The sequence below is a fragment of the Pelophylax lessonae genome (genome assembly GCF_965119305.1).
Source record: "Pelophylax lessonae genome assembly, chromosome: 2".
NCBI lineage: Eukaryota > Metazoa > Chordata > Amphibia > Anura > Ranidae > Pelophylax > Pelophylax lessonae.
In genome coordinates this window covers 385,768,579-386,056,936 of record NC_138769.1, presented here as the reverse complement: position 1 = coordinate 386,056,936, position 288,358 = coordinate 385,768,579, and the positions used below count along the sequence as shown (strand labels likewise).

At 43.9% G+C, this 288,358-nt stretch overlaps 4 protein-coding genes across 5 annotated transcripts in view; all 4 read right to left on the bottom strand.

Annotated features, from left to right (window-relative positions):
* The window catches only part of LOC309546687 (uroplakin-3b-like), a gene marked incomplete at both ends in the record, with an annotated part of 16,757 nt that extends 8,329 nt beyond the window's left edge, over positions 1–8,428 (bottom strand). The window contains 3 exons of the mRNA XM_082246402.1: positions 99–324; positions 3,169–3,318; positions 8,350–8,428. Coding sequence (XP_082102528.1) covers positions 99–324; positions 3,169–3,318; positions 8,350–8,428 — 455 coding nt within the window. The remainder of the gene's footprint in view (positions 1–98; positions 325–3,168; positions 3,319–8,349) is intronic.
* Positions 8,429–60,419: 51,991 nt separating this feature from the next.
* Positions 60,420–87,001, bottom strand: LOC309545209 (uroplakin-3b-like; the record flags this gene model as incomplete). The annotated part of the gene is made up of 6 exons (XM_082244344.1): positions 60,420–60,578; positions 69,019–69,148; positions 71,393–71,472; positions 73,242–73,440; positions 73,536–73,679; positions 86,947–87,001. 6 exons carry the CDS (start codon positions 86,999–87,001, stop codon positions 60,449–60,451), a joined length of 738 nt encoding a protein of 245 aa, XP_082100470.1. The 3' UTR covers positions 60,420–60,448.
* LOC309546686 (uncharacterized protein) lies at positions 77,306–82,971 on the bottom strand (the record flags this gene model as incomplete). The annotated part of the gene is made up of 3 exons (XM_082246401.1): positions 77,306–77,485; positions 81,511–82,150; positions 82,919–82,971. 3 exons carry the CDS (start codon positions 82,969–82,971, stop codon positions 77,306–77,308), a joined length of 873 nt encoding a protein of 290 aa, XP_082102527.1.
* A 57,401-nt stretch (positions 87,002–144,402) lies between the features above and the next one.
* On the bottom strand, positions 144,403–265,100 carry DTX2 (deltex E3 ubiquitin ligase 2). Of its 2 annotated transcripts, XM_082247717.1 has the most exons (9): positions 264,697–265,100; positions 211,269–211,833; positions 200,360–200,418; positions 184,965–185,099; positions 179,256–179,320; positions 179,005–179,163; positions 162,396–162,557; positions 160,917–161,006; positions 144,403–144,736 (listed from the first exon to the last, which is right to left on the bottom strand). In XM_082247717.1, the coding sequence occupies exons 1-9, from the start codon at positions 265,001–265,003 to the stop codon at positions 144,512–144,514; spliced, it is 1,767 nt and encodes a 588-aa protein (XP_082103843.1). In that variant the 5' UTR covers positions 265,004–265,100; the 3' UTR covers positions 144,403–144,511. The 2 variants fall into 2 exon arrangements, with proteins under 2 accessions (XP_082103843.1, XP_082103844.1); XM_082247718.1 differs by lacking the exon at positions 184,965–185,099.
* Positions 265,101–288,358: the final 23,258 nt, after the last annotated feature.

The following is a 288,358-nucleotide window of genomic DNA, read 5'->3' as shown; positions in this document are numbered from 1 at the left end:
AGTATAAATCTAACCATGCCTATTGGTATAGGTGCTATTACATGGTCTACACATTTGTGTTAGGCTCATACATATATTTTAGTAAAGATAAAACCTACCTGTATGAGACTCCTGGAAGCAAAGGACCATTGCAGAAGGGTATGTACCCAGTTTGAAGGCAGAAAAATGAATTCCCAATAGGTACTGCTCCAAATGGAGATAAGAGTCCATTGCAGAAACCTGCAACAGTTCCACTTAAAGCAGCATAATAACCATTGGCAGACAAATTGAAATACAGTGCTGGGTTTGTGATGCTTATAGTAGATAGATCGATATTTGGAACAGCTGAAAAAAAAAGTGAAACAATATGGAAACAATAGAATATATCATATTTTTAATTGCATTAGGAAGATATATATCAATTATTTTGAAATATAGAGTTTTAAAATATTCCTGTGACATTTCAAAAGCAGCGACCAGCTACTTCCTGTTGCCTTTGCTGTTACTGGGATTAAGAGCCCATTCAGACTAGCGCAACTTGTCAGCCTGACAAGACGCGGTAGGTCGCGGTCCATTGAGTAGTACAGGACCCGTTCTAATAGGAGCGACACAAGTAGCCACAAGACACAAGAAAAAGGGTCCGACACAAGAAAAAGGGTCCTGTACTACTTTGGGGCGACCTGGGAGCGACTTGCATAGACTACCATTATGTGTAGTCTCTGCAAGTCGCGCCGAAGTCGCGGTGCACGCGACTTCACAGGTCGCCCCCCCAAAGTCGGATCGCCTCAGTGTGAACCGGCTCTAAATCCAGGGCTTTTATATCTTTTTAATAAATCTGTGTAGCCACCCTGTAGTAATAGCAGTAGTAATGGAAGGTAGGAGAGATAGAATAGTAATTGAAAAGCAAGGAAGCAAAAATCCGATCCCCGTGGAGACAGAACAGCAGTCTGCCGAAGTAAACACAGCAGACCGCTATTCTGTCAGTGATTAACACAGGGAATAGACGTGGCAGCTGGCTTCCCGGCCCGCTCCTTAACAACCAGCTATTCTTCACACAGAATTAGAATCAGTCGATCATTTTTCGACCAATCCGAATTTGAATCGTTCTGAAAATTTGGAATTCGTTAGCAAACTAATAAACAAAATGAAACTCAATGAATTTCAAGGAATCATCACTGACAGAATAGAGGTCTGCCGTGTTCACTTCGGCAGACTGCTGTTCTGTCTCCATGGGGAGCGGATTGGCTTTCCCCACTAGCTTTCCCCGCAAAACGACGTACAGGTATGTCGTTTCACGGGACAGAGCCGACCTGCCGCAGTATAAGTACGGTGGCTGTGGTCGGCAAGTGGCTAATAAGCGATGACTCATCAGCTGTCAGTGGGCTTCCCTGCTGAGAGCTGAAATGTAGGCAATAGAAAACTCAGAACCCCACCCCCCCGCCCCCCAATCAATACCAGGTCAAATTTTTTTTTTTTAACACCATACCAAGCCACATGCCCTTAACATGGGGGGGGGGGGTGCTTTGGGGAAAACTCTTAGGGGGTTTCCTGCTTTCCAGATATGTGTTTTCCACCTCAGTAAACAATAAGAGCTCATTCAGACGGCTGTTTAGTGCTGTCTTCTGTGCATCCTTCTTGGAGCTGTGTGCAGGCAACCCATAAAAGTGGATGCACACATGGCACTGGCATGGGTCCAAATGCGGAGCCTCTGTGTTGAAATCTGCACACCAGCTCCTGCCCAATTTTTGAACTTTGACATGCAATTGTGCCTGGGTTAGGACTGCTTGTGCATCCATTTCTTGGGCTGCTTGCACACAGTTCCGTGGTAGAGGCATATGTATCTGCCAGTGGCTCTGCATGTAGGACGGCACTAATGGGATGTCTGAAAGAGCCCTAATAAACCATAAATAGTGACTGTCCTAGGATAGCACTATGCAAAATCAATGCAGAATAGAAGAAACACTGACAAAACTAAGCTTATGGTGTCTTTTCGGGCCTCCTTCTCTGCCTTCTAAGTTCTAATCCTTCTGCAGTGGATGCTGCTACTGGTGCACTTGGACTTGGATGTGACTTTTGGACTTTTCTAGGCTTGTGCTGCTAACTTCTGTCCTCTGTGCTACTGCCTTCTCCTACTCCAAAAATAGTAAAAAAAATAATATTGAAAAATGTAGCTGTATATTTCTTGGTACTACCATAACCTAGTGCTGGTGCACTTGGACTTTGATGTGACTGTTGGACTTTTCTGGGCTTGTGCTGCTGCTAACTGCTGTCCTCTGTGCTACTGCCTTCTCCTAATCCCAAAATAGTAAAAAAAAAAAAAAAAATAGAAAAATTTAGCTGTATATTTCTTGGTACTACCATAAACTTCCACCAAAGAACAACCGAAAATGAAATTCTCCTGCTTCTGACAATACCACATATGTGCACGTTAGTTGTATGTACCCGTAGTACAGCCAAAAATCTAAAGTGCGCATTTTGCTTTTTCTTATCCTACCTAAAACACACTGACACTAACTGACATGAATACTATTTTTTTTTTTTAAATCCTGCCCAAAAAAAAAAAATACTGACCCTGAATATTGATCCTGACCTTGACCTAAAAACTAACCCTGGCACTGACCTAGATCAAACCTTGATCTAGGTATTTTTTTTTTATTATTAATATTATTTAATAAAAACATTTTACACAGAGAGACAGGGATATGATTTATTGCTCTCCTCCATTCACAGAGAAAGAAAACACAGGGGCGGGCTTCACAATGACTGATCACTGTGATAGCCGATCAGAGTCGGTGTTCCAGGTCTCAATCGTTAGTACGGGGCCCGGGGTTTGCAGCGAGACCTTGGTTTTTGTGCTGGGAGCGGCGTGGGGCGCGCTCCCAGCACAAAGGGAGATACGCAAATTTGTAGCCCCACGGAAAAAAACCCAGTCTATTGGGGCTGCATATTTATGTTATGTTGGCATGAAGAGGTTAAAATTGCACATGACTCTTTTTTGTGAGGCAACACCACACAACGTACCACAATGCAGTGCAATGTATTGCTGCATGCTTTAGTGCGTTGCGTTGATGTTCAAAATGAATGGCATAACAATGCAGTAATGCATGTTTTCTTCATTACCACATTACAGCAATGAGCAGTGTGAATACCAAGATAACAAGTTATTGCAGTTTTCTATACTTTGCTTACCAGATGCCAAAGCCACGATTGCCACAACGTTGTCAGTAGGGTTAACGCCAGAAACTGCAGCTGCACAGCAGAACTGTTGCAATGCAAATCCCGTAGCTGTGAGACGTCCAGGTATGCTGGATCCAAGAAGGGCAGGTGGACAGTTGATAACTACATAGAAAAATAAGAGTAAATGTGACATGGATATCTAAAAATCTATTTTATTTTAGTATATTCTATGTTTAAATTTAACAAATGTGGAAACATTAGCAACACTATCACACAGCAGCAGCTAGCTGTCAGATCGGTGCGAAAGCTCAAGCTGGCTCCAGACAGATTGAAATTCGGCCAGTTCTGCAGGGGCCGGCCAAATATCGATCCATCTTTGGCTGTTCCCGTTCATAAGAAATTGATCTATGAACAGGCTTAACCACTTCCCGACTGTCATATAATAAAATGGGGGGCGCGCAGAGCAGCGATTGGTGGTGCGGTGTGTCACTCCTATGACGTAGGCTCTTTACCATGTGATCAGCTGTGTCCAATCACAGCTGGTCACATAGTAAATGGGAAGTGCCGTTGATTGGCTTTCCTCAGTTCGCGCCTGACAGGTACGAGTGCGAGTAGAGGAGAGCCAATCGGCGGCTCTCCTGACAGGGGGAGATCTGTGCTGGTAATCAGAGCATTGATTACCAGTGCAGACATCAGGGATTGCCCACCCATGGCCACCAGGGATGCCTGCCCATGCCACCAGGGATGCCAATCAGTGCTCAGGGAGCCTGTTAGTGCCCTCCTTATCAGTGCTGCCCATCATTGCCATTTATCAGTGCCACCCACCAGTGCCCATCATTGCCATTTATCAGTGCCGCCCACCAGTGCCCATCATTGCCCATCAGTGGCGCCTATTAGTGCCCATCAGTGTCGCCTATCAACGCCCATCAGTGTCGCCTATCAGTGCCGCCTATTAGTGCTCATTAGTGCCACCTATCAGTGCCCATCCGTGCCGCCTATCAGTGCCTATCAATGCTGCATATCAGTGCTACCTATCAGTGCCACATATCAGTGCCCATCAGTGCTGCATATCAGTGCCGCCTATCAGTGCCCATCAGTACTGCATATTAGTGTCTCATCATCAGTGCCATCCCATCAGTGCCTCCTCATCAGTGCCTTAACAGGTATTTTTTGCATTTATCAAATAGATATAACAAAGTGATTCCAATGGTATTGTCACAGTTACGTGTCAGGTTTGGAGACCAGTAGCTATAACAGTAGAGAGGCTCCCACCGACCAGCAGTAAAAGTAAATAAGCAGGTCACCCTGGCCGATATGACACAGGCTCTCCCAAGGTTTGGAATCTAAGCACTAACTGGTATTCACCAGAGATCCTGGTGGTGGAGATGATTTTGCTGTGTGTTAGTACCAGGTCTTAGTCCTCAGGATCACCCCACCTGGAGGTGTGCAAGTCGGGGTCTAGTAGCAGATATAGCAGGTAGGGATCAAGCAGAAGCATAGTCAATAAACAAGCCAAAGGTTGGTAACTAGTGCTTGCAGGTTGGAATCAAGCTGAAGCATAGTCATGGAGCAAGCCAAAGGTTGGCAACGAGTGGAACTGACGATATGGACAGCTGCAGGCATGTAAAGGAACAAGATATTGGCTGGAGAGAGCACAATAATTTGGCAAACAGGAAGTGCAGAGACATGGCTTACTGTAAATTAGTAAGTTAATTGAAGGAGCAAAGAGTTCAAGTTTCACCAGAAATAAGAGACAAGGCAATATTGTCCAAAGGATCAGAGAGGGAACTGTCCAGCATTTCAGGTGGCAAAGTGAGAAGAGCTACAGCCAGACACTGCAGAGATTGTAGGGTCAGATCTGGTCCCTGACAGGCATATTTGGCAGATCAAGAGATGCTCATTGTTAGGGTTTACATAAACCTTTAAGTGTATTTCCACTTTTGAACTCAAATTTGAGAAACCCCCACTATATGTTATAAAACATACATTTAAAATATTTCTTAATTTCCAAGTTGTTTCTTTGGAACAGTTGAATACATAGGGCACTATAGGCAGCTTCAATTGTTTAGAATAGCTTGCAATGTGCAATTAAGGGACAGAATAAGGGTGTTTTTATTTTTAATGGCATTAACATACAATGTACCACCTAAGCCTTGAGATCTTTACCTCTTTCTTAGTGCAGAAAGTGTACGCATCTAGACTACAACTAATAATGAAATCTGCCAGCACAGTACAGGCATAGTTAGTTATGGTAAGCATAACTCACTAGCCCTTAACATTTCATAAATGGAGATTATTAAGCAAGCAAAACACATGTAAAAAGGTAAGTGGCAATTTTAAAATAATTTTAAATAGTTACACTATTTGAATGGAATGATGTAACAAATATAAAGCAGATACTATTCCATTTTGGCTGCAAAAAGTGGAAATACACTATAACATTAAAGATCCTACAAAAAAAAAAAAAAAAGTTAACTGGGCCAGCAGTTTCGTTGTTGCACCACAATGACAATTTCCACAGACATAATCTTTTACAGTAATAGTACTTTCTTTATTAAAAAATGTAGTTATAAAATCATGTTCTATTAAAATGGGCTTGACTAGTAAGCTAATGTCATGTATGGCCAATTTTGCATTTTATTACTACAATAATGCGAATGTGAATAGGAAATATACAAATTATGTTTGTGGAAATTTTTATTGTAGCACCTTAAAAGTCATCATAACTGTTAGTTCTATTCTTTAGCATTGTAAAGAAAACTCCTTTATCCGAGGAGAAGACAATCTCATGGCTTTTATAGGTTATGCATTGGGACTCTCCTCCGAATTTGTAAACAACACTTTATAAATGTGCAGTGCTTTTCTTTTTAAACAGCTAAAGGACCTTGTTAAGACCATACTGCTGTTTAATCTGCATATTCATTTTTGGTCAGTAACTTACTGTGTAGGAAGGTGCCTAATTTATTTATTGGGTTTCTGCATGTGTTTTGCCATGTTTTCTACTGTAACTTTGAACCTCCAAGACACAGCAGCTTGGGGGGAAACGACCCTCCCTTAGGATAATGCCCCGTACACACGTTCCGATTATCGTACGACAAAACTCGCTTTCGACCTGGTCTCACGATAATCTGATCGTTAGTACACAGCTTTCGACAGCCGATCATGACAGTTGGTCCAACAAAATCCGAAGGGACAAACAGGAAAACTTCTGTCGTACGACATCTTCTCGAACGATAATCGTTTCGTCAGTACAGTATTCGTACGCTAAAAGTCGATCGACAAATACCACGCATGATCGGAAACAGTAAAATAATCTGCAGGGCTCAGACGTATATACATCACTTCCGTTACGTAGCTATGAAAAATACACTTGGTCAATGAATCGTATGAAGAAAGTCGGATGGTTTGTACGCAGAGTTGCTTTCGATTTTAGTAACATACAACAATTACGAAACTTTAGTCGTACGATTATTGTACGATAATCGGAACGTGTGTACGGGGCATTAGGCTTCTGTTCTGCAGAGTGTCCTGAAGAGCTGGACATAAGCTGTTGCCGGTGGACATTGCATAGAGTTCTCAATGCTCCTCGATAAAGATACCTATGACTGTTCGCATTGAATCAAAAACCTAGGATTTACTTAGCAAAAGAGGAATTTCCATTTGACCTTTACCTACAGACAGTGACTGCTCTTATAGAATCATTGCAACCTACTTGCCTGTTCTTAAAGGTCCATAATTACAAATTGCTGGTCTAGGCCAAAAGTAGAAGTCCAGTCCAGACCTAACTATGTTTGAAATGGCTCCCAAACACCTTTTAACTCCTACCTTTGTATTCTAACTACCCTGTATAAGGAAGATGCTTATACTTACCCGTTCTTAGGGTGCTCCGATCTGGTCACATGATCTCCCTAGCTGCTGGCTTCAGGGGAGAGGACGAGGGTGACGTCACTCCTAGGGTTTCTATGGGGCATCCATTGTTGGCTGTCCCTCTTCTCCACTGAAGCCATCTGCTGGGGAGATCAGGTGACCAGACAGGAGCACCCTGAGAATAGGCAAGTGTAAGCATCTTCCTTCTACAGCGAATTTAAAATAGGAGTTACAAGGGTGTCGGGACACTTTTTAGGCATAATTAGATCTAACCTGGCATTCTACTTTAAAGGCTCACAATTAGCACGTGGCAGAGGTTATAGACACCACAAGATACTACTATTCTATCTTTACCAATTTTTGAGTATTCTGAGGCTGGCTTTTCTCCAGAGTTGAGTGAGCATATACCATTTCTAAAAAGATCACAGTGACAAGCCCCCAACTGTACTTTTACCCCACCATAGGCTAAGTAATCCCTTGAGTTCAGTCCACACATGAGTAAGGAGTGCTGCACCAGTATACAATACAGGTATGTCTGTGCTATATTTGTAGGTAGAGTGACTGCTTTAGATGACTTTTAACTTCCAGAGAAAGCAGTCAATGTTTGAAAACACCTGTGTACTACTCTGTACATGCTGTAGAGCAGATTTTTATAACTATAAGTGGTTGATTTACTAAAACTGGAGAGTGTAGCTCTGCATAGAAACCAATCAGCTTCCAAGTTTTTTTTGTCAAAGCTTATATGAACAAGCCGAAGTTAGAAGCTGATTGGCTATCATGCACATCTGCACTAGATTTTAAACTCTCCAGTTTTAGTAAATGAATCCCTAAGTGTCAAGCGTCACAGGCACATGATTTGCAAGACGACCAACCTGTGTGTGTGTGTGTTCGTCTAGATATGAATTATTGCATTATTTGCCAACGTGATGATAATTATCCGGTAATCTTGATCTAGATAGATAGATAGATAGATAGATAGATAGATAGATAGATAGATAGATAGATAGATAGATAGATAGATAGATAGATAGATAGATGGAAGAACGGACGGGTAGATAGATAGATAGATAGATAGATAGATAGATAGATAGATAGATAGATAGATAGATAGATAGATAGATAGATAGATAGATAGATAGATAGATAGATAGAAGAACGGACGGGTAGATAGATAGATAGATAGATAGATAGATAGATAGATAGATAGATAGATAGATAGATAGATAGATAGATAGATAGATAGATAGATAGATAGATAGATAGATAGATAGATAGATAGATAGATAGATAGATAGATATGAAATACAAATATGAAATTGCACTTACGGGTTTGTGCATTCAGGGAGGTTACACAAATAAAAAGTAGAACTGCCAGGGACCTCATCACTGGTACACAGGACCGCATCTTCTTTGTGATATAGCAATGTTCCTAGCTAATCACAAACATAACATTTTCTTCCCGTTCCCAGTTGATATAAACTTTCTGGCTCAAATAAAAATATTTTCTGTCCCAAATTAAGGTCAAGGCTTTCCCCTCCAGGAATTTTCGAGTAATTAAAACCTTGTAAAAATACATTCTGGGCATGTTTGTACCAGTTTTCCTGCCTTCCTTTGCGAGAGTCTAATAATTATTCTTTTACTACAAGGCTCACTGTAGATGACTTATCACCAAAGCATCACTGGATTCTTTTAATACTCACATTTCAAAATCACTAACTTAGAGTATACAGCTGCACTACTTATGTACCATGGATGGAAAACATCCTCAGTGTGGGTAGTACACAACAGGGTTTAGGATTAATCTTTAAAGCAGCAAGACACACTAGGGTTTAGGATTTATCTTTACTGTACTAGTAAACAGTAGGGTTTTAGATAGGGATCGATCGATTATCGGCAACACCGATATATCGGGGGCCGATATGCACTTTCTCCGATATATCGGTATCGGCCTCTGAAGTTACCGATATTGCCGATATTTTCATGACGTCATTGCGCATGTTGCGCTGCACATATTCTGCATTGTAAGACCGCCTCCCACGCCTGCGTGGCGCATACGTTACATCATTTCACTGACGCGCTGCACACGTTCTGCCTTCTAAGACTGCCTCCCACGCCTCGGACAGCCTCATGTGCAGCCAGCTGCATTCCAGTCACGGTGCTCACAGTGCCAGCCAGCCACCCACAGGCCCTGGCCTCAGCCACCCACCTCAGGGTGCCAGCCCCTAGCCATCCGACCCACAACAGAACAGAGTGCCAGGCCAGCATCCAGCCACCCATCACACAACAGGGTGCCAGCAGCCAGACACCCACCCCACAACAGGGTTCCAGCAAACCAGCCACCCAGATGACACCAAGCCAGCCACCCGCCTCCACACAGTGTTCCAGCAAGCCAGCCACTCACAGCAGGACAGGTTGAGTGACACCAAACCAGCCACCCACAACTGGGTGACCCCAAGCCAGACACCCTCTACAGTGTTCCAGCAAGCCAGCCACCCACAACAGGGTGACACCAAGCCAGCCACCCAACAAAGTTTTCCAGCAAGCCAGCCACCCACAACAGGGTGACACCAAGCCAGCCACCCACTACAGTGTTCCAGCAAGCCAGCCAGCCACCCACCACAGTTTTCCAGCAAGCCAGCCACCCACAACAGGGTGACACAAAGCCAGCCACCCACTACAGCGTTCCAGCAAGCCAGCCACCCACCCACTACAGCTTTCCAGCAAGCCAGCCACCCACAACAGGGTGACACCAAGCCAGCCACCCACTACAGTGTTCCAGCAAGTCAACCAGCCACCCACCACAGTGGTCCAGCAAGCAAGCCACCCACAACAGGGTGACACCAAGCCAGCCAGCCACCACAGTGTTCCAGCAAGCAAGCCACCCACAACAGGGTGACACCAAGACAGCCACCCACCACAGTGTTCCAGCAAGCCAGCCACCCACAGCAGGGTGACACCAAGCCAGCCACCCACCACAGTGTTCCAGCAAGCCCACCACCCACAACAGGGTTTCAGCCAGCCACCCACACTGACAGGTGTCAACCACCGACCCACAACTGGGTGACAGCAGCCAGTCACCCCACAACAGGGTGACAGCAAGCCACCCACACTGCCAGGCGTCAGCCACCGACCCACAACAGGGTGTCAGCCAGCTACCCACACTGCCAGGCGTCAGCCCCCGACCCACAACAGGGTGCCAGCCAGCCACCCACACTGCCAGGCGTCAGCCACCGACCCACAACAGGGTGCCAGCAAGCCACCCACACTGCCAGGCATCATCCACCTACCCACAACAGGGTGCCAGTCAGCCACCCACACTGCCAGATGCCAGCCACCGACCCACAACAGGGTGACAGTAGCCAGCCACCCCACAACAGGTTTCCAGCAAGCAAGCCACCCACACTGCCAGGCGTCAGCCACCGACCCACAAAAGGGTGTCAGCAAGCCACCCACACTGCCAGGCATCAGTCACCGACCCAAAAAAGGGTGCCAGCAAGCCACCCACACTGCCAGGCGTCAGCCACCGACCGACCCCCAACAGGGTGCCAGCAAGCCACCCACAGCAGGGTATGGTGCCAGGCCAGCAGCCAGCCATTTTTTTAACTTGTTTGTCTCTTTCAAATTGCAATGGAGATGGATGATGACAGAAAAAGTAAAAGTGTGATCTGGGACTATTTCTCGTCTCAACCATCTCCAGGAAAATCAGCAGTGTGCATGCACAAACAATGTAAGCATGGGATCAGTAACTGCAAAAAACAAAAATACAACAAATCTTTGGGCCTATCTAAGAGTTCGTCATAATCAATTATATCATGCAGCACAGAAAAAACTAAATGAAAATCAATGTGATTTTGAAATACCTCCTCCACTATCCCGGGCAACAATAACAGATATGTTTCTGAAAAAAAAAAAAAAAAAAACAGGTGTAACTGTCTAGATTCAGATGGAAGATCCCAACTGCTGGACAGTAATCTCAGAGATGATTGTCACTGATCAACAACTCATAATTTACAATGGTGTCTGACTCAGGATTTAAGCAGTTGATGTCCATACTTGAGCCAAGCTACACACTGAAGAGTGAGAAGTATTATCGAACCGAAATGCTGGGAAAGATTCACCAAAAGGTCGTTGGGATAGTAAAGGCTATGCTGCAACCAGAGAATGCTGGCAACTCACTCTTATTTACGACTGGTCGTCAGGACAAACAGTCACAGTCACTAATGATTCTTACATGCCACTTCATTGACAGCAGGTGGACAAAAAGGCATTTGGTGTTGAATACAAACGTGATGCAAGGATCCCACACTGAGACAGTAGAGAAATGTTTCTAGGCATGCTTGAAGACTGGGGAATCAACAAAGACAGAGTGATGCTTGTGCAACTTCGAGACAGTGGAGCAAACATGCGGAAAGGAATGAGGCTTGCTGATATGTCAGATATTAGTGTCATGGCACACAACACCCTCCAACTTTCAAATGATGGTCTGTCAAGCCAAAGAGCTTTGATTGATATATGTTTTGAGAAGCATGAAGAGATTAAAAATGTTGTGCCTGGCAGTGTGGGTGGCTGACAGAAGATCTTCAACAGGAGGTGCAGGAGGTTCCTGCCGAATAGATAAGTCCAGAACACCATTTTTATAATCTGAAAGAGCAGCATGCTGCAAAAGCAGAAAAATGTCCAAAAATACGTCAACGAACAGAAGAGAATCATCTTCATCGTGGTCGAATTGATCAGGACATTTTCACTGTTTTATTGGGGCCTCATGCGGAGGATTCAATTTTTTTTGAATCTGCAATGATGAGCCTGGATGATGAATTTCATCTCTATTTGAAGGAACCAGTAATTGACAGAAGAAGTGATCCTCTTCAGTGGTGGAAAGAAAATGAGGCATTCTACAAAAGACTTGCTTCCCATGCTAGAAGATACCTCTCTCTCTCTGCTCCTCTGTCCTCCTCTCCTCCTTATCATGTTACCCACTTAAGCCCCGGAGGATTTGGCTGCTCAAAGACCAGGGCCTATTTTGCGATTCGGCGCTGTGTGACTTTAACGGACAATTGCGCAGTCGTGCGACGCTGTACCCAAATGAAATTGACGTCCCTTTTTTCCCACAAACAGAGCTTTCTTTTGGTGGTATTTGATCACCTGTGCGATTTTTACTTTTTGCGCTATAAACAGAAAAATAGCGACAATTTTGAAAAAATAACAATATTTTTCACATTTTTTTATATGAAATTCCCCCCCCAAAAAAATGTAAAAATCAAAATGTTTTAACATTTTAGGCCAATTTGTTTTCTGCTACATATTTTTGGTGAAAAAAATCGCAATAAGCATATTTTGATTGGTTTGCGCAAAAGTTATTGCGTTTACTAACTACAGGAAAGATTTATGTCATTTTTAATGTTTTTTTTTTTAACTAGTAATGGCGGCGATCTGCGATTTTTTTTGGGGGACTGCGACATTGCAATGGACAGATCGGACCCTTGACTGACATTTTTGACACTTTTGGGGGGTACCAGTGACATTACTACAGTAATCAGTGCTATACATATGCACTGTTATTGTAAAAATGACACTGGCAGTGAAGGGGTTAACTTTATTAGAGATCAAGGGGTTAAGTGTGTCCCTAGGGGAGTGTTTCTAACTGTAAAGGGGCGTGGCTTTTGAAGTAACTACAGAGACATATGATCCTACATAGCAGGATCGTATGATCTCTGCAGTTACACCAGGGAGAATGACAGGCGGCTTTGTTTACATTAGCCGCCTGCTTTTCTCCCTCTCCAGTGGGAGATTGCGAGTGACCGGTGGACATCGGAGCCGCCGGTCACTCGCACGAGGGAAGGCAGTGAACGCGCGGGGACGGCAGCGCGCCTCCGGCGGCGCTTGCTCGCCCCCTATTGGCTCGCGGGCGAGTGACGTACCCATACGTCACTTTGCCCAGGGGGGGGCTGACCACCGCAGTATATGTACTTGTGCCGGTCGGCAAGTGGTTAATGAAGTGGCAGCATTATATGAACAATACAGAAGACATTTAACAGGTGACCATAGACATGCTGAAATGTTCTGCTTTCTGCAGTATAATATTGTTCTACTTAAATGGGAGTATTGAAAATTGTAGTAGTAGTGTCCACATCCACTGTGTAGCTTTTGTCTAGCTTTTTTCTAGCAGTTTTGCAATGACTGCAGTAGTTGCATTGAGTGCCCTACTGAAGCGATAGTCCACTGACTCCAGTCCAATCCACTGTCTAGCTGTTGCCTAGCTTTATTTCTTGCAGTTTTGCACTGACTGCAGTAGTTGCAGTTAGGGCCCTACTGCAGCAGTAGTCCACTGACTCCAGTCCAATCCACTGTCTAGCTGTTGCCTAGCTTTTTTTCTAGCAGTTTTGCACTGACTGCAGTAGTTGCAGTGAGTGCACTACTGCAGCGGTAGTCCACTGACTCCAGTCGAATCCACAGTCTAGCTGTTGCCTAGCTTTTGTTTCTAGCAGTTTTGCACTAACTGCACTGCAGTAGTGATTTAAAATTATTGCAGTGAGTGCACTACTGCAGCAGTTTATCAGATGATGTGAAACTGATGTCCCTGCAAGTGCACTTTTCCTATCAGTTTTTATGCAGTTAAGATGTGAAGAACAAAACCTTAATGTTAAAAATGTTAATAAATAAAGATTAACATGTTCAGTAACAGATTTGTGTCGAAATGTGTGTTCGTTTTGCAAAATTTTAAATGTACAAAAATATTGGCCAATATCAGCCGATACCAATATTTGATCGCCAAAATATCGGTATCGGCAACGAAAAACCGATATCGGTCGATCACTAGTTTTAGATTTATCCTTACATTTGTAGTACCTAGCAGGGAGGGTTTAGAATTTATCTTTACTAGGGATGAGGTTTGACTTCAGGGCGATGCAGGGGTCTCCCCAAACTCTAGATGTTTGCTCCCTGGAAATGGGCAATCAAAATGGCCTATTCACCTGCTGACGTGTATCTGTGGCTGTGCAGTTAGTCATTCATTAGTGGTGGTATTACTGCCACAAAATAAATTACAGCTTCAAGTTTAGAGATCATGGTTGTTAGAATGCTGATGGCTGACATACTGGTAGACAATGACTCATCCCGATACCCAGGATTCCGGCTTATGTTATTGACCAAATATGGCTAAGCAACACAGTGTCATTGGTTGTCAGGGTCTAGCAGCCGCTTGCATCCTAGCAACCAATGGTGCTATACAGCTTGACCATATTTATCCACCTGGGGATGCCTGCTAACTTGTTTACAATTTGAAATAAGCCAGCCGGCAGTGGGATAATGGTTGCTAGGATGCTGGGTACTAGCAGCCATTGAAACTTTGTGGTGAGAAGATCGTCACAAACAGATCATCATGGGACATTATTTTTTGGACATCATAGGGCATTATTTTTTGGACACTGTGGAGCATTATTTTTTGGACATCATTGGACACTATTATTATTTATTTTTATTTTTCATCTACTTTATGTACTATTTATTACCTTTTTTTTTTTTTTTGAAAGAGTAGCCAGAGTGATTTTTAAAAGGGGCTTCCAGATTTTGATAAGTCCCCCCCCCCCCCCCAGACCATCATATACACTGTATCAGGGATTTTAGTTGTGCCCATCAATATGAGGTCAAAGTGCTTTGCCAAAGAGCCCACCTGGCAAGGTAGCCTCCAGTGTTGCGAAACATCAGTAAATTTATGGACAGTTTGTAATAAACATCCTGATTTCTCCCATCCGTAAATGTCTGTAGATGGGAGAAATCGGTATCAGGGATTTTTGTTGTGCCCATCAACATGAGGACAAAGTGCTTTGCCAAGGAGCCCATATGGCAAGGTAGCCTCCAGTGTTGGAAAACATCAGTAATAGACATCCTGATTTCTCCCACCCGTAAATGTCTGTAGATGGGAGAAATCGGTCCATAAGAATACAGAGGGTGGCTGACCCCCCCCCCCCTCCCCACTTATGGTTTACCCTCACACAGTACTAGTCCAAAGACCCAGTTCCCACTGGCTCCACCACTGCCCCTTACTGCTCTCTGGCTGCCTCTATCAAATTACTGGTTGCTAGTGTCTAGCAACCAGTGATGTATATGCAGAGGCCGGTTCCAGCATTCAGAACAGAGAAGGATGTATCACCCTCTACCTCTCTCTCTCCTTCCCTCTCTCTCCACTCTCTCTCACCCTCTCCCTCTCTCCACCCTCTCTTTTTCTCTCTCTCTCTCTTATTCTCTCCATCTCTCTTATTCTCTCCATCGCTCTCTCTCTCTCTCTCTCTCTTCCCCTTTCCCTCTCCCTCTCTCCCCCTCTCTCCCTCTCTCTCCCTCTCTCTTCCTTCTCTCACTCTCTATCGTTCTCCCTCTTTTTCTCAATCTCTTTCCGCTCTCTCTGTTCTCTCTCTCACCTCAGGTATTTCATAATTAATAGCCAACCATAGGTGGATCAAAACTTGGCTGATTCTGCAGGAACCGGCTGAATTTCAATCCACCTTTGGATGGCGGGTTATACTGAAGTCGATCTATTGATCGACTTCAGTACAACTAGCCTGTTGTTTTTTGGTTTGTATGACCACTGCTGCTGGCATAGCTGACAGCAGTGATCATTGTGTTCTGATGATGGAGAAACCTCCCGCTGTCAGAATACAATAATGCAGAATGGAGCGATTTTCTTTCCTTCCACCCCTGGTGGTTGAATGAAAAAAAAACTGCATAATGTATGGCCAGCCTTATTCATGCTCCCATATTTTGTCACACTTACCTTTTAATTGTAAAGCCAGGCAAATGACTTAATATATGACTGACACATCATTGGGTTGATCCTCTGCCGACACTGGCTACATGGTTTTTTCATCTTCATTCTGGTAAGGAGATGGAGGGATCACATGTTGGTGGTGTGTGCTATCAGGCGCATTGAAGGTGGTGGTTTTTTCCCTATCAAGCGCTGCTTATGAACTTTTATACTTAATATAAGTGTTGTTAATGTCTACAATTGTTTAAATGTTGATTGTTATATATTTTTTTTTTAATTTCATGTTGTCAGTAAAAAAATGCGGCTTGTGAGGTGGATGTCACTACTGTGCGGGTGAATGGATGCCTGAGAGTACAGCTCCTCACCACCGCCGGAGATCCCAGCCTTACAAGGTGACTTACCGCACTGTAAACCCCTGCCTTCCCATGCATTACCATCTTCAGCAACCCTGAGGATGACCCGCAGGAAGAAGGACACGGCTCAGCCTAAAAAACTCTGCAACTTCTTTCTTCTTGCAGAGCAACCGTGTGTCCAAGATGGCGCCGGTGGCAGCCCCCCGGCCTCCTCCTGCGGCTCTTCACTGACACCATCCACAAATTAGCCTGTACCCGGCCGAAACAACCCTGAAGGACATGCTGATATCCTTACAGGCTTCCTTACATGCTGACATGATGGCATGTATGCAAAACTTTAAAGTTGAAGTACAGGAACTGGGAGGGAGAGTGGACCACATAGAGCAGAAGCTGGGTGAATTTGCCTCATCACACAGCTCCCTTATTGATGCAGTCAATGACCAGGAGGCTGAAATGGAGAAACTCAAAGCTAAAATAGCTGACTTAGAAGACTGCTCGAGGCAGAATAATGTTAAATCTAGAGGTATCTCTGAATCCGTCCAAAATGCACTGCCTAATCAATATGCATGCGACTTGATTCGCACAGTTCTTCCAACTACTCCTTCCCAAACCATCTCACCTCCCTGAAAACATCCCGAGAGATGTCATAATGCGTGTCCATTTCTACCATGTAAAGGACCAGCTTATGTCCAACTTCCGCAAGTTGACCCAGTTGACACAGTTCTCTCACTTTCAACTATACGCAGATCTCTCGCAGTATTCATTGCAAAAATGCAAAGCACTTCTGCCAATCACTAAAGCACTGAGGAACCACAATATTGCGTACGATTGGGGCTATCCAGAGAAACTTACCGTTACGCACAATGATACCTCAGATGTGATAACATCATTTGCTGAAGGTCTTACCTTACTTCGCTCTTGGGATATTCTTCCTGATCCTGAACAAGAACCCACAGCTCGCATCTTATCGCCTAAAGTGAACACACACGACGACTGACAGGTTGTCTCCCACAAACTTAAACACAAAAAACGAATCGCCTCTATCTACTACAACAACTTTCTACCAGGATCTCACATTTCAATGGGGCACACCACCCAAAATACCCCCACTTTGTGAAATGTGCAGTTTACCTGCAATCAGATTCTCTTTGGAATCGTCCTGTTTTACTACATGTTTGTTTACTGACTTTTTCTTGTTTCTTTATAGTCTTTGTTATACGTTCTTTACATCCTCCAACAGTTCCAGTTCAGAGAAATGTGACACCACTCCACAACCTACCCTCAAGGTAACCCATTCACCATACCTTCCTCTGAGTTCATCCAACGTACACCAAGTTTCGCTCTTTCTACTACCTAATAGATCGCCTCAAGGTAAACAAAGCTCTTCTATCTTATCTTACAAATGGTACTTAAAGTGACTTCTTTCAATGTCCACAAACTCAATCACCCCCTGCAAAAAGGGTGTCTCTGAGGAAAGAGGCCCCTAGACTGGGTAGCAATTTAATTTGCATCCAGGAAACACATCTTCTGATATATGCATACCATATCCCCTAGAGACTTTCTGCATGTGTTCCTCGCATCTGTACAACATAAGCGAGTTCTCATTGTGACTAAAAAATCTGTGGCCTTCTCGCTACATGAGTCCATTTGCGACCCTGAGGGCAGATACTTAATCTTTGTATTCAAATTGAACAACAGACCTTTCACCATTGTAAATGCTTATACCCTTAACTCACATCAGATTCACTTCTGTAGTAACAGGAAGCTATTTTGCAAATTTTCCATGTCCAGACGGGGATCTCTCATAATATGTGGGGACTTTAACCTAAAAGTAGACCCGCATTTAGATATATCCTCCAAATCTAAAGGAACACCTCCTGCGTTACAACTGCTGTTTCATGATGAGCATGTCTTTGATCAGGGGCTGGCTGTCAAATTGTGAGCCAGGGGACAAGTACAACCTAGAGGCCCATTGTGCATGCATTTTGGCCCCCCTCATGCTATCCCTCTTCTCTGCCTCTTTCCAAACCCCACCCCATGCTGAAGCTACTGTGTTCTGACAGAGGGAGGTTTTCCCGCTGTTAGAATACAATGATCCCTGTTGGTATCACTGTTGGCAGATATAGTCGACAGTGATTGCATTGAAAAAAAACAGGCTGGTTGTACTAAAGTCGATCTGTTGATCGACTTCAGTACAAACCAGTTTGCCCATAGATGGATTGAAATTTGTCCATCTGTGAAATGGCGGAATTTAAATTTGTCTCTGCCTGGCCTAATAAATAAATGAAATGAAAGACAAAATGGAGGGAGAGATAACGAGAGAGAAAAAGAGGGATGGAGGGAGAGAGAAAGAGAGAGAAAAAGAGGGATGGAGGGAGAGAGAAAGTAAGAGAAAAAGAGGGGTGGAGGGAGAGAGAAAGTAAGAGAAAAAGAGGGGTGGAGGGAGAGAGAAAGCGAGTAATAGAGAAAAAGGATTAAGAAAGAAAAATAAAGAAAGAAAGAAAGAGGGATGGAGGGAGAAGAAAAAAGGAGGGGTTTAGTGAGAGGGGTGGAGGGAGAGAGAAAGAGAGAAAGAGAACAAAAGAGAGGACGAGAGAGAGAAAGAAAGAGAGAAGAAGAGAAAGAAAGAAAAAGCGATGGAGGGAGAGGGATGGAGGGAGAGAAAAATAAAGAGGAATAGAGGGCGAGATAGAGAAAGAAAGAGAGATGAAGAGAGAGAAAGAAAAAGGGATGCAGGGAGAGAAAAAGAAAGAGGGATGGAGAGAGAGAGAAAGAAAAAGGGATGAAGGAAGAGGGATGGAGGGAGAGAAAAAGAAAGAGGGATGGAGGGAGAGAGAGAGAAATAAAGAGGTCTAGAGGGTGAGAGAAAGAAAGAGGGATGGAGGGAGAGGGAAAGAGAGCAACAGAGAAAGAGGGATGGAGAAATAAAGGATGAAAGAAAGAACAAAAGAAAGAGTGATGGAGGGAGAGAAAAAGAAAGAGGGATGGAGGGAGAGAGAAAGAAAAAGGGATGGAGGGTGAGAGAAAGAAAGAGGGATGGAGGGCGAGAGAAAAAAAGAGGGATGGAGGGAGAGAGAAAGAGAGTAATAGAGAAAGAGGGATGAAGAAAGAAAGAAATAACAGACAAGAAAATAATGCTCCACATGAGACATATGTTGTCACTCACTGCTCCCCTCAAGCAGCAGGTTGACTCTGGAGAGGTGCTCTGGCTCTGCTATGTTTGGTCCTGGATTCCTTCTGGCACAGTCAGTCAGTGACATTAAATGATTCAGGCAGTCCCCCCTCCCTTCCGCAGTGGCTGCACAGTAGAAATTGGAGGGACCGGATGACCGGATGTTATCTACTGTTATAAGTGTTACTGTAAGCTCTTCAGAGCATTTTCCCCTTGATGTACCTGTTGATTTTTTACGCCTTTCTATAACAAAAACCAATGAAATGAAAAAAATGCGGCTTGTCAGTAAATTTTCTATGTTTTTCGGTAAAAAAACTGTGAGGGTTTGGCAACACTGGTAGCCTCCTCATGTTTAGGGAATATGGCCTGGTAAAGTTCAGAAGGGAGTGCACACTTGCTGCCCCCCTCGCTTTCTGGCCAGCAGGGCTGCATGCTTTTTTTTTTCTGGTATACATTTTCTTTTTGGGGGGGAAGGGGCTAGACCTTTCTTTTGATTGGTAGATGCTGAAGTAAATTCCTGGCCACTCTTTAAAAAACAGAAAGAAACAACTGGAAACTGTCTTAGTTCTTTGTAAGTGTCACTGTAGTACATCGTATAGGTGCGCCACTTCACAGGCAGATTTAAGGCATTCCCCTAAGCATGGTATTTGAAGGAATTGTGCATTTTTAATTATGGCCTTTTTAAAGGTTCTGTATTAGTACCAATTTTCCCTTTAAGCTGCGCGCATGCGCTGCTGCGCGCATGCGCGGCTGCGCAGGCTAATTGATGGTCCGGTGCAGCACAAATTCAGACCGTGCAGCCGCGTGAAGACAGTGAAGGTAGTGAGCAGTGCGCCCCGAGAGCCCGCCCATTGTGTGACAATAGCGAATGAAAATTCGCTATTGTCACACGGATCCTCCTCCTGGCCAATCAGGGAGCGGGTCCTGCCGCTTCCTGATTGGCCAAAAGGCAAACCACCCAATGCCATTGGTCGAGGTCCGAGGAGGAGGCGGGAGGACTGAGTGAGGAGACGCGGGGACTGAAGAGAAGCTGCCGTGAGGTAAGTGCACGGGTCTCGGGGGGAACGCTGGCACTCTGCAATTGATTGGGGGCAATGCTGTGGGCACTCTGCAATTGATTAGGGGAAATGCTGTGGGCACTCTGCAATTGATTGGGGGCAATGCTGTGGGCACTCTGCATTGATTGGGGGCAATGCTGTGGGCACTCTGCATTGATTGGGGGCAATGCTGTGGGCACTCTGCAATTGATTGGGGGCAATGCTGTGGGCACTCTGCAATTGATTGGGGGCAATGCTGTGGGCACTCTGCATTGATTGGGGGCAATGCTGTGGGCACTCTGCAATTCATTGGGGGCAATGCTGTGGGCACTCTGCAATTCATTGGGGGCAATGCTGTGGGCACTCTGCATTGATTGGGGGCAATGCTGTGGGCACTCTGCATTGATTGGGGGCAATGCTGTGGGCACTCTGCAATTCATTGGGGGCAATGCTGTGGGCACTCTGCAATTTATTGGGGGCAATGCTGTGGGCACTCTGCATTGATCGGGGGCAATTCTGTGGGCACTCTGCATTGCTTGGGGGCAATGCTGGGGGCACTCTGCAATTGATTGGGGGCAGTGCTGTGGGCACTCTGCATTGATTGGGGGCAATGCTGTGGGCACTCTGCATTGATTGGGGGCAATGCTGTGGGCACTCTGAAATTGATTGGGGGCAATGCTGTGGGCACTCTGCATTGATTGGGGGGGCAATGCTGTGGGCACTCTGCATTTATTGGGGGCAATGCTGTGGGCACCCTGCAATTGATTGGGGGCAATGCTGTGAGCACTCTGCAATTGATTGGGGATAATGCTGTGGGCACTCTGCATTGATTGGGGGCATGCTGGTCACTCTGCATTGATTGGGGGCATGCTGGTCACTCTGCATTGATTGGGGGCACGCTGGTCACTCTGCATTGACGTCCCCCATTGCTCAGTCTAAAGGTTTGCGCTCAGAATTTTTTTTATTTGCTCAGCACAGTAAAAAACTAGAGGAAACATTGATTGGTACATGTCCCCTATGGCAATACACAGACCCCCATGCCCCTTGTTTGACAATATCTTGCCTATTAGCATTAAAAAAATTGCCAAAAATGATTTTATTGTAGGATTTGCCATTCCTATAGACTTAAGCGGGGGGGTTAGATTAGCGTTCACAATTTTCTTTTTTTTTCAGTTTGGCAAATGTTCCTTTAATCGAGCACATTTGGCTCATTACTAATCTATACTATTGTAGAACACAGCAGGATTTATTTAAGGAAAATGATTGAGCAAAAGATTGTGATATCATAGCCCAAAACAGTTGACTCAATGAAGCAATCAACATTTTTTGGGTACAGTAGAGGCCGCCCCCATACACCTGTCTACATCTTTATTGTGGGATTTATCCTTACTGAAGTAGTATACACCAAGGCTCAAGATATTTGTGCTGCAAATTTTTATGATCATTCCAGTATCAGTTATAAGCAGCAAGCAAAAAAAAGAATATAATTATTTAACCAAAAGAATAGACATGCCTGTTTCTATTCGCCATCTTTAAATTGATCTTTGGACCCATTAGACAATGGGTCTTTTAGAGGGAGGGAAAATATGAAATCCAAGTAAAGAGAAAAAAAATCCTTAATAAGCTGAATTGTTCATGTAAAATAGCTGCTTGCGTGTTAATTCAAGACAATTCGAGACCATTTAGGCTTGAAACTGTGTTTGGGGGACATTGGTGTATGTGACGTAAAATGTATTCATTAAATACGTGCAAAGTGTACTGCACCCCCCTAAACACTACCACCACAACCAATTAAGAAGACTCTTCTAACAGGAAAACCCCCTGTAGCACATCACTTTCCTAAAAAGGATGTACTCTGTCATAGAATACTCATATCATGTAGGGCAGTAGTTGTGTGGTTGATATGTCTATCTCTACTCTGAATGATGTATTCTGGTATTACAGTATTTGACTTCCCTTGTCATTTTTTTTACCATGTTCCTCTGAGAATTTCTTTGACCCAAGTCATTTCCAGTCTGGTGCTGGATAGGGAAATATGCAAAGTGTCTCTTACTGTACTTGCTATATGGCCCTCTCCATATCACTGATTTTTTTCTATATGGCTCCAACACTTAACATATGTACAGAACTTGGTTGTTGTATCTTCAAATTTGTAAACTTCAATAAAAGACATGCAAAAGAAAAATAAAGGACCCATGGATTTTGCATTGCCTTCCAAGGAATTTTGATTGACGTCTACTGGAATTTTGATTCCTTGGTCTGACCCCATCTCAGAGCACCCTGACAGTCTCCCCACTTCTTTTCCCATCCACCCCTGATCCCCCTCCACCTCTCTTCTATTCTAATTCTTTTTACTTCTCTCAGTTTCTCTCTTGCCTTCAGACAGTCTATTTTATTCCACTAAATGCTTCGTGCCTATATTACAGTCTAAGTGATACCGCTGTTGCTATTGACAGCTATGATTTTTGTATCAGTTAAAATTCTTTACTTATGCTTCTGTTTGTAAGGCTGACGAGCCTTTTGTTTACGGCTACAGCTGCTGCAGTGTATTCTAAAATGTCCTGTAGCATCTTCAATCTCTTTGCAGAAGCTTTTCTTTGATGTTCAATTATCTTTGTATACTTGACAAAAACCAATAAATATATTGAACAAGAAAAATAGAGGTTTTCAATAGTTCAATATCCATTTTATGTGAAGCACACTAGAGCCTTTTTAGAAAAGAAGGTATTCATAGTTTTCATTCCATCACATATTCCAAAAATGAGTGGATTATTCCTCACTTTAGGACTGTGGGTTGAGCAATGTAAATTATTATTTTGCCCCAATTGCTAACTGCACATAAAGAACGACTGGTGTATTGAACAGATACACTCTAAAATTATGCCCCATACACACGTGCAGATTATCTGCAGACTTTTGTCTGCAGACTTACCAAAACCATATAATATGAGGTCAAACCTAAACACTTTCAATTTGTATGCAATCCGGCAGGCCCTTGCACTACATAGAAAAGGTAAGTCTGCAGACAAAAGTCTGCAGATAATCTGCACGTGTGTATGGGGCATTAGGGCCATTTTTGTCAAGCTCCAAACAGCTGTTTCAGGCTTTTTGCCCATCGATAGTGCAGGGTATGGAAATAGTAGAATCTATGGAGTACTGCTCCGGGATCAACAAGTTATATACGTTCTCAGTCATAGTTGTGCTTTCTCATTTTATGTAAAAAAAAAAACAATTCCACATCTGTGTGATATATGTTTGTAAACTGAAAAATATTGTGAGGTAAAAAAAAATGAATGTAGTAAAAAATTGATTTATCTTAGTGCATAGACATTGGGTAGCGACATGATCCAAGGCTGCAATTTTCTTTAACCACTTAAGCCCCGGAAGATTTTACCCCCTTCCCGACCAGGGGGTATTTTGCGATTCGGCACTGCGTGACTTTAACGGACAATTGCGCGGTCGTGCGACGCTGTACCTAAACAAATTTGACGTCCTTTTTTTCCCACAGCAGAGCTTTCTTTTGGTGGTATTTGATCACCTGTGCGATTTTTTGATCACGCGCTATAAACAAAAAAAGAGCGTAAATTTTGCAAAAATAACAATATTTTTCACATTTTTTTAAATGAAATTCCCCCCAAAAAAAAAGTAAAAATCAAAATGTTTTAACATTTTCAGCCAATTTGTTTTATGCTACCTATGTTTGGTAAAAAAAATCGCAAAAAGCGTATTTTGATTGGTTTGCGCAAAAGTTATTGCGTTTACTAACAAAGGGAAAGATTTTTGTCATTTTTGTTGTTTTTTTTTTTTTAACGCGTAATGGCGGCGATCTGCGATTTTTTTTGCGGTACTGCGACATTGCGGCGGACAGATCGGACCCTTGACTGACATTTTTGACACTTTTGGGGTTACCAGTGACATTTCTACAGTAATCAGTGCTATATATATGCACTGTTACTGTAAAAATACACTGGCAGTGAAGGGGTTAACTTTATTTGAGAGGGAGGGGCTGTGTGTGTGTCCCTAGGGGCGTGATTCTAACTGTGATTGGCTGTCTGTTGAGCTGTAGTTACACTGATCAATGGTCCTACATAGTAGAACCGTATGATTGGTGTCTCTACACAGGGGAGAATGACAGGCAGCTTGTTTACACAAGCTGCCTGACTTTCTCCCTCTCCCCCGCCGATCGCAGAGTGAGCGGCGGACATCGGGTCCGCCGGTCACACGCGCGGAGGGGTCCGTGACTGCGCGGGAGCGAGAGCGCGCCGCCGGCGGCGCGCACTCGCTCCCCAGAGCCTCACAGGCTAGTGACGTATATTTACGTCACTTTGCCTGTGAGGGGCTGACCGCCGCAGTAAATCTACTTGCGGCAGGCGGCAAGTGGTTAATTGTTTACAAATGCCTGAATGACTGCTCTTGTAAATCTATCTATATATATATCTATTCTCTATTTAAACTAAACCTATAACAAACTTGGGAATTCAGACTGAGCAAAAAATGCGCAGGATAACATCAGTGCCAAAACCTACATGTCAAAATAATCTATAGATATAGACTGTTGATGTTATAAGCAAGCTTGACTATTCTTGTAAAATTATGGTAAAGGCTCAGTTTCTTTTTTAATAAAAAAAAAGATTTTATACTTATCAGCTCTGTGCAAGGTTATCGAACAGAGCGGTCTCTTACTTTCTCTTCGGGGGTCCCCCTTTTCAGAAATCAGTGTGCTAAGGGGGCACATGTGCAGGCTCGCTCCTGATCTAGGCTGTCTGCATCCATAGACAGCTACAGCAAGACTTGGCCCCACCCTCGGCTACCTCCTTACTGGCTTTGACTGATGACAGCAGGAGCCAATGGCTCCCACTGATCTAAGAGGATCCAGTGAATAGAGGAGGGGCGGAGTAGAGCTGCAGCAGACAGGCACAGCGCTGGATCGAGTGTGGATCGAAGTGTAAGTGTTAAAGGCCAGGATGGGGGGAGCTGATATTAAAAGATTTTTTACCTTAATGGAAAGAATGCATTAAGGTAAAAAACCTTGTGACTTTAGGTCCACAGTAAAGTGTTACTAAACCCAGGAGCATGCATTCACTATATGTGGTCTCCCACAGTACACAGAAATGGATATGCTATTATTTTAGTAAATATACACTACGAAATACCTTTTCTCACCAGCAGTATATAGCAGTTTTGTGACTTCTATGAGTATCTAGTTAAAGCTCGTAGGAGGAATTTTCATTCTGCACTGACTGTCCTACCAGGATGCAGGACCCCTGACCCTCTGTCAGGACAGTGCTGTTAGGACCTGTGCTGATCACATGCACCCTCCCAAGAAAAAAAAAAACTCTTGCAATACACACCAAACTGCAGCCTGTCCCCTGGCTCTGTATTATCAGGAAATACACTGCTCAAAAAAATTAAAGGAACACTTTGAAAACACATCAGATCTCAATGGGGAAAAATATCATGCTGGATATCTATACTGATATGGACTGGGTAATGTGTTAGGAACGAAAGGATGCCACATCGTTTAATGGAAATGAAAATGATCAACCTACAGAGGGCTGAATTCAAAAACACCCCCAAAATCAAAGTGAAAAAATGATGCAGCAGGCTAGTCCATTTTGCTGAAATTTCATTGCAGCAACTCAACATTGTATTCAGTAGTTTGTATGGCCCCCCATGTGCTTGTATGCATGCCTGACAATGCCGGGGCATGCTCCTTTTGAGACAATGGATGGTGTCCTGGGGTATTTCCTGTTAGATCTGGACCAGGGCATCACTGAGCTCCTGCACAGACTGAGGTGTAATCTGGCGGTGTCGGATGGACCACAACATAATGTCTCAGAGGTGTTCTATTGGATTTAGGTCAGGCGAGAGCGTGGGGGCCATTCAATGGTATAAATTCCTTCATCCTCCAGGAACTGGCTGCATACTCTCACCACATGAGGCTGGGCATTGTCGTGCACCAGGAGGCAGCACGGCTTCTCCAGACCCTTTAATTTCTTTCACATGTGCTCAGGCTGAACCTGCTCTCATCTGTGAAAAGCACAGGGCGCCAGCGGTGGACCTGCTAACTCTGGTGTTCAATAGCAAATTCCAATCAAGCTCTACGATGGCGGGCAGTGAGCACAGTGCCCACTAGTGGACTTTGGGCCCTCAGGCCACCCTCATGAAGTCTGTTTCTGATTGTTTGGGCAGAGACATTCACACCAGTGGCCTGCTGGAGGTCATTTTGTAAGGCTCTGGCAGTGCGCATCCTGTTCCCCCTTACACAAAAGGGCAGATACTGGTCCTGCTAATGGGTTAAGGACCTTCTTTGGCCCTGTCCAGCTCTCCTAAAGTAACTGCCTGTCTTCTGGAATTGACTCCATGCTCTTGAGACTGTGCTGGGAGACACAGCAAACCTTCTAGCAATGGCACGTATGTGCCATCCTGGAGGAGTTGGAATGCCTATGCAATCTCTATATGGTCCAGGTATTGCCTCATGCTACCAGTAGTGACACTGTTTCAAGCCAAATGCAAAACTAGTGAAAAACAGTCAGAAAAGATGAGTACGGAAAATAAATTCAGTGGCCTCCACCTGTAAAACCATTCTGTTTTGGAGGTCATCTCATTGCCATCCATTGCCCCCTGTTGTTAATTTCATTAACACCAAAGCAGCTGAAACTGATTAACATAAGATAAAATAGTGCAGCGCTTGAATGGTGCTCTCAATCCTGAACATAAAAACTAGTAAATATATGAGTCCATGCAAACAGCCCACAAGTTAGGGATAAAGTGGTATAAACTCCCGATGGATGACACAGGTGATCTTCAGTGTGCAATAGCCAGCCACCATGAGAATTGGCCTCTCACCAGGCCTGGACTGGCCATAGGGAAGACTGGGCATATTCCCGGTGGGCTGCGGCTCTCACTCATCAGTCACAAAGATAAGACTGTCTGACATGCAGTGAATGTAAGCCAGTAAAGCCACACCGATACTCCTTGCTTCTCTGCCCTGTTGATTTTTTGTCCTTCTCTTATCTGTTCTGTCTATAAATCTCTACAACCCTTGTCCTGCAGCCTCTGGTCTTAGCTCAGCATTCCACACACTGATCTTACACCCTTTCCATCCCAGTTTGCTTTTAGCTCTTCTGTCCTGTCCCTACACAGCCTAGAATATTCAAATTTTCTCTGCACCCCATCACTTTGCTCTTCTCTAGCACATACCACCCCACCATACTCATTGATTCACTATTTTCTTATCCCAAATAGTGGGTTCACATAGGTGACACGATGACATTGGTTTTGGTAATTGTCTGACTCTGATGCCAGCCTATCTGCAGAAGAAATCCTGATTTGAATAAAATATTTGCTGCCAGTGCCAGCCTGCCAGGCCAGGCTATTTGCAGGAGAAATCCTGATTTGAATCAAATTGTTGCTGCCAGTGCCAGCCTACCAGGGGCTGATCTGAGGTGTGAAGATGCAGGAATTGGGGCTGATCTGAGGTGTGAAGGTGCAGGAATTGGGGTGATCTGAGGTGTGATATTGCAGGAATTGGGGTGATCTGAGGTGTGAAGGTGCAGGAATTGGGAATGATCTGAGGTGTGATAGTGCAGGAATTGGGACTGATCTGATGTGTGAAGGTGCAGGAATTGGGACTGATCTGAGGTGTGATGGTGCAGGAATTGGGGTGATCTGATGTGTGGAGGTGCAGGAATTGGAGTGATCTGAGGTGTGATATTGCAGGAATTGGGGTGATCTGAGGTGTGATATAGTGCAGGAATTGGGGTGATCTGATGTGTGATAGTGCAGGAATTGGGACTGATCTGATGTGTGAAGGTGCAGGAATTGGGACTGATCTGAGGTGTGATGGTGCAGGAATTGGGGTGATCTGATGTGTGGAGGTGCAGGAATTGGAGTGATCTGAGGTGTGATATTGCAGGAATTGGGGTGATCTGAGGTGTGATATAGTGCAGGAATTGGGGTGATCTGATGTGTGATAGTGCAGGAATTGGGACTGATCTGATGTGTGAAGGTGCAGGAATTGGGACTGATCTGAGGTGTGATGGTGCAGGAATTGGGGTGATCTGATGTGTGGAGGTGCAGGAATTGGAGTGATCTGAGGTGTGAAGGTGCAGGAATTGGGACTGATCTGAGGTGTGATATAGTGCAGGAATTGGGGTGATCTGATGTGTGAAGGTGCAGGAATTGGGGTGATCTGAGGTGTGAAGGTGCAGGAATTGGGGTGATCTGAGGTGTGAAGGTGCAGGAATTGGGGTGATCTGATTTGTGAAGGTGCAAAGCTCACTTGATTTCTTACTATTATTCAAGCGGTTTACAGCAGTTACTTTATATGAAGTTGACATTGTTTTTTATGTATCTGGCACTCCCAATTTCTTTGAAAACATTTTTCGGCACACTGTGCCCAAAAAGGTTGTCTACCCCTTGATTAGAGTAACCCTCATCTTGTGCTGCTTCATACTATTTTTAGGACTCAACCATCAAAACAGGATTTAAAGTAAGACAAAAAAAAACAGCATCATATGGCAGCTCTGATCTAAATTGGACCCAGTCTGTCAGATTAAACTAAAAAAGGTACCGTAATCAAATCCACACATCCTGGAACATTAAATCCTGTCATCAACCATCCCGACGAACGCCCAGCCCCACCACACCCCACCACGCCCCTGTCACGCCCCTGTCACCCCCACCTCCCGGACTGCTCAGTCCAAAATGCCCGGGCCTATTTTTTTGTCCCAGTCCGGGCCTGCCTCTCACCTTAACCACATATAAAACAGGCGAAGATATCCTCTTCTCACAGGGGACACAGGGCACCGCTAGTCCAGGGATAATCAAATAGATCCAAGGCTTCCTTCAGCAAACATGTTACAGGAGAAACAAAAACGGGCAACCCATAGTGTAATCCTGATAAACACTTTATTCAAATGCAGTAAATAAAAATTGGCCTCTTACTCTTTAAGAAGATAAAACGTGCAGATCAATACAGAGCAGCTGCGAGTCCTACTCGGTCCTCGCCGGCTTCCAAGTGGCAGCGGGTGACGTCAGTCGCTCCTCCTTCCCCCCGCATGCGTATCGTCTCCCATGGGTGAAGACTTCCTCAGCAGTCTTGGGGAAACTGATTAACAACCCCCTCTGCTACTTAACCAACCAAATCAATGTCCCATAAGTTTAATTGACTTGATGCTATACTCTGATTTAAAAGTGTTCCTTTAATATTTTTGAGCAGTTTAATTTGGGGCCTGCCAAAGGAGGAGAGAATCAGAGGAGACAGGATCAAACAGCCATTTAACACAATGCAGAGGATTAACCCCTTAGATTCCACAGTGAGTATAACAAGCATGCTTTACTGCATATACAAACTGATTTTACTGTTGTGGGTTTAGTAACACTTTAAGCTTGGTCTTTCCTCCTTAACATCCTAATTGGTCATTGAGGCCACCAATAACTAGTATGAGCAGTAGGGGGCTTTGGACGCACTACGAACTGGGGATAAACTAGACCTTTACAAAAGGAGCCAAAAACAGCAATGTCAAAAAAATCTTACGTGTGTCCATCAAATTTAAGCAGGGCTGGATTTACGATTGAGCTTTGTAGGCCTGTTAGCCTACAATTGTCATGCTTTTCTCCCCATCAGCAGAATTACAGTCATCTCATATCAGCTTATTTACACTTTGGGACAATAGTCTAAGCTATGTTGGGATCATTAAAACAAGAAAATGTTTTGTGGTAAAGATGTAATCTTAAAATAATGATGTTGCTTTGGCCACCAAACTATGTGCCTACAGGCATCACTAAAAGGAGCCTTTAATACAAAGGATGGCATAAGAAAAGCAAACAAAACCTAGGAAACTTTCCAATTTGGTGACACAAGAAAAATATGTATTTCTTGACCCCTCAGGAACAGACAAAATAATTCTCTGGATCCAAAACTAATGCTATAAGCTTTTATTAATTATAGTTCAGATATTATTAGTTGCAAGAAATTCATCCAGTTCTTATTTTTTATAATTTTAATATATTACTATTATCATGTTTTGCCAGCTGTGGAGTCCTATTTGTCTTAATAACTGGAAGGTTTGACAATGAAATATATTTATTTCAAGTCAACCTAAAGCTGCTTTTGGCTAGTTAATCTTTTGTAGACTCCCTTTCTGTTTCATTGACCACACAGCAACATGTTCTGTCAGCACATTTTATGTCAGCTCTAACCTGGTATTATCATTCATTTTAATGCAACCAGTAACGGTATAATACCGCTACTTGCATTTACTGTGTATATTCTGGAAGAATGTATTCCTGTAGTCTTCTAGTGCTAAAAAAAAAAAATGGCATATTTGTATTTGTGCATTAATTATAATTGTTATCTTTGTGTTTATTAGTATCTGTCTTCAGGCATCTCCTTGTTACACGTGACAGCAATGTTTTCTTAGTATTTGCTGATACTCCCAGAGATCTTAAGCATGTCCTCATTCATTGCAATTAATCATCAAATATTTATTGGTTTTGCTTCAAGCTCTCTCAAGGTTGTAAAATATAACCATAATTGCTCTTAAATATACACTTTGAATTTTTATGAACCAATTATATTTGGTTGATGTAATAAAATAGTGTACTGAAACACGAAGGTGTATATCACAGTATTCATCCAGGACACATGACATCAGAGTTCACCTGATTGGATAAAAACTGTTTACCTTTATTTTCCTATAAGTTCTTTGAATGTAGAACAACAATTTACAGGATCGTTTTTTTTTTTTTTTTTTTTTTTAATCAATGTCAATCATGCTCTTATTTGTTAAAAAAATAATAATATTTGGTTTTCAAATATCTTTCTTTCTATTTCATATATGAGAATATCATCAAAAAGTTAAATTACTTTAGTAATTCAATTCAAAAAGTGAAACTATTTTATTATATTTTATTATATTATATAGACTCATTACACACAGAGTGATATATATTTCAAGCCTTTCTTTCTTTCTTTCTTTCTTTCTTTCTTTCTTTCTTTCTTTCTTTCTTTCTTTCTTTCTTTCTTTCTTTCTTTCTTTCTTTCTATGGCTTACAGCAAGTGAAGCCCACAATTCAGTATCTCAGAAAATTATAATATTGTGAAAAATGTCAATATTGTAGACTCATTGTGTCACACTCTAATCAGCTAATTAACTCAAAACACCTGTAAAGGTTTACTGAGCCTTTAAATGGTCTCTCAGTCTGGTTCTGCTGACTTGACAGTTTTCCAGAAGACAGTCATTGACAACCACAAAAGGTCATTGCTAAAGAAGCTGGCTGTTCACAGAGTGCTGTATCCAAGCATATTAATGGAAAGTTGAGTGGAAGGAAAAAGTGTGGTAGAAAAAGGTGCACAAGCAACAGAGATAACCACTGCCTTGAGAGGATTGTGAAGCAAAGGCCATTCAAGAATTTAGGGGAGATTCACAAGGAGTGGACTACGGTTGGTGTCAGTGCTTCAAGAGGAAGATGAGAGACACCAGACCCAACAATGCAGACAAGCTGAAGGTCACTATCAAAGCAACCTGACCTTCCATAACACCTCAGCAGTGTCACAGACTGTCCTATATAATTAATGTTATAATACAAATTTATATTTTTTATTGCACAGTAATCCCCCACGCTCAGTCAATAAATATAAAGCACATAAATATATATACTCAATAATATAAATAATGCTGCTACCTAAAACATATATTCACATAAAAAATATCTCTAACATGAAATAATGAGTCAGAAATCAGTAGCGCAATCCAAACTACAGAACAGTCTATATGGATAGGTAATAAATTAGTCCATCTGCGTATTCCACGCACAGTTTGAGGAGCTTGAATCAGAGGAGACAGTGATATCCCGGTGAAAAATAAAAAGGAGAGACACCTTACGCTCCACCACCGATATGTGTCCCTAATCCCACTGAAATGGCCACTCACTGCAAAAATTTGCCTTCCACTCTCATGGAAAGGCAAAATTTGCATTTAGACACTGGATCCTGATCCCCTAGATCCTTGATGTCCTTCCCAATCCTCCTCATTCATACAGTAATGCGGTGCGAGTATGTAAAAAAGGAATACACCTCCACTAGTGTAATAACGTTTGTAATTCCAAAGCATTTATTAAAACAAACTCATTACACTCACATGTTTCATGATAAAATTAAGCATGCATGGCCGGATTAAGCTATTCCTTCCGATCGCACCCTCTCCACGCTGGTTCACCAATCGTCTGGAGGTTCCCGCCGGTCCCAAAACAGCTGATTCCGCTTAGACGCGTTTCGGAATTTCCGTCTTCGTCACAAGGGGGTGGCTGTGCGGCCTGGCTCTCGGGAATATATGCTATCTCTCAATGAATGTGCACAGCACCTTAAACCTTTACAAGGATCTGATGGGCTTCAAGCGGCATATAGCAATCCTTCCGGACACTTATCTACCCTTACATTTAACCCATTCAGATACATTGCAGAGCTGATGTAAGACAGACTGATCACTTCCAAGCCACGCCACATTGATGCAGTAATTCACCCTAAAGGAGCCCCGACCTTTAGAAGTATTGAGTGCATACTATGCTATACATGGACATACTTTTTAGTAAGCCAACATTTCTGTATTAAAGATTCTTTTTTTATTCCTCTTATGTAATATTCTAATTTTCTGAGATACTGAACTTTGGGTTTTCATTAGCTGTAAGCCATAATCATCAAAATTAAAATAAAGAAATGCTAGAAGTATATCACTCTGTGTGTAATGAATCTATATAATAATAATAATATATTAAGTTGCCTGAGAAGTCGCCCCAGTGTGAACTGGCTCTAATAGTCATGTCATTTATGAATGTTAAAAAAAATTTGAAAGGTACCCAGCATATAAGATGATCATTTCCTAATTTTGCTGTTCCTTTGGTGTTTGGATTACTGATGGACAGCTTTGTTGAGTCTGTATAGAGTTTCCTTTTGCTTGTTAACCACTTCCAAACCGGCGTATAGTCACATGACGCCAGCAGGAAGGCTTTCTCGATCCGGGCGGACGTCATATGACGTCTGCCCGTTCTAGCTGCCGGGGGTGCGCAGCGCGGCGATCAGGGATGAGGCTCGTCCCTCAGACAGAGCCCATCCCTGATCAAGGTAAACAGCCAATAGAAATTGGCCATTTACCACGTGATCGGCTGTGTCTCCAGCGCGAGCCGCTCGTTCTCTCCGGGGGCGCGCAGCGCGGCGATCAGGGATGAGGCTCGTCCCTTGGACAGAGCCCATCCCCAATCTAGGTAAAGAGCCAATGAAATTGGCTTTTTACCACGTGACCGGCTGTGTCCAATCACAGCCGTTCACAAAATATCAGAGAAAACGGTAACTAGCTGTCACCGTGTTCTCCTCCTCACACAGTGATCCTGTGAGCAGGAGATTGAGGTAACAGCTAGTTACCGATTATAGTGCACCCCAAACACACTGATTGCTCTCCCCCCCAATAAAGAGTACCTGTCACTAACCCATCAAAGTACCTGTCACCAGCCCATCAGAGTACCAGAGTACCCGAGTACCTGTCACCAGCCCATCAGGTACTCTGATGACAGGTACTCGGGTACTCTGATGGGCTGGTGACAGGTACTCAGGTACTCTGATGGGCTGGTGACAGGTACTCCGGTACTCTGATGGGCTGGTGACAGGTACTCAAGTACTCTGGTGACAGGTACTCGGGTACTCTGATGACAGGTACTCTGGTACTCTGATGGGCTGGTGACAGGTACTCATGTACTCTGGTGACAGGTACTCGGGTACTCTGATGACAGGTACTCGGGTACTCTGATGGGCTGGTGACAGGTACTCGGGTACTCTGATGGGCTGGTGACAGGTACTCTGGTACTCTGGTGAAGGTACTCGGGTACTCTGGAGACAGGTACTCAGGTACTTTGAGTACCTGTCATCAGAGTACCCGAGTACCTGTCATCAGAGTACCCAAGTACCTGCCATCGGAGTACCCGAGTACCTGTCACCAGCCCATCAGTGTACCTGGGTACCTGTCACCAGCCCATCAGAGTACCTGAGTACCTCTCTGTATCCCATCAGAGTACCCGAGTACCTGTATCCAGCCCAGAGTACCCGAGTACCTCTCTGCAGCCCATCAGAGTACCCGAGAACATGTCATCAGTGTACCCAACTACCTGTCACTAGCCCATCAGAGTACCCGAGTACCTGTCACCAGCCCATCAGAGTACCCAAGTACCTGTTATCAGAGTACCTGAGTACCTGTCACCAGACCATCAGAGTGCCCGAGTGCCTGTCATCAGAGTACCCGAGTACCTGTCTCCAGCCCTTCCGAGTACCTATCTGCAGCCCATCAGAATACCTGAGTACCTGTCTCCAGCCCATCAAGGTATCTGAGTACCTATCTGCAGCCCAATAGAGTACCTGACTACCTGTCTTCTGCCCATCAAAGTATCCGGGTACCTGTCTCCAGCCCATTAGTGTACCCGAATACCTCTCTGCAGCCCATCATAGTACCCAAGTACCTGTCTGTAGCCCATTAGAGTACCCGAGTACCTGTCTCCAGCCCAGAGTACCCAAGTACCTGTCTCCAGCCCAGAGTACCTGTCTCCAGCCTAGAGTACCTGTCTCCAGCCCAGAGTGCCCGAGTACCTATCTGCAGCCCATCAGAGTACCTGAGTACCTGTCTCTAGCCCATCAGAATACCCAAGTACCTCTCTGAAGCTCATCAGAGTACCCGAGTACCTTTTTGAAGCCGATCAGTGTGCCTGAGTACCTGTCTGCAGCCCATCAGAGTACCTGAGTACCTATCTGCAGCCCATGCCTCCTAGATTATGTGTTGGGTGTTTTCTTTCCAAAATGGGGTCATTTTGTGGGAGTTTCCATTGTCCTGGTGTTCCAGGGCCTTCAAAAGTGTGATTGGTTGTAATGAAATTATATGTGTAATTTATGCTCCTAGAATGCCTGACGGTGCTCCTTGCATGTTGGGCCTCTGTATGTGGTCAGGCTGTGGAAAAGTCTCACATATGTGGTATCGCCATACTCAGGAGGAGTGACAGAATGTATTTTGGGGTGTAATTTATGCTATGTACATGCTATGTGTTAGAAATATCTTATAAATGGACAACTTTGTGTTAAAAAAAAAATGCGTTTTCAATTTCTTTCCACATTTTCCAAAAACTTGTGGAAAAAAATTACATGTTCAAGAGACTCATTATGCCTCATAGAATATATGTTGGGGTGTTTGCTTTCCAAAATGGGGTCATTTTGTAGGTAATTCCCTTGTTCTGGTGTTCCAGGGCCTTCGAAAGTGTGATAGGTCGTCATGAAATTATATGTGTAATTTATGCTCCTAGAACACCTTACGGTGCTCCTTGCATGTTGGACCTCTGTATGTGGCTATGCTGTGACAAAGTCCCACATATGCGGTATCGCCATACTCAGGAGGAGTGGCAGAATGTATTTTGGGCTGCCATTTTTACTATGTACATGCTATGTGTTAGAAATATCCTATAAATTGACAACTTTGTGTAAAAAAAAAATGCGTTTTCATTTTCTTTCCACATTTTCCAAAAACTTGTGGAAAAAAATGACATGTTCAAAAGACTCATTATGCCATATACTATATACGTTGGGGTGTTTGCTTTCCAAAATTGGATCATTTTGTGGGTAATTTCATTGTCCTGGTGCTCCAGGGCTTTCAAAAGTATGATAGGTCGTCAGGAAATTATATGTGTAATTTATGCTCCTAGAACATCTGACGGTGTTCCCTGCATGTTGGGCCTCTGTATGTGGCCAGGCTGTGTAAAAGTCTCACACATGTGGTATTGCCATACTCAGGAGGAGTAGCAAAATGTATTTTGGGGTGTAATTGCAAGTATGCATATACTGAGTGTGAGAAAAAACTTGTTATGACAATTATGTGTAAAAAAAAAAAAAAAAAATGTCTTAATTTTCCCAAGAATTGTGGGGAAAAAATGACCACTTCAAAAAACTCACCATGCCTCTTACTAAATACCCTGGAATGTTTACTTTTCAAAAAGGGGTCATTGGGGGGGGGGGGTATTTGTATTGTCCTGACATTTCAGGGGCCCAAGAAATGAGATAGGCCATCGGTACATCAGGTGTGATCAATTTTCAATGATTAGCACCATAACTTGTAGACTTTATAACCTTCACATAGACTAAATAATATCCACTAATTTGGGTTATTTTTACCAAAGGTATGTAGTAGTATAAATTTTGACCCAAATTTATGAAAAAAAATTACTTATTTGCAAAATTTTATAATAGAAACTAAAACAAAATTTTTTTTTTCAAAATTTCCGCTCTTTTTTCACTTATATTGCAAAAAAATAGAAAACCCAGCAGTGATTAAATACTACCAAAAGAAAGCTCTTATTGTGTGAAAAAAAATGATAAAAAAATTTGATTGGGTACAGTGTTGTATGACTGAGTAATTATCATTCACGGTGTGAGAGCGCTGAAAGCTGAAAATTGGTTTGGGCAGGAAGGGGGTGTAACTGCTCTGTATGGAACTGGTTAAGAAAACATGCCAGAGAAATGTACAAAACATTGTCATTTTCAAAGTAGTGCCTCAATTATCGTAGTGACGTTCTGTTGTTTAAATTCATATATTGTGGTTTTGTACATACAGTAGTTTCTTTCATAGTCAAGGATAAAAAACACATAAATATGCAATACTGCATGATAATATTCGCTAAGGTTTTTTTTTTTTTTTCAGCAAGTAGGTGGAGTGTTTCAGTCTTTTCCAACATTTCTCTCCTAGTGCCTCCTATATGACAAAAGCTTGACTCAAACTGAGGTTTACAAATACAAGTGAATGGCTCACCACAGTGATTCATTCCATTTCTGACAGTTTAAATCAGACAAAAGGAAGGCATCTACTTCAGTGATTTCTCTTTAGCTAACCCTTCATGCATTTGGAATCCTTTATCAGGGAAATCCTGTTAGGCAGCTGGTTCAGAAACATGCTCATTTGCATATCTTTTCAGATCTGCAGACTGAGTCGTGGTTAGGCGCGCACCTGCGCTCAGAAGAGCGAATGTTTTTTCAGGTGTAGTGTGCGCACTAATGCATGTGCACGCCCACAGTCAGTATTGGCTCCACGCCCACAGTCAGTATTGGCTCCAGAAGACCTATTTAAACATGCTCTAACTCAGTATCGACCAAGACTGGTATTCAGCTTTAGGGATGGGCTCGATGTTTGAGTCGAACAAAAGTTTGACTGAAACATCGGGTGTATGTGTGTTCACAGAACACACAAACAGACGGGCGCTCGGCGAGAAGTTCGCCCACCGAAGAGTGCCCCCTTAATGCACTGCGATCCCGCAGTGCATTGATTGCTGATGACTAGCCAAAGCATGCACCTGACCTGTATGCTTTGGCCAATCACAGCACAATGTACTGTGAGAGCCATGATTGGCCAAAGGCAGAGTGCCTTTGGCCAATCATGGCTCTGGTGGCTAAGTCCATGCCCCACACTATATAAGGCTGCTTACACGGCAGCCCTGTGTTGTGTGTTAGTGGAGATTAGGCAGGTAGAGATGGCCTTGCGGTTCGTCCAGCGGTCGGTCCGCGGTAGATTTTGCTTCTTCGCTACCCGCCAATTTTGCGAACACATGGCGTTGTTTGCGGCGGCCATATTAAGTTTACATTGGGGAGAACTTTGAAATGCCCCCAACCCTATAAATAGACCTGAGCTGTCGGCCATTTCACATTCTGCTTTTTGTCAGCGTAGGGAGAGGTTGGCTGTGCTCATGAGGGAGAGATTGCCAGACACAAATAGCTCTGTTAAGATCCACAAAAGTCCTTTTCACGCTGGTATTTCGGTATAGGTCCAGTCTCTTTTCAGGTTAGGGACAGGTATCCAGTCTGTGCTTTAGGGGCAGTTAGAGATCGGCAGCAGCAGTCATGCAAATCGCTCTGTTAATGTCCACAAAAGTCCTTTTCAGGGCTGGTATTTCGGTATAGGTCCAGTCTCTTTTCAGGTTAGGGACAGGTATCCAGTCTGTGCTTTAGGGACAGTTAGAGATTGGCAGCAGTCACACAAATCACTCTGTTAATGTCCCCAAAAGCAATTTCAGGACTGAAATTTTTTTGGTATTGCTGTGCAGTGCACTATATAGGGGGGGGGGGAGGGGGCTAATCCACAGTATAATATACTTTGTAGAAAGCATATTATAGTGGATTTGTAGTATTATTGTGCACTGTGCAGCATTGTGACAGGTGTGGTGACTGAGCGTTGCTGCAGCAATACTACAAACAGTGACAAAAGCACTTATAATGTATTATAACTTGTGTGATAGACCAATGCCCCCCCCCCAATACCACATATTGAAGTGGGGTGTTATCTGAGTATACTTTTACAAGTGTATTTGTGTCCTGCAACAATATTGCCTCTTTTGCTGAGTTAAGTCTGGTACACACAGTGCCAAACTCACTGGCCAATTTTTGAACAACTGGTGTGATAGACCAGTGGCCCCCCAATACCACATATTGAAGTGGGGTGTTATCTGAATATACTTTTACTTATACTTTGGCCTCTTTTGCTGTGTTAACTGTGCTACACACAGTGACAACAGTTACTGGCCAATTCTTTGTAGAACAGATGGACCGGCAAATAGGGAGGAGAGGCAGGCAGAACTTGCATTGCACAAGAGGTACAAAGCAGACTGCAAATGTATCAGGAGCGAGCCATCAACCATGTACAGTCACATCTGGCGCTCCCAGGACGCCGACACATGGCTCCGCAGTGTGGGCTTTTTTAAATGTGTCTGTTGCTGACAACAGTGTTGCCATCTGCAGCCTTTGCAGTCAAAGCATAAGCTGCGGTAAGCCCAACACTCACCTAGGGACAACCGCCTTAAGAAGGCACCTGAAATCCCATCACCAAGCCCAGTGGGAGCAACACCGTCAGAACCCACAAAGCCACACTCCAGGCTGTCACCGTCCAGCCTCTTCTCCTTCTCCTCTCTACTCACATTTGTCCTCCACTCCACCTTCCATGATGCCGTCGTCACGTTGTTCTGGGAAAAAGCAGGCTTCTGTGGCCCAAATGTTGGAGCGTAAAAAAAGGTGTACGACAGGTGTCCGACTACATCGGGTTAACGGCCGTTGTGGACGCTCTGAGGAGTGATGAACCCCTGGAATACTGGGTGGGCAGGCTTGACCTCTGGCCAGAGCTTGCATAATTTGCAATGGAAATGTTGGCTTGCCCCCCCCCCCGTCCAGTGTCCTGTCCGAAAGGACGTTCAGTGCAGCAGGGGGGATCGTGACCGATAAGCGCACTCGCCTAACTCATGACAGTGTAGACTACCTCACATTTTTAAAAATTAATGAGGCATGGATTTCTGAGGAATTAACACATGTGACCAGTAGACCATGTTTCATTGAAATTCCTCATGCCAGGCAACAAATATCTGCCAGACTGCCATCCACCCACAGCAGTTCCTGGTCCTTGGCTTTGCTACATACAGCGGCATAAAAGGCATTTCATGTCCATTGAATGGCTAATTTTTGGGGCCTATACAGGCTGACACTTACTTCTGTATCCTGTGAATGCCTAATGTACCTCCAGCCATCAAATACTACGTTCTTAGCTGTCAGTTAAACCCATGTGGGCTAATTTTTGGGGCCTATACAGGCCGACACTTACTTCTGTATCCTGTGAATGCCTAATGTACCTTCAGCTATCAAATACTATGTTCTTAGCGGTCAAGTAAACCCATGTGGTCTAATTTTTGGGGCTTATACAGGCCGACACTTACTTCTGTATCCTGTGAATGCCTAATGTACCTCCAGCCATCAAATACTACGTTCTTAGCTGTCAGGTAAACCCATGTGGGCTAATTTTTGGGGCCTATACAGGCCAACACTTACTTCTGTATCCTGTGAATGCCTAATGTACCTTCAGCCACCAAATACTACGTTCTTAGCTGTCAGGTAAACCCATGTGGGCTAAGTTTTGGGGCCTATACTGGCCGACACTTACTTCTGTATCCTGTGAATGCCTAATGTACCTTCAGCCACAGAATACCACGTTCTTAGCTGTCAGATGAACCCATGTGGGATAATTTTTGGGGCCAATACTGGCAGACACTTACTTCTGTATCCTGTGAATGTCTAATGTACCTTCAGCCACAGAATACAACGTTCTTAGCTGTCAGGTAAACGCATGTGGGCTAATTTTTTGGGGCCTATATACAGGCCGACACTTACTTTTGTATCCTGTGAATGCCTAATTTTTCAGACTGGAATTGAAAATCAATGGGTTTGTAAAGGTTCCGCCAAATTGTGGAATGGATGTGGACCCATTTTACAGATGTGTGAATTGACTCTATATGTATTTGACATGTATTTACCAGCTGCTGTCAGTTCTTGCTGATTTAAGAAAAAAAAAAAATATATTTTTTGCTGTAAAAAAAAAAAAAGTTAGGGCAACGTTTCCAATTGCAATACTTCTGTTATGACATTGTCCATGTGCAGGGCGTGTTAGGCAGGGCGAGTTGTATGCATTTTAGGGCGAGGCTGCTGATTTTTAGGGTCAGTTTTCTACGATCGATTTTGCTGTGTGGGAGGGGTTTTCAGTGACCGATCTACGATCTTATCAATCCTTTTAGGGAGAGGCTGCTGCTGATTTTTAGGGTCAGTTTTCTACGATTGATTTTGCTGTGTGGGAGGGGTTTTCAGTGACCGATCTACGATCTTATCAATCCATTTAGGGAGAGGCTGGAGATAGGCAGGTGTCAGTGGTCCACATCGATTTTGCTGTGTGTGGGGTGCAGTGAACACAATTTTTTTTCCCACTGAGGAGGAGGGAGAAAAGTATTTTTCTATCAGTCACTGTGTGCAGCATTTTTCCTTCAGCTGTGCTGTGCTGACTGATCATACACTGCTGTGTTCAGTTCACATGTGCTATTATTGAGTGGTTTCAAAAATCATACACTTTTTTCTATTCCACTATTCAATATACAGCCTTGGGTTAAAAAAATTAAATTGTGGCCTGCAGCAGAGCTGAATGATATTTGGGGTTTTTGGGGTTCATCTCATACTTCTGAAGATTTGAGGGTGCTGCCCGTTCCAAACTCCTCCTACTCCTCATCCAGCCTTTTAGGGGTACAAACAATAGTAATTGGGGCCTAGTGTGGTTTTGTACGTGTGAGATACATACACTTTTTTTATCATATTTTCTATTCCGCTATTCAATAAAAACCTTTGGGGAACAGTTAAATTGCGGGATAGTCTGTGTTGGTAGGTGTGAGATCCACCTTTCCAAGTTTTTGGGGTTCATCTCATACTTCTGAAGATTTGAGGGTGCTGCCTGTTCCAAACTCCTCCTACTCCTCATCCAGCCTTTTAGGGGTACAAACAATAGTAATTGGGGCCTAGTGTGGTTTTGTACATGTGAGATACATACACTTTTTTTGATCATATTTTCTATTCCGCTATTCAATAAAAACCTTTGGGGAACAGTTAAATTGCGGGATAGTCTGTGTTGGTACGTGTGAGATCCACCTTTCCAAGTTTTTGGGGTTCATCTCATACTTCTGAAGATTTGAGGGTGCTGCCTGTTCCAAACTCCTCCTACTCCTCATCCAGCCTTTTAGGGGTACAAACAATAGTAATTGGGGCCTAGTGTGGTTTTGTACGTGTGAGATACATACACTTTTTTTGATCATATTTTCTATTCTGCTATTCAATAAAAACCTTTGGGGAACAGTTAAATTGCGGGATAGTCTGTGTTGGTAGGTGTGAGATCCACTTTTCCATGTTTTTGGGGTTCATCTCATACTTCTGAAGATTTGAGGGTGCTGCCTGTTCCAAACTCCTCCTACTCCTCATCCTGCCTTTAGGGGTACAAACAATAGTAATTGGGGCCTAGTGTGGTTCTGTACGTGTGAGATACATACACTTTTTTTGATCATATTTTCTATTCCGCTATTCAATAAAAACCTTTGGGTATCAATTAAATTGCGGGATAGTCTGTGTTGGTACGTGTGAGATCCACCTTTCCAAGTTTTTGGGGTTCATCTCATACTTCTGAAGATTTGAGGGTGCTGCCTGTTCCAAACTCCTCCTACTCCTCATCCTGCCTTTAGGGGTACAAACAATAGTAATTGGGGCCTAGTGTGGTTCTGTACGTGTGAGATACATACACTTTTTTTGATCATATTTTCTATTCCGCTATTCAATAAAAACCTTTGGGTATCAATTAAATTGCGGGATAGTCTGTGTTGGTACGTGTGAGATCCACCTTTCCAAGTTTTTGGGGTTCATCTCATACTTCTGAAGATTTGAGGGTGCTGCCTGTTCCAAACTCCTCCTACTCCTCATCCTGCCTTTAGGGGTACAAACAATAGTAATTGGGGCCTAGTGTGGTTCTGTACGTGTGAGATACATACACTTTTTTTGATCATATTTTCTATTCCGCTATTCAATAAAAACCTTTGGGGAACAGTTAAATTGCGGGATAGTCTGTGTTGGTAGGTGTGAGATCCACCTTTCCAAGTTTTTGGGGTTCATCTCATACTTCTGAAGATTTGAGGGTGCTGCCTGTTCCAAACTCCTCCTACTCCTCATCCAGCCTTTTAGGGGTACAAACAATAGTAATTGGGGCCTAGTGTGGTTTTGTACATGTGAGATACATACACTTTTTTTGATCATATTTTCTATTCCGCTATTCAATAAAAACCTTTGGGGAACAGTTAAATTGCGGGATAGTCTGTGTTGGTACGTGTGAGATCCACCTTTCCAAGTTTTTGGGGTTCATCTCATACTTCTGAAGATTTGAGGGTGCTGCCTGTTCCAAACTCCTCCTACTCCTCATCCAGCCTTTTAGGGGTACAAACAATAGTAATTGGGGCCTAGTGTGGTTTTGTACGTGTGAGATACATACACTTTTTTTGATCATATTTTCTATTCTGCTATTCAATAAAAACCTTTGGGGAACAGTTAAATTGCGGGATAGTCTGTGTTGGTAGGTGTGAGATCCACTTTTCCATGTTTTTGGGGTTCATCTCATACTTCTGAAGATTTGAGGGTGCTGCCTGTTCCAAACTCCTCCTACTCCTCATCCTGCCTTTAGGGGTACAAACAATAGTAATTGGGGCCTAGTGTGGTTCTGTACGTGTGAGATACATACACTTTTTTTGATCATATTTTCTATTCCGCTATTCAATAAAAACCTTTGGGTATCAATTAAATTGCGGGATAGTCTGTGTTGGTACGTGTGAGATCCACCTTTCCAAGTTTTTGGGGTTCATCTCATACTTCTGAAGATTTGAGGGTGCTGCCTGTTCCAAACTCCTCCTACTCCTCATCCTGCCTTTAGGGGTACAAACAATAGTAATTGGGGCCTAGTGTGGTTCTGTACGTGTGAGATACATACACTTTTTTTGATCATATTTTCTATTCCGCTATTCAATAAAAACCTTTGGGTATCAATTAAATTGCGGGATAGTCTGTGTTGGTACGTGTGAGATCCACCTTTCCAAGTTTTTGGGGTTCATCTCATACTTCTGAAGATTTGAGGGTGCTGCCTGTTCCAAACTCCTCCTACTCCTCATCCTGCCTTTAGGGGTACAAACAATAGTAATTGGGGCCTAGTGTGGTTCTGTACGTGTGAGATACATACACTTTTTTTGATCATATTTTCTATTCCGCTATTCAATAAAAACCTTTGGGGAACAGTTAAATTGCGGGATAGTCTGTGTTGGTAGGTGTGAGATCCACCTTTCCAAGTTTTTGGGGTTCATCTCATACTTCTGAAGATTTGAGGGTGCTGCCTGTTCCAAACTCCTCCTACTCCTCATCCTGCCTTTAGGGGTACAAACAATAGTAATTGGGGCCTAGTGTGGTTCTGTACGTGTGAGGTACATACACTTTTTTTGATCATATTTTCTATTCCGCTATTTAATCAAAACCTTTGGGTATAAACAATTAAATTGCGGGATAGTCTGTGTCGGTACGTGTGAGATACAACTTTCCAATTTTTGGGGCGCATCTCATACTGCCGAGAATTTGAGGGTGCTTCAGTCTGCCTCCTGCCTGTTCCGAACTCCTCCTACCCCTCATCCTGCCTTTAGGGTACAGAAAATTGTAATCGGGGCCTAGATTGTGTTTGTACGTGTGAGATACACCGTTTTGTAAAATTTGTCCTATTCCGCTATTCAATATACACCCTGTTTGAGTATAAAAAATTAAATTGCGGGATAGTCTGTATCGCTACATGTGAGATACACCTTTTTAAATTTGTTTGGCGCATCTCCTTCTACCGCCGAGGATTGCAGGGCGCTTCAGTTTGCCTCCTGTTCCCAACTCCTCCTACTCCTCTTCCTCATCCTGCCTTTAGGGTACAAAAAATTGTAATCGGGGCCTAGTTTGTGTTTGTACGTTTGAGATACACCGTTTTGTAAAATTTGTCCTATTCCGCTATTCAATATACACCCTGTTTGAGTGTAAAAAATTAAATTGCGGGATAGTCTGTATCGCTACATGTGAGATACACCTTTTTATTTATTTGGCGCATCTCCTTCTACCGCCGAGGATTGCAGGGCGCTTCAGTTTGCCTCCTGTTCCCAACTCCTCCTACTCCTCTTCCTCATCCTGCCTTTAGGGTACAAAAAATTGTAATCGGCGCCTAGTCTGTGTTTATACGTGTGAGATACACCGTATTATAAAATTTTTCCTATTCCGCTATTCAATATACACCCTTTTGGAGTGTAAGAAAATTAAATTACGGCATAGTCTGTATCGGTACGTGTGAGATACACCTTTTAAATTTGTTTGGCGCATCTCCTTCCACCGCCAAGGATTGCAGGGCGCTTCAGTTTGCCTCCTGTTCCCAACTCCTCCTACTCCTCTTCCTCATCCTCCCTTTAGGGTACAAAAAATTTTAATCGGGGCCTAGTCTGTGTTTGTACGTCTGAGATACACCGTTTTTTTATCCTTTTTCCTATTCCGCTATTCAATATACACCCTTTTGGGGTAAAAAACATTAAATTGTGGCATAGTTTGCATATTTGACTGTCAGATACACCCGTGCGATACTGTTGTTGTTTTGTTCCGCTATTCAATAAACACCTTTCTAGGGCAAGATCATAAATTACAGAAATATGAGGAGACCGTCAAATAGGGGCCGTGGTGCTGCTGGTAGAGCTCCTGTTGCAAGGAGAGGATGTGGTCGATCTGTGCCAGCTACACGCACAAGTGAAACACCTTCCTCAAGTGTGAGTAGGCGACAGAACCTGCAGCAGTATTTGGTAGGGCATAATGCGCCTCTAGACATGATGAGGCCTGAAGAAGTACGGGTAGAAGACGATAGTAGATTGGGTTGCTGACAGTGCCTCCAGTTCCTTCACATTGTCTCCCACCCAGTCTACTGCAGAAAGGTCAGAGTTGGCACCTGCAGCCAATGTCCAACCTTCTTTCACCTCACCCCCTTGGAAATCAGGCAAGCAGTCTGAGCCCCAAGCCAAACAGCAGTCTCTTCTTCTTTTTGAGGACTCTGTTAGCAGGGTTTCCCAGGGCCATCCACCTAGCCCTGCCCCAGAAGTGGAAGAGATTGAGTGCAGCGATGCCCCACCACTTATTTCTCAAGATGAGTACATGCAAGGACCATCGCAGCACGTCTCCGATGATGACGAGACGCAGGTGTCAACTGCTGCGGCGTTCAGAATTGTGGAGACCGACAAGGAGGGCAGGGGTGAAGACTGGGTGGAAGATGATGTGGAGGACGATGAGGTCCTCGACCCCACATGGAATGAACGTCATGCAGGTGACCTGAGTGGTTTGGAGGAAGAGGCGGTGGTCGCACAGAGCCACCAGCACAGCAGAAGAGGGAGCAGGGTGCAGAAGCGGAGCGCCCGCTACTGCCCAACGCAGCAAGGGAACGAGCGCACCAAAGTCAGCTCAAAGTCAGCTCAAAGGAGTTCTCTAGCGTGGAAGTTCTTTAGAAAATGTGCTGATGACAGGACACGAGTGGTTTGCACCCTGTGCAATCAGAGCCTGAAGCGAGGCATAAACCTTCTCAACCTGAGCACAACCTGCATGATCAGGCATCTAAGTGCAAAGCATGAGCTGCAGTGGAGTAGACACCTTCAAAACCAAGAAACGTCTCTGGCTCATCCTGCTTCCTCTTCTGCTGCAGTCTCGGCCGCTCCAGCCACATCTGTAGTGATACCGGCACCTGCCACCCCGCAAACAGAGGATCTGTCAGCAACACCACCACCTGGGTCACCAACCATCTCCACAATGTCCCGTGGAAGCGTTCAGCTTTCCATCTCCCAAACACTTGAGAGGAAGGGGAAGTACCCCCCTACCCATCCGCGATCCCTGGCCCTGAATGCCAGCATTTCAAAATTCTTGGCCTTTGAAATGCTGTCATTCCGTCTGGTGGAGACGCACAGTTTTAAAAACCTTATGTCGGTGGCTGTCCCACAGTACGTCGTGCCCAGCCGCCACTACTTTTCCAGGCAAGCCATCCCTTCCCTGCACAACCAAGTGGGGAAAAAATCAGGTGTGCACTGCGCAACGCCATCTGTGGCAAGGTCCACCTAACTACCGATACGTGGACCAGTAAGCACGGTCAGGGGCGTTATATCTCCCTAACGGCACACTGGGTAAATGCAGTGGCGGAAAGCAATTGGCGCATGTCCTTCCACCACCGAGGATTGCAGGGCGCTTCAGTTTGCCTCCTGTTCCTAACTCCTCCTACTCCGCTTCCTCATCCTCTACCGCCTCCTCATCCAGACAGCGTAACACCTTCACCACCAACTTCAGCACGGCCAGGGGTAAACGACAGCAGGCAGTTTTAAAACTTGCCTGTTTGGGGGAAAAACCACACACCGCGCAGGAGTTGTGGAGGAGCATGGAACAGCAGACAAATGAGTGGTTGCTGCCAGCGAGCCTCAAGCCCGGCCTGGTGGTGTGCGATAACGGGCGAAATCTCATAGCAGCTTTGGGCCTAGCCGGTTTGACGCACATCCCTTGCCTGGCGCATGTGCTGAATTTGGTGGCGCAGAGGTTCCTTAAAAACTACCCCGATATGTCAGAGCTGCTGCAGAAAGTGCGAGCCGTCTGTGCGCACTTTCGGCGTTCTCACCCTGCTGCTGCTCGCCTGTCAGCGCTGCAGCGTAACTTCGGCCTTCCCGCTCACCGCCTCATATGTGACGTGCCCACAAGGTGGAACTCCACCTTGCACATGCTGCAAAGACTGTGCGAGCAGCAGCAGGCCATAGTGGAGTTTCAGCTGCAGCACGCACGCGTGAGTCGCTCTGCGGAACAGCACCACTTCACCACCAATAACTGGGCCTCCAAGAGAGACCTGTGTGCCTTGTTGCGCTGTTTTGAGTACTCCACCAACATGGCCAGTGCCGATGACGCCGTTGTCAGCTTAACTATCCCACTTCTATGCCTCCTTCAAAAAACAATTCAGGCGATGATGGAAGAGGATGTGGCACAGGATGAGGAGGAGGAGGAGGATGAAGAGGTAACATTTCCAAGGTTTTCAGGGCAGTCATTCACAAGGGGCTCCGAGGCTGGGTTCCTGCACACACAAATGCCAGGGACACAATTGTCCAGCAGGGGCACAGTTCTGGAGGATGAGGAGGATGAGGAGGAGGAGATGGAACCATGTTCACAGCAGGGTGGCACCCAGGCCAGCTCATGGCCATCACTGGTGCGTGGCTGGGGGATACAGAGGACACGGACGATACACCTCCCACAGAGGACAGCCTTTCGTTGCCTCTGGGCAGCCTGCCACACATGAGCGATTACATGCTGCAGTGTCTCCACAACGACCGCCGAGTTGCCCACATTCTAACTTGTGCTGATTACTGGGTGGCCACGCTGCTGGATCCCCGTTACAAGCACAATGTACCTTCCTTAATTCACTCACTGGAACGCGATCGCAAGATGCGCGAGTACAAGCGCACGCTGGTAGACGCGATGCTGCTGGCATTCCCACCTGACAGCGGGGCCACAGTGGAAGCACAAGGCAGAGGAGGAGGAGGAGGAGGAGGAAGAGGTCACCAAAGCAACCAGGGCACCGCTAGCACCTCAGAAGGCAGGGTTAGCATGGCCGAAATGTGGAAAAGCTTTGTCAGCACGCCACAACAAACAGCAGCACCAGCAGCTCATATGGAACGTCTTAGCAGGAGGCAGCATTTCACCAACATGGTGGAGCAGTATGTGTGCACACGCCTAGACGTACTGAATGAGGGGTCTGCCCCCTTCAACTTCTGGGTCTCCAAGTTGGGCACATGGCCTGAGCTTGCCCTTTACGCCTTGGAGGTGCTGGCGTGCCCTGCAGCCAGTGTATTATCTGAACGGGTATTTAGCACGGCTGGGGGCGTTATCACAGACAAGCGCAGCCGCCTGTCCAGAGACAATGTGGACAAGCTCACGTTCATTAAAATGAACCAGGCATGGATCCCACAGGACTTTTCCGTACCTTGTGCAGAATAGCAATGGATACCGACCTTACCCAGCCATTGTTCTATTTTTGCTCTTTCTCACTCTTTTGGGGTGTACCCTCATTTAAAATTTGTGAAAAGGAGACAGCATCCCATGTTGAATTAGGCATGCATGGCTGCACCCTTCCTCCTCTGGGTGCATGCCAAGGCACGGCCCTTAAGGCCCTTCAAAATCCTCAGCACCAAGCCCATGATGCTCTTAATCCGGCCCTGGTCCTCCTCCACCGCCGCTTCCACCTACACCGCCCATAGGTATGCGCAGCCTATTGCATTAGGGTGTGCACCCCAAAGTTGAAATACACATGCATGTGTTTGCCTACATGTACATGGCCCCGATACATTACTCTCCCTGCTGGCAAAGAGAAATAGAGCAGAGCAGGTCCGAGGGAGATCTTTCCCATCTCCTCGCTGGCAAACAGAGCGATAATGCTATGTGCCCTAGGTGATTAGGATGTGCCCAGGCACATCCGGCACACCCTGTGCGCATGCCTATGAGACCGCCACATCCACCACCACCTCAACCTCCCTCCTACTCCATATGGGCCTCGTCCTTCAGAGATGAAGAACATTGTTTTATTTTTCTGTTTTTTTTTGTTGTTTTAAGTTATTTCCCTATCCACATTTGTTTGCAGAGCACTTGCCATGCTCTTAACAACGTTTTGCTGCCATTTGCAGCACTCTAGCCCTTTCCATTGGTGTTTTAGAGCCATTTTAGTGCCTGAAAGTTCGGGTCCCCATTGACTTCAATGGGGTTCGGTGTCCGGGAAAAGTTTGGCAAAAGTCCGGGACACGGACCCGGACTTTTTTTTAAAGTTCGGCCGAACCCGCCGAACACGGACATCCAGGTGTCCGCTCAACTCTATTCGCCTCCCATTAAAGTCAATGGGGCCCGCTGCGAACTTGAGGTTCGCAGAGTTTTGAGAAAGTTTGCGGCTGACGTTCGCGAACCGCCCCGGCCGATGTTCATCCATCTCTATAGGCAGGTAGTTAGTGGATTGTGTGTTCAGTCAGTTTAGCGCAGTCAGTGTAGTGTAGTGTTGTGATTCTTGTGTAACACAGTGTAGTGGTGCCACTGAAGTGTTGGTGTATACAACACGTCTGTGTCACCCCACTGATCCCATTTTTTTTTCATTGTTGTTTATTTTATTTTTTTTGCAGCATCAGGTTCTGTTGCTGCATTATTAGTATGCCCCTATCTGTGTCGCAAGTGCTATTCCTTCTGCGTGAGCAGCGATTTTCTTTTCTGTCAAAGTGCAGAGCAGGCAGACGGCGGAAGAGTTTTTTGTTTTTTTCCTATTTTTCGGGTTCGGCAGGCATCCTGATTGACGATGGATTTAAATCGAGGGACACTATTTTTTTCTTGTTTTAATAAAGGATTTGTCAAAAACGTTTTCCAGTGTTTCCTACTTTTTGACTTTTTTTGGTAGGTAGGGGTATGATGTACCCGATACCCATTCACATGAGTGGGGGGCTCCCAGATTTCGATAAGCCCCCCGCCTGCAGACCCTGACACCCACAGTCCAGGGCTGTCGGGAAGAGCCCCCCTGCCCCAAAACACCTACCCCCCCATGTTGAGGGCATGTGGCCTGGTATGGTTCCAGGGGGGGGGGGGCACTCGCTCCCCCATTTTCCTGTCTTGCCAGGCTGCATGCTCGGATAAGTGTCTGGTATGGACTTTGGGGTGGGGGGGCCTATTCCATTTTTTTTTAAAAATTTGGCCTGGTATGAACTGGGGGGGGGGACCCCACGCGGTTTGTTTAATTTTTTTTCTGTATTGCTTGGGAGACAGCAATACATTACAGCCACAAGCAAGTTTAAATGAAATTTTTTCCTTTAGAAATGTCAGTATTGCTGCAGCAGGCTCTATACATAATACAGATGTGCAACTTTACAGACAGACTAAGGGGACTCCCCCCAGGCACTATATTTATAGGAATATTTCATTTTTATTGTTTCACTTTAAGCATAATTAAAATCACTGCTTCTTTAAAAAAGATTGTTTTAAAAAATGTTTTTTGCATTGATACATGTCCCCCAAGGCAGTACGCAGGTCCCCATACACTTTTTTTTGGCTATAACTTGCATATAAGCCTTTAACCTCCCTGGCGGTATGATTGTTTCGGATTCTAGGTGCTGAAAGCGGTACAATTATTTTGCATGTAATTCTTAATGATGAGCAGCCCAAAACAACTATTTACATATGATTTTTTTTTACTGTACGTTCTTCTTTATAACATCTCGGCTATGATAAAGTTTGAAACACAAAATCATAGATTATAATATAATAAATAACTATAAATAAGTTAAAGTACGTATGTATGTATATATATATATATATACCTATACATATATTATATATATACTGTATGTACGTATATATATATATATGTAATAAAAGGACAAAAAGGGAAATGGGGGAAAGGGAAGGGAATGTTGAAAAGAAGGGAAGGAGAGGAAAGTGGGACTTTAAATGAGACTCGAGCAATTGAGTCTCCATCCCTAATTGATTAGAAAAAACAATATGAACACATGGTGTTCAAAACATTTTTTGGGACTTTGTATGAGGTATGACCAGTATACACATAATGTTAATAATATACATATACATCTGCTGGTAAGCATATAGAAGCATATGGTTAGCATCACGTGTTTATTAACGTATCCATAGAAGTTTAACATAGATACAATAAGTATATAAACAAAGTATAAGGGGACATAAAATGGTATACATTTGGATAATCATAATAAAACCATAATTGTCAATAAAAAGCAATAACAGAATAAATCAGAAACGTATGGTATAAATGAATTCACACTTTGTCACTGGACCCTGCGCTCTGGTCCTGGGCGGAGACCTTGCCCCCTCAGTTCCCATTATGGATGTTTCTGTGGGAGACCAGACTGCCTCATTGATAGCTAATACTTTATTGTAAGTCATATATCTTTTTGTTTTATTTTTTCAATACACTCCCACATTGGATGCAAGATTGTTTACACATTCATATGTTTTTCTAGAAATCAGCATTGTGCCTGCTCCTGATGAAGTGACTTTGGTCACGAAACGCGTTGAGCAATGGAGGCCATTTAAAGTCTTTTGTCAATCCATCATGCATCCTATTATCAATATTCATCTATACCATACGTTTCTGATTTATTCTGTTATTGCTTTTTATTGACAATTATGGTTTTATTATGATTATCCAAATGTATACCATTTTATGTCCCCTTATACTTTGTTTGTATACTTATTGTATCTATGTTAAACTGCTATGGATACGTTAATAAACACGTGATGCTAACCATATGCTTCTATATGCTTACCAGCAGATGTATATGTATATTATTAACATTATGAGTATACTGGTCATACCTCATACAAAGTCCCAAAAAAATTTTTGAACACCATGTGTTCATATTGTTTTTTTCTAATCAATTAGGGATGGAGACTCAATTGCACGAGTCTCATTTAAAGTCCCACTTTCCTCTCCTTCCCTTCTTTTCAACATTCCCTTCCCTTTCCCCCATTTCCCTTTTTGTCCTTTTATTACATAGACCCAGGGATGGAGGTGTGTCCCAGCATTTTCAACAATCCTACTTTATTTATAATACACCTATTTATCTCATCTATTTCTTTCTACTCCCCCATTTTATAGCTAGCCATGTCTTTGGGTTATCCCCAATTGGTATCTTTTATTATTGTTCTATCATTCAGGCTTACACTATTGGGGCAGATTGGTATACTCCCAGATCGTCCCCCCCTTTTTGGGAACTGCGAGGCTCCCCGGTCGCCTCCGCCCCCCTCTCTCCCCCGCACCGACTGTTCTGGTACGGGACGGAGGCGGTGGGCATGGTTTGTGACCACAGCGCATCGGCGCCACGTTTTCCCGCGCAGAGCTTGACGTCACATGCCGGCGTCGGCGTCTCTGCACGTGTTTGCCATCTGCTTTCATAACCGGGACGCCATTCTAGGCAGCACAGTCTGCCTGGTGGCGTTCCCTCCTTCGTGAACAGCTCGTGACGCTGGGAGCCATCCTTGCCCTTGCCATTTTGCAGGTCCATTCTCCTTTTTTTCTCATTCATCTCTCTCCATGCACAATATCCTTGCTATTCTAGGTTCACGTTTTTTATTATTCATTTATTTATTTTCTATGCATGAGGTTCCTTTTTCTTTCACAATTTTGGTTGTACCCCTGTTTTGGGAATTTTTTCTTTTTAACATCAACCCACTGGTTAGCCATCCTTTTCTCTTTTTGCACTTAGCTTCAGCGTTTTCTCTGGCACATTATAATACATACTGGTTATGGCCACTATGTTTCTTTTCTTGTTCACTCTTCACTCTTTTGGAATACTTTTACACACATCTTACTCACTCTTCCCTTTTTTTATTCCAATATTTTATTAACTTTTTTGGTTTTGGGCCCATCAAATTTATCTTGATGACTTTTCTCCTTTTATATATATTACATATATATATATATATATATATATATATATATATATATATATATATATATATATACTTATAACCATTATTAATTTTGGTATACCCCACTAGAATTCTACTTGCTTATCATGCCCAAGCCCTACCATGGGGATTCACACTTTGTCACTGGACCCTGCGCTCTGGCCCTGGGCGGAGACCTTGCCCCCTCAGTTCCCATTATGGATGTTTCTGTGGGAGACCAGACTGCCTCATTGATAGCTAATACTTTATTGTAAGTCATATATCTTTTTGTTTTATTTTTTCAATACACTCCCACATTGGATGCAAGATTGTTTACACATTCATATGTTTTTCTAGAAATCAGCAATGTGTCTGCTCCTGATGAAGTGACTTTGGTCCCGAAACGCGTTGAGCAATGGAGGCCATTTAAAGTCTTTTGTCAATCTATCATGCATCCTATTATCAATATTCATCTATACCATACGTTTCTGATTTATTCTGTTATTGCTTTTTATTGACAATTATGGTTTTATTATGATTATCCAAATGTATACCATTTTATGTCCCCTTATACTTTGTTTGTATACTTATTGTATCTATGTTAAACTGCTATGGATACGTTAATAAACACGTGATGCTAACCATATGCTTCTATATGCTTACCAGCAGATGTATATGTATATTATTAACATTATGTGTATACTGGTCATACCTCATACAAAGTCCCAAAATTTTTTTTGAACACCATGTGTTCACTACGTATATATATATATATATATATATATATATATATATATATATATATATATATATAAATATATATACGTATATATAAATATATATGTATATATATATATATATATATATCTATATATATATAGATATATATATATATATATATATGTACAGTAAAACTGCAGGAAAGGGTACTTGGGAGCAAACTAATGTCAATTTATTTTATTTTGTATTGTAATCAGTGTGTTTATGTGTATAACTTTTTGAATTTGCCGCCGGTTCCTCCCCCCTGCGAGCATCACGTCGCAGGAGACGGAAGCCGCGGTTCACAAGCATCGGGCGGAAGATCTGGCCGCCGCACACCGCTGGGATACATCGCTGGATCCCGGGGATAAGGTAAGTAACCCCTCTTTCAGGATCCAGCGATGTTCCTGGCGGTACCCCGAGTGTGGCTCGGGGTTACCGCTAATTGCACTGAAATTTAACCCCGAGCCACACTCGGGAATACCGCTAAAGAGGTTAAAATTTGGACTTTTGATTTTTTATGTTCGTGTCCCATTGACGTTAATAGAGTTCGCATTTTCGCTAGAAATTTTTCCCTGTTCGAGATGTTCTGGTGCAAACGGAACAGGGGAGTGTTAGACCCATCCCTATTCAGCTTGTTCTTCTTATTCTGACCTCTATCCTGCTTATGATGATTTCTGTTACTAAGTTGGTCCTCCCCTCACTTGATTTCAGGTCCTGCTCTGTACTACTGCCTACTAGCTCCTGACCTCGATGTAGCTTGTGATTTTGTACTGCTTTTGCCACTTGTTGCTGACCCCCGCTTTTTCTTTGACTTTGTTACAGTTCCAGGTACTTTCTCTTTTATTCTGTTCCACATATCTATTGCCAGCTCTGTACTAGTCTGCAGCCAGCAAGAGCTGTCTATGAGTATCCCTGCCGCCTGCCATTGGACTTGGCCTTCCTGAGCCTACCGCCCAACTAGAGTTCCTCTGTAATCTCTGCTGGTTTCCCTCATGGTTCTGCTGATTTCCAGCCCAGGATTCTGCAATCTTTTTGCATTGGATATACCTCTAGTCCCTTGGCACTGTCTGTTCCATATCCTGGGGTGAGCAGGAAATACACGAGAGGTCATTTCCGTCTCCTGTAAGGTTTGTGACACATTTGTAATAAATGTTTATTTGTAAAATAATGACTGCATACATATATTAACAAACACAAAACATCAGTTGAAAAATGTATAAACTATATAAAAGAATTACATTACATTTACAATTACAATTACATAGAATTTACACAAGACCATTATTTACTATGAAGTATTTTTAAGTAAGAGGATTTTTTCAAGTCAGAACAGCTTGTAAAGAAACGTATATAAGTAGATTTGGGGGAAACAATTGCGATTTTATAGCCTCATGTGTAAAATCAAAAAGTATAGGTGTCACACATAGCTACCAATTAGAAATTGACATTCGTCTTCTAATCTGGCACATGACAATTTAAATCTTTACTCCATTTTTTAAAATAAACATAACTTTCAAAAATATATATATAAAAATGTAATATATTAATCAATTTGCCAGACGCAAAGTGAGTGAACAGAAGAAAATTCTAAATCAAATAAATATTTGGTGTGACTACCCTTTGGCTTCAAACCATCATCATCTCTTCTAGGTACACTTACACACAGTTTTTGAAGGAACTTGGAAGGTTGTTCTAAATATCTTGGACAACTGACCAAAAAACTTCTGTGTATGTAGGCTGCCTTAAATCCCGATATATCGTCATGTAATCAGACAGACTTGATGACGTTAAGATTAGGGTTCTGTGGGGGTCAAACCATCATTTCCAGGACTTCTTGTTCTTCTTTACATTGAAGATAGTTCTTAGTGACATTGGCTGTATATTTGGGGTCATTGTCTTGTTGCAGAATAAATTTGAGGGCAATCACATGCCTCCATGATGGTATGGCATGTTGGATAAGTACCTGCTGAGTTCCTTCAAAAGAATGTGTGCAAGTGTACCTTGAACAATTGTTGCTGATTTGCTGAATTGAAGACAAAGGGTGATCGCACCAAATATTAATTTGATTAGGATTTCTCTTTTGTTTATTTACTTTTCATTTTGTTAATTGATAAAAATAAACTATTAACACCTTTATTTCTAAAAGCATTCTTAGCTTAGTTTACAGCATTTTTTCACACCTGTCTAAAACATTTGCACAGTAATAAATATTACAGAGCATCTCCATAACAATGACATAAACTTATGAGACTGTATTTTAAACGTCCAATATCACCAAGTGTAATATAAGTCAGAAATCTTGAATTTTTTTTTTTTTTTTTTTAAATCGACAATCTCTAAGACAAGCTTAAATGAATGGTATGGCGTATTTGGGTGGAAAGAAAGAAAATCGGTTGATTCCCCCATCAATACAGTCAGTGTTGGGGGGAGAATGCCTCCTGCAGCATTATTGTATTTTGCTGGCAGGTAAGAGGGGAAGCCTTCCCAGCCAGCAGAATACAATGATTACTGCTAGCGGCTCAATGGATTGACCTTAAATTGGTTGCATAGGAGGGGAAGTTTGGGACTTTGAATGAGGCGCACAGTGGGAGTGCCGTGCGACTCCATCCCGGTTCAATTGTGAAGGAAAGGGGAGGTTGGGACTTTGAGTGAGAGGCGTGACCAGGCTGGCAGAGAACAATCTGCATATTTATTGGTACATACAGTTCAAATGACATATACAATGTTGTACAAAAAACTGTTGCATATTAGAAAACCAAATAAAGTAGTCCCATGGTCCAATTGCATAGTAATCAACAGAGTGGGATTCCATATATGATGGAGTATTGAGAAGTATACATAGTATCGCAAATAGGGATTCCAAATAATGATAGTATGGTAGTAGGATTAAGAACATCATATGCTCTACACGTTTCGTGGCCCGAATCGCCACTCATCAGGAGCAGATGAACAAAATCTAAAAAAGGAACATATAAGGAAGTTGGCACAATGCTGATAATATGTGTTGGAGAAGAGGGAGAGGGAAAAAGGGGGGGGGGCGAACCCCCATACATACCCATGCTTGTATAAGGCTCAGATGGTAGTTGGAGGGGAGAGTGGGTGTGACTCCGTGAAGTCTTACCGGGAGCTGAGGGCACACAAAGTCGGCGGGAGAGGCAGGGCGAGCCGCACACATGATGAGTGTGGGCTGAGGTAGGTATAAGAGGATGAAGATGTGTAGCAGCATAAAGGGATGTCTATCAAAAATATATATGTAATGAAGTTGTTAGTAACATTGGGATAAGAAGGGGATTGTTGGAGGTACACCATGGTGCTGCTGCAGAATAAGATAAGAAGAAAAAGAAAAATATGTATGAAATAATGTATATTGTATAATGTTTGTAAGATGAATAAGAGATGTGTAGTCCTAGTATTTGGTATAACATCATAAATAGAGAGTATATATATACATATATGATCATTTACTGTAGTTAAGTATAATGCATAAAAAATGTAATGAATATTACATATTGTATATTGTATAGTATTTGGTATATATGAAATATTGGGTATGGCATGAGTGAGTGAGAAATATGTGAACGTGTAATGTGATATGAGGTGTAAGTGGATGCGACATGTGTAATAAAATATTATCTGAACATAGGAAATGAAGTGTATGTGGTGGTGTATAGGTGCGAGAATAATGTAGGATACAAAATGTGATAATGTGTGAGAGGGTGACATGATAGAAGAGAAGGTGAAGGTGAAGGTATACCAAAACCAAAAAGTCTGTTCTGGCTGGGTCCTCATTTACTTCGTTTCACGGGGCTGCTTACCCACTTTTTGGTTTTGGTATACCTTCACCTTCTCTTCTATCATGTCACCCTCTCACACATTATCACATTTTGTATCCTACATTATTCTCGCACCTATACACCACCACATACACTTCATTTCCTATGTTCAGATAATATTTTATTACACATGTCCCATCCACTTACACCTCATATCACATTACACGTTCACATATTTCTCACTCACTCATGCCATACCCAATATTTCATATATACCAAATACTATACAATATACAATATGTAATATTCATTACATTTTTTATGCATTATACTTAACTACAGTAAATGATCATATATGTATATATATACTCTCTATTTATGATGTTATACCAAATACTAGGACTACACATCTCTTATTCATCTTACAAACATTATACAATATACATTATTTCATACATATTTTTCTTTTTCTTCTTATCTTATTCTGCAGCAGCACCATGGTGTACCTCCAACAATCCCCTTCTTATCCCAATGTTACTAACAACTTCATTACATATATATTTTTGATAGACATCCCTTTATGCTGCTACACATCTTCATCCTCTTATACCTACCTCAGCCCACACTCATCATGTGTGCGGCTCGCCCTGCCTCTCCCGCCGACTTTGTGTGCCCTCAGCTCCCGGTAAGACTTCACGGAGTCACACCCACTCTCCCCTCCAACTACCATCTGAGCCTTATACAAGCATGGGTATGTATGGGGGTTCGCCCCCCCCCCCTTTTTCCCTCTCCCTCTTCTCCAACACATATTATCAGCATTGTGCCAACTTCCTTATATGTTCCTTTTTTAGATTTTGTTCATCTGCTCCTGATGAGTGGCGATTCGGGCCACGAAACGCGTAGAGCCTATGATGTTCTTAATCCTACTACCATACTATCATTATTTGGAATCCCTATTTGCGATACTATGTATACTTCTCAATACTCCATCATATATGGAATCCCACTCTGTTGATTACTATGCAATTGGACCATGGGACTACTTTATTTGGTTTTCTAATATGCAACAGTTTTTTGTACAACATTGTATATGTCATTTGAACTGTATGTACCAATAAATATGCCGATTGTTCTCTGCCAGCCTGGTCACGCCTCTCACTCAAAGTCCCAACCTCCCCTTTCCTTCACAATGGATTGACCTTGGTACCTTCAGTCTGCCCATATATGGATCAAAACTTGTCCGGTCCCTTCTGAATCATCAAATTTCAATCCTTGTATGGCTGGCTTAGTCCAGATACAGTGTGTATTGAAGTCAACTTATCTGCATAATTTGGTCTGTGAGTTCCTGTGTCCCCACAGGGGGTATGAGATGAGGCTCCATTACAGTACAGTAGGTAGCACATAAGTTATTGTATCCTGTACCAGGATAGAGCCAGAAACCTCAGCACCAACAAATCGGAGCTGAAATCTTTGGCTGAATTCAAAGTACCAGATAACAAAGAAGAGTGTCTGACTGTTCATAGCTTACTTCAGTGATGGACAGAGGAGCTCATGGCTGCAGGTCTTACTAGAGGGAGGCTAGAAGATGCATGAAACTGCTAAAACAGATAGTTTCAAATGGGCTGTGCCTTGCTTTCTGGACTGCTGGGACTTCTAGTTCCACATTTTCTTTGGGGCTTTCTGGACACTGGAACTCTACTCTCCCCCCTGCTATTCATGCAATACTGCCTGTGTGGTCCTGAAGCTGCGTCCAGGACACACAGCATTCTGAGGACCCGCAATCGGTTTGTGAAGGACCTCTGCCCTCTGGACCTCCTTTTCCTAGTCCCTTGCTGTATCAGATTGTTGTCTACCCCTGCTGTGCCTGCATTGTGGCCCTGGACTTAACCCCTGCTGTACTAGATTGTGGCCTGTTACTCACTGGGCCTGTATTGTTGCCCTGTGACCTTGGACTAAGTCACTGTTGTACCAGATTGCTGCCTGTCCCTCTTGTCTGAATTGTTGCCCTGTGACCCCAGACTTAACCTCTGCTGTACCAGATTGCGACCTGCTACTTACTGTGCCTGGATTGCTGCCCTGTGACTCTGGACTAAGTCCCTGATGTACCATATTGCTGCTCTGTGCCTCTAAACTCATCCCTTGATGTGCCATATTGCCACCCTGTTATAATTTTGCCTGTCCCTCAGTGTGTTTGCATCATTGCCCTGTGGCCTTCCCCTTACCCAACTCCCTGCTTTTTCAGCCCCCCCCCCCCTCAAATGAACCCCTTGGCCAGGGGCCCTAAAACCATTCTTGATTTCCACGTGTGTTGAGTTCCACGCACACCTCTGTCACACCAAGCTTTTACTTTACATTAGGTGGCTTATTTTTTTCCCTTTTTTTAACTATGTCCATTAATTTATAATGTCTTTCAAAAGCTTTGGACTGCCAAAGCCAAAATAAGCAATTCACATCTGTACAGCACACTAATAAGCCAAACTTAAAAAAAAAAAAAAAAAAAAGAACAGCAATATGGCTGTGGTACAACCACATTGCTGCTTTGGAAAGTACCTCTTAGAGACTGTGATGTTACAATGAAGTTTATCGCTATTAAACAATTAGCACATTGTAAGGTAATTTAAATGGTCACAGTATGTGAAGCTAAAATCTATTGTGATGGCTGGTCATACAATTCAGTATCAGGTACATGGTGTGTTTTATAATTCTTCAGATCAATATTTTGAGGGATGGGATTTGGTTTACTTGGTGTCTTCGGCGTAAAACATGGAAGGTTTTTGCTGAGAAGAGAAAAAAAATTGAAAATAAACACACACATAATATATATATATATGTAAACATACACATGAACACACACACACACACACACACACACACACACACACATATATATATATATATATATATATATATATATTTACCTGTATTTGAAATAACATATAAAAGAAATATATAAAACATTATCTTTAAAACTAAGCTTCCTCCTACTACTCCATCCCAGCTCCAGGTATGTGGGTGCCCCCTGTGTCTGCCAGGGCCTATGAAGTCCCACTGGAGCCTCCACTACATGCATGTTCCTGTTTAGAGCTGCATCCTTGTGTGCAACCATTTCCAGCACCATACGCACAGGAAGATAGAGAAGGACACAGGGCCAAAGCCATGCCTCTCCTCCTCCACCACAGCAGGGATTAACAGCGGCCTCCAATCAGCGTGGCTTTGTGTCTCTATTGGGGATGGCTGCATGTAAGGCTGTGATTCTAAACAGGAGCTTGCACATAGTGGACACTTCAGCTTAGAGGAGAAAATATATAAAAACAGCAGAAGCATTTAAGGTCTACTATATTAATGGCTCATTTAGCAAAAATAAAAGTTCAAATTTATTACAAGATTTTTCAGCATCCAGAACACTTTCAGAAGTGTCAGCTGCTTAGTCCCCTGCTGCGCTCTTTGCTTCCTTCCACTAGCCCCTACTTTATGACTGTGTCCGATAGTGATATAAGATTAGTTACTAATTTTCAAGTAACTTTTTCATCACCTACAATAGATACGGTATATGGTTTTTGGAGACAAACCTGGCTTTTTAGTGGTAGTGATCTCCAAGAATTACTTTTTTTTAATGTATAAAAATGGGGTGATGCCTGCAGCTAGAGGCATCACCCCGGTATCGGTGTCCATAGCCGACGGTCGGCTGCCTTGTAATGACAACCGATGCGGCTGAGAAGCCGCTCGGCTGTCATTCCAAGGAGCAGGAGGGGGCGTCCAGGTCTCCTGTCCCACCGGGAGACCCGGGCATCCTACGTTCACCGCCGTCGTCTGACTGAGTCTCCATTTCTTTAAATTCGGCGCCGCCGAGTACCCGGAAGTGATGTCATGTATGACATCACTTCCGGGTACTGGCGGCACTGAATTCAAAATCTTACAGCATTCAAAACAGCCAAACTTGGCGTTTTGAATGCTTTAAGTGCAGAGGAGGGGTTTGGGGTCTTTTAGACCCCCAGATCCCTCCACCGCAGTACCTGTAGACATTAAAAAAAAAAAAAGAAATTTTAATGTTCGAAAATATCGGCATATATTGGCCGATACCGATGACCAAAATATAGGTATCGGTATCGGCATCAGCGGTAAAAAAACGATATCGGTCGATCACTAATATATACACTATATTGTCAAAAGTATTGGGATGTCTGCCTTTACACGCACATGAACTTTAATGGCATCCCAGTCTTAGTTCGTAGGGTTCAATATTGAGTTGGCCCACCCTTTGCAGCTATAACAGCTTCAACTCTTCTGGGAAGGCTGTCCACAAGGTTTAGGAGTGTGTCTATGGGAATGTTTGACCATTCTTCCAAAAGTGCAATTGTGAGGTCAGGCGCTGATGTTGGATGAGAAGGCCATGTGCGTGTAAAGGCAGGCGCCCCAATACTTTTGACAATATAATGTTTATTGAGATATTGAGGCTGATATATGTATATTTCTCTTTATAGGTTTGCTTTAGTTCAAGACAGAGCAAGTGTGTGATCTGTTGTAATGGATTGCAACATTGAATCTACTTAACACATTTACATTCAAAGCCACTTTGTTCTGCTTACAAAATTTAACTTTATCTGTAAAATTAACAGCTAACTCCCAATGGAGAGCATATGGAAGTGACATTATAAAGTACAAAGCTGTAGGTTTTAGAAGAAAATATTTACATAAGACTATAAGGCCCCTTTCACACGGGTCCGTTCGTTGACGGAGTCCGTTCTGCTCAGCGGGGGATCGATCTGCCGGTCCCCGCTGGTACACTGTGTGCGGAGACGGAGCTGTCAGATCCCCTCTGTCCTCTCTGGGGGAATCCGATGAGAACAGACCGCCTGTCTGTTCTCATCCGATCCCATCCGATCTGATCCACTGGACGGATGGAAAATGGGGTTTCCACCCGGATTTCACTGACAGGATCGGATTGGATAGCAGCGGGTGTCAGCGGACATGTCTCCGCTGACATCCGCTGCCCCATAGGGATGCATGGAGCATCCGATCAGGTCCGCCTGATAAACTGACAGGCGGATCGGATCGCCTGTGTGAAAGGGGCCTTAGCCTTAAATATTTAAATAAATAGTAAGTGCAGGAACCCACAGCAACCAATAAGAAGTAATCTTTCAATGATCTAATCTCATAGATCCTTGACATATGGTAGTGAGCTTTGAGCATCACTTTTTATACTAATTCATAGAATAAAGTTAAATTCCAGGCACAAACGTTCAAGTAAATATATTCACCAATAATCACAAAGGAAAGGAATTCACTTTGTGTGCATCAAATGCCTTTGTAAACCCAGATATTATCTTGTAGAAATAGCAGCAGAGCTGTTGGAGGGACCCAGTAGGCCCACCAACGACAGGCTGCTGGCAGAAAACTATAAGGGGGGGCGGATAAAAGACCAGAAACTGCACAAGGACAGAGAGTCACAGTGACTGGTCTTGATCACAGGAAGCTTCAACTTAAAGGAAAGGTTTTACACTTGATTATTACACAGATCTAGAAAAAAATGCACAAATGATCCTAAGAATACACATTCCTCTTGTGATCAGACAATAAGTGCTTATTCCAGAGTTCAATGTTAAGCTCATGATTGCTTAGAATTCAATAGTAAGAAAGTGGAAAATGTTAATAATTAAAACTCAATTTCCTACAAAATTTGCATTTTCCTTAAAAGGCTTTTAAAAGTATAGTGTCAGTTAAAAAAACATGCCTACAGTGTATTTTAATAGGGTTTTTCTATTTTGCGGATTTCACTTTTCGCGGGTGGGTCCAGAACGTAGCCCCCACGATGGAGGGGGGGTTTTACTGTATTACAAATGTGTTTATACAGCCTCAACTTACATCTTTTTTTTGGGAGGCTAATTTGTTTATACACCCCTTTTTTTTTTTTTTTTTTTTTTTTTTTACAAATTTTTTTTTTTTTTAATATTCATATATATATATATATATATATATATATATATATTTTTTTTTTTTTTTTTACAAATCTTGCCTGTCAAGTTCCTACAACCCATAGCGCATATAGATACATGTGAAAATGTGCTGTGCCTATAGATCTGTGCTCTGGGCATGAATTACCCAATGTAAAAATCTTCTTACACAGCATCCTGATACAGGATAAACACTATTATGAATAAGTGCTGTGCTATTCACATACATAATTAAAAATAAATAAATGCAAATACAGTGCATATATCAATAATGTGCAAGGAAAATCACAAATACTGAACATAATATATAGTTGCATCTGCAAAGTAAGAGCATTGCCATTAGCTTCCAATCATGAAACATACGTGCAGTATAACATTTTATAAGTAAGATGTTATCTATATCTCAAGATTTAATACAGACCTTGAATTGAAAGGTCCATTTGTTTGTAGAACCAAAGTAGTTAAAATCAGCCATGATGGTCACTTATTTTCTGTTGTTTTTAACTACTGCGGTTCTACAAACAAATTGACCTTTCAATTCAAGGTCTGTATTAAGCCCCCGTTCACACTGGGGCGACCTGTGAGGCGACCTGGTCGCCTCACAGGTCGCCGCAGGTCGCCTCCCATAGGGAAGCTGCGGACCCGTTCTGATAGGAGCGACACAAGTCGCTCCGACTCAGAAAAAGGGTCCGGAGCTTCTTTGGGGCGACCAGGAGGCGACCGCCATAGACTTCAATGTTACGAAGTCCGTGGCGGCCGCTCCGAGGTCGCGGCGCGCTGCTCGCACCGCGACCTCGGAGGTCGCGGTGCGAAGTAGCGTCGCCCCAGTGTGAATGGGGGCTAAATCTTGAGATATAGATAACATCTTACTTATAAAATGTTATACTGCACGTATTTTTCATGATTGGAAGCTAATGGCAATGCTCTTACTTTATAGATGCAGCTATATATTATGTTCATTGACCCCTGATGAAGAATTATACACTGTATTTCGAAACGCGTTGGGACTTCCACTGTCCCCTTCTGTGGATAGTGGACATGAACGTGGGTGATTTATGTATTTGAACCGCTGTGTATTTTTTTTATTTTTTGAGCCTTTGTATTTTGTAATACACTTTTATACTTATTTTATACAAACCTTTCTTGCAACTTCTGTACCTCCTACTATTGCCCTTAAAATTCCCATTCAGAGGGAATCTTCCTGCTCCTAAAGGAGTTGTAGAGATCTTTGCATCAGTCCCGGGCGTCCACATTTTAGTTCAGCTAATGTGACCTCTCAGGCAATGGGGGTCATATTTTTCTGGTAAGCAGCCTTGTGATCCACTTGGGTGGTGTGCTCCTAATTGCAAAGTGCATTTTCGGATGCATCTATTTATCTTTACACCAGGATTCATTGGCATTGGACTTTATTCACAGTTTTTAATCTTCACTGACTGTAATTTGTGTGTAATTGTTCACAATTTTTCTTGCACATTTTTGACATATACACTTAATTTGCATTCACTTGATCTTGATTATTTATCTGATTAGCGCAGCACTTATTATTTGATATAAATATGTGTGACTACAAAAATGTGGAGAGGTGGGTGCTGTACAACTTACAGAAACATTTGTAAGACTAAAAGTTCAAATTAAAGTATTCTATATTGTACTACATGTCCATATTCTGATCATATTCCTCCTTTTAGCAGAAGGGAGTTAGGCTACATGCACATGTTTGGCCTATATGAGTCAAATTCTGGTGTTTTTGGCCACCCAGGAGGCACATGTGCAGTATCCATTCCAACTGTCGGGAGCCTGTTAACCACTTTAAGACCGGAAGATTTGACCCCCTTTCTGACCAGGCCCTATTTTGCGATTTGGCACTGCATTACTTTAATGGACAATTGCGCGGTCATGCAACACTGTACCCAAATAAAATTGACGTCCTTTTGATGCGTATTTTGATTGATTTGCGCAAAAGTTATTGCGTTTACTAACTACGGGAGAGATTTATGTCATTTTTATTTATTTATTTATTTTTTTACTAGTACTGGCGGCGATCTGCGATTTTTTGTGGGACTGCGATACTGCAGCGGACAGATCGGACCCGTAACTGACATTTTTGACACTTTTGGGGGGACCAGTGACATTACTACAGTAATCAGTGCTAAAAATATGCACTGTTACTGTGATCAAAGGGTTAAATGTATGCCTCATGCTTACTGAGGTGTGGGAGGTTCTGTGACACAGACAGAGATCGCAGGTTCAGGATATGCTGAATCCTGTGATCTCTCCCTGTCTGTCACTGAGAAGATCCACCTGCTTTGTTTACATAAGCAGGCGGATCTTCTCACACTTTCCCCGACGATCGGGGCAGAGAGGCAGCAATCGCCCCCTCTCCTCCTCCGGCGTGCCGCCGGATTCACTACATCGCTGGACCCAGGGGAGCCGCACTGCCGCAGTAGGATTACTGACGGCAGTCGGCAAGTGGTTAAAATCTATAATAGACTCAGCGGCGGCTGTACAGCGTGGTACCCGAATTTAGGGATGAAGTTGTTTATGGTCATATTTAAAGAACGCAGAATTATTGAGTTCCAGGCACACATCATACGTCTAACAATATCTGTGTATAGAGATAGTTGTAAACTCTATTTTTCTCAATTTCTAATGTCATAGTCCTGTAGTAATCCATAGATAGAAAGTGTAAACAACTTGTGTAGAAACTGACTTTACCTTAAGAAGTGGAAAGGCAGTCACCAATTAAAACCTGACTGATATTCTAACCAATTTCAACTCTATTCCAAAAATAAAGAGAACGTTTTGTCTGAATTTTCACTTTAAAGTGCATTTATACTTTTGCAGCCAAGTGGGATAACACCTACTTTTTATTTGTGTCCCCATTCATATAATATAACTTAAATAAAAAGTAAAAAAATTGCACCTTACATTTTTTAGAAGCTCTATTCTGGACCCTCCAGCAAGGAAAGCACTGAATAGTTCTCTTTGTTTATGAATGAGCTAGGCAACTGGGCTTGCCATAATTAAAGCGGTTGTAAAAGTAAAAGGTTTTTGTTTACCTTAAAGTGGTTGTAAAGTCTGAAGTTTTTTTACCTTCATGCATGTAAAAAACCTTCAGTGTGCAGCTCTACCCTCAGCCCCCTTAATACTTACCTAAGCCTGATCTGATCCAGTGATGTGCACGAGACCCGAGGCTCTCCCAAGTCTCTCCCTCCTGATTGGCTGAGCTGTAGCAGCATGAGCCATTGGCTCCCCCTGCTGTCAATCACAGACAGTGAGGCATGTGCGGGGGGCGGTGCTGATTCATGCTCTCTGTGTCTTATGGAAGTAGAGAGATGGCTCGGGATCGAGCATGCCCGAGTGCCCCCACAGGAAGCGGCATGCTATGGGGGCACTCGGCAAGGGGGAGGGGCCCAGAGCACCGGCAGGGATGGGAAAAGAGAAGGATCGGGACTGCTCTGTGCAAAATCACTGCACAAAGCAGGTAACTATGACAAGTTTTCTTTACATTCCCCCCCTCCCCCCAAGTACTCACCTGAGCCCAATCTCGATCCAGCACTGTGCTATTCTCCCCTCTTCCCTGTCCCACAGGCTTGGCTCCCACTGCTGTCTGTCAAAACCTGTGAGTAGAGAGTGGGGCCGAGCCAGGCTGTGTGTCTAAAAAGCTACAAATAGAGGAGCCAGGAGCGCTGACGGTGGACCCCAGAAGAGAAGAGAAAAATCGTGGCTGTTCAGAGCAGGTATTGCACAGAGTAGGTATGACATGGTTTTTATTTTAGTGAAAAAACATTTTCAGTTTTACAATCACTTTAACCCTGTCTGCACTGTGCAGACATCAATTGTATTTTTACCACTTCTATATATAATAGCTTCCCTCTGTCACTGGTTCCTAAAGTCACCACTATCCCAGTTCTTTACCTTTATATAGTCAATCACAGCTTGGGGAGGTGTCATTTGGCTATGTGTACTGTCGGGATTGGTTGTGTGCACTAGGTTTTTTTTTTGTTTTTTTGTTTTTAGTGGGTGGGCATTGTAATTAGCAACATATTAGGCGATAGATGGATTCCCCAATTTTGTGGGGATTTTCGTTCTTTTTTTTTTTTTTTTTTAATAAAGGACTTTGGGTATCTTTATTTTTAGTTTTTAGTTTTCAACTTTTTTTTTTTTAACCTTATAGCTATTCATGGGGGGGGGGGGGTGGCAGTGGTACCTGGGGACTCCCTTATTATTAATGGGGGCTTTCAGATTCAGAGAAGCCCCTCGCCTGGTCATGGTTGTGGGAATGAGGCCCTTGTCCTCTTTAACATGTGGACAAGGTGATTTGCCAGGAGGGACCCCCCATATTGAGGGCATGTGGTCTGGCATGGTTCAGAAGGAGGGTGCGCACTGATTCCACCTTTCCTGGCCAACTAGGCTCCATACCCAGGTTAAGAACCTGGTATGGATTTTTAGGGGGACCTCACACATTTTTATTTTTTACCATGAGGTACCCCCAAAAATCCACACCAGACTCAAATGGTCAAGTATATATTTTGCAGGGTCTCTATGGAGTTTTTTCATTCTTGCTGTAGAAAGTGCTAAAGCAAAAATTTAAATTACAAAGAAAAAAAATGATACAGCTTATATTTCCAGCAAATTACATTTATTGCCAGTTTCTTAAAAAAAAAAAAAATTGCATACAGACCCCTCCAAAGACCCCCCCCCCCCCCCCCCCACAGAATACATAGCAGGCCATTGGAGTGTCTGTATGCCAGCAATTTTAAACAGTGTTCTTCCACAAAGATGTAGCTCCTTGCAGTCTGGATTACTGCTACTGGATGAATCGATGCTTAAAAACATTTACATGTCCCCCCCCCCCCCCACTTGTTTGAAGTTCATCGAACCCTGCTCGGAAGGAACTCAAGACAGATCGGCTCATCACAAATAACAAAAATATAATGAGGTGCTATCAAATTTGACTGCAAAAGTGGAAATATGCTTTAAGTATGAACACTTTAAAGAAACCTTACCACTGAGGAGGTTGGGGTTGGTTGGGGGGGGTTCAACGTTATGCATGTTTTTTGTAATTGCCCTACGTGGCAAATGTTGTGTTATGTTATGTTCTTTCTCTTTGTTCAAAACAATAAACAGAAATTTATAAAAAAAACAAAAAAAAAAACCTTACCACTGAGTTGCTACAGCCAAAATGTGCAAGGCAAATCAAATTTTATTCAGTTGCATTGTTTAAATAGTATAATTTCTGTAAATAAATGAGTTTTTTTTTTACCTTCCAATGATGAAAGTCCCAATCAGAGCAGCAAAGACAACAGCAAGCAGGACTGATAGTATAGAAGTAATAACAATCATACACCCACTACGTCCTCCTGGCCAAGTATCAATTCCGGCTGGATCTATTCCTGTTAATATAAATAATGAAGGATTTACTAAATAGCCCTGGTTAGTGTACTTTCTTCAATAGGGTCAGCTAGCTAAAACCATTTGTCCCAGAAATCTTCAAAATAACAGATGGGTATTCACATCTGTATCCTTTCCCCAAAAAGTTTCCAAGAGTTCTTAGCTTATCAAATATATATTGTAAATATAGATGGTGGTGTCAACAATATGGCCACATTTTCACTAACTCATAGAAAAGTTATCAGTTTCAGTTCTTTTTGTCTTGTCCATTGCTAATCAATTCCTTGTCAAAACGATGTTTGGCTGCTTCAGAACCACCTTTTTATATATTGCAGACATTTGACATGCACGGCCGCCACCATCTTGGATGGGGAAGCCACTCATGCCTGATAACATATCTCCACCGCACCAGGAGCTTGGTAGTCATTTGGCTCTCAGTGTGGTGGGCAAGGAAGCCTTTATTGGACTCCATATTTAACTGACTGACTGGGGCTATTGCTCACATATGGTAATTATTATTTTTTCTTTATGTTTTGGAAGGGATGGGTTTATTAGTATAATTATTATTATAGTGCATTTTAATTTATTGTGTTTTTTGATTGTTTCGATATTGCTTTTTCCTCACTTGTGATTTGGGGATTTTAAAAGCTTTTGGATATATACAACTCCACTGTAAGTGGGTTATGTGATTTTCAGATATAGTATTTCCATCATTGCCCTGTTTTTATGGGGTATAAAGGAGTCTAGGATCTATATACTTTTTCATTTATTTTTTTTATTTTTCATTTTTTGTGCTTTTGTCCTAGCACCATAGTGTTTGATGTGCTGCCCCTACCTGGTCTAGTTGATTGGTCCCCTTTTTGTGGGTCCCACCACCCCTTCCCCTATTTGTTGGGATAGCCATGCATGGCCAGTGTGCCTTCTCAGGACGTGTGTGATGCCATTGTTTTTTGTTGTACTGGATGTATCTTCTGCTGTTAGTTTTGGCCATCTTTTGTTCATATGTTATTGATCATCTGTTTCACAACATTATTTTAAATGTAATTTTATGCGCTATTTGTGTATCCATAGCAGCCATTCCTGATGAAGCTCTCTAACGAAACATGTTAAGATAAGGAGGTCATCTTTATCAAGATACAAGCATAATTTCAATTGCGAAACCTACATCGATATCTGTACACCCGGACAGTTTATTATCTGGTTCCTGATGCTGCCTCCCATTTTAATGTAAAGCGTAAATATGCTTCATTTTTTATTGTTTTGCTTAACCTTCAATATGTTTTTTTTTTTTTTAACTATTTGCATACAAATAAAGATTGTGCTTTATATTGTGGGTTTAAAGTGATTTATTAGCTGAGGGGTAATACCTTAAAAATCCCACTTTTGTGTCTTTTTTTTATCTTTATTATAGGTTCCATTTGGAGGTTGGCTATACTCCCTGGAACCACCCCTGCAGGACTTTTTTCTGACATGTTGGTGTTATTTCTTTCACTTGGGTGTTATAAGTTGCCCTGAGTAAATACAGCTCGATTCATTTCAGGCTGCAAAGCAAAAACATTGATTATTTTAAAGAGGGGTGATTCTTTTCTATTCCCACTGTAAATAGACCCAGGCATTGCTGTAGGCATCCATCAGTCCTTCCTGGTGATCCTAGACTGCTGATACAGCTAGAATACCCCCCTTGCAGCCTCTCAAATAACATTTTTTTTAAAAAAAATGCAAGTACTGAAATACTGAACACTCTCTCGTGTCCTCCAATCAGATGTTTGTTTGTTTTTTTAATTTTGGATAAATATGAAAAAGTTAATACTTCTGTACCATTTTGTATTGGTGTTCATCGCCCTATTGGGGGATTAACCTCACTCCTTGTCTCCTTGACATCTTATGACAGCTATACAAAAATGAGAGGATTTACCTGACAGAGCCTCTAACCCTTCCCCATTTTACTGGAAAAAAGTATTTGTTCCTCTTTAGTGGTTTCCATCACTCCCTGTTAGGAAAATCTCCCCAGTGGAACACAGACCACAATAAAAACATGACCAGACTTCTATGCTTTCCCTTACTCTGTTCTAAACAATCGTCTAGTAGCTAAAAGCGCAATTCCACATATTTACATGACTGAGCAATTCTTATTGTGGTTACTTTATTACATTTTTCCAAAAACACATTTTTTACCTTTCATTATTATAAAATATAGATTACATTTGCAATGTAAAAAAAAAAAAAAAAATCTCTAGTAATATTACCTGCAGAAAGCGTGATAAAACTTGACCAGTTTGTTTGATCAATCAATTTACTTGCATTATCAAAGACCACAAATTTCACCCTGTAAGTAAAAAAAATGTAATACCATTTATTGGGTGCATTTTAGAATGAAGAAAAGCATGAATAAAATCTTACTAAATGCTATGACAAACATTAAAATAATTCTATGCATCCTCCCAGTTAGCAGACTGGTGACACAGGAATCTGTATAAGAAATAGTGGACTAGCTATGCAGCGTGACAGGTGAACCGCATATCATTTATGTATTTCACCTGTACATTTGGCCATTTCCTTAGAATTACATGCTAAACAGAACCCATTGAAAAAATATGGGATATATTTCATTTGATTAGAATTTTTAGCACTGATTAGATTAAAGTGTACCAGACCCAAGGGAAATGTGTAATAATCAAAACCTCAAATCTTGAATTGTTTTAAAAATATAGCCTTAAAATCCTGTGCCACATAAAAATGTACTTAAAACAAGCAGTAAAAGCTGAATAAAGAAAACAAATGCAGTCAACACATCTTTAGATGTCTTTGGTTAAGATACACTTTAGGTTGAAAATGAAGATAAAAAAAACACATTTATAGAGAAGGAATAAATCCGTACATCTGTGAATAATGGCATTTTAGAGAGTGACTAAACAGCCACTGACGGGCGTTCAGGATGCAATCTTGCCACCTCCTGAATGCTTCTTTTTTAATTTTTTTTTTGTGTGTTTCTTTTTTTTTTTTTTTTTGACAGTGGGACTAATGTGCCCCATTGATTTGAATAGCCATGTTTGATAGTCCATGGAGATCATTAAAAACTGAATTTCCTTTCCTGCTCAAATGGATTTTAACAGGGAAGGGGACTCAGTGTGTCCTCTACAAACACAGATTATCCACAGATTAGATCTAAATGCTTTACTCTGTCTTTCTATTTCTATAATTTTATTGGTTTTCAAAAGGGGAAACAACTAATCAGCTGCCAATGCAAGGCTATAGTATTCTATTCCAGACGTGAGCAAGAGACTCAAACTGGGAGTGCAGTCCAAAGTAGAGCAGAACGCTTACAGAGTAGTCCAGTTGTCCACCAAGGGTTTCCACTTATGAAGATGTCTAGGAATCTTGGCTTTTAAAGCCGGCCATAGACAGAGCGATTTTCTCTCCTGCAACCACGTGTGGCAGGGGGAAAAAATCACTTAATTCCCCCATCAACACTTAAGGTATCCCTCCTGCTGAGCTATTGTGTTCTCCCAGTGGGGGGGGAGGGGAGCCACCCCCGCTTGAAGAATAGTGGTTACTGCTAGCAGCTATAATAGCTGCTAGCAATAATGTAAAATCTGACAGACTATTGGCACCGAAGTTGATCCTTTGATCAACTTGGGTACATTCTGCCTTCCCATACATGGTTCAAATCTCAGCAGGCCGAGATTCAAACCATCTATGTTTGGCTTAGGTGCCTAAAGAAGAGACAAAAGGCTTCCAGGTAGGGAAACCCGAGGAGATTACTAAAACAGGTAGAGGAGTGGGAAGCAAAAGAGAAAGTTGAGAGAAGGAGGAAGATGGGAGGGACAGTTCCTCCTTGGGGCTCAGAATTAACTACCAATAAGGATGGAGTTTACAGATGGCTGACGGTTAACAAGTCCAAGGTTGGGAGAGCATAACAAAGCCAAGGTTCCCAAAATCGGAGTTAATCTGGCTTTAGTCCATTTTTTCAGAGAATCGTTAGAAAGAAATATTAGGTTTTTATTTTATTAAACAAGAAATTTACTATAGGAGCAATAAAGTTTTTAAAAATGAAAAGTAAACAGCCCAAGAAATAAGTCATCAATGGTCACCTACTTGTAAATTCCTTGTGGTAAATACTTATTGCAGTAAGTGTTTGTGACACTGCAGACAGAATCGTTGCCAACTCGGATATACTGAGGAGTACTACTGCAACCATAGAATGTCTCAGGATTTTGGAGGGTATGGTAGTATCCTGTCGTACTAAAATCACTGTAGGATGTTTTGACCGCCAGTAAAGAATCGCTCAAAGAAACTTCAGGGGAAAAAAAGCAAGGAAAAAGTTAAATGTGGTTTATTTTTAATGTTCCAAAATGGAATTTTATGCAAGATCTCTTCAGTTTTCCTTACCTGTACTCCTAGCGACAACTAACCAAACAGTGTTGGATGAATTAGTCCCAAACAAACACTCTGGTTGGTCTAGTGCAAAAGTAGTAGCTGTCACTCTCCCCGGAATGGGACTGTTAGTCAGTTGTGGAACATAAGATTTTAAATCTGCAAAACAGAGAGCATTTTAGTTCAATATTGTGTTTACAGTCAGATAAATATCATACGTTTAGATGTATTTAAAGCTGAACTCGGGGGAAGCAGCTAAATATACATATAAGGTAGCTTAAGTTTCACTTTCACCCCCCTACCCACCCCCACATTGTAACTGGACAGTGACAGCAGAAGTAACACATTGATGAGCTCATTTCCCCATTACTTTGTTATGCCCAACTATTAACATGCTACTTGCACTGAAGCACACCTGATTGATTCCCAGTGCTGCTTCTTCAATCCCCTCTCTAAGCTCTGCTGTGCAGTAGAATGTAAACGTCTGAAACCAGGTCAAATTCTGGTATTTATATTGCTTACATTTAATAAAATATATGTAATAAACAATATATTATTACAGAGCCACATTTATTTGTATATTGTATATTTGTATATCTTCCTGGAGTTCAGCTTTAAAAATATTGGTTATATAGCCAACTGTATATTTTGTGTTTTCAGATCTGTATTCTTGAAAACTTTATTAAATTATTAAATGATACTTCATATTTGCAATAGCAGTGTATATACACATTGTGATGGGACTGTTCAGATACATTTTTCAATTGATACAAAATAAAACTGATATATAAGTTTTTATTATATATATGTAGCACCCTCCTAGGTAGGTGCTAGGTAGGTAAAGCCTAGTGTCTCCCTCTGCTTATCAGGGGAGCCTGATTTATAGTTAGGCCTGCTCATTGTGTTCAGTGTGTATTCATCTGGTCTCAGGGAGTGCCCCCAGTAGATCCAATGGGGAGACACGTTGGATGCTGTGGGAATCCTGGCCAATGATACAGACAGGCTTTTGTAACTGTCCCAGTGGGTTGGCACACAGAGAGGTGCATCATGGGATAGGGTATAAAGGGCGAGAGCACATGAAGCAGGAGGTTTTTGAGCGGGAAGTCAGGTCCCAGAAGGAGGGTGACATTTGTCTCTCCTTCTGTTGCTGTGGATGGTGGTCACAGGCAGTCGGCCTTGTGAACCAGGAGTGTGGAGCTAAGCCAGGAGATTCAGGAGAGCTGACTAGCGGAGTTGGAGGCAGAGCAACCTTGGGAAAAACAGTTTCTGTGAGTACCGGGAAGCTTGCCGGGGGTCTGCCCAGGAAGGGGACCACTCCAGTGGAGAGTCAGTGGACAGGGGCTAGCACACACAGCAAGTGAGAAAGGGGGTGCCAAGTTAGACCCTGAAGAGTAATTCAAGCAGGAACACAGTATCTATCTTTACTTCAGTAGCAAGGCGAAGCAGCGGCCTTGCTGCACACTACAGCTAGTTGTCCTCACGATTGTGCATAGTTCATAGTTGGAGTATCCCACTCATCCCTTCGCCTATCCCAGTTCCAAATAAAAACACAAAAAACCAACATCCTCTGGATTAATTATTGACTGAGCCAAGGACTTCCAATGCTATTTATCTGCTATCAGTTGCTAAGGGTAACCCAGGGGAATCCAGAAAGTGTAATACTCAGCAGTCCTCTAGAGGGCGCTACATATAATATTTTCTAAAAATACACAAATTTTTACATCAAATACAATTTAGTATAAAATTGAAATCACAAACGGAGGCAGATACCTTCATCTAATACTCAGTGGTTTACAAAGGTCAAAGTTCACAATAACTTTCAATTTTTCCAGGTCTAGTTTAGCAAACAATATAACCTATCTTTGTTATTCTGGCATTTATGTAGTAGACATAATAGGGGAGATTTACTAAAAATGGAGCACTCAAAATCTGTTGCAGCTGTGCATGGTAGCCAATCAGCTTCTAACTTGCTCATTCAATAAGCTTTGACATTAAAACCTGGAAGGTGATTGGTTTCTATGCAGAGCAGCACCATATTATGCACACTGCAGTTTTAGTAAATCCACACCAGTGTTTGGTAGAACCAGGATTTCTCTATGTGTTTTATAAACAATGTTCACTTCTTTAGGAGAAAGTTTGATGGTCAGGGCAGCGCCCCTGCTATTCATCTTTTTTCCACACTGTAGAAAGGAGCCAGGGATCTTGCACACAAAACTGCCTGAGCTCATTCAGTGTAATTACAGGTGCAATGTACAGCCTGTTGTTGACATAAATGGCTGTGGGGTGCTGTACAGCGGTGGTATCATTAACATGAGTACAGTGGCATACAGCTAATAACCACTTCTGGACCGGAAGATTGTCCCCCATTAATGACCAGGCCATGTACTCTGTAAGTAGCACACTTCTGAATTCTGCACTCTGTATGTAGCACACTGCACAATCCTCAACCCTTCACTCTATGCCTAGCACACACCTGAACCCTGCGCCCTGTGCATAGCATACTCTGGAACCCTGCACCTTGTGTGTTGCCCACACTACTTGTTGTAAATGCTATCCAGTAAGTTCCACCATCATTCACAATCTGCACTTACCTTAATATGTTGACCTATTTACAACCATATAATCACCATAACCATAACCATACTTGATAGCACTCACAAGACGTGTGGGCAACACATATTAGAACTGAATAAATTGTTCTGCAAATACTTTTTTTACACATATGATGATTGCAGCTTAACAATGGTGGTGAAACTCATTAATTCACTGAAGAACATTTACTCATTTATTTTTGTGCATACAGTACAACAAAATGTTTTTATTCATTTATAGGTTTTAATTTAATAACTTTTTGTAAATATTTTAACATTATTAAATTAAATATTAACATATTTGAGTATTGATTTGTTGATAATACACAGTATTAAGTTGTTGGATATATTCATTGAGTGTGATTTTGTTGTTTGACACAATTTGATATGATATGGTGTGATGTGAGAAACACAGTGCAGTGTGAGCAGAAACATTAGTAAATTGGGGTAATTTGAGTTGAATCATTTTGTTTATCCTTGATAGATCACTATTTGTGTTGCCCAGTGACCAAAATTCACTAGTACCCTTAGGCCTCTTTCACACGGAGCGGACCGTATTGCGATCCGCTCCGGCACTTTTTTTTTGTTACAGACACGGATGACACTTGTGTCATTCGGTCCTTATGTCCGCATATCATCCCATCCGTTTGCGGATAATATACGGACATAATGTATGTCTATGGGATTGCGGATGTCAGCAGATGACACCGCTGACATCCGATTTTGCGTCCTTTCCGTTTTTTAAACGGAAGAAAAATAGGGTTCTGTTCCACTTCAAAAAACGGAACAGAACTGAAAGGATGAAAATCGGATGTCAGCGGATGGTCATCCGCTGACATCCGCAATGCCATTGACATGCATTATGTCCGTATATCATTCGCAAACGGATGGGGTGATATACGGACATACGGAACGCCCGTGTGAAAGAGACCTTAGACTTTCGTGTGGTGCAGTAATTAAAGCATATCGTGTGCAGGCTCAAGTTTTATTTAACCATGTCCCTTTAAGCCCTCTCAGCACAATTTGGCCACATTCCCAAGTCCTCTTGTTTGGATGCCCAAGAATAATTACAGGGAGAACCAGATTTATCAGTAAACTGGTCATAGACAGGTTGAAATTTAGTTAGTTCAGCAGAGACCGGCTGTATTTCGATCCATCTGGGGCAGTTCCTGCTTTGGAGACAATTGACTTCTGTCAAATGGGACTGTTGGAAAGTTTTGCTTGAACACCTGGCTGCAACTGCTGATCAGTGTATTCTGACAGTGGAGGAGTCCCACTGTCCGAATACAATGGCACAAAGTTAAGGATTCCAACATCCACCTTGCGGGGGTAAATGGGAGAATACATTTGTTTCTTCTTAAAGTGGTTGGAAACCTTGATAAAAACAAAAAAACCTGTAAGACAAAGGCTTAATGAGCTAGTATGCATTGCATACTAGCTCATTATGAAATAATTACCTTAGAACGCCCACACGCTGCTGAGGCAGCTGACATCTTCCCCAGTGTTTCTTCCGGGCTTCCGCACTGTGAGTGGCTGGAGCCGTGATGTTGTCACTCCCGTGCATGCGCGTGGGTGCCGTCGTTTGCGGCACAGGCTCTGAAGGTCAGGCACGGTAAGCTGGACCTTCAGAGTGCATGCCCTGATGACGTCATTGGCTGCATGCATTCTGAATATCTCCTAAATTGTGCAGGTTTAGGAGATATTCTCAGTACTTACAGGTAAGCCTTATTATAGGCTTACCTGCAGGTACAAGTAAAAAGGAAGACTTTACCTCCTCCTTAACACGTTCCGGACCCCCCGCCGCACATTTACTGCGGCAGGCTGGCCGTCCTGCGCGAACTGACGTAGCCCTACTTTGGTCGCGCGCTTGGTGCTGAGGCACAGCTGACCGTTCTTCTCTCTGAAATGATCACAGAACGCCTGTGATCCTTCTATATAGGATCACAGGTCTCTATGGTCATTTTACAAGCCCCTCCCCCCATAGTTAGTAAACACTCCCCTAGGCTCATATTTAACCCCTTGATCACTCACTAGGTTAACCCCTTCCCTGCCAATATAATTATTACAGCAACAGTGCATATTTTTAGCACTGATTACTGTTGTAATGTCACTGGTACCCCCAAAAGTGTCAAAAATGTCAGTTAGGGGTCCAATCTGTCTGCCGCAATGTCGCAGTCCCGCTAAAAATCGCAGATCGCCGCCATTACTAGTAAAAAAAAAGAAACAAATAAAAATGACATAAATCTTTCCCGTAGTTAGTAGACGCGATAACTTTAGCGCAAACCAATCAAAATACGCTTATTGTGATTTTTTTTTTTACCAAAAATATGTAGCAGAATACAAAATGGCCTAAAAGGATGACATTTTTTTGGGGGAATGTAATATAGCAGAATGTGAAAAATGTATATATTTTTTTCAGAATAGTAGCGCTTATTTTGGTTAATAGCGCAAAAAATAAAAATCGCACAGGTGATCAATTACCACCAAAAGAAAGCTTTATTTGTTGGAAAAAAGGACATCAATTTTATTGTGGTACAGTGTTGCCCGACCTTGCAATTTTCCATTAAAGTAACGCAATGCCGAATCGCCAAAAATGGCCTTGTCGTTAAGGGGGCAAATCCTTCCGGTCCAGAACTGGTTAATCAGCCTTCTGGCTGATGAAAAAGGAATGAGGTATCTATGGCCAGCCTTAGGCACAATACAGTTTGTGGTCACACATGAGAGTAAAGCTGGGTATATGAGTACAGTAAACCCCCTCTCCATCGCGGTTCAGTTTTTGCGGTCCCGGTATATTGCGTTTTTTTTGTTATGTTATTTTATTATTATTATTATTATACAGGATTTATATAGCGCCAACAGTTTGCACAGCGCTTAACAAAATGAGGGCAGACATTACAGTTACACTACAATTTGGAACAAAAGGAATCAGAGGGCCCTGCTCGTTAGAGCTTACAATCTAAAAGGGAGGGTCAATTGATACAAAAGGCAATAGCTGTGGGGGATGCGCTGATGGAGCAAGAGAAACAGCGTTATTAGTTAGTAGCCGGGTAGGCTTCTTTAAAGAGAAGGGTTTTCAGGGATCGTCTAAAGATGGATAGATTAGGGGACAGTCGGACAGATTGGGGTAGAGAGTTCCAAAGAATGGGAGAAGCTCTGGAGAAATCCTGGAGGCGAGCATGGGAAGAGGTGACAAGGGAGCTAGAGAGCAGGAGGTCTTGGGAGGACCGAAGAGAGCGGCTAGGTTGATATTTTGAGATCAGGTTAGTGATGTAGCTGGGGGCAGAGTTGTGGATGGCTTTGTAAACTGTTGTTAGCACTTTGAATTTTATTCGTTGGGTGAGTGGAAGCCAATGAAGGGATTGGCAGAGAGGGTTGGAGGACACTGAACGGTTGGTAAGGTGGATAAGTCTTGCAGCTGCATTCATTATGGATTGAAGGGGGGATAATCTATGTAAGGGTAATCCAATGAGGAGGGAGTTGCAATAGTCGAGGCGAGAGATAACCAGGGTGTGAATTAAGAGCTTGGTGGTGTCATTGGTTAAAAAGGGCCGTATTCTAGCGATGTTGCGGAGGTTAAGGCGGCATGATTTGGACAGGGATTGGATGTGAGCCTGAAAGGACAGTGCAGAGTCCAGGGTTACCCCTAGCACCCTGGCATGTGTGGAAGGACTAATAGTTATTCCATTGATCTTGACAGAGAATTCTGGGGAAGGGGCACGTAGAGGAGGAAATATTATGAGCTCGGTTTTAGATAGATTCAGTTTGAGGAAGTGGTGAGACATCCAGGCTGATATGTCTGTTAGTAGATCAGTGATGCGGGAGGAGACTGATGGGGTGAGCTGAGGGGTAGAGAGGTAGATTTGGGTGTCATCAGCATAGAAATGGTAGTGGAAGCCATGGGAGGCTATTAGCTGACCCAGGGAGGAGGTATAGATTGAGAATAGTAGTGGTCCAAGGACAGAACCTTGGGGGACCCCAACAGTAAGAGGAGTTGCAGAGGAATAAGTGGAATTGTAAGTGACACTGAAGGTGCGGTGAGATAGGTAAGATTCGAACCAGTGGAGAGCACAGTCACGGAGACCGAGCAAACTGAGTTTTTTGAGAAGGAGGGGGTGGTCAACAGTATCAAAGGCAGCCGAGAGGTCCAAGAGTAAGAGTATCGAGTAGTGACCATTGGTTTTTGCTGTTAGTAAGTCATTTGTAAGTTTTAGGAGAGAAGTTTCTGTGGAGTGTTGCCGGCGAAATCCAGACTGAAGGGGATCAAGGAGGTTATTCTCAATGAGGTGCTTGCTCAGGCGGTTGTAGACTAAACGTTCAAGGAGCTTGGAAGCAAAAGGGAGTAAGGAGATGGGTCTTAAGTTATTAAGATTGGAGGGGTCTAGCGAGGCTTTCTTTGGTATGGGAGTTACTAGCGCATGTTTTAGAGAGCTGGGGAAGATCCCAGTGGAGAGGGAGAGGTTGAAGATATGAGTTAAAGAGTGTAGGATAGAGTCAGAGGGTGACCGTAGTATTTGAGAAGGAACAGGGTCCAGGGGGCAGGAAGTTAGGTGGGCATTAGAAAAAATTTTAGTAACTTCCTCTACAGTAGTTGGGTTAAACAAGGGAAGTATTGATTGTGCAGGAGGACAAGGTGTGTAAGGTGAGGGAGATATCTTTAGTGTAAAAATCTCTTCACGAATTGTATCGATCTTATTTTTGAAGTGATTGGCAATCTCTTGGGCAGTGAGTAAGTTAGTGGGTGGAGGCAATGGAGGACGAAGTAGAGCGTTGAAGGTAGAAAAGAGTTGACGGGGACTGTGTGAGAGGGTGTTAATGAGAGTGATAAAGTAGGTCTGTTTGGCAGTGTGGAGGCAGGAACTGTATTTTTGGAGGGCAGATTTATATTGACAGAAATCTTGCTGTGACTTAGTCTTACGCCACAGACGCTCAAGAGCACGACTACGTTTTTTGAGGCTTCTGGTATTGTCTGTCTGCCAGGGTTGAAGCGGTCGGGGCCTGATTCTGTGTGTAGTGAGGGGGGCCAAAGCATCCAGGGTAGATGACAGTGAACTGTTGTAGACAGAAGTGGCCATGTTGGGGCAGGAGAGGGATGAGATTGTGTTGAAGAGACCATCTGTAGCAGAAAAAAGAAGTGAAGGGTTCAGATGGCGAAGGTTTCTACGGGTAATTGTTCGGTAGTTGGTAGGTAAGGAGGAGGACAAGGAGAGACTGAAACTAATGAGGTGGTGATCAGAGAGAGGGAATGGAATGTTGGAGAGGTTGTGAGGGGTGCATAGGTAGGAGAACATGAGGTCAAGGCTGTTGCCATTAGAGTGAGTAGAAGCATGTGTCCATTGTTTTAGGTCAAAAGAGGAGGTTAAGCTCAAAAGTTTAGAAGTAGCAGGAGTGTTAAGATTAACAGGGATGTTGAAGTCTCCAAGAATGATTGTGGGAATTTCAGAAGAGAGAAAGTAGGGTAGCCAGGCAGAGAAGTCATCAAGGAAGCCTGATACTGGTCCAGGAGGCCGATAGATCACAGCAATTCTCAACGAAACTGGAGAAAATAGACGAATACAGTGAGCTTCAAATGAGGAGAGAGACAGAGAAGGCGGTGGATGAAGAACCTGAAAAGTGCTTTGAGGGGAAAGCAGAATTCCAACTCCTTTCCGTCCACTAGGCCTGGGAGAGTGAGTCCACAGGAGACCACCATGGGAGAGGGCAGCAGGAGAAGGAGAGTCAGATTCTTGAAGCCAGGTCTCAGTAATTGCAAGCAGGTTGAAGGAGTTTGTGATAAATAGGTCATGGACAGAGGTGAGTTTGTTGCAAACAGAGCGGGCATTCCAGAGGGCGCAGGAGAAGGGGAGGTTGGCTTGAGGCAGAAGAGGAATAGAAACCAGATTGTGTGGATTTCGGCTGGTGTCAGAGGATAGGGGGTGATGGGTATGTCTGCCAAAGGTAAATGATGGGGGTCCAGGATTTGGGGAAATATCTCCAGAGGTTAGGAGAAGCAAAAGAGTGAGGGAGGTGATATGGGAGTATGATTTATGAGGGGGGACACATCTCAGTGTCCCGTAGGATTTATTGGTGTGTGGGTTCAGAATCAGCAGGAGTTGATGAGTGCAGTATAAAGGTGAAGATAGGAGTGAGGGTGATATATACAAGCTGTGGGGCGGAGATGAGGGGTGAAGGAGAGAAAGTTTTAGGAGAGAGGATGCAAACATGAGAAGGAGAATTAGGGATTGCATAATACAGGGTGGTGAGATTGCGATGTAAACTGAATGTGAGATGGAAAAGCAGTATAGAGTCTCAGCTCACCTGTAGTCTGTCTGTTGGCTTGCAGTTGTATGCTTTGTGCATTCGCTGAAGTGCTGAGCAGAAGTGTAATACTTAATCCAATATTAATACTTTATCCAAGATGATAGTTGCCAATGCAATCCCAGCCTGTGCAACCCCCTGCCTGTGCATCCCCTAGAAAGGGCTTACATTTATACAGAGTTGGGTGGAGGTATTTTACTATATAAATCATTAAAAATGAAATATTTTGGTGTTTTCCATAGCTCTTGCTATGTCTCTCAGTATCTTTTATGTGTTTAAATGAGATTCTATTGTTTTAAAAGTGTGTTTAAAGACCTTAAAATGCTTTTACACGTACAGTGACAGTAAAAAAAAAACATGCCTACAATGCATTTTAATAGGGTTTTTCTATTTTGCGGATTTTCACTTTTCGCGGCTGGGTCCGGAACGTAACCCCCGCAATGGAGGGGGGTTTACTGTACATGTCCTGGCTGGTTCAGCAGGAGACAAATGATTTTCAGAATGTGTGTCTACTGCTGTCTGTTAAACAGAGCCAGTCTAATGAGCAGCTTCTGTTGAACAGTCATGCTGGAAAACCAGCATTCAATGGCTGCCCCTCTGATCTGTGTATTCTGATTCGGTAAGGGGAATCCCGGCTGTCAGAATACAATAGAGCAACATGAGAGATTCCTGCTTCCCCATTGCTTGTGTGGGGATCATGCGGGGATCAGTGAGGTTTTTTTGGGTTTTTTTTTTCGTTCAGCTCGCTGGTTGAATGAAAAAAACTAAATCAACGTGTATACCCAGCTTTAGTTTACAAAACAAACACACCAGGATAAGGATCTTTATCTTAAAAAAGTTACATTTCTTTTCAGCTGTGTCAAATAAAACTTGCAAACTACAAATATAAACTAAGGATCTTTATCTCAGTGTCAAAACATTGACAATCTCCTGAACCAGGTTAGTACCAGTAACACAAGAAAAGGATTTGTGTAGTAGTGGGGACCCTAGCAGAGGTGTTACTGTGACTGCCAAAGATTGTGAGCTTCTAGGCTCTCCGACAAGTGTTGGCTTTTTTGACATGCGTTTGCCCTTCCAGTGCTTCTTGCTGATTAGACCAGTTATAGGTGGAGGAAGTGACCACTTTTTGTATTATTGTTAGATTCTTTGCTGCCATTGTGTAATGTGCTGGGTGATCAGTGGGACCCTGCCCCTTTAAGGAGGGGTGGTCTCCCTCCAGTCACCTGTCCTCCATCCATCCATCAGAATACATGTACTCTCACTGTGGAGACTCTTTAACCTCTTTATGACCACCCGCCACAGATGTACTGCGGCAGGCAGCCGCTTCTGCGCAAACCACCGTAACTGTACGTCGGTCCTGAGCAGGGAGCTAGGGGGCGAGCATACTCTGTCGGCAGTGAGCTCCCGCCCCCACCCCACTCGTCAGCGGGGAAGCCGATGCAGCGGGCAGGCGGCTCAGATTGCCTCCTGACACCCACAATCGTTCCCCGTTGAGAGAAAAGAACGGTCAGCTGTTGTAAACACAACTGACGGTTCTTCTCCCTGGAATGATCATAGAGTCCATGTGATCCTTCTATATAGGATCACATGTCTCTATGGTCATTTCAAAAGCCACACCCCCCCCCACAGTTAGAATAACTCCCCTAGGCTCACATTTAACCCCTTGATCACCCACAATGTTAACCTCTTCCCTGCCAATGTCATTATTAGAGTAACAGTGTGAATTTTAGCACTGATTACTGTTGTAATGTCACTGGTCCCCCCAAAAGTGTCAAAAATGTCAGTCAGGGGTCAAATCTGTCTGCCGCAATGTCGCAGCCCTGCAAAAAATAGCAGATCGCTGCCATTACTAGTAAAAAAAAAAAAAAATGATAAAAATGACATAAATCTTTCCCGTAGTTAGAAGACGCAATAACTTTTGCGCAAACCAATCAAAATACGCTTATTGAAATTTTTTTTCATCACAAATATGTAGCAGAAAACAAAAAAATTTGATTTTTACATTTTCTTTGGAAATGTCATATAGCAGAATGTGAAAAATATTGATTTTTTTTTTTCAGAATCGTCGCTCTCTTTTTGTGTATAGCGCAAAAAATAAAAATTGCACAGGTGATCAAATACCACCAAAAGAAAGCTCTGTTTGTGGGGGAAAAAAGGATGTAAATTTCGTTTGGGTATAGCATCGCACAACCGCGCAATTGTCAGTCAAAATCACGCAGTGCCAAGTTGAAAAAAGTGGCCTGGTCATTAAGGGGGAAAATCCTTCCGGTCTTAAAGTGGTTAAAGGTAGAGTTAGGGTTGGCAGATATCAGGGTGCCTTGCGATGGCCTGAAGCTTACGCATGTATTTGCAAATTTGTGCAACTAAACTCCTGTTTTTAACACATACTGTTAGACAGGTTAATTCGGTTAGTCACTGGCTGGTTGGTAAGTTGTGACTGGAAACTCCTTAGCTTTTTTTGACATGTGTTTTCCCTTCCATTGCTCCTTACTGTTTAGACCAGTTATAGGTGGGGGCAGTGTCCATTTTTTGTATCCTCCAACAAGTGTGATTATAATGAATGGCCAGCTCCAGTGTGAATAATATACTCTGTACAGAGGGATAGCACTGCTTGGCTACAAAACCTTTACATTATCCTGGGTCTGATCAGAGCTGTAAACTAATTAAAATAAATTAATATTGAATAACAGTGTTAGTCCACCATATTAAAAACATACATGTATACACAAATTATGATCTATTGTGGACAGTACAGTATACGTATGTATGTATATCAGCACCATTTTCAATTTACACCCAGCACACTGTCCAGCTTAAGGGCGCGCCCATGATAACTCATTATTGACATTCACATATTGCCAATTTATGGTGGAAATGATATATGTTTGAACAAATTTCTTTCTGGAACAAATTTCCTGTATTCATCATCACTAATGTTATCATTTAATTTTCTCTTTGTTTAAAGTGCTGTAATATTTCACTATTGTTTATTTTTACCAATGCAGATATAAATTACAAAAAAAGAACAGTTTTGAGAACAAATATTTGCATGCAAAAATCTCCCAAATCTCCCAAATCTGAACAAAAACTTTTTGCCTGGTGCAAGAACACATTTAAATGTTTACTTTTCTGTGCCCAACAGATAAGTTGATTTTATTTCATTGAGATAACAAGATGACAAGCATGATGACAGTCCATTCATTGCATACCATTAATTACAGATGGCATGACAGTTTGCAATTTAAAAAAATGAAAGATTTGCAGACTTAATGATCATTAATGAACCCTTTAAACTATACAAATACCAATGAAAATAAAGAGGTTGCATAGTGTAATAAATCAGTACTGCTCATCTTTCATTAATAGCATAATACATTTCATACAGTATTTGTTCTTCCTGCAAACAGTCCTAAAATTCTTGTAGCCAGCCTTTATCCTTTAATTCTTTTTTTTTTTTTATTATAACTTGTGTTTTCTCTTTATATCCTTTAATAGCTCTTGTACACTTAAACGTGGAAAAATCTGTTATCATTTTAGCTGCCGAAAGGAACTTTTACCAGCAAGTTCACAAATATTTTTTCAGAAATCTGTAAGACCCGACAGGTATATTCCACAGATTTTGTCGCTGCAAAATGCTCACTATTAATTGTTTAACTACCTAGTAATTGCATGTGACTTTAGATGGTTGGGTAGCTGAGGAGGTGCAAGGGCTTATATTCCAACCCCCCCCCCCCCCAAAAGAAAAAAAACCAAAAAGTGTAGATGTTGAAAAAAAATGCTGGTGAGCCACTGAGCAAAATGTAAAGTTGTGTTGCTGAACTGCTGCTCTTATCTGATAACTTCTGTCTCTAATGATGTCTAAAGCTCTGGTCTCTAATGATGTCTTGACTAGGTCAACTTTGATATAGATAAACATTATGTTAAGGTTTATGTCTAGCTGGAACCTCTCCTTGTTTTTTACTGCTATTTGAAACTACACTAAAGAGATTTCAACCCCATTCCTGTCCTGCTGACAGTGTTTTACCAGAGGAAATGATGGGAACTCTCCAACAAGAAAGAACGTTTTGGCTGGATATACCGATTTTGATGGGGAGCCATCAAAATTTTGCTATGGGGACTTATTAACTGTTAAGCCCCTGTTTATGACAGTCTCTAACAATGGTTTTTCGTAAGGCTGGGTTCACACTGATGCAATGCGGGATACCACACAGCAATTGTGCAAATTACATGCATTGTCTCCGGGGTGCGTTTTGAGCCATGGATGTGTATGGCTCAAATTCCACTGCATTCGCACCAAACTCGTGCAGGACCCTTTTTTTTGTCCGCCCCAGAATCTGCATATTGCACTGCGTTTTACTAAACAATTTTGGGGTGTTGTCAACTTATTATACACTCTGCAATCGGTTCACATGTACGGTTTGTGATTTTGATGCAGTGCGGATTTGCAGCCCTTAATTCGCACTGCATCTAGTGTGAACCGAGCCTAAGTCCTAAATGGTCCCTGCTTAAAAACCAACAGCAAATTGGTAAATTCCACTTACCTGCTGCAACAGAAGATAAAGAAACAAGAAGCCATAACTTAATGCTTATTATCATTTTCATGTGGTCCTCTCTCGAATACTGGATGCGTTGAGGAACAGAATGAGTATGACAAGATTTTGAAAGGTGTGATAACAAGCTTCCCACCTAAGGAACACTGAATAGCTAATGAGATGCTTTAGATAACTGCATTTTTCACATTTCTTCCAATTCATGCCTAAGAAAACATGTTAGTCCTGTTTTTTACTATGCAAGGCATTGTTTTAAGGAGACCCACAAGGGGCTAACTACAACTTGTTCTCCTACCTGCCACAGAAATGTAACAAAACCAGTTCCAAGAACATTGCTAGGGGAGGGGAAAAAGACCTTATTTTTGTGTAGATATTTTAAAGTACACTCATTTTACATTTGCAATATAAAAACTGTACAAATGAACTCATTCACATATTGAGTGAAATAAATAAATAATAATGCATTGGTTCCACTATTGGCTAGGTCTGCCCTATACATCCTTGCACATTAGTTAAGAACCATAAGCTGCTCATTGTAGCATCATGCAGTGGTGCAGCGGTCTGCCAGGTACAGCCAGCTGCAAAGTTTTATAAGAGTGCAGGCACAGCCACTTGAAACTGCCTGCACAGGGATTTTCAGGCGATGGTGACAGAAGATGGGTAAATGACAGCACCATGCACTTAGGAGTGGCACTTAGGAGTGGCATGGATAGGTATGAAGAGAAAGTGGCCAATGTGTCACTTGTAACTTTGCCTCCATCTGTTTCCTGAATCCTGCCTATCTATTGTAAAAGGTAAAAGTTTATTGCCTGTATGTTGTATAAAATTGCTCAGTTGTAGACCATATATTTTAAGTTTTTTCTCTTAATGTCTACATGTTGTCAGGTCACTGCTGTTTACAGGATCACCTTACTATAATTTTATCCCCTAAAGGCCCGGCACTATCAAACCACACTATTATTATCCCCATGTTTTGCCACAATACACCTGTTAATTTAATTTATTTTTAATTGGCATGATATACATAGTTTGGATAAGCAGCGCTTTTAACTGCTTTTTTTATTTTATAGCCATTATTAGTATTCATTTTGTTAGAAGAGTTAGGACCGCACTTTACAGAGGGGCCTTGATGAGGCAGTGGGGCTTCCTCATATGTTTGCAAATGTCTGCAATTAATACAACTGTTTTTAACGTAAATTGTTACACAAAGCCAAACGTTGTTTGGGTAAGCAACATTTTTAACTGCCTCTGATTCTGTGATTATGTGCATAATAATATTCATTTTGTTTTATTTTTATTACTGAAATTAATTTTGACACATAGAAAAGGGGATGTTAAAAATATGCCACTGGTACCATGTTTACTGCACAACTGGGTAAGACAGAACACCTTTACTGACCAAAACTATATCAGCCTCCAAAATGTTGTTTAAGACTGTGGTTTAGGAAAGAGACCTCATACAAATGTTTTGTGGTTACATAAATTATAGTAAAAAATGGGAAATTTCAAGCTCACCACTGGGAATCACTTTCTTGCTCTTCCAAAGAACGCAGTCCTTTATCATAAAAGCCAAAGACCATCAAATCAACTGGATTTTTTGTGTATTATTTTATGTATTATCTATTTAATTAGCAAAATAAATTGCTGAAAATCTTGGAAATGCCCACATCCCTAAATAACTAAGGAACTAGGTATGAACCCCCTATGGGTGGGACTTCGTAGGGCATAGAGTGAAAAATATATATGAGTGTGCGCCTTGTCTGTTATTCCACAGATTTTGGGTTACCAATATAACAACCATCATTGTCTTTTGTATTGCCGCATGATATTTTTATCTTTTGTATATGTTGTCACTATACTCACTCATTAATACACATTTTTACACTCATATATTTTTCACTGTATGCCCTACAAAGTCCCACCCATAGGGGGATCATACCCAGTTGCTTATCTATTCAATTAGACATATAGGACAGGAGAAGTTTCAAATTTACAAAAAAATAAGAAGCAAAATACATGTGGCATAATATACGTATATATAAGTAAAGTACAGTGAAGTATGCATATTGTGTTTTTGTGTCATCATGTAATATCTTAATAGATAAGTCACAGTATATAGATGTATAAAAGGTATACTGAGACTACTTTCAATGATCCCCCTTGTGCAATCTTCTTTAAACAGTCAGCAGCACTATGTTATTTATTTATTTATTTTGTCTTCATCTTTATTTTAATTTTTTCCCAATAATATATTTTCCATACACAAAAAGCAATAAGAAATATTCCAAAAAATACAAATCTTAACCACTTTAAGACCTGAAGGATTTGCCCCCTTAATAATTAGGCTCTATTTTGCAATTCAGCACTGCGTTACTTTAATGGACAATTGCATGGTCGTGCGAAGCTGTACCCAAACAAAATTTACGTCCTTTTTTCCCACAAACAGAGCTTTCTTTTGGTGGTATTTGATCACCTGTGTGATTTTCATTTTTTGCGCTATAAACCAAAAATGAGCGACAATTTTGAAAAAAAAAAAAATATATATATATTTTTCACATTCTGCTATATGACATTCTCAAAAAAAATTTAAAAATCAAAATTTTCAAACATTTTAGGCCAATTTGTTTTCTGCTACATATATTTTGGTAAAAAATTCTCAATAAGCGAATTTTGATTGGTTTGAGCAAAAGTTATTGCGTTTACTAACTACGGGAAAGATTTATGTAATTTTTATTGATTTTTTTTTTTTTTACTAGTAATGGCAGGGATCTGCGATTTTTTGCGGGACTGCAACATTGCGGTGGACAGATTGGACCACTAACTGACATTTTTGACACTTTTGGGGGTACCAGTGACATTACTACATTAATCAGTGCTAAAAATGTGCGCTGTTACTGTAATAATTCCATTGGCAGGGAAGGGGTTAACCCTGTGGGTGATCAAGGGGTTAAATGTGAGCCTAGGGGAGTCAGTCTAACTATGGGGGTGCATGGCTTCTGAGATGACCATAGAGAGATGTGATCCTATATAGCAGGATCACATGAGTTCTGTGATCATCCCAGGGAGAAGGATGGTCGGCTGTGTTTACAACAGCCGACCATCCTTCTCTCTCAGCGGGGAACGATCGTGGGTGTCAGGCGGCAATCAAAGCCGCCTGACACTCGCATCGGCTTCCCTGCTGACGATCGGGGAAGCCTACCTACATTGCTTTGCCTGTACGACTCAGCGGTCCGGAAGTGGTTAAAAGAAAGGAACAGCTTCCCACTCCCCCCCCCCCCAAAAAAAACCGCCCCCTCCCACCCCTCATTCCCTTTAGAAATAAAATATTAATCAAGCAAGTTAGAATTAGAATATAAACAAAACTGACTTCTTAAATGTGCACAATCTCAGATGCTAATCCTGAAGTTTTAATCCATACTTTCCCTATTTTTTCAAATCTATTATCCCCCCCCCCTTCTTATATAGGCCAGTTTTTCCCTTAAAATTGTATTATTAACCTTGCCCAGCCAATCCATTACAGATGGTGGCTTAACACTTATCCATCTACCAGTAATCACCTTTCTAGCCTGGTAAAGACATCTCAATACTGCAATTCGTTTAGCCCCAAGTCCCACTCTAATATAAAACTGCATAAGCGTCTGGGCTGCTGAAAGAGACAGTAGATCTATCGAGGTTATTTTTTTGTTCCATTAAATATCCGTTAATTTCCCCACGTCTTCTTCCCATTTTATTCTCTAAGAAAGTTGAGAATCTTTTTCCAATACTTTTAGATGCATCTTTTTATATAATTCTGAAAGCAACCCCTTGCGGGAAGTGACCTCTACCAGATTTTTTAGTAGGGAAATTTTACATCATTCTAGCCCCCCTCTTTAAATTATGCTGTCAGTGCTTGTCTTAACTGCAGGTGTTGATAGAAATTTCTATTTGATAACCCAAACTCTTCTTTTAGCTCCTGAAATGTCTTCAGTATCCCTGTTAATATATTTGTGAACATATAATTGTGAAAGCCTTACCACCCTCTTTTGTTGCCAGTTACTAAAACTCTCCAGCTTCTCCAACAACAGATTTCAATGTCCCAAATAGGCTTATACTCTGTACATCCTAGATATTGACATATTATTCGTGTTGTTTTCCATACCTTCATCATTAATTTTGCTGAGGGGCAATGACACTCCCTCCCCAAGGAGTCCGCCTCGAATGCTTCCACCAAGGATGTATGTGGGGTACAAGTTAATAATGTACGTGATTTGTATCTAACAATGTCATTGCACGCCTCCCAACCCCCTATCTTTTGCAACTGGGCCACCAGGAAATAACTAAAGGGATGTGGAACAGCAAAACCCCCTTTATCTCTCTGTAACTGCAGCACTTGTAGGCGAACTTTAGCTTGCCTTTATTCCAAATCAGTTTCCTAAAAAAGCCCTCCAACTTCCTAAACCACACTCCGGGAATCCAGATTGGTGAATTGTGTAAAATATATAAAAGTTGTGGCAACCACACCAATTTAATCAGGCTACCATGACCTACTACTGACAGGGGGAGGCGGCTCCATGTCTCACATTTTTCCCTAAATACATTTATTAGAGGCTCTAAATTTTTTTATATGTACAACTTAGGGTTCATCATTATATTTATTCCTAGGTATTTAAAACTCTCCACCACCTGTATATGTCTAGCATTCCCCACCAGTTCCTGTTCCAGTCTATCAACCGGGAGAAGAACTAATTTCTCCCAGTTGATAGAAAGCCCAGAACCCCCCCCCCCCCTGAATCTTTTTATGACGTCCATCACTGCGGTTAACGAATAGTTCACATCTCCCAAAAACAGGAAGATGCCATCCGCATATAGCGAAATCTTTTCTTCATCCTTCGCTCTACTAAAGCCTCTTATACTTCCCACTGTTCTAATTGCTATGGACAAAGGTTCCATTGCGAGGGTGAAAAGCAAGGGTGACAAAGGACACCCCTACCTTGTCCCCTGAAAGAACGAGAAATATTCTGAGCATCTATCATTTATCTTCACTTTCGCCCTTGGACCCGTATATAACAATTTCACCCATTTCATAAAGGAAGGGCCAATACCAAATGCTGATAAAGCCGACCACCAATAGTGCAACTCGACGCTGTCAAATGCTTTGACAGCATCAAGGGATAACACCACTCTTGAACCCTGCTGTTCTGAAGGGATTTGTAGATTTAAAAATAATCTCCTAATATTTAACAATGTTGATCTACAGGGAATAAAACCACATTGACCGGGGTGAATTATAGTATGGGTTACCTTACTTAATTTAACAGCCAATACATTCGCCAACAGTTTAACATCCACAAAAAGCAGGGATATTGGTCTATATGATGCAGGTTGGGTTGGATCTTTCCCTTCTTTTGGCAATATTATTATCATAGCCTCTATCATGGAGAGTGGTAGTTCTCCTTTTTCCAAAACCCCATTTAACACACACAGCAACTCTGGCAGCATTATCACCCCATACTCCCTAAAAATATCACTTGGTAATCCATCAGGCCCTGGTGTTTTATGATTAGCTGACTCCCTAGGTGCGTCTAACAATTCCCCATCTTCTTCTGAAAGGTGCGGAATTGCCAACTCCTGAATAATGTCTCACAACCCACCACCTACCTCTCCTCTCCCAGACCTATACAGGTCAGAGTAATAGTCCTTAAAAATATTTAATATTTCTAATGGACACCTGGTCACCCTTCCAGCACAAGTCCTAATAGACATTATAGTGGATGTAGAAATATTTTGGGACTTTGCCAAGAGGGCCAGCATGTGTCCAGTATTCTCTCCTCCCTCATAGTGAGTTTGTTTTAGAAAAAAACTTTTGTTTTCAGCTTTCTTCAGAACTAATGTTCCATATAGTTGTTGTACCTCCATCCACTTAATTCAGTTATCTGATGATGGATCTTCTACATATGGTTTTTCCATTTCAGCCACTTTCCTCATTATATTCATTTCCCAATCCTTAGACGATTTCTTCTTCCTAGAGACCTGCTGAATAATAAGCTCCCTAAATAAGCTTTAAGGGTATGCCACACTATACCTGGCGTTGCTGATGTTTTATTATGTGCCAAGAATTCCCGGAGTGTGTCTATCATGTACTCTTTAGGGGCAATCAGTTGTAGCCAAAACGTATCACTCTCCACTCTCCACTCTCCACTCGTCTCTTCCCTGATCCTAGTGTCAGGGTTATAGGGGAATTGTTTGACAACCCTCTGGCCTCATATCTAATCTCTGTTACTAATGGAACAAGTATATCATTCCCTATTGCTATGTCTATCCTAGGGAATGATGAATGTACTCCGGACTGGCATGAAAAGGTTTGAGTAGTTGGATAATGTTCCCGCCAAATGTCTCTTTAAATATCCTGTACAATGACGTGTATGGACTTTGCTCAGATCCCTTTCCCAGGGGAAACCTATCTATATGAGTATTCATTACCATGTTGAATTCTCTCACTATCAGAACTGACACCCTTGGCAACCATAAATTCCAACAAATATTTAATTATCTGCACTTTTTATCTCAAAAAATAAAAATTGTGTATATATAAGTTGTGGGCCCCTCTATATAAATAGGGGCCATATTTCTTTAGCTGTGACTTCTATATTTTTTATTCCAGTGTACCTTGACCATAAGCATTTTATTTTCTATACCAAATAAGTGACTCTTTTTTTCCCTTTTTCTCTCCAAAAAGCAAAACAATCACACCCTCCCCCATCCCCCAATTCCCCCCACCTCACCCCATTACCCAACCCCCTCCCACCCAAACCCCCTCTGGGGGGGGGGGGGGCTTTAATCGTGGCCCCATAATCTGTTTATATTTAAAAAAAACAATTATTTTCTACAAAAAATTCCTGTGTCCGTGTCCAAACACTTAAGACTCTTTAAACAATTATACTCTTTGATCCATAACTCTATTCTGGTGTTCCCATATGCCAAAAAAAACAAACCCATGTCCCAATCTTAGGGATCATACCTCTCGCCTCATAAGCTTTTCTAATATTATAGCGACTGCTCATTTCTCTCCAAGCAAGCGGCGGCCGTGGGAGGTGCATCAAAAAAATGAACTACGCCCTTTGGCACTACTCTCAATCATGGCGAGTATAACATAGAATTTTGCACATTTAACTGCCACAGCCACCTCTTGATATCTACAAATTTTACTCTTTTTCTCTGTACTTCTGCAGAGAAATCCAGAAAAAATGAATTTTTCACCCCTTTAAACATTACATCTTTAATTTCTCTCGCTTTACACAACATAATTTCTCTGTCCGTAAAAAAGAGGAGTTTCATAAGCACTGGTCTTGGTATCCCACCCGAAGAGGGGGTTCTCAGAGGGACTTTCAATAGCAAATAGAGAGGAGAATTCTTTCTTCCCATAGGCCTCCTGAAGCCATTTTTCCAAAAATCTTTCATACTGTTCCCTTCGATTCTCTCTGGTAAACCAATTATGCAAACATTGTTCCTCCTTAGTCAGTTTTCCAAATTCTCTAGTTTACCATTATGTTTCTCAACTGTTCCCTTCAAAAGTACAATTTCCTGCATTATAGGTGTTATTATATCCTCAACTCCACTGACTCACGCACTTTTGTAAATCATGTCTAACAAATTACATTTTCTCTTTAATACATTTCAGCTGGTCCGTCATTTCTGAAAGGGCAGACCTGCACCCATTAACCACCATTAATACCTTTCTTAAAGATGGTTCCTCTACTACTAAAACTTCTAAAGTAGAAAGATCATGTGACCCTGGCTCTGTTGGAGTGGTAGGTACTGAGGCAATTTTAGAGGGTTTTCTATGTAAACTTGACCCTTTAATGGCTGTATAAGGTGATAAAGATGTCTTACATTGTTGCGCTTTCCCACTATTTTGGGACGGATTATGTGCAAACTGCTCCAACTTGCAGAGTGGATAGGTGGCTCTGCGTTTCAGTGCCACACTACAGTTCCTGTAGGTGAGAAGCTCCTTTGCAGGCAGGTTGGACAACAGTTGGAGGATCTCCCCATGACTGCTTATCTTGTCTTCAGGTCTCCCAAAGAAAAACAGACACTGCATCATTCTCAGGGACTCCTGCAACTGGACTTTGCTGCAACATTTTCCTGGATGTACCTCTAGTAATAACTATACAGTATATACCCAGGTATATGTACACAATTCCACCTTGACTCCTATTGGGCCCTTTGCTGATAATCCCTCTTTGTACATTAGATGTATGTACTAATATTAATCTTTTCTTTCATAAAGCTTGTATGATTTCCATACTGGTGTGCATATATCTACTTATAGGTAATGTTATATGCTGGTTGCAGTAGCTCTTCTGCTTCCAATTACTTTGTTTAAATTACTGATTAATGTCCCAAGAAGAGAATCTCCTTTGTTCACAGAGGCCCTGTCCTGAAAGTAGGGAATGACAATGTTTTTCTATATACATTTACACCATTAGAAAAGACCGCCATACAGGGTGCTAGACAAAAAAACAAGAAAAGAAAAATATTTATAATGCATAATATTTTAACCAGAGAAAAAAAAAGAAATACATTACAAATATCCCGAAAGAATATACGTTCCTTCCATTGAGACCATATAGCATTACATTTATGCATGGAGATTCTCAAATAGGTATGTTTTTCATATGAGATATATAATAGTTTAGATCTGTTATGCACTGAGAAAGTGTAGGTGGGTGAGGCGAGGTCCATTTAAGTGCAATCTACCTATGAGCTATAAATAAAGCTCTAGAAATGATAGACACCAAGTCATGATCCATAATTATCAAACCCATTCTTCCACTTAGTGAAGGTTCTGAATCTCTTTTTTTTCCTACAGGTTAAGCACGATATGCTGTTTGGGAGGGCAATTTCTTATAACCTCCACCACGAGGGCTACACTAGCAAAAACTCTTCTATGTGGTTGCCTAATAAACACTCCAGTATCTTTCTGACTATAAAAGGTAAACTAACAGTCTGTAGTTACTTGGTAAAGATTTTGTCCCTTTTTAAACATCTTTTCGCCCAGCCTATAGTAAAATGACAGTCAGGCATGATCCCCTGGACACAGCTGATGACTGATAACTTCACCGGCCTGCTGCCAGTGTCATGTGATCACTGTGACCAATCACAGCAGATCACATTACATTGTAAATAATGGATGGTTTCCTTTCATGCCATCTATTATATACAATTGTGTTGCTAGCTGTGATTGGTCACAGTGATCATATGGTACAGACAGGGCCACTCACAGCCCATCTGTACCATGTGATTGGTTTAACCACTTGCCTTCTGTGCACTTAAACACCCTTCCCATCCAGGCCAATTTTCAGCTTTCAGCGCTCTCACACTTTGAATGACAATTGCGCGGTCATGCTACACTGTACCCATTTGAAATTTTTATCATTTTTTTCACACAAATAGAGCTTTCTTTTGGTGGTATTTAATCATCTCTGGGTTTTTTATTTTTTACAAAAAAAAAGAATAAAGACAAAAAATTTTGGAAAAAAAAAAAGTTTTTCTTATTTTCTGCGAGTAAATTTTGAAAATAAATTTTTCTCCTTCACTGATGTGCGCTGATGAGGCGGCACTGATGGGCACTGATAGGCTGCACTGATGGGCACTGATGAGGTGGCACTTATGGGCACTGATGAGGTGGCACTTATGGGCACTGATGAGGAGGTACTAATATGCCGCACTGATGAGCACTGATAGGCTGCACTGATAGGCGGCACTGAGAGGCGGCACTGATGAGCACTGATAGGCGGCACTGCTGGGCACTGATAGGCGGCACTGCTGGGCACTGAGAGGCGGCACTGCTGGGCACTGAGAGGTGGCACTGCTGGGCACTGACAGGTGGCACTGCGAGGCGGCACTGATGGGCACTGATAGGCGGCACTGATGGGCACTGGCGGATGGCACTGGACACTGATGGGTGGCACTGATGAGCGGCACTGATGGGCAGCACCATCAGTGCCCACACTCAGTGCCCATAGTGCTGCCAGTCAGTGCTCATCAGTGCCTAGATGAGCAGGCACTGATGGGCACTGACTAGCAGCACTATGGGCACTGATTGTGGGCATTGATGGGGGGCACTGATGGCGGGCACTGTGGGCACTGTGTGTGTGTTTTTACCTTGCAGTAATCAGGGCACTGGTGATCGGTGCCCTGATTACATTGCTGTGTGTCCCCGGCGCTGTGAGGCTCCCCCTCCTTCCTCACACTGCAGGCTCCGTGTGAGGAAGGAGCGCCGGCGATGAGAGATGATCTCATATGTTTACATATGAGATCATCGCTCATTGGACGGCCAGATCACGTGGTGAATGGCCGCTGTGATTGGCCATTCACCACGATCCAAGGGACACGGCCGACACAGATTTTCCCCGCAGCGCGCTCGCGGGAGCGCGCTGGGGGCGTGTCACTGGGAGGCCGTTTAAAAACGGCCTCCCGAAAATTCGAGTCCGCGCTGCAGCCGTATATAGGCTGTAGCGCGGATGGGGGGAGGTTAAACAATCACAGCTAATCACAGCAAAAGACACTGAATGAACCAGTTTAATGCAGTAGAAATGGTTGCATAGACCAATGAAATTCATTGGTCTATGCAATCATAATGTGTTAAAAAAAAAGTCTCCGCACTCGGTGGTGTGTTTATTTCCGAACTTCCGGTCACGGCCGTAGACCAGACATGACGTCACCCCGTTCCTCCCGACGCGTTGCGTCACTCAAGTACGTGACTTTATCAAAGGTAATCAAGGATTACCCTTGACCGTGACCGGAAGTTCGGAAATAAATACGCCGCTGAGCAAAGGGACCTAGCGGTCCACTTCTCTGTGCATCTCTGCATACTGTACTGTAAGTGATTCATTGTATTATAAATAAATGTTTTTCAAACTACTACAACAGCCTTTATGTTACTTTTACATGAGTGAATGGGATGTGCATAGCCAATACTAGTGAAGCCAGTGTCGCCATTGGAACATGACAGAGGATCCCTATACATATGCTAAAACGCTTTTATTTGCCCTATTAGAGGTGAGCAGCCACTGCACCCAGTGTTGGATTTTGTGTTTGGGAGTGTTTCACATCGGTGACACTGTGTGATTGCCTGGCATCACCATTTTGGATTACCACAGATTTTATGAGTTTTCTATGCACAATCACATGGACTTCCTGTATTGAACTTGTTTTTTAATAATTTTAACAATCACTACTTTATTTGAACTAATTTTTTAACCATTCACCTTATTACGAATGGCTTTTCACATGATTGTTTAAATAAGCAGTCTCCCATTCATGTTTTTTGATATTCTTGGAGCACCAGTCACTTTAACTTATTTATTGATCAATTTTGATTGATTTTTCCACTTACTTGCATTGATTTTATGCACTATCATTCACTGTTATCTGTGTAATTTTAGCGCTGATTTACATATATATTGTTATATATATTTTTACATTAAAGCTGATCTGTAACCCGTTGTTCTACAAACGTGCAACGCTGATTTGTTATGTGTAGTACTATTGGCATGTGGACTGTTCCCACTTTTTTGTTGCATTAGACTTGAAGCTAAATGTGTTGCCGCATCCCATCCCCTGATTAATTTAGCTAGCTGGTCTGTGCTTAGACCACATCCCTTACCTAAGTAATAGGTTGAACACAGCCACAGGCCCCAGTTCCAGTGCTCTTGAGTTCCTGTTACCCCAGTGTCTCCACTGATCTTTGTGCCTCCAGTGTTCCCTGTACATTTGTACTTTCATCCAACCCTGCACTCCTGTGTCTCCAGTGTCTCATGCACTACTGTTATTCCAGAGACTCTGTCACCCTGTGCACCTCTTAATGCCACTCTCTTTTTTTACACCTGTGCTCCTATGTGACCCCTGTGCTCCAGCATCCCTGTGTTCTTGAGCTCCAGTCCTTTTGGTTTTTAACCATGACCTTGTATCTGACTATGTTTATTCATTGCTTTCCATGATCTTTGGCATGTTTTAAGTTATGAGATTGCTTGTTGTTTTTGTACCGCTCTTTGCTTCTTCTCCAGGTCAGCTGCCACCTGCAGGGTGTGTCCAAGGGTTGCAAAATTGGAGCCATACTGCAGGAAAAGTATATCAGCGTGGTGCGCTGTTGATTATGGGACAGCTCTTTAGACTCTTCGCCTCTGTCCTTCTTAGGACTCACACCTCTAGCTATTGTGCAGACTGCACAGACAGTCCGCAAACCTGGCCATACGTGACAGATGGGCAGTCTAGTGCTGTAGGTTTTTCTCCTGCAGTTATGTCTCCAGTAACCAGACAATAATCAAATAAAAAAATAAAAATAAAATACAATTGGCTGCTGGAAGAATAAAGATTATGCTGGCAAAGCAGATAAATTGGCCTCTGTTGTGTGCAGCCCAATCATCACATCGCAAAAAAAAAAAAAAAGACATAAATAAAAATGTAAAATATAAACCACATATGAAAATAAAAATGAAAAAAACATAAGTAAAATAAAATTAAATACATTGAGAATGGGAATCTGCCACTCTGGGGCAACCCCAGCCAGGAAATTTCCACTAGAGTATATACTGTAGGTGAGAGGCTGCAGCAGTAAGAGCTTGGACAAAGTGGGGTTAAGACTGTAAGGCTTGGCGGTGGGTATAGTGTAGCTGCACTGTCCAGCCACTGTATAATATTTATGGCTAATGTCTTCTAAATAATACATTCTAGTGTTTTTTTGTTTTCACTTTAAAACTTCCCTTTTCTTTCTCTCTCTCTTATATTGCAGCCCAACCAAGCTGATCCCCCCACACTGATCACACCCCTAGATGCCCCCACTCTGATCACACACCCATATCCCTCCACTCTAATCACACCCCCAGATCCCCCCTTCAGATCTCTCCAATCTGATCACACCCCCAAATCTGTTCACTCTGATCACACCCCCAGACCCCCCCTTCCCCCTTATCCCCCCATCTGATCACACGCCCAGATCCCTCCACTCTGATCACACCCCCAGATCCCTACACGCCAATCATTGCTCTAGATCCCCCTCAAAATTGCTCCACTCTGATCCACCTCCAGATACCCCACCAAATCCCCCCACTCTGATCACACCCCCAGATTCCTTCACTCTGATCACATGCCAAGATCCCCCCTCTGATCACATAACCAGATCCCCCCAAGATCTCTCCACTCTGATCCCATCCCCAGATCCCTCCACTCTGATCACACCCCAAGATCTCCCCCCAGGTTTCTCCGCTTCGATTACACCTCCAGCCCCCAAGATTCCTCCACTCTAATCACACACCGCCCCCCCCAGAATTCTCCACTCTGATCACAACACCCCCATACCCCCCCCCCCCCCAGATTCCTCCACTCTTATCACACCTCCAGATCCCCCACTGGATCCTTCCACTCTGAGCACAATCCCATCCCCACCCCCCTTAGATGGCTCCACTGTGATCACAAATGTAGATCCCCCACCAAATTACTCCATTCTGATCAAACCCCAGATACTCCCCTCCCCTATCACACACAATCCCCCCAAATCTCACAGATCCTGCAGCACCTTCTCCAGATAGTGTCAGTGGTGGAATTTGTGGTACACTAGAAACAGGAGACGGGTTAGCTGCCCTCACAGGCAGGAGAAGATCTCCAGCAAGACTTCTGGTGGCAGGGGCAGTTGCAGCAATGAGTGGGCAGCCTCCTCCACCCTGACTTCCTCTGCCAGCACTCCATGTCTGACCCATTCCGCACAGCTGGGCACTCGTCGGCAGTCCTGACCAGAGCCTGCACACACTCGGGATCCCCCCACTGCTTCACCCTCCTCTGTATGCTTGAATCCAAGCATGGGAGGAGTTGAAAAGGGAATTCGATTTTAGGAGGTCTTGGGGGGAATATTTACTATTAACCAAAATATTACCAATAAAAATCTTAGGCTGGCCATTGATCGTGCGCTTTTCTTTCCTGCTTAACCCCCCCCCCCCCCCCATCAACACAATTAGTGGGATACCTTCTTGCGATTGTGTTCTCCCAGCACGGGATGCGGGGGCCGTCCCTACTGGGAGAATACAATGATTATTGCTAGTAGTTATAGCCGTCCTGCTGAACTGACCAAGATTTTAATCATCTATGGCTGGCTTTAGCACTAGAACACAATGCACTAGTTTCCCTGTGTCTAAAATGGTGCTGAAAATATTGCATTGGAATGTTGTGCTTTGGTGAACTGAAGGTTGCTTTTTATTGTTTTTTATGAGACAAGCACAAAATCTGCTGCATATGCTCTAAATGTAAACTGAAGCCTTCAATATATGCTGAAGTACTTGTGAGTGCATCTGCATTTATCAGTTCAATAAAAAAATCTCACAAATCCTGTAAGTAAAGTCTACCCATGTGGCTTCCTATGATGGGGAACAATGCTGCTGAATTCAAAGCAGTGTTGTCCCCCATGTAGGCTGGAACTGCCTGCACTACAGTGTGATGAAAATATATTGCAGGGGGAGTAAATATCATCATCATGCCCACTGGATCCTGTTCCCTCGCTACGTTCACCCTCTGGCCCTATTTTACACTCTCTAACCCACATCTTCAATCTTTCCCTCTCTTCTGGCATCTTCCCCAACTCTCTAAAACATGCACTAGTCAGCCCCATACTTAAAAAGCCCTCACTGGACCCAACCGTTCTAAACAACCTACGCTCTATTTCCTTGCTCCCCTTTTCATCCAAACTCCTCAAACGTCTAGTCTACAACCGACAACCTTGCTGAGAATAGCCTACTTGATCCCCTTCAGTCTGGATTTCGGCCTCAACACTCCACTGAAACTGCTCTCCTAAAACTGACAAACGATCTACTAACGGCCAAAACCAATGGACACTATTCTGTACTCCTACTTCTGGACCTTTATGCTGCCTTTGATACGGTTGACCATCCCCTCCTCGTCAAAAAACTCCATGCCTTTGGTCTCTGTGACTGTACTCTTCACTGGTTATCTTCCTACTTATCCAACCGCACCTTTAGCGTTATGTACAATTCTACTTCCTCCTCTCCTCTCCCCTTCTCTGTTGGGGTCCCCCAAGGCTCTGTCCTTGGACCCCTCCTATTTTCAATCTACACCTCCTCTCTGGGTCAGTTGATAGCCTCCCACAGCTTCCAATACCATCTCTACGCTGACGATACCCAAATCTATTTATCCACCCCTCAGCTCTCTCCCTCAGTCTCCTCGCGTATCACTAAATTACTATCAGATATATATCGGTCTGGATGTCTCACCACTTCCTCAAACTCAATCCATCCAAAACCGAGCTTATAATTTTTCCTCCACCACGTGCCCCTTCCCCTGATTTCTCTGTCAATATCGATGGCATTACTATCAGCCCATCCCGGCATGCCAAGGTCTTAGGTGTTGTCCTGGACTCTGAACTCTCCTTCAAACCCCACATCCAATCGCTGTCCAAATCTTGCCGCATCAGCCTCCGCAACATCTCCAAAATACGCCCCTTTATACCAAAGACACAACAAAGCTCTTACTCACTGGTCATTTTGCGCCTCGACTACTGCAATTCCATTCTCATTGGCATACCTCTACACAGGCTATCCCCTTTCAATCCATCATGAATGCTGCCGCCAGACTCATCCACCTTACCAATCGCTCAGTGTCCGCTGCTCCTCTCTGTCAAGCCCTCCACTGGCTTCCGCTCACCCAACAAATTAAATTCAAAATACTTACAACATCTTACAAAGCAATCCACAGCTTAGCCCCTAGCTACATCACTAGCCTAGTCTCAAAATACCAACCTAATCGCTCTCTTCATTCCTCTCAAAACCTCCTGCTCTCTAGCTCCCTCGTCACCTCCTCCCATGCTCGCCTCCAGGACTTTTCCAGAGCCTCTTCAATCCTATGGAACTCCTTACCCTTATCTGTCCAATTATCTCCTATTCTATTAGCTTTTAGGCGATCTCTGAAAACCCTCCTTTTCAGAGAAGCCTATCCTACCCACACTTAACAAATATACCTCCTTTTTCTCCATCAACCCATCCCCCACGGTTATTGCCCTTTGTTTCACTTGAAACTCCCATCTAGATTGTAAGCTCTAACGAGCAGGGCCCTCTAGTTCCTCTTGTTTTGAATTATATTATAATTGTATTGTCTTCCCTCACATTGTAAAGCGCTGCGCAAACTGTTGGCTCTATATAAATCCTGTATAATAATAAATAATAATAATAATCATCATCACTGCTGATTCATAAGCCTTTAGTTTGTCATTCAGCAGCTGGCCCTACCTGCTACTTTCCGGATCGTCAGAACTGACTATTCTGCTTAAACCCCCCACGGTTGCATTGTCTTGAGGAGGAGTGTGTAAGAACTTAATAAAAGAGGATTGGCTGACTCAAGAGTGGTAAAATATATATATATATATTCATTATTAAGGCTCTTGTATCACAATAGTTGAATTTCAGACCTGTTTGGGCTGCTGCACAGAAGCCCTTAGATGTACTGTAATTATAGCTTCAATTCATATCAAATACATGGATATCCTATTATTGGTTTGGGTAACTGAGTCTTCACTTAAAATCCCTAGTCCATCGTGGACAAGGTTAAATGTCAAAAGTCAAAACAGGTTTACTTTAGCGCAGTTAAGAGCTGCTTCTTTAGCAAATAACTTAAAGTGAGTAAGCATGAGATGTCCAGTCAGATAATAGTTGCCTCTAGGAATTCATGGACCTTAACTACCCTAATAAACATTGCTTTAAATACTGTTTTTTTTTAAACATGTTAAACCTGTTTGACATAAACTAAGATAAATCTGTCATTCCACAACTATGTATGGTAGCAGGGAGGGGCTCACACAAAAGATAAAATATGCTTTACAGCAATGCTCTAGATATCTTCATTTGACATTAGAGATAAGTTCATCTGAGCAATGGGGACATAGAAAGAACCATTGCCTGCATATGATATTTAAGTGAACTCATTACTTTGGCCTGCTTGTAAAACACACAGGTCTATGTTAATGTGTGTATATATATATATATATATATAAAAAAAATACATTTGTCTGTCTTCCTATTTTTAATATATAAAAAATACTAAATTAATAATTCAATAATACATAAAGTGTAAACCTATATAAAGTGCAAAGTTATAAAAGTACAAAAAACATTTAAAGTGCATAACATCCAGATACTTTCAGGTCACATTTTTCTTTTCAAATTCACTTTGTGTTTAATATGTTCTTTTGCACATTTGGGGAGCACTTGAATATATCTTATACATATAAAAAATATTGACATATCTCATTGCCTGCTCTAAATATATCCTGGCAAAATCACATTGGTTTTGGAAATACACCTAAACCTTTTTAGAAGACATGAACACTTTTTGAAATGCTTGCCCTGCTTCAAACAATTGTCCAATCAACCACTAGAATACCATAAACTTTGCTTTATAGTGCATATTACACAATTTGCTGCAGCCAAACATGCCTAAAAACCAAGAAATTATTCATACTCTCCATAAACCTATGCATATAAATAAACTGGATATAGAAAGATATAAAATAAACAATACTAAAAAGTTCTTCACCACATGGTCCCCCTTTATGATTCATACACTGTGCAAACCACATCATAAGAAGCTGGTTTCAGCTTTTAGAAGCTCTGTGAGGTATCATACGAAAAAACTTGCAGAGATTTTCGGTTCTGTAAACAGGTGATGACTCAGGCCACCATTGAAGGAGCCATCTAAATCTCCTCAATTAGATACAAAGGTGACACTTATGCCCTGTTCACACCTGAGCCTTTTTCAGCTCGTAAAACGCTCATCTCTGAAGTCTCAAAACGCCCAACAAGCACAATCCTATTCATTTCAATGGCCCCTGTTCACATATGAGCGTTTTGTCACCTAAAGCAAAACGCCTGAAGCTCAAAAAAGTACGTGAGCAAAAAAAAAAAAAAAAAGTACGTGAGCTTCTTTTTTGGCAGATTACAAGCGTTTTTGTTAGATGTCAATGCCTGCCTCCAAACACCTGCAAAAGACGCCTGAGAAAACGCCTGAAAAACACCCGTAAAAAGGCCTGAAAAATGCCCAAACAAACGCCTAAAAATGATACGCTCAGGTGTAAATGGAGCCTTAAGCTGAGTATGCACATACATTTTTTTTTCATGCAACCAGCGAGTTGAACAAAAATAAAAATTGACATTTCCCTGCATTAACACAACGATGTATGATGTGGCAATCTCTCTTACTGTGCTATTATATTCTGATAGGTGACAGGTACACTAATTGAATGATGGTTTTCCAGCAAGAGTGTTCGACAGAAACCATTCATTAGACCAGCTTCTGTTGAACAGACAGTGGTACATGTGTATCGAAAGTTGGCTGGTTCCTGTTGAACAAGCTGACTTTCGGTAAGTGTGTGTGTGTGTGTGAGCGGGGCTTATCGCCTGATTGACCCTCGTGAACGCACTCACTAATGCTAGGGACACAAGCATGGGGGCCATAGTCATGCAAAAGTTAGCATTAAGGTGGCACCCCAACTTAGAAACAAGGCTTTTGCCTTGCACAGTTCTACTTTATACACTGAGAATTTATCTGTTAAGCGCTCATCCCATGTAACCATACAACTTCTCCTCTCTTTCAAATGCAGCATTTTTGGGGAGACCACAGAGCATGTCCCGCTATGCCAGCACAGCCATGAATGCCACCTCACTCCCAGTGACAATACGAGAATCCCACAATTCAAACAGCACTGACCTCTGTTGCTAATGAGCCTGAACACTTTGCTTGGATCCACTTCTCTCTCTTCATGTACCTCCAGGCTAGGTCCAAAGGTTCCCTGTGCCACAATGTCAGTCCTGTGTATGGGGTACTGCTTGCTAGGGAGGAGATCAGGCCTCCTCACTACTAGGGTTAATGTCTCCCATGCCACGGCACTACTCTCACTGGCTGGCTGCTATAACATTCTTCACCACTTCACTGGTCACACATTGCAACAGCACTCGACCATTTCTCCCGCCAACTCCGTAGCATGATTATTCCTTCTGTTGTGACTCTCTTGCTCTTCATCCTCTTCATCCCCTGTGGTACAAGCCCTGTTATTGTATTAGCCTTACATGTAACCCTTTGTAGAAACTTCAGACCAGGCACTTAATAATTTTGAAAATTTTTACTTGAGTTTCTTGCAGATACAGATGTAGCACCCATCTAGGTAGGTGCTAGGTTGGTAAAAGCTTAGAAGCTCTATCTGCTTATCAGGGGAGCCCGATTGTTAGTTCTTCCTGTTGCATGTGTCCAGGGTGTGATTCATCTGGGCTGAGGGAGAGTCCCCACTCTATCCAATGGGAGAGTCTGTTGGACAGTGGAGGAAACCCAGCCAGTGGCACACAGGCTTTTTTGGCTCTCCCAGTGGGTTGGCACAACAGTGGTGAATTCTGGGATAGTTCATAAAAGCTGGGGGCACATGTGACAGGGCGTCTTTGGGCGGGAAGCCAGGTCCCAGGAGGAGGGTGATGGATGTCTCTCCTCCTGTCAGCAAGGAAGGGGGTCACAGGTAGTCGGCCTAGTGGACCGAGTGTGTGATGCTAAGCCAGGAGGTCCAGGATACTGACGATAGGAGCTGAAGGCAGAGCAACCCAGGGAAAAACAGTGTCCATGAGTACCGGGAAGCTTGCCAGGGGTCTGCCCAGGAAGGGGACCACTCCAGTAAGTGGACAAGGGCTAGCATGCACAGGAAGTGAGAAAGGGGGTGTCAGGTTAGGACCCTGAAGAGGAATTAATTCAGGAACATATCTTCTAATTCAGGAGCATATCTTCTACTTTACTTCAGTGGCAGTCTCAGTTCTGCTAAAAATCGCAGATTGCCGCCATTACTAATTAAAACAAAAGTCTATCCCGTAGTTTGTAAACGCTATAACTTTTGCGCAAACCAAGTAAACGCTTTTTGGGATTTTTTTTTTTTACCAAAAATATGTAGCAGAATACAAATTGGCCTAAATGTATAAAATTTTTTTTTTTTTTCATTTTTTTATTGGAAATGTTTTATAGCAGAAAGTAAAAAATATTGTGTTTTTTTCAAAATTGTCGCTCTATTTTTGTTTATAGCGCAAAATCTAAAAACCGCAGAGGTGATCAAATACCATCAAAAGAAAGCTCTATTTGTGGGGGAAAAAATGACATCAATTGTATTTAGGTACAGTGTCGCATGACTGCGCAATTTTTTGTTAAAATAACGCAGTGCCAAATCGCAAAAAAATGGCCTGGTCATTAAGGGGGTAAAACCTTCCGGAGCTGAAGTGGTTAAAGTGGTTGTAAACCCCATGTCTAACAAATATCAAAAACTCACATCTGCTTACAGTTTGTAGAATGAACATGACAAGCGCATTATGTATTCTTCAGTATTTTCACGCCTTTGCTTGTTTCAGCTCACTGAATATCTCACGATCCATGGTCGTGTACACTGCCTGGAGCTTGGGATGTCACTGGACTTCCCTCCCAGCTGTACACGCCCCCAGCTTTCACCCTAGTACAGCATAGCAGCGCAAACGGCGGCTGGACTCCTCATTGAGCCTGTCACTCATAGGAGAGGGGCTGGTGACACCTTTTTTTTCAGGTGTGATTTTTTTTTTTTTTACTTTAGAAAAGCAGGGAGGATTGCAGATGACAAGATGCTCTTTTTCTGGCCAAACTGATGGCAGTATATTTCTGCTCCTTTGCTGACTTAGATACAATGTTCAGTTTAATTTAGATTTTTGGGTTTGCAACCACTTTAAGCCTGGGTTCACACACATGCGATGTCATTGCTGTGCAGATCACATGCGATGTCATTGCTGTGCAGATCACATGCGATGTCATTGCTGTGCAGATCACATGCGATGTCTGTGCAAAATGCAAATTCAGCCTTACCCTCACACTGGATTCGCACTAAAAAGGTACAGGAACCTTACCCCCCCCCCCCCTGCACTGGATTCAGTATCGCATGGCTGTTCACACCCATGTAATTCAATTCCTGTCCTCATTCACAGTTCTGCGAACCGATCTGGGGGTGTCATTAACTTTGTATTGACACCCCCTGCCGTTCGTATAGGGCAGTGTGAACTGCCTGCAGGGTGATGCGATGAGGAAACCTGCACTAGAATCGCACTGGTTCCTGCATCACATATGTGTGAGTCTAGTCTAAGACGTTTTTCACACAAGTGGCAAAAACAGGCAGTTTGTCTACGTTTTTGTCACTCTCCTACGACCTAGCATCTCTTTTCATTAATATGTAAAATAGGGAGTGTTTAGATGCATGTATTCAAGTTTCCTTGCTTCGTGGTGATGCAAAAATAATGTTGCATGGAGAGAAGCTTTTCAACTATTGACTTCTGTTGTTTAATATGTGATTGGGAAGCATTAGGAGTGCTCAGGATTATATAAAAAAAAAAAAAAAACAACATAGCACAGTGGGCCATTTGAGGAACGTTGCTTGATGCGACTTGATTATGTATTACCAAATTAGATGCATTACTTTGCATAAAGAAAAAAAATCAGCATCTGTGTGATCTTAGCCCCTTAATTTCCATTTTTCCATTTCAACTCCTCATATACATATGTATCCACCCATTCTGTTTTATCCTTTGGGGTACCATTGCTGAGCTTAATACCCCCCTCCTTTTGCATAATTGAGATGCCCAGTTTAACCTTTATTTTATGTTCTCTGTTACTTATTATTTTGTTTCAAAACAGAGTGTAACCTGAATATGATTGTACTTAGATACATAAATTGAAGGCACCCACAATTCTGTTATATTGGGGTTGATTTACTAAGGGCAAATAGACTGTGCACTTTGCAGTTGCACTCTGCAAGTGTAGTTGCCCCAAAGCTTAGTAAATGAGGTGAGGTTTCACTTTACAAAGAATACCCAATCACATGTGTAGCAGAATTCCCAGCCGTTTTGCTGAATAGGGGTCCGCCAGGGTTACCACTAGCAACAGCAGCACAGTTAGGCATATTCTCGAAGTGTGAGCACTGAGACAAGAATCAGTCCATTATCTTTGGGTTTTTAGGTTTATTGAGAACTTGGATGGGAAAAGGGGTGAGTGGGATGCTCTTCTGGCTCAACTATGCACAATATTAAGGGGACAACTGGGAAAATTCCTTCTGATGCTGACCTGACGCTGGCTGAATGCCGGTCAACGTCGGTTGGCGCTGATGAACGCTGACTTGCGGTCTGTTAGCACTGAACTGACTCCTGTCACTTTCCTGTGGCACAAAGTCCTTGTAGAAGCTCCCTTAACACTTCCCTGTAAGGTAGCTACTTGTACATCTGCTGTAACGCTTAACACTTCAGGGCCCGCACCGGCACCCTCTTTACACACACACTTCTCTTCAGGGTTTAGATTCAGGCACACCCTTTCTAAGCTTCCTCCTGGTTAGCTGGCTCCTGGATCCCTCTGACCCTCTGGAGTGGTCCCCTATGCTAGGCAGACCCCTGGGCAGTTTACAGTATTAACGACACTGCTTTCCTGGAAACTTCTGCCCCAACAAATCCACTCGGTCCACAGCACACTGGATCCCTCTGCAGCTCAGCTCAACCTTCTGTCCTCTAGGCCGACCCCAAGGACGCCTTTCCTCACGCGGACAGGAGGAGAGACAGCTGTCACCCTCCTCCTGGGACTCTGCTTTCCACCAAAGACCCTCTGTCATGTGCCCCCTCAGACTTATACCCCCTCCCAGGGCTGCTGTTAGAAATAGCGGGGCCTCGTACAGACTACCTGGCAGGGCCCCCCCCCCAAGAAAATATTAAAGATATATTTCGCTAAAATTACAACTAAATCACTATTTTGTTGGACACAGTGTGGAGACTCCCCAAGCTCAACAGGCACATCTGGGAAAACGACAGCCTAGCTGAACAATAGGCCCATCTGATAAGCAGACAAGGCCAAATAATTGCTTTTTCCTAGCATCTACCTAGGAGGGTGCTACACATGCAAGGAAAATAAAAATTAAAAAAAAACAAAATTTTTGCTTGCACATGATTGGATGATGGAAGTTAGCTGAACTTCTGCTCATTTACTAAACTCTGGAGCAACTGCTCTTGCACAGTGCATCTGCACACCACAGTCTATTTGACTTTAGTAAATCAACCCCATTGTGTCACCCATGTCAATGTCTAGTATGTATTCTTCTAACTTGCATTTTTTTAACCTCTAAAGGACTGGCCTACGCAGATATACTGTGGAAGGGCGGCCCTCCTGCACAAAATCATTTACCTGTACGTGATTTTGTGCAGTGGAACCGGGGCGCATGCGCTCCGCCAGCTACCCACTCCTGCTGTGATTGGATACAGCGGGGGCCAATCAGTGGGTTTGGCAGACGCCATGTCCGCCTGGACCCAACTATCATTTTCAGGAGAGGCAGAACGGTGGTCTGCCTATGTCAAAAAGGCAGACCGCTGTTCTGTGAGAGGGGAAGACAGGGATCTTGTGTGCTAAGCAGAAACAGTGATCTCTGTCTTCCTCCAGTCAAAGCAGCCCCCACACAGTTAGAAATCCCTCCTTCCTCCACGCTTAACCCATTGATCGCCCCTAATGTTAACCCTTTCCCTGCCAGTGTCATTGGTACAGTGACAGTGCATTTTTTTTTAGCACTGATCACTGTAATAATGTCACTGGTCCTCAAAAAGTGGCAGGTGTCCAATTTGTCTGCCGCAATGTCCCAGTCCCACTAAAAATCGCCACCATTATTAGTAAAATAAATGAATAAATAAATAAAAATTCCATAAATATATCCCATAGTTTGTAGACGCTATAACTTTTGTGCAAACCAATCAATATACATTTATTGGGATTTTTTTTTACCAAAAACATATAGCAGAATACATATTGTGGGACAAGGCAATTGTCTATGTGTAAGAACAGACCCTATCCAGATGTCTGACTTGCTCTGTGCTAGAAGCTCCTAAGGCTAAGTCCTGTGTCCCATACTGTTAGCATTAAAGAGGAAGTAAACCCTCAGCAAAAAAAAAAACTGTAAAGAAAAAGGCATAATGAGCTAGTATGCATCGCATACTAGCTCATTATGAAATACTTACCTTAGAATGAAGCCCCCGCAGTGCCGCCCGCTCATCGACGGGACGGCCGACATGTTCGCCCGTCCTGCTTCCTGGATCGTGTCCTCCGGCCATCTGATTGTCGCCCCCCTTTTTTTTTTTTGCCTGATTCATAGTCCCTGGGGAATGACCCAGAACCCTAGGCACATTTTAGGGGCATTTTTTGGGTTTTAGGGCTTCAAAATGGTGTTTTTTGATTCCAGAAGTTCGGGTCCCATTGATTTCAATGGGGTTCTGGAATCCGAACCGAACTTTCGGGAAATTCGGGTGTTCTGGCCGAACCAAACTTTTCAAAAGTTCGATCATCCCTAATTCAATATATAGACTGGTTATTTGAATTATCCCTCCCTAAGCTCTAGAAACTTTCTCTACAGGCAGGAGGAAGCAATCAAACTCCCAGCTTGTGAATCCTAAACAGACCAGACCAAAAAAATCACTGCTCCCTTGATTACAGAAGGTGCAAAAACTAAATTTACGTAGCATCTTCCGCTAGGAGGATGCTACATCCACAAACTTTAAGCCGTGGTTCACACCAGCACGGCATTGAAATCACGCTAATTCAGCGCAATTTGAAAAGCTGCAGACCAGTGCGATTTGGACCTCTGATTTTCACTGCAAGTTGCAATGAAATTGCAAAAAAAGTAGTGCAGGAACCTTTTTCAAAGTCACTGTGACTTAAGTTGCAATGATTTGAACGGTTCCATTGCCGGCAATTGCATGCAACTTGTCATGCAATTTTAAATTGTCAAATCACATGACAAATTGCAGTGGTGTGAAGAAATAACCTCAAAGGCAATGTAAAGACCCTTATTGTACCCATTGTTCACTGGCTCAAAAAGAGCTCCCACATCAGAAAGGAATGACCATCTACACCCAGTGATCTACCTCTCAACTTCCTTGTATAAGTGCTAGGGATGTGATCTATCTGTAGGACAGCAATTACAGTTTCTTTTTGTCGTGTTTCGTTTAATCTACTAGGTAGGTGCTAGTGAGAAAGTATAATTTTGAGCTCTGCCTGCTTACCAGATGGGCTGCAGGTAAATCTATATTGTTCTCTGCCTACCAGAGAGCAGGATCTGTTAGTGAGGTCTGCTCATTGTGCTCAGTATGCAATTTATTCAGTCTAGAGAGGCACCATTAGGGAGGCATGTTGGACAGTGGGAGGAAACCTGACAAATGGGTGCATAGGCTTTGGATACGGTCCTGATGATTGGCAGAAGGCAGGCTGCCTCAGTGCATGTTGGGATACTGTATAAAGGCTAGGAGCACATGTGCTCGGGGTCTTTCGTTGGATAGCTGAGTCCCGGAGGGAGTGGGGGCGGCTGCCTCCTCCTCCTCTGTAGAGGTGCCATGCAATCTCAGGAGGTCATTCTGAGGACCAGAGGAGTGGTCGACAGGAGCTGAATCCAGTGGTCCAGAGAAGTTGCCTGAGAGGGGAGACACTGGAGATCCTGTTTCTGCAGTATCGTGAGTACAGGAAATTGTGTCAATGGGCCTGACCTGAGGATAGTCAGTGTATGGGTGTCAGCAGAAAGAGGATGCATGGGAGAGTATCCTGAAGATAAGATATTGTTCATCTAGTCGTCTTGTAAGAGAGAGTAAAGAAAACAAGAGATTTAACCCATTTAACCCATTATTCATCTAAAGTAGCAGGATAAATTAACAGCCTGGCTGTTCCATATCTACAGCAAAGTTCTGAAGATAGAAGTCCCCAGATATTGTGAATAGTTAAATTGGAGTATCCCACTATTCCCTTCTCCTATCCCAATTACAAAATAAACAACAAAAAACCCAATACCCCTAGACTGTTTATTGCTGTGAAGAGCCAACAGGAGCAAGGAGGGATTTAGGAACTGTATCTACTTATAACCGTGTGCTGGTAACCAGGGGAGCCCGCAGAGTCAGTATCCAGCAGTCCCTACGGGGGTAGTGCTACAGTAGGTTTTTTTTTGGGTGTGCAGGAACTTTTGCAAATTCAAACATGTTATTATCATTACATCAAACTATTTTTTGAACCTGCTAGTCCTTCTTTTGTGTCAGCCTCATCAAAATAGCCAGCCCTTCTTGGTATGGGTAGGAGTCCCATTATCAGTGCTTCTGCCTAGCTTATTGCTATGGCCATGAAAGAGTAGGTGACATCACCACTCATATGGTCCACTGTGAGAATCTACCCTGTCCTCCACACATTGTCCTCCTGACTTGCTTCCTAGACCTCCACCACTGTTACCCATCCGGCTCCCTAAACTGTCTGTCCTGCTTCTTGCACCTGCGCTGCTCAGTGACCTGTTTACCAGGCAACATGGCTACACCCTGACTCCTCCTTATCACCTTCCATTGGTCTTTGAATTTTGTTTCCCAGGCAATGCAGCTATGGACCTTACATTTAGAATCTTGTTGCCTGTCTGACCTTGTTGTCTGTACAGTGACCTGCCTTCTATCGTGCCACCAGTACTAGTCCCTTTGCTTGTTTTTTTACCATGTCTTTGTCTGCTGCCTGGGCAGAAGCCTTTGCCTGTTTGCTGATCATGCCTCACAGCTGACTGACCTTAACCTTTAGTGCTTACCTTGCTAACAAGTCTTCTTCAGGGGCTACCAGTCTAATCCGACAGTCCCGACTGTTGTTCACTGCCTCTAGCTGTCTGCACTGTAGCCACTGACTACACACCTTTTGAGGCACATAGTCATCTCTGTCCTCTTCTCCAAGTCCTGGGGCACTAGGCGTGCTTGTCTTAAAGGAATGGGGGCTGCTTTAGGTGAAGCCACACTAGACAGTCATATTTTCCGACCACCTGCACTGAAGCAATCATTATACCAACATCAGCTGACACCAGGTATTTTTACAATGGTTGCTATGGAGGAAGGAGTGGTTGGGGAGCACTGTGAAAGTAAGTATAACATTGGAGGGTGGACTTTAAGCAGACCCTGTCACTTTTTCCTGAAAAGGCAAGGTGAGAGAGTCTCTTCAGAAAAATAGCAGGGTGATGGCAGAAACAGACTAAAGTGATTTATTCAGTCTCCTATTTTTTTTTTTCTTTTTGCTTGTAGGCAGGTGGAAGCTTTGGGTTCCCCTTTAGGTTTTTGGGACACTTCCTATTTTGTCTTTTTCTCTGGGTTGGCCCCACCTGCTGCCTCTTTATGCCGGGTTGACACATATGTGGCTCAAAGACGCACATGACCCTTTTTTAATACGGGCCTAGGCCACCCCCGGACCTGAGTGAACCGGCTCTATTGAGAGCTGGTCACACTTGCCTGTCATGAAAATTGGATGTGGAGAAACCCACATCTAACTCGCTTATGTGTGAACCCAGCCTTAGGGTTTGAGAGGAGTCATCTCAGGGTCTTTTTAGGAATGTCAGCAGTGTGAGGAGAGTGTTTTTCCTTACTGATGATTGCGCCCCCCTGCACCTTGGGGGGAAGCCAGGGAGAGCCTAGCGGAAGCTTCTGGTCTATTGGCACATAATCAATGTGCCCTGAAGAGTAAGTAGCACCACAGCAACCCTCATGTGAATTGTAGGACTGTATACAGCACCTCTCCTCCCTCCTTAAAAATGTGTGAAGTGTTATTGTACCAGTCAGCGATCCGAGCTATGGAAGAAATGCCACTGCTTTCTATTATTATGTGTTCGCTACTTTCCTCAGCAATGTTACACTAATATAATTACAAGTTATGAATTCTTGTAACCTTTTTTTTTTTTTTCACAAAAGTTTGAAGCAAAGCAATTCCTGGCCTCCTTATTGTCTCAGTGGAGCAAAGGACTGTAATACGGAAGGTGGAGAGTTAAATTCAGCTAACAGAGGAGTCATGTTAACTGTGAAGTATTTGTGCAAACCTGGTTGGCTCAGAAGCTGGTGGGGGTTAAGAGACTGGAAGACGGTCAGAGAAGACCCACCTCAGGTATCATGCATCTGGTGACAGGGCCCCCGTGAAATGAAGGCCCAGCATGTTCAGTTGGATTCCTAGAGCCCTAACCTGGACCAGGAGTGAGGCACAAGTTTGTGCAAGGAAGTGCCCTGAGCGTTAGGGAGTTAAAGCGGTTATATACTCAGTAAAAAAATTAAAAAAAAAAAAACCTGCAGGACAAAGGCATAATAAGCTAGTATGCATTGCAAAAGAACCCCAGAATAACTGAGTTATTCTCAGGTTCTTTTTTTGATAGGACCTGTATTTGGTCTTTACATACAATATTTAAGGACCGGGAAATTCCCTGCCCTTGTGAGGGTCAGATTGATGGTTATCATTAGGCCCTAACCAAATAAAAACAGGTATGTGATGCACCATGAAAAAACTCTTTGTTCATTTATTTTTCTTTTTATATAATATACATATATATTTTGTATCATTTAATATATACTTTTTTATGTTTTTTTATTTTCATAACTATTTTTGCGCTTTTTTCAAAAAATCTTTTTAAAATTATTATTATTTTTTCATTTTTATCAATTGTTGTATTCTTTATTTTTTTTTTTTTTTTTTTGATTTCCCTTTTTTTTTTATATTTTATCTTCTATTTTCTTATTTTTTATTATTATTATTTTTTCATTTTATTTTTCAATATACTTTCTTTTCTCTTCTTTGGGATTATCTCACACGTTTTTTTTCTTGCTGCATTCCTCTCTCTTTTTTCTTCTTCCTTTCCCTCCTCTTTCCCCTCCGCCAGGTCCGCTCCCAGTCCGGTTTTGCCCCTGTCCCTTGTGGTCCCCAGGTGAGAACCGCCATCCTGGCATGTTCCCGGGCCTTTTGGATTACACACAACCTTATAGTATATAATTGGTGGATCTATGATGTAGATGTGGGTGGACCACATATCCATGTAAGTTCTGCATCCATCTGCATTGGTATTACAGATGCACTGTTTGTATGATATAGATTACTTATCTGTTCTATGTACTTTGTGAAAGTTGAAATGCGTTGGAGTTCAGGGGTCCGACACCTTGTCACTCAGTGCTACCATGCATATGTTTTGTGATATCCACCATTTCATGTCCATGTTTGACTATGTACCGAAGTTTTTTTAGAAATTGATGTGATTTTTTATAATAATTGTACATGCAAGTCCCTTTAGACTGCCTTTTTGTAATTATGCAATAAAGTTTTTCACTTTTTACATACATCTTTTGCTTCATACATCTTTGTAAATTTTCTATGTAACCCTATTTATAAGGCATCTCAAACATCCCCTCTCCCCCCTTTTGCTGGGAAAATCTTTTTCTAGGATTTTCTCCAGGTTTTTTGCAATTAATTTGGGATGGATGCCAAAAATAAATGACCTTACATATGAGTGTAACTGAGCAGTTATATATTAAAGGAATTGGTTTCTTATTCAGGGCATAAAGGTTAACCACTTGCCGACCGCTCACGATGAGGGTACTGCGGCAAAGTGTCTCGTTATAGTCCAACGACGTAGACCTACGTCACTGGACAACGTCCCCTCTCGGCAGCGCGCGCCACCGGAGGCTCGCTCCCGCTGTATTCAGACACAGCGGGAGTCGGTCCAGGGGAGGAGAGGCGGTTATCACCGCCGCTCTTCCCCGATCGTCGGGGATCGAGTGAGGAAATCCGCCCGCTTGTGTAAACAAAGCGGGCGGATCTCCTCTGTGACAGACAGTCACAGATAACAGGATTCAGCATAGCTGAACCTGCGATCTGTGTCTGTCACACAATCCCCTCCCCCCACACAGATCAGTAAGCATGAGGCATACATTTACCCCTTGATCACCAATAAAGTTAACCCCTTCCCTGCCAGTGTCATTATTACAGTAACAGTGCATATTTATAGCACTGATTACTGTAGTAATGTCACTGGTACCCCCAAAAGTGTAAAAAATGTCAGTTAGGGGTCCGATCTTTCCGCCGCAATGTTGTAGTCCCGCAAAAAAAATCGCAGGTCGCCGGCATTACTAGAAAAAAAAAATAAACAATAAAAATGGCAAATCTTTCACGTAGTTAGTAAACGTGATAACTTTTGCGAAAACCAATCAAAATGCGCTTATTATGATTTTTTTTTACCAAAAATATGTAGCAGAAAACAAATTGCCCTAGAATGTTAAAAAATTTTGATTTTTTAATTTTTTTGGGAATGTTATATATCAGAATGTAAAAAATATTGTTTTTTGTTTTCAAAATTGTCGCCCTTTTTTTCAAAAATTAAAAATCGCACAGGTGATCAAATACCACCAAAAGAAAGCTCTATTTGTGGGGAAAAAAGGACATAAATTTAATTTGGGTACAACGTCGCATGACCGCGCAATTGTCCGTTAAAATAACACAGTGCTGAATCGCAAAATATAGCCTGGTCAGGAATGGGGTAAAATCTTCCAGTCTTAAAGCGGTTAAAAATACGCTCATTGAGGATTTTTTTGTCAAAGACATGTAGCTAAATACATTTTGGCCTAAATATATGACAAAAATTGAATATATTGGATATTTTTTTACTGTCAAAAAACTTTCGCTCTTTTTTTAATAATATCGCAAAAAATGAAAAGAGCAGAGGTGATCAAATACCACCAAAAGAAAGATCTGTTTGTGGGAAAAAAAGGACGTAAATTTTGTTTGGGTACAGGGTTGCATGATGCTCAATTGTCAGTTAAAGTCGCGCAGTGCCAAGTTGCAAAAGTGGCCTGGACGTAAAGCGTGAAAATCCTCCGGTGGTAAAGTGGTTAACTAGAGTATATGTGGTGTTGTTTATATCGCAGACCAGGACAATGAACCTTCCCTGTGGATCCAGAATACTGTCATGGAGTACGAAGGAAACAGAGTTACTGATTGCTATCATAGTACCTCATTTTTTAACTTCTGCATTAGCTGTGAGGATGCGTGGATATGATTTGTGGGAGCATTTAGGAGAGTTTTTTGCCAAGAATAGCGTTTCTTGAACACATATTATGTTCCCCTTAAGATTTTTGGCTTCCTGCCACAAAGCTTTCCCTTTTGAAGGGGCTATTAAGCCCGTGTACATTTAGGGAGATGATCTTTAGACCCATCGTGTATGGTTGGGTAAATGCTGTGTATAGGATTAATGTATTCCTTGTATAAAAAGGTAGATGACATTTTTTTTTTTTCCTCCACTGTCTCTCTCATTAGGAGGAGAGAGTCTTAAATTTCTTTAAAACACAAAATTTAGGATAGATACAAAGGGAGACAAACAAGAGAGAAATGGGACACGTAGGTGGGAAGAGACACTTGTTACTTTTTTTTTTTTCTCACTGGTGGACAGAACCCCAGAAGGGGGCACGAGGTGGAGTGACAAAATGACATTGAAAGATATAGAAGAAAGAGGGGGGGAAAGGTGGGCACGATATAGTTTCAGACACTAATAAATAATATAAATGGTTCAAGGTACACATATACACAGACGAGATAAATCACAAATTTTCTTCTTTTTTTACCTCGCTCTCTCTGCCCTCCCTCCTCTCGCCCCCCCCCCCTCCAGGCCCACCTGGTCAGAACCCCTTTTATACGGAGGTAAAGAAAAACATTAAGTGGTCTAACAGAGGAACACCATAAGGGTACTTGCGATAGAAATAGATAAATGGATCCCTTGAGTAAGGGCTCTGGCATGACCTGGGATGAGGGAATTAATATAGCTCGGGAACTAGACAGTAGGAAATAATCCCTTAGACATACCTTTTCATTACACCCCTACTATTCCACCCCTATTACCCACACACCCGCCCCCTTCCCCCCTCTTCCCTCCCCTTTATTTTCTTTTTTCTCTTTTCCTTTTTCTTTTTCTTTACTATTATTTCCTTTTCTTATCCTCTTCTTGGTATAGGATATTTTAAATAAGAAAAATGAGAGAAACTGGGGGAAATCAAGGTAATTTTATTTCCAACATAGAAGGACACAATCTAAATGCAAGAGAACTACGGATAAAAGTGAATAATAATGATATAAGATTGTATAATGATTATATTGAAGTATCTGTGAAATGTTATCAAGGAATGTTCCCTTTGTTTCTTTGGTATGAATAAATAAAATTAAAAAAAAAAAAGAAAATACCGGACGGTAGGTAGATCTCAGGCTACAGCCGCTGACGTAAGTCGAGGGAATCTCTTCTATGATGTAGCGAAAAAGCTTTTCCTTGTAGACTTAGCGGTGTCATTAAAAAACTAAAAACATTAAAACATAAAAAGTAAAACAAACAAATAAAAAGGAATAGGATATTTCTCGGTGTACAGTTAATAATACCGTTAAATCTTGTGGGGGAAATGTTCTTTGGAGCAACACTGAAAACCATGTGCACCTGATTAATGCAATTAAAGGCTTAGGTAAACACAGTGTCATATATAAGGCAGGATAGTCCATATCACCCAGGAGCATTTTCCCATAGTGGATCCAGTCTGGCAAGGGATGGGCGATTTGGTGGGGGTTGTCCATCTGACGGTATTAAGCCCCATTGTTTGGCTAGGCGAATACCCTCTGATACGGAGGAAATGGCGTGGTACATCTCTCCCATGTAACCAGGAGTCTGGCTGGGAACCCCCAGCGAAATGTAATTTTATTTTTGTGGTATAATTTGGTCATCCAGGATAGTTGCTTGCGAGCTTGCATGGTGTGGCCAGTTAGATCTGCATAAAGTGTGATCCCTGGTATGGATCTGGTAGTGGGTGTTTTTTCCTAACATATTGCATCAAGGCATCTTTAACCTGGTAAAAATGAGCACGCTTTATAATGTCTCTGGGTACATTATCTGGCAAGTGGGATGGCTTAGGAAGCCTATGAGCTCGGTCCACTCATTTTTCTCGCTCTGGTATTTCTCGAAGGGACGCAGCCATAAGTTGTTAGACATATGTACGCAACTCAGAGGGGTGAACTGTCTTTGCGACCCCTCTGAGTACCATTGTTTCTGCGTGAGCGGTCTTCCAGATCTGCAGTTTTAGTTTAAGCTCTTTAATTTCCTCTTCTGCCTCATTATGCACATCAATCAATTCGTTAAGGGCCCCAGCAAATTCCCCCATTGTTTTCAACATGGTTTACTCTTTCACCCACTTCATCTACATCTACTGCAAGGGTAAGGATGTGAAATACAAAATGTATAGGAAGAGAGCAAATGGAGTGGATAAAGGGTCTAAATATAATGGGGTGGTTGCAAAGAGAGACAATTAGCTCCTTGTGAAGGAATAGGAGACCCATGCAGACAAAAGGAACATAATAGCAGTGATCCAGTGGAGAGGTAAAGAAATTCACCTTAAAAATTGCTCCGGGGTGGCAAAGATGGACAATTAGCTTCTCGTGAAGGAATAGGAGACCCATACAGACAAAAGGGACATAATAGCAGTGATCCAGTGGGGAGGTAAAGAAATTCACCTTAAGAATTGCTCCGGGGTGGCAAAGATAGACAATTAGCTTCTCGTGAAGGAATAGGAGACCCATACAGACAAAAGGGACATAATAACGGAAAATTTATATCAAATACTTACCGTAATTTTCCTTTCCTGATGGACTCCATGGCAGCATACGTTTGGGTAGTCCCGCCTCCACTCCTACCCTATAGGACCCCACTCCCATAAATCTTTGCTCCCTTTCAGCATCCGTGTTCTGTAACTAGCCTACTCAGGAACTGGGAGGGGACTCCTGCTGCCATGGAGTCCATCAGGAAAGGAAAATTACGGTAAGTATTTGATATAAATTTTCCGTTTTCCTGACAGACTCCATGGCAGCATACGTTTGGGAAATAACTCGCCAAAACACAATTGGGTGGGCAGATGCTGACAATTTTAATTAACACCTGCAACAGATAACACTTGAGTACCAAAACCAACAGAAGAAAGAGCCGCCGGCTCAACACAATAATGTGACATAAATGTGTGAATGGATGACCAAGACGCTGCTCTGCAGACCACATCCGGAGCGACGTGTCTTGAAGCTGCCCATGAAGTAGCGACACCACGCGTAGAATGTGCAGTCACCGCTTTTGGAGGAACCAAGCCCTTCTCTCTATAAGCCCACTGAATCGCCTCTACTATCCAGGAGGCAACTGATCTTGAAGAGGCACGCATACCTTTGTTCTTCCCAGACAATAGGATAAAGAGATAATCTGTCTTCCGGAAAGAGGCTGTAGCTTCCAAGTACTGTCTGAGCGTGTTGCCCACATCCAGAGGATGGACTTCCGGAGGTTCGGCCGATGAATTGAAAGTCGGGAGAACAATTTCTTGGTTCTCATGGAAAACCGACGTGACTTTAGGCCTTGCTCCCAGCATTGGAATGAGGACAACTCTGTCCGGGAAAAAGGTCAGAAAGGGTTCTTTACTTCCCAGACTTTGGATCTCTGACACCCTTTTTGCAGATGTGATGGCCACCAGAAAGACCGTCTTGAGGGTGAGATGTTTTATAGATATAGGATCTTCAAGACTTGAGCCAACTGAGGATAAGAAATCCAGGACCAAAGGCATGTCCCACTTGGGGAATCTCAACTTTTTCTGTGGCCTTAGCCTTACTGCCCCTTTGAAGAATTGCCTGATCAAAGGATGTGTAGCCCAGGAAATGCCTGTGAAAGCGGATATGGCTGAGACTTGGACTCGTAAGGCGCTCACTAAAAGAGGTAATTCCAAACCTGACTGGAGAAAAGATAGAATATTCTGCACGGAAGGAGATGACCAGGACTTTCCTTTGGACTCTAGGAAAGAAGTGAACCTAGCCCAAATCCTTTCATAGGTCTTATTCGTGCTTTGTCTTCTAGCACTCAAAAGCGTTGGTATGGCTACTTCCGGACATCCTAACGCTTCCAGCCTTCCCCTTTCAAAAACCAGACCCGAAGGTGCAGACGGGCTGGGCATGGGTGAAGGATGGAGCCCTGGGACAGCAGATCCGTCCTGAGAGGAAGAGGGACTGGGTCGCGGTAGCTCAGTTGAAACAGTAGGGGAAACCACGGTCTGTTGGGCCAGAACGGGATTACTGCAACCACTTTGACTAATTCCATCTGTACTCTCCGCAGGAATTGAAAGATGATTGGTACTGGGGGAAAGGCATAGGCCTTGTGAAACCTCCAGCAATCTGTCAGGGCATCCACCCCGAATGCTCTGGGATCTCTGTCCCTCGAGTAAAACTTCTGCAACTTCCTGTTGTTGAAGGAGGCAAATAGATCCACCTCTGGGATGAACTCCAAGGACAGGATCCAGCTGAAGACATCCTCGTGGAGAGACCACTCGTTGTTGCTGAGTTGTGTTCTCGAGAGGAAATCTGCTTGAGTGTTCTGAGCCCCTGGTATGTAAACTGCCGACAGATTGACCAGGTTTTCCTGAGCCCAGGTCATTATTGGCTCTACTTCCCGAAGCAGGGATGCACTGCGAGTTCCACCTTGTTTCCTCACATAGGCTACTGCAGTCGTGTTGTCTAACCTCAGCATGACTGAAGTGCCCCGAATGAGGTGGCTGAAGGCTAGTAGCACTTGAAAGGCCGCTCGTAGTTCCAAGATGTTGGACACTGTCTGGCGAGACCGAAAGTCCCATTTCCCTTGTGCCATCTCTGTTCCGCAATGACCGCCCCATCCGGTGTTGCTGGCGTCTGATGTCACTATCACCCAAGATATGGGGGTTATGGAGTGACAATTGCTCAAATTCTTCAGCTGTAGCCACCACGGAAGCCAACTCTTCATTGTTGTGGTTATCACAATTCGTTGGGAATTGCTGACTCCGTTCCACTGCTGAAGGAAACCCCTCTGAAAAGGTCTCATCCTCCAGAGAGCCCACTTCACCATAGGGGCTGCCGACACCATGGTGCCAATTACCCTTAGGCATTGTTTTGCTGTGAGACGGGATGCTGACAAAGCTAGAGACACTCTGTCCCTGATTACCGGAATCTTTTCTTCTGGCAGAGAGATGGTACTGTTCTTGGTGTTGAACAGCGCACCCAAAAAGACCAGGGACTGAGTGGGAATCAGATGGCTCTTCTCCCTGTTCAGGATCCAGCCAAACCTCTCTAGAGACGAGATGACCAGAGCTAGATGTTCCAGGATGACAGACTTGTCTTGGGCCAGAAGAAGGAGGTCGTCCAGGTAGTGATAAAGACGGACCTCTCTCAGTCTTATCAAGGCTACCACCGCTAATAAGACCTTCGAAAAGGTACGAGGCGACGTGGAAAGCCCGAAGGGGAGACATACAAATTGTAGATGACGTTGGCCGACCGAGAATCTCAGATATCGTTGAAACTCTGTTGACACTGGTACGTGGAAGTATGCATCCTTCAGGTCTACCGAGACCATCCAATCTCCTGGTTGAATGGCTTGATGAATGGAGAATAGAGTCTCCATCTTGAATTTTTCGCCTTTGATGAAGCGATTCAGATGCGTCAGATCTATCACTGGTCTCCAGGCGCCGCTCTTCTTGCGCACCATGAACAGAGGAGAGTACACTCCGAGTCTTCTTTCGGACTCTGGCACTGGAACCACTGCTCCTTGAGTGACTAGCGAGTCTACGTAGGACAAGAGAATCTCTCTTTTGTCGCCTGACCGAGGAAGGGAGGTAGGAAAAAATCTGTCTCCGGGAATACTGGTGAAGGTCCAAGAATGACCTGCAGAGACCGTGTTGACGACCCAAGTATCCCGGATTGAGGCCGCCCAGACCCGCCGAAAGTGAAGGAGACGACCTCCCACCCGACCGGCCTGAGCGGACCCAATCTCAAAAGGACTTCGTCGTGTCTCTATCCCCAGACGTATTGGTCTTGGGGCCTTTCCGAAAGGAAGACTGCCTGGATTTCCAGTTTCTTCCAAACTCCCTCCCTGGCCTATAACTGCGTGCCTCCCTGGCACGATCAGAATTTTGTCTTCTAAGAGGTGGCCTCTTTTGACCCAGAAGACGCCTATCCTGGGGGAGAAAGCCCGACTTACCGCCAGTAGCCTTGGAAATGGCGCTATCTAACTTATTCCCAAAGAGGGACGAACCCTCAAAGGGAATACGGCACCACACCTGCTTAGAAGCAGGATCAGCCAACCAAGGGCGCAACCAAAGTGCACGCTTCGCCGTAACGGATGATAGCATTCCCCGGGCTAACAGGCGAATAACATCAATAGACGCCTCCCCCAGAAAAGCTGAGGCCAGTTTCAACTCCTGGATAGGAGAATTCTTAGCTGCATCCTCGGAGAAGCTTCTGAGGGAATCATCCACGTTGTCCACCCACACTTCCATGGCTTTGGACAGAGAAGCCAGGGCCAAAACTGGTTTACAGGCAGCACCCACCGAAAGATAGACACGCTTCAAATCCGTGTCGATTTTCCTGTCAAGCGGGTCTTTGAAGGAAACAGTATCCTCAAGAGGTAAAGTTACATGCTTCACTAGTCTCATGACAGCCGCATCTACCAGAGGAGGAGTTTCCAGATGTCTGACTTCCTCTTCCTTGAATGGATAGAGCTTGGCCAATTTTGAGATCATAGAATTCTTTTTCTCCACCTTACTCCATTCTTCCGTTATAATTTCTCCTAATTCAGGAATAAACGGGAAATTCAGCCGCTCCTTGCTCAGCTGTTTAAAGAGTTTCCTCTGCTTTGGAGCCGAGACTACTGGATCTTCCCAGTTTAAAGTTTCTCTGACGGCCTTTACTAAAGGTGGAACCAAATTGAAAGAGAATCCTAAACTTGGTTCATCCTGATCCGAATCGCTATCAGACTCGAATACCGAGGGATGGCTAGGTTCAGAGGATTCGAGGGCTCTTCCGCTAGTGGTCTCTCTAACTGGAGATACCGATGGCTCTGGCGCTGGAGATTGACGTCTATTAAAATCAGCCAGCGAATTCTTGACTATGCGTTTGACCATAGACTCAAGTTGTTGGTCAGATCTTCCCCTTTCATTCGATGCTCGGGAATAACAGGAGTCGCATAGTGATCCACCGTCCAGTAAACGGATACCACAGCCCCAGCACTTAGTCTCGCTGGATTGGCGTGAAGACCTGGGAGGTGACCGGTCTCTACTACGGTATCTGGACTTGGATGAGCCATGTTTGGAGGAGGAGCGGTGATGCTGCGGATTAGCATGGCGATCCTCCCGCGTGCCCTGCGGTTGTTCCGTCCTAGAAGAGGAGCTGCAAAAATAAAACACATAAGGCAATACAGTAATGCGCCCATCGGTACATCCTGCTCCCCCCTTTCATGCAGCCCTGCACTCACCTAAGAGAGGGCTGGTCACAGGGGAGCGGTGACGGGTCCATAAAGCAAGGAACCACTGGAATAAACAATGCACATAAGTATACTAGAAAGGGCTGACATGACGACCTTATAAAGGAAACCCCCAAAAGAAACCCCACATACCTGAGGACTAGAGCGTCAGCTCTTGGGAACAGCTACAGGCTGTGGAGGTCGCTTGGGGATTCAACACTTGCAGCCTGAGATCAGCAGCCTGAAATATAGTCAGTTCCACAGACTGTGGAACTGACAGCTGTTTAAATTTGGCGCCGGCCGTGACGTCACGGTCGCGGCGCACTGCGCATGCGCGAGTATCGGCACTCGCCGCTACTGCGCATGCGCGAACCAGGCCTCGCTCTCAGTCAGTCGGCGCGCATGCGCAGAGCGACCGAGGACGCCGGAGATGGAACGCATAGCGTTCCGCGGTGTCCACAGAGCCTCCCGGACCACCAGGAAGACTGTGAACAAGCGAGGAGCCGCACACTAGACCACCAGGCAGTCGCTATACCACCAGGTATGAAAAAATAAAAAAGGGATAAAGAAAACACTTACCCCTCCAGCCGCACTAGACACCAGGGACACCTTAGAGCCATAGACCAGGACAACAATTCCAGCGTTGGGGCAATACAATGAGGCCACCCACCACAGCGGGGTCATCGGCCATGCCATTACCAACCCGCTTTGTCAGGCACTTCTTGGCTCCTCTTCAACTTGCCCATCCCACACCCCACAGCAGCAAGGGCTTATTGGGAAAACAGGTCCCGCCGACTCCAAACGACCCTGCGTCATATAAAACGACCATATTCGTAGGGATTCAGCACCAAACAGGTGCATGGAGGAGGACAAAAAAAGAACACGGATGCTGAAAGGGAGCAAAGATTTATGGGAGTGGGGTCCTATAGGGTAGGAGTGGAGGCGGGACTACCCAAACGTATGCTGCCATGGAGTCTGTCAGGAAAGCAGTGATCCAGTGGGGAGGTAAAGAAATTCACCTTAAGAATTGCTCCGGGATGGCTCCCAGCATCACGCAGCTGTCCTAGAGGGGGGAGCGCATGCAACTCATGTCGGCATAAGTCGGACAGGCGTTTGGCGCCTATACCTCCCTCGTATGTGGATGCAGATTACCAAACAGCGTGCTGGTAAGACCGCCCCACCGTAGTGGCGTCATATCCAGCACGGGAGGGGCGTGGCACATCGGTGGGGTAGTCATCAATAAATTCAATAAATTCCTTAGTGAAATCTGCAGATCTGTCCCCTTTAACTGGCTCACCTGCATACTTGTACGAAGAGGAGAGTTTTGCGCTGGCTTTCACATTATATCAATTTTCTTTTTGTAATTGAGCTATCCAGTACTCCGGGTTGCCAACTGTCAGTAAATTCACGGAAGGTTTGTGAAATCCGTGATTTTTACTTCTGTTTGTGAATAAATTTCCATTTTGGACATGCATGTCTGTAATGGACATTCATAGACAGATGTAAAAATCACGGATTTCACAAACCGTCTGTGAAAATTATGGATTTTACAAATTGTCCATGAATTTACTGGCAACTCTGCTAGTACTGGACACAGTATTTTAAATAGGGTCTCAAAATCAAGCAAGTCAAATGCAGTATGCTTTCAGTTGATTCTGAGTTGATTCACTTTTGCATTTGAGTTGCTTTGTTTACTTTCTATTAGTTCAGGGAGATGCTATTGTAACGAGTTTCATGTAAATTGCTTTTGCATTCACTTTGACTAGTATGGGTAAGAAAAGTTGGCCAGAGGCAACCATAAGCCTACATAAAACCTAATAGAGACTAGGCAAATGAAAGCATTAGGTGAATCTATGATAATTGTAAAGGGAGCGTCCATCTTCACAAGAAAATCAATGGATTCATCCACTAAAAGATTTGTAAAGAACATACAGTGCTGTAAAAAAAGGAATTGCCTCCACTGACATCCGCTGCCCCATAGGGATGCATGGAGGATCCGATCAGATCCGCCGAAAAAACTGACAGGCGGATCTGATCGGATGGTTCGTGTGAAAGGGGCCTAATGCCCCGTACACACGTGCAGATTATCTGAAGACTTTTGTCTGCAGACTTACCAAAACCATATAATATGAGGTCAAACCTAAACACTTTCAATTTGTATGCAATCCGGCAGGCCCTTGCACTACATAGAAAAGGTAAATCTGAAGACAAAAGTCTTCAGATAATCTGCATGTGTGTATGGGGCATAAGAGTACTTTGAAAAACTATGGATTATAAAATGGAGAGTCCACATGTGGTAGATTTTATTATTTATTAAAAATTAAGAGATTGCACATATGGCCTCATGCTGCAATCCAAATTCCAGGCAATTGTAGTGCACTTTACCCTAAAGCAGAGCTCCACTCAAAAGGGGAAGTTCCGCTTTAACCACTTAAGCCCCGGAGGATTTGGCTGCTCAAAGACCAGGGCCTATTTTGCGATTTGGCACTGCGTGAATTTAACGGACAATTGCGCTGTCGTGCAACGCTGTACCCAAATGAAATTGACGTCCTTTTTTTCCCACAAATAGAGCTTTCTTTTGGTGGTATTTGATCACCTGTGCGATTTTTATTTTTTGCGCTATAAACAAAAAAAGAGCGTCAATTTTGAAAAAATAACAATATTTTTCTCTTTTTTCTATATGAAATTCTCAAATAAAAAAAATGTAAAAATCAAAGTTTTTTTTAACATTTTAGGCCAATTTGTTTTCTGCTACATATTTTTGGTAAAAAAAAAAAATCGCAATAATTTTGATTGGTTTGCAAAAAAGTTATTGTGTTTATTAACTAAGGGAAAGATTTATATCATTTTTATTGTCTTTTTTTAAAACTAGTAATGGCGGCAATCTGCGATTTTTTTTTGCGGGACTGCGACATTGCGGCGGACAGATCAGACCCCTGACTGACATTTTTGACACTTTTGGGAGTACCAGTGACATTACTACAGTAATCAGTGCTATACATATGCACTGTTACTGTAAAAATGACACTGGCAGGGAAGGGGTTAACTTTATTAGCGATCCAGGGGTTAAGTGTGTCCCTAGGGGCGTGCTTCTAACGGTCGTGGCTTTTGATGTAACCACAGAGGCATACGATCCTACATAGCAGGATCGTATAGTCTCTGCTGTTACACCAGGGAGAATGACAGGCGGCTTTGTTTACATCAGCCGCCTGCCTTTCTCCCTCTCCGGTCCCTCGCGCGGGGGTGGCCGTGAACGAGCGGGGGCGCGCGCTCAGCCCCTACAGGCTCCTGGGCAAGCGATGTAGTACAACGGCGCTTTGCCCAGGAGGGCTGACTGCCGCAGTAAGTGTACTTGTGGCGGTCGGCAAGCGGTTAAGGACTTGTTCCCTGCTCCTATTAAACAATTGACACTTTTGAGGAGTGTGGGGGAGCGGGTACCCAATTTTGACAGGTACACGCTTCCCACTTTCGTTCTGAGCGCCGTGGCGTTCGGCAACCAAAGTTCTCCTTCCTCCCTCTCCCTGAAGTCTTCTGGGACACTGCCAGATCCCAGAAGACTGCATCCACCACTCACGATGCGGAGTGTGACTCGTGCATGCACAGTGGGCACCCGGCTGTGAAGCCACAAGCTGTCACAGCTAGGTGCCCATAGTAAAGATGTTGGCACCGAGGACAGCAGGTGAGACCGCCTGGGGTGAGCTCACTGCTGGATCCCGGGACAGGGGAGTAGTTGTTTACAAAAAGCTACACTTTTTGTAGCTGCTGACTTATTTTCCGCACAGGTGGCTGGAACTCCTCTTTAAATATATGGCAATCAATTAAAAAGATTTCAGTTCATTCATAGATTTAGGTTTATCCTATGTTACATACTGTTCTGGAGCACTTATGGTGTGTTCACTACTGCAGCCTGAGAGTTCATTATATTAACCACTTGCCGACCGCCGCACGACTATCTACGGCGGCGGTCAGCCCCTCACAGGCAAAGTGACGTAGGTCTACGTCGCTCGCCTGTGAGGGTTTAGGGAGCGAGCGAGCGCGCGCCGCCGGAGGCGCGCTCCCGCTCCCGCGTGGTCACGGACCCCCCCGCGCGTGTGACCGGCGGACCCGATCGCCGCCGGCCACTCTGCGATCGGCGGGGGAGAGGGAGAAAGTCAGGCAGCTTGTGTAAACAAGCTGCCTGTCATTCTCCTCTCTGTATGAGAGATGATCACATGGATCTACTATGTAGATCCATTGATCACTCTGCATACAGTTGAAGCCACAGCCAATCACAGTTAGAATCACGCCCCTAGGGACACACACAGCCCCTCCCTCTCAAATAAAGTTAACCCCTTCACTACCAGTGTATTTTTACAGTAACAGTGCATATATATAGCACTGATTACTGTAGAAATGTCACTGGTAACCCCAAAAGTGTCAAAAATGTCAGTCAAGGGTCCGATCTGTCCGCCGCAATGTCGCAGTACCGCAAAAAAAATCGCAGATCGCCGCCATTACGCGTTAAAAAAAAAAACAACAAAAATGACAAAAATCTTTCCCTTTGTTAGTAAACGCAATAACTTTTGCGCAAACCAATCAAAATACGCTTTTTGCGATTTTTTTTACCAAACATAGGTAGCATAAAACAAATTGGCCGAAAATATTAAAAAATTTTGATTTTTACATTTTTTTTGGGGGAATTTCATATAAAAAAAAGGGAAAAATATTGTTATTTTTGCAAAATTTACGCTCTTTTTTTGTTTATAGCGCGTGATCAAAAAATCGCACAGGTGATCAAATACCGCCAAAAGAAAGCTCTGTTTGTGGGAAAAAAAGGACGCCAAATTCGTTTAGGTACAGCGTCGCACGACCGCGCAATTGTCCGTTAAAGTCACGCAGTGCCGAATCGCAAAATACCCTCTGGTCGTTTAGCAGCCAAATCCTCCGGGGCTTAAGTGGTTAATTATATGCTTCAATGCTGACCTCTTGTGTCAAGTTAGTGTTACTACAACTTAATATGGATGCATATATTAATGGTATAATTCAGCCTTCATTGTTAGGGCTAGTTAGTCCTATTTAGCCCTAAAGCAGTATTGAACCCAAAAGCAAACATTTTTTTATATTGCAGCTTACCAATTCTTAGATGTGATGGTTGTAGTGGCTTCCTTTTTAGGCTTTCTTTCTTCTATTTTCATATGGTAATCCTGCCAGTAAGTCTGTTTTTCAACAGAAAAGCTCTCTTGCAGTTACAGAGATGAGACAGACCAATTAGCACTGGCAGGGGTTGTGTAAAATTATCAGTTTATATTTAATTATGTAAAACCTTCATCCAAAAAGCAAAAAAATGGTTTGATGAAAGTGATTATAAAGTATTAGTTGGATAATTGCTGTATTGGCTTCTAATGTGTTACTGTACTGAAATCTGCCAGTACTTCTAACACTTCCCTTCCCCGAGATTAACAATATTGCTGTCCAAATCTGCTCCCAAAGTACTTTATCCAAAGTGGGGCCACTCGAATACAGGTGATGTGCTATTGGCCAGATCACCAGGTGAAAAAAAGCCCTAAAAATTAAAAAAAACACTGCAGCCACCACATTGCATGATTGGTTAGCTAAAATATAGGACATTTTAGGTTTTGGGTTTAATATCGCTTTAAATAGACCCCTCCCTTCTTTCTCACGTTCTCTCATTAAACTGCTAGCCTTAAAAGGAGGGATAAGGCTGGGAAGATTATTGTCTCCTTACACTTCAAATGATCGATGAACCTCCCATGTATATATCTGTACCTTTGTACTGTTTTTATTTATTTTTGAGATGGGGGGGCCCTATGTCACTTGCCTGATGAAGGGGTCCTGCGTGGCTCCGAAATGTTGCTGTATGTTTATCATGTGACCACGATAATAAAGCTTTGGACCCCTTTGAGAAATCCATGGTGTGCTGACGACATTTTTTCCCCTTGTTAAAGGGGGCTTCCATATTCTGATAAGCCCCCCACCGCAGACCCCAACAACCACAGTCCAGGGTTGTCGGGAAGAGGCTCTTGTCCCCATCAACATGGGAACAAGGTGCTTTGGGGTGGTGGGGGGATGTGGAAGGCATGTGACCTGGTATGGTTCAGGTCACATGCCTGAACTGCTGGGCTGCATGCTCAGATAAGGGTCTGGTATGGATTTTGGGGGAACCCCACGCCGGTTTCTTTTTCAACTTTGGCATGAGGTTCCCCTTAAAATCCACACCACACCCAATGGGCACTATACATTTTGGATAACCCTCTGCACACTGCTATACACCCTTTTTAGCAAACTGCAATGGAAAACAGGGATTTTTAGTTCACACATATTGAAATACAGGTTTAAGCTGGCTAACGGCTTCAAAGTAATCCCTCTTATGGCCAGACCTACACGGTTCGGTCAATGATACATTAATATGTGGTCACATCCCTTTAGCACCTGATTGATTTTATGCATGTACAAGCTATTGGGATTCGAGCACAGGTATATCTTGTTTCTGTTGCAATGCAGGTCAATGACCAAACCTGAACCTAGAAGCTCTCCCCCATTATGTGTCTATTTGCTTCATGTTGGCATTGTATCCATGGCAGCATTTGCATTGGCAGAGGAGAGTAGGACTGGCCCTAATAGGAATTACTTTGATGTGGTTGGCCAGCTTTAACATGTATTGCAATGTGTGTAAACTAAAAATCCCTGTTTTTTTTTTTTTTTTTACTGCAAAGCTTGCTAGAAAGGGTATACAGCAGTGGGCAGAGTGTTATCCCCAGAATTTCTAATGATGGGCAGTATTCCTCCCACTGATGCCAATAATGGGCAGTATTTCTCTCACTGATACCAATGATGGGCCACTATTCCTCCCACTAATAGCAATGATGGGACCCTAATTCTCCCACTGATACCAATTATAGGACTCCATTTCTCCCACTGATACCAATTAAAGGACGCAATTTCTCCCACTGATGCCAATGATGAGCACTATTCCTCCTACAAATACCAATAATGGGACACTATTCCTCCCACTAATACGAATTATTGGGGATTATTTCTCCCACTGGTACAATGATGGGACACTATTCCTCCCACTAACACCATCAACAGGATTCTTTTCCTCCCCTGAATACCAAAAATGCAGTTTATTCCCACTGACGCAAGACAATTTCTATTCCCAATGGCCACAGTTCAGCCCTCCTAAAGTCTGAAGGAGAGTAAACTGGCCGTTTGTTTTGAAAGTTTGGACCCCTGATTTAAATGATTCCTAGTGATCCTGTCATGCAAGTCCTTCTTCAGGCACTTTCACCCATAGGATGACAGCGCTTTTTCCCAATTGTGCTTTTGCTTTGAACACCCAAACCCAGGAAGGCCTTATTCAGCACAGGGCTTTTCTCACCACTGTTATCTTCCAGATAAACATGGGCCAAACAGCCCCCTGTTCAGTTTGCAGCAGAACCCCAAACAGGGGAAAGGTTCTAACCCAAACGGTGAACCCCGTAGAAGTCTACGGGAGCCGAATAGGAAAAATCAAAAGTGCCCATTTTGAAGGCTGATATGCAATTGGCAATAAAAGGGCAATGGGGATCTGGGTATTGCCCTGGGGGACATTGATCAATGCAAACATTTTGTTCAGAAGCTGTGATTTTAATTAGGCCTAAAGTGCAACAATATAAATGAAAAACTCCTTCAAATATAGTGCCTGGGGGTCCCCTTAGTCTTCCTGTAAAGTGGCACATCTGTAGCATATATAGGACATTCTGCAGCAAAACTGACATCTACAAAGAAAAAAATAAGAGTCAAATCACATTTAAAATGACTTGCGGTTGGCAATTCTCATACCAGGCCCTTATCCGGGCATGCAGCCTGGCCAGTCAGGAAAGGGGGGGGGGGACGACCAGCAAGTACCTCCCCTCCCAAACCATACCATGCCACATGTCCTCAACATGGGGGGGGGGGGGGGCTTTGAAGCAGGGGGGTGGCTCTGCCCCCCCAACCCAAAGCACCTTTTCCCCATGTTGATGGGGGCAAGGGCCTCATCCCCACAACCATGGCCGGTGGCTGTGGGGGTCTGCGGGTGGAGGGCTTATCAGAATATGGAAGTCAGATATTGGATCCCCTATATGAATGAGAATCGGGTACATAGTACCCATACCCATTCACCAAGAGTGTAAAAATAAAATGAAGTTTTTGACAAATCCTTTATTACTTTATTAAAAAATAAAAAAATAGTGTCCCTCAAAGTAGAGCCATTGTTAATCATGCCGCCTGCCAGACCTGAAAAAAAAAAAAAACACACCAAAAACAACTCTCCGCCTTCTAGTATGGCTGGTCGCTGAATGCCTCCTCCGCGCTGACAGATTTTATATAGGTAAGAGCGGGACCACCTGGCAACGTCACCTGGTCACCCCACCCCCTTCTGACATCACCAGCCCAGCATGCAATAGTCGTGACAATACAAAGCACCCCCCCCCCCCCATTTTGAGGGCATGTGGCCTGGTATGGTTCAGGAGGAGGGGGGCTGCTCGCTCGTTCTCCCCCCCCCCCTTTCCTGACCTGCCAGGCTGCATGCTCGGATTGCTTTGTGCACTGGTGTGCAGTCATATTGGAACAGGAAGGGGAGCATGAAATTATCCAAAATGTCTTGGTATGCTGACGCCTTAAGAGTTCCCTTCACTGGAACTAAACAAACCCACACCATAATCCCCCATCCACTAAATGATTTGGACCAGTGCACAAAGCAAGGTCCATAAAGACATGGATGAGTGAGTTTAGGGTGGAGGAACTTGACTGGCCTGCACAGAGTCCTGACCTCAACCCGATAGAACACCTTTGGGATGAATTAGAGCAGAGACTGCGAGCCAGGCCTTCTCATCTAACATCAGTGCCTGACCTCACAAATGCGCTTCTGGAAGAATGGTCAAACATTCCCATAGACACACTCCTAAACCTTGTGGACAGCCTTCCCAGAAGAGTTGAAGCTGTTATAGCTGCAAAGGGTGGACCCACTCAATATTGATCCCTACAAACTAAAGTCCCGTACACACGATCAGATTATCGACCGATCTGTCTTCCGTTTTTTGTGGCATGCTAGTCTGATGTGGAAAGTGAAGAGGTTATTTTCATACGAATTTTCCCATACGACAGAATTCTACTTCAGAAGTGACGTCATGTGTTGGATTGCTTTGTATGTGTTCTTTCATCTCTGAGCATGCCCAGTCTTGCTCTTAAGATTTTTTTCCGTGGAAATCTGTACTAATGAGACGAAAATCGGACATTGTATTACGGACGACAAAAATTTTATAGCCTGCACATCAGGATTTTGTCATCCAAAAAGTCGGAGTTGGTTGTCGAAAGCACCATACTAACAAGCCGAAAATCGACAGATCGGTCGTCGGACGAATTTTCCCTACCGAATTTCTTATCGTGTGTACGGGGCTTAAGACTGGGATGCCATTAAAGTTCATGCATGTGTAAAGGCATTTAGCCATCGCTGGAATGCACGTAGACAGCACAGCTGCTGCAGGAAATCAGCAGTGCTAAGATGATACAAAGGTGAAAACAAACCTTTTAATTTATTTAAAACACAATTGCTTAAGATGCACAGTGCTTTTGCAAACAAAATGTCATTCAGGTACAATTAACACCTACTTAAAAAAAAAAAAGCTGCTAGCACATGAATTAAAGCGGTAAAACCCCAAACCAAGAATGTAATCTATAGCAGCATACTAATTATTAAATGTGGTGGCTGCATTAGTTTCCTTTTTTTTTAGGCTTTCACTTGGTCATCTGGCCAGTAACAAATCTCCTGTATTAGTGCCACCACTGGAGGAAGGAACACTGGGGGGCACATCAGACAGCAGCATTGTAAATCTGGAGGGGGAGCGTTAGATGGACTAGTAGATTTAAATACTCTAACACAGCCGTCATTAAATGGCGGCCCAAGAACTGACTGCACGATGCTTCCGCCCGGACCATCAGGCCGCTGCCTATAAGCAGTCATTGGTTTGCTGGGACCACGGGTGTCCCAGCAACCAGTGATGTCCCGTGTGTGCGCCCTGCCCCACTGCTTCTGACTGCGGCTCCCGGTTCTCACTCCCGGCTGGGCCACGAGTTGGGGCATGTCATCACGTGCACGCCCGCCCCCTACTCCTAACTGCGGTTCCCGACTCTCACTCTCAGCTGGGCCGTGAGTTGGGGTGTGACATCACATGCGCCCCCCCTGCAGCTTTCTGACTCCTGCCCCAAGTGCCCCCTAACATAAAATGTGCCCATCAGCGTGCCCCTTATTTTATGTTAAGGGGCACGCTGATGGGCACATTTTGTGTTAAGGGGCACTTTAATGGGCATATTTTATGTTAAGAGCAACGCTGATGGACATGTTTGGTTTTGCGCATCAGCGTACTCCTTAACATAAAATGTGCCCATTAGAGTGCCCCCTAACATAAAATGTGCCCGTCAGCGCCCCTTATTTTATGTTAAGGGTCACACTGATGGGCAAATTTTATGCTAAGGGACACGCTGATGGGCACATTTTATGTTAAGGGACACTCTAATGGGCATATTTTATGTTAACAGCAAAGCTGAGGGACAAGTTTTGTTATGCCTATCAGTGTGGCCCTTAACATAAAATGTGCCCATCATAGCACAGACTTGAGACCTTGGCACAAAGAAAATTTTAGCGACCGGACCTCCTTGAATTTTAATTCAATACTCCTGGCCTAACAAATTGAAGGCAAACTCCACCTCATACTACAGTTACAGAACTTTGTTTTTTAGCTCTTGGGATAAAGGTTATATGTGAATGAATAAAAGCTGATCATTGTAAGCAACCCTCAGTGGTAAATGGTTTGTCTCAGTGCTTCTAATCAATATATTTGTAGGAAAGCTTGTTAAAAAACAACAGAGGTACTGGCCAGATCACTAGCTGAAAATAAAATGAATGCCTAAAAAAGAAAACTAATGCAGCTATCACATCTAAGAATTGGTAAGCTGCAATATAATAAAGGTTTACTTTTGGGTTTAATATCACTTTAAGCAGGATATAGACGTAGATTATATTTTTTTTTTCATTCAACCATCAGGCTAAACGTGGGAAAAAATAAACCATACAGATTCCTGCATCCATATAAGCAATGTGGACGCAGGGATCACCACCGCTGTGCTATTGTATAATGGACAGCGCCCCCCCCCCCTTCTAAATACCCTGATCAGCTCTGCAGAGGCTTGTTTTAGCTAATCCAGCATTCACAGAAGATGAAAGGTTACATCTGGTAAACAATCGGTCCTCCATGTCCAATATATCTTGTAGAAGAGATGACCTGTGATATGCTGTGTATACTTAAAAACATTCACAAGCACAGAGTTCAAGAATACTTTTTTAATGAGGTGTAAATAAAACGCATGTCTTACATAGTTACTCTTGTACAATAAAAACATTTCTTTTTTTTTACAATTAGCTTGTCTGATAACAGCTCAAAAAAATGTATCAGAAAGAATGGACTGAAAAACATGTATTGCATTAACCTGCCTTCAGAATAAAATACATCTCAAAGTACCATATTTTGGAACTATAAAGAAATTGTTAGGAGCGCATACACACTTGTATCAGAGTGCCCTTACCATGCGGTATATTTCCCGTGTGGCTATTGCAGTCATTGCTTGTATCTCACGTCTAATTCGAATTTTTTTTTTTCACATTAATCTGATACTGCAAATATGTTTAGAAATGCAGACCACAATAAAAATAAGTGCAGATGGGTCCATGATGCAGTCTACCTTTCTGGCCATATAAAGGTGCACTGAGCAGGCACTCCTCATTTTTCACATTTAGATGTAGTGAGGGAAGTGAAGACCTGTGGTCAGAGCATGGATATTATGCTCTGCAATCTCACAATTGAGGTCTATCCATTTTCTTTGTCTTCTGTTTAGGTTCTGTTACATGCAAATCTTATCTGTCTGAATGAAAAAGTAAGCCTGAAGACAAGTGGGGGGAAAACCGGGCCATAAGGTATATTCGCCTCAATACTTAAGAGACTCCCCATCCAAAATGTTTTGTTTCGGTATTGCTGTAAGGAAGAAGAAACGCTAGCATAAGGCCCCTTTCACACGAGCAGAACAATCAAGTCTGCCTGCTAGTTTTTCAGGTGGACCCAATTGGACCCTCCATTGTCCTCTATGGAGCTGCGGGTGTAAAAGGATATGTCCATTTACACCAGCCGACATCCAATCTGCTAAAAACAGATGGCTGGGGATCCATTCCCCATCCATCTAGCAGATTGGAAGGCAGTCCAGCGTAAACTGACAGGTGGACTGTCAATATCCGACCACCCATAGTGGAAAGTGGGCTATGTCTGTGTCTGCTCTGCATAAGCAGGGCAGACATAGACCTGTCATCTGCCTGCTCAGCAGGTATCAGCAGGCAAACTTCACCCCAAGTAAGAGGCCTAACTGGTAGACTCCCAAGAAAGGCTGTTTAGGTTTGTTACAGTACATTTTGCTTAGGATGCTTGTTCCTTTTCTGCTTCTTCACCAGGCATTGTAACAATTAATATTAACTGAAAAAAATATGATGGCTTGGGTCAGCTTTTTAGGTTTTGGAAGTTATTATGCTAATGTTCTATGCGTGTGGTTGTAGTAATATATTACAAAGAATCATTTTACACTACACCCATGGCACGGAATTCGTAGGGCATTAAGGCCCCATTCACACTTGCAAAAAGGGCCCATTCCAATTAGATGCGGGACCCAGCAGGGGCTCTTTGCGATTAGCCGAAGGTGAGAACCCCACAGAAAACAATGGGAGGCTGACATCGCCCGCTGGTATTCACGACTGATCACATGTAATCATAAACTGGAGCACTTACCTGTGACTGAGAAGACCTAGATGCCAAGTGTTTGCATTCAGGGCCAATCAGTCATAGGTAATCGCTGCTGGAGCAATTATAAGTGAGTGGTCACCAGAAGCTCTGGAAGTAGTCAGCCTCCCATTGCTTTCAATGATGCTTCCTGCCCACCGCTAATCGCAGGGAAACCCCACTGGGTCTAATGCATCTAATCGCAAAGGGCCCTATTCACAAGGCCTCATAGGTATGCTTACTGAAACTCAAGCCTCTTTAGAGTGTTTCTAAAGACATTTTTTCTGTTTTAATTAAAATGATATCTATTGCACAGAGCAGCCCCAAACCTCCTCTTTTGGAGTCTCCTGCTGGTGATCTTGGCTCTATCTCTTCTGTTGTCAAAGGGGGGTTTTTGGATCTTTATTGGAATCCTGTAGTAGTTTCTGCCACCATCCCTAAGAAATGTTTGTGGTTTTGGTGCCTCAGGTCAGGTTTGGGATTTTAAGGGCAGGAGTAAGTAAATTTTGGATAGTAGATAATAGTAGGTAAAAAAGACAATTTATTGATGAAATATTGTATGTAAAAACATTGGAGAGTGAATGGGTAGAGGCCCATTGGGTGATAGTGATAGAAAAGGGTAGAAGGTGAGTTTACAGGTGAATATTGGTGACTTTGATTGTTTAGGACATTCCTGCTCTGCTGTTCCTTGTATCGTGTTGTCTGCCCCCATAGCAAGCCCCTTACTATGGAGGCAAACGTGTGGGCTCGCTCCTGAACAATGCTGTGTGTGCCCATAAAAAACACACAGCATGGTTTGGTTCTACTCCCACTCTTTGCTTGTAGGATCTGATTGACAGCAGCAGGCACCAATGGTGGAAAGAGGACAGGGGAGAAGACCTGCAGATGGGTACAGCACTGGATCAATACTAGACTAAGTGTTGGAGGTGGGGGCACAGCAAGTGGCAAGACGTTTCTTACCTTAATACAGGGAAAGCATTACGCTAAAAAACATTTTAGCTTTAGAACCACATTAAACAGAACAGACAGGGTAGGGGAGGAGTTAGTGCTCTGCCTAAAGAGGAAGTAAACGGCTGCATTTTTTTGTTTCTGACCTGCAAAGTAAATTCATAATGTGCTAGTATGCATTGCATACTAGCAAATTGTGTGAAAATGACCTGCAAACAAAGCCCTCGTTGTCCCCCACTGGAGGCCGCATCCATCTTTACCAGTCTTCCTTCTGGGTCCACGACTGGCCGCCGGTCACAGCACAGGGCTCTGAAGAACCGTCACAGGGGGCCGCTCCTTCAGAGCGCATGTCCTGATGACATCATCAGCACAGTATACTTTAAATATCTTCTGAATGATGCACGTTTAGGACATATTTACAGTACCTATAGGGGTAAGACTTTTTATAGGCTTACCTATAGGTACAAACAATTGATGGAAGTTTACTTCCACTTTAAGCTGTGTGTACATTTCAGCTTGAGATACTAAATTCTATTAACAGGCGGTTGTATCACAGCAAGTGAGGGAAAAGGAGACTAGAGTTATAGGATACTATTTTTTTTCTCTTTTTTACATGTGGGTTTTTACCAGAACTAATGCAGCCCCTTAAAAGTGATCCTATAAAATGTGTCATCCCATTACGGTGAAGATTTACTAAAAGCTTGCTCTGCAGCTTCCAGGTTTTGCTGGTTTATCAGGCACCCGGGTTCCTAAATCTCATTCTATCCCGATGCAGATCATTCTGTTCACAGGGTGGAGTACCACCCTAGAGCTAGGGAGTGTTCTGAGGTCACATTATGCAGAACCATCCCCTCCCTCAAAATTATGGATGTAGAACTTCACTAACCCATAATAATGCGTGTATATAAAATGTTATTGCCAGTGTGCTCCTATGTCCACATAAGAGAGTATGAACATAGCAGAGTGTGCAGGTGTTTTAAGATTATACTCTTAGCAAAATGTACAGTAATTCACCTTTTTGGCATATGTCAGCCATTTACAATTTAGGTGCCTCTTGTATCCTTATAGCATTAGGAAGAACACGGGAAACATTAAAGGTTCTTGCACTTAAACAGTGATGATATGAATAGCCAGAATAGACAACCACATTGAGTCATATTATCAGTGTTCAAGGCACAATCTTACATTTAGAATGACAAGTGACATATCAACAAAATGCAGCAATGTACAAAGCAGGAATGGAGAACACAATTTTTCAAATACATTTTAAAGTTTTCCTTAAGAAATTAGCTATCTGCATAAAATATTTTTTTTAATTATTTAGAATATACTTCATTCTGAAAAAAATGCTGCTGGTAAAGCAACAAATGAAGAAAAAGTTTTTACACTCGTCTTTTCTCATAGAATAGGTTTTGAACCTCAAACAATTAAATGCGGATAATAAAACAGGAATTTTCCTAACTGTGGCATATAATGTATGTTTATTTAAAAAAAAAAAAAAAATGGGAAGAGAAGAAAAGAATATGGAAGATCAACAGCCAACCTTTTTATTGAACTGCACTAGAGGAAGCCACTCAGTTGAAAGGAAGGAAGCAAACTTCTTTACTTCATAATGGGGATATGCTCAGACTTGTTCGGATCATTGTGCGACACCAGGAAACGGTCACTGCAGCCTGCCAATCATAAGTGGCCAAGGCATTCCTTGCCACCCAGCCACAGGTATACAAGGGATGTATATATCCCAGTGGCAGAAGAGCGAGGCATGCCTCAGCCTCATATGATTAGCAGGCCACGGTATACAATGGATTTATATATACCAGTGGCAGAAGAGCGAGGCATGCCTCAGCCTCATATGATTAGCAGGCCACGGTAACAGCTTCCTGGTGGGATAGCTCAGGAGAGTTCAGACTAGGATCCAAACCCACCGGAGCTCCCCCTACACAATGCAGAAAACCATCTTGCACTGTATCCCATAGCAATCAGTAGACAACCACTATTATTCTGCATCAAACTGCTAAAGGCTGATAACTGATTAGTTGGCAGGGGATACAGTACTTTATTTCTGTTTCCATTGATTCAATGAATGGCTTAGATATGAAAAAGTGTTAACAAGAACAGTTCTTATTGCCCATAGACCCCAATCAAAGGTTTGCACTGCAGATATGACAGCTGGAAGCTAAATGGTTGTTAGTGGAAACAAGAAATATCCTTGTTAGCAGGGTTTCATCCATAAACCTCTGACAGCTATTCATCAAAGTCAAGGTACCCAAAGACATCAAGTAACAGTTCCCTAATCTGCTAATTTTCAGCCAGGTTGGAAGATAAATGTTAATGAAGCACTCAGGGACAGTCCCTTATAACTGTTCCCATTGGATAAAGCTGTCAGATACTTTAGAAAAGGTTGTATAACTGCTACCATTTTCCTTGACCTAACTTTGAACTGGGACTGGATTTTCCTGCAATATCAAGTCCTCTGCTCTTTACCCTTGCTAAATAAAACAGGAATGTTCATCTGAACCATACATTCCTGTTTAGGTCAGAAGTTGTGCCTGCTTTTATCGTATGATGTATGGAATAGGCATGCAGGTTCAACCATTTCCCTATTTCACTGGCCAGCAAGTGTGAAATTTCAGATTTTTTTGTATGTTATTTAAAATAGTCAATTACACTCCTTTTATTATTTTGTACAATTAAAACATTTTTTTTCAACATCTGCTAATTTCAGAAAAGTCCACCTCTAGGGCTCTAGATAGTTTTTGAAGGTCAGTACCATAGAAATATTTAAAACATGAATGTAACTTTACTTTTGTAAAACATAAGAATTCCTCCTCCATCAGACAACAGTCAGTATATAGACCTCAGATGTAGATACTACTGCAGTGCCTGGCAGTATTTTCTTGCTAGGTGGACCCAAGCGCCAGTACTGTACGGTTAAAAACAGCCCCTAAGGCTCCGTTCACATGTAGGCATTTTGGGGGATTTTTGGGGAGTTTTTCTGCTCTAGGATCAGCTCTCAAAACGCCCAACAAGACAAATCCTATTCATTTCAATGGCCCCTGTTCACATCTGAGCGTTTTGACGCTGTGAGCAAAACGTCCAACGCTCAAAAAAGTACATGAGCTTCTTTTTGGGCAGATTACAGGCGTTTTCCATTGGTTTCTATTCAATCTAAAAACGCCTGCACAAAAATCGCGGTAAAAATCACGGTAAAAATCGCAGTAAAATCACAGTAAAAAACCCGTGAAAACGCTACGCTCAGGTGTGAATGTAGCCTAAAGTGTATCTAAACCCAAAAGCAAAAACATAATATATTGTAGCTTACTAGTCATTATAGGTGGAGGTTAAAGTTTTATTTGTAAGCTAAGCAAGTACAGAAAATATCTATTGAATTTGTCAGAAATGCAATGTCCTTGTCACTTCCTGTGGGCCAGATTGAAAGCACAAAGAGCATTCCCTGGAATTCAAAGACTGGCTTAGACAGATTTTGCGAAAAGGTCCCCATGCGTTCCAAAACTGGCTCAGCATGTGCCAAATTTGCGCACCCTTCTAGAACTTGTACTTAAATATGGAACATCTTTAGGACGCATGTGAGACTTTCGCAAAATCTGTCTGTGTACACCAAAAGAAAGTTGGTCCTAATTAGTTCCACTTTCATAAGATATGAACGGTCAGCATTTTATGTTGAATTTGGGTGCTGGTGTTGCACCACAATATAGAAGTGGAGCAAATTAGAACTACCCGAGTTTGGCGCATGAGTCGCTGTCAGAATCAAAACTGTCGCAGTTGTTTTTAATTAGCCGCAAGACATTAACAAGAGCAAATAACATCAGAAAAATGGCACAGCAGCTCCATTAAATTCCTCCCCATATTTTTTATTGTGTCCTATCAATCTACCATTTAAATGAGAATTAAGGTAGACCTGTTTGAAGTCCAGCCTTGGCTGCCCCAGCGATACATTGGAGGGGAAAAATTTAGATAGAAAAAGACAGGAAAGAAGTTGTTTTGCAGGATTTACCTGGTGGTAAAAAACTGACCACAACAATAATGTGATGGGAAAGGCAATTCTGACAGTTTTATGAAATGTAAAGTTACACTAAGTTTTCTTTTCCACTAATGGTCCGAAAACAGACTTCTGCCCAAGCCTACTGAAAGCGATCAACAAGTAAATTGGTAAACTCACAGCTTTCTGTCTTTGAGATGATGAACTGAAGCAGTACCTAGGCTGTAATGTTGCAAATCCCTTTACAGCAGCTACGAATCAAGGAAGAGGGTCAAACTGAATTGTGTGTAATAGCAATATAGCGGTCAAAAACACTGTCTAAAATGAGCTTTGGTTCCTAAAAGGCCTAACATTTTAAAGGCCATACCCAGGCAAATTTGCTGCAATTTCTATCCTTCCCACCCCATCCCTTTAAAACCCATTCACAATTTTTAAAACCATTGCCAAGCTTTAGGTTTACTCACTTGAATTCGCGTATATCACATGACCCTCCACAGCACCTCTTCCGGGAATGAAGACTGGTGATCCAGTTACCACTCCTGAAGTCTTCAGAAAAGCTGTGGGGTACCCAACAATGGACAGCCAATTGATGGTGTCCACATAACCATACAGCATCATGGTAATCCAAAGAAGGATCCTAGCACTTTGCAGTTTATAAGAGAAGACTAAGGATCTGGCCCATCACTTGACCAGATTCAGGTGAATATTTAGGGCATTTTAATTTTCTAAAGATTTCATTTTTCATTAAAATCAATGGGAAATTAGCTTTGGCTCTTCTTTGATGGTATTATGGGGGTGCAGAGCCAGGTAAATAGGTAATAGGCAGACTTCATAAGAAATAGGTATCTTCTGCAATCCTGATGTGAAAATCCAGCAAAGTGAACTTCCTCCTGGCAATCTCCACACACTGCAGCTAAGACTGCAGTAGTCTGCCTGATATTTTTGGTCTTTTTTGAAAGATTGTACAAACAGGAACGATTATGTGCTACGTACAGTAACCCCTAGCCATTACGTTCACTTTACTGGAGTCAGATCAATTGCTGGTGGCTAGTGCTTTTGCATATTGCTTTTTTGTCTCAATCAGCAGGTCCTTATGCATGTCCCCAATAATTTCATGTAAAAGTCAGACAGCAGTATTATGTGTGGGCAAGGACAAAGACTGGGGAAAACCTGCTTGATCCTGGACATTTGCAGAAGGGATTCAAATTGTTACACACAGGCTGCCCCGATACCCTGGAACACCAAAACAAACAGATCTTTTTGAGTGTAGGTCATCTGTAGAAGACATCTCACAATGATGAACACATGTTGGGAAAGACCAAATGGAACACTTATAATGGTTGGCCCCTGTCCTGCAGGGTTGGTAATATGCTTGCATGCTACTCTTGTATAAACCAAAGATTTCCCCAGCATTTTTGTAAACCCCTAATAGATACATATTGCTTAGCAAAATGTATATATATATATATATATATATATATATATATATATATATATATATATATATATATATATAATGCAAAATTAAAACCATAACTTTAAGGCATCGTGTAAATTAACTGAACGCCACCCCCAACAAAATCACAAGTAGGCAGCCAGCTAGAAAGTCTTTTACATGTTTAAGCAGTCTTCTGACACTCCCTGAGCAGCAAGCTCAGCAAGAACATTGTCCAGATAGTTTGCATCAGGGTAACCGTGTCCACTCATGTTCGAGGTCATTTCCGTCTTGTGATGGATTTCATTCCACACCACAGTGTCAGATTCACCCGTTGTGCTTGAAACGCCAATGGTGAATACCAATCGCCTGGCCCAGGCAACCTTTAGAAGCTCTAGTACCTTTAAAAAAAAAAAAAAAATTACATTTTTACAAACTGACCAGTTGCTATAGTACTGTGATTTTTTTTTTTTTCAATCAAGAGGTTTTCCTGAATATTTTAGGGATTTCTTATATCTGCCCTATTAGAAAAAGTTTGCTAAAATTTATATTTTTGTTTTACACACCAGTGAAATTTGAATAACAAACACACAATACAATATTTTTGCCAATTTAAATGTTTTCATGGGTTAGATTTGAGTTTATTTTCATTATTTTGTATTTAACTAGGTTTATATATTGTGAAAACAGTGTGGCTATTTGCTGTTAGAGTTTGTGTGGTGTGCATTATATGGTATTCTTTGGCCATCACACAATGGCAGTACATAAAGGTAAACTAGATACCATGAAATATTTCTGTTTTGTGCAATTGCTGACAAGCTGTATCTGTCGCTCTTTTTTTGAAACCCTGGTGGCGGAACATAACTTCCAGAAATCCCCGTTAAAAAGCCAAATTATGTTACCCTCCTCAGATGGATTCTCCATAAACAAGTAAATGAGAAATGCAGCTACAAGAAAATACTACTGAGCATTAAACTGACCACTGGATTCTTGGAGGGAATTAAGTGGTGAATGAGTGATTTCCAGTTATCAGCTTAAACTCAGTAGTGAAACTGATATTTATTATCAATCATTTATTCCCTTAAAAACCCTACAAAAGTAACTTTTAGCTGCTTTGCAAAGTCTCAGACCCTTTTTTAAATTTTATGTAAAAGAATGGCTTGAGGAGTAAGTGTTTTAAGTTATTTAACTGGTAAATGCTATCAATAGTCACTTTTTAGCTAGTCATCAAATTATGCAGCGCTTTCAGGAAGCCAGTAGGTGGCACCATTTATTCAAAGCAGCTAAACAAACAACAGTTAAATAAACAGATCCAATTTAAGCAAACGAAAGACAAATTCCAATAAGCTTTATTTACCGGTTACACAAAATAACCTCATAGCAGTTGTAGAAAAACACCACATCTCTTAGTGAAATTAAACAGCAAATATAGGTTGCTATTCCTTCTCACCATGTCAAAATCAGAAAATAATTGCTGTGCTACCATGACTTCGCTTTTCGTTTCTACATATGCACAGTTACTTTGAAAACACTGCTCTAACATCACCAGATATCCATGTCTACCTTGGCAAAACAGCTTATAAAACACAAAGAATATGTACACCTGACATTTCATAGATTGCTGCTATGTGCCTGCTATACTATATACTTGTATGAAAAAAGTCTCCTGTTCTCTTTGTATTGCTTCCTTTATGTGAAATCCCTGGTGTTCCTGTCAGTCCCTCTGCTTTCCAAATAAAACCTGACCACACCAAGCAGGAGCTGTGCTCTCCTCCAATGATCAGACTTGTTTCGACAACCACCCCCCTCCCCTGCACAGCTATTCACTGGAAAGATCAGTGTAATGTTACTTCTCCTCCCCCAGCTCTTTTGCAGCTGAGAACAGAGGGAATGTGCTCAGAAAAAATATTAACACTTTACCCCCCCTTTTTTTTTTTTCTTCCATATACTTTGCCTTTCATTTCTATTTTAAAATAAATGTGTTGTTTTACAAGGTGATCCTTTGCAATCACTTTAAAGGAGATTACATTTTTAAAAGGGTGTGTGGTTTTCAAGGAACCAGGAAAGTTCTGGATAATCTTTTTCGGATGTTTTCACTATTATCATAGCTTGATAACTAGCCTTGCTTACTTCAGTTCAGCATCGGTACCATATGGGAAGCGGAAAGGTACAGGTTTGGACCACTTTTCAACTGGACCATGCATTCAGAGGAATAGCAAAGACAAACCAGTAAACTCACAGCTGAAACTTGTGATGTTCCCTACCTGTTTAAAAATATATGCATTTCCTTCTGCTAGGATCTGACCTCATTTTCTGTACTGCAGTTAACCTCTTCCCAATTTTGGTATGCATATATAAGGCCTCTCCACGGGTGGGCTTTAATGGGGAGAGGTTGCATATATGGGGACCTATGTAAACACTTTTCTGCGCTCCCCGCACAGTCACCAACAAAGGTCCCAATGCATACTTGCTACCGGGAGCTTTCAGGCCGTGTGATCGCAGTGACAGCCAAACACATCGGTCACATGACCCGAATGCCCGCCTCACAGTATTTAGAAGATTTAAAAGGGCTGGGAGGTGGCAGCATAAATGGGTTAAAGAAGCACAGCTTTGACACCAATAAAATAAAATTAAAAAATAAAAACACCACAAAAAAAATACATACATTATGTAGCACAGGATAACCCCACCCACAACCAGCATGACTCCATCCATAGCAAACCAGTACTGCGAAGCATGATCATAAACAGGGTGGGTGAGTACAAAAATCCTATTTTATTTCTCATACTTTGAGGGACATGATAAGTCTTAAAAACGGAGCTCCACCTAAAACAGGAAGTTCAGCTTTAAGGCCTCTTCCCTGGCTCCAGTTTGTGAAATGGAGCTTTTAGGGGAAGAGAGGGGGAGCAGGTACCCGATTTTGACAGGTACCTGATTTTGACAGGTACCTGCTCCCACTTAAGCCAAGTTCTCCTTCCCCCCTCCCTCCTGAATTATTTTGGGACACATGACCAGTCCCTGAAGGCTTGGGGACTAGTCACAGTGTGCACCCGGCTCGCGCATTTGCAGTGGGCACCCACCTGTGAAGCTGCAAGCTGTCACAGACGGGTGCCCATAGTGAAGGCGTCGGCGAAGAAGGACACAGGGAGAACATGACTGGAGTGAGTACAGGCGAGTGGCTGTTTATTGAAAGTCAGCAGCTGCAGTTTTTGTAGCTGCTGACTTTAAAATTTTCAGTCAAGAGACTGGAGCTTCACTTTAAACTTTCAGGACATTCAAAGGCAATGCAACTTTACTGGGCAACACAGAAAATAAACATTAACAGGCCAAAGGAGAGCATCAAGAACGGGAACCTGCCAGTAGCTCAACAAGCCTCAAGAGAACTTTATACCCAAAACTAGAATAAGGAGGTGGCCTTAACATTGACCTAGTAGAACACAGAAATCGTGTGAAACGTAGAAATCACCGACTCACACAAACATCTATCCTATAGCACCAAGCCGTCAAAGCCAGCGGCTGTAAAGCAGTCTTGGGACAGCAGATCCTCCCTGAGAGGAAACTTCCAAAGAACATCGGTGACCAGCCATACCAGATCAGCGTACCAAGCCCAGCGAAGCCAGTCCGGGGCTACTAAGATGACCGGAATCTCATCTGCCTCGATCTTGCATAGGAGTCTGGGCAGAAGCTTGAGCTTGACTAGTGCGTCTGTGGCATCTTTGATCGAGTCACAAATCTCTTCACCTTTCTGTTGAGCCGAGACACCCCCCCAGGAATGTGTACGGCCGAGAAGCCTGGAACGAACCATTCTGCTCATCTTAGAATGCCGCCTAATTCCAGAGCTGCCAGGGCACTTCTTGTGCCCCCTTGGCGATTGACATAAGCCACGGCCGTGGCATTGTCAGATTGAATACGCACAGGGCATCCCTGAAGACGCTCCGTCCAATGATCCAAGCACAGTCTGAATGCTCGGTGTTCCAGCACATTGATCGGTAGTCTGGACTCTTCCAGCCTCCAAATCCCCTGGAGCAGAATGCTTCTTGAGGACGCCTCCCCAGCCGGACAGGCTGGCATCCGTGGTGACCACTGTCCAATACAAGAGGAGGAAGGATTTTCTCAGCCAAAGCACCGGAGAGTGAAGCCACCATATCAGAGACTCCTTTGTACCCTGACTCTGCTGGATCGGATTGTCCAGGCCGGTTCAATCAGTTCTTGAAGGAACAGGTCTTGTACCGCCCCAAACAGACCCTGTAACCAGTCTGCAGGCAGGCGCAGATTGGAAGGAAAAAACCTTGCCGGGGGTAAACAGTGAAACTCGATCTTGTAACCGAACCAAATACCTTTGTGGACCCACTTGTCTTGCACCAGGGAAGTCCACGGGTCCGGAAACCAGCGAAGACATCCCCCCACCCCTGATACAGGTGAGGGTGCACCTTCATGTTGAAGGAGCCTTGTCTGCAGGTCTGGAGAAGCCCTCTCTCAAGATGCCAGACCAGATTCGTTTGGAGCCAACAGAGGCGGCCCTGAAAGGCTTCGAGCCCTTGTCAGTCGAGCCTGAGGGACGAAAAAACTTCTTATGAGCCGAAAAGGAAGGCCCACGTCTACGACAAGCTTCCTTGCCCTTAGTAGCCTTCCTCCCTGTAAGACCTTTAATGATATCATCCAGGGTAGCTCCAAACAGACGATCTCCTTTAGAGGGAAGATCATTCAAGGCCTTCTTAGAAATCTGGTCCGCAGACCAGCACTTAAGCCAAAAGACACGCCGAATGAGCACAGCCAAAACAGAGAGGCGAGCCATCAGGAGAGCCATATCCAAGGAGGCATCACAGATAAACTGTAACCCCTGGACCAGCTGGTTGGCCAACTCAGCAATGGCAGGAGGAAGTTGTTCACCCTCCAGGTCACAGCGTAGGAGCTTCAGCTACTCAGTCAGAGCTTGCGACACTAGGGCGATGGTAAATACCGGTCTCATTGCCAAACTTGCTAATGTGTACATAATGCGGGCCACAGCATCTGCCTTCCGGTCAGCCGGATACTTAAAGGCCGGGGACTCTTCCACCAGAATCATGGTTGCCTTGTTTAATCTGTAAACCAGAGGGTCCACCACTGGTGGAAGAGTCCACTTCTTAAATAGAGACTCCTCATAGGGGTAACACCTAGTAAAGCGTTTAGGAACCCCACGGGGACGTTTTGGTTGTCCCCACTCTTTAGCGACAATTCTGTCAAAATAGGTGAGTAAAGGAAACACTTTTGCCGCTCTGGGTGGCTTGCGAGTGCCAAAGGGTACCCGCGCCTCCGTTGCAGCTTCAGCCGCGTCCTCCATCTTCAGGGTCTCACGCACAGATATACAATCCGTGGATCTACCAGCGCCATTTCATGTGGAGATGTGGAGGAATTATCCTCACTAACAGAGGATTGCAGGCATGTGGTCACAGACCCAGCAGGATGACCCACGTATGCGGCAGCCGAATCAGATTCAGGATCTAAGGAGACAGTTGAGGCAGGGGAAGGCGAGGGGCGCATTTTGGAAGCCCATCACCCGCAAACTGCCTCCACACAAGGGACTCCAGGACCGCCGTTAGTACATGGATGGATGGTTGGGACCCAGAGTGCCCCTATGCCTTAAGAGAGGGGATCAGGTGGGGAAACGTGCTTCAAGGACTCCATGAGTCACCAGGGGGACCCCACAAAAAGTGTAACACTCTATGCTAAGGGACAACCCCCACTGCGCTGGCAGCACCACCTGGTCGCCAAGCACAAGACAGAGAGCGATCCTCAGCAGAGAGGGAGAGGACTCCACCAGACTCACCACCCGCCGACACAGGCAACTGCAAGCACACGGAAATTCTGCACAGCGATCAGGAAGCTAAATGATCCAGAAGTCAGGTCCAGGGGATAAGGAGGAGCTCCCACCGCTGCCCACAGGGCTTCACTGTCATGGCCGCCGCTATTTGCAATAGTAAAACCACAATAAAATGGCCACCGGACTACACAAACATGACCACAGTGCATAGGAATACACAGGCTACAACAAAATGGCAGCACCACGAGGCATACAAGGACCCAGAATCAGGGGACTAGGCCTCAGGACAGATCCAGGCAGGATGGGGGGCCCTGCAGGAGCCCCCACCAGGTACAACCCCTCCCTGCACAATCGATCGCCGGTGCCCACCGCCATTAGCACCCTGCCCCCACCCCAGGAAGGTGGCCAGACCACCCAAAAAAAAATACATCCCCAGAGTATGTTTGGGGGGGCAACACAACAGGATAAGGGACTTGACAAGGAAGAGAGGGCCTGCGGGGAAGGAGGGGAACCCAGGGGTCTGACCATCCCAAGGAGGGGCCCACACCCACCCCAAAACCCTCCAGGGGTAGAGGGGGACAGCTACTCACCATACAAGCAACCAGGTAGGCACCGCTCCAGACAGATCCTCCTCTCCATCGAAATAGGGGGCTGTCGGCAAGGAGGAACACTGCGACTCAGGCCGAGGCCAGGTCGTATGCGACCTCACAAGACGTTTAACTCGCATGGCCAGCCCCCGTCCAGTGGGGCTATGTCATGGCCAACCTAGCGCGGAGCTGAGCTTTGCGCGTGCTCGCTGGCATGACTGGGGTGACCACTGGATCTAGATTATCCACCCTGTCGCCTAGTCCGGCAGTTAATAGTAGATCTCACAGGAAAAAATTCAGGAGGAAAAAATTTGCTATCTAAAAAATTTTGCAAGGACCAAAGATCCTAGGAAGAAACTCCTGACTAGGCAGAAAAAAAATTGAGTGATTATAGCAAGGGGAGGGATTATACCCCCTGGGACTGCCCATGAGTGTAGCCAGAAGTTTTTTCTGCCTAGTGTCCTACCCCTGTAGGGTGCAGCATGACCCAATGGTCATGAATGACAGGAGCTGTCTCCTTCAATGAACGAAAGAGAAATATTTTTTTTCAAAATTTTTTCAAAAGTCTTTTTTTGTTTCTAGCGCAAAAAATAAAAACAACCATCAAATACCAAGAAAAAACTCAATTTGTGAAAAAATTAAAAATTTTAGATTGGGTACAAATTCGCACAACCGCGCAATTGTCAGTTACAGTAAAGCAACGCTGTGCTGTATCACAAATAATGGCCTGGTCAGGAAGGGGGTAAAACCTTTCCGGAGCTGAAGTGGTTAAGCTTGACACACACAGATGGAATGTCGATTGTACTGCCTAAGAAAGGATAAGCATTTCTGTGTTTTAGCCACAAAAATGGATTTTTGTAAGAACTTACCGTAAAATCCTTTTCTCTTAAGCTCATTGACAGACGCAGTCCTCTTTGATTAATATCAAATTGGGTTATACTGCCCTCTACAGGAGTAGGACACTAGGCAGAAGAAAACGTTCTGGCCACACCTTAGGGGCAGTCCCAGAGGGTATATCCTCTATCTCTCTGCTACAGGATGTCAGTTATGTCACAAAGCAGTGTCAGAGAATTTAACCCAACCCAACTCAAAAATAGAGGGGCGGGTACTGCGTCTGTCAATGAGCTTAAGAGAAAAGGATTTTACGGTAAGTTCTTACAAAAATCCATTTTTCTCTGTCGCTCATTGACAGACGCAGTCCTCTTTGATTAATATCAAATTGGGACGTCCCAAAGCAGTGCCACAAATGAGGGGTGGGATTAACGGAAATCAAAATCCAATCCAGAAGGCCCAACCGGTGCCAACTAGAAGCATTAAAGGCTCATCAGACAAAAGGATGAGACTCAACTGCAAAACCAACAGAAAAAACCCTCGAGGTAGACCACCGGTCTCCTCAAACAGCGGCCTGCAGAACCTTGCGGCCAAAAGAGGCATCCGCCGATGCCATCACATCAACCTTATAAAATTTTGCAAAGGTATGCACCGACGACCATGTAGCCGCCTTGCAAACCTGAAGCACTGACGCCTGATGGCGAAAGGCCCAGGAAGCACTAAGCGCCCGAGTGGAGTGCGCCTTAACAGGGAACGGAGGCTCCCGACCCTTAATAGAATAAGCCTGTACCACCATCTGTCTGATCCATTTAGAGATAGTCGCGGCAGATGCAGGCAACCCCTTCTTAGGGCCATCCATGATCACAAAAAGTAAATCCGTCTTACGAAATGAATCCGTAGTATTTAAGTATACCCTGATCGCCCGAACCACATCCAAGGAATGCAACGCAAATTCCCGAGGATGAGTGGGCTTAGGACATAGGGAAAGCAATACAATGTCCTCATTCAAATGAAACTCTGAAACCACCTTAGGAAGGAAGGATGGATTCGGACGAAAAACAACCTTATCCCTATGAACCACCAGATATGGGGAACGACAGGATAATGCGGCCAGTTCTGACACCCTGCGTGCAGAAGTGATAGCCACCAAGAAGGCCACCTTCTGGGATAAAGTAAGCAAGGGAATCTCCCTGATATTTTCAAAGGGAGGTTTCTGTAGAACCGACAGCACCAAATTAAGATCCCAGGGCGGTAAGGGTGCGCGCACCGGCGGAGCCAGGTGCCGCACTCCCTGGATGAAACTCCGCACCAAGGAATGAGTAGCCAGAGGCTTCTGAAAGAAGATTGCTAACGCTGAAACCTGACCCTTGATGGTGCTCAAGGACAGTTTCTGCTCAACCCCCTTTTGCAGAAAGGCCAATATTCGGGCCACCGAGTAAGAACGTGGAGGGAACCCAAGGGATTCACACCACGCGATATAAGACTTCCATGTGCGATGATAGACCTTTCTGGAAGTCGCTTTCCTTGCTTTAATTAGAGTAGGAATAACTGAAGCTGACAACCCTTTGTCCTTCAACACCTGGGTCTCAATAGCCAGGCCGTTAAAGCCAGCGATCGTAAAGCAGGATGGAAGATCGGTCCCTGAGACAGCAGATCCTCCCTGAGAGGAAGTCGCCAAGGAACGTCTGCGACCAGCCTGACCAGGTCGGCGTACCAGGCCCGACGAGGCCAGTCCGGAGCTACCAGGATAACTGGAATTCCCTCCACCTCTATCCTGCAAAGAAGTTTCGGCAGCAACTTGAGAGGAGGGAAGGCATACAGTAGCTGATACTGCCCCCACGGGGCGACCAGCGCGTCCGCGGCGTCTGCTAGAGGATCGCGGGAGCGAGCTACAAACCTCCGCACCTTCCTGTTGAGCCGAGATGCCAACAGATCTACATTCGGGGTGCCCCAAGGAAGGCACAGTTGGTGGAATACCTCTGGATGAAGAGACCATTCCCCTTGATCGAGAATCTGACGGCTGAGATAATCTGCCTGCCAATTCTCCACCCCCGGAATGAATACCGCGGAGAGAGCTGGAACAAATCATTCCGAAAGTGGGGGGTGTCATGGCTCTCTTCTAATATCCCAAGAGGGCACAAGGAGTGTGGGTGGATGAGAGGAGGGGGTATGGGGCTGCGTAGAGGGGGAATCAAGTTAGTAATGTAGGGAAGCTATAATCCGCGGCAGCCGACTGAAGCGTGGAGAAGCTCTGAGAGGTGAAAGAAAGGAGAGAGCGGCGCCAGCTTGGTATAGCACAAGTTTATTTTACACTGTTAAAATTGATGACTCACTTTCCGAGGTTGGGTGAGACAGGTACAAAAACTCTGTTGGGGTCATCCATCTTTCTCTTCCAGGATAGGGGTCATAGGAGAAGGTGGTGAGGTTCCAGAGGTGTAGCCGAGCCGCTGTGGGGCTGCTAGTTGTCACTGGCCGCGGCGGAGCATTCACAACAGGGCTCCGGCTGCCGACTTCCGATCCCTGATGACGTCACTTCCTGGTAGGAGAAGAATAGGGGTTGCACGAGTTCGGAGCATCCGTGCTCCTTCGTCAGGCGATTCGCCAGAGGTATTCTTCTCCTACCAGGAAGTGACGTCATCAGGGATCGGAAGTCGGCAGCCGGAGCCCTGTTGTGAATGCTCCGCCGCGGCCAGTGACAACTAGCAGCCCCACACCGGCTCGGCTACACCTCTGGAACCTCACCACCTTCTCCTATGACCACTATCCTGGAAGAGAAAGATGGATGACCCCAACAGACTTTTTGTACCTGTCTCACCCAACCTCGGAAAGTGAGTCATCAATTTTAACAGTGTAAAATAAACTTGTGCTATACCAAGCTGGCGCCGCTCTCTCCTTTCTTTCAACAAATCATTCCGCCCAACGAAGAATGCTGGCCACTTCTATGGCTGCCAGGACACTCTTGGTGCCCCCCTGGTGATTGACGTAAGCCACTGCTGTGGCATTGTCCGACTGGATCCGTACCGGGCTGCCCCGGAGCTGCTCAGTCCAATGAATCAGAAAAAAGTCTGATCGCTCTCAGTTCCAATACATTTATCGGTAACCTGGACTCTTCCAGGGACCAGAGCCCCTGAGCAGATAATTTGCCGAAAATTCCTCCCCACCCGGATAGACTGGCATCCGTGGTGACAATCGTCCAGCATATTGGAAGAAATGACTTCCCCTGGCTGAGCATCGGAGACCGAAGCCACCAGACCAGAGACTCCCTGGTCCGCTCGCTCAGTCGGATCCGATTGTCCAGGGAATCGGGATTCCGGTTCCATTTGAGAAGAATCTCCTTTTGAAGAATTCGGGTATGGGACTGGGCAAATGGTACTGCCTCGAAGGAAGCCACCATCAGACCCAGGACCCTCATGCAAGTCCGAAGGGAAGGCCAGTTGACGGACAGTAACAACTGAATCGTTGATTGAATCTTCTGGAGTTTCTCTGCAGGGAGAAACACTTTTGCCAGGGATGTGTCTAAAATTAGACCCAGATATTCCAGCCTCCTGGTGGGAACCAGAGATGACTTCTGCAGGTTCACCAGCCACCCGAACTCTCGCAAAGAGATCATGGTGATCTCCAAGTTTAGCAACAGAGTCTGCGGAGACTCCGCACGAAGCAAAAGATCATCTAGGTAACCTAGAATCGATATGCCTCGCTGTCGCAACAGCGCCAAAACTGGGGCCAACACCTTTGTGAAGACCCGGGGAGCCGAGGCGAGACCAAAGGGTAACGCCGCAAACTGATAATGGTTCTCTCCTACGGAAAAACGCAGGAAACGCTGATGTCCTGCGTAAATGGGAATGTGAAGATAGGCATCCTTGATGTCTATGGACTCCAGAAAATCACCCTGATGCAGGGAGGCCGCTACTGTGCGAATGGACTCCATTTTGAATTTTTGTACCCTGACAAAAAAATTGAGTGCTCTTAAGTCCAGAATTGGACGCACCTTGCCCTCTTTTCTGGGTATTGTGAATAGGTTCGAATAGAACCCCTGAAAACGCTCTGTCCAAGGAACGTGGACCACCACTCCTTGTTGCATTAAATCCGTTACTGCCCCCCGCAAAGCTTCCAAGCGATCCGGGGATAGTCGGATATTGGAAGGGAAGAATCGCACCGGTGGAAGTGATCGAAACTCGATCTTGTATCCCGACTGTATGACTTCGCAAACCCATTTGTCCGGGATTCTGGAAAGCCATGGATCCGGAAACCGGTGAAGACGTCCCCCCACCCCAGCTATGGGTGGGGGCGCACCTTCAGGCTTTAGTAGTCTTCTCTTCAGCTCTGGAAGAGCCGGACGTTTACCCGACCAACGCCCCTTGAATCCTCCTGGAGGGGCTTTGGAGGGCTTTGCCTTATCGCCCGCCCCAGCGGAGCGAAAAAACTTTTTGTGAGCGGAAAAGGAAGGCCCCCGTCTCTGACGAGGTCCTTTACCCTTAGTATTCTGTGGCAAAAAAGTGCTCTTGCCCCAGTGAGATCCTTGATAATCTCATCCAAGGTGGCCCCAAACAGGCGATTCCCCTGAAAGGGGAGATTAGCCAAAGCTTTTTTGGAACCTTGATCCGCCGACCAGCACTTTAACCACAGCACACGCCTGAAGACCACTGCTGAAATCGATGCACGCCCCAACAATGGAGTGGCGTCCAGAGCGGCGTCACAGACAAACTGTAGTCCTTGTATCATTTGCTCCAGCAAGTCTGATACTGCCGGGGGGATGCTTCTCCCCTCCAAGTCCCGGCGTAACAACTTGGTCCATTCTGTCAATGTTTGTGAAACCAAACCAATTGCAATCACTGGTCTGAAAGCTGACCCGATCAGGGAAAAGATGGAGCGGGACACGGCTTCCACCTTACGATCCACCGGATCCCTAAAGGACGGAGCGTCCTCCAATGGGATAACAGTAGCTTTATTTAGCCTGGAAATCGGTGAATCCACCAATGGTGGTACTGTCCATTTCTTAAGGAAGGATTCCTCAAACGGATAACGTCTAGTAATGCGTTTGCAAATACCAGGGGTTCGTTTTGGTCGACCCCATTCCTTTTTAATTATATTACCAAAACATTTGGGCAAGGGAAACACCCTCGCCATCTTGGTAGGTTTGTTAGTACCAAAAGGAATTTCAGCATCAGCTACCTCTGCCGGTGTAACCTCAAGTCTTAAGGTTTCCCGGACAGACACAATTAGTGCATCCACCAACGCTTCTTCTTGCGCTATGGCGGAGGCAGAAACGTCCTCCTCACTGTCTGAGGAGACCGTACCCGAGACACAAGCCCCAGACGAGGGACCTGCAGCTGCAGTGACAGGCTCAGAATCTGTATCTGAAGTGTCAAATGAAATAGGGGTAGGCGGGGGTCGCTTCTTTGCGCCCCGTCCCTGACAGGCCACCTCCACCCGGGATACAAAAGACTCCAAAACCGCTGACAATGCATCAATAGTAAGTGGGGAACTGGAGGGTCCTGCGGCCACCTCGAGGGGATCAGGTGGGGATACATGTGTGGCAGGGTCCATGACTAACCCAAGGACACTTGCCAGCAAACAAAAAATTTGCAAAAGAGAAAAACTTTTTTTTTTTGTGCAATCCCCCAGCGCAACAGCGCCCCTCAGCGTACCTGCTTTGGACCCCCACAGAGAGAGAGAGAGACCCCCAAGGGCTCACCACCTGATGCAGAGAAGCTTATACCAAACTGCTCTCAGCGCTGTCCTTTTCAGACCAGGAAGTCTTGTGAATAGTTTTCCCGGGTAAAGGAGGCGGCTCCGCCCCTTTACACGCCTTCCGGCGCTCCCCCTGCTACTCCTCGAGGTAGCTGGGCATATCAAACATGGCCGCCCCCATGCAGGAGACACCAGGCTAAGCCAAAATGGCGGCCTGCGCGACCTGCGCGACCTGCGGACGGCCTGTGGAAAGATGGCGGCTAAATCATGCGGCCTGCGGGCGGATGGTAGCGGCCTGTGGGATCTGTGCGGCCTGCGGTAGGAGAACGGCGGCCTGCGGATCTCGTGTGGCCTGCGGGAGGATGGCGGCGGCCTGCGGCAGGAGGGCGGCGGCCTGTGGATCTCATGCAGCCTGTGGGAGAAAGGCGGCAGCCTGCGGACGGCCTGAGGAAGGATGGCGGCGGCCTGAATAGTGCGGCCTGCGGGAGGATAGCAGCGGCTTGTGCCGTGCGACCTGCGGGAGGATGGCGGTAGTCCCTGAAGCTGCATCACTATGCATTGGGTAGGTGCTTGTATTATATCACCCCTTTACATGACTACTAGTAACGCCAGCCCCTGTCTCCATCCTTGACCCCCAGTCATGGCTTCCTCTTCTTACAGCGCCAGTTCTTTACAGTGACTATTAGATAGTCAGCTCCCAAACCAAGCCTCCTGGAGTGTACTCTTATTCACCAATCACACTATCAAGAGGGAGATTTGTGAAACATGTCATAGGATAGAGGGGGAACCCTAGGATCAAGAGGGTCCGACCATCCACAGAGGGGCCCGTATCCATCCCAAAACCCGACAGGGGGGGAAGGGGGAACATTCTACTCACCATACCGGAACCAGCGGGCACCCACTCCTAACAGAACCCCTCTCCACCGAGGTGGGGGGGCTGTCGACCAATACGGACGCCATGACTCAGTTTCCGACTGGTCGTAGGCGTCCTGGCGAGATATTTAACTCGCAGGGCCAGTCCCCGTCCAGTGGGACTATGTCGCAGGCCGACCCAGCGCGGAGCTAAGGCCTGCACGCGTTCGTAAGCCAGCTGGGGTGACCACTGGATCTCAACATCCAGCCCGTCGCCCAGCTCCAGCATAATTGTATGAATGTGTCGCGGCTGATCCAGCGCGGAGCTGGAGTCTGCACGCGCTTGTAGGCCGGCTGGGGTGACCACTGAACCTCAACATCCAGCCCGTCGCCCAGATCTGGCATAATTGCTTGAAGATCTCACAGGAACAACTGGAGAAAAAAAGCTAACTAAAAAGAATTTATCTAAAAAATCTTGCCAGGACCAAAGATCCCAGCAAGGAACTTAGGTCCTTACTCCTGACTAGACAGAAAAAAAACTGACATCCTGTAGCAGAGAGAGAGAGGATATACCCTCTGGGACTGCCCCTAAGGTGTGGCCAGAACGTTTTCTTCTGCCTAGTGTCCTACTCCTGTAGAGGGCAGTATAACCCAATTTGATATTAATCAAAGAGGACTGCGTCTGTCAATGAGCGACAGAGAAACTGAAATTGGTCTGAAAAGATTTTTTTTCCAAAAAGGGCATAGATTTTACTGCTGAGCCAGTGAAGTCTAGCATAACTGCCATATGTAGCTGGGGAAAGCTGATAATAACTTTAGGTCAGAATTGGTGCCAAGCTGTGACAAGAAATTGTTCCATAACAAAAAAAAAAAAAAAAAACCTCAATATCACCATGTTCACAAGAGGCACTAAGTCCTGCAGTGAAGGTGTAATTGCATTTGCAAAGTGACCCCTTACCAGTCAAACAATGCTAGGGAGAAGACCGAAAAAACTCTCCCCCAACTCCCCAGATGTACTTAAAGTACACCAAGGAGTGAAAGGACCATGCCCATGAGCAGAATAAATGCCAGGGGCAACAAGCAGTATGACTAAATTCACTCCGATATTATCCGATCAGACAAGCACGAACATTTTTTTTGTACGATACCAGATCGTACGATTTTCGTTTAGTTAAAAAACACAATACAAATACACTACAACACGTTACATCACTTCCGAATTTTTATTGTTGTACGAGAATTTTCGTAAACTCTTTTCGATATGAGATTAGCATGCAAAAAAAAAAAAATAATAATAATAATAATAATAATTTGTCCGATAATCTCATTGTGTGTACCAGGCATTACCGGCTGGGAGGAATGTTCTAGGAGGCTCAAGAACACATAAGCTGTATATCTAAAACAGAGAACATAGAAACGGTAGGTGCGCACACACAATAGCTCTGCCCTCAGCCGTGACATTATTGAGCCCAAGAAGATGCTGGAATGATGCAATGCAGCAGTGGTGGCTGCAGCAAATGAAAAGTGCTCAGCTGCCATACAAAACACACCAAAGGTTCTTAGCTTAACAAAAAGGAGGCTGCAATCTATATATGTGGATTTGGACTTTTTCGAGTTGCGTCATCTAATGCAGCTAGGGAAGAAAGAGGAAAAATGAACAGTAACAATTTACTAATGTGTGGCCTGTAGCAGTATTATAAAGAAGAGGGGCTCCCCAATGTGGCCAACTTGTGAACTACTTGTTCACAATGTGGCCAACTTGTGAAAGATTTAAGGCAAGGGAGAAATTACCCCACACCCCCTCTAAATGGCGGCTCGAGTCTAGCAGTGCTCAACCACCCTTAAAATACAGTAAAAAAAGGTTTGAAATGTGGCACAAGCGGCCGAGAGACCATTGGAAAAAAACAGGTGCTCCTTTCCTCCCCATCTGCGATGTCACCAAACCTGTATAAAAGCCTGGAGGGTGAAGGAGAAGATTAGTAATGGTGGCTGCAGCACAAGAAACAGTGACCAGGTACAGCACGTCACAAAAAAAGGCTCTAGTCCATAAAATTGAGTGTTTCTCCCAATTGGCACAGCAAGGATAGGGTGCTGCACCCTAAAGATGGGCAAACGGATACAGGAACAAGCGGAGCACTGCCACAGTTTGGGCACAGAGTAACACTTTCTTCAGAATTCCCAAAAAAATGAACTGATTTGCAGAGTCCTGTGAAACTGAAACACAGATTGGGTATATACAGCAGTGATGTAGGGCTGCCACAGAAAAAGCACCAGTAAAAACTGGGAAAACCTGTGCTTGTGGCTGGACTGCAAAGGCTTCCAGGATTTTTTTCAGTATCAGGCATAAATCTACCAGCAGCTGATAGAAACTTTTTCCAGAAAACAAAAAAAAAAAACCTTTAGAAAACATGTTCACTTTGTGGACACTACCAAAAAGTGGAATCATGCTGGTAGAGGGCAGGGTTATCCTGTGCTGGCTAACATCTCTCCTGTAGATGGCAGTGTAACCCCAAAGGATTAAGACTTCTTCTGCTCATCAATGAATTCAATTTAAGCATTGCAGATCTACCTACAAATTTGCTTGCTATGAGTTGTATATGTTTTACAGGTCAGTCCAGTAAAGGAGAGTTAGTGCAAGCTACAAGTTCCAGTTATCGGTTTTGAACTCTGTGAGTTAAACGTTAATAAAGAGGACAACATGCAGAGAACGTTTTTGGCTGAAAAAAAAACCCAAATATCAATATAAAAGAAAAAACAAAACTTGAAAGTAAAAGCCTTGTATGTATGGTTCAAACTTTTAAACATGTTAATCTCACTTACCAATCTTCCTCGGTCATTGTCAGGAAGATAACAGTGGCGAGGAAAGCCCCGTGCTGAATAAGGCCTTCCTGGGTTTGGGTGTTCTGGACCCTGCAGAAAGATAATGTCACCAGATGTAAGAATGTCTAATTGTGTTATGACAGTATCCATTTATCCACTCCAGACCACAGATCAGAAAGCGACCTAGACCAGGAGTGGGAGCTCATCTTTCACCAAACTGCCAGGTTTTGCAGTACTGCTTATGCTCATACTTTCCTTATAGATCTCACTGGAGAACAGTCTTCTTGCAAGCCGATGGAGAGACTATTTCATTACAAATTGTATTGAAAACACTGTTGGATCTGCAATAAAACAGCAGCACTGTCTGGCAAATGTGGCAACACCTGGTCCAAATTACCAACTGATCTGAGGTCTGTACTGGGGTCTATTAAAGGTAGGCAACAAAAAAAAAAAAAAGGGGGGTTATCAGTGTTCTTCACAGGTATACGTAGTTCACCTTTAAGTCGCACATTAAATGCTATCAACTCAAATTTACATTTCCTATGGCCTAAAAGAAACAGTTCCAACTTTGCCTATGCAGGGCTGGGTGACAATGTTCCTGGAGAGGGCTCCCCATTCTCATCCCTCCCCCCATTTATTGCCTTATGCCCCTTTCACACGGGCTTTCCGAGCAGGTCCGCCTGTCAGTTTTTCCAGGCGGACCCGATCGGATGCTCCAAGCACCGCTAGGAGCAGCAGATGCCAGCGGTGACATATCCGCTGACACCCGCTGCTATCCGATCTGATCCTGTCCATGAAATCCAGACGGATGGAAACCCTATTTTCAATCCGTCTGGAGGATCGGATAAAAACGGACAGGCGGTCCGTTTTCATCCGATCTCCCATAGAGGAGAGCAGGGATCTGACAGGTCTGTCTCTGAAAAGTAAGCGGAGACGCACCAGTCATCTGCCTGCTCAGCGGGGATCGGCGGATTGATCTCCGCTGAGCAAAACTGAGTCCACCAGGTGGAAAATACATGTGAAAGGACCCTTATCTGTGCATTTCCTACAGCTACACTCCTAATTGGAGTCTTTGTATACCATAATTGTGTCAACACTGCATCATTTACCTGTAGGACTTTTTTCACTTTAGTTTATATGAGTAATATATGGACACTGAAGCATTTATTAATTATATTTTGCTTTCATCTAAATGTTTTTTATATGTATATATTTTAGGATGACCGAGTCATCTGTTAAAGGGGCAGCATACTGTTTGAGTATACATTATCATTCCATTTGTGGTCAGATGTTTTTGGTACAGCAGCCTTTTTTTTTAAATTTAAACATGAAGCTTAAATATATTTGTAAAAATTAGACAGTCCAGCCTCTAGTCGTAACAAAATACTTTAACAAGCGACACAAGGTGATGAAACTATGTTGATAATAATTTAAAAGTGGATTCCACCAACATAAATGACCAGTGCAGAAATAACATACCTGTATTCCTGGATTAATGGTATATATAATGTGGATAGTACCACAATCTTGATGACCAGGCAACGACTGAGGGATTAAATAAATTTCCATCTTTCCTTTGGGCTGCGTTCCAGTTTTTTCGCCATAAATGGTTTTACAAGAAGGACACTGCAGACTTCCATCCTGAAGATGACAAGTTCACACAGGACAGTTACTAAATATAATGTACCAATTACTCACTCAACAATTTCTAAATGCAAAGAGCTAAAATCCTTGGCATTGGTAAACGTATTTTAGGTAAATATCCCATACACTGTACTTATTTTACATAATGCAGGTTTTATACAGAAGAATATATTGGAGTGGTCTCATCAATTTAGAGCGTAAGAGAGATTTATCAATTCTGCTGCAATGCAAGGAACTGCAATACAGGGGCAATGTTACATTAATGTACAATGGGGTTTTTTTGATACTCTCTATAGCCATAATTTTCAATAGCAGGTATGGTATGCCAACATCCCTTGTTTATAGTTTAAAAGTCTTTTGGTTCCTCAGACCAAACAAAATTGGGACTTTTTAGGCAGATTTTTATACAATTTTTTATAAATGCGATCATTGCGATTTTATATAAAACATATTTATTTTAAATAGATTACAAACTTTTGTACATGAGGTGGTGCTACACTTGGGCTAAAGGCCCACAAGTGAGCTGTGAGAGAGAGAGTAAGAAAATGTGACAAATGTGATAATGGTGACTTTAGAATATCGTTCTTGGAATAATCGTAATATTCTGGATGTACAGAGGCGTCTAAACCAACGCGTTTCGGCTGCGTGCCTTTGTCAAGGATTCACCATATCTAATGTTACATTAACCACTTTAGCCCCAGCCCTATTTCGGACACTTTTTGTTCACAAGTTAAAACCAGTATTTTTTCCTAGAAAACTACTTAGAACCCCCAAACATTATATATATTTTTTTAGCAAAGACTCTGGAGAATAAAATGTCGGTCATTGCAAAATTTTTTGTCACGCGGTATTTGCGCAGCGGTCTTTAAAACGCCATTTTTTTGGAAAAAATTTGAAAAATCACATTTCACTGCATTTAAAAAATACTAAACAGTAAAGTTAGCCCATTTTTTTTGTATATTGTGAAAGATGATGTCACGCCGAGTAAATAGATACCAAACATGTTACGGTTTAAAATTGCGCCCCCCCGTGGGATGGCGACAAACTACGGTCAATAGAGATCTCAATCTGCGACGCTTTAAATTTATTTAACGGTTACCAGTTTAGAGTTAGAGTGTAGCTCTTTTTTTTTAATTATTGCCCACGCTCTGGCGATCGCGGCGATACCTCACATGTGTGGTTTGAACAGCGATTTCATTTGCGGCTCGACTTGCGTATACGTTTTTTTTTGTGCGCGAGCTAACGGTGACGGGGACGGCTAAATTTTTTTTTTTTTTTTTTTCCTATTTATTTTTTCTTTTTTTTTAAACTTTATTACAGGTTTTTAAAAAAAAAAAAAATCTGATCACTTTTATTGCTGTCACAAGCAATGTAAACATCCCTGGTGACAGCAATATGTCGTGACAGGTACTCTTTATGGAGGGATCGAGGGTCTAAAAGACCCTAGACCCCTCCACTACACTTCCCTGTATGCAAAACGCCGAAAACGGCATTTTTGCATACAGCCGTTTTTCAAATCTGCCGCCTTTTGCAGCACAGTAACCCGGACGTGACGTCATGGACGCCGCCTCCGGGTTACGTCATCGGAGACCCGATCGATGCCGTTTCCGGCATTCATCGGGACTCCATCCAGCCGGCGGACGTGCCGGCTGGGTGCTCGGGGCTCCCGGTGGGACGGTAGCCCCGAGCAAAGCCGCGGAAGGCGGCGGGAGGGGGGGGACGTCCCCTCCCGCCCCCCCGGGTAACGATCGAGCGGCTCCCGAGCCGCATCGATCGTTACCGACGGAAAGCCGACCGTCGGCTTCAAACAACGGTACCGGGATGATGCCTCTAGCTAGAGGCATCATCCCGGTATAACCACTCAAAGTCAGCCGACGTAGAGGTTACGTGACTGGTAGTAAAGTGGTTAATGTTAGACCAACCTAATATTGAATCACAGCTGAATACATTCATTCTTTCCTTTCATACTTCTTGTATGAATACTTCATACTTTTGCTTAGAAAGATCATGGCGTATCAATGACCTTTTCTGGTTAACTGTGATTTTTTTTTTTTTTTTTTTTAACATGCAAAACCGTGCCCGACTGTGTCAATAACTTGTTTGATAGATCTCCCTTTCGGGGCCAACTATTTTAACCACTAAAAAAAAGTTATGTTACTTTATGTGCTCACATGGTCAACAGAAGATAACAAAATTGAATTTTTAAAATAAGAATCAGCATCAGAAAAAAAAAAAAATATCCTGTTCTTTGTACTTGTGAAAAGCAGCTTGTTCTATACAAGCAGAGCTGACGACATACAGAACAATGCTTTCTGTTTAGAGAATGAACATAAAGCTGTGCTTTGCCTGACACCAAAAGCATGCAGACATTACATAGTACGCACTGTTTTCTCTGAGCAATGGAGACTCTTACCTGACAGAGTAACAATTCCCCTTTATAAGAGATCATTTTCCCTGTGAATACCCAATGCTGCCCTTTGTCGTAGTGACAGAATGTCACTGCAACTGAAGAGTTTGTGGAATCTTTTTTTGTATTAAAAATACATTTCCTTTGCTGATCTCCATTTGCTTTATCAATTAATGGAAAACTACATTTCCTTAAGGCCCCTTTCACACAGGTGGACCGTTCAGATCCGTCTGTCCATTTTGTGGCGGATCTGAACGGTCCCCGCATGCATCCCTATGGGGCATCGGATGTCAGCGGAGACATGGCCGCTGACATCCGATCCGTCAAATCTGGACGGATGGAAACCCTATTTTCCATCCGTCCATTGGATCGGATGAGAATGGACTGACTGTTTTCTAACTTTTTTCCCTGCAGATGTATTTTTTATCACAGCTATCATGTGGTGGTTTGAGATAGGGAGGCCTAATGTAATCAAGCACATCTTACATTCTAGTGCAAGGTCCACTTTATTATCATTTAAAGCAGAGCTCCACCCAAAAGGGGAAGCTAAGCTTGTCTGCCTCCCCCCCCCCCCCCCATCCACGGTCACGTTTGGCAGCTTTTGGGGGGGGGGGGGGGGGGGAGTACAGGTACCTGGTTTTGACAGGTACCCGTTACCACTTCCAGCTCAGTTCGCTGCGGCCCCCCCCCCCCCCCCCCCCCCCACCGCTGGCCTATTAAAAAAGCACAAGGCGATTTGCACATGTGCAGTAGGAAACCGGCTGGGAAGCCGCAAGGTTTCACTGCTGGTTTCCCATAGGCAAGATGGTGACGGCAGTATTCGAAAGCTGATTCAAGAATAGACTCGGGGGAGGACACTGCTGGATGCCTGGACAAGTTCCCCAATAGTAAAAGTCAGCATCTACAGTATTTAAAAATACATTTAGATTTCAACCTGAATTTCTCTTGTTTGCAACTGTCTGTATATAGATCTTCCTAGAACTCAAACCCCTGTCTTTTGAATGATTTTACTATTTTTATTAGAAGTGCACAAAGCATAAATTACAGATTTACTCTGCAAAAGGCATTCCATTCTTGGTGAGATGCTTTAAAGACTCTGGCATGCATGTATAATGAGAGGAGTCTGTAGCTGTTATTTTTGCAAATGGAAATTGGTTAGGAGGTTTTTCTCCAAAGGGAAAACTAGGGAAATAAACAGAAAAAAAAAAAATCTAATTTCTTCAACTTAGGCCAATATGTATTTTTGCCACATATTTTTGCTAAACAAAGAAAAAAAAAAAAGCATATATTGATTTGTTTGCGCAAAAGTTATAATGTCTACAAACTATGGGATTTTTTCATTTATTTATTTTTACTAGTAATGGCGGCACAACAAAGCAGTGTTAAACATGAGGGGCGGGTACAGCAAAAAAATTCCCAAGGCTAAAACAGTAGCCAACCAGGCAACAGGAGCTAAACCAAAACAACTGGAGCCCACCTGGAAAAAAAAAAAAAAACAATACACCTTCGAATAGGATCAGGTCCTCTCAACAGCAGCCTGCAAAACCTTGCGGCCAAAAGAAGCATCCACAGATGCCAACACAGCCACTTTATACAACTTTGTGTGCACCGACGACCAAGCGGCCACCTTTCAAACCTGCGCCACTGACGCCTGATGACGGAAAGCCCGGGAGGCATTAAGCGCCTGAGCACAGTGCACCTTAACAGGGAAAGGAGGAACCTGACCCTTGATGGAATAGGCCTGAATCATTGTCTGTCTGATCCATCTGGAAATGGTCGCAGAGGAAGCAGACAATCCTTTACTAGGCCCATCCGTGAGCACAAAGAGAGAGCCTGAGTTCCTGAAAGACTCCGTAGCTGCCAGGTACATCCTAATTGTCCTGACCACATCCAAGGCATGCAAGGCAATTTCCTTTGAATGTTTAGGCCTGGGACACAGGGAAGGCAACACAATGTCTTCATTCAAATGAAAATCAGGGACAACCTTTGGAAGAAACGACGGACAGGAGCGAATAGCCATCTCATCTCTGTGAATCACCAGGTAAGTTGGACAAGATAACGTCGCCAGATACAACACCCTGCGTGCAGAGGTGATCACCGCCAAAAAGGCCACCTTCTGGGACAGCGTGAGCAGGGGAATCTCCCAAAGGTTCTCAAAGAGAGGCTTCTGGAGGACCGAAGCACCAAATTGAGGTCCCAAGGCAGCAACGGAGCCCACACTGGAGGAACCAAATGTCGGGCACCCTGAAGAAAGGTACACCAGGGAGGGTGTGGCCAAAGGTCATTGGAAGAAGACCGCCAAAGCCGACACCTGGCCCTTGATGGTACTTGTAACGGATCTTTGTACCCCAGCTGGGCACATCCGCCGAAAATGTGTCTCCTGTCCTCCAAACGCACCCACAGCCTGCGGAGAAGCCATACCCAGCCCGTAACCCCTCAATCACGAGACAATCCACACAGGTGTTGAGGGTTAACCATGCAGAGCTTAAACTGTTTATTACATTCCAAGACACAGTTTTACACACAGTTAGGGAAACTCCCTTTAGCCTTGCAGGGGGGGGGGGGGGGATGAGACAAGGACCAACCAAGGAGAACTGAACATTGAACTGAACAACACACCCCCTGCGGAGAGATGTCTCCAGCCCGACCATTGTCTGTCATGAATCCACACCCTTAGACACAGAAACAGGAGGGGGGGGGGAGAAAGGCTGTAGCATTACATTACAAAACACTTGGTTCTAAACTGATTACACATGTAATAAACGTAATGCATACATGAAGGACAATATACAGTGGCTGTGTTTGCCACATTGCTCCCCCAGAACCAAGCCGGCATACACAGTCTGATCCTAACGGATCGGCTTGGGGATGTCCGGGGAGTACTCGCGGATCATTTGTCAATGTCTGTTTTCCTGGATAATTAGTCGGCTTTGTCGTTTTGCTTCCCAGGGCAGTAGTGGATGATAAAGTCAAAAGGCTGCAGCGCCAAACTCCAGTAGCTTCTGGCCCATAGTCTGTCGGTAGGAGGCTTGCGCACAGTCCCCTCCAAAACACACAGTGACAGTGGGTTCTGTCACATTTCTCCCCTTTTAAAAACAGACTAACGAGGTTCCTGACCCTCAACTGGTCTGGACCTGCGTTAGTCACAAACTTCCACCCCAGGCAACCAGGAAAAGTAAAAGTACGGCGCTGGGGAGCAAAACAGCACATAGGGTCTCCCATGAATAAAAACAGCCGCTGCAGAGTGGGAACAACTGTCTGCACTCCTCTGATCCAGGGCAGGGTTGCAGATATTGGGGGGAGCTGAATAATCCTCTGCCCTGATGCCAGCGCTCCAGCTGGAAGGGAATGTAGGCTGGTAGGGCTATGCATTTGGGGAGAAAAAGATACTTGCTTTTCTCCTGGTGTAGTTACCAGCCGTTGAGAAGATATCTTGCAGGGACTGTCTCCCGGATTCTTCATCTCTGGTTCTGATGCTGGGCAGAGACCATCAGCGCTCTCTCCTGTAGCCAGCGCTTCTGCTGGGGGGATAAACACTGGGGTAGTGTCCAAGTGCTGGGGAAAAGGCTCACTGAGGTCATCCCTCGGACTCCCTGGATCTAACTCTGAGGGTGGGCAGAGGCCAGCGGCACTCTGCCCCGTAGCCAGCGCTTCTGCTGGGGGAATAAACATTGGGGTAGTGTCCAAGTGCTGGGGAAACGGCTCACTGAGGTTATCCCTCGGACTCCCTGGATCTAACTCTGAGGGTGGGCAGAGGCCAGCGGCACTCTGCCCCGTAGCCAGCACTTCTGCTGGGGGGATAAACACTGGGGTAGTGTCCAGGTGTTGGGGAGGGAGAATTGCTTCCTCTACTCCCGGTGGGGATATCTGCTGTTGGGAAAACAGCTCACGCAGATCCTCTCTCAGACTCTCTGGATCCAACACTTTTCCTGCTGCTGGGCAGATGCCAGGGGCACTCTGCCCTGTAGCCAGCGCTTCTGCTGGGGCACCAGATGAGATACTCTGGACTTGCTGCTGATCATCATTTCCCAGCCTTCCAGCGCCTGTCTCAACTCCCCCTTCTGAGACCTTCCTGCTATTAGCTTGTCTCGCTGCCTGGGGGACCTCCGGTGCGTTCCGGCATTCTAGCGCTCGCAGTGCCCTCTGTATCATTGCTGCTTCTTCCATTGCAGTTAGTACGGGAAAACTCAGGGTCACCCCTGGCCCCATTTGCTTCTCATCTTCATGACTGTCTGCTATTTCTCTCGGACAGTCCCAGGCAATGGGAGCCATGCCAGGCTGCTGATCACCGTCAAACAGCCACTTGTAGGCAATCTCGAGCTCCCATTCCTGCTCAACCAGGAACTCCAATTCCTCCAGGTCACACGCCTCATCGGGGAGGTCCAGCACCTCATCTCGGAAATCCAGAATGTGTTCCAGCCGCCACTCCTCATCGCTCCCAAAGTCTGGGTCTCCGTACATTTTTTGATGGAGCAGTCCCACGCCGCCATAGCCAACGCCTTCTGTCGGGCTGCCATCTGCTGTACCTGGCCACATTTGAGCCGCGAACCACCGGAGGGCTCTGTAGCTGGCGTCCAGCCTCATTTCCTCCTGGACCAATCTTCTGAGCTCCGTCTTCCCCTCATCTTGCGGTCGTTCCCTCAGGAACACCTCTCGCGCACGGTACTGCGTCCGGTACATCTCTTTGAAGAAGGGAAGGATCTTCCCCTGCTGATGCCGCTCGTGGCTTAGCGCCTCATGCCAGAGTTGCCGGCGGATCACATCCTCCCAGCCGAGCCTGGTGTGCTCTGTCGCTGGTCCCCGATGGTGCTTCCGCATGCCTTGCAGCCTCCTCCCGAACTCTGCTCTCATGCTGGCTGGTCCCCGCATCACTCCTCGGCAGCTGCCCAGATCTTTAATCCTGGTGGTGGTTTGGATGTCCTGGACTGCAGGAGACATCCCACCGCTGCCAACCAATGTAACGGATCTTTGTACCCCAGGTGGGCACATCCGCCGGATCTGTGTCTCCTGTCCTCCAAACGCACCCACAGCCTGCAGAGAAGCCATACCCAGCCCTTAACCCCTCAATCACGAGACAATCCACACAGGTGTTGAGGGTTAGCCATGCAGAGCTTAAACTGTTTATTACATTCCAAGACACAGTTTTACATACAGTTAGGGAAACTCCCCTTAGCCTTTCCACAGAAGGGGGGGAAGGGAACAGGGACCAACCAATGAGAACTGAACATTTGTACATTTGAAACATGCAGTCTTAATACACACCCCCTGTGGAGAGATGTCTCCCAACTCAGACCATTGTCTGCCATGAATCCACACACTTAGACACAGAAACAGGAGGGGGGGGGGGGGGGATGGGTTGTAACATTACATTACATTAACTCAATGCCATGAGTCAGTTGTTCAGAGGATGAATAAAGGGAAGATAAAATGCAATGTCCCAAACTCATAAGAAAATGACACAAAGGGGTTTACAATCCAGGGACAGGGTGATCCGTCACCCATAGTGACGGCTAGTACCGTCACAGTACTCAAGGCCAATTTCTGCTCAACCCCCTTTTAAAAGAAAGTCAAGATCCGAGCCACCAAGGAGCGAAGATGGACCCCAAGAGACTCACACCACGCAGTTTTAGTCTTCCACATACAATGGTAGATCCTCCTAGAAGTAGATTTCCTAGCTTTTAACAGTGTAGGGATCACCGACTCTGATAAGCCTCTATCCTTCAGCACCTGGCGTTCAATAGCCAAGCCGTCAAAGCCAGCGACTGTACAGCAGGATGGAAGATAGGTCCTTGGGACAGCAGATCCTCCCTGAGAGGAAGCTTCCAAGAACATCGGCAACCAGCCGCACCAGATCGGCGAGGCCAGTCTGGAGCCACTAAGATGACCGAGATCCCTTCTGCCTCGATCCTGCGTAGAGGTCTTGGCAGAGGCTTGAGAGGAGGAAAGGCGTAAATGAAACGATACTGACCCCACGGGGCCTCCAGCGTGTCTGTGGCGTCCGCCAGAGAATCCCTTGACCGAGCCACAAAACATCTGCACCTTTCTGTTGAGCCAAGATGCCAACAAATCCACCTCGGGGGTGGCCCACCAGAGACACAACTGATGAAACGCCTCCGGATGAAGGGACCATTCCACTTGGTCCAACGCCTGCCGACTGAGGTAATCCGCCTGCCAGTTTTCCACCTGGGAATGTGTATAGAGGATAGGGATGGAATGAACTGTTCTGCCCACCTTAGAATGCGGATACCTCCAGAGCCACCAGGACACTTCTTGTGCCCCCTCAGTGATTGACATAAGCCACGGCATTGTCCGATTTAATGTGCACTGGACAACCCTGAAGACAATCCGTCCAATGGTCCAGACACAGAGCAGAATGATTCCCGAGGACGCCTCCCCAGCTGGACAGGCTGGCATCCGTGGTGACCACTATCCAATACAAGGAGAGGAAGGATTTGCCCAGCCCAGAACGAAGTTACCATATCAGGGACTCCTTCGTTCCCCGACTCGACCCGATTTGGTCAGTCTCCCTTTGCAGGGACCTCGTATGAAACTGTGCAAACAGAACCGCCTCAAAAGGTAGACACCATCAGGCCCAGCACCCGCATGCAAGTCCGGAGGGATGACCATCTGTTGGACATCAGTAGACGAATTGCAGAAACAGGCACTTGCAGCCACCAGGATAATCTGCACTCTACGCACGACGATCAGGAAGTGAAAGGATCCAGGAGTCAGCACCAGGGGGCAAGGAGGGGCTCCCACCACCAAAATCACTGCCCACAGGGCTCCATTGTCATGGCCCCCACTATTTTCAATGGCAAAACCACCACAAAATGGCCACCGGACTACACAAACATGGCCGTCATGTATAGAAACAAACACACAGGCTACAACAAAATGGTGGCCCCACACAGCACTACGAGGCTTACAGGGACTCAGGCCTCAAGGACAGACCCAGGCAGGAACCCCCCACCAGGTACAACCTCCCTCCTCCCCGCACAGTCGATCATCCGGTCTCTGGCAGCGCAAACCCCCCCAGGCCCCCATCGCCAGCATAGCACCCTGCCCCCACCCCAGGAGGTGAATCAGACCACCCAAACAGCCCCAACATATGTGGAGGGGGGGGGGTAGGATGGGGGACAGATGACAAGGGGGGTGCCTGAAGGGAAGGAGGGGAATCAGTGGGTCTGACAGTCCCAAGGTGGGGCCCACGTCCACCCCAAAATCCTCGAGGGGGAGAGGGGGGACAGCTACTCCCGATACCAGGAACCAGACGGGCACCATCAAAATGGGGGGGGGGGGAGGGCGGTTGTCCAGGAGGAACGCTGCGTCTCACAAGGCGTTTAACTCGCAGCCCAGCCCCCATCCAGTTGGGCTATGTCGCAGCCGACCTGACACGGAGCTGAGGTCTGCACGCAACTCGCTAGCCAGACTTGAGTGACCTGGATCTAGATTATCCAGCCTGTTGCCCAGTCCGGCAGTTGATTGTAGATCTCACAGGAAAAAAAAAAATTCTATCTAAACAGAAAAAAATTGCCAGGACCAGAGATTTCAGCAAGGAACTAGGTCCTTACTCCTGACTAGGCAGACTGCCTGTGGGCATAGCCAGACTTTTTTTGCCTAGTGTCCTACTCCTGTAGGGGGCAGTATAACCCAACGTTAATGAAGATCCAAAGCGGTGTCCGTCAATGAACGAAAATACACTTTTATATTAAAAAAAAAGGGGAAAAAAAATATAGATCAACTGTTTTTAAAACATATGCTATTTAAGATGAAATAACGACGTGGCTCATAGCTATGGGATTGAAAGATTCTATAGGATTAAAGGCTAGATCTAAAAACTCTTGATTGTGTAGGCACATGAAAATGAACTGATGTTGTGACATACCTCTATCGGTCTCTCACAGGATACAGGGATACTATTATAGGACATCTATATTATGCCTAACCCCATACACAGGGGTATAGAGCATAAGTCATTAAAAACAGAAAAAGGATGCAGCCTGCCCACCCACACACTACCTGTGGATGGTATGTTTTAGGAGTTAGCTGCGCGTGACGCTGTTTAAGTAGGTTCTCTTGAATGAGATTGCATTCAAGTATAATTTCACATATACATAACCACCAAGCGAACCGCCAAGGACCCAAGGGAGAGATGAGTGTCAACCCACACCTGTGAGACTGGCTGTATTTGTCAAATGAAGGGGCCTAACCTTGTGGCAGGGCTTCACTATGGCCCCCACCCTTGTTCCCCCAAACTGGTCCACATTGTGAGGCCCATAAGACCACCAGTAAATCCAGGCCCTCCATTCAACCCCCTGGGGGCCAAGGATTCCAACTGGTGAATGCTATTGCAGTCTCTCATACCCAAGTCCAATGTCTGAGGACACAACAATGGTCTCTATTCCATAGGCCCTGAACCCCATCAGTTTTTTACTATGGACATCATGATAGTGGTAAGAAAAGGAATGTTAATCAAACCCTTTTAGAATGTTTCGTTTGTGTTCTCCAAAATGGGTCCTAAACACGCACGTGGTGCTACCAGCAAAGGAGGCCACACAGGCAGACTATGCTATACACAACGAATTGTGTAGAGCAGTGGTTCTTAACCTTGTTGGAGGTACTGAACCCCACCAGCTTCATATGCGCATTCACCGAACCCTTCTTAATTGAAAAAATATAAAATATGATTTTATGAGTCTAGTCTCGGGAGGGGCACTGCCAGAAAATAAGGTGTTGTTTACAGAACTGAATTAAACGTATCATACAAAGTAAAATGTACAGAGGTCAGTAGGCTGTAGGGCAGCGTACAGAGGTCAGTAGTATGTAGGGCAGCGTACAGAGGTCAGTAGGCTGTAGGGCAGCGTACAGAGGTCAGTAGGCTGTAGGGCAGCGTACAGAGGTCAGTAGGCTGTAGGGCAGCGTACAGAGGTCAGTAGGCTGTAGGGCAGCGTACAGAGGTCAGTAGGCTGTAGGGCAGCGTACAGAGGTCAGTAGGCTGTAGGGCAGCATACAGAGGTCGCTAGGCTGTAGGGCAGCATACAGAGGTCAGTAGGCTGTAGGGCAGCGTACAGAGGTCAGTAGGCTGTAGGGCAGCATACAGAGGTCAGTAGGCTATAGGGCAGTGTGCAGTAGTGAGTAGTTTGTAGGGCAGTGGTCAGTAGTTTGTAGGGTAGTGTAGCGAGGTCAGTAGCATGTAGGGCAGTGTATAGGGGTCAGTCGTTTTTAGGGCGGTGTAGAAAGGTCAGTAGGAAGTAGGGCAGTGTACAGAGGCCAGTAGCATGTAGGGCAGTGTATACGGGTCAGTTGATTGTAGGGAAGGATAGAGTGGTCAGTAGGCTGTAGGACGGTGTACAGAGAATAGGGCAGAGGACAGGAGTTGACAGGACAGAGGATAGGACAGTGTACAGGGATCAGTAAAGCCACACACCAGGGGGCTGGGAGGGCACACACCAGGGGAGGGTCAGGAGGGCACACACTGGGGTGGTCAGGAGGGCACACACCGGGGGGTTATGAGGGCACACACCAGGGGGTTGGAAGGGCATACACTGGGGGGAGGGTCAGGAGGACACACACTGTGGGGGAGGGTAGTGAGGGCACACACCAGTGGAGAGTCAGGAGGGCCACACATCAGTGGTTGGGAGGGCACACACTGGGGGAGCCAGGAGGGCACACACTGGGGGGGAGGGGAGGGAATACCATGGGGTGTCAGGAGGGCACACTGGGGTGGGGTTGGGAGGGCATACCATGGGGTGTCAGGAGGGCACACACTGGGGTGGGGGGTTGGGAGGGCATACCATTGGGTATCAGGAGAGCATACCATGGGGTATCAGGAGGGCACACAGTGGGGGGGGTTGGGAGGACATACCATGGAGTGTCAAGAGGGAACACACTGGGGGGAGGTGTTGGGAGGGCATACCATGGGGTGTCAGTGGGGCACATACTGGGGGGGGGGGGTTGGGAGGACATACCATGGGGTGTCAGGGGGACAAACACTGGGGGGGAGGTGCTGGGTGGGCATACCGTGGGGTATCAGGAGGGCACACACCAGGGGGCATTCACAATGCTTATTGAGCTAAATGAAAAGGACATGCATTTCCATTTGTCTGCTAACAGCACCTCTATGCTAAGCTGCAGTAACTCAGCAGACTTAGCATAGAGGTGCTTGCAAACTAATCCACCATGTACAGCTAGCTTAGCCTACCTCCAGGAACATTCACTCGGCTCCCTCTGCTCAGCTGCTCACACTTCCCTCTTCCAGGCGGGCGCGATCTCCGTGGTCAGGTACATCCCCATCCCGCCCACTCAAGCAGCAAGCAGCCTGCAGGAGATAGGCTGGAAACCTGCTGGGGGAGGTACAGGGGGCAGAGCGTCAAGTGTCAATTTGTAATGGCTGTGAGTCTCCCGACCGCAGCTCTGATTTCCGGGGGGGGGGGGGGGGGGTTGGCCTCACAATCAGTAATATTTTCTCAGGGGGAGCAATTGCCCTGTTGCCCCCCCCCCCCCGCCGAACCCCTGAGACTGACTCACCGAACCCCTGGGGTTCAATCGAACCCAGGTTAAGAACCACTGGTGTAGAGCAATTGATGGACTGCCTAATGGGATATGTTCCGCCCCTGACAACTCTTTTCCTATGCCACAAAAAGGGACATAACCCACAATTCAGAACCCCACACCTATAATTGCCCTTTTGGTTTAAAAATAGTAGTCCACATGGGTGTTTGATTCTTCTTGTGTGGCTTTACTCTACTTGGAGCTAAGATACTCTAAGGTCTCTGGGCTTGCGATAGATAACTCTAGGTTTGTCTGCGATTGTCCCTGATAAAAGAGGATCCTGCTCAAGGACTCCCCAATGCTTCTCTAAGACTTTTTTTGATGGCAAAGGCATTTTAGTTGTATTTAGTACAGAATGCTACTAAAAAATCATCCCTCTAGGTATAAACAGACTGATGTATCTCTCTATTGGTATCTTCAACAACCTCAGTGGGGGTTCATGTCCAGTAAATACATTGGTCTATATTTCTCATAAGCCATGTGAATATGTTGGTTGTCATAATAACCTTTCTCCAGGCAATTTTTAATTAGGACAGTACTCGGCTCATATTAATCCTGGACCTGTGTACACATGAATCTAAGCCTACAGAACTGCCCCAACAGGATATTCTGTATCCAACAGGGATGGAGGTAAATACGGGCATGAAGAGAACAATTGCCTGCTGTAGGCTTGAAATTAGTCTTGGACACTATGAATGAACCTGAGTCAACTATAAGTTCCAAGTCTAAAAACACAAGCCTCTCATTGTCAACTACATAGGTGAACTAAATCATAAGGATTAGACTAGCAGGGCTTTATGAATCCTTCCAATTGGTAATCCGTCCCATCCCAAATGACTATTATTTTACCAATATAATGAGCAAAGAGAACCAGGTTTGCCCAAAATGGGTTATTATTCCTAATATGGTGATGTTCCCAAAGGCCCATAAAAAGGTTTACATAACTAGAGGCGAACTTGGCTCCCATGGTTGTGCCTTTCAGTTGTCTATAGAAAGGAGAAATAGTTGCGAGTCAACGTGAACTCAATACAGCGCACTATCAAGGTGATTTCGGCATAGTGCAGCCTGTTCTCTTAAGAAAATGCTGTATTATCACTGGTTGCTAAGGACGCAGGTGGGTTCTGGTTCCTTAACAACCACCCACTGGTGTCCATAACAAAGAATAGCTGGTTGTTAAGAAGGCGACACCCAACATTCACGCACAGGGGCTGTAATGCAATACATTTAAAATTTACTGTTTTTAAAAAAAAAAAAAAAAAAAAAAAATTATCAAATGTATTAAATAAACATTTAACACATGAAAAAAGGAACCCATGAGCACTCGGTTTTATTTAGAGACAATATTTGTAAATTCAAGCAGAGTGGAATTGTTTTTAAACCAACAAAGGGAACATTTTAAAATTATTTGACTTGTGCCAAACCGTTATTACCCTGCTTGCACACATACCATACATGACAAGAAAAAATAATGTTATCTGAAAGAAGCACTAGCAACTAGCCCTAGGTATGTACAACTATCCAAATGTATATCATTTTGCTGCACAGCCTATTGTTCTGTGTCTATACACTGTTGCCACCTGCTAGTTTTTATCACGCATGCAGCGGCAGGTCCTGCTCTAAGTTAATAGGAAGAAAAAGTTTACAGGCAGGAGGCAATTTTGAGGTGGGTACCACCAGTGTATTGAATCAGTTAAGAGCAGAGGGGCTCTATGGCAGTGGCATAAACAATCTAGTGTGCTTTTGTCAGTAAACACCACATCAATCACAGGGGCACTGCTGTTCGGTTTTACCCCAGTATAGTTATATACAGTGCCTTGAAAAAGTATTCATACCCCAGCCAAAAATGTAAATGTATTTTATTGAGTAGATTATGTGATAGACCAACACAAAGTGGCACATAGTTGTGAAGTGAGAGGAAAATGATAAATGGTTTTCAAATTTTTTTACAAATAAATATCTGAAAAGTGTGGCGTGCATTTGTATTCAGCCCCCGAGTCAATACTATGTAGAACCACCTTTTGCTGCAATTACAGCTGCAATTCTTTTTGGGTATGTCTTTACCAGCTTTGCACATCTAGAGTGAAATGTTTGCCCATTCTTCTTTGCAAAATAGCTCAAGCTCTGTCAGACTGGATGGAAAGTGTCTGCGAACAGCAATTTTCAAGTCTTGTCACAGATTCTCAATTGGATTTAGGTCTGGACATTGACCTAGCCATTCTAACACATGAATATGGTTTGATCTAAACCATTCCATCTTTTGCAGACTAACAGGTTTTCTTTTAGGATTGCCCTGTATTTGGCTCCATCCTTCTTCCCATCAACTCTGACCAACTCCCCTGTTCCTGCTGAAGAAAAGCAGCCTAACAACATGATGCTGCCACCACCATGCTTAAACGGTGGGGATGGTGTGCTCAGGGTAATGTGCAGCGTTAGTTTTCTGCCACACATAGGGTTTTGCTTTTAGGCCAAAAAGTTCAATTTTGGTCTCATATGACCAGAGCACCTTCGTCCACATGTTTGCAGGGTCCCCCCACATGGCTTCTCGCAAACTACAAATGGGACTTCTTATGGCTTTCCTTCAACAATGGCTTTCTTCTTGCCACTCTTCCATAAAGGCCAGATTTGTGGAGTGCACGACTATAAGCTTTCCTGTAGACAGATTCTCTCACCTGAGCTGTGGATTTCTGTAGCTCCTCCAGAGTTACTATGGGCCTCTTGGTGCTATTCAGATTAATGCTCTTGTTGCCCAGCATGTCAGTTTAGGCGGACAGCCGTGTCTCGGTAGGTTTGCGGTTGTGCCATACTCTTTCCCATTTTGGGATGATGGATTAAACAATGCTCCATGAGATGTTCAAAGCTTGGGATATATTTTTATAACCCAACCCCGATTTAAACTTCTCCAAAACCTTATCCTGTCTGGTGTGTTCCTTGGCCTTCAGGATGTGGTTTGTTCACTAAGGTTCTCTAACAAACCTCTGAGGGCTTCACAGAAAACAGCTGGATTTATACTGAGATTAAATTACACACAGGGTGACTATTTACTAATTAGGTGACTTCTGAAGGCAATTGGTTCCACTAGGTTTTAGTTAGGGGTATTAGAGTAAAGAGGGCTGAATGCAAATGCACTCCACACTTTTCAGATATTTATTTGTAAACATTTGAAAACCTATTATCATTTTCCTTCCACTTCACAAATATGTGCCACTTTGTGTTGGTCTATCACATAAAATCCCAATAAAATACATTTACGTTTTTGGTTGTAACATAACAAAATGTGGAACATTTTAAGGGGTATGAATACTTTTTCAAGCCACTGTAAATAATCCAGAAAAAAAAATATCTACAATTCCTTTATGCAGTGACTCTTTCAACCTGTTTAACAGGAACCATTATTTTAACAATTGCTTAAATGATGGCATACAGAAGTGGAAAACAAAGGACTAAGAAAAAGCGCAGGGCTTTACTGAAAACAAAAAAAGTGAATACCTTGTTCCCATTGCTATACATTTCAAACATACAGAGCTGGTGAAAAATATGGGCACACTTTTTCAGCTTCCCCACAGCAGTAGGCTTGATGGATTTGCTTTCCGAAGTCTCACTGTATCCAGAAGGCGTAGTCAACGTCTCCATGCAAATGATACAGTCCTGTAAAATAAAAGGAAAAGGTTGCATGCAACATAAATTCACACGTCCTACACCATGCGTTTCTTTGTAGGCTATGAAAAGTGCAATCATACTTCTTCGGGAGGCTTCTCAACGGTTTCCAAGTATTTCTTCACAACTTGTTCTGGGTCAGTAACTCCTGAGAGAAATACATGACAATTTTGTAAGGTTAAAAACACAAGTTTTAGAGCAAAAAATAAACACTCCAACGTACAGTCACGTGAAAAGTAAATACATTCTATTGCAATTGTTGACTTTTTTTTTTTTTTAACATATCTGAACAGGCAAACATTTGACCTGAATTCAAACAGTGCCTACAGATAAAGGTGCTACGAACATTTGACCTGAATTCAAACAGTTCCTACAGATAAAGGTGCTACACATGAACAAACACATAAAACTGACATTATGTAATCATTCTCTTTTTGAACATGTGGATACGTCACATTGAAAAAGTACAACCTAATACCACCACTTCAAATCCATGAAATTGGAATCTGGCGTTCCAGAGATTAAAAATTCCTCAGGGAGAATGCAGGTGGAATCCGTCTTATTTAATCATCAGACATCTAGGATCTGGTGTTCTCCTTGCGGTTTATCTGAGATGTCATTATGCCAAACTCAAAAGATCCTGCTACAGTCCTCGGAAAAAAAATAAGGTTGTGGATGCCTAGGAGTCTGGAAAAGGATTTAAAAAGCATTGCCAAATGATGTGAAATCTATCACTCCACTGTAGAGAACATATTCTACAATTGGTGTAGATTTTAAATGAGTGCCAATTTCTTCAGGATTTAGAAGCTTATTTGATGCTTAAAGAAATCTCCCAATGTAACCTGCATGGAAGGTGTTCTAGAAAAAAAAAAAAAAAAAAAGGAATTTTGACTTACCTGTAAACTCCAGTTACAGTATGAGACACAGGCGACATGTTCATACACCAAGGTTGTAGGTGTCTACCTTCGGGTGACTGAACACTGGCAAGCTTTTGAAGACGCATTCCCCTTGGATTGCCTCCCTATAACCCTATCCCACTCCATTAATTACTTTTTTTTTTCTCCTTTGTAGTAAGCAATGCAGAGTAAACCAAAGAAATTAAGTCTTGTCCTGCACTGCACTGCACTCCAAGATATGGAATTTACAAGTCAAAATTAATTTTATCTTATTCGCACAGTGTAGGACACCGGCTACAACTAAGCGAACAGAACTGTGCCAACCGGCCCAAAATGCCCTTGTGAGAACTGTTCATCCAAAAACTGTTTGCCGCCCACCAGTCGCTACATTTCGGGACAACATTGTCGAAGTGGGAGGCAAATAATCACAGCCATAGCATTTAAACACCCCCATCCTGCCCATTTAGGGTTAAGGGGAGTGGTTGACATGTGGCAAAAATTAGGCTCAACTGTGCATTTTTGCTGCCTCTCAACTGCAAGTCTAAACAAGGCCTCAGAGCTGGGCTGGGAGCATGTGCAAGTTGTAGAAAAAGGATGCATTTTTCCATTCTGATAAAATGTTTTGTTCGAGAAGTGTTTGAGAATTCTTGACTGGAATTGGGTGAAAGGCATGGCCTAAAAGGAGGCAACCATTAGGCCTAGAGCTCTCAGAGCTTCTCACTGTGGGATTTCTCTTGGATCTCAGTTCTCGAGCATTTGTTGTTGGAGAAAGCATTTCCTTTTCTTTAAGAAAGACTTTAATTTGGTATGTTTCCAAAACCAGACCAGAAGTATTTTAGGCAAAGAGAAGGATTTTTTTTTTTTAATTTTTTTTTTTTTAAATTGAGCACCCAGCGGAAAGCCTGGAGGAGTTGACTTGTTCTGTGAACATTTTCTGACAACTGCCTGGGAGGGGAGTCTGTCAGAAGAAGGTAGTCTAGACCAGTGGTCCTCAACCCTGGCCTACAGGGCCCACTAACAGGCCAGATTTGCAAGATAACTGAAATACATCCCAGGTGATATCATTTGCTGCTCAGTGATTGCAGTATTCTAGTCTGCATCTCCCCAAGGTAATACTTAAAATCTGGCCTGTTAGTGGGCCCTGAGGACCGGAGTTGAGGACCACTGGTCTAGACAGCCCATGATTTGAATGTCCTACGTTCAGAGCAGGGCCAGCAGAGGTGCCAAGACCTTTATGAACACTCTGGGAACAGAGAATAAGTTGAAGGGTAGTGCGGCAAACTGGAAGTGACTTTCTGCTACTGTGAAGTGCAGAAAGCAGGGATGGGGTGGGTAAATGGGAATATTAAGATAAGCATCTTGGATCTCCACTGATGTCAGGTCTTCCCCTTGTCTCAGAGAGGCAATTACTGACCTTGCAGATTCCATGTCAAGTTTTGGAATTTAAAAGGAACTTGGTTTTTAGGTTCAAAGGATGAATATCTCTGTTGGACTTTGGTACTATAAACATATCCCTGATACAGAACAAACTTCTGAACCGGTCTTGTGGAGAGATTGGCACAAAAATTCCCTGGGACAAGAGGTGGTTGAGAGTCAAATCTAAGGGCTAAACTCAGACTTTGAAGTTGAAACCTGGGTAGAGTGGACAGGTGCATTGTGTTTTGAGGAAAGAAGAGTTTCTGGAGGAAGAAGTTTTTCGGAATCTTCCTCTGTGGAAAATAAACCTTTCCTCCAGTGACCTCTTTAACAGTTTGGTCAAGTATGTAACCAAAGGGATGCCTTACTTGGAAGGCCATACATGTGAGGTGCCTTTTGCAGGCAGCTTCAACTGTCTAAGCTTTAAGCCATCAGATTCTGTGCAAATTAATCGATATTAGAGCCATTAAGGAAATCTGTCTCATGACATGTTGAAGGGGATACACACAATCCAGCGATCCAGCAGTGTCTTGCAGAATCCTGTCAGAATTCTGCCCCGCTCAGCCATGTGACGTCATCCTGAGGTCCGCCAGCTCTTCCAGGTGTAGCCGACAGGCCTTGGGATGATGCACCACTAAGCTCGCCCCTCTTCTCCATTCTCTAAGAAGCACTATGGCTACTGGAATATGTGATGTGCATATTCCAGGAGCCATAGCAGGCATAATGCGAATGACGGGGATTATGGGGCGGGACAGAACGCTTAAGAAAAAAAGGAGTAAACTAAAAAAAAAAATGTGTGTGCTTTAGGTGGGGAGGAGGAGCGTAGGGGAGGGAACGTCACAATAAGGGTGAAGCTCCGTTTTAAGGGATGTCCCGTATCCTTAGGGTTGCCTTACTAGGATTAGGGATGTACCGATCCGATATTCGGATCGGATATCGGCGCCGATATGGCCATTTTAGATGGATTGGGGGATCGGTAACATTGACCGATCCACTGGCCGATCCGGTTTTTGCTTGGTAACGGCTCAGCCATCCCTTACTTGGTGCAGTAGTAGTATGGGATGGGAGCCACTACTTCCTGTATAGGTCCGGCTCACAGGCGGAGTGATATCAGATGCACTCCACCTGTGAATGGAGGAACCGTACACATGAAGCAGCGGCTTTGCTCTGTACTGCAGCCGCCTGCTTTGTGTGTAGCTCCGGATCGGTTCTGGTATCGGCGATGTCACAACGCCAGATATCGGTATCAGGTCCAAAAAAGTTGGATCGGTGCATCCCTAACTAGGATGTTGCGAATTGGTCCACTTTAAACTGCAAACTGTTCTGCCTGCTACAGAGAGGGTGACCTCAGTGAGCTATGGGGAAGACAGTGATAGAGACAGAGACTACTGGGGGCGGGGGAGAGGGGAGGCAAGCATAGCAGGCAGCCCCCTTGCTGGGTCTGGTGGAGGACGACTGTCTGTATCGTCTCCCATCAGCGTTCCTGGATGCCAATTTTGTGCATTCCGTGCATCTGTAAATGAGCCAGGATGTATGCTGCAGTGCGCATGTGCCGCAGGCAGTATACACAGAAAAAAATAGAAGCAGGAAGAGTTTATTTTTTGCAGAAGAGACTTTGCATATCTATCAAAAAACCTCACCTAGTCCTCTCCCCACAAACCTTCTAAACCAAGTTCCAAAGTGAGTTTGGCACATGTTCTCTCTGTTAGGATTTAGCACATCAGTCCTAAATTACCAATTTAAATAGCACCTAATGGCCAGAGCTCTGACATTACTGGGTAATCAGTGGTTTTATTCACCTGCTTCTTTTGTCTCTCAGAAGTCAGAGATCCCATGGTGAGTTTGGTCATCATTGTCTTACATAAGACCTTAATGTAGGTGCCACTGTCATAGTTGAGATAATCAATTATTTGTTCTTTACAGAGAATCCACCAAGGGATTATAAAACTATTATTTGGCACTCGAGCAGCTGCAGTAGTTGAGTGGAACTGGGAATTCTGGTGAGGATACTGGAGTTTGTGAAAGACTCAACAGGCCAGTATCGGATTCAAAATACCAGTAAAAATGCAAACTACAGGTTTAGGTGCAGATGGTGTGTAACCTCCAACTTTCTTTTGTGCCTTCTAGTACAGATGAATGTATTCCTTTGTGAACAGAACACTTTTACAGAGGAAATGACTGTAAGGATTAAGCTATTTTACACAATATGCTAGTGTTCAGATTGTCAAGCACAGTATTTCCCTTCATACCCTACATTATTCTGTTACTATGATCTGTACAAATATCTGGCTTTTTTTTTTTTTCTCAAGAAATACTATAAATATGTTAAAAAGAAGAAGTTTACCCACACTGCAAAACTAAAGCATTTCCTGAATGAAAAATGAAGGCAATGAGCAAGTATGCCATGCAAATTGTATCTCAAGCTTTAATTTTTACTTTTGAGAGTGTACATTTAACCCTTTCATTGGTTAAATTAATTAAGGAATCAATTGAAGCCTAGATACCTAGGATAAAATTAGCAGCGACAGTTAACTTGACCATAATTGTGCAACGAATCTAACTAAATTTCTCATTTAAAAAGGATGTACAGTAAACCCCCGCTCCATCGCTGTTCAGTTTTTGCGGTCCCGGTATATTGCGTTTTTTTTTGTAATGTTATTTTACTATATAAATCATTAAAAATGAAATCTTTTTGTGTTTTCCATAGCTCTTACTATGTCTCTCAGTATCTTTTATGTGTTTAAATGAGTTTCTATTGTTTTAAAAGTGTGTTTAAAGACCTTAAAATGCTTTTACACGTACAGTGACAGCAAAAAAAACATGCCTACAATGCATTTTAATAGGGTTTTTCTATTTCGCGGATTTTCACTTTTCGCGGCTGGGTCCGGAACGTAACGCCCACAATGGAGGGGGGTTTACTGTACATAAAAAAGGGCATGTATTCGGTAAAGTATTTTTTTTATTATAGGGGTTTTACTTTCCCCATATAAACCTGGTTAATATGTCATAACTGACATAGTGAGCACATGATTGGGAACCACTCAGATTAATTCCCAGACATTAACAGGGACCGAAGCAGTTAGTGACAGCTGGGTTTGACATCTGGTAACGGTCAAAAGGAGAATGTTTATTTTGGTATCCTCAGGACAGGGCACTGTGCTGCACAATGTTAATATACACCTTTCCAAGGGGTAGGGGTTGAAAAGAACTACAAACGTTTTGGCCATACATACAACTTTCTGGGACACCGGTAGCTTTTTTTTGGAAAAGCTATACAGGATAATTTGGCAAGATCGAGCACATTCTAATTGCCAAGCCTAGGCTAAGAATAAATTGCATGTCATTTTTTTTCCATTACTGAAAAAAAAAAAAAAAAAAAAAATGTGCCATAAACTGCTATGTGCAGGAATAAGGTAATAAAAGAAAGAAATAATAAACAAAATTAATATCAAAATATTGTGAGAGGGTCGACAAATCTACCTTTTTTTGGCATTTTCCTCAATTTTCTAACTGAGCTTTTAGAGCGTTTACTGGTCACATGTGGGTTGGAGGGTGGTGGTGCAGAGGTAAGACGTACAGGGAGCCCAGCCGCAGACATCAGTATAGCCGTCATGCCTAGATGTACATCAAGTCCACATGCAAAAAGAAAAAAAAAAAAAAAAAAAAGAAAAAAAAAAAAAGAAAACAATGGGATAGGGTAGCAAACAAAAATTATATTAAAAAAACAAAACAAAACAAAAAAAAAAAACCCAAATAAGATGGATGGATAAATGCCATACAAAACAAAGTATGTGTAAATGCAAAAAAAGATTAAAAAAAAATTTAACTAAAAAGGAATTGATTATTAAAGTAAAAAAAAAAAAAAAAAAAAGTATTGCAACATCTACACCAAATGATTTTCCATTGTTGCTTTTCATGCAGCTGAGGACTAAAGCCCCGTACACACGTACCGATCGTCGGCCGAACGATCGGCTATCTTTTGTCCAGGGCTGTCGTGTCTGTTGAAAACTGCAAAAGACTGCACACAAATTTTGTCGGCCAACAACAGCCGACTGCAGAAGTGATGTCATGTGATGGTTAACTTTTCGTGTGTTTTTTCTTTTCTGAGCATGCCCAGTCTTGCAAATCTGCTGATTGTCGGCCGAATTCTGTACTGACTGGCGAACAATCGGCCGTTCTGGTGTTGGCCAACAAAAATTTTAATGCCTACACGACAGATTCTTTTCGGCCGAAAGTGCGCTGTCGGCTGTCGGAAGCATCATACTAACAAGCCTACAATCGACCGATCGGTCCTCGGCCGAATATTTACGGCCGACAATCAGTACGTGTGTCCAGGGCATAGGGAAAAAAGGTACATGCTATGCACAGACTACACTGAGCAATTACACTATGTTCACTTAAAATGTGCCGTGGGCCACTGAAATACTAGTGAAGGAAAAAGGTCTGTGCAGACAACAAGGACTTTTTGGCTCCATTCACACCTGAGCGTTTCATTTTCAAGGCATTTTTTCAGGCATTTTTCTGACGTTTTTTGCAGGTGTTTGGAGGCAGGCATTGATATCTAACAAAAACGCCTGTAATCTGCCAAAAAAGAAGCTCATGTACTTTTTTTTAGCTTCAGGCCTTTTGCTTCAGGTGACAAAATGCTCAAATGTGAACAGGGTCAATGGAAATGAATGGGATTTTGCTTGTTGGGCGTTTTGAGACTTCAGAGATGAGCGTTTTACGAGCTGAAAAACGCTCAGGTGTGAACAGGGCCTTTACCCTTACTTTTATTTTATGTAGCATGTTTATATTTATTTGCATAGTACTTCAAATAAGAGATTCTCTGGCTCGGCTACACTCAGCCAAGTAGTGTTATAATGAATGATGATTCCTTGGAAAGCCTTTACTTTTGAGTATGGATATTTAAGTATCTCTAGCCAAATCTTTATTAAGTTTTAGATAGAGTAGTAAATCATTAAAATCCCTGCTTTTTTTTTTTTTTCTATTTGGTTATCGGTGTTACATTAGGTAGATTTCCCTTCCATTACTCTCCAAGACACATAACAGGAAGTGAAGTCGCTAAAAAGTTAGATAAAATTCCCCTTAGGTCTCATGCACATGCCTGGAACTGTATGATGTAAAATTCAGACATTCTTCCCTGCCAGGGAGTCACAGGTGCTGAGTACAGACATCCAGAGAAATCAATGGCTGTACAAGGTTATGCCAGTAGTTGTATCAACATGTATACTTACAGACGTACGACCCTGGATGAAGACCATCTGCATTCAGTAGCGTCTAGATGTACACCAATATGCATTAACGCAGACATCAACGTACACCTGCTAGCAGCTATTGGTTTCTATGGGTGGCTGTGGTTCCTGGGTGCGAAATATGCCCATATTTAACGCCATGTGGCCCCAGATGTCTGTTGTGCATGAGGCCTTGGTCATTTTTCACCAGAATAGGGATTCCTATATCCTGTTCTGCTGACAACTCTAAAAGTTTGCATTCCCTTCTGTATTTACCTTCTGTTCCAGTAATAATGGACACCAAATAGAGAGATGGACTCTTCCTAGCAGACTACAATGAAAACCTGAGCAAGGTGCTAACACATCCCCACTCTACTCAAAGCTTAAAGTGGAAGTAAACCCTCCTATCATTTTCAGCCAAGGAAGCTGACATCTTGGCCTCTTGATCTTCAACTGCCATGGTGTTGTGATCATGTGATCAGTTATGACGCCAGCCATTTGATGGTTTGACAGTTTGGTTGAGAGCACAACCAACGGGAGTGTTACATTTCCGGCACGTGCCAGAAATGTAACTGTTTTTTGAAACTTAAATAAATGGGTTTACTTCAACTTTAAATAAAGTTTGCCTGGGGATACAATTTAATATATAATACAGAATAAAATATTGCAATTTAATTTTATTGTGTTTGATGTTCCTTGTTATGCAAGAGTTTAGACATTCTATTATTACTAGGCAAACACAAGCAGACTGAGGCAGATTAAAAAGCAGAAGTGGATGGAAAGCATGCTCCACAGAGGATAGTATGTATTAGGAGTCTAGTAAGCAAAGAAATAAAATGCATAAAAACATGCAGAAAAATGCGTGCATATAAAAACGGAGATAACTTACTATGTAGGATAGCTGAGGCTTGAAAATATGAGAATATCACTATGCACATAATACTGGAATAAAAGTACATAGGAAAGTTTCTTTTTGGAATATTTACATTTTTAAATTAATGTATGAAAGGTATAACTATACTAAACTATACTACCTTGTTTAGAATGAATATGGCTATCTTAGAATGGTATCCTTTAATATTTTTCAGACACTAAGTATTTCAGTTTACATGATTAAGCTCCGCTATAGGTGAAACCAGTTGGTGTGCTGGAAGCTTTTTGCTTGCTCAAAAAAAAAACCCATTCAGATTTCAAAAATGTCAGAGCATTTTTGAATGGAGGTGGAGAATTAGACACTTTTTTTGCATTTAGAGCACTGACCTAAAGGATGAACATCTAAAGTAGAATTCAAGCCTAAGGGTGCATTCACACCCGCAAATGCACCCTGCCTCTGATTAGATGTGAGAACCCCAGGAATTCCCACGAATAGCGGTGGGAGGAAGCCCCATTGAAAGCAATAGGAGGCTGCTGGCTCCTGTAGCTATTCGCTGTCACTCACATGTAAACACCCATGAAGTGATGACATGCGATTCATCAGCCCTGAACACAGGCAGTCTGTGTTCAGGGTTGATCACTAGCATGTGAACTCTGCAACAGCAATAACACGTGAGTGGCCATGATCGACTGCTGGAGCCGGCAGCCTCCTATCACTTGGGGTTGCCATCTGCAGCTAATCATGGGATTCCCTGCTGGGGATCTCGCATCTAATCAGAGGCAGGGTGCAATTGCAGGTGTGAATGCACCCTAAACCTAACCAGTAATATTAATAATCTCTCCCCTGTGTAAAAAAAGATGTATATACTTACCTATTATTTTTGCCCACTCCAGACCGGTCACATGATCTCCCCAGTGGCAGTCAGCGGCAGCTGCAGGGGAAAGGAAGGAGCGCAGACAATGGCTGGGACATAGGAGCCTATGGGTGACGTCATCACTCCCCGACATTCCTAGTTGTTGAGTGCTCTCTCCTCTCCCCTGCTGCCACCACTGGCTGACATAGGAGATCATGTGACCACACCAGAGTGGGCTAAAGTAGGTAAGTTTATAGTGTAAATCTTTTTTACACAGGCTAGTTAGCATAGGTGTAAGGAGGAGGGAGGGGACTTTTTTTTTTTTTTTTTTTTTTTAAGACTAGTTAAGCTGAGGCTAAAATTGTTGCACTGCTCTACAACTGTGTTAAAGATTGAATGCGCTATACAGACTTCACTTTAAATCACTGCTGCACTTGTCTACACCTTTACAACTGTAGAAACAATTGAATACTGTATATGGGATGCCTTCTTTGGATTTGCTTTCACATGCATTTTATATTGGGGGAGTTATTACAAACAGTGAAGGTGGATTGGTGTAATAGCTTGTTAATTCATGTATTTAATTATTTAGTACAGGCCACTTACCGCTACAGGGGATTTAACACTTTAGTGAGTGTGGGTGGGGGGAATAACCACTATAAGCACTGTTTGAAGACCGGAGACCCGTTTTAAACGAAATGAGTGATCTTTCTTCAAGAAGCAGATTTTTTTTTTCTTTTTTTTTTGTGTGTCTGTGCCAGTAGGATGTACTCAGAGTCAGGAGACTAGAGGCATTATTGTAGGTAATAGAGTCTTTGTCCGGAATGTCACAATATTGCAATTGTTCACAGGCTTCAGGGACCAATAAAAATGTAAAATTTATGGTAAAGGAAAGTTGTACTGCGGCAGGGCGGCTCGGCTGTGCAAAATCACGTAGATCTACGTGATTTTGTGCACGTGGTCTCGGCAGCGCGCACTGCCGGACCAACGCTCCCGCTGTGTTTAGACACAGTGGGAGGCGGGCCGCTGGAGGAGCGGTGCCGATTGCTGACGCCCTCCAGCAATCATCAGAGAAACTGACAGAAGACCCGCCTGCTTATGTAAACAAAGCAGGCGACGAGTCTTCTGTCACACAGGCAGAGAGAGATCAGGAGTCTCAGCTAAGCTGAAACCCCGATCTCTCTGTGCCTGTCACAGAGCCCCCCCACAGTGAGTAAGCACAGTTAGGAATACATTAACCCCTTCGGACACCCCCAGTGTTATCCCCTTCCCTGCCAGTGTCATTTATACAGTAACAGTGCATATTATTTAGCACTGATTACTGTATTAACGTCACTGGTCCCCAAAAAGTGTCAAAAATGTCAGTTAGGGGTCCGATCTGTCCGTGGCGATGTTGCAGTCCCGCTAAAAATCGCTGATCGCCGCCATTACTTATAAGAAATACAAAAAAAAAAATGAAAAGTCCAAAATCTATCCCGTAGTTTGGTTTGCGCAAAAGTTCTAGCGTTTACAATTAAAACGCGCTTTTGGGATTTTTTTTTTACCAAAAATATGTAGCAGAATAAAAATTGGCCTAAACTGATAAAAAAAAAATTGATTTTGTAAATTTTTTTATTGGGAATGTTTTATAGCAGAAAGTAAAAAATTGTGTTTTTTTTTTCAAAATGGTCGCTCTTTTTTTGTTTTTAGCGCAAAATCTAAAAACTGCAGGGGTGATCAAATACCACCAAAAGAAAGCTCTATTTTGTGGAAGAAATGGACATCACTTGTATTTGGGTACAGCGTCGCACGACCGTGCAATTTTACGTTAAAGTAATGCAGCGCTGAATCGCAAAAAAATGGCCTGGTCAAACCACTTCTGGAGCTAAAGTGGTTAAAAACTGATGCATATGGTTTTTTTTTTTTTTTTTAGTCAATTTTGGTGCACTGGCAGCCCATTCAAATAAACAGTCTGCCACAACTAACATGCAGCCTTTTTCAACCAATGTGCCTTGAGGTTTCCTCAGGGGTGCCTTGGCAAAATGCCTAAAAAGTTCAAAAAATGTTATACAAGCCAGCAGGTGGATCAAGCCTGCCTTTTAGTCACACAAAGCCACAGGTTTTCATTATGCACCATTACCACTTTCTAGACACTGGCATCCTACCAACCAATGGATGTCATCGGTTTTAGAGAGCCCCCCCTTTTTACTTACTGTCCCATAGAAAATGAGAAGTGGGGGGATACACCCCCCCCCCCCCAATAAGAGTAAAGACAGCAACATAATTGACCAAGGATCTGACCCTTCCCTACTCTTAGCAAAAGCAAACAAATGCTATTCAATCACTTTGTCCATTCAGGATTATGTTACAGGTTCTATGGTTAGAGCAACGGCTCCCTGATTAAATGACATTCATTCACTCTTGTTGCTCTCTCTTGCCACTCAACAGGCCCAAACAATGTCACACAGGGAGAGGAGCAAGTCTTTGGACTTAGTGCTCCCACAGATGAACAGGGGGAATAATGTTTTTTTTGGACTTACTGTAAAATCCATTTCTCTGAGTTAATCGACGGACACAGCGCTCCATAAACCATAACTACCGGGTTATATTGCCTTCTCCAGGAGTAGGACTAGGCAGAACAAAAAACACCTGGCTATGCCCATGGGCCATCCTCAGCTGGTATATAACCCCCCTTTCTGCTCTACGTGGTAATCAGTTTAGTAGCAACCAGTATTAGAAGTATTAAAACTCCTTAGAGGGGTGGGTGCTGTGTCTGTTGGACTCCGAGAAATTAGTTTTACGGTAAGTACAAAAATCCCATTTTCTCTTTTGTTCAACGACGGACACAGCACCCACTCCTCAAAAGAGTTTTCATACTTCTAATACTGCTACTACTAAAACAGATTACCTAGAGCAGAGAGGGGGGTTATATACCAAGCTGAGGATGGCCCAGGTGTTTTTTTTGTTCTGCCTAGTCCTACTCATGGAGGAGGCAATATAACCCAGTAGTTCTGATTAATGGAGCGCAGTGTCCATCGATGAACAAAAGAGAAATTAGCATTATTAGCGGGAAGAGGGGGTGCCCGATTAGGAACCTGTCCCTTTGCCTATTCAGGGTTTGGACTCTCTTGAACCAGTTCTGGACCAGAAGGATTTGCCCCCATAATGACCAGGCCATTTTTTTGTGATTCGGCACTGCGTTATTTTAACGAACAATTGCGCGGTCGTGCGATGCTGTACCCAAATAAAATCAATGTCCTTTTTTTCCCACAAATAGAGCTTTCTTTTGGTGGTATTTGATCACCTCTGAGATTTTTATTTTTTGCGCTATAAACAAAAATAAAAAAAATAAAAGTAAAAATTAACATTTTAGGCCAATTTGTATTCTGCTACATATTTGTGGTAAAAAAAAAAAAAAAAAAATTGCAATCAGCATATTTTGATTGTTTTGCACAAAAGTTATCGCGCCTACTAACTATGGGAAAGATTTATATCATTTTTATTGTTTTTTTTTTTTTAATAGTAATGGCAGAGATCTGCGATTTTTAGTGGGACTGCGACATTGTTGCGAACAGATCGGACCCCTAACTGGACATTTTTTACACTTTTGGGGGGACCAGTGACATTACTACAGTAACCAGTGCTAAACATATGCACTGTTACTGTAATAATGACACTGGCAGGGAAGGGGTTAACATAGTGGGTGATCAAGGGGTTAAATATGTACCTAGGGGAGTGTTTCTAACTGTATGGGGGTTGGTCTTTTGAAATGATCACAGAGACCTGTGATCCCACAGGCGCTCTGTAATCATTCCAGAGAGAACGGTCAGCTGTGTTTACAATAGCTGACCGTTCTTCTCTCTCATCGGGGAGCGATCGCGCGTGGCCGGCAGCAATCGGAGGAGTCGCCAGCCCTGTGCATCGGAGTCCCCGCTGCCAAGTGGGCGCGGGAGCATGCCGCCGGCGGGGTGCGCTCGCCCCCTAGCTGCAGGCATGCGACCGACGTAGAGCTACATCGGTTCGCGCAGGAGGAAAACTGCGGCGGGCGGTCAGGAAGTAGTTAAGGTCCCCCAAGTGCCCTTTAACTCTTGAAAAATACATTCATTTTTAGTCAAGGTTACAACACTGCATATAAACCAGTTGCAAGATACCCAGCATTTGTTTACCGTCTTATAAAAATGGTGACAGAACCTTTACCACATTAAGACAAAAGCCATGCCAGAGATAACACGGTGACACCCTGAAATGTCAGATACCACAGTGACACCCAGAAATGCCAGAGATACCACAGTGACATCTAACAAAAGGTTTCAGTCTTTGTTCTAATCTTCCAATGTACAACATACAAAAAAATGGTGAGGCAAGAAACAAACTACAGACAAAATATTGGAATGTCAACACCCTGCTATAGTAAGTAAAGAATTTTACCAGAGAAGACCAAAATGGCCTTATAGGACACAGATACCACTGCCTTAACATGAAAACAAATGCATGAAAGAGAAGAGCCTCAATTCACAAAGCTAACATATAAGGACATTATCCTTTTTTTTGTGTGATGCCTATTTTCAGCTTCATCTTAGGGGTAAAACTATACAGTCACTTTTGACTATGTGAGTAGGGATCAGCTTTAAAGTCATTTTTTTTTTTTTTACAGATATAAAGGTGGTAAAATCGCAGCATGGATGCACAGTGCATGTACATTTCTTAAAAATATCTTCTTGACCCCCAAATCTAAGTTACTGTGTAAATATAATTTTTACTTTTTAAAGTACGTTTAGAGGTTTCGGGGTGCACAATAAGGCAAATAAAAAGGTATGTAGAGATCCTGTTTACTATGTGTTTCAGAACCTTGGGTCTGCTGAAAAGTTTGCTTTAAATCGAATGCTTGATCCTGGTGCTCACCTGCCATCTGCTATTATTTAGCAGTGCCAGATTTACCATTGGGACTTATCCCTGTACTTTAAGTCCTATCACAATTTTATCAAATGCATGCTTTACCCTGGTCATCAACCACTTGCTGACCAGGCACGTTGTTTACGAATTTAAATCCTTAACCACTTAAGCCCCGGAAGATTTTACCCCCATTCCGACCAGGGGGTATTTTGCGATTCGGAACTGCGTGACTTTAACGGACAATTGCGCGGTCGTGCGACGCTGTACCTAAACAAATTTGGCGTCCTTTTTTTCCCACAAACAGAGCTTTCTTTTGGTGGTATTTGATCACCTGTGCGATTTTTTGATCACGCGCTATAAACAAAAAAAGAGCGTCAATTTTGCAAAAATAGCAATATTTTTCACAATTTTTTATATGAAATTCCCCCAAAAAAAATGTAAAAATCAAAATTTTTTAACTTTTTCGGCCAATTTGTTTTATGCTACCTATGTTTGGTAAAAAAAAAAATCGCAAAAAGCGTATTTTGATTGGTTTGCGCAAAAGTTATCGCGTCTACTAACTAAGGGAAAGATTTTTGTCATTTTTGTTGTTTTTTTTTTAACGTGTAATGGCGGCGATCTGTGATTTTTTTTGCGGTACTGCGACATTGGGGCGGACAGATCGGACCCTTGACTGACATTTTTGACACTTTTGGGGTTACCAGTGACATTTCTACAGTAATCAGTGCTATATATATGCACTGTTACTGTAAAAATACACTGGTAGTGAAGGGGTTAACTTTATTTGGGAGGGAGGGGCTGTGTGTATCCCTAGGGGCGTGCTTTCTACTGTGATTGGCTGTGGCTTCAGCTGTAAGGACACTGATCAACGGATCTACATACTAGATCCGAGTGATCAGTGTCTTAACAGCAAGGAGAATGACAGGTCGCTTGTTTACACAAGCTGCCTGACATTCTCCCTCTCCCCCGCCGATCGCCGAGTGACACGCGCGGGGGGGTCCGTGACCACGCGGGAGCGCGCCTCCGGGGGCGCGCGCTCGCTCCCTAGACCCTCACAAGCTAGTGACGTAGCCCTACGTCACTTTGCCTGTGAGGGGCTGACTGCCGACGTAGATCGGCGTTAGGCAGTCGGCAAGTGGTTAATTTTTGCTAGAAAATTACTTATAACCCCCAAATATTATACATTTGTTTTAGCAGAGACCCTACGGAATAAAATGGCGATTGTTGCAATTTTTTTATCTCACACGGTATTTGTGCAGCGGTTTTGCAAATGCAATTTTTTGGGAAAAATAAAATGTAATGAATTTAAAAAAAAAAAAAAAAAAAAAAAAACAGGACACAATATGTACCCCGATGTTTTTGTATAATGTGAAAGATGATGTTACGTTGAGTAAATAGATACCCAACATGTCACGCTTTAAAATTGAGCATGCCCGTGGAATGGTGACAAATTCCAAAAATAGGCCACGCCTAGGCGACGCTTTAAACACCTTTACAGGTTACTTGAGTTACAGAGGAGGTCTAGAATTTTGCACTGGAATTATTGCTCTCGCTCCAAAGTTCGCAGTGATACATCATGTGTGGTGCGAATACATTTACATATGCGTGCGCGACTTAAAAATACGTTCGCTTCTGCGCGTGAGCACGGAGGATGGGGGCGCTTTAAATCTTTTTTTTTTTTTTTTCACACTGTCTTTAATTACTTTTATTCCTATTACCAAGAATGTAAACATCCCTTGTAATACAAATAAGGATGACAAGTCCTATTTATGGAGAGATCTGGGGTCAAAGAACCTTTACCTTTAAAGGCAAAAGATAAAAAAAAAAAAAAAAATGTTGCTTATTAAAAAAAAATATATTATTAATAATAATTATTTACTTCCAGCCTGGTCTTCCAAGGCCATAGAGTCGATTAAAGAACCAGAGGAAACCGTAAGCCCGAGAAACACTGGCAAGCAGCGGAAGCATCCCCTCCTGCCGCTTCAGAAACCGTTCCAGCGGCTCATGAGCTGCTCAGAACGGTTTCATGAGAAAGGCAGCCGTAAACAATGACACCGAGGTTATGGCAGTTATTTTCAGGCACAATCCCGGTAAAATACTTGCAAACCGCAATGTATGTATACATTTTGCAGTCGGCAAGTGGTTGAAGATAGTAATTAACACCTTTTGAAATATAAATTTCTAATTCATGTCACAATCATAAACTAACCACCCAAAGATTTAAATGTGCTCAAGACTGGCCAAATATGCAAGTTTACAGCTGTAAAGGCACATAAAAGTATAACTAAAGGCAGTTTTGCATAGACCGGATAGGGACTGGAACAACTGTCAGGTTTTTATTGTGGTCTGTGCCCGTTATAGAGATTCACCCTCTGTTTGTCCTGATTTTTGGTATGACCCAAAGTGAAAGAAAATGAGGGAAAATCTTCCAATTGGGACACTAGTTCTGTTGACCCCGGTGACAAATCCACCACTTTGGAGGATTTCCTCTCACTTCCTGTTGTGGCTATAAAACAGGAAGTGAAGGGAAATCTACCCAATGAGATACAGATGGCAAAAAAAAAACCTGACAGGGGTTTTATAAGCCTCCTTTGCTCTATCCAAACTGAAACACAAAGGTTTTGTCTTTAGTTCAACTTTCAATATATAAAGCCCACCAAACCACTTTCACTATGAGCCAACATCCTACAGCAACGTCTTTAATGTTTTTCAGTTTCATATTTAAGAAAAGCATGGCATAAAAGGAGAAAAAAAACACTTTAGCAACTGGCTAGAAAGCAAGAGAAAGGTGTTAGTGAATATTACTGTGTTAGGGGTTAATATGCATTTTCTAAAAGTTATACAAAGCTGCAGATGCAACAAGCAACAGAAGGGTGTCCCATCAAACAATTTGTTTAAAGTCCCTGGACCCTAATAACTGACACAGCGAGGATATATTTACAACGTTTTTCAAGACTTTTTAGATTTAACTTGCTGAAATTGAACTATGCGGCTACCCTATAAATTTGCTGTAAAATATACCTGACTGATAACTGGGTAAATCTGCAGGTTAAGAAAATGACTGGTGCGTATTTCAAGAGGGCTGTTTATGGTCGGCTGTGGACACTTTCTAAATAAGCTCTCCAGACAAGAATCCATGCCAAGGTTTTGATTTGTGCATTATCAAATGGTCTTTGTTATAGTCACCTGTGCTGAACATTTAAACTTTTGGATATTTCAGCATAAAGATTAAATGAGAAGCAGCCCTACATTGGTTTTTTTTCATTTGTTTATATGCGACATCACTCCTCAAGCTCTTTCATGATGTATTATTATTGACATTGCATATTAGGGGTGAAGACTGATCCCTCAATGATACATAGGAGATCATTGATACAGTACTTCTAAGAACACATTTTTTCAAAGCATTGCAAAAAAAAAAAAAAATTGAGTGAGGACCAGCTTTAGTTGCAGCGATACGATGGTGGTCAGCACTTCCAAAGTTTGAAGTTATTAATTTCATATTATATATAAAAAAAATTATATATATATATATATATATATATATATATATATATATATATATATTTTTTTTTTTTTTTTTTTTTAATAATTGTTTATTTAATGTGAATCATATATTTATTTTAATGAGAGACTGATAGAAATCTGTGTGGACATTATTTCTTGCACCCAGTCAAACTGCTGACATAACTTTTAAAAGCTGTTCCATGATAGCGCTATTAAAAAATATGAGAGAATATCATCTCTAGATTTGGCCTCTTTAGGTGAGTCTACCAACATAAATGGGTACATAAATGGGTAGTAGGAGAAGTGGCTGGCTATTTTGCTGCTAGCAACAATAAAAAGATGCTTATCAAGAGTTGTCAACCAACACATTTTGGAGGTTATGCACACTTCCTTCTTTATCAGAGCTGCAATAAGCATTAAATAACAGTTATTCTAGTTACACAAAATGTATGAATCTATGCATTTTAAAAAAGGTAAATTTAAAAAAACTATATACCATAAATATAAAAGAAGATTTATAATCAATAAAGGAAGACTTTTATATACCAACAAGATAATGGTTTGTTTTGTACTATAAAAAAAAAAGGCCTACTTTTATTGTTTACTTCTATTATATAGGGCTTAATTTTGCACTATATAAGGGATTACTGTAATTGAAAATTGGTCCGTTTTACTTTTGTTCTATAGGGGTCTATTTCACAAACCACATAGATCTTCCTAAAGACGCAAATTAAAAAACGAATCGTGCGTTGGAGCGCGAGTCCGGGTCCTGTGTGATGTCACACCCGGGCATCAGAGAATGAGGCTTGGGAATGCACGCCAGCCCCATCCTGGTTGCGGCGGTGGCATCCCATCCCTAGATGCTGTAAATGCTGGTGCCGGCTTTCAGGCATCCATAAATGTGAGTGTAACCAACTTATTTTAAACTGCCAACCAGTTTAAACAAAGTTACTTAACTATGATACTTTATATCTATCTCCCCTTTGGTCATCATACATATGAGTGATAACAAAATTGGAGGAGGAATCCTTGCAGCACACCCCAGGAGGAATCTTGGCTTTCGAGAACAAAAAAAGCGCTTTTTGACCAACCTGTAAACAGGGGTCAAACATCTCTGGTGAGTGCACTTCTATACTTTAAACACAAGCGGTGAAGGGGTTTTGAAAATTCCATAGGAAAATGGACTTTGGTGTTGGGAATTTATCACACTGGATTATATATTACTGTACTGTCACTTCGATCATTGAGAATCAAGCGCCATACCTTTGCTATGTATATGTTACACATACTAAATATTTAATGTTTTCTTATTATGCTAGGCCTACTTCCATTTTTAATTATATATTTAAAAGTTATACTATTGATATACAACACTCTATGGACTATTGTGGTAACTCACTATCTTCCTAATTAATGAATTTACTTTTTTTTTTATATATATATATATACTGTATATGTTCTATTTTGCTAAACCAACTATACTTTTAATTAGGTATATCCACTGCTCAAAACAATTAAAGGAACACTTCTTAATCAGAGTATATAATCAAGTCAATGAAACTCCTGGGATATTGATCTGGTCTGTTAAGTAGCAGAGGGGGCTGTTAATCAGTTTAGTTGCTTTGGTGTTAAAAAAAATATTAACAGGTGCACTAGATGGGCAACAATGGGATGACCTTCAAAAACAGGAATGTTTTTTTTACAGGAGGAGGCAACTGACATTTTATTCCCTACTCATCTTTTCTGACTGTTTTTCACTAGTTTTGCATTTGGCTAGGGTCAGTGTCACTACTGGTAGCATGAGGCGATACCTGGACCCTATAAAGGTTGCACAGGCAGTCCAACTCCTCCAGGATGACACATCATTACGTGCCATTGCCAGAAGGTTTGCTGTGTCTCCCAGCACAGTCTTAAGAGCATGGAGGAGATTCCAGGAGACAGGAAGTTACTCTAGGAGAGCTGGACCGGGCCGTAGAAGATGCTTAACCCATCAGAAGGACCGGTATCTGCTCCTTTGTGCAAGGAGGAACAGGATGAGCACTGTCAGAGCCCTACAAAATTACCTCCAGCAGGCCACTGGTGTGAATTTCTCTGACCAAACAATCAGAAACAGACTTCATGACAGTGGCCTGAGGGCCTGATGTCCTCTAGTGGGCTCTGGGCTCACTGCTCAGCACTGTGGAGCTCAATTGCCATTTGCTATTGAACACCAGAACCGACAGGTCCGCCACTCGCACCCTGTGCTTTTCAAAGATGAGAGCAGGTTCACCCTGAGCACATGTGACAGACCTGAAAGGGTCTGGAGAACGTTATGCTGCCTGTAACATTGATCAGCATGACCGGCTTGGTGATGGGTCAGTGATGGTCTGGGAAGGAATATCCATGGAAGGATGCACAGACCTCTACAGGCTAGACAATAGCACCCTAACTGCTATTGGGTATCTGGATAAAATCCTTGGACCCATTATCAGACCCTACGCTGGTGCAGTGGTTTCTGTATTTCTGCTGGTGCATGACAATGCCTGGCCTCATGTTGTGAGAGTATGCAGCCAGTTCCTGCAGATAGAAGGAATTGATACTATTGAATGACCCCATGCTCGCCTAACTTAAATCCAACTGAACACACCTCTAGGACATAATGTTTCGGTCCATCCAATGCCGCCAGGTGGCACCTCAGTCTGTTCAGGCACTCAGTGATGCCTTGGTCCAGACCATCCATCATCTCATTAGGAGGGTACTCCCGACGTTTTCAGGCGTGCATACAAGCATGCGGGGGCCATACAAGCTACTGAGTATCATTTTGAGTCGCTGCAATGAAATTTCAACAAAATGGACTAGCCTGCTGCATTATTTTTTCACTTTGAATTCAACCCTCTGTAGATTGGATTGATAATTTTCTTTTCCACCAAACAATGTGGCATCCTTTCGTTCCTAACACATTACCCAGTCCATATCAATATAGATATCCAGCATATTTCTCCCCATTGAGATCTGATGTGTTCCTTTAACTTTTTTGAGCAGTGTATTTAAAACAGTAATACTATTGATATACGACACACTATGGACTTATTCATCAATTGTGATTTTAGTCATACAATCTTCTGAATAAAGTTACATTTTTTTTTTGTATATGCTTTTGTGAAATTAGCCAATATTAGATCTTTGTCCCTAATACATCATTTATTTTAATAGAACACATACATTTTACACATTTTGTGTAACTAAAACCGTTATTTAACATTTCTGTAACACTGTAGCCCTAAAGAAGGGTGTGTTTGTAACCCCTGAACCATGTTGGCTTTCCACTCTTGATAAGATCCTCTTAATGTGACAAAAAAAAAAAAAAAAAGTTTATATATATATATATATATATATATATATAAATATATATTTTTTTTTTTAATTTGGTCCAAACCCTATGGCTTGGTGCTTTCATCTTTCCACTACAAAAAAATTTTTTTTAAAAATGTGACTCTAAAACCTAAGCAATTACAAAAGATAATGATATATTAAGATAATTTAAATACTATTTTACCTGCAAAAGCATGATTCACAGAACTGGACTTCTGAATTTGCACTGGGACTGACGGAATACTTTGAGAAGGGAAAAAAAAACAAAACAAAAAAAGATGAAATAGACCATATAAAAAAAAGTTCAATATACTATAAACAAATAAATACTTTACATTTTATTTTAACATCAATTTTAAAGTGGACCTTAAGGGCTCTTTCACACGGACGTTCCCTATGTCCGTAAATCACCCCATCCGTTTGCGGGTGATATACGGACATAATGAATGTCTATGGTATTGCGGATGTCAGCAGATGACCATCCACTGACATCCGATTTTCGTCCATTCAGTTCGGTTCCGTTTTTTGGAACGGAACAGAGCCCTATTTTTGTTCCGTTTAAAAAACGGAACAGATGCAAAATCGGATGTCAGCGGTGTCATCCGCTGACATCTGCAATGCCCATAGACATACATTATGTCCGTATATCGTCCGCAAACAGATGGGATGATATGCAGACATACGTGTCCGTGAAAAAAAAAAAAGTGCCAGAGCGGATCGCAATACGGTCCGCTCCGTGTGAAAGAGCCCTTACTGTATCTGAGCACCACAAACTAAAAATGTAAGTCCTCTAACATTCAGCGCAAACAGACCCATCTATCCATGTCTCCATGCTAGCATTTCTAGCCACGGCCATCTTAAAGTAGAACTATAGGCAAAACTTTTTCCCATTTTGGATACAGTAAGGGAGGGTAATAACCCTTGCCATTGTAAGATTTTACCTCCATTACTTTTCCTGGGGAAACCCCAAAATGTTCTTTTACTTTCACTTTTAATGACAATAGTAAACCGGAGAGAAAAAAAAGGGGGGGGGGGGTGACTCTGCTTAACATGGGCACAGACAGCAATAAAAATTGACAAACATTCTAATCCCTCTACATTCTATCAAAAACTAAAAAAAAAAAAAAGGAAGAAGTTTTGCTTTTAGGTATACTTTAAATATGGGCAGATGATTCATGCACCAAAGGAAGAAAAGGTTGCCGCACGTCCAGGAATAAGATGATTAATTTAGCATTTACTTCCTGGAATCCATCTGCTCAGCCTAGGCATGCAGGCAGGAGGGTAGGCTTAGCTGGGAAAACCTCTCCTCTGACTCCACATGTAAGATAAAAGAAATACCAATAAAGACTCCTGGGATCTATGATAATACTTTGGCCTAGGTCCTAAAACAGGAAAAAAACAACTAAACTTGATATACATATCCATTTAAGGAATAAAAATAGTTGATGTTGATTGAGAGGGTTTAGTTCCATTTAACAATAAAAGAAAAGCAAACATGGTTTAAAAAACCCACAAAAACATAATTCTTCTTAGTGTTCAAGCTAACCAGATGTCAAATGATGAATTAAGGCCCTTGTCCTCATCAACATGGGGGCAAGGTGCTTTGAGGTGGGGGGTGCAGAGCCCCCCCCCTGCCCCAAAGCACCCACACCCCCCCATGTTGAGGGCGTGTGGCCTGGTATGATCCAGGGGGGGTGGGGCCGCTCGCTCGTCCCCTCCCCTTTCCTGGCATGCCGGGCTGCATGCTCGGATAAGGGTCTGGTATGGATTTTGGGGGGGACCCCACGCCGTTTTTTCCCCATTTTGGCGTGGAGTTCCCCCTCAAGATTCTCACAGTGCAGGTCGCACCGCAAGTCGGATCACCCTGATCCGACCTGCGGTGCGACTTCCATTCAAATCAATAGGCTCCCATAGGGAACCATTGATTTTGAATGGAAGAAAAAAAAACGTACGTTAAGCAACGTTATGCAGCCTTTAGCAGCGTCAGACGTTTTTACAGCTTGACGCTGCAGCTCCAGAACCCACAGTTCCTGTTTTTTTTTTGGAGCTGTAAAACGCCTATGCCACTTGGAGCTCCTAAAAGCTCTATGTGTGCATGAGTCCATAGAATAACATGGATGGGCGTTCTGCAGCTGCAAAAAAAAAAAAAAAAACGTCTGACGCTGCTAACAGCAGCTGTAAAAACGTCCAGTGTGCATGAGGCCTAAATGGTTGGTTCCTCAGTGAAAAGGTGCTAATGAAACCAGTGAAGGGAACAAACAAAGTGACACTAAACTCTGGTTTAAAAAGTTCTTTTGCTTTTGCTACTGTGACCTGACTTCCTGGGGTGACCCTCTCTTTCTTACTCCTGAGATGGACTAGGGACAATAGTCCTTAGGCCATAGTGCCCAGTCCATCTAAGAAGCAAGCAAGAGATGGTGGCTGTGTGAATGTGTGGGCTTGGGGAATCAGCTCAGTTATTTTCATTCAACTCGCTGGTTGAAACAAAAAACAAAGCAATCTATAGGCTGCCCTACGCTAGATTAAAGTGTCTGATCCTCCCACCAGACACCTTCCCCCCAAAAATATACATATATTATTGAAAATGTGTACATTCAATTTAGTAAATCATTCCATCCTGTTTAGTACCCAAAAAACATGAGTTAATAATATCATGAATATAACAAATTGAATGAGACAGGGCTCGAAAAACCCTAGGTGCTAGGTCGCCATTACGACTAGAAATTGTGTCCTGGCACCTGGGCTTGGTCGGCCCATTCACTGCTGGGGTTGCTGGCTGCAGTGTTCGGAGAGTGTCTTACTCATGGAGCATAGAGCGTACGCTGACCGTTCCTTTCACAGACAGGAGAGGAGAGAGAGAGAGCTGGTCAGCTTATCCTCCTCCCGCCCTCTCCTCCTGTGTTGTAACCCCAGGTGCACATGGAGTCACCAGGGCCAGTCAAATTGTGGCTTTAGCAGGCTGACATAGCTACATACTGTATATCCTGGAGGGGGAGAGAGTCTTCCTCACAATTGGTCTCTCCTTGCAAACCTCATGACGCTCATCTGTGCTGCAGCTTTCCAACCTTGTTCCCCCTACCCCGCTGTAATCTGCAACACTGGCTCTCTGGTAATAAACCCTATGAGTCCTTGAATGCGAGGGGAGGACTGTTCTAATCTACATTGCTTCAATTAACTCATGTACACTGCTGCTTGCCTAAATGGTTAACTCCATACAGCCTAACATCCGCAGGCTGGTACTTCTGGTATGAATAGCATTTAACACCTTTGTGTCTGCTTGTATTTGTGTTAAACTTTTCAAAGCTACCTGTATGGTAGAGCTGCACGCTTAATCTTTTAAAAGTCTCGATTCAACCCCCCTCACGATCTTAATCTGGGATTTCCACAATTCAGTGCAGAGCAGTTCTCTGCTCACAGCTGACAGAATAAAAAAAAAAAAAAAAGGCAGCCTGCAAAGTTTATCACAATATTGCTCAGCGCTGAGAGATAAAAAGAAACATTGTATCCTTTGGTTCTTTTAGATCAAAGGGATGAACTTCGGTCTGCAAATGAGGTCAGTTTAACCACTTAAAGACTAAGCCTTTTTCTGACATTTGTTGCTTACAATTATAATCAGTATTTTGAGCTAGAAAATTACATAGAACCCTCAAACATTATATATATTGTTTTAGCAGAGACCCTAGAGAATAAAACGTCAGTGATTGCAATTCTTTATATCAAACTGTATTTGCGCAGCGGTCTTTCAAATTCAATTTGTGGAGAAAAATACACCTTAATGAATTAGAATTAAAAAACGAAAAAGTAGTTAGCCCAATTTTTTTGTATAATGTGAAAGCTGATGTCACGACAAGAATCATGAGAGAATTGTGATCTTTAGTCTATGCAAAAAAAAATAGTGATTCTTATTTTATCCAGAATCGTACAGCTCTACTGTATAGCTAATGCTGCCTTCTGACAGATGAAGAAAAGTGTAATTTCTTATTCGAGATCCGTCTGGATTTTATTGTCCATCCTGTTGAGACTGATGGATAGTGTGTGGTGGCAAACTGGGGTATATGCACACTAGAGGCAGGAAAATTGGGGAGTAGGTTTAAACACCACCTCCTCCCTAGACAATTGCACTAATGCTCCCCCTCTGCTGCTCTGAATCTGATTGAAAAATACTTCACTCCTCTGAAATGCACTCCACACAGATTTATTTTCAGAGGCTACTGACAGGCAGTGAGGCAATATACAGTACTGCCTTCTCACCACCTGTGTTAAACCACTAAATGCTGCAGCACAGACAATTTTATTTGAATGGGATGCATTCAGTAGTAGTGGGCTGTAATTCTTGAGAGTAGGTATGTAAATGATTGCAGGCTTGTAGAGGCCCCAGTGCATTACTTTCCCCAAGGTCCCATGACGGCTACCAAGATGGCCCTGGATGTGTGGGTAGGAAGTCTAAAGCCCAGCAGTCAGAAAAGGAAAGCTGCCAATAGCCGCTGCCTCCCCATCCATCCACTGTGTTCCCAAGTAGATTATTAGGCAAAAGCTAAGAAGCATAACTGTGTAAACCTGTGTCCTGCATCTATAACAATACACAAGGGCTACATAAGAGGACGGTATTATCTTTGAAAATAAACCTTTGTGAAAAAACTGGCTCCTAACTTATTAGCTGGTTTTTAGTTTCAAAGCAATTTTTTTAAGCCATGAAAAAAAGAGAGTGTCATAAAAGCAGGGGCCACAGCTCCGAACTTCAAATTTCCAAAAATGTCCTAAAATGAACATCCCTCCCTTCCTTCCTTCCACACATACATAGTATCTCACAAAAGTGAGTACACCCCTCAAATTTTTGTAAATGTTTTATATTTTTTCATATGACAACACTGAAGAAATGACACTTTCCTACAATGTAAAGTAGTGAGTGTACAACTTGTATAACAGTGTAAATGTGTTGTCCCCCTCAAAATAACACACAGCCATTAATGTCTAAACCGTTGGCATTAAAAGTGATTACACACCTAAGTGAAAATGTTGAAATTGGGCCCAAAGTGCCAATATTTTGTGTTGCCACTATTATTTTCCAGCACTACCTTAACCCTTTTGGGTATGGAGTTCACCAGAGCTTCACAGGTTGCCACTGGAGTCCTATTCCACTCCTCCATGGACGACATCACGGAGCTGGTGGATGTTCGAGACTATGCGCTCCTCCGCATTCCATTTGAGGATGCCCCACAGATGCTCAATAGGGTTTAGGTCTGGAGACATGCTTGGGCAGTCCATCATCTTTACCCTCATCTTCTTTAAGCAAGGCAGTGGTCATCTTGGAGGTGTGTTTGGGGTCGTTGTTGGAATACTGCCCTGCGGCCCAGTCTCCGAAGGGAGGGGATCATGCTCTGTTTCAGTATGTCACAGTACATGTTGGCATTCATGGTTCCCTCAATGAACTGTAGCTCCCCAGTGCCGGCAGCACTCATGCAGCCCCAGACCATGGCACTCCCACCACCGTGCTTAACTTCGGGCAAGACACACTTGTCTTTGTACTCCTCGCCTGGTTGCCGCCACATATGCTTGACACCATCTCAACCAAATAAGTTTAATCTTGGTCTCATCAGACCACAGGACATGGTTCCAGTAATAGATGTCCTTAGTCTGTTGTCTTCAGCAAACTGTTTGTGGGCTTTCATGTGCATAATCTTTAGAAGAGGCTTCCTTCTGGGACGACAGCCATGCAGACCAATTTGATGCAGTGTGCCGCGTATGGTCTGAGCACTAACAGGCTGAACCCCCACCCCTTCAACCCCTACAGCAATGCTGGCAGCACTTATACGTCTATTTCCCAAAGACAACCTCTGGATAGGACGTTGAGCACATGCCCTCAACTTCTTTGGTCGACCATTACGAGGCCTGTTCTGAGTGGAACCGGTCCTGTTAAAACTGCTGTATGGTCTTGGCCACCGTGCTGCAGCTCAGTTTCAGGGTCTTGGCAATCTTCCTATAGACTAGGCCATCTTTGAGTAGAGCAACAATACTTTTATTTAGATCCTTAGAGTTTTTTGCCATGAGGTGCAATGTTGAACTTTCAGTGACCAGTGAGTGAGAGCGATAACACCAAATTTAACACACCTGCTCCTCATTCACGCCTGAGACCTTGTAAAAGGAATGAGTCACATGACACTGGGGAGGGAAAATTGATAATTAGGCCCTATCTGGACATTTTCACTTAGGGGTGTATTCACTTTTGTTGCCAGCGGTTTGGACATTAATGCCTGTGGGTTGAGTTATTTTGAGGGGACAGCAAATTTACACTGTTATACAAGCTGTACACTCACTACTTTACATTGTAGCAAAGGGTCATTTGTTCAGTGCTGTCACATGAAAAGATACAATAAAATATTTACATAAATGTGAGGGGTGTACTTTTGTGAGATACTGTATATGTAGTACTCTGAAAAGGTTTTAGGCAGGTGTGAAGACATGCTATAAAGTAAGAATGCTTTTATAAATATATAATTGAATTATTTATTCTTCTCAATTTACAAAATGTGAAGTGGGTGAATAGAATCTAAATCTAAATCAAATCAACATTTGGCATTACTACCCTTTGGCTTCAAACCAGCATTAATTCTTCTAGGTACACTCGCTCACAGTTTTTGAAGGAATTCAACAGGTAGGTTGTTCTAAACATTTTGGAGACTTAACTTCCGTCAATATACCTACCTCTTCCTCTAGCTTTGAACAACGATATCAGATATAGCCGCATAACATACAAGACTAGCCGACAACTTAGCTTGTATGAGATCTGGAACTCTTTATTGAGCAAACTCACACAGAATATATAACCCACCAGGTCAGGTGCCTGATTACAATATTGTATGCAGATTAAATTGTATACAGAAATTTAATTAACATAACTAAGGAACAGCCAACACAAACCGTATACTACTTCCCCACTAGCAACTAATAGCTGGCAGTGATTTAAATTACCTTGAGCTAATTAACTAGTCACTTAAACCAGCGTAGGTGGCGTGCACACAATACTAGCAGACAGACAAACAATAGTTGACATCTAAGCAATGTGGAATCCACATCTAAGCAATGCTCTGATTATTCAAGAGTCACAGACTTCATGGCAATGGTCTACAAACAGGCTATAAGTCTCACAGTGTGAAGTGGGATTAAGGCCCCTTTCCCACTTGTGCGACTTGAAAGTTGCGCGATTTTGCCGCAAATGTGACTGGGCTTGAAGCAATGTCTAATTTCTTTGGACCTCAAAACGCATTAGAACTGGGCCATAGTAGTGCAGGGACTACTTTGAAGTCGCTCCAACTTTAAATTGCACATATATGAATGGGTATCATTGGAAAACATGGCGAACGACATGTCGTGCAACTCTGATGTCCAAAGTTGCATGACAAGTTGCACAAGTGTGAAAGGGGCCTTAATCTTCATATATTTCTTGAGGGATATTGTTGATAAATATTACTGTCCCATTTAAAGTAATCCAAACCATATTCTCAGTGTCCATTAAGTAATTGTCCATTTTCTCAGTCACCCTGTGCTCCTTATAGACACAGGGTGACTTACACACAAGAGGAACCTGGGGAGCCGAGACAGGGGTTTCCCCAACCTCTCTAAGGTAAGCTGGGTTCCATGCCCCCCCCCCCCCGACCACCCACCCAAAGTGACTGTCACACTAACCACAGATCTTTTGTGGGTACAGGCTGCCTTAAAACCTTCTGTCTCTTCATGCAATTCCAGACAGACTCGATGTTGAGATCAGAGTTCTATGGGGGCCAAACTATCACTTCCAGGACCCCTTGTTCTTTTTCACACTTCATGACATTGGCTGTATGTATGGGGTTGTTGTCCTGCTTCAGAATGTGGCCAATCACATACCTCCCTGATGGTATGGCATGATGAATAAGTATCTGCTTGTATTTCTAAGCAATGAGGACATCATTGATCAGGCAAAGTTGAGGACAACAGACATAGTGGTCGGCCAAGGAAACTTAATGCAGCAGATGAAAGACACATCATGCTTACTTCTCTTCGACATTGGAAGATGGTCAGCACTGCCATCAGCACAACACTGGCGGAAACCAGTGGGACCCAGGTACACCCATCTACTGTTCAGAGAAGTCTGGACAGAAGTGTTCTTCATGGAAGAATTGCAGCCAAAAAATCCATACCTCTGACATGGAAACAAGGCTAAATGGCTCAACTATGAACTTAGAAAATATAGGAACTGGGGTGCAGTAAAATAGCAGCAGGTTTGAAATATTTGGCTGTAGCAGGAGGCAGTTTGTTCACCGAAGGGCTGGAGAGTGGTAAAATAATGAGCGACTGCAGGAAACAGTGAAGCATGGTGGAGGTTTCCTGCAAGTTCGGGGCTGCATTTCTGCAAATGGAGTTGGAGATTTTGCAAGGATCAATGGTGTCCCCAATGCCAAGAAAAACAGGCACTTATTCATCATGCCATACCATCAGGGAGGTGGGTGATTGGTCCCAAATTTAGTCTGCAGCAGGACAACAACCCTAAACATATAGCCAATGTCATTAAAGAGCGTGTAAAGTTTTTTTTTTTTTATGTAACAAAAAAATGTTATCTTACCTGCTCTGTGCAAGGATTTTGCACAGAGCAACCCTGATCCTCCTCTTCTGGGGTTCCCCAGCATCGTTTCTGGCTCTTCCTCCTTATTGGGTGCCCCCACGGAAAGCCACTTGCTATTGGGACCCCCATGCGGACGCGTTCCCGAGTCCTGCTGCTGAGTCCACTGACACAGACAGCGAGACTTTGCCCCGCCCCCACTCCCAGGTCACTGGATTTGATTGACAGCAGTGGTAACCAATGGCTCCTGCTGCTATCAATCGGTCCAATGAGATGACAGCCAGCGGCTGGAGCCACTGGGCTTGTGCACAGTGCTGGAACAAATGGGCTCAGGTAAGAAAAAGTGGGGATCTGGGGGGGGGGGGGGCACTGCATCAATGAAGGTTTTTCACCTTAATGCAAAAAATGCATTAAGGTGAAAAAACTTTGAGACCTTACAATCCCTTTAAGAACTATCTAAGAAGTATTGTAAAGAAGAACAAGGAGTTCTGAAAAAGACGGTTTGGCCCCGTAGAGCCCTGATCTCAACACTACCCTGCCTGTCTAGGGTTACACGAAAAGAGAGGGAATTGAGACAGCCCTACATCCACAGAAGATCTGTGGATGTACAACCTACCTGCCGAGTATGGTCTAAAACTGTGTGCAAATGTACCTAGAAGAATTTAGGCTGTTTTGAAGGCAAAGGGTGGTAACAAAAAATAGTTGTTGTTTTTTTTTGGGGGGGGGGGGGGGGGGGATTTCTCGTCTGTTCACTTAGCTTCCATTTTGTTAATTGCTAAAAATATAAACAATTCTATTTCTAAAAGCATTATTTTCTTAATATATCGTAATATATGCTATATCTATCTGTCTATATATAAACACACACACACACCTCAAAAAATTTAAAGGAACACTTTAAAAGCACATCAGATCTCAATGGGGAAAAATATCATGCTGGATATCTATACTGATATGGACTGGGTAATGTGTTAGGATCAAAAGATGCCATATCGTTTGATGGAAATAAAAATCATCAACCTACAGAGGGCTGAATTCAAAGACACCCGTAAATCAAAGTGAAAAAATGATGTATCAGGTTGGTCCACTTTGCTGAAATTTCATTGCAGCAACTCAAATTGGTACTCAGTAGTTTGTTTGGCCCCCCATGTGCTTGTATGCATGTGCGACAACGTCAGGGCATGTTCCTAATGAGACGACAGATGGTGTCCTGGGGTATTTCCTCTCAGATGTGGACCAGGGCATCATTGAACTCCTGAACAGACTGAGGTGCAACCTGTCCGCGTCGGATGGACCGAAACAAAATTGTCCCAAAGGTGTTCTATTGGATTTAAGTCAGGAGAGCGTGTGGGCCATTCAATGGTATCAATTCCTTAATCCACCAGGAACTGGCTGCATACTCTCACCACATGAGGCCGGGCATGGTCATGCATCAGGAGGACCCACTGCACCAACGTAGAGTGACAATGGGTCCAAGGATTTTACCCCGATACCTTTTGGCAGTCAGGATCCCATTGTCTAGCCTGTAGAGGTCTGTGCGTCCTTCCATGGATATGCCTCCCCAGACCATCACTGACCCATCACCAAATCGGTCATGCTGAAGAATGTTACAGAGAGCATAACGTCCTCCGCTGCTTCTCCAGACCCTTTCACATGCTCAGAATGAACCTGCTCTTATCTGTGAAAAGCAGAGGGTGCCAGTGTTGGATCTGCAAATTCTGGTGTTCAATGGCAAAATGCCAATTGAGCTCTCCGGTGCCAGGCAGTGAGCACAGGGCCCACTGAAGGATGTCGGGCCCTCAGGCCACCCTCATGAAGTCTGTTTCTGATTGTTTGGTCAGAGACATTTACACCAGTGGCTTGCTTGAGGTCGTTTTGTAGGGGTCTGGCAACGCTCATCCTGTTCCTCCTTGCACAAAGGAGCAGATACCTGTCCTGCTGATGGGTTAAGGACCTTCTACGGCCCTGTCCAGCTCTCCTAGAATCTCCTCCATGCTCTTGAGACTGTGCTGGGAGACACAGCGAACCTTCTGGCAATGGCACGTATTGATGTGCCATCCTGGAGGAGTTGGACTGCCTTCGCAAACTCTATAGGGTCCAGGTATCGTCTCATGCTACTGGTAGTGACACTGACCCTAGCCAAATGCAAAACTAGTGAAAAACAGTCAGAAAAGAGTGGCCTCCACCTGTAAAACCATTCCTGTTTTGGAGGTCGTCTCATTGTTGCCCAACTAGTGCACCTGTTAATTTCATTAACACCAAAGCAGCTGGAACTGATTACCAACCCCCTCTGGGACTTAACTGACCAGATCAATATTCCAGGAGTTTAATAAACTTGATGCTATACTCGTTTTAAAAAGTGTTCCTTTAATTTTTTTGAGCAGTGTACACACACACACACACACACACACACTACCTATGTTCACAGTAAGAATTGCACTAGTCCTACTATATATTATACGCATACAAAGAAAACATTTAAAAAATTAACATCAGTTACCTTATTCCATTGGCAGAAGATGGACCAGGAAGTTGCAATGGCGCAGCAGGTGGTACCCACGTGCTATTAAGCTTTGGTGCTGACTTTGCACTGGACATGGTAGGTTTGGGATAAGGTAAATACCCAACACTGTTCATGGATGTTCGACCACTGTTCTGGTAATTTGAGGATGTAGGTAGATTTATCATGGAGTGTCGATACCGATGCATAGGCCCTGCATGACTGTTTGCTAGACACTGGTGACAAGCACATGCCGTTGCCTTATGTGCAGGTCCTGCCTTTGTAGTTGTAGGATAAGGTGTACCAAGGGTCCGTTGAACACGTCGTTTATATCCACTGACCTGATTAATTTGAACAAGTGACTGAAAGTCAATAAGGTAGGGGAGTCCAAGTGCTCCAAGGTCCACAGAGAGGTTTCTATTACTAAACTTCTCCTCCAGGAATATGCTGATTTGTGTTTCATAAGCTGTCCAACATCCATCATCAGTCATCCACTCCCAGAAAATGCCTTTAGCTGGAGCAGAGTCTAATGGACAGAGAGTTTTTCTGACATATCGCATAGTCCCTAAGAAACAACAGACAAAGTGATCAGCAAAAGCATATCCTTCTGTTAAGTTACTGAAGCTGCTACAACTACATAACAGTGTGAAGTGTGGAGGATGTGTGCAAGTACTTCTGCCACAACACTCAAGACAAGTGTTTGATTAACAAGCTCAGAGTCTATATAAAGTATCATTAAACCCACACTATTACATTTTAAATAAATGCTGTATTATACTCACTCAGTCCCTATAAGATTTGTTTTCTGTATTCTGCAGAAAACCTGACTGATCCTGTTCTCCATCTCCCCCTCCTGTCCATGACCCCATTGCAGTTGGGGATTTTGCAGAGCAGTGTTGACAGCTAGTGCACATGCTCAATTTTCAGTGCATTTCTACCCTGAGCATTTCCTCCCTATCACATCTGAGGAGCTCATGTGACTATATAGTCACACATGTGGGCGTATACACAGTGGTAAATGACAACTCTCTTCCTCCCTCCTCCATGCCCACTAACTAGCTAAACACAATGTGGGAGGAATATTACATGTAGAATAATGGTGGCTTCATCTCCTTCTTATTGTAAGACACAGGCTGGAGAGGTGACTGGAAAAAATCCGCTTACACCATGTTCTTGCCAAAAATAAAAATGATTGGATTTCAAATAAATATTTCTAGGACAAATTTAAAATAAAAAAATAAATAAAAAAGTTTATTGCTAATAAATAATAGCATTTTTGACTTACCGTAAAATCCATTTCTCTGATGTTCGTTGATGGACACAGCTCCTGATCTTCTTAACCATTGGGTTATACTGCCCCCCTACAGGAGTAGGACACTTGGCAGAAAAAAAAAAAGGTGGTATACTCCCTCTCTCTGCTATAGGTACTCAGATTTGTTACAAGCAGTGTCAGAAGAATTACAACTCCACAGAGGGGTGGGTGCTGTGTCCGTCAACAAACATTAGAGAAATGGATTTTATGGTAAGTCAAAAATACAATTTTCTCTTTCGTTCATTGACGGACACAGCTCCTGATCTTCTCAACTATTGGGGCATCCCAAAGCAGTGTTAAACATGAGGGGTGGGAACAGTGAAAAAGAAATTCCCTAAGCGAACTAAAGCCAACCAGGTAAACAGGAGCTCAACCAAAACAACAACTGGAGCTCACCTGAAAAAACAATACACCATCAAAGAGGACCTTTAAACAACAGCCTGTAAAACCTTGCAGCCAAAGGAAGCATCCGCAGATGCCAAAACATCCACTTTATAGAACTTTGTAAAAGTGTGCACCGACAACCAGATGGTCGCCCCTCGCAAACCTGCGTCACTGTCGCCTGATGACAAAAGGGCCAGGGGGCACTGAGCGCCCGAGCAGAGTGCGCCTTGACAGGGGAAGGAGGGAGAAACATGACCCCTGATGGAATAGGCCTGAATCACTGTGTCTGATCCATCTGGAAAAGGTCGCAGAGGAAGCAGACAACCCTTTCAAGGCCTATCCGTGAGCACAAATAGGGAGTCTGACTTCCTAAAAGACTCCGTAGATGCCAGGAACACCCTAATTGCCCGGGCCGCATCCAAGGCATACAAGGCAATTTTTTTCAGATGTGTTGGCCTGGGACACAGGGAAGGCAACACAATGTCTTCATTCAAATGAAAAAAAAACAGCCTGAGACAACCTGAGGAAGGAACAACAGATAGGGGTGAAGAACCACCTTATCAATGTGCACCACCAGTAAGGTGAACAACAGGATAACGTCGCCAATTCCGACACCCTGCGTGCAGAAGTGACAGCCACCAAAAAGGCCACCTTCTGGGACAGTGTAAGCAGTGGATTTTCCCCAAGATTCTCAAAAAGGAGGCTTCTGGAGGACTGAGAGCACCAAATTGAGGTCCCAAGGTGGCAACAGAAACCGCACTGGAGGGGTCAAGTGCCTAACTCCCTGAAGAAAAAAAAAAAACACACCAGGGGGTATGTGGCCCAGGGCTATTAAGAGAAGGCTGACACCTGACCCTTGATAGTACTCAAGGCCAGCTTCTGCTCAACCGCCCGTTGAAGGAATGTCAAGATCCGAGCCACCGAAAAAGAGCGAGGATGAACCGAAGAGACGCACACTACGCAATGTATGTCTTCCACGTACAATGGTAAATCCTCCTAGAAGTAGATTTCCTAGCTTTTAACAGTGTAGGATTTACCAACTCAGATAAACCTCTATCCATCAGCACCCGGCGTTCAACAGCCAAGCCTTAAAAGCCAGCGACTGTAAAGCAGGATGGAAGATTGATCCCTGGGACAGCAGATCCTCCCTGAGACGAAGCTTCCAAGGAACGTCGGTGACCAGTCGCACCAGATTGGCGTAACAAGTTCGGCGAGGCCAGTCTGGGGCCACCAAGATGACCGGAATCCCTTTTGCCTCAATCTTACAGATAGAAGTCTAGGCAGAAGCTTGAGGAGGGAAGGCGTAAATCAGATGATACTGACCCCACGGGGCCACCAGCGTGTCTGTGGCATCTGCCAGAGGATCCTGTGACCAAGCCACAAACCTCTGAACCTTTCTTTTGAGCAGAGACACCAACAGATCCACCTTGATGAAACCTCTCCGGATGAAGGGACTACTCCCCTTGGGCCAACGCCTGCCAACTGAGGTAATACGCCTGCCAGTTTTCCACCTCAGGAATGCGTACAGCGGAGAGGACTGGAACTAAACATTCTGCCCACTTTAGAATCCGGCTACCTCCATAGCCGCCAAAACACTTCTCCTGCCCCCCTGGTGATTGACATAAGTAACGGGTGTGGCGTTGTCTGATTGAATGTGCACTGGATTCAGAATTCAGCCAAACTCCCTCAAGGTCCTATGGTGATTTCAATGTTCAATGATTTCCACCAGAGCAGTAGGAGACTCTGCTCGCAGAAGGTGGTCGTCCAAGTAGCCCAGTACCACAATCCCCCATTGGCATAACAATGCTAGCACCGGGTCCAACACTCCCACGAAGACCCAACGAGCAGAGGCAAGATCAAAGGGTAAACGCCACAAACTGATAATGCTCCTCTCAAATGGCAAAGCAGAGGAAGTGCTGGAGAATGCAAAAATGGAGAAATATTTGAATGCGAAGGGAAGCTTTCTTGATGTCGATGGAGGCAAGAAAATCCCCTGATGCAGGGAAGCCTCCACCGTGCAAATGAACTCCATTCTGAACTTCTGCACCAACAAAGCAGTTCAGCGCCTTGAGGTCCAGAATTGGACGCACCTTGCCTTCCTTCTTGGGGACTGTAAACAGGTTTGAGTAAAACCCCTAAAAACGTTCCGAAGTCAGAACTGGAACAATCACCCTTTAAAGTAAAAGGTCTTGCATCGCCACAAAAAGAGCCTGTAGGCGGACCGGGGACAGTCGCACGGTGGAAGGAAGAACTTTACCGGAGAGTAAGAACAAAAATTGATCTTGTAGCCAGACCGAATTACCTCAATGACCCACTTGTTTTTGTACCAGGGGAGTCCACTGGTCCAGGAACCAGCGAAGACGTCCCCCCCACCCCAGTTACAGGTGAGGGCACACAATCATGCTGAAGGGGCCTTGTCCATGGGTCTGGAGAAGTCTGCACTTGACTTGCCAGGCCAAGTTCGCTTGGATCCTCCAGAGGAGGCACCAAAGGGTTCCGAATCCCTTGTCAGTCGACCCTAAGGGACGAAAAAACAACTTATGAGCCGAGGGCCCACGTCTACGAAGAAGGTCCTTGCCCTAAGTAGCCTGCGGAAGAAAGGTACTCTTTCCCCCTGTGAGACCTTTGATGTCATCCAGGGTAGCACCAAACAGGCAATCCCCTTCAAGGAAAGATCAGTCATGGCCATTTTAGATGTCTGGTCCACAGACCAGCATTTGAGCCAAAAGACATGCTGAAGGACCACTGCCGAAACAGAGAGCCGAGCCACTAGCGGAACCACACCCAAAGAGGCATCACAGATAAACTGCAGCCCCTGGACCAGCTGGTCTGCCAGCTCAGCAGAGGCAGGGGGTCGCTACTCCCCCTCCAGGTCACGCCGCCTAGCCCATTTGGTCAGAGTCTGCGACACCAGGGCAATGGTGATATTGGCCTCAGTGCCGTAACAGCCAGGGTGTACACAATGCGGGCCACAGCCTCCTCTCTCCTGTCAGCCGGGTCCTTAAAGGCCAGTGGCTCAACCGGAAACCTTGGTTGCCTTGTTTAATCTGGAAATCGGAGGGTCCACCACTGGTGGGACAGTCCACTTCTTAAGAAGGACTATAGGGGTATCGCTTAGCAAATCGCTTAGGGACCCCAAGAGTCATCCCCACTTAATTATGTCAAAATAGGAGGGGAAAGGGAACACCTTTTCTGCTCTGGATGGCTTGTGAGTGCCAAAAGGGAACCTGCTCCTCCATCGCAGCTGCGTCCTCCATCTTTAAGGTCTTATGCACAGCTACAATCAGTGCGTCCACCAGCACCTTTTCATACGCGGTTGCAGAAGCAGAGGAATTCTCCTCACTATCTGAGGATTCAGGGCACGTGGTCCCAGACCCAGCAGGGTGACCCCTGTCCACGGCGGGCAAATCAGATTCAGGATCTGATGAGACAGGGGAAGGTGGGGGGCACTTTTTGCCAGCCCGTCGCCCAAAAACCACCTCCACCTGGGACACAAAGGACTCCAAGACCACCAGGTACAGCCCCCCCCCCCACAGCCGATTGCCCAGTCGCCTGCGGTGCACCCCCCCCCCCCGCTCCCTTTTCTAGCACAGCACTCTGCCCCCACCCTACAGCCCCAGCGTCAGTGGAGGGGTGGCGATATGGCCCACAGGGACCCCCCAGGTCGATGAGGGGGGGAACCCAGGGGCCTGACCATCCCATGGAGGGGCCCACCCCCACCCCAAAACCCTCCAGGGGGACAGACACTTACCATAACAGGAACCAGGTGGGCACCGCTCCAGACAGAACCTCCTCTACCTCGAAATGGGGTGGCTTTTGGCCAGGAGGAATGCTGCGACTCGGGCCGAGACCTGGTCATATGCGACCTCGCGAGACGTTTAACTCGCAAGACAGCCCCCGTCTGGTGGGGCTAGGTCTTGGTCAACCTAGGGCAGAGCTGAGGCATGCGCGCACTGCTGGCCAGACTGGGGTGACCACTGGATCTAGATTATTCAGTTCGGCAGTTGATTGTAGATCTCACAGGAAAAAAAATCCAAGAGAAAAAAAATTATATTTAAATGAAAAAAATGCCAGGACCAGGGATCCCAGCAAGGAACTAGGTCCTGACTAGACATAAAAAAAAAAAAACTGAGTACCTATAGCAGAGAGAGGGAGTATACCCCCTGGGACTGCCCATAGGCTTAGCCAGACTTTTTTTCTGCCTAGTGTCCTACACCTGTAGGGGGCAGTATAACCCAAAAATTAAGAAGAAGATCAGGAGCTGTGTGCATCAATGAATGAAAAATAAATCTTAATATTATACTTCTTGATTTTGATCCATTTGTTCATGGATGGAAGGTCATTGATTTGTACACTGCATAACTTATGTCTCTAGTGAGTTCATTACTGTAACGCCTTGTCTTTCTGTATTTATACAAGTTTCGTTTTAATAATAAAAAATACATAATTGCAGATCTGTAAGATAAGGATCTGTCATCTCTACCGTTGAAGCCCTGCTTTCGGTAACATTTACCTGCTTGAAGAAAAGCTGGAATCATGAGAAATCTTGGGCTAGATAAGAGAACCTTCATTTCATTTATATACAGTAACTGGCAGCACAGAGAAAAAGATAACACCACATGAAAGGTTGTATAATGCATAAGCTGTAAAACACAAAAAGGCAGCAGACTGCAGCAAATTCTAACAGTTTAAATCTTCTGAAATATTAAGCAGAATTTAATTTAATTTAAAAGTCATGGTATAAACCTTCCTCAGCATTTCTAGAAGAGATAAAACAAAAAAATAAAAAAACTATTCTGAGTTTTGATGCCAATTAGGACTCCAAAACGTAAACCCTGAAGAAAGCTGTAGCTAGTTTTGCTGGCATATCTTCTGTTTTAATACTCCAGAAATGCAGATGTAAGACAGGATTACCCGCCGTTGTTGGAGCAATGGTTCATGCCAGTTAGCCTCTCAGCTGACTCAGCTTCTTCTATAAAACAGCTGAGACAATCTGCGTACTATTCCCAGGGCTAATCCTTCACATTTACGTCTCTGATGGATGAAGCTCACAGTAGCAGTTCATGGTGCTGGCTTTTATTAGAGGAAAAATACATTTGAGTAGGTTTCTTTTTGGATTTTTAACATGCCCCACTCTTCTTTCTTCACTACTTTCCTATATGTACTTTATGACAAAAGTTCCAATACATTAAAAAAAAAAACAAAAAAAAACACATACCCACCTTAAATGACATGTAATCAGGTCAACAAATGTGCATTAGAAGGAAAGACAGTGAAAAAACATGTACAGAAGGTATAGAAAATAATCAGTCCCATTTAAAATAATCACATTTTGTTGCTTTGCAGCCTAAAATAAAGACAGACACAGTTTTTGCTTTTTTCAGCTGTATTTACTTAGTGCAACTTATAACATCCAAGTGAAAGATAGAACACCAACATGTCAAAAAAATAAAAAACAATCACTGAGTTTTAAAATGGATCACCCCCTTGTGTCAGTATTTTGTTGAACCACAATTGGCTTTAATTACAGCCTTTAGTCTGTTGGGATATGTCTCTACTAACTTTACACATCTAGATTTTGCAATATTTGCACACTCTTCTTTGCAGAACTGCTCAAGTTCTGTTAAATTTGATGGTGACTGCTTGTGGACTGCAGTCTTCAAGTCATCCCACAGATTTTCATTGTGGTTGAAGTCTGGGCTCTGGCTAGGCCATGCAAGGACATTCACCTTTTTCTCCTTCAAACACTGTGTGGTCATTTTTGCTGTGTGCTTTGGGTCACTGTTATTTTGGAAGGTAAACCTTCTTCCTATTGATAACTTTCTGGCAGAGGACAGCAGGTTTTACTCAAGAATGTGACGGTATTTTGTCCCATCCATTCTTCCTTCTATCCTGACAAGTGTGTGAGTCCCTGCTGCAGAGAAACACCCCATAACAGGATATTACCACCTCCATGTTTACTGTAGGAATGGTTTTATTTGGATTGGGAGCTGTATTGTGTTTCCCCAAGACATATCGTTTGGTGTTGAGGCCAAATTATTCAATTTTAGTCTCATCTGACCATAACAACTTTTTCCAGAATCTTCAAGGTGTGTTTTGGCAAAGCTCAGTCCTGACTGCATGTGGCCTTTCTTAAAGCAGAACTTCATTCTCTCAATCAACCTGAACTATGTTTAATCCTTATGCTGCAGGAGGGGAGGGAGGGTCCTAAGCTCAGCCTACCCCTGATCTAAGGGCAAATGGATTCCAGGAAGTAACTGATACATGAATCATCTGCCCTTACTTAAGATGGCCACTGCCAGAAATGCTAGGGGGCCTTTTTCAAAAGGATTTCTCAGCAAAATAAAGCATGGAGACATGGATGCCTGGGGGAGTTTACTTTGAATATAAAAAAATTAAATCAAATAGCATTTTTGCTTTGTGGTGCTCAGATGCAGTGTAGTTCCATTTTAAGGAGTGGCTTTCTTTGTTGCAGCCCTCCTAAACAAGCCCTAAATGGGGAGAATTTGTGATATTGTTGTCACATGCACACAATGACCCCTCTTTGCCATAAATTCCTGCAACTGCTTCAAAGTTGCTGTAGGCCTCTTGGTAGCCTCTCTGACCAGTTTCCTCCTGGCTCTTTCATCCAGTTTGGAGTGATGTCCTTATCCAGGGAGGGTCTGTGTTGTACCAAACACCTTCCACTTCCTAATATTCACTGTGCTTCTAGGCATTGATAAAGCCTTTGAAATGTTTTTGTATCCATCTCCTGACTTGTGCCTGTCCACAACTTTAATCCTGAAGGTCTTTTGACAGTGCCTGGCCACCCATAGTTGATTTTTTGATACTCCAGCAAAGCTCTTTTCATGCTGAGCTTATCAAAATAATCACAGCTGATCACAGTTGAAAGTCAAATGGCTTTGTGTGCCATTGAGATGGTGATTAGCTAACAGCTGATTGAGTTTACAAGCCATTTTTAGGAGGGGGGATGATCCTCTTTCCAACTCAGCGACTGTTTTTGAATTTTTTCTGACATGATGGTATTAAATCTTTCACTTGGATGCTATAAGTTGACTAAATACAGCTGGATAAAACAAAAATGATGACTGTTTTCATTCCAGGCTGCAAAGCAACAAAATGTAAAAAAATTTTAAAGGGGTTGATTTTTTTCTTTGTCCACTGTACAATGTAGGTCAATGTTACACTCGTTATTGGGTGTAAAAGGATAGAATGAAAGGAAAAGGGGAACAGTAATAAGCCCCCTTTTCCTCATGGGAAAGTGGCTGGGAAAATAGGTAGAATAGTTCATGAGGTGATATTTCCCTCCTTTTTTCCTCAGGTAAAGAGGGAGGGATTTCCAAAGTATCCTGAGGGAATAGAGGTAGTGGGAGTGGAATTGCAGGGGTCAGAGCACCTATAGGAATAGGTTTAGGATAGAAGATTCTAGAGCCCTCTGAGACCCTATATAAGGTTGAGCTCCCCTCAGAGGGGCTCATTCGCCTCAGACGATTCAGCAGTGTGAGTTCCCCATCCCCCCCTCCCTTGTCGCGGCTGTTATATTATGTGGTGGTGTCACCTTTGCGATAGCAAAGGGGGACGATTTTATATTATTATGAGTGGAAGTTGATGCTTTAAATGTGATTTTATTTATCCGGCCTGAGCTGTGGTGGCTAGGCTGTTGAGTGTGTTTAAATGTTTATTTATATATTTATTGATTGAAGTTTTTGGAAATTAATAACCAATAATAAATGGCCGCGGCCTATATATTTTCCAAATAATACAGGTGTCTGCTTTTTATTTATTTAAGTTTTAAGATGTTATTGGATCCTGCCTACTGTCCCATATGGTGTCACTGGTTTTTCTATTGCCTGTATACTTTTTCTTCAAACCCTCGAGGTCTTCCTGTTTATACCCCTAGTGACTAAATGGTCTCTGGGTAATGGCAGAAGGCAATGGGGGGGGGGGGGGGGTAACGGAAACCGGTCCAGTCGAATGCTGATATTTACGCACTGTCCTCAGGCTAGCAATGACAGTGTGGGGTTACTAAGCCAAGGCCAACCTTTGCTGTTCTGGGCCTACAGATAGGAGTGCCCCAACTGTCTGGCAGCTCCAGATGACTGTGCTCCAAGTTTAAATGTCTAACTGTGCATTCACTGGGAATTATAAGGTCCACACAAGTCATAACTCTGCCCTGGATCACCAAGCAAATTTGTCATTATCAAATAAGACCAGGAATAGACATGTTATGTTAACATGTAGACTGTGTCTCATTTAATTTTATCCCATTCTTAAGTTGTCAGAAGCAACTTAAACACGCCTTTAGGCTGCTAAGTTGGACTTGACTTGCTCTTGTATATAGCCTTGTTTATACCTGCACTAAGCCCTAAGTAGGTATCTAGTGTGTAAAAAATAATGAGTCAGACAGCATGAATGCTCTTGTTTATTCAAAACAAGACAAAATTCACATCATATATTAAATCCATATAAAATCAGACCGCTGTATCTGACCAAACCAAGTGCTAACACTGAACTAGGGTGAACTGGCATCCCAGGGCCCTGTTGGGATAGCCAACAAAGTTGTAATTGGTCAGCATCAGCGGTTGAAGCTCAACATGTTTCGCGATGTTTCACTTCTTCAGGAGCACATTTGATTATTCCTAAACAGCTCTATTGGTAAGAAGTAGGGGTAGGCGGCATAGGTAGCCCTTCCTCACAATGGCGAAAAAGCATGTGGAGTGGCTCAATCAAGTTAACTTACGTGACAAAAATATTATACTATCTCAAAATTATATAATCATATCAGGGGTAGCCAAGGTTAGAGTGTTAATTGAATTATAGGACTGTAAACAGTCAAGATAAACCAGTGTCCAGCTAGAGCAGTATGCCTCATTGCATCAACAGTGGAACAATTGTAGAACACAATAATCCAAAAAAGCTTTCCCAAAGTGTGAAGATCAAGGTCGCCAAGGATCGCCACATGCCAGCCCTGCACATACGAATCATAGGTGGTGTCTGACTGATGAATGGTGCAGGTTTACTTTAAAACAAATGGTGGCTTCTGTTTGTGGGTGTAAACCAGCCTTTCTCAACCTTTTCAAAACAGAGGAACCCTTGAGGAAACTTTTCAGTTTCAGGGAACCCCTGCTCAAAATCTATCTACAACTCCAGATACATTAGTGTGATGGTCAGTGGGATGAATGCTCCTTACATTTGTGGTCATTGGGAAGAATTACCCCCTTACAGATAGCTAAAAAGAACACTGGTGCCAGTGGGAATTATCTGAGAAGCAAAAACTGCTCATTGCTCAGGAAACCTCTTGCAAACTTTGGAGGAACCCTGGTTGAGAAACACTGGTGTAAAACAGTAAAATCAGTGCCTATATGCAGTAAAGCATGCTTTTTATACTCACTGGAATCTAAGGGGTTAATCCTCTGCATTGTGCAAAAAGGCTGTTGGCTCTTGTATGCACAGATCCTCCTCTTTTTCCCACTGACTCCAGAACATGTCCGGATAAGACAGAGCCGTTGGAGTCAGTTTACACATGCTCAGTTTGGGCTGTATAGCTAGAAAGTTTTTTTTTTTTTCGTCTTGGGAGAGTGCATGTGATCAGCACAGGGCCAATCAGCACTGTCCAGACAGAGGATCAGGGGTTCTGGATCCTGACAGGACAGCTCAGTGCAATATGAAAACTCCTCCTACAAGCTTTACCAGGAACTGATAGAAGTCACAAGACTGCGAGGACGTAAGAGAAAGGGTATTTAGCAGTTTATATTTACTAAAATGATTGCATTTCCCTGTTCTGTGTACTGTGGGAGACCAGATATAGTGAATGCAGGCTCCTGGGTTTAGTAACACTTTAAATTGCCCCAGTGTCTCTCACTCTCAGTCTGCTAGCGCTCTAATTGTTGTCCAGAGAGCTGGAAAATCTCTGTGCAGAGTGGGATCTGAAAGTGAAATTATCACAGAAGTGAATAGAAATCTCTCCCTAATGAGAAGGCAAACAATTGACAAGGGGTTTACCCTTCCCATATTCTACCTAAAATTAAAAAAGTTTTGGTTTTATATATACTTTAATAACTGCATTTATACAGTTGTAAATAGATCTAGATGTGAGGTCAGGAGCTTTGGAAGTCTAAGATAAAAAAAAAGGTACAGATGTAGTACAGACAAACCATGAATTCATGCTTTTATCTACCATCTATCTAGTTCCTGTCCCCGATTTACAGGAAGTGGTAAAGCAAATAATAGGCATAGTTCTCTAATTCACTGTAACTGCTAAAGAAGGTGAGAGCAACAGTTTGCAGTTTTTGACACATTGTCATTACTCGATGTGTTGATTACACAGTAATGTGGAATGTAGAAAACATTCAGACTTAAAATGCATTCACACTAGTTCGACTTGGACCTCGACTTGTCAGCCTGACAAGTCGCGGTCCGTCACGCTCCCATTGTGTGGTATAGGAGCGACACAAGTCGCTCCGACTTAGAAAAAGGGTCCTGTACTACTTCGGGGCGACCTGGAGGAGACTTGCATAGACATTCATTTTATGAAGTCCGTGCAAGTCGCGCCAAAGTCGCGCTGCACGCGACTTCACAGGTCGCCCCCTAAGTCGGAGCGACGTAGTGTGAACCGAGCCTTACTGGTTTATTTAGTTCATTTGTAAATGAACAGGAAGCTTTAGAGCACTTCCTATTCACTCATCTCTGCAGCTAAAGAATCTATGTCCTCAGTCCTTTTCTCTGTCTCAAATGTGAGACATCAGGGGTCTGTTTAGACCCCTGATATTTCACCAAAGCCCCCCAACAGGGCTGTAAAGCAAAAAAAAAAAAAAATAGATTTCTTAAAATAATAATATTTATAGCAGTCAGCATTTGGATTACTCTTCAGAGTGTATTTGACAGTTCTCTGCCCCCTTTATTCTAACAGCTTAGACAAGCTGTAAAAATCCTGCAATTTGATAGGATGTAGAAGTCTGTAGATAGACAGATACAACTTATGTTGGAGGATTTGTTTCATCTTTGTGTATTGCTTGAAGCCAGTCACTTCACTAGTTACAGTGGACAGCTAGTAACCGATGGTTAATAAATACATCAGTATTGCTGCGTTTACAAATGCCGCGTTTATGTGCGTTTAGAAGCAATTTTGCATTGCAAAATGGTCAGAAATGTATCCCCATTTAAAATACCTATAAACGATGCGCTTACAAAAACGCAAGTTACCACGTTTAGATGCGTTTGCAAGCGGTTACAAGCACTTGGCATTTCAAATGCCAATAAACGTCCGTCTAAACGCATTTTATGGCTTTAAAAAAAAATGCCACTAAACGACTATAAATGTCTCAGCAGCGTGCATCGACAGCTAACATACCAGAGGAGAGTTCAGGGGCTGCTGAAAAAACCGCCCAACTGCTCCTAAACATCCGTTTATCAGCAGCAGAGTACATTAGAGCAGGCCTAATGGATTCCGTCATCCACGCTAACGACATGGACATACGTTTCCCCCCGCGAGAGACAATGAGTGTCGGCATCAGACTGGATGCAGGAGTTGTTTGACCGACAATTTTCCAACAGGCTCTCTCAACAAATGTCAACTGAAAAACTTACTTTTGGCAAACAGAGCTGTGCCGGCAGAGCTAGCAGGAAGCGGACAATATTTGTGCAGTATTTTGACCAGCTTTATAGTAGGGGTTGGGAAGGTTCCTAGTAGGGGTTGGGAAGGTTCCTAGTAGGGGTTGGGAAGGTTCCTAGTAGGGGTTGGGAAGGTTCCTGCTAGGGGTTGGGAAGGTTCCTAGTAGGGGTTGGGAAGGTTCCTGCTAGGGGTTAGGAAGGTTCCTGCTAGGGGTTGGGAAGGTTCCTGCTAGGGGTTGGGAAGGTTTCTACTAGGGGTTGGGAAGGTTCCTAGTAGGGGTTGGGAAGGTTCCTGCTAGGGGTTGGGAAGGTTCCTGCTAGGGGTTGGGAAGGTTCCTACTAGGGGTTGGGAAGGTTCCTACTAGGGGTTGGGAAGGTTCCTACTAGGGGTTGGGAAGGTTTCTACTAGGGGTTGGGAAGGTTTCTACTAGGGGTTGGGAAGGTTTCTACTAGGGGTTGGGAAGGTTTCTACTAGGGGTTGGGAAGGTTCATGCTAGGGGTTGGGAAGGTTCATACTAGGGGTTGGGAAGGTTCCTACTAGGGGTTGGGAAGGTTCCTACTAGGGGTTGGGAAGGTTAATTCTAGGGGTTGGGAAGGAGTTAAAGTATAACTAAAGGCAAAACTTTTTTTTTTTTTTTTTTTTACATTTTGGACAGAGTAGAGAGGGATTTGCCTGTTTTTATTGCGGTCTGTGCCCCCATTAAGGAGATTACCCCTCTTTTTGTCCTGTTTAACATTATAGTTGAAAGTGAAATTAAAAGAAAATCCCCAATTTTGGGTTGTCTCCAGAAAAGTAATAAAAGCTAAATCAGTTCAGGTGACCAGGGGGGGTCACTAAGGAATTCCCTGAATTTAAAGTGATTTCCTCTAACTTCCTGGTTGGCGGTGGGACAGAAAGTGAAGTGAAGAAATCTGACAGGGGTTATACCCATTCTTTCCTCAATTCAAAATGAAAAAAAAAAAAAAGAAAAAAAAAGTTTTGCCTATTTTCTACTTTAAAACACATTAGTTGTTTTTTGGAGGTTTACATCTCACCACGGTCTGCATCTGTGGATGAGGCTCAGTGGACATTCCCGGTGGACCTATTATTGCATATCTTGCTTGTGTTTTACATCCACTTTGTGAGTATGATGTGTATACTGCATTATTTAAATAAACTGTTTTAAAAGGTAATCCGCTAGGCTGGTTCGCCCTCTGTACGTTTTCTTTTTAGAGTTTCATTTGGGTTTCCTCGACCCATTGAGAGTGGCAGCACAGCTGGAACAACAATGACGATAACAGCTGAGTCGTATCTCCAGGAAACTAAGTCGCATGTCAACCCCTGAAGCGCAGGAGCAATTTCTTTCTTTTACATAATCATTGTCCAAAACCTGCAGTTTCAGCAGTGTTGGAAGGAAATCTGTGTGGTATCTACCAACACCCATTGCAGAGCGCTATCAAGTCACCGTATAAAGGAAGTCCAGCCAAATCACTAAATAAGCAGTAGAAACACATAATTATGATAACAGCTAGTAATTTATCATTCTGATTCACATAACTCTATCATAACAATGGATAGTATCTCAGAGTCAACAGCTTCTTACATCACCTTTATGAATGAATTACCTATATAAATGAGTATTACTCCACTGCTTCCCGTAAGCCTGCTAAACCCATAATCTTATAGAAGACAGAAGTAACCATGACACCATACACAAGGAGCTATACACCATACTGCTTGTAACATGCTGGCAAGTGAAAACTTGCACAAGGCTAGGCTTCCCCCACGTGCAAGTGCTTGTCCTTGGAACACGTTACTGGAGTAACAAGCACTGCAAATTTGAAATCAAGAAGTGCGCGCCCCACACTTCGAAGTCTGTCTTTGTCACAGTGCTGGAAAGGCAGGTGGCCATGTCAAGTGATGGCATCTGCAGTACGACGTCTCTTTTCTGCCTGTGAGACAGAAACGGATGTCTTAACATCTCCTCCTCTATTCACCAGCATTTGAAACCCATTATAATGGTAGCACTGTGCAATGTAACAGAGCCTGATTTACTGAAAAAAATAACATCAAAATGCAGGGGTGCCCAACTGCTGGCCCCCTGATGTGGCCCGTGACCTTCTGCTCTGTGATGGCGGGTCGGCAAGCCTAGATCATGGGTTCCGGACCCGCCATCCCAGAGCATCAGTGTTGAGAATGGAGCCGGCGGTAGAGGGTGCAGTGGAGCAGAGCCAATGCTTCCAGTATAATGACGGCTCCTGTCACAAGCGGAGTGATATTAAATGCACGCCGCCTAGGACAGCACCAGCTGGCGATACCTGCAGGGTGAATCCTAAAGTGAAGATTAAGTTTTAAAGGTCAGTTTTTCTTTTTTTTTTCATTAAAATCACATAGAAATCTGTTTTAGTTCTGCACTAGTTACGCTTTCAAACTGATCTGAAGGTGCAGCGCAGCGTACCTGTGGGTTACCTGCACTGAGCCAGAGACTTCTGTTATTACCTGCAAGTTTGGTGCACTTTCTGAAAGTGCGATTTCAGAAAGTGTACTACACCTGCAAAATATAATCAAGTTCTATGGCAAAGAGCAGCTAACCCAGAGAAAAGCCACAGGTGCACTGCACTCGCGGTGCAGGTAAGCTGCAGCGCAGTAGTGTGAAAGCATTCATAGGACATGCAATTGGGTCCGCCTGTCCCATTTTTCAGGCAGGCCCAATCGGAACCTCAATTTACCTCTATGGTGGACTTGTGTCGGCGTACATTCACTTACATCCAATCCACTAAAAAAAAAAAAAAAAAAGCAGAAGGTGATCTGTCCCCTTCCATCTAGCTCAGAGAAGGGTGGGCTGTTTGCGCTCTGCATATGAAGTGGACACGGACCTGCCATCCGCCCGCTCATTGTGGTCCACGACCAGTTATCATGTCACTTAGGTGGCCCTCGGTCTACAACAGTTTGGGCACCCCTGATTTAAAGATTCAGTCGGATTTCTGATGTACAGGGCACAGGAGGATGTATACTGCTTCAATGTCAATATAATGCAGAATTTTTACATTAAGCGTATGTGGACCGTGTGATATCAGTTACCCTTCACTGTGCTAGCCATTATAGCTTTAAATAACAAATGCAAAATAGAAACCACAGGAATTTACACCATTTTCTAGTGCTCTTGTGAGACAATTCATAAGGAGAAAAGACCTGACCCAGGTCACATGCATATGAACTCAACTTCCCAGGAAGTCTCAGTGTCATGATTTAAGTGATCCTCACAATTAAAGCCAGTTCCTGGCAGCTCCTACTTGACAACACAGGAAAAGCTCAACTGATTTTTTTTATGTTTAAAGTGATAACATGATTATGAGCCAGACAAGAGCTATTGGAGTATTCACACCCCTTGAAAATTGTCCACATTTTGTCATGTTACAACCAAAATCATAAATGTAATTTATTGGGATTTTATGTGAAAGGACAATAAATGTTTGTCAATATTTTTTTTACACATTAATATCTGAAAAGTGTGGTGTGCATTTGTATTCACCCCCTTTACTCTGATACCCCTAACTAAAACCTAGTGCAACCAATTGCCTTCAGAAGTCACCTAATTAGTAAATAAGAGTCCACCTGTATGTCATTTAATCTCAGTATAAATACAATAAAAAAAATGGATTGGGTGTCTGGGAGGTCATTCAGCACCACATCCCTCAAATAAATATGAACAATTGAAAGAAAGATTTGGTGCAAAAACACACAAAACAATATATATATATATATATATATATATATATATACACACACACACACACACACACACAGTACAGACCAAAGAGTTTGGACATACCTTCTGATTCAAAGAGTTTTCTTTATTTTCATGACTATGAAAATTGTTGAGTCACACTTCAAGATGTAGTCACCTGAAATGGTTTTCACTTCACAGGTGTGCCCTGTAAGGTTTAATAAGTGTGATTTCCTGCCTTATAAATGGGGTTAGGACCATCAGTTGAGTTGTGCAGAAGTCAGGTGGATACACAGCTGATAGTCCTACTGAATAGACTGTTAGAATTAGAATGTAAAGAAAAAGGGGTTTCATAACCCCTTTTTCTAGATGGGATGGCGGCAGGCTTTTTGAAAATAAATAGGTATCCTTTAGTCATATCAGATAGGTTACTAGGCAGATTTAGTTGGGCTAGCCGGTGTATGGTCAGAATAAGCCCCAATCACTGTGGGGCTTATTCTGTAGCTAGGAAGAATAACATTTAAACTGTTTTTTTCTTGTTTTCTCCCGCCTTTGAGCCTGCCCAGGATCTATTTAAAGGGGGGCTCAGCTCCTGAAGCACCACTTACCTCAGGAAGAACGTCGTGTCAAGTTGAAAGTTTTGTTCCCCTCCCTCCCCTCCCCTTGGCTGTCGCGGCCAGTTTATACTTGTTAGGTCATCTTTGCGTAGTGCAAAGAGGGACTTTTTCTTGTGTTTTATCCCCTGTTATTGGGATGAGTATGTGTGGATAATTTGCTTTTTGATATGATAATTTGTTGGTAACCTGGATCTCAGTGATCGGGTTAAAGTTATTGAGTTTATGTTAACAAAATTTTAATACAAGTATTAAAACGGCCGCGGCCTTTATTTTTCCAAATGGTGTTGTCAGTCTCTTTTGTTTTAGTTTAAGTTATTTAAATGTATAGAATAAAGTCCTGCCTGCTATCCCATTTGTATTATGGCAAGAAAAAGCAGCTAAGTACAGGAAAACGAGTGGCCATCATTACTTTAAGAAATGAAGGTCCGTCAGTCCGAAAAATTGGGAAAACTTTGAAAGTGTAGTCACAAAAACCATCAAGCGCTACAAAGAAACTGGCTCACATGCAGACCGCCCCAGGAAAGGAAGACCAAGAGTCACCTCTGCTGCGGAGGATAGGTTTATCCAAGTCACCAGCCTCAGAAATCGCAGGTTAACAGCAGCTCAGATTAGAGACCAGGTCAATGGCACACGGAGTTCTAGCAGCAGACACATCTCTAGAACAACTGTTAAGAGGAGACTGTGTGAATCAGGCCTTCATGGTAGAAGATCTGCTAGGAAACCACTGCTAAAGAAAGGCAACAAGCAGAAGAGACTTGTTTGGGCTAAAGAACGCAAGGAATGGACATTAGACCAGTGGAAATCTGTGCTTTGGTCCAAATTTGAGATCTTTGGTTCCAACCACCGTGTCTTTGTGCGACGCAGAAAAGGTGAACGGATGGACTCTTCATGCCTGGTTCCCACCGTGAAGCATGGAGGAGGAGGTGTGATGGTGTGGGGGTGCTTTGCTGGTGACACTGTTGGGGATTTATTCAATATTGAAGGCATACTGAACCAGCATGGCTACCACAGCATCTTGCAGCGGCATACTATTCCATCCGGTTTGCCTTTAGTTGGACCATCATTTATTTTTCAACAGGACAATGACCCCAAACACACCTCCAGGCTGTGTAAGAGCTATTTGACCAAGAAGGAGAGTGATGGGGGTGCTGCGCCAGATGATCTGGCCTCCACAGTCACCGGACCTGAACCCAATCGAGGTGGTTTGGGGTGAGCTGGACCGCAGAGTGAAGGCAAAAGTGCCAACAAGTGCTAAGCATCTCTGGGAACTCCTTCAAGACTGTTGGAAGACCATTTCAGGTGACTACCTCTTGAAGTGTGACTCTACAATTTTCATAGTCATGAAAATAAAGAAAACTCTTTGAATGAGAAGGTGTGTCCAAACTTTTGGTCTGTACTGTGTATATATATATATAATAAATTACATTTTTTTTATTAGTACAAAATCTAAAAACATCAACTATGCGCATTTGGCCAATTAGACATCCGCACCTCCAACAGAGTCATTGGACGCTGGGGGGTTGGGGGAGCTATAAATAGGACAATATGGGCGCCTTTCTGGCGTGTCAACAACCATGGAGGAGGATTAGTGTAAGACATCTAGGTAACTATGAACCATGAGTTACATGCAGTATTGTTGAAGAGGATAGTCCTCATTAGTAAACCAATTATTGCCTTCTGTGTAGTGACTCAATGAAAATTCCTGTGGTCAGTCCCGACATCAGGAGGACGATTTGTCATTACCTGTACTAGTCTGATATGATTGGTTTGGGCTCCATATTGTGGTCCTACTCTATCCAATATTTAAAGTGAAGGTAAATATGAGGCTTTATGTCCAACACCTACCCCTAAAGTAATATTACCTATGATTATTATTTGTTATTAGGTTGGATAGAATGATTATATTGTGATATATCGTCTCCTAGGATTGTTTGGTGGTCCAATACCTTCACCTATGACTTCTGATGCCCCTCCACAGGCAGAATTACAGCTGCAAGAAAAAGTATGTGAACCCTTTGGAATGATATGGATTTCTGCACAAATTGGTCATAAAATGTGATCTGATCATCATCTAAGTCACAACAATCACAGTCTGCTTAAAATAATAACACACAAAAAATGAAATGTTGCCATGTTTTTATTGAACACACCACACCATGTACACATTCACAGTGCAGGTGGCAAAAGTATGTGAACCCTTGGATTTAATAACTGGTTTAACCTCCTTTGGCAGCAATAACTTCAACCAAACGTTTCCTGTAGTTGCAGATCAGACGTGCACAACGGTCAGGAGTAATTCTTGACCATTCCTCTTTACAGAACTGTTTCAATTCAGGAATATTCTTGGGATGTCTGGTGTGAATCGCTTTCTTGAGGTCATGCCACAGCATCTCAATCGGGTTGAGGTCAGGACTCTGACTGGGCCACTTCAGAAGGTATATTTTCTTCTGTTTAAGCCATTCTGTTGTTGATTTACTTCTATGCTTTGGGTCATTGTCCTGTTGCAACCAGTGTTAATTTTGGCAGCAAATTTCAATTTTGTTTTAGTCTTAGTCTTAGGACTAAAATGGCATTTTAGTTTTAGTCCTATTTTAGTCTTCTGCAAGTGTTTTAGTTTTAGTCCTATTTAGTCGACTAAAACTCCATTATATTTTAGTCGACTAAAACGCCCTACATTTTAGTCGACAAAAACTCATTTTAGTCATCTATAACCAAATGGGTGTAGTTCAATTGTAATTTGTAATGCATTATTTAAGCATTTCTCTACAATTTCCAAACTCATTATATACTACTGCTGGTCCTGGAGTGAAAAATCTAATATGTTATTTATGCTTTGAGCATGCACCAGTGTTAATTTTTGGCAGCAAATTTCGATTTAGTTTTAGTTATAGTCTTTTGACTAAAATGCCATTTTAGTTTTAGTCGTATTTTAGTCTTAAGACTAAAATGCCATTTTAGTTTTAGTCGTATTTTAGTCATCTGAATTGTGTTAGTCGACGAAAACTTTTTAGTCGGTTTTAGTCAACGAAATTAACACTGGTTGCAACACCCGTCTTCTGTTGAGCTTCAGCTGGTAGACAGATGGCCTTACGTTCTCCTGCAAAATGTCTTGATAAACTTTGGAATAAATTTTTCCTTTGATGATAGCAATCCGTCCAGGCCCTGACGCAGCAAAGCAGCCCCAAACCATGATGCCCCCACCACCATACTTCGCAGTTGGGATGAAGGTTTTGATGTTGGTGTGCTGTGCCTCTTTTTCGCCACACATAGTGTTGTGCGTTTCTTCCAAACAACTCAACTTTGGTTTCATCTGTCCACAGAATATTTTGCCAGTACTGCTGTGGAACATCCAGGTGCTTTTGGGCAAACTGTAAACGTGCAGCAATGTTTTGTTTGGACAGCAGTGGCTTCCTCTGTGGTATCTTCCCATGAAATCCATTCTTGTTTAGTGTTTTACGTATTGTAGATTCGCTAACAGGGATGTTAGCAATTGCCAGTGACTTTTGTAAGTCTTTAGCTGACACTCTAGGATTCTTCTTCACCTCATTGAGCAGTCTGCGCTGTGCTCTTGCAGTCATCTTTACAGGACGCCAATCCTAGGGAGAGTAGCAGCAGTGCTGAACTTTCTCCATTTACAGTATAGACAATTTGTCTTACCGTGGACTGATGAACAGCAAGGCTTTTGGAGAAACTTTTATAACCCTTTCCAGCTTTATGCAATTCAACAATTCTTAATCGTAGGTCTTCTGAGAGCTCTTTTGTGCGAGGCATCATTCACATCAGACAATGCTTCTTGTGAAAAGCAAACCCAGAACTGGTGTGTTTTTTATAGGGCAGGGCAGCTGTAACCAACACCTCCAATCTCATCTCATTGATTGGACTCCAGTTGGCTGACATCTCACTCCAATTAGCTCTTGGAGATGTCATTAGTCTAGGGGTTTGCATACTTCTTCCACCTGCACTGTGAAAGTTTACATGGTGTGTTCAATAAAAACATGGCAACATTTCATTCTTTGTGTGTTATTCGTTTAAGCAGACTGTGATTGTCTATTGTTGTGACTTAGATGATGATCAGATCACATTTTATGACCAATTTGTGCAGAAATCCATATCATTCCAAAGGGTTCATATACATTTTCTTGCAGCTGTATGAATAAAAAGCCTAGGTGTTTTTCTAAAAACATTCCAATTTGTGTATATAAGAACTTATCTCTGTCATAGGATTCTCCCCGGGTGACCTGCGATATGTAAGCATTACTAATGATTTTTTGTTTCCTTTTTGGTCATAAATGAGTATAGTTTTGATGTGTAACTAAATATTTGTATGTTTTAGTTTACATATGTAGTTTCCAACCTGAAGAAGCTAATATTTGATAGCGAAACGTGTGTATTGGATCTACTGTTCAACAATATGTAAAATGTCCTTTTTTTTTATATATTTGATGTTTTTAGATTTTGTACTAATAAAATAATACAATTTATATATAGTTTGTGTGTTTTTGCACCATTTAAAAGCCCCAAATCTTTAATTCAATTGTTCACAGTATAAATAAATACAGTTGTTCTATGAAGCCCTCTGAGGTTTTTTAGAGAACTTTAGTGAACAAACAGCATCATTAAGGCTAAAGAACACACCAGACAGGCCAGGGATAAAGTTGTGGAAAGCATTGGATGTCAGCGGAGACATGTCCGCTGACATCCGACCCGATCCTATTTTCCATCCGTCCAGCGGATTGGATGGGATCGGATGAGAACAGACAGATGGTCCGTTCCCATCCGATTTCCCCCATAGAGATGCATGGGGAACTGACAGCTGTGTCTCCGCACACAGCGCAGAGACACAGCGGTCATCCTTATGCTCAGTGGGGGATCGGCGGCTCGATCCCCCGGTGAGAAAAGCGGAGTCCGTTTGACGGACATAGTGTGTGAAAGAGCCCTTAAACTACTAAAACGAATTAGGAATCAGTTGCACATTGGCACTTAGAATGAGCCACTTCGTTACGTGTATTGGTCAACGCTGGCACATGATGATTGGCCCAGTGCTACATAATTAGGTTGAAAAAAAGACACAAGTCAATATAGTTCAACCAAAAAAAAAAAAAAAAAAAAATCATACAATTCCATATCCACACAATCCTATACCCACAGTTGACATAGGAGAAAAAAACCCAGCAAAGCATGATCCAATTTGCAGCAGGGGAAAAAAGAAACTTTCCTGGTCCCGAGAGGCAATTGTATATTCCCTGGATCAACTTTACCAATAAATGTCATTATCCAGCATATACATTTAGGAAAGAATACAGGCTTTTTTTTTTTTTTTAAAGCAATCTACTAAGCTGGCCAGAACCACCTCTGGAGGGAGTCTATTCCACATTTTCACAGCTCTTACTGTGAAAAAACCTTTCCATATTTGGAGATGAAATCTCTTTTCCTGTAGACATAAAGAGTGCCCCCTTGTCCTCTGGGATGACCTTGAAGTGAATAACAAGTTCACTATATGGACCTCACCACTTATGTATTTGTCCTCTTCTCAAGAGAGAATAAAATCAGTTCCTCTAATCTATCCTCATAGCGGAGCTCCTCCATGCCTCTTATTAGTTTGGTTGCCCTTCTCTGCATTTATTCCAGTTTCCCGGTATTCTTTTTGAGAACTGGGGCCCAAAACTGAACTGCATATTCTATATGAGGTCTTACTAATGACAGTGCTGTCACAGTGATGGAAAGAATCCTTGCATCAGATCCAACTACAGAAAAAAATTGGATTTTTGTCTAAGGATCCTTTCACACGGTCCGCCTCCGTTGGCGGACTCTGTGCTGCTCAGCGGGGGATCGATCCGTGTGCAGAGAGGGAGATGTCAGAGCCCCGCTGCTCTCTATGGGGGAATTGGATGAGAACGGACCGCCTGCCCGCTCTAATCCGATCCCATCTGATCCCCTGGACGGATGGAAAATAGGGTTTCCATCCGTCCGGATTTCACAGACAGGATCGGATCAGATAGTAGCGGGTGTCAGCAGACATGTCTCCGCTGACATCCGCTACCCCATAGGGATGCATGGATGATCCGATTAGATCCGCCTAAAAAAACTGACAGGCAGATCTGATCGGATCGTTCGTGTGAAAGGGGCCTAACCATAAAAACCTTTTCTCTGAAGTACATTGACGGACGCAGTCTGGGATATGGAGATCAGAGACTGCGTCCTTCAATGAACGATAGAGAAATATGTGGTATCACAGGTGACTGAACATGGTGGTGGGGGAGTAGAGGAAATAGAAGTATGTGTACCTGGGGAAAAAGGGAGAAAGCAGGGGAAGCAGTATTGGCAAAGCACAAGTTAACTTTAAAACAGAACTACAGTTAGATAAGAACCCATGTAAAGGCAGTGTAAACCAATCACTGACTTCCAACCACAAGATTAAGTTTTCTGGCTCTTGATGATCAAGGCTGTGAATCAAGTTATAGCTCAAGCTCCAAAACGATGGTGGTGTTGGGCACTGTTTTAAAGTGTACCTAAAGCCAAACTTTTGTTATTTGGCCATAGTTGAACGTCTGTCCAGCTTTTTTTTTTTTTTTTGTCGGTGTCTTGAAGGGATGATATCCCTTTACTTGCTGTCCCATAGACACAACAGGAAGCAAGAGAAAATCTCCTCTTAGGCCGTTCCTTCTCTCACTTTCTGTCCTGGTGACAAAATGTAAAATTTTGGACCCCCCTTGTCATTGCAGCAAAAAGGAACGGTCATCAAAACAAATAGTGTGGAAATCTCCCCAGGGAAGTCACAGAAAGCAATAAATAGAAAAAATTAAAAAAAAAAAAAAAACCCCTTCTGCCATTAATTTTGGCTGGAAATATACCGTATATACACGAGTAAAAGCTGAGTTTTTCAGCATGTTTTTTCATGCTGAAAAAGCCCCCCTCGGCTTATACTCGAGTCACTGTCTTTTTAAAAATGGCATCGCCCGGCGCAGACGTGTCACCGCGCATGTGCCGCACGCCCGGGAATAGCCGAACGTGTATGGGCCTTTCAGAGCATCGGCGGCGCATTCGCCGTGACGTATTGGCGCCGGGTAGCGCGATTTTTAAATCAAAGGCGCCTCACCGACAGGTAAGTGAGACTCCTCCGCAGCCCCTGCATTTCCTCATGCAGTGCTGTGGGCATGGTACAGGACATTCTCCTGTACCATGCCCGCAGCACTGCATCTCCTGTGCCATGCCTGTACATAATGTGCCATGCCTGTACATACTGTACCATGCCGATACCATCTCCTGTACCATGACCTGTGCCATGCCTGTACCATGACCTGTGCCATGCATGTACCATCACCTGTGCCATGACCTGTGCCATGCTCTTACCATGACCTAAAAAGAATTTTGAACAGCAGCTATTCACATGTAGCCAGCGTACTATTGCTGTGATATGAAGACCTTATTACTTATTAACCCATTTTTTTGTTGCTATGGCAAGCTTCAAGGCATTTTTACTGCAGTCATTGGAATGCCTGTATAGACACAGTGTTCCGTGTAGTTATAAGGGCTAGGAGCCTACACCATCAATAACATAATCAAGAAATGAGACGTAGCAAACACTATTTACAAACCTAAAGTGTTACTAAACACACAACAGTAAAATCAGCGTGTATGTGCAGTAAAGCATGCTTGTTCTACTCCCTGTGGAACCCCAGGGGTTAACCATCTGCATTTTGTAAAAGGCTGTTTGATCCTGTCTTCTATGATGCTCCCCTTCCATTACTGTCCCCAATCCATCTGCGGATAGAACAGATCCCTGGGGGCACTCTGCACATGCTTAGTTTGGTGTGTATTGCGAGAGAGTTTTTTTTTTTTTGGGAGGGTACATATGATCCGCACTGTCCAAACAGAAAGACAGGGGTCATGCAGCCTCACAGGACATTCAGAGCAGAATGAAAACTCTTACGAGCTTTAACCATTGCCCGGCCTGACACTGATAGAAGTCATAAGACTGCTATATACTGCCGATGAGAAAAGGGTATTTAGCGGTTTATATTTACTAAAATAATTTAATTTCCATATTCTATGTACTGTGGAGGACCAAATGTAGTGAATGCAGAGTCCTGGGTTTAGTAACACTTTAATGGCTTAAACATATTCATACAATAGAAAATGGGGCAAAGTAAATAAAACAAAATGTCAAAATTAATATAATAAAATATTTCAGCGCAAAAACACTTCAATCCTTAAAAACAAATTAGGCCGGGTTCACACTGCTCCGACATAAAAGTCGGACGACCTTTGATCTGACTTTGCGCTAGGACTTCATGTGCGACTTTCATGAGACTTCAATGACAGGATCTGACTTTGATCAGGGGGAAACCCCATGCCAAAAAAATGAATAAAAAAAACCCAGCATGGCTATGGGTATCCGGTGACATTATCCAGGAACCCCGCTTCCTCGTGACATCACCGCCTCATCATGCCTCATAGCTATATAAGAATTGGCAGACACCGAAGCTAACAAAACGGTGGGAGCGGAGGGAGAAGAACCAGAGGAAGAAGAACCGGAGGGAGAAGACACGTTGGGAGCTATGACAGGGGACATTCTTCATTTTTTAATAAAGGACTTTGTCAAAAACCTGTATACTGTATTTGATGCTTTTTTGGGTGAATGAGTAGGGGTACAATGAACCCCACACTCATTCGCATAGGGGGGGGATCTGGGGGGCACCCTTGTTATTCTGATAAGCTTCCCGCCCCCAGACATCCACAACCACTGCCCAGGGTTGTTGGGAAGAGGCCCTTGTCCCCATCAACATTGGGACAAGGTGCTTTGGGGTGAGAGGGCATGTGGCCTGGTATGGTTCAGTAGGGGGAGGGGACACTCGCTCGTTCCCCCCCAGTTTCCTGACGTGCATGCTCAGATAGGGGTGTGGTAAGGATTTTGAGGAGGGGGGGGACCCCATGACTTATTTTTTTTTTTGCTGTGGGGGTTCCCCTTAAAATCGATACCAGAACAAGAGCGTGGGGTTTCCCTTCAAGATCCTCAGGGCACAAGTCACATGCCACAAGTTGAATCAGTTAAGATGATAATCCATCTTTGATGTGACTTACATTCAAATAAATGGGCTGAAATCGTGCCCAAGTCGGACGAAAGTAGTGCATAAACCTTTTTCAAAGTCGGACCGACTTGTGTGGTACCAGTTAAGACGGCTCTCATAGGAAACCATTGATTAATACATGCAATGCGGCATGTGCTCCCAAAGTCAGAGCGTATGTCGCACCAGTGTGAACCGGGGCCTCAATCCACAAATCAAACGGGTGCTTCAACATAAAAAACATCCTTGTCAAGAATCAATTCCAATTGTGTAAACAAATTCTGTGATCAATACGAAAAACACACAAAAACGAAATATGTGAAAGCCCAAAAATGTTTTTTTTTTTTTTAATTGGCCACTTCCTTACATCAAAAACTGTAGTCCCAAACACCTGGTGTGTCCTTGGTGTCAGGGACCACACAGAGCTTCCTTCCTACAGCACACACGTTCAAATGTGGGTGTTCATGTAGCTGCTCTGACATCATAGTCACGTCCTGGCTTCTTCATCTCAAGGGAGATCAGCAGGGATCTGAGTGTCAGCGAGCTAGATAAGGAGCCTTTTAAAAAGTCCCAGTGACTAAGCACATCAGATGACTATTTGTGTGCAGAAAAATAAGTCGCTGTCAGCTGATAGGCGAGTTATGCTGCCATCTGCTAATACTGTGATGTATTCACAGAAGGGCCTTGTACACACTGCATGTTTTTACAGCTGCTCCTAGGGGCACCTGGCATTTTTTTCCCCATGTTAGTCACTTCTGCATAGAAACCAATCAGTTTCCAGGTTTTATTGTCAAAGCCTAAGGCCCCTTTCACACAGGCGGACCGTTCAGATCCGCCTGTCCGTTTTTTTTGGCGGATCTGAACGGTCCCCCCATGCATTCCTATGGGGCATTGGATGGCAACGGAGACATGTCCGCTGAAATCCGACCCGATCCGATCCGTCAAATCTGGACGGATGGAAACCCTATTTTCCATCCGTCCAGCGGATCGAATCGGATGAGAACGGACTGACGGTCCGTTGACATCCGATTTCCCCCATAGAGATGCATGGGGAACTGTCAGCTGTGTCTCCGAAAGAGGAAGAGACTTGGAAGAGACTTGGAAGAGACTTGTGCACTACTTTGAAGAGACAGGCGACTTTGTCTGTGGGGAATGCCTGGCTAATCTCTTTCTTCTTCCTGGAAAGTCTGATAACAAGTCGTGTCAATTAAGATAAGGAGGCGACTCCCATTGAAGTATATGGGACAGTCGGATCACAGGTCGCCTCAAAGTAGTACAGGACCCTTTTCTGAAGTCGGAGCGACTTCAGTAGTGCCAATTAGGACGGCACTGATTGATTGCTTTTGTTATGTCAAGCGACCTGGGGCTACACAAGTTGCCTCACAAGTCGTGCTAGTGTGAATGGGCTCTAATAATTCATTGAACGTTTACAATCCTTTTAATAATGCTTTTACTGGTTCTGGTTCAATAAATCGGTTGCAGAATGAGGAGGTACTTTGTCCTGCTTATCATTGAGCTAAATCAGGAACGCTCAAGAGTTTTATAAGTGATACACAGAGACTAAACAAATCCTCCTACATAAGTTGTACCCGTTTATCTGCAACATTCTCTTCTGGATTTTGAACGAATCTTCAGAATTTACACATTATTTCTGAGCTTTCAGAGGCAGGTGGCAGGAATCTGATCTCACACACTGAACAGCTCAGAGAGGAAAGCTGAGTGTAATCTGAGATTAGAGCTACACATTTAATCGTTAAAAAAAAAAATAACTAAATAAATAAATAAAAAAAATTGCAATATCAAACCAGCATTTCCATGATTCATGTAACAGATGCAGAGCTGTTCTCTGCTCAGTGCTGTAAAAAAAAAAAAATGCTGCCAAAGTTTACCACAACATTGCTCAGTGCTGAGATAAAAAGAAACATTATATCATTTGGTTCTGTTCGATCAAAGGGATGAAGTTCATCTGCAAATGAGGGCAGTTTAACCACTAAGACTAAGGGCTCTTTCACACGGGCACTCCGTATGTCCGTATTTCATCCCCTTTTTTGCAGATGAAAAACGGACATAATGCATGTCAATGGGATGACGGATGTCAGCGGATGACATAATGTGAAATATGATGTTCCACCGAGAAACGTGATCTTTACTCAAAGCAAAAAAATCATTATTCTCATTTTATCCAGAATCGTGCAGCTCGATCAGAGACTTGAGTGGAGAGAAGGAACACCTTACTCCACTCAGTTGAGGGGAAAACAAGGAAAGCTGACACTATCAATCACAGGCTGTGTGCTGCAACTCTCCTGCCCAGTCCCCCTCCATCTTTTTGAGTTGGCACAATCTGTCAGGAATGACACCTGCGGATAACAGAGGAACCAGACTGCAGAGAGAAATCACAGTCGTTGCAATGGATTGAGACAAGTACATAGGGTGGAAGGATACACTTTTGTTCGTTTTTCATGTCTGAGGTTTATAACCACTATCCATAACACTATACAAATTTTAGCGAATTCCTGTTGGCCGGGGGATAAATGTAAATGGATGTAAAATATAAGAAGTTGAGCATGAACAAAAAAAACATCCAGTGTACTGCAAAATCTGCATTCACAATGGACAGAGAAAAATGGCGGTATTTATGCAATGGATACAAGGATTATTTTGGATGAGCAGATAGGAACAGATAACTGATGAATTAACCCATGTCATTCCCCTTCCCAGCTGTCATCACTCTTCTTCTGCTCAGCTACTTGGCCTGTTAAAAATATTGCATCCTGTTTTTCTCATCAGTTTCCTGGGAAGAGCCGACTGTCCATCCGTTTTATGTGATAATACAAAGCTGTATATACAACTTGATGTGAATGTAAACAATGTTTTTAATAGCCATTGTGAACCTAAATAGACTAAAGTTTACAATGCATTGAGGTAAAGCAAAATTCCAAGTATGTTAAACTTTACCCCTCTGCAAGGATCATTGAAAGTACAGCTGTCGCTTACTGCTAGACCTAAAAAATAAACACACAAGGGAGGAAACCAGACTGATCTGTCAGAGATAAAAAGATATTGTTAAAGTGGATCTTCATTCCATTTGAGTACCACAAAGTAAAAATACTATTTACAGTTTTTTAGGCGGATCTGATCGGATGCTCCATGCAGCTCTATGGGGCAGCGGATGTCAGCGGAGACACCTCCACTGACACCCGCTGCCATCCATATCCAATCCTGTCCGTGAAATCTGGACAGATGGAAACCCTATTTTTCCATCCGTTCAGTAATCAGATTGGATGAGAGTGGACAGAAGCTCTCATCCGATCCCCCAGAGAGAGCAGCGGGAGCTGTGATACCTCCCTCTCCGCACTGCAAGCGGAGACGGAGCTGTCATCCGCCGGCTCAGCAGGGATCGTCGGATCGATCCCTGCTGAGCAGCACGGATCTCCGTGTGAAAGAGCCCTTCGCGTACTAAAAAAAAAAAAAAAAAAAAAAAAATCGCAGTAAAATCTCTGCAAAATCAGCGTGAATTTGCAATAAAATCGCCGCAAATTCGTGTGCATTTTCGGTGCTATTATCTGCATCTTTTTCTCTTATCAGCAAAATGCCTAGAACATCATTTTTGACCACCGAAATTTCCGGGCATCTCTACCTAACATTTATGGCCGTGGTCCTCTTGAGTAACGGCAAATGATTAATGTAGAATTTACTTTCTGGAATCCATCTGCCATTAGTTCAATCATGCATGTAGGAGGGAGCGTAGCTAAGAAACCCCCCCCCCCCTCCTCTCCTGAAGACTCCAGAGATAGGACATTGTTTGCCTAGGCAGGAAACCAGGAAGTAACTGATGAAATGTGTAAAAAAAAAAAAAAAAAGTTTAAAACATGTAAATATGATATACTTTCCTATTTACTAATGGTAGCACTAGCAGCATGAGTATTCAAAGTAATTAACATTGATTGGGAGAGTGAAGTTCCGCTTTAACCACAGACTGGATTAATTCCACCCTCCTTGACTGAAAAGATTCTTCACTAAGGAGGATAAATGTGTAATAGCCCCCAATCCTCGTGGCTTAACTGCTGGTGGTGTAGAAAAACAAACGCAAAATGATATCAAGGAAGCATACTCTGGAAGGAAAAGCTATCTTGTCATCAGCTTTAGTCCTTACAGAAGCATGAACTTTTCATTAAACCACAGAGTGCGTTCAACACATATGCTGCCCTTTTGCAGATTGGATGGTTTAAAACTGTAAATCTGCCAGTAATCTTGAAATCTGCCAGAAAGAACTGACTTTGGTCCCAGGATATATCCTCTGAGATAGACTGCGATGACATGAAGGTCATGCTGGAACAAGAAGGCTTCCCTTGTCTAACAGCTATTCATTTTTCTCAAAAGGTCATCCAATCAAGTCATACTTGGCCACCAATGTGACAATCTGGTCATAGTAGGGTCAGACAGGCCAAGCCACACATAAATGGGCAACATTACTCTATTATTGGGAATAGAAAAATGGTGTGTTGTAAACAACAGCTCCTTTAGTGAGGAGTGATGAGTGTAATCTGAGACCTGAGGGGAGGGCAAGGACACCCCCTCCACCCAACACACAGGAGAACATGCACATCCAAGGCTTCTTTGGACCTACGTCTTCTGTGGGCTGCAGGAGTGCACTTGGTTCTGCACTCCAGTGACCCGTATTAAACCGACCTTATCCTTGTGAACTTGTGGGATTGAAAAACCACCAGGCATGGTATAGGCCAATGATGGCGAACCTTGGCACCCCATATGTTTCAGAACTACATTTCCCATGATGCTCAACTACACTGCAGAGTGCATGAACATCAGGAAAATGTCGTTCCAAAACATCTGGGGTGCCAAGGTTAGCCACCACTGGTATAGGCCATGGCTTCCAGACAAGGTAATTCAGCTGTCTGAGGTTTGTAGTGGAACAGTTTTTATATAGCACCAACAGTTCTCAGCAGAAGTACAATTATAAAACAATTCAAGAAAAGAGGATTGAGAAGTCCCTTTTTGTGAGAGCTTACAAGGATTCTCCAATAGGGCACAAGAAGAAAAACACAGGCACATGCAGTATAATGAGGTCCAGCAGGTCACTGTAGGACATAAAGTGGTAGTAAACTCTGTTTTACCACTTATACCTACAGGTAAGCCTAGAAAGGCTTAGCTGTAGGTACAGTGAATATCTCCTAAACTTGCACAGTTTAGGAGATATTTAGAGTGCATGCAGCTGGTGACGTCACCAGTACATGCGCTCTGAAGGTCTGGCACACCATAAATAGCGGCCCATACACGCACATGCGCGGGACTAACGTCTTTACGCCCCTGGCCACTCAAGTAGTCGGAGGCCGTGTGTTTGGAAGGAAGACCGGGTGAAGATAAAAGCCCTCTCTGCAGTGATAGCGCGTCGCTGGAGAGCTTTGCTTTAAGGTAAGTTTCTCCAAATGTGCTAGTATGTGATACATATTAGCACAATATGACATTACCTTGTAGGGGAATTTTTTTTTTTCCTTCGGTTTACTACCGCATTAAGTGTCACTTGGTGCAGGCCATGGCGCCAGGATAAGATCTCCTTCGTCCATTGCAGCCCATGACAATACCCAGTGCTTCCATGCTCATCGCTTCCCCTAGCATCTGACCCTAGTCAGGAATATTAATGCTGTCAAAGCAAAGGAAAGAACAAGGGAGAAGAGCTGGCAAGACTACGGGAAATACAGTGGAATCCTTTTCAGCCCTTTCCAAGCTAGTGGAACAGATTCCCGGACACAATCCAATGGGAAGATACAGGTCCTATAGAAACAACTTAAGGAACACCGGGAACCATAGTAAAGAGACCATTTACCCATGCTAGACCCCAAGGGGCCGTCTGGTAAGTGGGCTGAACACTCGGTGACGGATTCCCTTCCCTCATCTTGCATGTGGACATCCATCTCCACAGAGCACCAAGCACTTTATAAACAATCACCCAGAACTGTTTGCTGCACTTTTTGCACCAGCACCTTTAGGCCCCATGCACACGGGACGTTTTTATCGCCGCTGTAAGCAGCGTCAGGCGTTTTCTTTTTGCAGCCTAAAAACGCCCCTCCATGTTATTCTATGGCCTCATGCACACTCAGACGTTTTTGAGCTGTAAGTGGCTTAGACGTTTTTAGGCTGCAACAAGAACCCACCACCTGTGCGTTCTGAGGACCAGCGTTACAGCGTTAAAAACGCCTGACGCTGCTAAAAGCTGAATAACTTTGCTATAACGTTGCTTAACGTGCGTTAAGCCACGTTATACGTTTTTTTTTCTTCTATTCAAAATCAATGGTTCCCTATGGGATCCTATTGATTTGAATGGAGGTCGCACCGCAACACCGCAAGTCGGATCCGACTTGCGGGGTGACTTGCGCTGTGGGAATCTTGAGGGGGAACGCCACGCCAAAATGGGAAAAAAACGGCGTGGGGTCCCCCCCAGGGTTCCAAACCAGGCCCTTCGGGTCTGTTATGGAATTTGAGGGTAGCCCCATGCCGAAAAAACGGCATGGGGTCCCCCCCAAAATCCATACCAAACCCTTATCCGAGCATGCAGCCCGGCAGGCCAGGAAAGGGGAGGGGACGAGCGAGCGGCCCCACCCCCCCTGGACCACACCAGGCCACATGCCCTCAACATGGGGGGGTGTTGGTGCTTTGGGGCAGGGGGAGCTCTGCACCCCCCACCTCAAAGCACCTTGCCCCCATGTTGATGAGGACAAGGGCCTCATCCCCACAACCCTGGCCGGTGGTTGTGGGGGTCTGCGGGCAGGGGGCTCATCGGAATCTGGAAGCCCCCTTTAACAAGGGGGCACCCCAGATCCCGGACCCCCTCCCTATGTGAATGGGTATGGGGTACACTGTACCCCTACCCATTCACCCCATAAAAGGCAGTGTATGGAAATAACGACAAGAGACGTTTTGGAAAGTTTATTAAAAATCTTCATCCGACTCTTCTTGTCTTCTCCTCTCCGGGGTCTTCTCCGGGGTCTTCTGCTCTTTTGCTGTCCGCCCTTCTTGTCTTCTCCTCTCCGGGGTCTTCTGCTCTTTTGCTGTCCCCCTCTTCTTGTGTTCTTGTCTCCGGGGTCTTCTGCTGTCCCCTCTTCTGCTGTCCTCTCTTCTTTTCTTCTCCTCTCCGGTCTTCTGCTCTTTTGCTGTCGGCTGTCTTCTTCCTCCGGTCCTCCTCCGACGACGTCTCCGCTGATTATGCCTATCTCCGGTCTCTTCAGCTTATTATATAGCCATTAGGGGCGTGGCCCCGATGACGTCATCTGGAGGCCCCGCCCCCTCATGTCACATATGACGTCATCTGTGACATGAGGGGGCGGGGTCTCCAGATGACGTCATCGGGGCCACGCCCCTAATGGCTATATAATAAGCTGAAGAGACCGGAGATAGGCATAATCAGCGGAGACGTCGTCGGAGGAGGACCGGAGGAAGAAGACAGCCGACAGCCGACAGCAAAAGAGCAGAAGACCGGAGAGGAGAAGAAAAGAAGAGAGGACAGCAGAAGAGGGGACAGCAGAAGACCCCGGAGACAAGAACACAAGAAGAGGGGGACAGCAAAAGAGCAGAAGACCCCGGAGAGGAGAAGACAAGAAGGGCGGACAGCAAAAGAGCAGAAGACCCCGGAGAAGACCCCGGAGAGGAGAAGACAAGAAGGGCGGACAGCAAAAGAGCAGAAGACCCCGGAGAAGACCCCGGAGAGGAGAAGACAAGAAGAGTCGGATGAAGATTTTTAATAAACTTTCCAAAACGTCTCTTGTCGTTATTTCCATACACTGCCTTTTATGGGGTGAATGGGTAGGGGTACAGTGTACCCCATACCCATTCACATAGGGAGGGGGTCCGGGATCTGGGGTGCCCCCTTGTTAAAGGGGGCTTCCAGATTCCGATGAGCCCCCTGCCCGCAGACCCCCACAACCACCGGCCAGGGTTGTGGGGATGAGGCCCTTGTCCTCATCAACATGGGGGCAAGGTGCTTTGAGGTGGGGGGTGCAGAGCTCCCCCTGCCCCAAAGCACCAACACCCCCCCATGTTGAGGGCATGTGGCCTGGTGTGGTCCAGGGGGGGTGGGGCCGCTCGCTCGTCCCCTCCCCTTTCCTGGCCTGCCGGGCTGCATGCTCGGTTAAGGGTCTGGTATGGATTTTGGGGGGGACCCCATGCCGTTTTTTCGGCATGGGGCTACCCTCAAATTCCATAACAGACCCGAAGGGCCTGGTTTGGAACCCTGGGGGGGACCCCCACGCCGTTTTTTTCCCATTTTGGCGTGGAGTTCCCCCTCAAGATTCTCACAGCGCAAGTCGCCCCGCAAGTCGGATCCGACTTGCGGTGTTGCGGTGCGACCTCCATTCAAATCAATAGGCTCCCATAGGGAACCATTGATTTTGAATGGAAGAAAAAAAACGCTGCTAAAAGCAACGTGGCAAAACGTGCAATAACGCCAATGGAAAAAGCTACTGAAAGCACGTTTTTACAGCTGCCTTTTCCGGCGTCAGAACTAACTTTGACGTACGTTTTTTCTAACGCCCCGTGTGCATGGGGCCTAAAAGTTAGAAGGACTGTACATATATTATAATTTGTTGTTATAAGCACAGTCACTTTATGATTAGAGCACTTTAGGGGTAACCCACTGGTTTACCAGATTGTCTTTTCAGGCATGTTTATTAAGTCATTTTGCTGTATTCATTTTATTATCATTTACCCACCTGGAGTGATTGAATTGATTCACATATTTAACACTTTGTATTAATAATTTGAGCGCTCTGTCTCCCTATCACCACAGGTTAAGATCAACGACAGGAAAGCAGGGGTCAACTAGACACATATCTATAAAATTAATGTTATCCTTTAGAACAGGGATGTCAAACTCGATTTTATTGCGGGACACATCAGCATTAGGATTGCCCTCAAAGGGCCAGTTGTATCTGTAAAGCCCCGTACACACGAGTAGAAATTCGGCCGGGAAATTTCGTCCGACGACCGATCTGACGATTTTCGGCTTGTTAGTATGATGCTTCTGAAGACCGAAAAAAATCCTGATGTGCAGGCTATATAATTTTTGTCCTCCGTCAAAACACGTCTGATTTTCGTCTCATTAGTACATAGACTGGGCATGCTCAGAGATGAAAGAACACATACAAAGCAAACCAACACATGACATCACTTCTGTCATGCGGGAAAATTCGTGTGCAGTCTAGAGCACATTCCAACCAACAGACACGCACTCAGGACAAAAGACGGATGACCGGTCGGCGGAAATTCGCTGCGTGTGTACGAGGCTTAAGACTAGATGTCCAGAGCACCCCACTCCCCCTCCCCCCTTACATCAGATGTTACGAGCCTCCAACCACCAGCAGTCAAGAGTCCCCCATCCTCTTTTACATCACAGTGCACTCCCTTACTTTCTGCTGGGGTGGAGCTGGGAAGCAGAAAGTGTAGGGTCCAGAGGAGGGCTGGAGTAAGCTACTGAAGTCTGCTAAATGCTGAGACCCGGGGAAGGGGGAGAAGAGGCTATGCTGCGGCTGCACAGACAGGTGCAGGATCTGTAGAAGCTCTGTCCTTCTCTCTGCTGCCAATTTCTGAGACAGGGGGTGGGAGAGCAGAGACAAGCCTCTGCTTAGCTGCACGGAAAAGAGCAGGATCTGGGGGAGGAGTTCTGTCCCCCTCTCTGCTGCCAACTGCTGAAACAAAGGGGGGACGGAGACAAGAGGGGTGCCACAGCTGCAGCAGAGGTGCAAGGGACACATGAAATGGCCTGGTGAGCCAGAATCGGCCCGCGGACCTTGTGTTTTAGAAAATTCAGCTAGTCCAAAAATTCCTACAACTGAAATAAGTCTTTATACTTCCCTAGTTTCCAACACAATTTGCATACTTAAGCTTTAGAGAAGTCATGAGGGATACTGGTAGAGACGAATGAAATGAAAGCATAAATCCTGACTGTTCCCTGCTATTTTAGATGCTTTTCGGAGATTAAAAAGTGCACACATTGCTTAGATATTTCAATCAGATGCTACAAAAGGGATTAATGTCTGCTTTAAAATTTTCTGCTTCCAGATGGTTGGACTGTATTAAAATATCTTCCATTTTTCATAAATTAATCAAGTTTTATTGTAACCACAACAATCTCATTGTGATTGGGTTTATTCATCTATATATTTTGTGATCATATATTTTTCCTGTGTATGTGATGCTGACATCACAAAGTTAATCCCCATCCTCCAATTCCACCCAGTAGTAGTCACTCCCAAAGTCACTTGTCATTACTTACCTGTGCCCCATTGACACATGACCCTCCACAGTGCCTTCTCTGCTAATAAAGAGTGGCCATCCACCAATGACCGCCAACAGGTCTCGTTTCATGCTCCTTGCGTCATAATGCCCCCTCTTCAAGGTTAAAAGACCCTGCAAGGAACCTCGAAAACCCCTATGATAGACATCTTATGTCTATCTAGCTAATGGAAAGCACCAACGTGATTAAAGCATTGACGTGGGTCCTACAAGAAAGTCCATCCCACATTTCGGACCGAAAGAAAAAGGGGCCGACCCTGACTTTTACATAAATTTTAAAGACAGATCTTCACACTCAAAATATACTCTCCATTTGCTTCCTTCACCCTCCCTGGGAAATTATTCACATCATTTTTTTTTCCTGGTACTTGCTCTTATTTCCTCACCTAGGAGGATATGGACCTTGGCGCCCACAGCCTCTTGAAATACAGATCCCAGGATCTACATGACAGTCTCCCCACAATCCACCATCTCGCACAGGCACAGCAGGGAGTCAACTGAGTGATTTGGGGGACACGGTTTACACATTTATTTTAAACTTTCTCAAAAAATATATTGTTACCCAATATTAACCTCTTTAAGACAGGAAGGATTTGCCCCCTTAATGACCAGGCCCTATTTTGCGAATCGGCACTGCGTTTCTTTAACGGACAATTGCGCGGTCGTGTGACGCTGTACCCTAATAAAGTTGATGTCTTTTTTTCCCACAAATAGAGCTTTTTTGTGGTATTTTATCACCTGTGCGACTTTTATTTTTAGCGCTATAAACAAAAAAAAGAGCAACAATTTAAAATATATATATATATATATATATATATATATATTTATATTATTATTTTTTTTTTTTTTCACATTCTGCTAAAAAAATGACATTCTCAAAAAAATTTAACATTTATTTGTTTTCTGCTACTTTTTTTTAACCAAAAATATCGCAATAAGCGTATTTTCATTGGTTTGCACAAAATTTATTGCGTCTACTAACGGGAAAGATTTGTAATTTTTATTGTTTTTTTTTTACTAGCAATTGCAGCGATCTGCGATTTTTTTTGGGGCACTGCAACATTGCAGCGGATAGATCAGACCCCTGACATTTTTGACACCTTTGGGGGTACCAGTGACATTACTACAGTAATCAGTGCTCAAAATATGCACTGCTACTGTATTAATGACACTGGCAGGGAAGGGGTTAACCCTATGGGTTAAATGTGAGCCTAGGGGAATGATTCTAACTGTGGGGGGGGGGGCATGGCTTGTGAAATGACCATAGAGACATGTGATCCTATATAAAAAGGATCACATGAGCTCTGTGATCATTTCAGGGAGAACGGTCAGCTGTGTTTTCAACAGTCGACCGTCCTCTCTCAGTGGGGAACGATGGCAATCGAAGTCGCCTAACCCATACATCGGCTTCTCCGCTGCCGAGTTGGGGCGGGAGCGTGCTGTCGGCGGGGCGCGCAAGACCTAAGTCGGTTTGCTCAGGAGAGCCACCCTGCCGCAGTAAATAGGCGGCGGGTGGTGGGGAAAAAAAAAAAAAAAAAAAAAAATCGATCCACTTGTGACAGATTAACACTTCGAAGTGTTACTAAACCCACAACAGTAAAATCAGTGTGTATATGTAGTAAATCATACTTATTATACTCAGTGTGAAACCTGTTTGATCCTGTACGCACAGATCCTCCTCTTCTTCCACCGACTACAAAACATGTCCAGATAAGACAGAGCCTTTGGATGCAGGGTGCATGTTATCAGCCCAGGACCAATAAGCACTGTCCAGACAGAGTCCAGACAGAGGGTCAGGGGTCCTGGATCCTCAAAGGACAGCTCCTTGTAGTATAAAAACTCCTCCTATAAGCTTTACCAGCCAGGAACTGATAGAAGTCACAAGTCTGCTATAAACTGCTGATGAGAAAATGTATTTAGCAATTTATATTAACTAAAACTACTGCATTTCCATGTTCTGTGTGCTGTGGGAGACCAGATATAGTGAATGCAGGCTCCTGGGGTTTAGTAACACTTTAAGAGCCAGTTCACATTAGCGCGACTTGTCAGGCGACTTGTCAGCCTGACAAGTCGCGCTCCCTCGCGGACCATTGACCGCTACAGGACCCGTTCTAATAGGAGCGACACAAGTCGCTCCGACTTAGAAAAAGGGTCCTGTACTATTTCGGGGCGACCTCGGAGCAACTTGCATAGACTTCCATTTACGTGAAGTCCCTGCAAGTCGCTCCGAAGTCGTGCTGCAATGTAATGCACAAGTCGCCCCCCAAGTAGTAAGGAGTCGTGTCGCCTCAGTGTGAACCGGCTCCAAGACCAGGCTTTTTCTGGCACTTTTTGTTTACATGTAACAATCAGTATTTTTTGCTAGAAATATTTCTTAAAAATCCCATAACATTCGATTTTTTTTTTTTTAAAGAAGAGGCCCTAGAGAATAAATTGGTAGGTTTTGCAATTTTGTATGGCACACAGTATTAGCGCAGCTATTTTTTAATTTTTTTTTTTTTAATACAAACTTTTTCATTTTATTGGGGGTAATGTTTATAATTGTACTCAGGCCAATCTGACATAAAAGGTTGGTATTTTTTTTTTTAATAAATTGATAACCAATCTCATGCAGTAGAGCAACACAGATTTATAAAAATATAGTTATTTTTGAGTTCGGAGTTCCATTACTTCTGCAGTAGCTCGAGTAGGTTCTCTCCAGACATATACAGGTCATCAACATTTCTTTTAGGAGAAGATGAAAATACCAGAAAGTCCCTTGAGAATGGCAGTGAACAACGCCTCACTAAGTACAGGATAACATTCCAAGTAATGATAGCCATGTCCATGTAGAAGAAAGGAAGACCCTGCACACCCAGGTTTCCCTTCCACCTCGCTTGTACACTCAAACAGAGAAAAAGGAAGAAAAAAAAAACAATTGGATAATAGTCTGTAAAATCCATGTGCATTATGAAAAATTCAAAAAAGTCCACTATCAAAATTATGAGAGAGAGTTTATGTGGAGACTGATGGAGACTCCATCAGCGGAGGCTGATAAAAGTAGACATTGTGAGAAGTAGTAATATATCACTTTATATTATAATGAAATATAGATTAAATTGATTTGGGTGGGATAATGTATACTGCACAGATATTATATATTGCAAGCTTTCTTTGATATTTCAGAAAGGCATCGGATTATCCAGAGGAAGAGATTAATTGATAAATTTAGAAACGCGTTGATGTGCAATGCCCAAGCAAGCTATCTGCTAAAAATCTCATAAGATATGCAATATTGGGGGAAATACTTTCAGTGCAGCAAACTCTCTCCAGAAGTTCAGTGAGGATCTCTGAATGATCCAATGTTGACCTAAATGACTAATGATGATAAATAGAATCCACCTGTGTGTAATCAAGTCTCTGTATAAATGCATCTGCACTGTGATAGTCTCAGAGGTCCGTTTAAAGCGTAGAGAGCATCATGAAGAACAAGGAACACACCAGGCAGGTCCAAGATACTGTTGTGGAGAAGTTTAAAGCCGGATTTGGACATGAAAAGATTTCCCAAGCTTTAAACATCCCAAGGAGCACTGTGCAAGCGATAATATTGAAATGGGAGTATCAGACCACTGCAAATCTACGAAGACCTGGCCGTCCCTCTAAACTTTCAGCTCATACAAGGAGAAGACTGATCAGAGATGCAGCCAAGAGGCCCATGATCACTCTGGATGAACTGCAGAGATCTACAGCTGAGGTGGGAGACTCTGTCCATAGGACAACAATCAGTCGTATACTGCACAAATCTGGCCTTTATGGAAGAGTGGCAAGAAGAAAGCCATTTCTTAAAGATATCCATAAAAAGTGTTGTTTAAAGTTTGCCACAAGCCACCTGGGAGACACACCAAACATGTGGAAGAAGGTGCTCTGGTCAGATGAAACCAAAATCAAACTTTATGGCAACAATGCAAAACGTTATGTTTGGCGTAAAAGCAACACAGCTCATCACCCTGAACACACCATCCCCACTGTCAAACATGGTGGTGGCAGCATCATGGTTTGGGCCTGCTTTTCTTCAGCAGGGACAGGGAAGATGGTTAAAATTAATGGGAAGATGGATGGAGCCAAATACAGGACCATTCTGGAAGAAAACCTGATGGAGTCTGCAAAAGACCTGAGACTGGGACAGAGATTTGTCTTCCAACAAGACAATTATCCAAAACATAAAGCAAAATCTACAATGGAATGGTTCACAAATAAACATATCCAGGTGTTAGAATGGCCAAGTCAAAGTCCAGACCTGAATCCAATCGAGAATCTGTGGAAAGAACTGAAAACTGCTGTTCACAAACGCTCTCCATCCAACCTTACTGAGCTCGAGCTGTTTTGCAAGGAGGAATGGGCAAAAATTTCAGTCTCTCTATGTGCAAAACTGATAGGGACATACCCCAAGCGACTTATAGCTGTAATTGCAGCAAAAATTGGCGCTACAAAGTATTAACTTAAGGGGGCTGAATAATTTTGCACACCCAGTTTTTCATTTGTTAAAAAAGTTTGAAATATTCAATAAATTTAATTCCACTTCATGATTGTGTCCCACTTGTTGAATCTTCACAAAAAAATTACAGTTTTATAGCTTTATGTTTGAAGCCTGAAATGTGGCAAAAGGTCGCAAAGTTCAAGGGGGCCGAATACTTTCTCAAGGCACTGTACTTGTAAAATGTTTTTCAGACCAGAGTTTGGCCCTAAGTGGTTTTAAAAAAAACTGAATTTTTGTAAAATCTTACCGTAAAATTCCTTTCTCTGAGTCCTCCGACAGTCGCCGCCACTTCATAATCTTCACTAATGGGGTAATTGGCCTTTGCTCCGCAGGAGTAGCTAGGCAACAAGATTTGTTAATATCAAAGCTTTTAGCATATCACACCCCTAGGGGGTGGTCCCCTCAGTCAATACCTCCCTGCTTCCAGCATTCTCAACTCAGTTTCAGTAGCATAGCAGTAGAGTACATAAACAAACCCCAAAAGAGGGGTGGGGGCGGCGACTGTCGGAGGACTCAGAGAAAGGAATTTTACTGAAAGATTTTACAAAAATTCCGTTTTCTCTTACGTCCTCTGACAGTCACCGCCACTTCATAATCTTCACTAATGGGGACGTCCCAAAGCAGTGTAGACATGAGGGGTGGGAAAAAACGCAGCCGCGCATAAAGCAACGCAGTACCCACATCAGAGAAAGGAACCTTACCAAAGTAAGAGAACCAACCTGGCAACAGGAAAACATGCTCAACAGGAGCAACAACCCAGGAAGAACAAGTAAAAGAAAGAGAAAAATACTTGAAATAAAATCAAAAAGAGGATAGAAGGCTGAGACTGAAAGCCCCAGCACAGGAACAGCCAGCTACTCCTAAGCTAGGCAATTGAAAACTGAGTTGAGAATGCTGGAAGCAGGGAGGTATTGACTGAGGGGACCACCCCCTAGGGGTGTGATATGCTAAAAGCTTTGATATTAACAAATCTTGTTGCCTAGCTACCCCTGCGGAGCAAAGATCAATTACCCCATTAGTGAAGATTATGAAGTGGCGGCGACTGTCGGAGGACGTAAGAGAAAATCTTTTTAACAATTTTTTAAAAAATTTTGCATTTTTTTTTTTTAAATGAATAGTGACTTTTTGGTTTGGTTGCCGAAAAAATCCCATAGACTCTAAGGGTTTCAAAAAACAGGATTTGCTTGCTTGGGTGTAACTTTAATTTTTTTTACAATAAAAAAAAAGTTTTTTTTCCTTAACTTTTTTTCCCTATCATATAGGGGAAACTGTTAACAGGGAACAAGATGGGGAGGAGAGCAGACGTGTGTCCACTCCCCTCTACCCTGTGGCGTCCGCTATGCCGGTCAAGAACCCACAGATGGGCAAGTGGAGCCCGGGATACATAGCAGGGTTCACAGGCACTTTAGACGCGCGTGTGGAAGCAATCGGGTGGCAGTGGAGCCCTGCTGCTTCCAGGAGCACGGCTAAATGTAGAGGAAAAAAAAGTCAATAGGCTGACAAAAGCCAAGGCGCCAGGACACAATTTCTAATCGCCATGGAGACCTGGCACCTGGGATTTGTAGAGCCCTGGCCAATGCTTTTCGGTGCACAATCCTCAAATCTGTCCTACCAATATTAGAAGCTGTTGCTCTTTTTTGCATCCTCTTTTTGTTGAATTAAAAGTGAAGTACAGGCGAATGATTGCTATTCATTGCAAAATACATTTACCAGGACAAAACTACCTTCAAATAATAGGACAATAAGGAGTAAATGAAAGCTAATGTCATGTTTGTGGTTATACAAAATGTGTATGGATATATTCTTTTTTTCCCATACTTAACAGGTGCAAACAAACCACAATTTACAGGAAACAAGTTTATTGCACATACTGCCCTTTTATAGGTAGTTCAGGGAGCAGACTGGGTTGGTTTCATGTTGTGTAGACACAGGAATTCCCCATGATTAGGACAGAACAGTTCAACATATTCAGCTTTGTTCAGGGAAATTTGATGCTATATTTAATGATAAAATGTGAGAAAGTACAGTTTTTGTGTAGTTACCACTGGTAAAGTGAGATGCAATGCATTGAGGCACCAAAAAAAAAAAAAAAAAGGTTATCGGCAGGAAGCGACCAAGAACCTCAATTAGTCATGCACGCCTTACCTATAAGCTTGAGAAAAACACAACCCCCTGGATTTAAACTACAAAATCTATAAAAGTATGTTGTACATGCCATTCTGTTTAAATCTTCACACTGTGCAGTACATTCTATACTCCACACTGCAACATCCTGTGCACCTGCATACTGCTGTATTCTATATACTGTGCTGTACACAACTCCACACTGATGTACATTCTATACCTCCTCTCACCATGATTACCTTCTATAGTGTGCGCATCTCTACTCTGCACACCGTGCTGTACATTCTATACTGTGCGCATCTCTACTCTGCACACCCTGCTGTACATTCTATACTGTGCGCATCTCTACTCTGCACACCGTGTTGTACATTCTATACTGTGCGCATCTTTACTCTGCACACCGTGCTGTACATTCTATACTGTGCGCATCTCTACTCTGCACACCGTGCTGTACATTCTATACTGTGCGCATCTCTACTCTGCACACCGTGCTGTACATTCTATACTGTGCGCATCTCTACTCTGCAAACAGTGATAAACATTCTATACCATGCACATCTCTACTCTGGAAAACCGTGCTGTACATGCTATACTGTGTGTATCTCTACTCTGCACACCGTGCTGTACATTCTAAACTGTGCGCATCTCCACTCTGCACACCCTGCTGTACATTCTATACTGTGCGCATCTCTACTCTGCACACCCTGCTGTACATTCTATACTGTGCGCATCTCTATTCTGCACACCGTGCTGTACATTCTATACTGTGCGCGTCTCTACTCTGCACACCGTGTTGTACATTCTATACTGTGCGCATCTCTACTCTGCACACCATGCTGTACATTCTATAGTGTGCGCATCTCTACTCTGCACACCGTGCTGTACATTCTATACTGTGCGGAACTCTACTCTGCACACCGTGCTGTACATTCTATACTATGTGCATCTCTACTCTGCACACCGTGCTGTACATTCTATAGTGTGCGCATCTCTACTCTGCACACCGTGCTGTACATTCTATACTGTGCGCATCTCTATTCTGCACACCGTGCTGTACATTCTATACCGTGCGCATTCCTACTCACTCTGCACACCGTGCAGTACATTCTATACTGTGCGCATCTCTACTCTGCAAAACGCGCTGTATATTCTATACTGTGCGCATCTCTACTCTGCACACCGTGCTGTACATTCTATACTGTGCGGAACTCTACTCTGCACACCGTGCTGTATATTCTATACTGTGTGCATATCTACTCTGCACACCGTGCTGTACATTCTATACTGTGCGCATCTCTACTCTGCACACCGTGCTGTACATTCTATACTGTGCGCATCTCTACTCTGCACACCGTGCTGTACATTCTATACTGTGCGCATATCTACTCTGCACACCGTGCTGTACATTCTATACTGTGCGCATCTCTACTCTGCATAACGCGCTGTACATTCTATACTGTGCGCATCTCTACTCTGCACACCGTGCTGTACATTCTATACTGTGCGCATCTCTACTCTGCACACCGTGTTGTACATTCTATACTGTGCGCATCTCTACTCTGCACAAAGTGCTGTACATTCTATACTGTGCGCATCTCTACTCTGCATAACGCGCTGTACATTCTATAGTGTGCGCATCTCTACTCTGCACACCGTGCTGTACATTCTATAGTGTGCGCATCTCTACTCTGCATAACGCGCTGTACATTCTATAGTGTGCGCATCTCTACTCTGCACACCGTGCTGTACATTCTATAGTGTGCGCATCTCTACTCTGCACACCGTGCTGTACATTCTATACGGTGCGCATCTCTACTCTGCACACCGTGCTGTACATTCTATACTGTGCGTATCTCTACTCTGCACACCGTGTTGTACATTCTATACTGTGCGCATCTCTACTCTGCACACCGTGCTGTACATTCTATACTGTGCGCATCTCTACTCTGCACACCGTGCTGTACATTCTATACTGTGCGCATCTCTACTCTGCACACCGTGCTGTACATTCTATACTGTGCGCATCTCTACTCTGCACACCGTGCTGTACATTCTATACTGTGCGTATCTCTACTCTGCACACCGTGTTGTACATTCTATACTGTGCGCATCTCTACTCTGCACACGTGCTGTACATTCTATACTGTGCGCATCTCTACTCTGTACACCGTGCTGTACATTCTATAGTGTGCGCATCTCTACTCTGCACACCGTGCTGTACATTCTATACTGTGCGCATCTCTACTCTGCACACCGTGTTGTACATTCTATACTGTGCGCATCTCTACTCTGCACACCGTGTTGTACATTCTATACTGTGCGCATCTCTACTCTGCACACCGTGCTGTACATTCTATACTATGCGCATCTCTACTCTGCACACCGTGCTGTACATTCTATACTGTGCGCATCTCTACTCTGCACACCGTGCTGTACATTCTATACTGTGCGCGTCTCTACTCTGCACACCGTGTTGTACATTCTATAGTGTGCGCATCTCTACTCTGTACACCGTGCTGTACATTCTATACTGTGCGTATCTCTACTCTGCACACCGTGCTGTACATTCTATACTGTGCGCATATCTACTCTGCACACCGTGCTGTACATTCTATACTGTGCGCATCTCTACTCTGCACACCGTGCTGTACATTCTATACTGTGCGCATCTCTACTCTGCACACCGTGCTGTACATTCTATACTGTGCGCATCTCTACTCTGCACACCGTGTTGTACATTCTATACTGTGCGCATCTCTACTCTGCACACCGTGCTGTACATTCTATACTGTGCGCATCTCTACTCTGCACACCGTGCTGTACATTCTATACTGTGCGCATCTCTACTCTGCACACCGTGCTGTACATTCTATACTGTGCGCATCTCTACTCTGCACACCGTGTTGTACATTCTATACTGTGCGCATCTCTACTCTGCACACCGTGCTGTACATTCTATACTATGCGCATCTCTACTCTGCACACCGTGCTGTACATTCTATACTGTGCGCATCTCTACTCTGCACACCGTGCTGTACATTCTATACTGTGCGCGTCTCTACTCTGCACACCGTGTTGTACATTCTATAGTGTGCGCATCTCTACTCTGTACACCGTGCTGTACATTCTATACTGTGCGTATCTCTACTCTGCACACCGTGCTGTACATTCTATACTGTGCGCATATCTACTCTGCACACCGTGCTGTACATTCTATACTGTGCGCATCTCTACTCTGCATAACGCGCTGTACATTCTATACTGTGCGCATCTCTACTCTGCACACCGTGCTGTATATTCTATACTGTGCGCATCTCTACTCTGCACACCGTGCTGTACATTCTATAGTGTGCGCATCTCTACTCTGCACACCGTGCTGTACATTCTATAGTGTGCGCATCTCTACTCTGCACACCGTGCTGTACATTCTATACTGTGCGCATATCTACTCTGCACACCGTGCTGTACATTCTATAGTGTGCGCATCTCTACTCTGTACACCGTGCTGTACATTCTATAGTGTGCGCATCTCTACTCTGCACACCGTGCTGTACATTCTATAGTGTGCGCATCTCTACTCTGCACACCGTGCTGTACATTCTATACTGTGCGCATATCTACTCTGCACACCGTGCTGTACATTCTATAGTGTGCGCATCTCTACTCTGTACACCGTGCTGTACATTCTATAGTGTGCGCATCTCTACTCTGCACACCGTGCTGTACATTATATACTGTGCGCATCTCTACTCTGCACACCGTGCTGTACATTCTATACTGTGCGCATCTCTACTCTGCACACCGTGTTGTACATTCTATACTGTGCGCATCTCTACTCTGCACACCATGCTGTACATTCTATACTGTGCGCATCTCTACTCTGCAAACAGTGATAAACATTCTATACCATGCACATCTCTACTCTGGAAAACCGTGCTGTACATGCTATACTGTGTGTATCTCTACTCTGCACACCGTGCTGTACATTCTAAACTGTGCGCATCTCCACTCTGCACACCCTGCTGTACATTCTATACTGTGCGCATCTCTACTCTGCACACCGTGCTGTACATTCTATACTGTGCGCATCTCTATTCTGCACACCGTGCTGTACATTCTATACTGTGCGTGTCTCTACTCTGCACACCGTACTGTACATTCTATACTGTGCGCATCTCTACTCTGTACACCGTGCTGTACATTCTATAGTGTGCGTGTCTCTACTCTGCACACCGTACTGTACATTCTATACTATGCGCATCTTTACTCTGCACACCGTACTGTACATTCTATACTATGCGCATCTTTACTCTGCACACCGTGCTGTACATTCTATACTGTGCGCATATCTACTCTGCACACCGTGCTGTACATTCTATAGTGTGCGCATCTCTACTCTGCACACCGTGCTGTACATTCTATACTGTGCGCATCTCTACTCTGCACACCGTGCTGTACATTCTATACTGTGCGCATCTTTACTCTGCACACCGTGCTGTACATTCTATACTGTGCGCATCTCTACTCTGCACACCGTGCTGTACATTCTATACTGTGCGCATCTCTACTCTGCACACCGTGCTGTACATTCTATACTATGCGCATCTCTACTCTGCACACCGTGCTGTACATTCTATACTGTGCGCATCTCTACTCTGCACACCGTGCTGTACATTCTATACTGTGCGCGTCTCTACTCTGCACACCGTGTTGTACATTCTATAGTGTGCGCATCTCTACTCTGTACACCGTGCTGTACATTCTATACTGTGCGTATCTCTACTCTGCACACCGTGCTGTACATTCTATACTGTGCGCATATCTACTCTGCACACCGTGCTGTACATTCTATACTGTGCGCATCTCTACTCTGCATAACGCGCTGTACATTCTATACTGTGCGCATCTCTACTCTGCACACCGTGCTGTATATTCTATACTGTGCGCATCTCTACTCTGCACACCGTGCTGTACATTCTATAGTGTGCGCATCTCTACTCTGCACACCGTGCTGTACATTCTATAGTGTGCGCATCTCTACTCTGCACACCGTGCTGTACATTCTATACTGTGCGCATATCTACTCTGCACACCGTGCTGTACATTCTATAGTGTGCGCATCTCTACTCTGTACACCGTGCTGTACATTCTATAGTGTGCGCATCTCTACTCTGCACACCGTGCTGTACATTCTATAGTGTGCGCATCTCTACTCTGCACACCGTGCTGTACATTCTATACTGTGCGCATATCTACTCTGCACACCGTGCTGTACATTCTATAGTGTGCGCATCTCTACTCTGTACACCGTGCTGTACATTCTATAGTGTGCGCATCTCTACTCTGCACACCGTGCTGTACATTATATACTGTGCGCATCTCTACTCTGCACACTGTGCTGTACATTCTATACTGTGCGCATCTCTACTCTGCACACCGTGTTGTACATTCTATACTGTGCGCATCTCTACTCTGCACACCATGCTGTACATTCTATACTGTGCGCATCTCTACTCTGCAAACAGTGATAAACATTCTATACCATGCACATCTCTACTCTGGAAAACCGTGCTGTACATGCTATACTGTGTGTATCTCTACTCTGCACACCGTGCTGTACATTCTAAACTGTGCGCATCTCCACTCTGCACACCCTGCTGTACATTCTATACTGTGCGCATCTCTACTCTGCACACCATGCTGTACATTCTATACTGTGCGCATCTCTATTCTGCACACCGTGCTGTACATTCTATACTGTGCGTGTCTCTACTCTGCACACCGTACTGTACATTCTATACTGTGCGCATCTCTACTCTGTACACCGTGCTGTACATTCTATAGTGTGCGTGTCTCTACTCTGCACACCGTACTGTACATTCTATACTATGCGCATCTTTACTCTGCACACCGTACTGTACATTCTATACTATGCGCATCTTTACTCTGCACACCGTGCTGTACATTCTATACTGTGCGCATATCTACTCTGCACACCGTGCTGTACATTCTATAGTGTGCGCATCTCTACTCTGCACACCGTGCTGTACATTCTATACTGTGCGCATCTCTACTCTGCACACCGTGCTGTACATTCTATACTGTGCGCATCTTTACTCTGCACACCGTGCTGTACATTCTATACTGTGCGCATCTCTACTCTGCACACCGTGCTGTACATTCTATACTGTGCGCATCTCTACTCTGCAAACAGTGATAAACATTCTATACCGTGCGCATCTCTACTCTGGAAAACCGTGCTGTACATGCTATACTGTGTGTATCTCTACTCTGCACACCGTGCTGTACATTCTATACTGTGCGCATCTCTACTCTGCATGCAATTCCACTTTGCAAACAGCGGTGTGCATTTGATTCTGCATGTGGCTTCACTTTGTACACTATGCTGTATACTGCATATGGCTCCACTCTGTACATTGTGCTGTACACTTTATACTTAACACCTCTCCACACTGTACACTCTATGGACCACCTCTCCACACTGTCATGTACTTTGTGCTGTATGTTCTATACTCCATTTAACACTACACATTTTGTATGTTATGTACGCCATTCTCTGCTGTATAGTATGATATCCTGCCATTGTCAACTGCCCCCCTTCAGACTCCCCATACATCAGATTCCATGCATTCTCATAAATGTGTTAAATTTTTTCATTTCTAATTTTTTTTTGACTTCTAAAACCATACACTACAGTTTCAGTGAATAAAACAGGATCTATGAATGGAGGACAGATGGACGATTGGTAGGTCTGCCCCATCCATTCATAAATAGTGTTCTATTCACAGACGCTGTAGTGCTGGTGGTATTCCTTCATAATCACTGCATTTTTCTCATTGGTCAATTAGGATTGAAGATAAATCACACAAAATTTTTTCACATTATTGGATTTGCACAGTTTGCTGCTTGGACGGACACGTGATTGGAATTATTATTGGACTTATTGAGTGAACATTATCCTCACAAGATCACACGTATTGTTTTCATTTGACGCATTGTGCAATTTATGACATTTAGTAGCGCACCGCTTTGGTATCATTTAGGTCAGTATTGGCATCCTCCTTCGTATAGGGTGTCCTTTATTCTGCAAAGCTAACATTAAAGATAAAATTTATATAAATAAACATATATATATATATATATATATATATATATATATATATATATATATATATATATATATATATATATATATATATATATATATATTTTTTTTTTTTTTTTATTACATAGCAATGTCCAGTTTCCAACCAGCTCAGATCTAAAGGCTCTCAATATCATTTTTCACAGTGCTGTATAGATGGAGTTTACTGCAATATGTCCTGGCCTAGGGCACAGTAACATAAGCCGGGGTCAAGGGAAGGACATACGTACAGCTACACATGCCTCATCGGTTTCATTACTTTTTTTTTTTTTCCCCTTTCTTACTATTCAGGGGAAAAAAAAGTTAACCCTCTTTTGAAAGAAAATCATGCACCTGGTGTGAACATAGCTGGTAAAACCTCTCATGCAGTGTATAACAATTGCAGGTTACAAGGCTGCACTGCATATCCTATGTAAAAAGTATTAAAATTAGTCTGTGCCAATCTCTGTAATGCACTAGATCTGCAATGTTTTGCAAACTACTACTATTCTCCCTAATGGATGCCATCTCTGCCCACAGTGTCAGCAAAAACACTGCAAAGTACTTTACATAAAGCGCGCAGACAATGCGCCCCCCCCCCCCCCATTAGAAATAAAATAGAGAAGAGTTAAAAGCGCTGCCAGATTACTGTCTGAAATCCCAATAAGAGAATTTACCCCCCTCCTGTGCCTGTGGCACCAGTACAAATAAAAAGGGGTATTGGTGCCTTCAAGACAGGAAGACATGCCAAGAATTACACATGGGTTTAAAGTAATAGAGAAGGCTTAACGTTGATCTCCATGTTTTAGTGACGTTTAAATAGTTCCTTTACGAACACATGCAGTGGCTGTCAGCACTGTATGAACTATATATAGCCTCAGCTCTATACAGTGCTAGATTTGTAAAGTGGAAGGGGCTGGCGGAACAAAGTCAAGTTGGGTTGAGTGCTGCTCAGCCATTCGCAGGGAGCTTTGCATTCTATGAATGAATACAAAGCTTCCTCTGATTGGCCAAGGAGGTGATGCAGAAGGATGACATCATGATCTTTGACTCATTGAGAAAATACAAAACTCCCTGTGAATGGCTGAGCAGCACTTAGCCCAACTCGATTTTGATCCAGGAGCGGGTCAGGAGATTCCCATACCGCTGCCAGAACACATTGCTGTAGACTACGTAGCCGAGGCTACACACAGTTCATACAGCGCTGAAAGCCACTGCATGTGTTGGTGAAGTAAAGTTGGTTTGGACCAGCTTGGACTGTTTAAAGCGTTTAAAAAAATATCAACTTGAAAATATTGCCTCCCCATTGCGCTGCATACAGTTTGACATAAAACGCAATGTAAATACCTTTTTTCTATTTGGTTACGACTGCAAAATTATAGCGTCTCTTAGTAAATGTGCAGGGCTGACATTGAGGTTAAAATATAAAAAGGGGAGAAAAAAAATTCCTGCGCTAAGTTAAATAAATGACAGTGTATTCGATATGAATTATGTGAGCAGCTAGCACCAAAAGCAACTAACAGTGATCAATAACCAAAATCTTTACAAAAAGTGCAGCGCTAGAGTAATTTGAATAATAATGTGGCAAGTGGAAAACCACAAAAAAACATATACAATATAAGCTAAATAGTGTCCAAAATACTGAATAAAGTCCCAAAACAGAAATGCAAATGAAAATGAATCCGCATGCAAGGTGTTGAGGAGAACAATCCTTTTCAGTGACACCCAGGTAAAAGTGAAGGATGGGGACACCTCTGTGCACAGGTATCACAAGCAGCTTACCAGAACTCCTTGGCTACTCAATTTAATGAGACAGCCTCTCCCAGCAAGATGTTATACCAATGTCACCAGCGGTTGTCAAGCTCCAATGCTTCATAATCACTCCATGATATATGCATGATTATATAAAAAGAATAAAAGTCCATAGCGTAATTCAGTAACATATAAAATCCAATTTATTAACAGAATACTACTCACAATGAGAAGGTAAAAAACAGGTGCATAGAACAGTGCGGCGTCCCGCAATTGTCCAAAGCAGCATCAAGCAATGTAAAGCAGCCGGCTCCGTAAGGGGGCGTGTGGACTTTGCGTCTGGAGTCGCCAACGTTTCGTCATCAAAAGACTTCGTCTGTGCTCTGATTATTAGTGTAGCCCCATCAGCGATGTCTGCAAGTGCCCCCCAGTGCTGCATATCAGTGCCCATCTGTGTTGCATATCAGTGCCACCCCATCAGTGCCCTTCAGCCAGAGTTTATGAAGTTCTAATCAGGCAGGCCCTTGCAGAACATTTTAGAAGATCTATTTTTTTTTCAGGATTGTCGCTCTTTAGCGCAAAAAAAAAAAAAAAAAAACCCTGCAGAGGTGATCAAATACCACCAGAAGAAAGCTCTATTTGTGGGGAAAAAAAAGGACAAATTTTATTTGGGTACAGCGTCGCACGACCGTGCAATGGTCAGTTAAATAACGCAGTTCCAAATGGCAAAAAATGGCCTGGTCATTAAGAGGGAAAACCTTCCGGTCCAGAAGTGGTTAAGGACCACCAACAGCAAAAATACATCCTAATAGGGAACACAATTTTCACAAACCTAAATTTAAATTAAAAATAAAATATTACAGAAAAAGAAATGAAGTAAAAATGAATAGCTCACCTGTGTCCTGTCGAAACTGTGCCAAAGTTGCAACGTCTATTATATACGGAGCTAATTTAGGGTCAACTTGTCCAAGGGAGATACTCCTACTGTTTGCAAGAGCCCGAGTATTCTTCTGCTGCTGATAGGATTGCAAACATTGCTCTATATAAGTGCTCACTTTACTACTGTATGGCCTCCACTTGCCAAGTTCATCTTGCCATTCCCAAACAGCTACAGCCATAGATGCAGGGTTCCACTGACCAGCCATTGTAGGAGGTCCTAACGGCCCTGCAGCTCCTCCACTTTGGGGTGGACCAGCTGCCATTCTTTAGGGTTCCAATCAAGGTTTCTTTATATGAAAATCTGCTGTTATCACTCAAAATGCCCCTTCATGAGTACTGCAGATTCCCTTCTGTACCATCTTTCTGTTAAAAAGAAAAAAATGAACGAAATGATATTAAAATGACATACCAATAAACCATGAAACACAGTTCATTACTACCTGGGTTCACAATTTCCACAATTTTTATAGTACAGAATACTGGAACAATCAATCACTACACTGATCACTAGTGATTTTATTAGCATGACTGATCAATAAAGATCTCCCTATGTAGCATAGGCCTCACAACATATCTAGATGCATATGATAGTACAGGAGAGCAGGTCAAGAAAAGACAAGTGGTTATTAACAGAGGGGTTGATGTACTAAAGAAAAAGAGCATGTTCTCTTTGTAAAGTGAATTCTCACATAGCCTAGTAGAAGATGTAAAAAGCTGGGTTCAAATGCAATCATGCGCAAAAAAAAAAAAAAAAATCCCCTTTAATTTGATATTTGAATTGAATATAGCATCACCTAAATTACTAAGGCTAAGTTCCTATTACCAGACCCTAAAGCCTAGTATACACGGTGCGATTATTGGACAAATGATCGCGCGTTTTTTTGGGGAGGTTTTTTGCATGCTAGTCTCATATCATAATGAAGTTACTAAAGTGCGAAAATTTTCATACTGCAGAAAAAAAATTCAGAAGGGATGTAATGTATTTGTATTGTATTTTTGGATGAAAACTGTACTGACTAAACGAAAATTGTACGATATGGTATCGTATGAGAAAAATTTTCGTGTATGTCACATCAGAAAATTTCGTACGAAAGCTGCGGATCACAATATCGCACGATCGCTTCCAAAGACGTATTTTTGGTACAATTGTCTGATGGTGTGCATGTGCCCTAAAGTGGATGTAAATCCTCACATATGCCCAGTGAATTGAACAGCCTCAGATGATACACTGAAATAAATCTCCCTACATAAGTTTTAGTTGTAAATGTGCTGTCTTCAGCTTTCTATGCTGTTTAGAAAGTGCACATCTTGTTAGAATTTTCTCTTCCAAATTCACCTGTGGGAGAGAAGTTTGGCCATACACTGTGAGACAGCTGATTAGAGAGACAGAAACATGAAGAGCTGGGATGTGAATAGACCAGCTCTCTGCTAATCAATTTATAGCACCCACCCCGACACAAAATTCAGCCTGGTTTTATCTCAGTTGACTGAGAACTTATCATGCTGATAACAGAACAACAGAGCAGGAGAAAGCAACAGGACTTAGGGCTTTGAAGAGAGATAAGTAAACACTACAGATAGATGGGTCCAGGTCAAATTTTATGAATCGGGTTTACATCCACTTCAAGAATATACGTGTATTTACCATATTTTAGGCCCTATTCACACTTTGCATAGTGTTTTTTATGCATTTCCCCATGTTGTGCATAGGGCAGCTCTTCGTGTAGCAAAAATGCCAAAGAAGCCCCAGAACGTGGAGTGTTTTTTCAGCACGCCTTGTGGCAAAACACGCTTAAGATGCCATTAACAATTAGCGTTAACAGCCCGTTTCTGAAACACGAGTCAAAATGTGTGTTTTCTGTGCGCTTTGTCGCGTGTCCTGGAAATGCCACATGTGAGTGGGGCCTTCGACCTTTAGGGTTCCTTGTGCTGAAGCACAAAATGTGGGCATAACATCTTCCAAATGGTGAACTTATGGTGATCCTATGGCCCTGTAACCTATTTTTTTTATGAAACTCTCACTGTGTGTTCTGCCTTATTGTAAGGTTCTATGTTCTCTCCCGAACCTCACCTTTTCCCCATGACAGTGAATGTTAGTCATGTGTTGCTCTATGCACACTATGAATCCTATAGTCTCTGGTCAATCTCAGGAGCTAGAAAGAGAGGGTGGCTAGGTTCCTATATACAATGGAACCATGGAGAATTAATGTAGCCACCCTCTAAAACAGGGGTGGGGAACCTTTTTTCTGCCAAGGGCCATTTGGGTATTTATAAAATCATTCGGGGCCGTAAAAATTTATCACCTTAAAAATTAGCCTGTTATATTTGGTCAAACATTTAATTAACTCACCCCTAATGTGATGGCTGCAACTGCTTCTCTTTGGTGAGGTGTGTGATGTTAGCTGGTATTGATGATGTTGCTACTCGCAACTGGTTTACCAGGTTTGCGTCGGTCAGTCTGGAGCGCAGTAGACTTTTTTGTAGTGGTAAGTTTTGAAAAGAACTGGCGGGTACTGCTGGTGGGTATAGCTGGCGGGTACTGCTGGTGGGTATAGCTGGCTGGTACTGCTGGTGGGTATAGCTGGCTGGTACTGCTGGTGGGTACTGCTGGCTCAGGCTGGTACTGCTGGCTTGTACTGTGCTGGGAGTACTGCTGGCTCAGGCTGATACTGCTGTGGGTACTGCTGGCTCAGGCTGGTACTGTGCTGTAGGTACTGCTGGCTGGTACTGTGCTGTGGGTACTGCTGGCTGGTACTGCTGGCTCAGGCGGGCACTGCTGGCTCAGGCTGGTACTGCTGGCTGGTATTGCTGTGGGTACTTCTGGCTCAGGCTTGTTCTACTGGCTGGTACTGTGCTGTAGGTACTGCTGGCTGGTACTGTTGTAGGTACTGCTGACTCTGGCTGGTACTGCTGTGGGTACTGCTGGCTCTGGCTAGTACTGCTGGTTCTGCTGTGGGTACAGCTGGTTCTGGCTGGTACCGCTGTGTGTACTGCTGGTTCTGGCTGGTACTGCTGTGAGTACTGCTGGCTCTGGCTGGTACTGCTGGCTCTGACTGGAAGAGGTGATGTTTCCTGTATTGGTCACAGGCAGATTGCATTTGATATCACTCCGCCTGTGACTCCCTCACTGTTATAACAGAGCAGGAACTATACAGGAAGCATCGGCTCCATTCTGACAAATCAGCTGAGACACAGACTTGGCTGCATGGGGGGCAGGACCAGATGACTTTGGGGGCCGCATACGGCCCCCGAACTGTAGGTTCCCCACCCCTGCTCTAAAAGGAAGCTGGATCAAAGCAATTTGAAAGAGACTAATAGCAATAGAAGGGACTTTTTTTTTTTTAGTTCGAAATGTATAATTACATTTTTTTTTTGTAACACTTTCATTCTGCTATAGGCTGAGTGGGGGCTTCATTGTCCTGACTGGACATCATAGGACGGCCTTCAGAACAAGTTGTTGGCTTGCGCTGGCGCAGCTCAGCGATTAGTGGTGCGGTGTGTCGCCTGGACACACCACATCTCTGATCACAATAAAGAGCCTGTGATGTGGGCTCTTTACTACATAACCAGCTATTTCCTATCACAGCTGATCACAGTACAAATAGGAAGTGCCGGTTATCGACATTCCTCTATTCACTGCTGACAGGGCGTGAGTGGAATGGAGCTTTTCCACTGCATGGAACCGAACGGTTCGGCTTGGCTCGCTTTGCTCTTTTCCACTGCATGGTACGGTGTTGGAACCGAACGGTACGGCTCGCTTAAACAGTACCACCTCAGTTGTGGTTCCAAGAGGGCTGTACCGGTACCATATCCCACAATCCTTTGCATGCAGCCTTGACTGTTTGTCACTACTAGCTACTGATTGGTCAAATAATCGTTGTTATCCCACCCACTTTACTTTAGTGGAAAAGCAAACCGTACCAAACCATTCCAACACCGTACCATGCGGTACCATGCAGTGGAAAACCAAACAGAGCCAAGCAGGGCCGAGTGGAGCCGAGCCGGTACTTGCAGTGGAAAAGTGCCAGAAGAGAGCCGATAAGTGGCTCTGCTGACAGGGGGTGGAGGTCTGTGCTGATAATCAGTGCACTGATTATCAGTGTAGCCCCATCAGCGATGTCTGCAAGTGCCCTCCAGTGATGCCCACCTGTGCTGCATATCAGTGCGGCCTATCAGTGCCATTCCTTCAGTGCCCTTCAGCCAGAGTTTAGTGTCTCTATTTAGTTTGTATCTAATCAGGCAGGCCCTTGCAGAACATTCTGGAAGATCTATTGTACAGTCAGATTGTAGCGTGTATGGTGAGCATTAGATGCCACTTGTGGGTACGCTATCAGAATATACATTTTTAGCTTTGCATGCAGATCTCCCTTATTTCTAATAATACTATTCCCTAAATAAACAGTTCTCTCTTATTGTGATAAAACAGTCCTATACAATGTACAAAGAAATCACAAACCCGCCAGTTTTTCATCACGAATAAAAGACTTTTCTTTTACTATTGAAAGCACCATAAACAGTGTTTGGAAATGGGCATTTTTAGAAGAACATTTGGGCAGATATTCTCCGTTCTAAAAAGAAAGCATATTGTCCATTTCAGGAAATACGTTCCTCAATTAAAAGGAAGCAGCTTTCCAAAGTTGCCAAGTCTGCAACCCTCATGAAACATCCTTGCTTCTCCTGCCAACAATCCTCGGGCAATTCATATTGCTGTACATTCCTGCTATCTATTAAACAAGATCTAACAACAGATTGCTTTATCGCATACTGACCTAATAAAAAAATAATAATTTTACAATAGAACTGCTTAACATGTTCCTGTTAAAGGATCGGTTCTACAATATAGGACTGCATGCATAGCTCATTGTGTTAAGGTGGGTGGCGTTTTTTTCTCTCTGTATCCCCTTGACATCCAAGGAAGTAGAGATTGTCAGTTATTATTAGGGGTGTGATAACTTCCTAAGTATGGCCTAATGACAATGGCGAGGTGACCTCAAAGGTGGGGCATGACATCACTGCGGATGCTTTTAACATTTTTTAATAAAGTGCTACCCCACAAAATATATGTCCAGCCAACACTTTTTTTTTTAGTCTTGGATAGAGCAGGGAAGGGTAGGAAGGACTGCTGCATTTTTTGTTCTTCCTCCAGGTCCCATATATTTGTACTGGAGATACTGTAAGCAATAAAAAGAAATGATGGGACATCCGACAGTTGTCACTGAAATCAGTGTCCCCATTGGAAGTTATTCCCTTTGGGTCAAGTTTTGGCTTTTCCATCACTTTCTGTCTTGGTGACCGTGGTCTCTAGGACAAAGAGAGGGTGACTCCCCAGTGAGAAGTAGATGGCAATACAAAAAAATACAAAGAAATGGAAGGAGGTTCTAACTTTTCCCAGTTACAATAAAAAATAAAAGAAAATGAAAATGTATGTCCAGTGAACGAATGGAGGAGGGAAGGGTTAGAACCTGTTTTTTTCTTTTTTTGCCATCTACTCATCCACTGGGGAAATAAACCCTCTCTAATGGTCTTAGAGACCACTGTAAGCAGGACAGAGAGTGATAGGAAATCTAAAATTTTACAGTTGCCACCAAAACAGGAGGTGAGGGACATCTTCCAATGGGGACTGTCAAGAGGACTTGCATTACCACAGGTGTCTCCAAACTGCAGCCCAGGGGCCGAATGTGGCCCTTTGTTTGCTTTTATTCAGCCCTTGGGGCCATATTCCCCCCCCCCCCCCCCACTGTTAGCAACAGTGGGCCATAGTTCCTACCACTGTATTCCACCTCCCAACACCAATTATAGTCCCTCACTGACACCAACCACGGGCCACTATTCCTCCCACTGCTGACACCAACAATGGGCCACTATTCCTCCCACTGACACCAACAATGGGCCACTATTCCTCCCACTGACACCAACAATGGGCCACTATTCCTCCCACTGACACCAACAATGGGCCACTATTCCTTCCACTGACACCAACCACGGGCCACTATTCCTCCCACTGACACCAACCACGGGCCACTATTCCTCCCACTGACACCAACCACGGGCCACTATTCCTTCCACTGACACCAACAATGGGCCACTATTCCTTCCACTGACACCAACCACGGGCCACTATTCCTTCCACTGACACCAACAATGGGCCACTATTCCTCCCACTGACACCAACAATGGGCCACTATTCCTCCCACTGACACCAACAATGGGCCACTATTCCTCCCACTGACACCAACCACGGGCCACTATCCCTTCCACTGACACCAACAATGGGCCACTATTCCTTCCACTGACACCAACCACGGGCCACTATTCCTCCCACTGACACCAACCACGGGCCACTATTCCTCCCACTGACACCAACCACGGGCCACTATTCCTTCCACTGACACCAACAATGGGCCACTATTCCTCCCACTGACACCAACAATGGGCCACTATTCCTTCCACTGACACCAACAATGGGCCACTATTCCTCCCACTGACACCAACAATGGGCCACTATTCCTTCCACTGACACCAACAATGGGCCACTATTCCTTCCACTGACACCAACAATGGGCCACTATTCCTTCCACTGACACCAACAATGGGCCACTATTCCTTCCACTGACACCAACAATGGGCCACTATTCCTTCCACTGACACCAACCACGGGCCACTATTCCTTCCATTGACACCAACCACGGGCCACTATTCCTTCCACTTACACCAACCACGGGCCACTATTCCTTCCACTGACACCAACAATGGGCCACTATTCCTCCCACTGACACCAACCACGGGCCACTATTCCTTCCATTGACACCAACCACGGGCCACTATTCTTCCATCCAATACCAACAATGGAGAATGGTTTACACCCACTGACACCAGGTAATTTTCTACTCCCACTGACCACAGTCAGACCCCCCTGAAGTTTGAAGGACAGTAAACTGGCTCTTTGTTTAGAAAGTTTAGAGACTACTGCTTTACAATGTTACTTTGTTACTTTACAGAGCTTGCGGTTTACTACTTGCAGTGTTTTCAGAGGAAATCTTCCCAATGGGACACAGACAGAAGAAAAAAGAAGAAATCCAGCAGGGGTTTAAATCATTCCCTGCTCAGGCCATATCTGGAGCTACAAGGTATATTTGTCCTTAAAGTATTCTAGAGGCTGTCATTCCTGGAATCTGGTGGTCTGTGCATTCAATACTAGCATGCAACAAATTAAATTCAGGCTAGGTTAATACATATGCAGCTCTGGGAGCCATGTTTTTTGTGGGTATGACAGCCCATTCATTTTAAGTCAGTATGTTCGTTTTTCATCTTATCCGTTTGCGGGTGATATACGGACATAATGCATGTCTATGGGATTGCGGATGTCAGCGGATGACCATCCGCTGACATCCGATTTGCGTCCTTTCAGTTCTGTTCCGTTTTTTGGAATGGAACAGAACCCTATTTTTTCTTCCGTTTAAAAAACAGAATGGATGCAAAAACGGATGTCAGCGGTGTCATCCGCAATCCCATAGACATACATTATGTCCGTATATCATCCGCAAACGGATGGGATGATAAACGGACATACGGAACGGACCTTCCAAAGTGTCATCCGTGTCCGTTTAAAAAAAAAAAAAAAAAGTGCCTGAGCGGATGAAAAAACAGACCGTACTGTGTGAAAGGACCCTTACATTTAAAGAGCACCTGTCATTTCAGATCCATCATGGCAGTGCCCGTTAGTGGACATCCACTCACCAGCTGCCGCCACTTCCCTCACCTTGTTGTGTCACTGCCGCATAACCAGCCGTCCCATGAATGGGACTGTCAGTGAGTCAACAGCAGATCAGGGATGACAGGAGCTCTTTAAAAAATGATAATTTAAATGGAGTTGATTTAAATCAAGCCTTTTTACTATTGATTTAAATCAAATCCACCCTGCTGTGTGCCATTAGGAATAATGGCACCAGCATGCATCCAGCCCAGCGTGTTTTTTCTGTGCGGGTGGTTACGGCTGCGGGGACAGGTGTGGATCCACAGTGGGAACTGCTAGCACAGATGTGAACCTAGCCTTAGAAATGTCAGAAGACCAGAGGTCAATAATGGTATATTCTCAGTTACAGCAACAATCCACAAGCCCACCATTTCCTTTACAGCTTGCTCTCATTCTTTTGCAAAATATGCAAAAAAAAAAAAAAAAAAAAAAAAAAAAACACACACCACCACCAAAAACAAAACCCCATGTAAAAGGTTCATACGGAAACTGACACAGATAGGTGTTTGTGATGCCGCCCCCAGGCGTGTAATACTGAAAAGGCTGCACACAAACGATACGCTTGCTATGCATGTAGACTTTGATGTATGAAACGCTATCCCTGCTGTGGAAACCTGAGGTTACGGCAGATTCTCTACTGATAAAATAACTGCGCATTTTCAGGGATAGGATATCATTTTTTTGCCAAAAAAAAAAAAAAAAAAATTGGTTGTTTTCTTAGTTTCTGCCTGCAATTGTAAGTATTTTTTCTCCTTCACTGATGCATGCTGATGAGGTGGCATTGATAGGCTGCACTGATGAGGCGGCACTAATATGCCGCACTGATGACCACAGACTGGCATCACTTGCTGGGCACTGTTGGGGCTGCACTGTAATCAGGGCACTGATGATTAGTGCCCCGATTACCTGTAAGGAGATGCTGCTGATTGGACCTCCTCGCCTCACACTCTGTTAGTGAGAGCCGATAAACAGCACTTCCACATTTACATATGACTGACTGTGATTAGACACAGCCGATCACATAGGAAAAGAGACACCTCATCAGTTATTAACCTGAGATCGGGGTTTCGCTGTGTCCAAGGGACATGGCGCGCTTGCAATTGTCGTGCTGCGTGCCCAACAGGCGCATGTGAGCGGATACACTGGGGTAACATCATATGACGTCGCCCCAGAACAAGAGGAGATCCCACCCGTCGTCATTTCCCAATGCAGCGGGCGGGAGGTGGTTAAAGAATATGTAAACCCAACATTTCATATTCCTGATATGTGCCATGTACTTGTATGAGAAAGTATCCTGTTCTCTTTGTATTGCTTACTTTATGTGAAATCCCTGGTGTTCCTGCCAGTCTCTCTGCTTTCCTATTAAAAAATGACCACACTAAGCATGACAACATGGTCAGTTCTCTAGCTGTGCTGGGAACCCAGCCTGCTCTCATACAATGATCAGACTTGTCCTGACACCCCCCCCCCCCCCGCACAGCCACTATCTGGGAAGATCAGTGAACTGTTGTTTCTCCTCCCCCAGCTTGAGCAACTGAGAGCAAAGGATATGTGATCACAAAAAGAAAAAATGAAAAAAATGGGGGGAAAAAATTGTATTTTATAATATATATATATATATATATATATATATATATATATATATATATTTTTTTTTTTTTTAATCTATAAGCAAATGTTTTGCATTTTGTTTCTATTTTAATCTGGCTGGTTTGTTTTACAAGGTGAGGGCTTACATTACAATCACTTTAACCTTTGTGCCACAATTAAATATGTTACACCTTTGAAGCTGACGTATGGAAAAACATTTGGTTTGGCTGTTTGCACAGTAAAAAATCAGGTACCTTCAATGAAGTGTGCTGCATCTCTGGTTGTTGCGACATAGCCGCCTTGTATCCTTGTCACTGAATAGAAGGTGCTCTGTGATCGGTAGATGCAGATGAAGGTCGTGATCTCCCTCCTCCAATCACAGAATTCCCTGAAGTGAAGGAAATTCCCTTTTAGTTGGAAGATCTCCCCCCCTATTACTGTTCTGTTGACAACTCAATATTTGGGATCTTCTTTCACTTTTAGGCCCCATGCACACGGGGCGTTAGAAAAAACGTACGTCAAAGTTAGTTCTGACGCCGGAAAAAGCAGCTGTAAAAACGTGCTTTCAGTAGCTTTTTCCATTGGCGTTATTGCACGTTTTGCCACGTTGCTTTTAGCAGCGTTTTTTTTTCTTCCATTCAAAATCAATGGTTCCCTATGGGAGCCTATTGATTTGAATGGAGGTCGCACCGCAACACCGCAAGTCGGATCCGACTTGCGGGGCGACTTGCGCTGTGAGAATCTTGAGGGGGAACTCCACGCCAAAATGGGAAAAAAACGGCGTGGGGGTCCCCCCCAGGGTTCCAAACCAGGCCCTTCGGGTCTGTTATGGAATTTGAGGGTAGCCCCATGCCGAAAAAACGGCGTGGGGTCCCCCCCAAAATCCATACCAGACCCTTATCCGAGCATGCAGCCCGGCAGGCCAGGAAAGGGGAGGGGACGAGCGAGCGGCCCCACCCCCCCTGGACCACACCAGGCCACATGCCCTCAACATGGGGGGGTGTTGGTGCTTTGGGGCAGGGGGAGCTCTGCACCCCCCACCTCAAAGCACCTTGCCCCCATGTTGATGAGGACAAGGGCCTCATCCCCACAACCCTGGCCGGTGGTTGTGGGGGTCTGCGGGCAGGGGGCTCATCGGAATCTGGAAGCCCCCTTTAACAAGGGGGCACCCCAGATCCCGGACCCCCTCCCTATGTGAATGGGTATGGGGTACACTGTACCCCTACCCATTCACCCCATAAAAGGCAGTGTATGGAAATAACGACAGGAGACGTTTTGGAAAGTTTATTAAAAATCTTCATCCGACTCTTCTTGTCTTCTCCTCTCCGGGGTCTTCTCCGGGGTCTTCTGCTCTTTTGCTGTCCGCCCTTCTTGTCTTCTCCTCTCCGGGGTCTTCTGCTCTTTTGCTGTCCCCCTCTTCTTGTGTTCTTCTCTCCGGGGTCTTCTGCTGTCCCCTCTTCTGCTGTCCTCTGTTCTTTTCTTCTCCTCCCTGGTCTTCTGCTCTTTTGCTGTCGGCTGTCTTCTTCCTCCGGTCCTCCTCCGACGACGTCTCCGCTGATTATGCCTATCTCCGGTCTCTTCAGCTTATTATATAGCCATTAGGGGCGTGGCCCCGATGACGTCATTGGGAGGCCCCGCCCCCTCATGTCACATATGACGTCATCTGTGACATGAGGGGGCGGGGCCTCCAGATGACGTCATCGGGGCCACGCCCCTAATGGCTATATAATAAGCTGAAGAGACCGGAGATAGGCATAATCAGCGGAGACGTCGTCGGAGGAGGACCGGAGGAAGAAGACAGCCGACAGCAAAAGAGCAGAAGACCGGAGAGGAGAAGAAAAGAACAGAGGACAGCAGAAGAGGGGACAGCAGAAGACCCCGGAGAGAAGAACACAAGAAGAGGGGGACAGCAAAAGAGCAGAAGACCCCGGAGAGGAGAAGACAAGAAGGGCGGACAGCAAAAGAGCAGAAGACCCCGGAGAAGACCCCGGAGAGGAGAAGACAAGAAGAGTCGGATGAAGATTTTTAATAAACTTTCCAAAACGTCTCCTGTCGTTATTTCCATACACTGCCTTTTATGGGGTGAATGGGTAGGGGTACAGTGTACCCCATACCCATTCACATAGGGAGGGGGTCCGGGATCTGGGGTGCCCCCTTGTTAAAGGGGGCTTCCAGATTCCGATGAGCCCCCTGCCCGCAGACCCCCACAACCACCGGCCAGGGTTGTGGGGATGAGGCCCTTGTCCTCATCAACATGGGGGCAAGGTGCTTTGAGGTGGGGGGTGCAGAGCTCCCCCTGCCCCAAAGCACCAACACCCCCCCATGTTGAGGGCATGTGGCCTGGTGTGGTCCAGGGGGGGTGGGGCCGCTCGCTCGTCCCCTCCCCTTTCCTGGCCTGCCGGGCTGCATGCTCGGATAAGGGTCTGGTATGGATTTTGGGGGGGACCCCACGCCGTTTTTTCGGCATGGGGCTACCCTCAAATTCCATAACAGACCCGAAGGGCCTGGTTTGGAACCCTGGGGGGGGACCCCCACGCCGTTTTTTTCCCCATTTTGGCGTGGAGTTCCCCCTCAAGATTCCCACAGCGCAAGTCACCCCGCAAGTCGGATCCGACTTGCGGTGCGACCTCCATTCAAATCAATAGGCTCCCATAGGGAACCATTGATTTTGAATGGAAGAAAAAAAAACGTATAACGTGGCTTAACGCACGTTAAGTAACGTTATAGCAAAGTTATTCAGCTTTTAGCAGCGTCAGGCGTTTTTAACGCTGTAACGCTGGTCCTCAGAACGCGCAGGTGGTGGGTTCTTGTTGCAGCCTAAAAACGCCTAAGCCACTTACAGCTCAAAAACGTCTGAGTGTGCATGAGGCCATAGAATAACATAGAGGGGCGTTTTTAGGCTGCAAAAAGAAAACGCCTGACGCTGCTTACAGCAGCGTTAAAAACGTCCCGTGTGCATGGGGCCTTACTCTAGGTGATAATGGTAAACAGGACAAATAGAAAGGGCAACTCTACTTACCGGGGACAGTGACAGCAGTAAAAACTGACAGGGGTTCTAATCCATCTCCACTCTATCCAAAAAAAGTTTTAGATGCATTTGCACTTTTTGCTTTCTTTCGCTCACCGGTCATTTCTGAACTTTTATTGTTTGCTGATTCCTAGCAGATGCAACCAGCATGAGGTCAGATGATGGACTCTGCTGCTGATCTGACAAATGTGCTTGCAGCAGGTTCACCTGCTTGTCTCAAAGGGATAGCTTCTTCTATAGCTAAAGCGGTTCCATTTCCCTCCCATCGCTAGTGATCAAGACTGAGCAGTGTTTGGGCCAGTGACATCTTGCTGTGTCTGCCTATAAAGAGTGTGATTGTATAAGGACAGACAAAACTAAACCATCTCATCCTTTAAAGCCAAGGAAGAGGACTTCATAACTGCTTTATCAGCGCTATAGATAAAAGACACATAAAGCCCAGCGCTCTAGTTCTGGGAGGGCATTTATGGACGTCCTCCCAGAACCCCGCACCCTGGACACGCTCTGTGACCTTCAGACACAGCTCATCAGAGTAAAGGACCAATTACAAGTGGCCCTTTACCATGTGATCAGCTGTGTCTAATCACAGCTGATCACATGTCAACAGACTTGCCGATTGCGTACAGTCCTTTCCCCATGCAATGTGCCTGTGTGAGCAAAGGAGAGCCCCATCAGCGCAGCCTCATCAGGGCAGCCTCATCAGCACCCATCAGGGCAGCCTCATCAGCACCCATCAGGGCAGCCTCATCAGCACCCATCAGGGCAGCCTCATCAGCACCCATCAGGGCAGCCTCATCAGCAACCATCAGGGCAGCCTCATCAGCACCCCATCAGGGCAGCCTCATCAGCACCCCATCAGCGCAGCCTCATCAGCACCCCATCAGCGCAGCCTCATCAGCACCCCATCAGCGCAGCCTCATCAGCACCCCATCAGCGCAGCCTCATCAGCACCCCATCAGCGCAGCCTCATCAGCACCCCATCAGCGCAGCCTCATCAGCACCCCATCAGCGCAGCCTCATCAGCACCCCATCAGCGCAGCCTCATCGGCACCCATCAGGGCAGCCTCATCTGCACCCATCAGGGCAGCCTCATCAGGGCAGCCTCATCAGCACCCTCATCAGGGCAGCCTCATCAGCACCCTCATCAGGGCAGCCTCATCAGCACCCATCAGGGCAGCCTCATCAGCACCCATCAGGGCAGCCTCATCAGCACCCCATCAGCGCAGCCTCATCAGCACCCCATCAGCGCAGCCTCATCAGCACCCCATCAGCGCAGCCTCATCAGCACCCCATCAGCGCAGCCTCATCAGCACCCCATCAGGGCAGCCTCATCAGCACCCATCAGGGCAGCCTCATCAGCACCCATCAGGGCAGCCTCATCAGCACCCATCAGGGCAGCCTCATCAGCACCCATCAGGGCAGCCTCATCAGCCCCCCATCAGCGCAGCCTCATCAGCCCCCCATCAGCGCAGCCTCATCAGCCCCCCATCAGCGCAGCCTCATCAGCCCCCCATCAGCGCAGCCTCATCAGCCCCCCATCAGCGCAGCCTCATCAGCCCCCCATCAGCGCAGCCTCATCAGCCCCCCATCAGCGCAGCCTCATCAGCCCCCCATCAGCGCAGCCTCATCAGCCCCCCATCAGCGCAGCCTCATCAGCCCCCCATCAGCGCAGCCTCATCAGCCCCCCATCAGCGCAGCCTCATCAGCCCCCCATCAGCGCAGCCTCATCAGCCCCCCATCAGCGCAGCCTCATCAGTCCCCATCAGCGCAGCCCCATCAGGGCAGCCTCATCAGCACCGCCCCATCAGGGCAGCCTCATCAGCACCCATCAGGGCAGCCTCATCAGCACCCATCAGGGCAGCCTCATCAGCACCCATCAGGGCAGCCTCATCAGCACCCATCAGGGCAGCCTCATCAGCACCCATCAGGGCAGCCTCATCAGCACCCATCAGGGCAGCCTCATCAGCACCCATCAGGGCAGCCTCATCAGCACCCATCAGGGCAGCCTCATCAGGACCCATCAGGGCAGCCTCATCAGCACCCATCAGGGCAGCCTCATCAGGACCCATCAGGGCAGCCTCATCAGGACCCATCAGGGCAGCCTCATCAGGACCCATCAGGGCAGCCTCATCAGGACCCATCAGGGCAGCCTCATCAGGACCCATCAGGGCAGCCTCATCAGGACCCATCAGGGCAGCCTCATCAGGACCCATCAGGGCAGCCTCATCAGGACCCATCAGGGCAGCCTCATCAGGACCCATCAGGGCAGCTTCATCAGGACCCATCAGCACAGCCTCATCAGCACCAATCAGCGCAGCCTCATCAGCACCAATCAGCGCAGCCTCATCAGCGCCGCCTCATCAGTGAAGAAAATTTACTTTATTTGCAAAATTTTATAACAGAAACTAGAAAAATGTAAACATTTTCAGTCATCTCAATCCCAATTCTCCTCTTTTAGGGTCCCCTGCCGACATTCCTGCCCCCTCCCCCAGTGCCCCCTTAGAAAACCACCTGCTATTGGGGGCTCTTATATGGGCATGCTCCAAAGCTGGGCTTTGTGCGTCTACTGCCAATGGCTCCCACTGCTGGCTGGATCTCCAGTGAGGAAAGCGAGACACACTGCTTTTTTGCACAGGGCTGGATCGAGATAGGGCTCAGGTAAGTATAAGAGGGTGGAGGGCTGGGGGGGCTGATCACAGCAGGATTTTTCACCTTAAAGCAGAGAATACACTAAAGTAATGGACGGCACAGTGGTGTAGTGGTTAGCACTCTTACCTAGCAACAAAAGGGTCGCTGTTTCGACACTACCTGCCTGGATTTTGTATGTTCTCTCTGTGCCTGCGTGGGTTTCCCCCGGGTACTCCAGTTTCTTCCCACACTCCAAAGACATGCTGGTAAGGTTAATTGGATCTGGTCTAAATTGGCCCTACTATGTGTATGTATAAATGTATGTTAGAGACCTTAGGTTGTAAGCTCCTTGAGGGTAGGGACTGATGTGAATGTACAATGTATATGTAAAGCCCTGCGTAAATTGACAATGCTATACAAGTACCTGAAATAAATAAAAAAAATAACTCTGGTAGACAGTTTTTTTTTCTGTTCAACCCAGCAGGTTGAATAAAAAAAACTGTCAGCTCTGGTCAGAACGGCTGTACTAATGATCTGATGTTAGTACAGCGATCTCCCCTGCTGAGCTGTTGTGATCTGACAGGGGGATGCCTCTGCCAGAACACTCTGATCAGCCATTGGCTGAGAACGCTTATTGGTTGCTGGTTTTCTAGCATGCTTGGCCGGCTTCTGACGAACCGCCTGCCAACATGTCAGCTGGCGATTCCCCAGTGGCATGATTACTTAAAGGGGAACTAAACCAATCTGTTTTTAGTTTCAAAACATGGGCACTTGAGGCATGCTTTGAACGATAACTGTCACAGTTGCTTGTGCTCTCAGCTGAACTGTCAGATCATCAAATGGCTAATGGCATAGCTGATCACATGTGCAACAGTTGCAGATCTATCATAGTTTAAAGTGGTTCTAATGGTAGAAGGTTTTCTCATGCCCCGTACACATCCCATCATTTGGCCCGTGTGTACGGGGCATGAGAAAACCTACCTTTAAACTATGTTAGATCTGCGACCATTGCACATGTGATCAGCTATGGCATTAGATGATCTGACAGTTCAGCTGAGAGCACAAGCAACTGTGACAGTTATCGTTCAAAGCATGCCTCAAGTGACCTTGTTTTCAAACTAAAAACAGATGGGTTTAGTTCCCCTTTAAGTAATCATGCCGCTGGGGAATCGCCCATCTGACATCAGCGTTCTGGCATTAGAAAAGCATTTATGAACACTCCCAGGATCATCATCCTTTGTAAACACCACTCCAATCTAAATGAGCACTCCCCCTCCATACACAGGGATTTCTATGGAAATAACTAAGCTCACAAATCAGTTCTCCCACACAGCCTGCCAGAGATAAAATGACAGCATCTCCTCCATCATACACTCCTATTCATTCTACAACACTGTCACCTCCATCCCAACATGTCATCACCTGCCACACTGTGTAATATAAATGTATGTGTGGAAGGAGTGGCAGGAAGAACTCATGTATTCATCACACACTACTCCAACCTCCTTACACAGGACACAACCTGCTCACACACATCATCAGGGCAGGCACAAAGTAAGCTAGACACTGACTTCCCTAAGACTGGAGCAACTGTCCAATCAGATTTCAGCTTTCATGTTCAACGCTTAACTGACCAAGCGGAAGCGAGAAGCTGATTGGTGAGCACGCATAGTCCATTCCCCCCTCGCCTAGTGTCAGCCGATGGTAAACAGAGAAAGTGATCGGGTGACAGATGAGATCGCAGACAGATATACACAGCGATCAGAGCACGTACCTGAGCTAGGTGATCACACTCCTCTGCCGGCCTCCGGCTCTCCGCACTGTGCCAGCTGTGTACGATCTACTCTGAGAGCTGACTCCCTGTGATGTCACCGAGCTACGGGCTCTCCACCGGATCAAACTTCCTGTCTATACTACTGGCTCATAGCACAGCAACTGCACTCTGCTGGGAGGGGCGTCACTTCACTGTCACGTGACCGGCTGAGTGCTACTTCTTATCTCTTCATATCCACAAGCAGGACTTCATAGACAAGCTGTGGTCAGTTCTGGTTCATTACAAAGATGGCATTCATTACACACTCCAATACTGGACATGTTCACCCCCTTCCTGCCCAGGGCAATTTTCAGCGCTGTCACACTTTGAATGACAATTGCGCGATCATCATACAAGGCTGTACCAAAATGACATTTTTATTATTTTTTTTTCCCACAAATAGAGCTTTCTTTTGGTGGTATTTATTCACGCTGGGTTTTGTATTTTTTGCATAAAAATAGTTGAAAAAAGTCCAGAAATTTTGCACAAAAAAAAGTTTTTCTTCATTTCTGTCAGAAAATTTTGTAAATAAGTAATTTTTCTCTTTCACTGATGTGTGCTGAGGAGGCGACACTGATAGGTTGCACTGATGGGCACTAATAGGGTGCTCTGAAGGACACTGATGAGGAGGCACTAATATGCAACACTGATAGGTAGCACTGAAGGGCACTAATGGGGTGGTACTGATGAGGAGGCACTTATGGCGCTTTTCCACTGCATGGAACCGTACCGGTTCGGCACGCTTTTGTGCTTTTCCACTGCTGGTACCGCATGGTATAGGGTCGGAACGGTTCGGTACAGTACGGTATAGGTTTGCTTTTCCACTGCATGGAACCGAACGGTACGGTACGGCTCTGAAAAAACAGTACCTACTCGATTGTGGTTCCAACAGGTACCAAACTGGTACCATATCCCACAATCCTTTGCATGCAGTCACTACTAGCCACTGATTGGTCAGAGAATCCCACCCACCCCGTTGTTATCCCACCCACTTAACTTTAGTACTACTTTAGTGGAAAAGCAAACCTATACCGTACCATACCGAACCGTTCCGACACTATACCATGCGGTACCAGCAGTGGAAAAGCAAACCGGGCCAAGCAGGACCGAGTAGAGCCTAGCCGGTACTTGCAGTGGAAAAGTGCCATAATATGCAGCACTGATGGGCACTGATAGGATGCATTGAAGGGCACTGATGAGGAGGCACTAATATGCAGCACTGATGGGCAATGATGAGGCAGCACTGAAGGACACTGGTGAGAAGGCACTAATATGCAGCACGGATGGGCACTAATAGGGTGCATTGAAGGGCACTGAGGAGGCACTAATATGCAGCACTGATGAGGCAGCATTGAAGGGCACTGATGGGGTGGTACTGATGACAAGGCACTAATATGCAACACTGATGGGCACTGGTAGGGTGCATTGAAGGGCACTGATGAGGAGGCACTAATATGCAGCACTGATGGGCAATGATGAAGCAGCACTGAAGGGCACTGATGAGTAGGCACTAATATGCAGCACTGATGGACACTGATAGGGTGCATTGAAGGGCACGGAGGAGGCACTAATATGCAGCACTGATGAGGCAGCACTGATGAGAAGGCACTAATATGCAACACTGAAGAGCACTGATGGGGTGACACTGATGAGGAGGCACTAATTTGAAACACTGATGAGGCAGCACTGATGGGGTGGCAGTGATGAGAAGACACTAATTTGCAGCACTGATGTGCACTGATAGGCAGCAATGATAGTTGAATGAACTGATGGGCGACACTTAAAGGCAACACTGATGGGCACACATTGGTATCAATGATGGGTACAGTTTGGTATCACTGATGGGCACTGTTGGGGCTGCACAGATGATCAGTGCCCTGATTACCTTTACATGTCTACCCTGTGAGGAGATGCTGCTGATTAGCTCTCCTCTCCTCATACTCTGTCAGTGTAAAGCCTTGTACACACGCGTCGAAAATCGGCAGGGAATTTTCGTCCGACGACTGATCTGCCTATTTTCTGCTTGTTAGTATAATGCTTCCGACAACCAACTCCGACTTTTCGGCCGAAAAAAATCTGGTGTTCAGACTATAACATTTTTGTCAGTCAGTACAGATTTCGACAGGGAAAAATCTGATGAGCAAGTCTGGGCATGCTCAGAGAAGAAAAAACACAAAGAAAGCAAACCAACACATGACATCACTTCTGAAGTAGAATTTTGTTGGGCGAGAAAATTTGTGTGCAGTCTAGGCACATTCCAACCAACAAAACACCACTCTGGACAAAAGACGGACGATCGGTCGGCCAATAATCGTTGCGTGTGTACTAGGCTTTAGATGAGGAGGGCCGATAAACAGCATTACCTTATATATATGTGATCAGTTGTGATTGAACATAGCTGATCACATGGGTAAAGAGTGGAGGTAGGGTTGTCACCTCATCCTCAACCATGACACATAATAATTACACAGGTTCTGAGGCTGATATAATGCACATAAGGCACTAAGGGAGTTAAATTACCACCTTAATCAGCCTCAGAACCTGTGTAAATTAATGGTGTCCTGGTTTAAAGGGATGAGGTGGCAAACCTAAGTGGATGATCTGGGCTGCTCTGTGCAAAACCACAAAAAAAGACTTTACAATCACTTTACAAGTACATATACTGCGGCAGTCAGCCCCTTACAGGCAGAGTGACGTATCGGTACATCACTAGCCTGTGAGGCTCTGATGAGCGAGCGCGCGTGTGACCGGCGGACCCGATGTCCGCCGCTCACTCTGCGATCGTCGGGGGAGAGGGAGAAAGGCAGGCGGCTAGTGTAAACAAGCCGCTTGTCATTCTCCCCTGTGTAGAAACACTGATCATACGGTTCTACTATGTAGGACCGTTGATCAGTGTTCCTACAGCTCAAGCCACAGCCAATCACAGTTAGAATCACGCCCCTAGGGACACACACAGCCCCTCCCTCTCAAATAAAGTTAACCCCTTCACTGCCAGTGTAATTTTACAGTAACAGTGCATATGTATAGCACTGATTACTGTAGTAATGTCACTGGTAACCCCAAAAGTGTAAAAAATGTCAGTCAAGGGTCCAATCTGTCCGCCCCAATGTCGCAGTACCGCAAAAAAATCGCAGATCGCCGCCATTACGCGTTAAAAAAAAACAACAAAAATGACAAAAATCTCTCCCTTTGTTAGTAAACGCGATAACTTTTGCGCAAACCAATCAAAATACGCTTTTTGCGATTTTTTTACCAAACATATGTAGCATAAAACAAATTGGCCGAAAATGTTAAAAAATTTAGATTTTTACTTTTTTTTTTTGGGGAATTTCATATAAAAAAATGTGAAAAATATTGCTATTTTTGCAAAATTGACGCTCTTTTTTTGTTTATAGCGCGTGATCAAAAAATTGCACAGGTGATCAAATACCACCAAAAGAAAGCTCTGTTTGTGGGAAAAAAAGGACGTCAAATTCGTTTAGGTACAGCTTTGCATGACCGCGCAATTGTCCGTTAAAGTCACGCAGTGCCGAATCGCAAAATACCCCCTGGTCTTTTAGCAGCCAAATCCTCCGGGGCTTAAGTGGTTAATGATAATTTAACTATTTGCCCACTTCTACCCCCTTCCTGTCCAGGCCAATTTTCAGCTTTCAGCGCTCTCACACTTTGAATGACAATTGTGCGGTCACGCAATGCTGTATCTAAATTACATTTCTATCATTTTTTTCCACACAAATAAAGCTTTCTTTTGGGGGTATTCAATCACACCAAAAGACAGAAAAGACAGTTTTTTTACTTTCTGTTTTAAAATTTTGCAAATGTGTAATTTCTCTCTCCTTCATTGACGGACACAGCTCCTGATCTTTTTAACCATTGGGTTATACTGCCTCTTACAGGAGTAGGACACTAGGCAGAAAAAAAAGTCTGGCTACGCCTATGGGCAGTCACAGAGGGTATACTCCCTTTCTCTGCTATAGGTACTAGGACCTAGTTCCTTGCTGGGATCTCTGGTCCTGGCAATTTTTTCTTTTTAGATAAGATTTTTTCTCCTGTTTTTTTCCTGTGTGATCTACAATCAACTGCCAGACTGGGCGACAGGCTGGATAATCTAGATCCAGTGGTCATCCCAGTCTGGCCAGCGAGCGTGCGCAGACCTCTGCTCCTCGCTAGGTCGGCCGCGACATAACTCACAGGGGCTGGCCTGTGAGTTAAATGCCTTGCGAGTTCGCATTCGACCGTTTCGGCTTGAGTCGCAGCGTTCCACCTGGCCGACAGCCCCCCATTTTGATGGCGAGGGGTTTTGTCTGGAGTGGTGCCTGCCTGGTTCCTGGTATGATGAGTAGCTGTCCCCCCTCTCCCCCTGGAGGGTTTCAGGGTGGACGTGGGCCCCTCCATGGGACAGTTGGACCCCCAGGTTCCCCTCCTTCCCGTCAGGCACCCCCCTTTATCTGTCCTTCCATCCTACCCCCCTCCACTTATGCTGGGGCTGTGTGGGTGGTCTGGTCCACCTCCTGGGATGGGGGCAGGGTGCTATGCTGGCGATAGGGGGCGGTGGTGTGTGCGACGATCGGCTATGCGGGGGGCTGTACCTGGTGGGGGCTCCTGCCAGAGCCTCCTGTCCTGCCTGGGCCTGTCCTTGAGGCCTAGGGATCCCTCTTGGGTCCCTGGGAGTCCCGTGGTGCCGCACAGGGCCACAGTTTTCTGTGCCTGTGTACTCAACGCACGGTGGCCATGTTTGTGTAGTCTGGTGGCCATTTTGCGGTGGTTTGCCATTAAAAATGGAGCCCTCTGGGCAGCAATTTCGGCGGTGGGAGCCCCTCCTCATCCCCTGGTGCTGACTCCTGGATCCTTTCACTTCCTGAACCCCGCTTGTGCATTGCAGATTCTCCTGGTGGCTGTGGTGCCTTGTTTCTGCGGGGTGGTGAGTCTGGTTAGGTCCTCTCCCTCTCTGCTGAGGATTGATTGGTGCTCTATGACTGGCATCTGGGTGGTGCTGCCAGAGCGTTGGGGGTTGTCCCTTAGCAGTGTTTTACACTTTTTTGTGGGGTCCCCCTGGTGACTCATGGAGTCTTTGGAGCACATCTCCCCACCTGATCCACTCTCCGGGGCCCATCCACCGATGCACTGACGGCGGTCCTGGAGTCCCTTGTTTTCCGGGCGGAGGTGGTTTTTGGCCGACAGGCTGGCATAAAGCACCCCCCCCCCCCGCCCCCGCCTTCCCCTGCCTCATCTGTCTCCTCAGATCCTAAATCTGTTTCGGTGGCCACGGACGTGGGTCCACACACCCTGAATCCTCAGCTAGTGAGGATGCTTCCTCTGCTTCTGCAACTGCGCACAAAAAGGCGCTGGTGGATGCACTGATTGTTATCTGTGTTTGAGACTTAAAGTTGGAGGACGCAGCTACAGCTGTAACGGAGGTGCAGGTTCCCTTTGGCACTCACAAGCCATCCAGAGCGGCAAAGGAGTTCCCTTTCCCCTCCTATTTTGACAGAATTGTCACTAAAGAGTGGGAACGACCAAGGCATCCAATTGAGGTCCCTAAGCTAGTTACTAGGCTATACCCCTATGAGGAGTCCCTTCTTAAGAAGTGGACTGTTCCACTGTTAGTGGACCTTCCGGTTTCCAGATTAAACAACTCAACCATGAGCCTTTAAGAACCCGGCTGACAGGAAGGCGGAGGCTGTGGCCCACAATTTGTTCATCCTGGCTGATTCGGCACTGAGGATGATTTTCACCATTACCCTGGTGTCACAAACTCTGAATGAGTGGGCTAAGCTTTTACTCCGTAATCTGGAGTGGGAGGAACTTCCCCCTGCCTTTGCTGAGCTGTCGGACCAGCTGGTCCAGGGGCTGCAGTTTATCTGTGATGCCTCTTTGGATGCGGCTTCCCTAGTGGCTCGGCTCTCTGTTTCGGCAGTGGTCCTTTGGTGTGCCTTTTGGCTCAAATGCTGGTTTGCGGGCCAGACTTCAAAAAAGGCCTTGACTGATCTTCCTTTCAAGGAAATCGCCTGTTTGGAGCTACCCTGGATGGCATCATTAAAGGTCTCATGGGGGGAAGAGTATCTTTCTTCTGCAGGCTACTAAGGGCAAGGACCCTCGTCATAGACGTGGGCCCTCCTCGGCTCATAAGAAGTTGTTTTGTCCCTCAGGGTCGACTGACAAGGGATCGGCGCCCTTTGGGGCCTTCTCTGGAGGATCCAAGTGAACTTGGTCTGGCAAGTCAAATGCAGGCTTCTCCAAACCCACGAACAAGGCCCCTTCAGCATGAAGATGAGCCCTCACCTGTATCTGGGGTGGGGGGACATTTTTGCTGGTTCCCATACCCGTGGACTCCCCTGGTACAAGAACAAGTTGGTCCACGAGGTCATTCGGTCCGTCTACAAGATCAAGTTTCATTCTTACCCTCCGGTAAGGTTCTTCCTTCCAATATGCGACTGTCCCCGGTCTGCTTAATGGCTCTTTTTGGGGCGGTGCAAGACCTTTTAATTTGCAGGTGATGGTCCCAGTTCCGACTTTGGAATGTTGTCAGGGTTTTTACTCAAACCTGTTTACAGTCCGCAGCAAGGTTCGTCCAATGCTGGACCTCAAGGCGCTGAACTGCTTTGTGCTGGTGCAGTAGCTCAGAGATGGAGTCCATTCGCACCGTGATGGCTTCCCTGCATCAGGGGGATTTTCTTTCCTCCATCGACATCAAGGACGCTTACCTTCACATTCCAATATGTGTCAGTTTCCAGCGTTTCCTCCACTGTGCCAAGGGAGAGGAGCACTGTCAGTTTGTGGCGTTACCCTTTGGTCTCGCCTCTGCT

What these genes read in the sequence shown, in the direction of transcription:
- DTX2 (XM_082247717.1), bottom strand. Translation starts at nt 265,003, where the DNA reads ATGGCAGCTGGTCCACCCCAAAGTGGAGGAGCTGCAGGGCCGTTAGGA. An exon ending in TCTTCTGCCAATGGAATAAG is followed by an intron (nt 200,419 to 211,268) that starts GTAACTGATGTT and finishes CCCTTCTCAAAG; the next exon opens with TATTCCGTCAGTCCCAGTGC. An exon ending in TTGAGAAGCCTCCCGAAGAA is followed by an intron (nt 179,164 to 179,255) that starts GTATGATTGCAC and finishes TTTATTTTACAG; the next exon opens with GACTGTATCATTTGCATGGA.